The sequence below is a fragment of the Tursiops truncatus genome, chromosome 9 (genome assembly GCF_011762595.2).
Source record: "Tursiops truncatus isolate mTurTru1 chromosome 9, mTurTru1.mat.Y, whole genome shotgun sequence".
NCBI classification, from domain to species: Eukaryota; Metazoa; Chordata; class Mammalia; order Artiodactyla; family Delphinidae; genus Tursiops; species Tursiops truncatus.
The window spans coordinates 86,863,107-87,151,464 of NC_047042.1; the positions used below are offsets into that span (position 1 = coordinate 86,863,107).

The following is a 288,358-nucleotide window of genomic DNA, read 5'->3' on the forward strand; positions in this document are numbered from 1 at the left end:
AGGGAACTGGGAGCCAGGCCCCTCTTCCCCCAAACTGTACTTCAGCCCCTTGGGAGGGGGAGGGGCAAAGGTGAGTAAAAACATGAGATTTCTTACCCTTGCTAATGTGGTTTTTTCATGGTTGGGCGTTCACTTGGTTGCTGTAGATCATTGACTGATTTCCAGAGCTCCTATTAAGTTACTTTAGCTAGTCTCTAGTTTTTTGTTTTTCGGGTTTTTTTGCAGTACGTGGGCCTCGCACTGTTGTGGCCTCTCCCGTTGCGGAGCACAGGCTCCGGACGCACAGGCTCAGCGGCCATGACTCACGGGCCCAGCCGCTCTGCGGCATGTGGGATCTTCCCAGACCGGGGTACGAACCCGTGTCCCCAGCATCGGCAGGCGGACTCTCAACCACTGCACCACCAGGGATGCCCTCTAGTTTTTCTTTTAATGTTTCCCTGGGAGAACAGGGACCTGGAGCTTCCTAACCTGCCATCTTGCCAACATCTTTCTGTGGTGATTTTCTCAGAAATCACATCATACTACTAGCTCTCGGTCAGTTAAACCCACATTTTTTTTTTTCATACGAACTGCCAAACCAAGTTTATATCATCCAGTATATGTGCTGTTGATTTTTTTTTTTACATAAATGCAACTTTTATCTTCAGCTTTTTATCCTTTTGGTTTCAGCCCCACATTCCAACTTGATTAGATCATTTGGGGGCTTGATTCATCTTCCATATTTACTACTTTATAAATTTCTATTCAGCCAGCAAACATGCCACCTATGCCTTTGTCATTGTTGCTGTCAACATTGGGACCCAGGACTTGGCTAAGAGAAACATCCTGTGACAAGTCTTTGGACACTGACTTCCAGGGAGAGTCTACCTGCTTTGTGACGCTTACTCACATCTCTCTAGTGCATTCACACAAGAAACTGCGATGCGTGCCTTGCATTATATCAGTCGTATTTTCTAACTCAGAGGTCAGCAAGCTTTCTGTAAAGAACCAGACAGTAAATGCTTTTGGCTTTGTGGACAACATAGACTTTTTTGCAACCACTCAACCCTACCATTGCAGTGTGAGAACAGCCATAGGCAATATGTAAATGAATGGGCATGGGCTGGTTTCCATTCAACTTTATTTACTAAAATGGGCTGCAGACCAGATTTGTCCTATGTGCTATAGGTTGTTGACCCCTGCATAAGTAATAGGGAAATTAAGTTAATTTGAAATAATTTTTCTTTGCAAATCCCTTCCAACACTTATCACTCACTACAGTTCTTTCTGAATGCACAAACCATTTCTTTAATAAACTGGAATTTGCTGAGGTTTAAAGTCAGGCGTGCTGGTTTGTAGATCTTTATTTCCATTTTTTTAAATGGCAATATTATTTGCCTCCAGTACTTTTCTCATTGCAATGAATTCTCAAAGACCAGACACTCTAAAATTACTTCTGTCAGTTATTTCAGCACCCTGGGAGGTAGCTTACCTGGGTGTGGACAAGGGAACTGATGTAGAAGGGAGCCCTGTTCTTCTATTGTCTTCTTTCTTCTTCGGGGCCTTTATTTGCTTAAGATACTTTTGTTACCCTTTCCAGCTTAAAAAAATATCTCCATGATGAAAAAAAGTAGAAAATAAGGAGGAACCTTTTCTTTTTTCTTTTTTTTGGCTGCATCGCATGTGGGGATCTTAGTTCCCCAACCAGGGTTCGAACCCACGCCCCCTGCAGTTGGAAGCGTGGAGTCGTAACCACTGGACCACCAGGGAAGTCCCTTTTATCTTTTTTTGTCCTCTGTTAACAGGATCTCATCTTCTCAAGGAGTATGCCATTCTTGCTCTAAATATACCTTAAAAAGGTCCATTTTGCCTTTAACATTTTGGATTGCATTGATTTGTTTAATAAGCTGCGTCTTCCCGATCTTATAGGTCACTCCATTTTGCTCACTTCCTGTAGAATCCTCTGCCTCACTCTCTCAATCCCTCCTACACTGATTTCTCCCCACTGAGAATTCGGCTTCCTCTGTGGACACTATGCTTCCACCTTCAGTCTCATCTTCCAAACTCCTCTTGCTTCCATAGTCCCCAGAGGAACCTAGCTCTGTGGTTCATCCTTGGTGTCTTCCTCCTTGGTTAACAAGCCAGTCTTAAAGGGCACTAGATGAGTTTTCTCTAGGAAGGACTTCAGAGTGTGTGTTTGTGTCTGTGCTAAGTCTACTCACATATGATTGAAAAGGAATATTGTGCAGGGCATTATTACAGAGGGTATGAATGAGCAGGGTAGAAGAGTAGCATAGGAATTGCTTGCTGTAGCAACCTTCTGGTCATTGGGCAAGTCTACCCAGCCCAAGGTTTGTCCAACCACGCACATGATATATTCTCAACCTCATCCCTTATTTTTCTTATTTGGGTGTCATTTATTTCTTATAGTTTGTTATGAATGAATTCTGAAAGTTATTCTGGTTCTTACATCATGCAATGTTTATTTTCTTTGTTTAGTGTACCAAGGGGTTAACTATACATACCGTATCTTTTTTTTCTTAATGTTTTACAGCACTACATAAACAGGTATTTCCATGTGGAAAAGGGTCTCTCCAACACAGAAGACACACGATCTCAAGCATCAGTCGCCCAGGTTCCAACACCAAACCCACCCTCCCTCCGATCCCTCAGGGCCGCAAGTAGACCCGTACCTGACATTTGATCTTAACATGGAAAACTTGCTCTGATCATGTCCAGTCCCTTTGTCTCCCCTGGCCATGGATCCTGGCTATTCCTCACTCAACCAACTACCTACAAAAGAATGTTCTATATGCCTTAATTCTCTCAGTTTCTTTTGTGATTCTCTGAATAGTGTCTATCTTTTTTAAAATGTAAGTTATTCTTAGCTTTTATAAATGGAATTTCAGTTTTTCCCACAGCTATGAATGAATTTTCTAGCTGTTTCCTGCTCTGAAATATCAGATGGCAAAATCTCCCAAGATCTCTGCCTTGCTACATGCATAGTGATTGTGGGATAAAGACAATGAAGATTGTGCTCTTTAAATTTCAATGCGTCCATTTATAGCATTAGTGTATACTTTACAGGATTGAAATATTTTGTTCTTATCATTATGAAAAAATTATGGAGTTCCATTTAACTTCTGACCAACATGATACCTCAAATTCCTTTAGCAATATGAAGAAATAAATCAGGTATTTCTTTTATTTCACCCTTTTTTGACTCTGATTATGAAAGGTTTATAAGCAATTTTCATTGTCTTTGTGGTTTCACTTCCTGCCATCTGCAGAAGAAAAATTGAGCAGTTATAGGCGAGGCTGGTATTCGGCTGATTTGTGTGAACGAGACTATGCTGGTTGTTAAAACACTGAAATGCACCCGTTTGGATGGGTAAATGGTCTTTCCTCTGAATCCTCTGTGCATGGTGATTCATGGGAACAAGAACCTTCCCATAGTACGGCACTAATTGTTAAATATTTTAAATATCAAAATCCTCTAATGCTTTCCTTTTTAAAAAATATCAAAACTTCCTTTGATAATCCCCTTTCCCGTAACTCATATTTGGATGTAACACGATTTGCTGTTGGCTCCTATCTTCCACCTAGCCCTGTTCTCAACAGGAGCTGGTTAAAGTTCTTTTCTTGGGGTGGGTAGGAGAGGCTGGGAGGGGGAACGTGGAGGAGAGTACAAGGCTGAGCTGGAGAAGGGAGGCAATGCTCTCTGGAAAAGTAGGGGTGCAGAGAGTGGGTCGCTGTGCCCCAAGGATTCACCAGCATCATCTAATCTTTTTAAAAGTTATTATAAAATATTTTAGACACAAGGGAAGATATAAAAATAATAGTTTCAATTTCAAACAATATGGAAGAGATGCTTTTAAAAAACAATTTCTCCTACTAAGCACAGCTAAAAGCATAGAAATTATATATAAAACAAAGGTAAGATTGAGAGTTAGAAGGAAGAAGGCAGACCACCTGAGGACCCTGGGACCTGAGTAATGACATAATGGTAATTTCCCTGGGTCTCCTTTTGCCTTAGTTATCCTAAACTGGGTGCTGGAGAAGCTAAAACCCCAAAACACTAATGATACAGACAACAAAATTTCCAACAAAGAGCCTGCTCCTTCTAGCTAAAAGACTAGGAAAGGAGCAGACTAGCAACACAGAAACCTTTTAGACAAGGACTGCTTTACTCCAGCTAAATACTGTGAATAAAATTCTGGCCCCATCCTTTTTCTCACCCTTGTTAGCAAAGGCTTCCATACTTTTCTAGCTGTAACAATGTTCCCCTTCTCTTCCCTGATGTGATAGTATCACGGAAATTTTTGTCGAGAGCCAGGATGTTTACCACCACCCAGTGTTAATAAGAACCCCCTCTCAGAGTATCATTGAAGGCTACTTAGGGACCTAGACTGCCATTCCTCACCTGGTAGTAATGACGCACCTTTTCCCCTTCCCATCAGGTGGTGTCAGAGGTCTTGTGGAGGTCCAGCACCTTCACCACTGACCTGTCTCCTTGCAGTGTCAATGGAGACCATGTGAGGACCTAAACTTCCACACCCACTCAGCATTAATACAGCATCATTCCCACTTTTCCCATCCTAAGTGTCAAGAGAGGCCAAGTGGAGAACTTAGACTTCTACCTCCACCTGGCAGTAATGACTCAGTGCTCTCTCCCCAACTGGCATGGTGTCAGAGAAGGTCAACTAAACAGAAGGTTTAAATAAGATCCAGAGTCTCATACTATCCAAAATGTCTAAGATACAATAATAAAAAAATACTTATCAAGAATAAGGAAAACCTTAACTTAAATGAGAAAAGTCAATCAACATATGCCAACACAGAGGTGAAACAGATCTTGGAATTATCTGACAAGGATTTTAAAGCAGCTGTGATGAAGATGTTTCAACAAGCAATTATGCACATGACTGAAACAACTGAAAAAGAGACACAATCTTAGCAAAGAAATAGTCTTGAAAAGAAATAGAAGATATAAAGAAGAAACAAATGGAACTTTTAGAACTGAAATTGCAATAACTGAAATTTTAAAACTTAGTGGATGGACTCAACAGTAAAATGGAGAGGTCAGAAGAAAAAAATCAGTGAACTTGAAGACAGAGCAATTTTAGTTACCTAATCTGAACAACAGAGAGACAATAGACTGAAAAATAAAATGAGCTCCAAGGACATGTAGGACTATATGAAAAGATCTAATGCTTATGTCATCAGAGATCCAGAAGAACAAAAAAGAGTATGGGGCTAAAAAATTATTACTGAAAATTGCCCCAATTTTGCAAAAGCCAAAACCCTACAAATTCAAGAAGATGATGAATCCCAGACAGGAAAAACCCAAATAAATCTGCAACAAGACACATAATCAAACTTTGTCAAAAAGACAAAGAAAAATATCTCAAAGCAGCAAGAGAGAAACAATATCTTAATTATAAGGAAGAAACAAATCAAGTGATAGCATATTTCTCATCAGAAACTATAGTACTGCCAGAAACCACAGAAATGGAACAACATTTTCTAGTCCTAAGAGAAAAAAACCTGTCAATCTGGAATTCTCTATTCAGTAAAAATGTCCTTCAGGAATGAAGGAGGAAATCAAGACATTCTCAGGTGAAGGAAAACTAAGAGAATATATTGACAGCAGACCTAGCCTAAAAGAATGGCCCCCCCCCAAAAAAAATTCTTGAAACAGAATGAAAATGATAAAAGAAGGTAATTTGAAACATAAAGAAAAAAGAACAGTGGAAATAGTGAAAATATGGATAAATACAATAGAAGTTCCTCCTCATCTTGAGTTCTCTAAATTATGTTTGATGGTTGAGCAAAAATTATAACGTTGTCTGATGTGGTTCTCGATATATGTAAAAGGTATACATAATTTAAGGCAATTATAAACAGGAGTAAAGGGACTTAAAAGGAGGTAAGCTTTCTACATTTCACTCAAACGGTTAAAATGTCAACACCGGGAGACAGTGATAAGTCATATATGAATAATATAATACCTAGGATACCACTAAAAAAGCTACTTTGTGAGATACACTCGAGCACTATAGATAAATAAAAATGGAATTTTAAAAATGTTCAAGTGACACGTAGGAAGTCAGGAAATAGAAAACAGAGAACCAAAAAACTAAACAAAATACCAAAAGCAGCCTTAAGCTCTACCATACCAACAGTTACATTAGAGTAAATGGTCTAGATACACCAATTAAAAGGCAGAGGTTGGCAGAGGGGATTAAAAAAACATGACCAAGTTATATCATTGCTACAAGAAATTCACTTGAAACTTAACAACATAGGTTGAAAATAAAAGAATGGAAAAGTGTTTGCATATATCATGCAACCATTATCAGAAGAAAGGAAGAGTGGTAATATTTGTATCAGATAAAGTAGGCTTCAGAGAAAAAAAAATTACAAGATATAGAGATACATTATATAAGGATAAAAGGGTCAGTCCACCAAGAAAACATAACGTGATTAACTATGTATGCGCTAAAGAACAGAACTACAAAACGTGAAGCAAAAACTGACAGAACCGAAAGGAGAAACAGTTGTATATTTCAACATCTCTTTCTCAACAGTTGATAGAACAATTAGACAAAACCTCCAAGAGTATATAATAATTCAACAACATCATCAACCAGTAGGATTTAATTGACATTTATAGAACGTTCCAGTCCAGTGACAGCCCAATAAACATTCTTTTCAAGAGTGTTTCATGAATGTTCTCATGGAACATTAGCCAAGACAGACCATACCCTGGACCATGAAAGAAACCTAACAAATTTAAAAGAATTCGAATCATACAAAGTATGTTCTCTGACCACAATGGAATCAAACTAGAAATTAATAACAGATAATAGAAAAGTCTCCAAACATCTGGAAATGAAACAACACAGTCTTAAATAATCTTTGGGCCTAGGAGAATTAAAGAGAGATCTATGGTCTCAAGGGAATTTAAAAATACATGAAACTATATGGTAGTTCTATTTATTACTCAGCTATAAAAAGAAACAAAATTGAGTTATTTGTAGTGAGGTGGATGGACCTAGAGTCTGTCATACAGAGTGAAGTAAGTCAGAAAGAGAAAAACAAATACCGTATGCTAACACATATATATGGAATCTAAAAAACAAAAAAAAAGGTCATTAAGAACCTAGGGGCAGGATGGGAATAAAGATGCAGACCTATTAGAAAATGGATTTGAGGACACAGGGAGGGGGAAGGGTAAGCTGGGACAAAGTGAGAGTATCATGGACATATACACTACCAAATGTAAAATAGCTAGCTAGTGGGAAGCAGCTGCATAGGATAGGGAGATCAGCTCGTTGCTTTGTGACTACCTAGAGGGGTGGGGTAGGGAGGGTGGGAGGGAGGCTCAAGAGGGAGGGGATATGGGGATATATGTATGCATATAGCTGATTCACTTTGTTATAAAGCAGAAACTAACACACCATTGTAAAGCAATTATACTCCAATAAAGATGTTAAAAAAAAAAGAAACTGAAGAGGAGGATTCTTAAATCAATAAGCTCCTACCTCAAGAACCTGGGAAATAAAAATAAACCCAAAATAAGCAGAAAGAAACAACACAGAGCAAAAATCATTGAAAATGAAAACATAAAAGGAATAGAGAAAAAGCAGTAAAACAAAAAGCTAGTTCTTAGAAAAGATCAATAAAATTGACAACCTCTCTCTGGTTAAACTGACAGAAAAAAGAGAAGACACAAATTACCAATATTATAAGTGAAATGGGATGAAACTTCAGATTCTGCAGGCATCAAAAGGATAATAGGGAATACTACAAACAATTCTACACACACAAATTTGACAACTTAGATGGAATGGACCAATTCCTCAAAAACAAACTACCACAACTCACACAGTATGAGATAGATCATTTGAGTAACCCTATAAATATTGATGTATTATGGGAATTGAATAATTAAATTGAATTAAAGTATTCATAATTATGAAAAAGAAATCTCCAGGCCCAGATACTTTCACTGGAGAATTTTACCAAATGTTTACAAAAGAATTCATACCAATTCTACATAATCTCTTTTAGAAAATGAAAAAGGAAGGAACAGTTCCCAACTTATTTTCTGAGGCAAATATTACTCTGATACCAAAGTCAGACAGATGGTACAAAAAAAGAAAACTGCAAACCAGTATCACTCATGAATAGATGCAAAAAATCCTTTAAAAATTTCAGCAAATAAAATTCAGCACTACATAAAACGAATTATACACCATGACCAAGTAGAGTTTAACCCAGGGATGCTGATTCACTAATTGAAATCAACCAATGTAATCTACCATAATAACAGGCAAACAAGAAAAATTTACATGATCAGATCAATTAATGCAGAAAAACCATTTAACAAAGATTAACACCCATTCATGATAAAAATCTAGGAATAGAGGAGACTTTCTTCTCTTTGATAAAGACTTTGGTACATGTCTCTATCTCTAAACAATATACACTTTTGTTCACCATGACTTTAAACTTTATACTGTATATATTCATCAATTAACTTTATCTCAACTTTATGTTTATGGGTTTAATCCACGAACATTGTGTTGGTCTAGTTTTAAGGTTTCTCACTGCTGTGTACTATTCCACTGTAAGAATGTACCACAATGTATCCACTTTCCTCTTGATGAATGCTAAATTTGTTTTCAGTTTTTTTCCTACTATAAAAGGTGCAGCTGAAAAAATTCTTCTATAGGAGTGGAATTGCTGTGTTATAGGTATAAAATCTTTAACTTTACCAGATATTGGTTACTTTGCTATGCCCTCACAAATATGTAAGCGTTTTTATTTTTCTACATCTTCAGCAACAAGTGGAATTGACAATCTTTTTATTTCTAATCTAATAGGTGTTAATGTAAACTCATTGTGGTAGTTTGGATTTCTCCAAAGTTGAACTTTTTTTTTTTTTTTTTTTGCAGTAAGCAGGCCTCTCTCACTGTGTGGCCTCTCCTGTTGTGGAGCACAGGCTCCGGACGCGCAGGCTCAGCGGCCATGGCTCACGGGCCCAGCCGCTCCGTGGCATGTGGGATCTTCCCAGACCGGGGCACGAACCCATGTCCCCTGCATCGGCAGGCGGACTCTCAACCACTGCGCCACCAGGGAAGCCTGAAAGTTGAACATTTTTTATAAGATTAGTGGCCATTTATGGCTCATCTTCTGTGAGTTGCCTATTTATATGTTTTGTCTAGTTTTAAATTGGGTTATTATCTTTTTCTTACCAATTTGCAGGATTTATTTATATATTCTGGTTATTAATTCTTTAGTTATATGAATTGCACATCTTTTCAAAGGCTGTGTCTTTTCACCTTTTAAAAATGTTATATTTTAATGAGTAAAAGTTATTAATATGGCCAAATTTTTCAAACTTTTTCTTGATAGCTTGTGCTTTTTTATGTCTTATGTGTTCCTTCCCTATGCCATAGTCATAACTATAGTCTCTTAGATATTATTCTAAATGCTTTGTACAAAGAAGTTTTGCCTTCCCAATTTAGGTCTATACTCTACCTGCAATAGAGCTTTGTGTATGCTCTGAGGTAGGACTTAATTTTTTTCTAGTTGTTACACCTCTTTTTCTCTCTAATCTGTAAGACCTTGTCTCTCATATTATTTCTATAAATGTTTGGGTCTGTTTCTGGGTTCTCTGCTCTATGTTACTGTTTTATTTACTATACATTTATAATAAGACTTACAACCTGGTAGGACAAGTTATGCCCTTTGATTTTCTTCAAAATTATCATGACTGTTATTCACATTTTGCTTTCCAAGTAATTTTAGACATTATCAAACTTGCAAATGCCTTATTTAAAGTTAGTTAGAATTACATTTAGTTCATAAATTTGAGGAAGCTTGTTTTCTTTATGATATTGAATCTCCCCTTCTCTAAACATGCTCCCTTTTGTACGTTTTCTTTAATTCCTTTAATAAATTTGTATACTTTTCTCCATAAAGGATATATGTATCTTTAGTGAGGTTTATTCCTAGGTACCTTTTATTTTGGTTATTTTAAGTGGAATATTCTTTAAGATTATATTTTCTGTGACTGGTGTATGGAATGCAATTCATTTCTATAATTATCATGTGTATTATATATTCTGACAATATATTTGCAGATTATTTCAGGATTCCATGCAAATATCATAAAAAATGACAATTTTTCCCCCTTTCTTTACATTCCTATTATTATTCTGTTTTTAAAATTTCATTTCATTATTTTTTCTTTTAAAAACTTACCTGGAGAGAACTTCCAATACAATGTTGAGTAGAAACAATGATAGTGGACATCCTTGTCTCACTTTTGATTTTAAAAAGAATATTTCTAATGTTTCACTGTTAAGTGTGAAATTTGCTGTAGATTTTTGGCAGATAATCTTTGGAAAAAATTTTTCATTTAATTCCTGGCTTACCATGAGTTTTACAATGAAAGAGTATTGAAAGGAAGGTGTTTTCTTTGTAGGGTACAAAAATTTGAGGTATATATTAATTCAATCATATTATTGTATTATTTGAACTGTTATTTTCTTTTTTTTTTTTAAATTAATTTATTTTTGGCTGCACTGGGTCTTTGTTGCTGCACGTGGGCTTTCTTTAGTTGTGGTGAGTGGGGGCTACTCTTCGTTGAGGACTGCAGGCTCATTGTGGTGGCTTCTCTTGTTGCTGAGCATGGGCTCTAGGTGCGGGGGCTTTGGTAGTTGTCGCACGCAGGCTCAGTAGTTGTGGCGCGCGGGCTCTAGAGCACAGACTCAGTAGTTGTGGCACATGGGCTTAGTTTCTCTGCGGCCTGTGGGATCTTCCCGGACCAGGGCTCGAACCCATGTCCCCTGCGTTGGCAGGTGGATTTTTAACCATTGTGCCACCAGGGAAGTCCCCGAACTGTTATTTTCTTAGTTTGTTTTTTTTTTCTACTTACTCATACTGAAATGTTAAAAAAAACACCCTCTCACTATGATTGGGTTTCCCTCCCCTTCCCTCCCCTCCCCTCTCCTCCCCTTCCCTTCCTTTCCCTTCCCTTTCCTCCTTCCTTCTTTCCTTTCTTCTTTCTCCTTCCTCCCTTCCCAGATTACCTGCTGACTGTGGAAAAGTTAGTGGTACATAGAAAACATGCTTACCGGGCCTTCCCTGGTGGTGCAGTGGTTAAGAATCCACCTGCCAATGCAGGGGATATGGGTTCGAGCCCTGGTCTGGGAAGATCCCACATGCCTCGGAGCAACTAAGCCCGTGCACCACAATTACTGAGCCTGCCCTCTAGAGCCCATGAGCCACAACTACTGAGACCATGCACCACAACTGCTGAAGCCTGTGCACCCCAGAGCCTGTGCTCTGCAACAAGAGAAGCCACCGCAATGAGAAGCCCGTGCACCACAATGAAGACCCAACGCACAAAAAAAAAAAAAAAAAAAAAAAAGCATGCTTACAGAAGCATCAAAAGTAAACATCACACAAATTTTTAAAAAAGCAGTAGGGTAGTGATTTTATAATCAGACAAAATAAGAGGTCAAGATGAAAATCATTAAATGATACATAAAACACCCTTTTACATTAAAACAGGTGCATCCCATTACAAAGGTATAACAGTCATGAACGCTTAGGAATTGGGTCATATAACATCAAAGTATATAAAGCAAAAAAATGTTAGAAATGTAAATTGCTTTCTATCTAAAGTGCTCTCATCCATAAACCTAGGATTATAACAGGATTGCCTGTTAGGATTTTTTTTGATGATTAAGCTGGATGATGTGTGTATGTAGTGAGTACAAATACCTCAGGCCACAAACTCTTAATTTTAAGCTCAAATCCAAAGTGAAAGAAGTTTAATCTTATTCCCTATCAATTCAGGACAATCTCAATCAATTCTGTTGCCTCTCTCTTGCTTTTAACCTGGGATTTCATCCAACTTCTAAGGGTTTACGGAGTTTTAAGGCATCAGCGGGAGGCATCTGGTTCCTGCACTAATGAGAAATTCTTGGGTCTTGCCTACTCTCCAGGGACCATGCCTATAGCTGCTGACACATCCCTATTATTTTGACCACTCCAGGTATGTTGACTTTTTGTTTTTAATGTAACTTTGATTCTCTTTGTGAAAGCACATAAGAAACCAACTGCTCTGCTGTGCCAGTCTGGGTCAAGGGGTCTGTCTTAGGCCCTCTCTGCCTTGACACCCTTGCAGTCTTCTTTCTTTGCTGAGTTCCCAGAACATGGATATGTTGGGCAGTCAGTCATGGGATATGTTGGCAGTCAGCTGGCTGCCTGGTAGAGCTCCATATGGGAAGCCAAACAGTGGACCCCTGCTCTTCAGGTCCCACATTCAAGTAGGATTTCTATTGTATCCTAGACCTTGAAGTTGTCTGTGGAGTAATGGTTCTCAACTGGATTGGCAAATCACTCTTTCCGTAAGTTTAAAAAACACCAGTGTCCAGGCTCCATCCCAAGCCAATTAAATAAGGATCTGTGGGGATGGGGGCTAAGGCATTGTATTTTTTTAAAGTTCCCAGAGTGATTCAATTGGATAGCCAGGATCAAGAGCCACTGCTCCTGGAAGATAGAGTGGGGGCTTTTCTAGAATGATTTTATCGATTTTTTTTTTGTTGTTGTCTTCAGCAGATGACTGACCATCTCACCACACCCTTATTAGCATAAACTATATTATAATTTTTTAATGTTTATATTTTTTAATTTTTATTTTATTGAAGTATAGTTGACTTACAATGTTTTAGGTGTGCAGCAAAGTGATTCAGTTGTACATATGTATAAAAATATATGTATTCTTTTTCAGATTCTTTTCTATTATAGGTCATTATAAGATATTGAATATAGTTCCCTGTGCTATACAGTAAGTCCTCATCATTTCTTTTATATATAGTAGTATGTATCTGTTAATCCCAAATTCCAAATTTATCCCACCCCCCAACTTTCCCCTTTGGTAACCATAAATTTGTTTTCTATGTCTGAGTCTATTTCTGTTTTGTAAATAAGTTTATTTGTATCTTTTTTTTTAGATTCCACATATAAATTGTATCATATGATATTTGTCTTTGACTTACTTCACGTAGTGCAATAATCTCTATAGGTCCATCCACGTTGCTGCAAATGGCATTCTTTCTTTTTTTTATGGCTGAGTAGCATTCCATTGTATGTACGTACCACATCTTTATCCATTCATCTGTTGATGAACATTTAGATTGCTTCCATGTCTTGGCTATTGTAAACAGTGCTGCTTTGAACATTGGGGTACATGCATCTTTTTGAATTAGAGTTTTCTCCGGATATATGCCCAGGAGTGGGATTGCTGGATAACATGGTAACTCTATTTTAGTTTTTTAAGAAACTTCCATACTGTTCTGCATAGAGGCTGCACCAGTTTACACTCCCACATAATTGTTTATCATTACTAATTTGATAGTTGAAAAATGCTATTTTATTGATTAGGTTTAATGTTTCTCATATGCTTATTTTTTATTAGTATTTCCATCTTAGTGAACTGTTGGTTCATATCTTTATTACATTTTTATCCTGGGATGTCAGTGTTTTATATTTTTGTGAGAGCTTTGTCTATTAAATATTAACTATGGGGTCCCCATTTGTTTTAAATACCCATCCCAATTTGTCATTGGTCTGTATTTATTTTAAATAGAGAAGATTTATTTTAAATAGAGAAGATTTTAACTCTGTGTTTTCTTATAAAACGTTTGCTTATGTATGATCATGAAATCTATTCTCTAAAAGCAGTGCTTGTCCAATAGAGCTTTCGGTGATGATGGAAATATGTAAAAATATCTACATTGTCCAGTATGACTGAGGAGCTGAATTTTTAATTTTACATACTTTTAATTAATTTAGATGTGAATAACTACATGTTACTAGTGGCTACTACATTGAACAGTACAATTCTAAAGGGTTTATCTTCATAGTCTTGGGATTTTTTTTTTTGGCTGACAGTTATTTTGAGAGTTCTTTTATAAGTTCTAGTTTTGGTGGATTATAATGAAGAAATGAAAATATGGCTTTTGTAATTTATATTTTTTAAACTTATGCCTTGGCATGTGCTGAATTTTAAAAAATCATCAATGGGATTGAAAAGAAAGTCTATGGTATAAAATTTTGCTACATCTACTAATTCAATTTTTCTAATTACATTATTAAAACTATCTACATATATCCTCTTTTTTTTCGAGTTTGGACTTCTACTCATCTTTTTTTTTAAGTAATTTTTATTGGAGTATAGTTGCTTTACAATGTTGTGTTCGTTTCTGCTGTACAGCACAGTGAATCAGCTATATGTATACATATATACCCTCTTTTTTGGATTTCTTTCCCATTTAGGTCACCACAGAGCACTGAGTAGAGTTTCCTGTGCTATACAGTAGGTTCTCATTAGTTATCTATTTTATACATAGTAGTGTCAATCCCAGTCTCCCAATACACCCCACTCCTTCCTTCCCTCCTTGGTATCCATTCGTTTGTCCTCTACATCTGTGTCTGTATTTCTGCTTTGCAAATAAGTTCATCTGTACCATTTTTCTAGATTCCACATATAAGCGATATTATACAACATTTGCTTTTCTCTTTCTGACTTACTTCACTCTGTATGACAGTCTCTAGGTCTCTCCACATCTCTGCAAATGGCACAATTTCGTCCCTTTTTATGGCTGAGTAAATATATTCTCTTATTTTTATCAATTTGCTCTGTCATAAACGATCTTGGTGTTATAGTATCTCACTGTATTTATGTTTTCTGTCTCTTCTTACATATCAAATAGTTTTTTGCTATAAAAATGTTTTTCCTTTATTTTGTTTGCTTTTTTATAGTTTTTTAGTTTTCTTGCTATTTAGATTTTGATGTTATGTTAACCAGCTCATAAATGCTCAGGACTATTATTTCATAATTATGGATTTCACCTTGTTTCAATATAAAAGGGTCCTAAAAGAGTCCTTTTTGTTTCATCGAATCCTTTTTGCTTTGAACTTTCCTTTGGTAAGATCAGTGTCACCTCTGCTTATTTCTATTTGCCTGACACATTTTGTGCTATCCTCTTACTCTTATTCTTTCCATGTGATTTGATTTTGGTCTCACTGTTGTCAGAAACATGCAGTTGGATGTTCTTTTTTAACTCAGTCTGGGTTTCTGCCTTTTACTTCAGTTGTGGAGCAAAACTATTTTTATTTCTTTTTAATACCGATGAGCTTAGTCCTTTTTCTATCGTTTCATCTTAAATTTTGACAGTTTGAGACTCTTTTTTGACCATTTCACTTATTGGTTTATGTCTTTTGCTATATATTTTTTTGTTCTTTTCATTTTATAGTAATTTGGAAGGTATATTTTCCCTACCCTGATGTATATCTTGGAATTTAAAATGTTTGTAGTTCTCCCTGCCTTTTCCATTCCCACAGTTATAAATTTAATTAGGAATTGTAGACTCAGTTTATAGACCCTCACCCCTCTTTCTATTTTCCCCAAATAAATCTTTAAGAGATATTTCGGCTTTATACTCAATACTTAATGTTCTTTTATTTCTCTCTGGACTTTTCAGTAATGTCAGTATTTACTACCAATTCTTTTATATGATTACTTTCTTATTGTCAAATTCTTAATCTAAAAGCCTGAAGGGAGAGTGAGGGAAGGGAAGCATTTCAGAAAATAGTTCTACAGTAATGGAGTAATCTTATTTCTGTATTCTAGTAGGAAAAATAAGAGGTGAGAGCTGACGGAACTCTTTTTACATTTTTAAAATATTTATTCTGCTTTTCCCAGGATATATTTTCTTTCTACTCTCCCAGGATCCTGCACTCAATAAATATTCCAAGACTTTCTATATGAACTTAACTTTAGATTTCATTCCTAGTACCAGTTACTTTTGTTACTGTTATTTTGTTTGGATTTTATAAAGGCAGTGTGTTTCATTTTTTATTGAATGGGAAGTTAGGATAGGTAGCTGGTTATATGTTGCCATATTAACCTGGACATGTACGTTTCAATTTCCAGGAAGCACAAAATTTTCAAAAGTTCATAAAGATGAACATAGGTATGTATGTACGTATATATGGTCTACCACTGCATTCCAAAAAGGTTTGAGGACGTGTACAGTGGTGCATTCAATTCAATCAGATAACACATGAAAAAGTAAGGATATTGAGGCAAACAGAAAAAAGATGATGCTTTGATATGTCAAGTGCAAGCCCTAATTGTTGGAGGAGGGTCACAAAATTAAGCTTCCTAGTAGTCACAGTAAAGAAGGAAGCATGAGCAGTTCCACAGGTTCAAGATTCATGGTGACCTTAAGATAAAGACAAGTAGTTGCCCAGAAGCAGCACAGCCTTTCTTGGTAATGAGACTTGGGGGACATTTCTGTCCTAGTTTTCCCAAAGTGGGTGCTGTCTGAACATGTGGACCACATTCTCCATACCTTACAGGCCTTGAAGAGTCTTGAGTTTGACACAGCTATCTCTTATAATGTCCTGCAATGTAGACTGTGTAATATAAAATCACAATCCCTACCTACCTCATCCCACCCCCAAAAAAGCAATTTTTTGAGAGGCCCTGTCTAAATATGTGGAGAGGCGCTATGATATAATGGTTACTAGTTATGTGAGGCTGCTGTCAGAATTCCTGAGTTCAACCCCTGATTCAGCCATTAGCTTGGAGTCTGACCTTAGGCAACTCACTCAAGTCTCTGTCTCTTCCACTGCCGGGCTCAGTCATGGAGGGACTGATGGAGATGTCATTTCACAGACCTGGGGGTGGGGTAGCGGTGTAGGGGCTGTAATGAACCCCGCTGTAATGAGTGAGGTCTCCAGCCTCAAGTCTCCAACCCCCTGTGTTGGGTTTTGGTGGAAAATTAATAATCAAGTGGTAGAAAACTGAAGGAAAAATAAAGTGTTTCCTCTATTCTAACTGATAAATTAGAACTGACTAATTCAATATTCAGTATTTTAATATTTTAAAACTAAGGGCACATTTTTAAATTGATGGCATGGCATAGCCGAGTTGGCAGCATTGTTTTCCTTTCTTGGTGGAATATAAAACGATGGTGTAGAATTTGTAACATCTTAGATTCCATAAAATATGATAGTGATAACTATTGCAAGAGACCAGCTTTTCCTCAGGGGCAGCTAAGGTCTGTTTGTGGGAGTAGGATGGATTCCTCTAAACTTCTGGCAATCTAAGAGGGCCATGGCTGTCCAGTTAGGGCTCTGTCTGAGAAGGTGGTCAGCAGATATATGGTTCTCCCTTTTTTTTTTAATTTTGTTTTTTTGGTTGTGCCAGGTCTTAGTTGTGGTAGGTGGGCTCCTTAGTTGTGGCATGTGTGCTCCTTAGTTGTGGCCTGCGAACTCTTAGTTGTGGCATGCATGTGGGATCTAGTTTCCTGACCAGGGATCGAACCCGCGTCCCCTGCATTGGGAGGCGGATTCTTAACCATTGCGCCTCCAGGGAAGTCCCTGGTTCTCCCATTTTAAAAAGAAGCCCCACTAGGGCTAACCCTTGCATTAGCCATTTTCCCCAGGTGCCTTATAATGAGAGGAAAGAACTGCATGTACCAGGAAATTCCTTTTGTCAAAAGGGAGGATAGTCAAACTACAAAGAAGCATAAGGATACGTAATTAGAAAAAGGTACAGAGTAAGTGGACAGCCTGCAAGGGGCCCCTCTGGGGCCACCTCCCTATGGTTATGTATTATTTCACCAAGCCAGCCCAGACTGTTGAGCGATCATTGCCTGTAGACCATCCCTCTGACTTTTCCCTCTTGTGTGGTAGCATGTTGTTGGCAAGGCTGACCCCAAATCCACTGGGAAGGATATCAGAGACCACTGTGTTTAAGCATTCAGAAACTCACATCAGCACAGGAAGGGCCTACTGTGAATAGCTACACCATCCCAGTCTGGGAAGAAGCTACATCTTCCTTCAGGGGAAGTTCACACCCTCTTCCCCCCAGAACTGTTCATATAAAGTGCTTGTCAAATGATAAATGCTCAATAAATCTTAGCTGTTTTTATTTTTATAAGTACTTTTGGCAACACATGTTTGGAAGATATGAAGAATCTATTAGGGAAAACCAGAAATGCTGCTGTGTTTCATGGTGCCTAGGAATGCTGAGGTGGGGGAGGACCTAAAAATTCCCTTATGGGTTGAGTCATCATGCATCCCAGTTTGCGTGGGGCTGTCCCAGTTTATACCTGTTGTGCCAGCAAAATTCTTAACAGGGCTCCCTTTCGTTCTCAAAAGCATCCTAATGTAGATAATAATTGATATGCTCACGCTATGTGTAGGTCACATGGAGTCAGTCTTTCCATTTCTATTCATACAATGTGAGAAATAAAATAATTTAAATATAGAAAGATTAAAAATTGAATTAGTGAGATACATAAAAGCTTAAGAACAAGAATTTAAAAATCAAAAAATAAGAATAAATAAAAACTAAAATAAGAAAAAAAAATCCATAGTAAAAAGTCTCCATATGGACTTTTCTCCATGGACTTGTTAAATGAAAAACATTTGAGAAAGTGAAACAACTATTTTAAACTAAAAGCTCAAAATAAGTATTTTACAAGTGTTACATTAGGATGTGTAATAATACATTTTAAAAGACAAAATATAGAACACAGAGATTAAATAAACTGCAAAACAGGATAAGAATATAAACAAAACAATACAAATAGAGAAAAACTCACTAAAATAATACACATCTCTGTATATAATACACACATATAGGCTTATATTTATGGAATAGTTTTATATACACACAATAGTTATCTCCTTAATAAAACAAATAAGCCAAAAACCAAAAGAGAAATGGGGGGAAAAAATGAAACCTGGGCTGTGACTGAAAGCCACTGAACACCAGCACCACCTAGAATTCTGTACTCAGGTGCTTTCTCTCAGTACGGGACTCAAGCAGAGTCCCTGTGGGGGGCAGGAGGTGTGAGGGCACCCAGAGACTGACCTGACCCTCTTCTCCCAAACCATATCGAACCCCCTGCACAAAGACTTCTCATGGCAATGTTGGTGAGATGCTGCATTTTTGCCACTCAGATCTCCAAGTGCATAAGCATCATATATTATCATGTTCATACTTTTTGGAGAAGTGGTCACATGTGTAAAATCTCTTCCCTGAAGTACCTGATTAATGAAAACATCCCAATCCCAAACTGTATTGATAGCAAAAGGTGTTGTTTAGAAAGATGATGACATCAACACATAAATAACAGCTCCTCCATGTAATAACCAGCCGAGCACCAAGACAGAATCTGTGGTGTCACTGCCTCTAAAAAGCAGATGCAGCAAGTTGTGTTGAACGAGAACTACGAAAGATGAGAGCAACTTGATCCACTAGTTAGAAGGCCTCCGTGCAATCACGGTGACTCAGCTAAGGTCACGTACTTCCTGCTTGCATTTAAGAAGGAGAAAGGTCTGCAGTTTTACATTTTCTCCTATTTATTAACATGTGAAAAGCTCCAGGTTTTTTGTTAACCTGGGCAGTTGTTGGCATGAGAGATTAGTTCAGCAATTTGATGAGCTGAATTTCACAGCATGTTAAATTAGAATCCCAGATACTAAAGCCCCAAATCTAATTTTCACCCTAGTTTATAATGTTCTCTTGAAAATTCTATTATCTAATACATACCTCTAATTCTCTAACTCCTATAAGTTATAGTACCTTCCTACCAATTGTAAGATCAGAAGTATTCTCAACTGCCACTGTGGAATATTTAAATTCTTTATTTACTGGATCATTGAGCTTAGGTACAGAGATCTAATCTATTCTTCCTGAAATTACAGTACTTGTAAATTGTAGCAGAATTCCTGATCTAACGATGAATTCTGCCAAATGAAGATTTGTTTCTTGGGCCAATAATTTTACCTAAATAATAACTCTACTTGCTTGTTTGGGGGGCAGGTCCTTAAAAACCCAGTCAATATATGATTCAGAAAGCTAGACAAAAGAAGGAAAAACAGAAAGGCAAGGTAGCTTTAAGGTGAAGGATGCTGGTTGGTTCTGACGCACATATGAAGTTAAGCTACTGATGAGAACTTGCCTGTAACCCTATCTCGGACACTCTTCCCCCAGATAACCACACTGCTCGCTCCCTCGCCTTTCCAGGTCTTTGCTCACACATCACTGTCTTAGGTCTTTCTGATCAACCCATGTAAAATCTGTCTAAAGCCCCCATCCCCTCACCCCCTTTCCCTGCTTCATTTGTCTCCCCAGCACTCTCACCATCTAACATTCATTTTCATTATTTATCTTGTTTATTGTCTATTTCCCCTTATTAAATGTAAGCCCCAGGAGGCAGAGCTAACCAGTCCTCAATTTTCAGTTTCCCATTACCTTGTGTTTTCTTCATAGTACATATTGTTTGATGTTGCTATGAAAATACTATCATTCACTTTGTCATCTTCTGAGATTTGCTTTTCTCATTCAACAGTATGTCCTCGAGATTCATCTTTGTTGATGGGTAAAGCTATAGTTCATTCATTCATTACTTTTCCATTTTCTCATTCTCTTGTCAGTGACATTTTTGGTCTTTTCCATTTATTTATTTATTTTTATTTTGCAAAGCAGGCAGCACTATCATGAACAGTCTTGGATTTGTCAGCTGGTACACATGTATAAGAGCGTCTCATTGGGTAGAGCCAGGAGTGGAATTTCTGGGTCCCAGGACAGACATGTTTTCAGCTTTCAAAGATAACATCAAATTCTTTTCCAAGTCAGTTGTACCAATTTACACTCCACATCAGTATATAAAAAGTTCCTGTTGATATACTTCTTGTCCACATGCCATTCTCTGACTTGTCAATGTTGGCCTATCTGATGACTGTGACATGATACATCACTCTGGTTTTAGGATGTTATTTCCCTAATTATTAATGAGATTGAGCATCATTTCATGTTTAGAGGCCAATGGATGTTTTTTATTCTGTGAAATACTGTTGGTGTCTTTTTTTCCTGTTGTTCTGTTCTGCTGTTTGTCTTTTCCTTATTGACTTCAGGAGTTCTTTATAAATGCTGGATAGTCTTTATTTTATATATATATAAAGGATATACATATATAACAAATATGTTCTCCTAGTTCGTAGCTTAATATTTCTCCTTTCCTCTTTCCTCCCTCCCTCCCTTCCTTGTTACACTTTCCCCCAGAATATCTATGGGTTTGGAACAGGAAGGGGACCCATCCATGTCAGCTCAACCCATCACATTATATAGAAATTTCCAATAGACCCTTCCTTTTAAATTTTCCCATTACTAGCATTTTGGGCAATTCTTCCTAGATAACTTTTTGGAAAGATAGACAACTCCTTTGACATATGAGTTAGTCATTTTCATTTTTAAATTGTGAAAGTACAATAATTTTTTTCATTTCTCCGAGTATCCTTTGGAGTTGAACCAATTTCTAATATTCTTCCATAACCTAAACCAACTGACACATAATTTATGGGTAATTACATAATTTATGAGTAATCTGACAGCTGCTATAGCACTTAGCAAATTTTAATTTGTTGGAATTATTTGCATAAATGGTATTTTGAGAGCCAAAGTTTTCATTATGTTATTTTTTTTACCTTCTCCAAAGCTCTTAGTTCTGCATGAAATTTAACATTAAGTTTACAAAGATTCTTGTTCTCAGGTTAGGTCTAGACTCTCAGTTGATTATAAGTTCTGTAAGGGTAGGGATTCCGTTGATTTTGCTCACCAATATTCTCCTAGTGGTGGAGTACCATACCTTGCACATTAGCAGCTTGCTCAAAAAATACTTGCCTAATGAATTATGTGAATTACAGAGCCACTAAAACTTGGCCATATGTCTTTAAGAATCTATAATAGAAATGTTCACAGCCTATGGACCAATAAATCTACTTCGAGGTATGTATTCTAAGAAAGGAATCAGATGAAGGCAGACAGATTTATATACAAGGGTGTCCATCACTATTTATAATAAAGTAAGTTTGGAAACTGTTGTTAACTATTGTTAAATATTCAACAATAATGAATTTGTTCAAACAGTTATGGAGCATCTGCGTAACAGAATGACATGAAGTCATTAAAACTCCCATTTTCAAAGAATATAAGAACTGCATACAAAATGGTGTGAAGTAAATAAAACGGACATAAAACTGTACATTTAATTATCTGAATTTTGGTATATGGTATCCAGGCATAGAAAACACTAGAAAGAAATATACTAATATTTTTCAGTAGTTGTCTGTGGGTGATGGGGACCACCAATGAGTATAACTGCCACATTAGACTGTAAGTGCCTTGAAATTAGTTCCAAGGTTTTCCAGGTTGGTATTTTTACAGTTTGGCACAGCACTTGTGAATTGTTGACAGTCAACAATCAATTAGAATAGTACACTTTAGTAAGAATTCTTAATCCTTCATAGTCCATTATCAATAACTTGTTGATCATGTATTTTTTAATTAATTAATTTTTGGCTGCGTTGGGTCTTCGTTGCTGTGCGCGGGCTTTCTCTAGTTGTGGCGAGTGGGGGCTACTCTTGGTTGCAGTGCGTGGGCTTCTCGTTGCAGAGCACAGGCTCTAGGTGCGCGGGCTTCAGTAGTTGTGGCACGCAGGCTCAGTAGTTGTGGCTCGCGGGCTCTAGAGCGCAGGCTCAGTAGTTGTGGTGCAAGGGCTTAGTTGCTCCGCGGCATGTGGGATCTTCCTGGACCAGGGCTCCAACCCATGTCCCCTGCATTGGCAGGCGGATTCTTAACCACTGCGCCACCAGGGAAGCCCTGATTGTGTATTTTTAAGCTTCCTTTATTGTCATATATTCCTGTCTGCAAAACAAGCTGTTGGCATGCCCCGCCAGCCACATCCACCAAGGGCAGTCTGGGTTCTGGAAACGGCAGAGGTGCAGATTTGTCACCAGCACCTTCGAATGCCTGTGATCTGTTTCAGTGAAGCGTGTTTGTGGAATCTATGCTTTAGCTATGTGAAATGAACAGAGTGTGTCCATCTTTGATTTGAAATAGATGTATTTTCATTCACTCTTGGTGGGAGATTGTCAAGTACAAGGCACTAAGCATGCTGAGCTCAGATAATTCGTGTCTTCCGTAAATTATCTACAGTGGTTCTATTTTGGCTACTTATGGATGATTCAGAGATTTGGGACATGTTTTCATTAAGAAATATTCTGATTTCATTGACTTACCTGTTGACTGCCAAGATCTGATCCTGTATCAAAACTGTGTGACTCCAGCATTGGCTAGTGTTAGGCCTGATCTTCATGTCTTCCTGGGCTATTCAGTCCTAGGATCACAGTCCTCTTGGCATGAGGGCTGTTGAGGAGCCCTGGCAGAAATGATGAAGAGGGCTTTAGGAAAGTAAGAAGTGTGTTCCAGTTTCCACAGTAGAGCGGCTCCGGAAACAGTGTGATCGCTCTCAGATAAGCTCTTCTAAGATTGGCCGAAATTCCTGTAGCCACTCAGGAAGGAGAAATCCTCCTTCAGGATCTAGAATCAAGGAATTGGCGTGGATGCATCAGCAGATGCCAGGGGCCCCCCAGACCCCACTGGGCACCAGCTGTACCATCCCCAGTCTGGGGGAGGGGGAGTTAATGGCAGGGTGGTTAAGTCCTCTTGGAAGCTAGAAGAATTCCAGGCAGACAGACGGCTCTAAACTGAGCCCCCAGTCCTTCTTCCCAAGGCAGGAGGTACAGGATCTACAATTGCACACACTGTTTCTCTGAGCACTGATCTGCCTCTGCCTCTCCATTCTTTTCCTCCATTAAAAGCCTTTGCCTGGCTCTAATTCCCCCTCCAGAGCCTCTGTGCTCCTGCACCTGAGGTAAGTCGTGCATTTGGACCCACAGAAATGCTAAGAGTAACACAGCCAAGGGGACACCAAGACAGGGTTTCCAGGGCAGGTACTGGAGATGCAAGGTCACCAGGCTTCAGGGACCTCACCATTAAGAATGACCAGAAATTCAGAAACACACCCCCCCCCCCCATTCATTTTCTAAACATCACATGAGCCTCCTGGGTCTTTGTTCAACCCCAGGGAGATGTGGGAGCCATGGCAAAGACAGAACTTGGGACTCCCACCAGCGTGGCAGGATGGGGGCTGGGAATCAGTTCTTTAAGTCAATTTCTTTATATCAATTATATGTGACACTGCTTTCACAATCTCGCTTGTGATCTAAAATTCATACCCGTTACACTCACACCCCCTGGGATGGTGGGGACTGTGGTTTTTGAGCACCGATAACGAAGTTGGGCTTCCCAAAGACGTTAGGGAAAAAACCCAAATCATATCAACAAATACTTGATCCCCATAAGGCAGGAAGCCTTCTGTCGTCCAGCACATGACAGCAAAGTGCTAGTCTTAGCATCGGTGAAATACCTTCTGTCACCGTCAGCTGTCTTGGTTTTCTGACGCCCCTAAATGCCATTCATGGTTATATATTCCACCAAGGGTGCCCCTCTTTACGTAATTAACAACCTTCTGCAGTGGTTAATGGATAAGGAAAAAGCTCTCTAAGGAGTTGATCTTAATTCATCCCGTGCCTCCTGTAGGAAGACACGTGCTTCCGTGCCAAAAGTAGACATGACATGACAGGGAATTTACACAAGGCCTTTCTAGAGTAATTTACTGGCAAACTTGGGTGTATATTACTGTAAACTGCTGCCTACCATGTGATTACAAGATTAAGAAAGAAGGAGTGAATTGCTAATCTTGTCAGTCCAACTGTTTCCTTCCTTGATAACATTTGTGTTATTGCACTTTGGGTGATGAAAGATTGTAATTGGCTGTTGACATTGATTGAAGGAAGGAGATGTGGGTTGTTGTTTTTTTTTTAAGAGAATTAATTAGCTTGGTGAGGGAGGTAACAATTCAAATCTGCGGCACTCACAGCTGCAAAGCAGAAGTGAACTGTCAACGAGTGTTTTCATCTCATTCTTCCCCACCTGTTTTCTTCCTTTTGATGACATCTTTTCCTAGATTTAACACATTTAAAATGGGCCCACCAAAGAAAGAGAGGGGGTTGGGGGGACCGGGGAGCCTTCAAAAGAAAAAGAAAAAATGTCACTTTCAGGATTTTTTACACCAGAAACACTGTAAATAGTGTGTGTTTCATTTGCATGTGTTTAAGTAGCATTTGAGGAAGATGCAGAGACAGATTAAGCTAGGCCAACTCCATGTCACTCAAGCTGTTCTAAACCAGAACAAACACCTGAGCCCTGGCTGCTTGTGTGACAGCTAGAAAAAAAAGGCTCTGGTTTGCCTTTGGTTCAGTCTCAATGTGGGCTGATTACAAGAGCAATTAAAACCTGCTGTCCTGCAAGTATCTGCTTAAACTAGCAACCAATACACCTTTCCTTTCCACCCACAGAGAGAAAACATGGGTCCAAGAATTAGGAGGTAGATGTGAAGTGGTTTCACACCATTACCCCTAACCAAACACTTGTAAAATGTGTGTTTTGTGTTCTCACAACTTTAAGTGCTGTCGGTCTACAAGTTTTAGGCCCCAAGGGAGGAATGCTGTTGCCAAGGAATGCAACAGATTCAGTTGAGGAGGAAGTTGAGACTGCCACCTGGTCACTTTTGACTTGTTAATGTCACTGAAGCCATAGGCAAAGTAGGGGAATGTTATTGTTGCTGGTGGGGATTGAGCCTGATTGTGAAGGGGAAACAGAGGTCCTGCCACATCATGGAGATAAAAAATGTTTTCGACTCAAGGCATCCTCTGGGAAACTTTCTTAGTGTTTACATGCCCAGAGGTACAAGTTAATGGAAGACACCACCAGTGCAGGCAGCAACTGGCTCAGACCCTTCAGGAATGAAGGTTTGGGTCATTCCACAAGGTAAAGACCCTTGACCAAAGGGAACATAGCATGAGGAGTAGAATAAAAAGTTATAAATACCAATGATGGCCTCACAAACAGTAGCTAAAATGAGGACTAACAGTAAGCCTGCCTGTGTTGTTCCTTGCATTGTTAAGAATATGTTAGTGTATTAACATTAGCAAATTAGTTTTATTTTCAGCAACAAATCCCCAGCCTTCAACCTGTTTCATTTTACATAAGACATGTGGTGGTTAACTTTAAATTTTGGCTTTAGGTTACAGGATATCAAAGGGGAATTTCGACCAAACTAGAAATGGATCTGGGGACTTAAGGGGAAAGAATGAGCGCGTGTTCATTTGTGTGAGGGATGTCGCATCGTGTTGGGCAGAGGCATGCTGTTTTACTCGAATTGTTGGTCTGGAAGTTAAGTATTATTGTTTAATAGTCCAGCCATGGGACACACTGTGCTGGCCTGCCTGCTGGCAATTCAGCTGTTTCCCCATCTAATCCTAATCGCTCCCCTGTTTGGGAGTCTTGGAATCTACAGTCCACAGAATCTTTGCCAGCAGTGTTCTGGGACAGATCCCTCTAATGACATGTACCCGTGTGATGTGTAAGGCAGAAATGAAACAGGAGCCGTGTAGCTGTGACAGTAGGCAGACGTGGGCTTTTGCAGACGTGCCATTTTATGGAAGCTTCCACTTGCTTTCCTTGGTGACTTTCTTGAGTGGCTGAACCAGCCCCGACCTGCCTACTTCCTGTGAAAAATAAACCATTAGGTTAAGTTACTGTAGTTTGGGTTTCTATTACATGTAGTTAAGCCTAATTCTGATAAAATTTGTATAAAATGGATGACAGTTAAGTTTTTACTTTCTGACAAAATTACATGTGCAAACACATCTGCAGAGACAAATGTTTTCCAGAACTAAAATCTGAGCAATACTATAACATTTATTCTTGTTTGAAAAGGGGATATTAGGCAATCCAGTGGATAATGCATTAAACTCCATTTGTGCCAAAGATACTGAATCACTGAAAATGAAAACTCTTGTAATGATCTTATAAAACTCTTAAAATGGTTGAAGGTTTATTATCAAAGTGTAATTCAGGGATGGCATTTATCCAGGTAGATGAGATAACATAATTTAAATGCTTTCTGAGACAGAACTTGGAGAAACTAAAAGAATGATTAACACATACATTAAACATTCTGTAAATTACAGCTACTTAGGCAAATCATTGATAAAGGCTTTGTGATTTAATTACCTATGCTTCCATACTGCACATTTGATAATGTTGATTAACCCAAAAGTCATGTGCTTCAGATACCAGGAATAACAGGAACATTCTGAAGTGAGCATTTAAGAAGCAGAACTGTTTCAGAGTCCTGTTTCACTGGTATTTATTTTCTTCTTTATTTTTTAAGATTTCAAAAATCAACTCTGGGTATACAAAATAGCATTTTATGGCAAAAAAACCCAGAGGTTTTTTCTTTTTTAATTGAAGTATAGTTGATACAATATTGTGTTTCAGGTGTACAGGATAGTGATTATTTTTGCAGATTATATTCCATTATAGTTATTACAAGACAATGGGTATAATTCCCTGTGCTATACAGTAAATCCTTGTTGCTTGTTTTATATACATAACAATAGTTATTTGCATCTATTAATCCCATACCCATAATTTGTCCCTCCCCACTTCACTTTCCCCTTTGGTAACCACAAGTTTGTTTTCTCTACCTGTGAACCTGTTTCTGTTTTGTATATACATTCATTTGTATTATTTTTTATATTCCACATAAGTGATATCATGTAGTTTTTGTCTTTCTGTCTTATTGCAATAGGATAATATTCTCTAGGTCCATCCGTATTGCTGCAAATGGCAGCATTTCATTCTTTTTTATGGCTGAGTAATATTCCTCTGTGTGTGTGTGTGTGTGTGTGTGTGTGTGTTTGTGTATCACATCTTCTTAATCCAGTCATCTGTTGATGGACACTTGGGCTGCTTCCACTTCTTAGCTATTGTAAATAGGCTGCTATGAACATTTGGGTGCATGTATCTTTTCGAGTTATTGTTTTCATTTTTTTCAGATCTATACTCAGGAGTGGAATTGCTGGATCATACGCTGGTTCTATTCGCAGTTTTTTAAGGAACCTCCATACTGTTTTACATTCCCACCAACAGTTTACGAGGTACCCTTTTCTCCACATCATCTCCAACATTTGTAATCTGTATGCTTTTTGATGATAACCATTCTGACCAGTGTGAGGTGGTACCTCACTGTAGTTTTGACTTGCATTTTTCTAATAATTAGCAATGTTGAGCATCTTTTCATATGCCTACTTGCCATCTGTAGGGCTTCTTTGGAAAAATGTCTATTCATGCCTTCTGCTCATTTTTTGATTGGACTGTTTTGTTTTTTAATAGAGTTATATAAGCTGTTTGTATATTTTGGGCGCTAACCCCTTGTCGGTTGCATCATTTGAAAATATTTTATCCCATTTCATAGGTTGTCTTTTCATTTTGTCGATGGTTTCCTTGGCTGTGCAAAAACTTTTAAGTTTAATCAGGTACCAGTTGTTTATTTTTGCTTTTATTTTGCCTTTGGAGACTGATCCAAGAAAATACTGCTATGATTTATGTCAAAAGTGTTCTGCCTATGTTCTCTTCTAGGAGATTTATGGCTTCAGATCTTAGATTTAAGTCTTTAAACCATTTTTAGTTTATTTTTGTATATAGTGTGAGGTAATGTTCTAATCTCATTGTTTCACATGTGGCTGTCCAGCTTTCCCAGCACCACTTGATGAAGAAACTGTCTTTACTCCATTGTATAATCTTCTCTCCTTTGTTGCATATTGACCATAGGTGCATGGATTAATTTCTGGGCTGTTTTATCCCATTGATCTATTTGACTGTGTTTGTGCCAGTACCATGCTGTTTTGATTACTGTAGCATTGTCGTATAGTCTGAAATCTGGAAGGGTTATACCTCCAGCTTTGTTCTTTTTGTCTCAGGATTGCTTTGGCAATTTGTGGTCCCATAGAAATTTTAGGATTATTCTAGTTATGTGAAAAATGTTCTGGGTATTTTGATAGGGAGTTTTTAAATCTGTAGATTGCTTTGGATAGTATGGCCATTTTAATAATATTAATATTTCCAATCCAAGAGTACAGGATATCTTTCCATTTCTTTGAATCATCTTCAATTTCCTTCATCAATGTTTTATAGTTTTCAGAATATAGGTCTTTCACCTACTTGGTTAAGTTTATTCCTAGGTATTTTTTTAAGGCAATTTTAAACAGGATTGTTTTTTAAATTTCTCTAAATTAGTAAAAATGCACTAATTTCTGTATCTTTGAGTAAGCACCAACAATACCCACCCCCTCCCCATCTGGACCACACCCCAGGCCCCTGGGCCACCTTTACCTCAACAGGTTGGATCTTTTCCCAGGACCTGGCCACCCTAGATCCAGTGCCAGGCTGTGACATGGAATGAATGGGCTGGGGTGTTCACTTCCATTGGATTTGGGAGCATGGCAAGGTGGTAGCCGCTAGGGCAGACCTCTCTCTGCCCTGTCTGGTGGCAAGCCAGCACCCACACACTCCTGACAAGTGGACTCTAGGCTCCTTCAGCCTTTCCACCTGTCCGAGGGGTTCTCCAAGCAGCCAAGGGGGCTTGTCTCCTCTGCGCAGGACCCCAGGGTTGGAATGCCTAGTCTGTGGCTTGACCTGCTTACTCCCCAGGACATGTGTCCACCCCTGCAATCTCCCTTTTCCTCTTAGTCTCCTCCCAGGAGTACAGGTCCCCACCTCATGTTTCTTCCCTGTCCTTCCCAATTATGTGAGAATCTTTCATGCAATGCTGGTTGTATGGGAGACCTTCTGCCAGTTTCCAGTTAGTTTTCTGTGAGCATTTTTCCACATGTAGATGTATTTTTGATGTGTTTGTGGTGGGAGGTGAGCTCTACATCCTCCTACTCTGCCATTCTGATCCCCCTCTACTATCAATACTTTGTTCTTGCTTGTATCACAGAACAGGTCATAAACTCTTGGGAGGAAAAGTAGATAATAAGATGAATTCAAAGACGCAGGTTAACGTACAGGTGAGAAAACAGATTCAAGACTGATTGTTGACATTTGACATATAGAGATCAACACCAAACAGAGAGACATAAGGCAAAGGAAGCTCGGTCAGTTTCTTACTAAGATTCTAGAGGTAGCATAGTGTAGTAATGACAAGAGTGTAGGTTCTGGACTTGGTCTTCATGGGTTCAAATTCAGACTCCAATCCCACATATGAGTATGTGAGGCAACTTAGCTCCTCTGTGCCTAAGAAACTAGGGTAATTTTCTAACTTCAGTGATTTGTCATGAGGATTACATCAGTTAATGTAAGTGGAGCAAGGTACCTCACACATAGTAAATATACATTTGCTATTGCTCCTATTTCATGCAATTTAATTGTTGGAATGAAACCCATTATTGTAACAGTGTTAAAGATTCTGGGAAATTGATACAGATGTGTGGCCTTCATGAAAGGAGTGTGTTCATGCAGTAAACTTCACTTGAAGCTATTATAGGAAATAATAAACCTCCAATAATTATCATCATATGCTCCCTCAGCTTCAGAAAGCATCTGTGCACCATGTAGTCACATGCAATAATAAAGCCAGATGCTAAGTTCTTGAAGTGCTGATTAAAAAACAATCAAACATGAACATAACTTAATTTTGATGATGGGATGATTTTATTAAGTTAATTTGCAGATAAAGAACATCACTGAAAACCTTTGACTGTTAAATACTTGCATAGCCAGATGTGCTTTTTTTCTTTTAAAGAAAAGTTTTGATACACACTCCATTCATTCATCTGTGTTGATTTCTGATAGTTGAATGCTGAATGTAAGACGAGGACAAAGAAACTGAATCTTTTCTGACATCCACCTGTGTGCTTGAGCCCTTAATAATGAGGGATATCTAAGGCTGAGACACTGCTGCAGCATCTGCAGTTATGTCTTGCTGCTGGCACTGGAATCACAGGGTACCCTATAGGACAGTGGTCCCCAACCTTTTTGGCACCAGGGACCAGTTTCATGGAAGACAGTCTTTCCATGGACGGGGTGGTTCAGGTGGTGATGCAAGCAATGGTTCAGGCAGCAATGTGAGCGATGGGGAGCTGCCGATGAAGCTTTGCTTGCCTCCCCACCACTCAGCTCCTGCTGTGCGCCTGGTTCCTAATAGGGTTCCTAACCCTAACCCAACCTAATAGAGTTCCCCAGGGGTTGGGGACCCCTGCTCTAGAAGACTGCTCCACTGATGAGATCATACATTTTGCTGGGGAGTTAAACCATGATTTAGTCTCCCAAAGGGCTACTTTCTTTTAGGCTTGTGGTTCTTTTTTAGAATTACCACCCTCTATGCCTATATTTCAGAGTGAAGGGGCTTCAGAAGCAGCTGAGACCATTCCAAAGATGCAGTTACAGGCTTAGTATTGTTTAAGAACATTGAGTCCTGTCTATCTGATAAAGTTGTGCTGATTCTTTTTCTTTTTAATTGTGTGATTTCTTTTTAAAAAATTTTATATTGGAGTATAGCTGATTTACACTGCTGTGTTAGTTTCACATGTACAGCAAAGTGATTCCATTATACATATACCTGTTCATTTTCACGTTCTTTTCCCATTTAGGTTGTTACAGAATATTGAGTTCCCTGTCCTATACAGTAGGTCCTTGTTGATTATCTATTTTATATATAGTAGTGTGTATTTGTTAATCCCAAATTCTTAATTTATCCCTCCTCCCCCCTTTCCCCTTTGGTAACCATACATTTGTTTTCTGAGTCTGTTTCTGTTTTGTAAATAAGTTCATTTGTATTTTTTTTGATTCTGCATATAAGCAATATCACATGATATTTGTCTTTCTCTCTCTGACTTACTTCACTTGGTATAATAATCTCCAGGTCTATCCATGTTGCTGCAAATGGCATTATTTCATTCTTTTTTAATGGCTGAGTAGTATTCCACTGTATATGTGTACCACATCATCTTTATCCATTCATCTGTCAATGGACATTTAGGTTGCTTCCAATGCTTGGCTACTGTAAACAATGCTGCAGTGAACATTGGGGGCATGTATCCTTTTGAACCATGATTTTCTCTGGATATATCTCCAGGAGTGGGATTGCTGGATCATATGGTAGCTCTAGTTTTAGTTTTTTAAGGAACCTCCATACTGTTGTTCATAGTGGCTGTACCAATTTACATTCCCAGCAACAGTGTAAGAGGGTTCCCTTTTCTCCATACCTTCTCCAGCATTTATTGTTTCTAGACTTTTTGATGATGGCCATTCTGACTGGCGTGGGCTGATACCTCATTGTAGTTTTGATTTGCATTTTTCTAATAATTAGCGATTTTGAGCATCTTTTCATGTGCCTCTTGGCCATCTGTGTGTCTTCTTTGGAGAAATGTCTATTTAGGTCTTCTGCCCATTTTTTGATTGGGTTGTTGTTTTTGATATTGAGCTGCATGAGGTGCTTGTAAATATTGCAGATTAATCCCTTTTGGTCACATCATTTGCAAAATTTTCCTCCATTCTGTGTGTTGTTGTTTTGGTTTGTTTATGGTTTCCTTTGCTGTGCAAAAAGCTTTTGAGTTTAATTAGGTCCTATTTATTTTTATTTATATTAGGAGACAGACTGAAAAATACACTGCTGTGATTTCTGTCAAACAGTGTTCTGCCTGTGTTCCTCTAAGAGTTTTATAGTATCCAGTCTTAAATTTAGGTCTTTAATCCATTTTGAATTTATTTTTGTATATGGTGTTTGAGAATGTTCTAATTTCATTCTTTTACATGTAGCTTTCCAGTTTTCCCAGCACATTTTCTCCATTGTATATTCTTGCTTCCTTTGTCACAAATTAATTGCCTTGGGTAGAACAGTCATTTTGACAATATTGATTCTTCCAGTCCAAGAACATGGTATATCTTACCATCTGTTTGTGCCGTTTTCGATTTCTTTCATCAGCATCTTATAGTTTTTAGAGTACAGGTTTTTGTCTCCTTAGGTAGGTTTATTCCTAGGTATTTTGTTTTGATGTGCTAGTAAATGGGTTTGTTTCTTTAATTTCTCTTTCTGATCTTTCATTGTTAGTGTATAGAAATGGAACAGATTTCTGTGTATTAATTTTGTATCCTGCAACTTTACCAAATTCATTGATGAGCACTAGTAGTTTTCTGGTAGTATTTTTAGGATTTTCCAAGTATAGTATCATGTCATCTGCAAACAGTGACAGTTTTACTTCTTTTTCCAATTTGGATTCCTTTTATTTCTTTTTCGTCTCTGATTGCCATGGCTACGACTTCCAAAACTATGTTGAATAAAAGTGGTGACAGACAGTGGACATCCTTGTCTTGTTCCTGATCTTAGACGAAATGCTTTCAGCTTTTCACCATTGAGTATGATGTTAGCTGTAGGTTTGTCATATATAGCCTTTATTATGTTGAGGTATGTTCCCTCTATGCCCACTTTCTGGAGAGTGTTTATCATAAATGGGTGTTGAAATCTGTCAAAAGCTTTTTCTGCATCTACTGAGATGATCACATGGTTTTTTTCCTTCAATTTGTTGATGTGGTGTATCACAGACTGATTTGTGGATACTGAAAAATCCTTGCATCCCTGGGATAAATCCCACTTGATGATGGTGTATGATTCTTTTAATGTATTGTTGGATTCGGATTGCTAGTATTTTGTTGAGGATTTTTGTATCTATGTTCATTAGTGATTTGGGACTGTAATTTTTTTGTGTGGTATCTTTGTCTGGTCTTGGTATCAGGGTGATGGTGGCCTCAAAGAATGAGTTTGGGAGTATTCCTTCCTCTATAATTTTTTGTAATAGTTTCAGAAGGATAGGTGTTAACTTTTCTCTAAATGTTTGACAGAATTCACCTGTGAAGCAATCTGGCCCTGGACTTTTGTTAGGAGTTTTTTAGTCACAGTGTCAATTTCAGTACTTGTGACTAGTCTATTCATATTTTCTGTTTCTTCCTGGTTGTCTTAAGAGATTGTACCTTTCTAAAAATTTGTCCACTTCTTCTAGATTGCCCATTTTATTGGCATAGAGTTGCTTGTAGTAGTCTCTTATGATCCTTTGTACTTCTGTGATGTCCGTTGTAACTTCTCCTTTTTCATTTCTAATTTTATTTATTTAAGCCCTTTTTTCTTGATGAGCCTTGGCTAAACGTTTACCAATTTTGTTTATCTTTTCAAAGAACTAGGTTTTAGTTTCATTGACCTTTTCTATTGTTTTCTTTGTCTATGTCATTTATTTCTGTTCTGATCTTTATGATTTCTTTCCTTCTACTAACTTTGGGTTTTGTTTGTTCTTTTCTCTAGTTGCTTTAGGTGTAAGGTGAGGGTTTTTTAATGAGATTTTTTTGTTGTTGTTTCCAGAGGTAAGATTGTATTGCTATAAACTTCCCTCTTAGAACTGCTTTTTCTGCATCCCATAGGTTTTGGATCTTCGTGCTTTCATTTTCATTTGTATCTAGGTATTTTTTGATTTCTTCAGTGATCCACTGGTTGTTTAGTAGCATATTGTTTAGCCTCCATGTGTTTACGTTTTTTGGTTTTTCTTTTTTTCTTGCAGTTGATTTCTAATCTCATAGAGTTGTGGCTGGGAAAGATGCTTGATATGATTTCAATTTTCTTAAATTTGTTGAGGCTGGCTTTGTGGCCCAGCATGTGATCAATCCTGGAGAATGTTCCATGTGCACTTGACGAGAACATATATTCTACTGCTTTTCAATAGAATGCTTTATAAATATTGATTAAGTGCATCTGGTCATTTAAGGCCTGTGTTTCCTTATTTATTTTCTGTCTGGATAATCTGTTCATTGGTGTAAGTGGGGTGTTAAAGTCCACCACTATTATTGTGTTACTTTCAGTTTCCCCTTTTGTGGCTCCTATGTTGGGTGCATAAATATTTACAACTGTTGTATCTTCTTGGAGTGATCTCTTGATCGTTATGTAGTGTCCTTCTTTGTCTCTTGTAATAGTCTTTATTTTAAAGTCTATTTTGTCTGATATGAGAATTGCTGCTCTGGCTTTCTTTTGATTTCCATTTGCATGGAATATCTTTTTCCATCCCCTCACTTTCAGTCCGTATGTGTCCCTAGATCTGAAGTGGGTCTCTTGTAGACAGCATATATACAGATCTTGATTTTGTATCCATTCAGCCAGTCTATGTCTTTTGGTGGGAACAATTAATCCATTTATGTTTAAGGTAACTATCACTATGTATGTTCTTATTGCCATTTTGTTAATTGTTTTGGATTTTTTGTTTGTTTGTTTGTTTGTTTTGCGGTACACGGGCCTCTCACTGTTGTAGCCTCTCCCATTGCGGAGCACAGGCTCCGGACGCGCAGGCTCATCGGCCATGGCTCACGGGCCCAGCTGCTCCATGGCATGTGGGATCTTCCTGGACTGGGGCACAAAGCCATGTCCCCTGCATTGGCAGGTGGACTCTCAACCACTGCACCACCAGGGAAGCCCTGGATTTGTTTTTGTAGGTCTTTTTTCTCCCCTTCATATTTTGTTCTCTTGTGATTTGATAACTAACTTTCTTGTTGTGTCCAGATTCCTGTGTGTGTGTGTGTGTGTGTGTGTATCTATTGTAGATTTTCTGTTTGTGGTTACCATGAGGTTTTGATATAGCAGTCTATGTATATACAAGGCTGTTTTAACTTGCTGGTCTTTTAATTTCAAATGAATTTCCAATATCCTGCACTTATACTCTCCCTTTGCACAAATGCTGGTTTTGATATCATATTTGTGTGTAGATGATTTCCTACCTTTACTGTATGTTTGCCTTTACCAGTAAAGTTTTCCATTCGTAATTTTCTTTTTTCTGTTTGTGGCCTTTTCTTTTCTACTTAGAGAAGTTCCTTTAGCATTTGTTGCAAAGCTGGTCTGATGGTGCTGAATTCTCTTAGCTTTTGCTTGTCTGTAAAGTTTTGATTTCTCTGTCAAATCTGAATGAGAGCCTTGCCAGGTAGAGTATTCTTGGTTGTAGGTTCTTCCCTTTCATCACTTTAAATATATTGTGCCACTCCCTTCTGGCCTGCAGAGTTTCTGCTGAAAAATCAGCTGATAACCTTATGGGATTTCCTTTCTAATATGTTGCTTTTCCCTTGTTGCTGTTCATATTTTTTTCTTTGTCTTTAATTTTTGTCAATTTGATTACTAGGTGTCTTGGCATGTTCCTCCTTGCGTTTCTCTGTGCTTCCTGGATTTGGGTGAGCATTTCCTTTCCCATGTTAGGGAAGTTTGCAGCTATTATCTCTTCAAGTACTATCTCAGGTCCTTTCTCTCCCTCTTCCCTTTCTGGGACCCCCCCTACAATACAAGTGTTGGTGCATTTAATGTAGTCCCAGAGGTCTCTTACACTGTCCTCATTTCTTTTCATTCTTTACTCTCTCTCTTCCACAGCAGTGATTTCCACCATTCTGTCTTGCAGCTCACCTATCCATTCTTCTGCCTCAATTATTCTGCTACTGATTCCTTCTAGTGTATTTTTCATTTCAGATATATTGTTCATCTCTGTTCTTTAGATCTTCTAGCTCTTTGTTAAGCATTTCTTATATCTTCTCAGTGTGTGCCTCCATTCTTTTTCTGAGATTTGGATTATCTTTACTATCAATCATTACTCTGAATTCTTTTTTGGGTAGATTGCCTATCAGTCATCTCCACTTCACTTATTTGTTGTTCTGGGGTTTTATCTGTTCCTTTGGGAAATATTCCTCTGCCATCTCATTTTGTCTAACTTTCTATGATTGCAGTTTCCAGGCTGCAGGGTTGTACTTCTTTTTCCTTCTTCTGTTTGCCCCCTGGTGGATAAGGCTGGTCTAAGAGGCTTGTGCAGGCTTCCTGGTGGGTGGATCCCTGCCCTCTGGTGGGTGGAGCTGGGTCTTGTCCCTCTGGTGGGCAGGGCTGTGTCAAGGGGTGTTTAGTGAGCAGCTGTGGGCTCAGGATGACTTTAGGCAGCCTATCTGCTGATGGGTGGGGCTGTGTTACCACCCTGTTGGTTGTTTGGTGTTCCAGCATTGGAGCCTACAGGCTGTTGGCTGGGGCCAAGTATTGGTGACAAAATGGTGGTTTCTAGGAGGGCTCACGCCAGTGCACACTTCCCAAAACTACCGCCACCAGTGTCCTGGTCCCTGCAGTGAGCCATAGCCACCCCCTGCCTCCACAGGAGACCCTCGAATACCAGCAGTTAGGTTGAGCCCAGGATCTTGTGAGGTCACTGCTTTTTCCCCTGGGTCCTGGTGTGCATGAGACCCTGTGTGCACCATCCAGGAGTGGAGCTTCTGTTTACCCTAGTCCTGTGGAATTCGTGCGATCAAATCCCACTGGCCTTCAAAGCCAGATGCTCTGGTGGCTCCTTCTCCTGATACCAGACCCTCAGGCTGGGGAGCTCAACATGGGGCTCAGAACTTTCACTCCTGTGGCCGAACCTCTGCGATATATTTATTTTCCAGTTTGTGGGTAGCCCACCTGGCAGGTATGAGATTTGCTTTTATCGCTAATACATCCCTCCTACTATCTCGATGTGGCCTCTCCTTTGTCTTTGGATGTACGGTATAATTTTGGGTAGGTTCCAGTGTTTTTCTGTTGATAGTTGTTCAGCAGTTAGTTGTGGTTTTGGTGTTCTCATGAGAGGAGTTCTACTCTGCCATCTTGTCTCCCCCATCTGTGCTGGTTGTTAATGAGATGAATTTTAATTATGCTATATTTAGTGCAAAATCTATTTGTTTTATTCATTTAGTGTTCTGTACCTAGGGTCCACTAACTAACAAACATAATTAAATATAGACTGGGGAACAGGCTCAAGATGGCAGAGTAGAAAGACCCTGAGCTCACCTCTCATGGGTACACCAAAATTAAAACAATTTACAGAACTATCATCAATGAAAAAGACTGGAACCTGAAAAGATCTAGAACTAAAGAGATTAAGGGGGAACAACCAGATCCAAAATTAAAACAATTTACAGAACTATCAATGAAAAAGACTGGAACGTGAAAAGATCTAGAACTAAAGAGATTAAGGAGGAACAACCAGATGGGTAGGAGGGGTGGAGTTGCCGTATAGTTAAGATCTGCACCCCTGGGTAGGCAATCTACAAACGGGAGAATAATTACAATTGCAGAGGTGCTCCTGAAGGAGCAAGGCATGTGAGCCCCACAGAGGGCTCCACACCCTGGGGGGTCCTGCACTGGGAAGATGAGTCCCCAGAACGTTTGGCTTTGAAGGCCAGTGGTGCTTACTTTCAGGAGACCCAATGGGCTGTGGGAAATATAGACTCCATTTTTAAAGGGCACACAAAAATCTCACATGCTCCAGGACCTGGGGCAGACCTACCTGCTGATCTTGGAGAGGGAGGAGGCAACTGGAGACACCTGGGGACAAAGACACTGGTGGCAGCCACATGGGAGCTCTTACTACCATGTGGACACTGGTCCTGGCAAGCACCATTTTGGAATCCTCCCTCTAGTTTATTAGCCTCAGGATCCAGCCTCACCCCCACCCACCAACCTGTAGGCACCAGTACTGGGACAACTCAGGCCAAGCAACTAACTAACTGGAAAGGGACACAGCCCTGCCCACCAGAGGACCCAGTTCCACACACAAGTGCACAGGCCCTAGAGTTAGAACTGCCTGAGCTCTGGCCTCACCCACTAGCAAGCCTGCTCTAGCCTCAGGACCAGTCTCATCTACCAGCAGAAGGCAGACAAAAGCTCTGGGACCTGCTAGGCCCTGGCCCCACCTACCAGTAGGCCAACACAACCGAAAACTCTACAGCCAGACTCCGGGACCCAGGCTGCAACTAGCCCCAGGATCTGACTTCACCCACCAGTGGATGGGCATCAGTCCCAAGATCTCCTGGACCCTGAATCCACCCACCAGTGTGCCAGCATTAGCCCCGAGGCTCTCAGGGGTTTCCCAGCAAGCTGCATCATGATCTGGCCCTAACAGCCAGTGGCCAGCAGCCTCCACGAGGCAGGGCCTGGCAACCAACCAGAGCGGGGGCAAGCCATGCTTATCAGACTTCTCACAGTAGCCAGCCCACCACAACAGAAGGACCCACGCAGCCCTCATAGAGGCATCGCTAGAACACATAGCTCTGGTGACCAGAGAGGCATGCACTGCTTGGACTCATAGGAAGTCTCCTACAAAGGGCCACTTCTCCAAGGTCGGGAAATGTAACCAACCTGCCATACACTGAAATAAAAACAGCAAGTTGGGCAAAATGAGGTGACAGAGGAACATGTTCCAAACAAAGGAATAAGATAAAAATCCCAGAAGAACTAAGTGAGGTAGAGTACCTGAGAAAGAGTTCAAGGTAAGAATCATAAAGGTAATCAAAGAACTTGAGAGTACCGAGTGAAAAGTTATAAGTTTTGAACAAAGAGTTAGTTAGAAAATATACAGAACTAGATGAAGCATACAATAACCGAAATGAAAAAATACACTAGAAGGAATCAACAGAAGACTAAATGATACAGAGGAGTGGATCAGTGAGCTGGAAGGCAGAGTAGTGGAAATAACTGAAGCTGAGCACCAGAAAGAATAAAAAGAAATGAGGATAAGAGACCTCTGGGAAAACATCAGCATACTGACATTTGCATTATAGAGGTCTCAGAAGGAGGAGAGAGCAAGAATAGGCAGAGAACATATTTTAAGCAATAATAGCTGAAAATATTCCTGACTTAGGAAACAGACGTCCAAGGCCAGGAAGCACAGTGAGTCCCAAACAGGATCAACTCAAAGATGACCTCACCAAGACACACTGTAATTAAAATGGCAAAAATTAAAGATAAAGAGAGACTATTAAGAGTGGCAAGGGAAAATCAACAAGTTATGTACAAGGGAATTCCCATAAGGATATCAGCTGACTTTTCAGCAGAAACTCTGTAGGCCAGAAGAGAGTGGCACAATATATTTAAAGTGATGAAAGGGAAAAACCTACAGCCAGAAATACTCTACCTGGCAAGGCTCTCATTCAGATATGATGGAGAGATCAAAAGTTTTATGGATAAGCAAAAACTAAAAGAGTTCAGCCCCACCAAACCAGCTTTACAAGAAATGTTACAGGGACTTCTCTAAGCAAAAAAGAAAAGGCAGCATGAAAATCATGAAAGGGAAAAGCTCATTGGTAAAGGCAAATATACAGTAAAGGTAGGAAATCATCCACATACAAGGCTAGTAGGAAGGGTAAAAGACAAAAGTAGGAAAACATATCCACAGTAAGCAGTTAAAGGATACACAAGACAAACAGATGTAAAATATTATGCCCAAAGCAGTAATTATGAGGGGAGGAGAGTAAAAAGGCAGGGTTATTAAAATGCGTTTAAAATTAAGAAATCAACTTAATCATATTTATTTATGTGTATACGCATATATATGTGTATATACACATTATGCGTATACACAAATATATATATATATATCTACATTCATACAGCAAATGGTAACCACAAACCAAAAATCTGTAGTACGTGCACAAACAGAAAGGAATCCAAACATAACACTAAAGACAGTCATCATCACAAGGGAAGAGAACAAAAGAAGAAAGGAACAGAAAAGAATTACAAAAGTGCATACATATCAATAATTACCTTAAATGTAAATGGACTGAATGCTCCAATCACACAACATAGAGTCACTGAATGGACACAAAAAGAAGACCTGTATATATGCTGCCTAAAAGAGACTCACTTTAGATATAAAGACACATTAGACTGAAAATAAGGGGATGGAAAATGTTATTACATGCAAATGGAAATCAAAAGAAAACTGGGGTAGCAATACTTAATCTGAGACAAAACAGACTTTAAAACAAAGATGGTTAAAAGAGACAAAAAGGACGTTACACAATGATCAAGGTATCAATCCAAGAAGAATATATAACAATTGTAATTATATATGCACCCAACATTGGAACAACTAAATACATAAATCAAATATTAACAGACATAAAGGGAGAAATCTACAGTAACACAGTAATGGTAGTAACACACCCCTCTTACATCAATGGACAGGTCATCCAGACAGAAAATCAATGTGGAAATACTGGCCCTAAATGACACATTAGACCACATGGACTTAACAGCTATATATAGAACATTCCATCTAAAAGCAGCAGAATACACATTCTTTTCAAGTGCACATTGAACATTCTCCAGGAAAAATCACATGCTAGGCCACAAAGCCAGCCTCAGTAAATTTAAGAAAACTAAAATCATAATCAGGCATCTTTTCCAACCACAATGCTATACTAGAAATCAAATACAAGAAAAAACACTGCAAAAAACACAAATACATGGAGGCTAAACAATATGCTACTAAACAATCAATGCATCACTGAAGAAATCAAACAAGAAATTTAAAAATACCTGGAGACAAATGAAAATGAAAACACAAAGATCCAAAATCTATGAGACACATCAAAAGCAGTCCTAAGAGGGAAGTTTATATCAATACAAGCTTACCTCAGGAAACAAGAAAAATCTCAAATAAACAACCTAACTTTATACCTAAAGGAACTAGAAAAATAACAAAACACAAAGTTAGTAGAAGGAAAGAAATCATAAAGATCAGAGCAGAAATAAATAGAGACTGAAAAAACAATAGAAAAGAACAATGAAAGTATGAGCTGGTTCTTTGAAAAGATAAAGAAGATAAACAAAAGTAACAAACCTCTAACTATACTCATCAACTCAATAAAATCAGAAATGAAAAAAAGTTATAACCAAAACTACAAAATACAAAGGATTAGAGATTACTGTGAACTATATGCCAATAAAATGGACAAGCTATAAGAAACATACAAATACCTAGCAACATACAATCTCCCAAGATTAAACCACAAAGAACTAGAAATATGGACAGTATCAGTAATTAAACAAATGAATAATCAAAAAAAAAAGAAAAAAACTCCCCCAAAACGAAAGTCCAGGACCAGATGGCTTCATAGGTGAATTCTACCAAGCATTTAGAAAAGAGTTAACACCTATCCTTCTGAAACTATTCCAAAAAACTGCAGAGGAAGGAACTCTTCCAAACTCATTCTACTAGGCTAGCATCACCCTGATACCAAAACTAGGCAAAGATATCAGAAAAAAAAGAAAACAGGCGAATATCACTGATGAACACAGGTGCAAAAATCCTCAACAAAATACTAGCAAACCAAATCCAACAATACATGAAAAGAATCATACACCATGATCAAGTGGGATTTAACCCAGGGATGCAAGAATGGTTCAATATCAAAATCAATGTTATACCACATAAACAAAAATTGAAGAATAAAAGCCATATGAAGAATAAAAAGCATATGATCATCTCAACAGATGCCAAAAAAGCTTTTGACAAAATTCAGTATCCATTTATGATAAAAATTCTCCAGAAAGCAGGTATAGAGGGAACATACCTCAACAATAATAAAGGCCATATGTGATAAGCCCACAGCTAACATCATACTCTATGGTGAAAAGCTGAAATTATTCCTCTAAGGTCAGGAATGAGATAAGGATGCCCACTCTCACAACTTTTAGTCAACGTATTGGAAGTCCTAGCTATGGCAATCAGACAAGAAAAAGAAAGAAAAGGAATTCAAACTGGAAAGGAAAAAGGAAAACCATCACTGTTTGCAGATGACCTGATACTATACATAGGATATCCTAAAGAGAGCACCAGAAAACTACTAGAGCTCATCAATGATTTCAGTAAAGTTGCAGGATACGTAATTAATATACAGAAATCTGTTGCATTTCTATACACTAAAAACAAACCATTAGAAAGCAAAATTAACAAAACCAATTCATTTATAATCACATCAAAAAGAATAAAACACCTAGGAATAAACCCACCTAAGGAGGTAAAAGACTTGTACTCAGAAAACTATAAGACTCTGATGAAAGTGAAGACAACACAAACAGATGGAAAGATGTACCATGTTCATGTACTGAAAGAATTGATATTGTTAAAATAGCCATACTACCCAAGGCACTCTACAGATTCAATGCATTCCCTCTCAAAATACCTGTGGCATTTTTTTTTACAGCACTAGAACGAATAAATTTAAAATTTGTTCAGAAACACAAAAGACCCCCAAATAGCCAGAACAATCTTGAGAAAGAAGTATGGAAATGAAGGTATCATGCTCCCTGACTTCAGACTATACTACAAAGCTACAGTAATCAAAACAGTATAGTACTGGCACAAAAACAGACACATAGATCGATGGAACATAATAGCCCAGAAATAAACCCACACACTTCTGGACAATCTAGGACAAAGGAGGCAAGAATGCATAATGGAGAAAAGACAGTCTCTTCAATAAGGGTGGAGAAAAGACAGTCTTTTCAATAAGTGGTGCTGTGAAAACTTGACAGCTACGTGTAAAAGAATGAAATTAGAACATTCTCTAACACCATATATAAAAATAAATGAAAATGGATTAAAGACCTAAATGTAAGACTGGAAACCAAAAAGAAAACATAGGTAGAACACTCTTCAGCATCAATCGTAGCAATATTTTTTTGTATCTGTGTCCTAAGGCAAAAGAAACAAAAGCAAAAATTAAACTTAAAAGCTTTTGCACAGCAAAGGAAACCATCAACAAAACAAAAAGACAATCTACTGAATGGGAGAAGATATTTGCAAATGATAAGACTGATAAGGGGTTAATATCCAAAATATATAAACAGCTCATACAACTCAATATCAAAAAACAACCTAATCAAAAAGCAGGCAGAAGATCTGATGGACATTCTTCCAAAGAAAACATACAATGGCCAACAGGCACATGAAAAGATGGTCAACATCACTAATCATCAGATTAGTAATGCAAATCAAAACCCAATGAGAGGACTTCCCTGGTGGCGCAGTGGTTAAGAATCCACCTGCCAATGTAGGGGACATGGGTTCGAGCCCTGGTTCGGGAAGATCCCACATGCTGCGGAGCAACTAAGCCTGTGTGCCACAACTATTAAGCCTGCGCTCTAGAGCCTGTGAGCCACAACTGCTGAGTCCATGCGCCACAATTACTGAAGCCCACGCGCCTAGAGCCCATACTCCGCAACAAGAGAAGCCACCACAATGAGAAGCCTGCACACCGCAATGAAGAGTAGCCCCCGCTCGCTGCAACTAGAGAAAGCCTGCACGCAGCAATCAAGACCCAACGCAGCCAAAAATAAAATAAATCAATTAAAAAAAAACAACCCAATGAGATATTACTTCACATTTGTCAGAATGGCCATCATCAAAAAGACCATACAAAACAAAGGTTGGAGAGGATGTGGAGAAAAGGGAACCCTCGTGCACTGTTGGTGGGAATGTAAATTAGTGCAGCCACTGTGGAAAACAGCATGGAGGTTCCTCAAAAAAGCTCCAGAACTACCTTATGATCCAGCAATTTCACTCCTGGGTATATATCCAAAGAAAATGAAAACATTAATATACATGCACCCCAATGTTCATAGCAGCATTATCTACAGTAGCCAAGACGTGGAAGCAACCTAAGTGTCCATCAACTGATCAATGGATAAAGATGTGTATATACACAATGGGACAGTACTCAGCCAAACAAAAGAATGAAAGTTTGCCATTTGCAACAACATGGATGGACCTGGAGGGTATTACACTTAGTGAAATAAGACGGAGAAAGACAAATACTGTTTGTTATCTCTTATATATGGAATCTAAAAAAAAACTAGTGAATATAATAAAAAAGTAACAGACTCACAGATATATAGATATATAAACTAGCTGTTATCAGTGGAGAGAGGGAAGGGGGAGGGGCAAGATAGGGGTAGGGGATTAAGACATACAGACGTCTATGTATAAAATAAATAAGCTACAGGGATATATTCTATATACAGCACAGGGAATACAGCCAGTATTTTGTAATAACCATAAACGGAGTATAATCTATAAAACTTTTGAGTCACTATGTGGTACACCTGAAACTAATATATTTTTGTAAATTGAGTATACTGCAAAAAAAACCAGATTGGGTGTGGTAAACTGCTTTGAAAGTTGCTTTTGCATTAAGATTCATTTAGAAACTAACACACCATTGTAAAGCAACTGTACTCCAATAAAGATGTTTTAAAAAAAAAAAGATTCATTTAAAGGCAACAGATGGAAGATAAAGAGAGCTGGCCATTGCAACATTACAAAAATAACGTTTCTATTAAGGCAAAGAGGTTTTGAGAGATTTGCTACAGAAACTTACTGCCATGAACCTCTAAAATCTCCCAACGTAAGCCGATCCTCTTTAAATTTCTTAAATAGCAACTGACCTGTCGCCTGAGAAGTGGCTTGTGATTGATCCAGCTGTCAGGCATTAGAAGACACGTTGCTTACCACCGTTTGTAGTAAAATGTCCCACCACTATACAAGGCAAAAATTGTAGAGCTTTTGAAACTGCACACAAGCACTTGAAAGGTAATGGTGACTGGAAACACCTGCAAGAAATTTATCACTTTTATTAAAAAGCAATGATTGTACAATTCCAGATAAAAAACCAGGTGTCTGATGAGTTGTTTCTGAAGGTAGAAAATAGCTCTTTATAAGAAATCATAGTAAAAAGACTCATTCAATTTGTTTGGCAAAACATTTTATTCACAAAATGTCCCTTTCCTCCTTAACTCTCAGCTCAAATAACTCGTAAGGCTGGAAGCCGACATCTGATATTTACACAGCTCAAAATCTGAATACTCACTAATGTCTTAGCTGTTCTACATATTCTGCTGCTGTCTAGCCCCTCCTCCCCCCGATCTCTGTTCTTAAATCACAATATGAATGAAGAGCTCGGAGGCTGGATAAATCAAATCCCCATCATCCCTCCCCAGCCCCACAACACATAATCTGTTAAGAAATCCTACTTAAAAATCATCCCCTTTTTCTTTGGAGGATGATGCCATTCTCTGGAATGAAAGCAACTCACACAGAAATGATCTGTGATTGCAAGTGATACACAAAGACATTTTTATCACGTTGGGGAATAACTACTGCTTCTCTCGGTTCACGGGAGTCTTTACATCTTAAAAACTATAAATAATCCAATGTGCCAAAGAATTATTACAACTTTTCCCTTAAAAAATATGGGTCTTATTTCTTCTAAATGTAGACGAAGCTTTTCCCCTCACCTATCTCTGGTACCCGCACAGCTTGCCTTACTTGACTGAAATTGAGGACATTTTGCAGGATCTTAGTGATTTAAGTAGGTAAAGCTCAGAGGAATGTCTCAGTATGATACTGAGGAGACAAAAAGACAATGAGCTCTAGGCATCAGCTGATGCAAACCAACTATACCAGCTTTGGAGATGTAAGGGTCACCCCAGGCAGCCTACTCCAAAAACTTTTAAGCATCTTTAATGGTGCCCTGAGGGCAGCTCCTGGCACTGAGCGTCAAATAGATGGAAGGTGCTAAATTTGTAATGCTCTGCCCTCCTCCCACCAGGCAACCGGAGGACAAAAAGCCGAATACCCACAACTCCTGGTGTGCATCCTTCCTTCCCTCTCTGGCTTAGAATCTTAGGAATGTTTCGTCTTATTCGTTTTCTTGCTAATCAACTGATGAAGAGTGGGAATGGGTATCAGGAACCATTAGAAGGTTTCTCCGAAACTTGAGGGAATAAGAGATCTTGGTAAGGGTTTATTTATTCATGGGACAAAAGTCAGAGCCTGGTCCCTCCCTTCTCTGCAAGGTCCACTGTGAGGAAGCTGCTAGAAAGAGAGAGCACACTACAGAGTCTCCCACCCCAGCCTGGTACACACTGAACATATTCCAATGCTTATGACTAGTTATTTTACTGTCACTGTTTATACTCGTTTTCAAAGGTCACGCATTGTAATAAAAATGGATTTTATCTATATTGACAGTTCTTTCAACCCAAGACTGAACTGCCACAGGTAAATTCCATGGACATTTTTCAGAATAAAGCTATTGAGACCAAAATGCTCATAATTCTATTTACTCCTAGGCAAAGAGAAACAAACTACAACAAATTGTAGGATCTTGATTTCAGATCTCTACGTTGGGGTGCCTCTCAGTGTGCATCTGTGGAGATGCTCAGGTCTTTGTTACACAGTCTCATGTGCCAGCCGTCCACCAATGAGCATGTCCACCAGCCCAGAGCTAATTCACTGGTTTACAATTACTCCTGACCTAATGCTTTCCACCTCCTCTCACCACAGGCATTTGGCACTGAGAGTGAAGTCCGCTAGAGGCAGGGTAAAAATGAGCAAAATACAGATACTACTGCTTTCCAAATATAGACAGGAACGTGGTAAGGATTCTCAGCCCCACTTTGAGCTACAACAGAACATATAAATATTTTCACATTACATTATTACATTAAATCCCATTCATATTCATCTACACATACATTCACATACTCTGCCAGATATTCGCATCCTTATGGACACACCCCCCTAGTATCAATGCATAACAAGATACATGCTACACAGATACGTATACCCTGTAAAAATCCACAGAGAAACACCCAGAGGCCCCAAAGAATAGAGGCATAAACAGATACAAGATTAGTAGAAAACTACGTGAGTGACCAGAGGTTGCTGAAGAAACTGGAAGTGGGGATCAGAAGTGAAAAAAACATGCAGAAGGGAGAAAACGTGCTCAGGAAATGACTGCGAGATATTAGAATCCTCAAAATGATCAGGTGACCTTCCCAGAAGAATGGAAGGGGTTTGTAGGGGTGGCACAGATCAGCTCAGCTTTCGTGGTTTTTCTTCACTCGACACAATGACCTAATCAAAGTACGGTATTCATTTTGGATAACTGGGCATGAAGAAGGAAAAAACGATTTGGATTGTGTCTAAATACTTTAGAACTAGATAGAAACTTGTCAAATGCATTAATGGTTTTAGTTGGATGAAAAAGAAAAGATCAAAAATAAATTCCTAATAAAAAATGAAAAAGCATTTATAATATGACAATAGAACTGTGGTAACGGTTCTGTACACATTAAATAAAATAATTCAAGTGTCCCCCATATTCTCCTGGTACCTCACGACTCTGGTCAAGCTGTGAAGTGAGTACACAGGTGTACACACACACACACACACACACACTATTCTGGCTAGTCGTTTGCTATTTGATCTTTGTTCTAAGGGTAGAGTCTTGGATGCCTTAAACACCAATCTCTCTAGTAAACAAACTAAACCCTCTATCTCTGGGGCACAAAATTACATGGTCTTGACCCAGAGAAAGATGAAAGGCATTTAATAGACATTTCTCCTCCAATTAGGGATGAGTCTGACCCTCTATAAAATGGTTTATTTGCTCTTTTAACAGGGATTGAAATCAGTTCCAACTTGGATTGAAAAATAAGTTAACCAAGGGGAATAAATTGTTTAAAGAAGTATTAACTAGTGTCTGTTAGATGTATTTCCTAATAACCAAATACTAGAGAAAAAAACCAATTCCCAGGGCATTTCAGACATTCTGTTCTTACATGCGCTTATTTCACTGTATGAGTGCCTTAATCTGTCCATACGTATCCTCCTGTTAATAAGACCAGCAGAGGTGTTCAGACTGAGGAACACACACACTCTAAAGCCAGAATCTAAAACCTCGTGGACCCAGTTGAATGCTGTCTGTGTACATCAACACTGTTTCAGTAACTAAAAATTGTAATATTTCCCATCAACATAAAAAAAGTGATACTACATCATGTAAGGCTCTATCCTGTCAAGACTCCAGATATGCAGCAGTCAGATAGCCCCTGGGGACAGGTTCTTCTGTTAAACAACAAGAAAAGTAGCTTTTGTTGTTCTTGTTCTTAAGAGGATACTTAACACATGGTATTTATAGCACCATCAGTCTGAGGAACTCTAACAGTACCTTTTGAGTCCATGAGCAAGTTCACACCTAATTCCGCATCTTTTAGTATAGACCTTCACTGGCACTGAACAGCTGTCAACGTCCACAACCACAAATTGATCTGAAAACCCTGTGACTTAGGTGGAGAAACAGCATCCACATTTTATGTAACAAAAAACCCGAGCAGCCTAAGGGACTTCCCCAAAGCAACCTGGTGGTTCTAGGACACTTATTGCAGACCCATCAGAGAATAGCTCCAGATAGTAGAATAAACACACCACACCCTGGGTGAGCTCAAGAGACCCTGAGAGCCAAATCTCGATATAAGAACACAACCTGAACCCAGCGCAGAAGGAGAGGCCTCTGTCTGTGTGCAAAAAGATGGGCTGGTAAGTCTGACGGCCTCCAGAGCACGTACCTGCGTGAGACAATGAAGGTCCGAACTGAGTGAAGGACAAGGAAATAAAAGCACTGACTTTCATGCTCTCCTCTTCTCCCAAGTGATCACAACCCACACGAGAGCACACACACACCTACACGTGCCATCCTGACACCATTCTTTCTCAAAGTTACCCCATGGGAGGAAAACCAGACCTTTGAAATGATTAGCAAAAGGGGGGCATGTTTCTATTAATACATATGATAAAACACACACACTCCCATACCCATCAAGAACATTAAGATGACATCCTCCTCCCCCCAAAAATTTCCATTTTAGTTGTGATTTGGCCTGACTGATACACCACACCCACACCCATTGAATATACTGGTTCACTCATTAGCCTGGCTGGTCATAACTATCAGAGTTGCCAGGCGGAGCTCCCCCACGTGGACCCCACCCTCAGTGCCTGTCTGTGCTCTCTGGGTGCCCCTGCCCCCGGAGCCAGCTTCTCCTGGGCCATCCTGGCATCACCATCTTAGCTCGAGGCTAATGAACCAGAAAAGTGAGAGAAGACAAAGTCTCTCTTTCCCAATTCCTACACAACCTTTCTTTCTTATTAACACTGTGCTATACAGAGATGCTGCAGGTTTGTTCTAAGTACAGAAAGCAAAAGGTGTGAAAGCATATGACTTTTGCATAGAAACAAAGGAAAAATGTGGGAAAGGATTCCCACCAGTCCTGCCCCGGGGTCACCAGGGTGCACAGGGCCACCTGCTTCTTTCCCAACACACAGGAGAAAGCCCAGCCCCAGCATCCCGGTGCGGCGGTTCACCCGGCCACTCGGTTGTTCCTGGTTGGGGGGGGTGCCTGGAGCGTCTGCCTGAAAAGTGCTGCTGTGGGTGGCAGGTTAATGGAACAAGGGGAAAGGCCACAGGAGGATAAAGACTGTTACAGCAGAGAATCATCAGGACAGGGATAATCTTGTCCAAGACCGTGGATGTAAAACTAGTAGCTCTGGGGACTCAGATTTCAATAAGCAAGTACAGTGCTGAAATTCTGGTAGAAACAACAAATGGAAAGGCTGTTCAATGGTGGAGAACTGGTCTTTTTTCCTATTTCAGGGTTGGGGGCTTCTATTCAGGGTCCACAAATGTGGGTCTGTATAGGCATGAGAAATCTGAGAAGTGCGTCCCTCTGAGGATTCTCTGGTACATGGGGGGTGATTCAGCATTAACCAAGGTGAGATGGTGGCCAGCCCCTGGCTCACTAGCCTCGGGTCTCTCTACTCCAGGAAGGCCTCAGCTCTTCTTGGCCTCCTTCTGAGGCTGGCCTTTGGTGGCTCCCAGGGTGTTCCACACCTCTGTGTACATTAGGGTCCCAATGAAGACAAACAAGGTGCCCAGCCAATGCCACCGAGTGAAAGGGTTCTGGAAGTACAAGATGGAAAAGATGAGGCTCACAAACTTGCGCAGAGTCACGACGAGGGTGACGGTGAGGGAGGCGCATTCTGTGGTCAGGATGAAGACGCCCCGGATGCACACGTACCTGGAGGCGCAGGTTAAGGTGGTTTTCTGTAGACAACCCAGAGATCAGTGGGAGAACCTTCTGTTCTAGGACCCAAAAAACAGGGGGGTTGGCTCCAGCTGCCCTGAGGCTCTTCCTTGCTAGAACATCCTGTAGAATTCCTGGCCTGCCATTCCATTTGTGGACCCTAACTTGAAACTGCCTGAAAGCCTCCTATTATTCTTATCCTGGATTCTTGCCAGAGTTTACAGAGACGTCGCCTCCCCAGTAATGACAGAAGGTAACGCTCTCAGTAAAGGTGATCACACCTCCTCCCAAAAAGAACTCTGTAGGGCAAACGAATTAGGTGACTTCAGAGGAATGAGGTCCATCTCAATCTGTTTCATTGTTTCAAAGACTCAATGATTTGTATAATGGACTTACTGGTGGTTCCAAAGAGCCATTTTAAAAATCAGGTTTTACTTAATTTGAAATTGCTTGCAGGATTCTGTGGCAGCTTGTGAAACATCCTAGGACACTGGAAAACTCCATGTAGAAATCACAGCACATTTCTGTCACATACTAATCCTTAATTACCCATTGATTTCTACACCTCCACCCAGAGCTTTTCCTTCCTGGTGCCCTGGGACTTACTGACCCTCCACACCACCAGCATCTCTTCCCCCCTTCTTCCCGCAACAAAGGAGCTCACTGGATGGGCCTGTCTGTCTCCTGCTTACCGCAGAAGAGATCAAGGCAAAAACGAAACTCATGGCACTGCACCATTAGAAGAAAGGAATAAACATTCCTATGCCAAAATACCACAGCAAAGGCCACATGGCAGAGGGGTGCAAAGGATACTGGGTGATGACATTCATGAGGAGGTAGAACCACATGATGGGCACTATCACACCAACGACTGGAACCTGATATAATTCTGCAAAGATTAAGAGGAGAGAGAGTTGTATCACTTCCGACAGCTTATGTTTTCATCTTTTTGAACAAAGTAACACAGATGAACATGATAGAAATAGAAGCGTTATTTCTCTTGCAAATACATTTGGATCATACACTACTTACTTGCCTTGATTCGAGGCTACACCAGCCTCAAGAGTCATTACATTGGTTTCTTAAAACAAATTATAATTTATTTTACTTTAAAAAAAACTCTTTACCGTTCACCTGAATAGGACCCCACTTTACAGAGAAAGAGTGTGAAACACAGAGAGCTTCAGAATGATATGGTCTTAACTGACAGTTAACACAAGATGTAAGATAACCCATAACTAAATGCCATTTGGAAATATGTTCAATCCTTAAAGAATTCTAAATTATACAAGGCTGTACCATTCTATATCTATTAAGTTAGCAATTGAACATTTATAAATAATATCCTAATCTGGCAAGGTGGTAGTGGAAGTAGCAGCCATTCAGTGGGTGATAGTATAAATTGGTGTTTTTTTGTTTTGTTTTGTTTTGTTATAAATTTATTTATTTTTGGCTGTGTTGGGTCTTCATTGCTGTGCGCAGGCTTTTCTCTCTAGTTGCGGCAAGAGGGGGCTACTCTTCGTTGTGGTGTGCAGGCTTCTCATTGCGGTGGCTTCTCCTGTTGCGGAGCATGGGCTCTAGGCGCACAGGCTTCAGTAGTCATGGCTTGCAGGCTTTAGAGCGCAGGCTCAGTAGTTGTGGTGCACGGGCTTAGTTGTTCCACAGCATGTGGGATCTTCCCGGACCAGGGCTCGAACCCGTGTCCCCTGCATTGGCAGGTGGACTCTTAACCACTGCGCCACCATGGAAGCCCTGGTGTTGTTTTAAAAATCAATTTCACAATATGTATTAAGAAGCCATAAAAGTATTGCTTCTTATTCTTAGGAATTAATCCTAGTTAATTCAAAAGAAAAAAGTTTTATATATTTTGCAGTCATATTTATAATAAGGAAATACTTTGAATCAATCTAAATGTCCAATGATAGAGCAAGGACTATGTAAGCTAAGATAAACAAACTAGATGAGGCGTTATATACGTGACAAAAAAAAAAATCGTAAAGATTATATATAGTCATATAAAAAACTCAGAATGAAAGTGAAAAAGCAAGTATAAAGTTATATCTACACAAGTATTACGACTATGTAAGAATGTATGCGAACAGAGTCAGGAAGGAAACTGGTAAAATGAAATTAGCTCACGTGTAGGGTGATGAACTGTAACTTTCCTTCCTTTAAATACATTCTTATGTTAGTTTTATATCATGAGACTGGCACACTAAATATGTGGGAGGAAATAAAATATCCAAGATCAGAGAATAAGGACATAGTAATCCTCGAAGGGTCAGTTTTTTTTATATTGCTAAATTGTTTGTGGGGCTTGAATTATACAGCATAACTGAGGAAAGTGTAACAAAGTGATGTTGAGATCTGGTTAGTAAATGAACATTAATTTTCTTTTGCAAAAAATAAAAATTCATGTATATAAATAATTTATTAAAATTGTATGTCTGGACTAGCGGGAAATCCCCATAATTTGGTATTCTATTGTCTTTGAAACACTTAGCAAGTATTGAAATGAAAAGAAAGTTAACAAATATTATTACTGTTTAATCACTTCAGAGATTCACTGTATCAATTTGCTGAGGAAAGACAATCAGTATGACATAAAGTATTTAGACAGATGTACAGTTCCCTTAGAATATTCAAGGATAACACGTTCATCTGAGACACTTAAGCAAGAGAAAAAAATGTATACTTCACTTAGGAATGATTCTAAAGATTCAATTTTTTGAAAGCAGACGTTAAAAATTTTTTTATAAAAATACCCATCCCTGTGACTTTTAGAAGGAGCATTCTAGTAACTAAATCAATATCAATCCTAAGGAATTTGATAATGTGTTTATTTCCATAGCCCTTTGCTATGTGGGGACTCTTAGAGACCTTAAAAACCACTGCATCAAAATCAGCTATATCAGCTATATGTCAATTATACCTCAATAAAAAAAGTCAGGGGCTTCCCTGGTGGCGCAGTGGTTGAGAGTCCGCCTGCCTATGCAGGGGACATGGGTTCGTGCCCCGGTCCGGGAAGATCCCACGTGCCGCGGAGCAGCTGGGCCCGTAAGCCATGGCCGCTGAGCCTGCGCATCCGGAGCCTGTGCTCCGCAACGGGAGAGGCCACAACAGTGAGAGGCCTGCATACTGCAAAAAAAAAAAAAAAAAAGTCAGAAATGATTGAGTAATTGAGTAATTCAGAGCCTTAAAAAACTTTCTTACACATTGCCACCATCACACTTTTTGCAAGCAAACGGGACAGGCAATTCTGCAAACTCAAACAGAGAATAGTCACAACTTCACAACTTGTGACCAGATAGCAAACAAATGTTTACTCAGCACCTACTGTCATTCTACAAAATACACTTACCATTTTAGGTCTGAGCAACATGAAGACTTAATTTTAAAAGTGTGTATTTGTTCCTTGTGTATTCATTTGTCTGTATAACAAGCTATGTCTTTTAGTAGATAATAGGATTGTATCAGTAATTTATTTGAAGTTAACTGGCAATTATTAGCTAATTTATTAAATCCTGTAAAGAGTAATAGCTAGGGGCTTCCCTGGTGGCGCAGTGGTTGAGAGTCTGCCTGCCTATGCAGGGGACACGGGTTCGTGCCCCGGTCCGGGAAGATCCCACGTGCCGCGGAGCGGCTGGGCCCGTGAGCCATGGCCACTGAGCCTGCGCATCCGGAGCCTGTGCTCCGCAACGGGAGAGGCCACAACAGTGAGAGGCCCGCGTACCGCAAAAAAAAAAAAAAAAAAAAAGTAATAGCTAACTTACACTGTAGACATTTGAACTAATTTTGTTTACTCCTGCTGCCTATCTGTCCTGTAACTAGGAAAAAGCCCTGTCATCATTTTTGTTCCTCTTTGCTCAGAGGCAGCTCGGCCTGGATCTGTGAGCAGACTGCCTTTCCCAGCAGAGAACAGGAGTAAAGAAGCTGGACTGCTGCCCAACTTCTCACGGCTCCAGTCACTGCAGTATTATTACTATTTGTTTGCATTCTCAGAACATCATACATTGCACATTCAAATGCAAACACAAATTCCACAGCAAAACAGAAAATTTGAAGATACTGTCTTACTTCATTGATTGAGAAGTGCCTATAAAGGCTTTTGCTGCTGCAACCACTGACTAATGGCACTATATTCCAGGAAGGTGGAATGGGGACTGTTTCCAGGGTGACAGATGATTTGGATAAGACCATGAAAAAAGCAGTGGTCAAGTCGAGAGTAAAATGGAGACGCTGCCTCTGAAACTGATAGGTAATTCTACTAGATAACCCCAAACTCACCAGAATTATTGAATAGAACGGCATGGTCATAAATGTCAGAAGCCAAGAAGATGAAACCAGGAAGTGGAAGGGCATGCTAGGGGAAGAAACATTTCATGTAAATTTAAATGCAAAAACATTATAGAAGAATTAGAGTATCTTTACACTGATTGAAAGTTTTACAAGTTGTTTAACAAGCAATATCAAGAAAAGCAAGTCAGACATTTATTAAGTTAAAAGTATCCAGTGCTACTGACCACTTACATTGTAGGGCATGATATCAACCCCCAAATTACAGTTCTTGCCCTTTGAAGTCTGATGGTCATTACACACAAAACAAAAAAATAGAGCCAGCATCCTTTCCTCAACAAAAGGGAATGGAAAATTGAAACACACAGTCATTCTGCCCAAAGGATCTGCTACATTTTACTATTTTTACTATTTACTATAACGGATTTAAAAATTATATGGAACGTGCAGGCAGATTTTAGGGTGTTCAGGAAACTAGTGGGAAAAGAGAGTGGAGGACAATATGAAGTCAGGGATAACGAAATGAAGACAAGAATAAGAAGAGACTGAAGAGGAAGGGGAAACAATAGGTAAGCAAAGATAAGGTGCTTGACAACAACCCACCACTACTACCACCACGATAACAAGGAATCACAGGAAACATCTGCCAAGCAGTTAACTGTACACCAGGTACCATGCTAAAAGAAACACGGAAACCAAACAGAATGTTCCTTTATGTTTTAAATTCTCAGCCGCGTACTCTAGTTCTAAGTAAATGTCTCAAGTTGCTTGTCTGCAACTTCAGTACAAACGGTTGGCAGGGAAGGAATCCCTGAGATTACTGAATCTGGAGGCAATGATATCACCATGACCTTGAGGAGCCGGGCATTATTTCAACAGAAGAGACGGGGGAGAGAGAGGAAAGTTAGAGGAGGTGGCTCTAGATCAGCAGTTTCAAACAAGAAGCGAAAGCGTATATAATTAACTAATTAACCTCTCCATCAAAGGAATAAAGCCCATCGGAGGGACTTACTCCTCAAATCCCATCTCCCCCAACTCTCCCAAACGCCTGACGGCACATATTCTCCTCGGCACGGGGTTTCTGAAACTTCTGTTCCCTTTCTAGGTTTCCATAGTGGTTTTAACTTGATTTCATCTATAGGAACATTGGGTTCCTTGTCCCTTGGGGTTGTTCCTGGTTGGCAGACATGTTCTGTTCACACTGTCTGATAATGATCACCTCGTGTAGAGAACTGTGGCAGCCTATTAAAACTGCCAAAGTCCGTGGGCCCCAAAACAGTTTATTGGATAATAAATTGATCCTTCGACGACATCAGAAGGATGACATATCACATTTGAAATAACATATTACAATAACAATAACAACTCAATAATTTTCATCTTCCCTGGGTTCAAGAAACTGCTTACATTATAAAACAAAGCCTCCTTGGAGTGTTTCCCAAATTGTTTGTACAGAGTCTCTTGGAAAATACCCATCCTTGCTGACATCAGAAGAGCGAAAGTCAGTGCCCCAATACCTAAAAAGCAAACATCGAGTTACAAGATGCCTGCATTTGCTAACTTCCAGATCTTTTCTTAAAGAACATTAAGCTCTACAAACATTACACACTAAATGTGCAACATGTACAAAATTTAAAAAGAAATAAAAATCAACCACAATATTACCATCCAGTCCTAAACAGTTTGCTATCTCTCTCTGTGTATATACTTAGGTAGGTATTTTATGCTGAGACAGGATCATAATGAATATATAATTTTATATCTTGCTTTCTTCACGACCTTTTTCCTGGATTTTCCTTCAAGTCATTCATTAAAATTTTTTCAAAAGTATGGCTGCATATTATTCTATCATGTGGATGTACCATACTTAAATGTCTTATAATAGGAGAATGGTTAGATTACTTCCAATTATTTCATCATTAAAATCAATGTACATCCTAGTACATAAATCTTTAAACAAAATGTTGATTATTTCCTTAGGATACACTCTCATAAGGGGGATTACTGAGTCAAAGGTTGTAGACATTTTAAAAACTCAATACATACACATACTTTTTTTCCCAGAAAGGCTGTGTCAATTTACCATAAACAGTTTATATGGAAATGGTTGCCTTACTGCATCCTCAGCAGCAATGAGAATAATCATTTATTATCTTGCCAATATAAGAGACCAAAATTAAAAGGTACTGCATTTTGGTTTCAATTTGCATTTCTTTGATTACTAGACTAGCAAGGCTGAACATAAGTTTACTGAACATTAATTTTGTCCCCATGAATTGTGTGTTCATGTCTTTTGCAAGTTCTTATTGGATAAAGTATCTTTCTAATAGCTGATAAAGAGCTTTCTATGTTAAGAACAACAATCTAAAGAGATAAAGTTTCAAAGTCAAGAGGCGAGGAGAATAGTTCTTTCATTGCTACTTTTCTTCCATTTGGTCAGTCTCAATATCTTATTGCCATCACTAACTTTCCCCTCTCTATCATACACAGCAAGGGCAAAGCTCTATAGGAGTTGTTTAATTAATTCAACAAAGAGATATTTGTATTTTTAAAAACTCCCCAGGAGATTGCGATGATCCGTCAGATTTGGGAACATTGCCATGTGGAACAGCTTATGAGGAAAATAAATCTAAGATTTAGAAATGGGTCCCTTGGAAATTTAAAGAGTCAACTGCTGTAATGTGCCCTCCTTTTGTAGAAGCTTCTGCTCAGCAGACAGATCATAAAGAAATGGATGATACTCTATTGCTCCCAGAGAGTGTGATGGACAACTAGACACAGACTTTTCTTTCTACACCCGTGGCAACCAAGACAGCATCCATGCTGTAGAACACGGTACCATGAATACAGAGTTTTTTTTTTTCGTTTCTTGAACACTAAGGTTCAGAGATATATAATCCCAGATGCCTCTCTCTTCTATGGCATAATTTGTTTAGCCAAAGCTTCTTGCCAAGAAACATATCCCTTAGGAGAAGCCTCTGAAAACAGAACTGCAGAGGCAATTAGCTTTATTGTAATTACTGTACTTGCCTAGAAACCACCATGCAAATGCCTGGAATCCATCATTCTCACCCGAGCTGGACTGGGAAGTCTAGGAAATAAGAAAAAGTACGAGGTACGGAGACCAGAACTACATTCAAGGGGCCTCAATACAAGGGAAATATTTATGTTACCCGTTTCCCTCCACTCTTCTCTTTCAGAGATTTAAATCCTTGTATCACATGAGCATTTACATTTATTATATCATTAATAAGTACCTGGGCCCCCAAGGCAAGTAGTGAATAGAAATCATTTGTGAACAGATTCTTACCACCTGCTTTGCTGACATGAAAGTGCAGATAAATATCCCCACAGACACCAGGGCGATGGAGGTATATTTGAATACACTGTATCTGCGAAAATAAGAAAAAGCACCTCAGGAAAGCGCAGATACAAATTTCCACAGGACACTGACAGTCAGATGGTGCATGAGAGTACAAGTCACCAAAACACAATCAAGGGGATCACGTCCCAGCAGAGTCCACGTAAGTGTGCGTGAAAAGAATCAGGATGCCGACTAGTTTCTAAACAGCGCCCTTTCTGGTGGTGGTTAAGACAGTTTGTTTCCCGTAGTTTGTGCACCAATAGATTGTTTCATCAGAAAACAAAGACAGACCAGACATAACAGCCCATCCTGCTCTCGAGTCCGGATGAAAGCCTGCTAGATCTTAAGGGGTGCCTGTTGCTTTCCCTGGCTTCTGGGGCCCAGATCTGAGTGTGAAGAGACACAGCATGAGAGGAAGGGCGGAAGGAATATCAGGGACAAGCAGCAGGGGAGGGCACTGTCTTTACGTCTCTTAAATATTGTTTTGAAATGTTGGCATAGTTGGATAAAGCAAGTAATATGAAACTAATAGAACTATTAGCAGTAATAAGAGTGGCATTTCACATTAACTAAAATAGTATCAATTAACATCCCTCTCAGGCTCTTGGTGATAAAGCAAAAGGCCTCAGACAGGAATGAAAAGAAGTTAAAACCTTACATCTGAAGTTTTCTACTCAAATACTTTGTATAGTTCTGGTCACAGCGCCTCAGAAAATGGCCAGCGGAACTGGCTGCGGGGCAGAGCAAGGGGCCAAGTGCACCACGCTAGAGAAGAGGGGCGGGCGAGGACACAGGCGCTGCTGCGGGCAGACAGAAACATAAGGGAACTCTCCAGTCTGCAAAGATCAGATAGGGAGGTCTCAAATTCAGGCCTAAACAATAATGAAGGGCATGGTTAAGGTGAATATAGATTTGGTCTTCAAATCCTGGAAAAGGAAACACACTATAAACTTGACGGGTGCTACTCAAGATAAACAAAAGGAGAGAATTACTAAACCATGATATTAGACAGTTAGCTTAGGGAAATTCCTGTTCTCTGGGGGATACAGACTGGAGAGAGTCAAAAAAGACTTAGAGAGATTCCAGATGACAGACTAAAAACAAGCTCTTAAGGAAAACTGTAATGTTTAAGGCCCCCCAACATTTGGGGTATGTCAGGAGAATACATTCCTTTTATAATAAGTTCTTTTGTATCCCTGCTATGCACCAAAATCAAAGGTTGGAAAGACCATGGGTCTGTCCCAATGTGACCTTTACATTACCAAGAAGCACAGGGGTCCCTTCAAAGATAATGAACCTGACCATTACCTCCGTGTGCTTGAATAGAGAGAACCTAGAAAAGAAATCAACTACAATGGTGCTTATCTGGGGAATACATAAGCCTCAGGAGACAAAGAGCTCATGGTAAGGAGCCTTTTCATGACACAGCCCTTATTACTTAAAAACTCTAGCTTCCCACACTGAATTGACAGCTACTTTCCAAGCTGGTACAGAGGGTTTTAATACTTCGGGCTGGGTACTAAATACATTGAAAAGCAGGCACCAACTTGCACGATTTTGGTCTCAACAGTGAGGATGAACTTCCCCCTGAGAAGTGTTCCAGACTGCACGGGCTGTCTCTGCCCCACACCTCTCCTCCCTGGGAGTGAGGCTCCGAATGAAGGTGAGAGACAAATGCTTGGCAACAGCATCCCAGATACTTCTGCTATTTCCCAGCCGTACCCAGAGAGAGCCACTGGCAACAGTTACAAAGAAGGGTCCTGAAACTTTTCATCGCATCTTGTTTGGCCACTTGGGCCTTTGTTAGGAATTTTCTTTATAATACGTATGATTATTTCTTAGCTCATTATGTTGTACGCTTCCTAGGACAGCACTGTCCCACAGAACTCCAGGGAAGCTGGCGACGTCCCGCATCTGGGCTCTCCAAGGTGGTCACCACTAGCCACATGTAGCTGCTGAGCACTTAAAATGGGACTAGTGAGATGGAGAAACTATATATTTAATTTTATTTACTTTTTAATATTTAAAATTAAATGTAAATAGTCACATGTAGCCAGTGGTGACCACGTGGGACAGTGGAGTTCTAGATCAATTGGCTTCGTAGATTAGTATGGTACTGAAGATTCAACGATGACAAGAGTTTATTAATTCTACACAGAGAATGTGCTGCTCCAAAGCCACAGGTGGGGCCTCTTACCTGGTCCACTGCCTCAGGAATGAGCACCACTGTCACAGAGAGAACTAAGAAACAAGGCAGATGGCAAGCACAAACTTATCATCACTATGAGAAAAGGAATCCAGATGAGCTTATGGCTGGGGCTCAGCTTATCCTTCCTATACACAAAATATAAGAGTATTGTTTACCTTTTCTTCAAAATGATAATTCCTAGAATCATGTTGGCAATTAGAGAACCCTGTGAAAAGAGACAACAGAGTTTTAGTGCACTAGGGAAAGGAGATAACACAATTCAAGATAAGTATGAACAGGGGCAAGGTGGGGGAAACAGCTGGAAAGGAGGAGGTTAGGATGAATGATCAGTGAGGTACACCATGTTGCTAGGATGGCAGAAGTTACAAACCATAACGATCTACACGTAAAATAATACAACATTTTAAAGTTGACAATGAGAAGAAAAATGATCAATTCTCAATAAGGGGTCAAAGCTGAAGCTGGGCTAGCAGGAATGAAGTATGTTGTAGACTTATTTTTGTCAAATTTCCCATCTGATTTACAGGAGCCTTTAACACGCTTCTCCTCGCCCACAGTTTGACTGAATGAAGTTGTGCAGGGATCTGTCTCTTGTCTGGAAAGTTGTCAATCAATCAGCAAGTGTCTATTGGAAGTCTGTTCTGTGATCAGTGCTCGGAAGGTCATCTTGGTCATTATAATCAGCTCTGGAAAGTTGCTTTAGGGACAGCACATTCCATCTCACAAAAATCTCAGGCCACACAGAAAAGTTACCATCCCAATTTTTACCTATTTTGCATTCTTCTGCAATCCTAACTATATTCCCTCTTGAGTTTCTTTCCTGTTCTTCTGGGAACACTCTGTTCTTATTTATATACAAACTAGCTCTCCCACCATGCATGAGGCAAAGATGAAAACCTCTGCTGCTTTGGGAGAAACCCTACCTTCATCAAGAATTTCCTTTTATGTAATTATCTGAAGTCTCTATTTTCAAAAAACATCAGAAAAGAGAAGTATCTATATCATGTACTAGAAGTCAACGTAATTTCATGGAAGAAACAAAGAGTGATGAGAAATAAGTTAAATAACATTCATAGCAAGAACGAATATAAAACCAACCAGATGAAGAAAATTAAAGGTAAAATCTGTTATCCAGGGAAATTTTAACCTTCCTTTTATTAATCACCTGTAAGACCTCTGATAAATAAAAGTAAACCACCCACTTTCATATTTTTTTGCCCTATTTCTCAGATGAAAGCCAGCCTCTGCTTATTCATCCATGAGACCTATTCTTACACCCTAGACTTTACTCCTTATAGGCTCTTTCTACTTCTGTCATGTGTTTAATGGACCCACTTGGCTGCATTTTCCAGAGGAACATGTTCACATGAGCCGGCAGACTTACAGATCTAAATATCATGTGCAGGGGCATGGCGATGTTGAGATTCAGGGCGTAGTTGTTGACCACGCTGACGGTGAAGAACATGGTCACCATTATGGCGTAGTACCTGAGAGGCAGAGACGACAGCTCATCACACAGGATCCACGATTTCAAGAAAATCAAGTAGAGAAGGAAATACATATTTTTGGTTTAAAAAGTCTTGTGCTTATTTCCTCTGGATTAAAAGATCGTATCACTATTATCATGTGAAGTCAAGCACCAAGTACATAGGAAAATACTTCACAAAGCCAGAATAACGTGGAAAAAGTTTGAACTATAGAATGTGTTCCAAGAAACACTATTTTAATATTTTTCTAGTATGTACAGCAACTATAAATGAGGCTTCAAAAAGAGTTACCTGATAGACAGCAATAGGTTTTTTAAAGTGAATGGATAATTTTTATTATTGTATCAGTTCTTTGTATATAATTTTCATGTAGCTCTAAAGAACTTAAAAATTGTTAAACTCTCTCAAATATTTCCTCTGTACACTTGTTTATACTATTAATTTTCACTGTTTCTAAAGAAAAGATGTGCTAAGTCAAGGCTTACTTTCACCCTAGCAACTGTTAAAATTATCCCACCTTGAACCAGTGGCCTCCAAATTAATGAGGGCATCATTTGACTTGCATAGATTTGTATTTAAAATTAGGGCCCCTGTTTTTTGAGACTGTATAGGTCTTTAAATAATAATAAAAAGCAAAAACTAAAAGAAATCCAGGAACTCTAATCATTTAGAAAGATAAAGGGATGAACACAAATAACAAGTTATAAATAAATTAATTAATTACATAATTTTTAAGATGCCTTTCATACATATTAGCTTAAACCATTTAAAATGCCGTTTTTTGGTAGGTCAAAAGGGGTTGAACATCAGCAATTTCATATGATTCAACCTAATACATTCAACAAGGGAAAATAATAAGTACATGGCTAAAGAATGCAGGGCAAAGGTGAATAAGTGGTTCCACATTCTTCAGGAATTGTCGAAAGTCTTTGAGCACAGATCCCCATCCTTTTCACCTTTGCACATCTGGAGAAGATGACAGCAGTGCGTCTCAAGTTATCTTCCCTGACAAGAACCAATTTTGCGTTCCTGGTGAGGTAGGGGGCTATCTGCCCGTGCACACCAGGGCTAAAAGAACACAGTCTGGAAAGTCTGAAGAGCTTTACAATGAATGCAGAACACAGTAATACACACATGCAAAGTTACTGGTGAGAACTACTTCACAGCTTATAAATAATATACTGCTGGTGATTTCACAAGCTTTCTTGCCCAATTTTCCTAGTTCAGTCTTGAAAAGATGCCATCTGGAGATAGAGGTCATCAAGTTCTTTCAGGATAATTAATTCCAACTATTCCACATCACTGCCTACATAGTATTGCCTAGAAATCGCTCATGGGGATGAACGACAAGAGCAAGATTTTGATTACGGCTTCCCAGATAGAAAATAAAATAGGCGGCACGAACTGCACACATGGGAGCATGGTTGTTAGGGCAGGTTCACGGGGAGCCTCCAAGGGCAGGTTAGGGAGTTTGGGCTTCACTTTGAATCTAACGGTGACCTGAGTGCATGTGGAGTGGGTGTTGTGATACAATGGTAGGAAGTTGAAATGGAGGGATGAAGAGGTGATAGGCAGGAGGTCAGCCAACCAGGCTATTATTATAAAAGTCATGGCGAGAGTGAATACGTTCCTGAACTGTGCTAGTGGCAGCCAGAGAAGAAAGAAATAGTGGAAGGAGGAGGGAAAGGACCAGAGGAATCAAAAAATGCTGGGGTTCCTACTCTGATATAAATGCTGGTCTTGGGAGCAGAAAGTTTTATGCAGATACTAAAGCCAATGGGGGAAGGGAAAGTATTCAGAATATTTAGCATCACCTTGGGATATTTAAAAATACAATATTAGTAACAAAATTCAGCCAGATTTTCTACAGCGGGCTACTCAGGAAGGCTGCAAAATAACACCAATGAATCTTAGCCAGTCCTTGGATGCATTCACACCAGAACGTCCCTCTCAAAGGGATTAAGTGACACTATTCTACTAAATACAACTGGATGGATTACACTTTGTGTGTGTGTGGTTCTTTCTTTTAATTTAACAACAAGGACCTATTGTACAGCACAGGGAACTCTACTCAGTATTCTGTAATAACCTATACAGGAAAAGAATCTGAAAAAGAATGGATATATGTATAACTGAATCACTTTGCTGTACACCTGAAACTAATACATTGCAAATCAACTATACCCCAATATAAAACAAAAATAAAATTAAATTTAAAAAATACACTTTGAGGGCTTCCCTGGTGGCGCAGTGATTGAGAGTCCGCCTGCCGATGCAGGGGACACGGGTTCGTGCCCTGGTCCAGGAAGATCCCACATGCCGCGAAGCGGCTGGGCCCGTGAGCCATGGCCGCGGAGCATGCCCATCCGGAGCCTGTGCTCCGCAACGGGAGAGGCCACAACAGTGAGAGGCCCGCGTACCGCAAAAAAAAAAAAAAAAAAAAAATACACTTTGATTTCAAGTCTCTCACAGCAAGAATGCTGTTTTCAATACACTGTTCGTTATAAGATCTGCCCTGTTTTCTGTTTGGCCCCATGAGTACAGTTATGCAAATTTGGACTAATGGATGGAGGTCTGGAAGCAACAATTTTACCTTAGCTTGCAGTTCATTTTCTTTTGATTGAGGTGACAGTCACATAACATAAAATCCACCATTTTAAAGTGAACAATTCGGTGGTATTTAGTACACTTACAATGTTGTGTAACTACCACCTCTATCTCCAAAAGCCATTAGTCTTTTAAAAGTAACAATGATACCACTCTTAACATATTTGATAACTTTACCAACAAGAGGAAAATATGCATAACTGGTTAAAAATTGGTTGTCACACCAGGCCTTTGACCATATACCAGACAGACACAGACAGACACATGCACACATATATATAGTTGCCTCCATCAGAGTTATTTTAAGTGTCATGGCAGGAATTTTATTCTAAGAATAGGCTCCCTGCAGTGTCACAATGTATTAAATTCAGAAAATGAATTATTCTACTGATATATTTGGTACCAATCTTATAAAACGATGCCTCATATTCCTTTTGTATACATACCAGAAAAGCTCTTAACTTAGAAAAAAAAAAAAAAGGCTAAAAAGAGACTTCAATGCGCCATACCTTATTGGGATAGCTGGATGCTTCCTTCCCAAGTCAGCTTCAAAGAGGAAGCCTTCCACAGCGATAAATAAAAATTGTGCAAATGTCACGATGTTCCCGCATCCTGGATGCTTCCTGTGTAGTGAATAAAAAGAAAAAAAAAAAAAGACACAGAAAACTGAGATAAAGAGCACTAAGAATTGTTTTATTCATAGTTCAGAATAACAGGGAAGATGGATTTCTGTTACCCATTGTCCTTCTTTATCTCAGTTTTCATATCCCACGGATCACACACACTTAGCAACAGACCCACAGAGAAGAACGTCAGCTTTCTTCCTTTACTCTTGCACGGGTATAGCAGGCCATGAGTAAGAATGATAACGCTCGTTCCTAGAACTATGATACAATTTTCCCGGTAAACGGTAGGAAGTTGGTCACAGGTTCTCGTTGAGATCCTCACTTAACCAAGAGGGCTTTAGTCCAGATCCTCGTCAGCTTGGGCACAAGGCCCAAGGACAGAAACATGCTCAGATCTCCTGTAATGTTTACATATCCTCCCAACCAGGATATCTCCGAGACTGCTGTCAATCAAAGACTCCTACCCAGTGTTAATGACAGGGATGTTACCTTAGACAGAATCCTCATGGGGGCAACAATGGTGGGGGGCTGGGGGCGGAATCTTACTATTTTTCTAAGTATAAAGCAAGGGTTATATGTACAGCACATAAGTCCATATACAGTGTACCTGCAGAGAGATGATTAGGAAAAAATGTCTACAAAGGGTCTTTGGTGGGGGTGGGGGGAGGATCAATAATGAAGACAGGACTGAGGAGCACTGCTGCTGTCTTACTAGTCTCCACCACCCTTAACACAAATGTATCAGGGATTCAACAAACGTTCGTGGAATTCAGTGGAACCTCTTCAGTGATCTACTCAAGGGTTGGGGAATCTTCCACAGTGACCGTTACGAGCAAATCTACAAGGTAGAAAAGTTCCTCTGATATCAATCCCTCTTGAGGCACTCTGTGAAAGTTAGTTACTTCAAATGTTGTGGTTTTCTTGAGCTTGTCCTCCATGAGGCACTGCCCAATCATTGGAAGAAGGACAAAGTGAGCAGCTGTCTTTGTTCTCCTGAGGCCTCCAGAGTTCCCACATTACCAATAAACGCATATTACGAAATATAGTGCCCTGTTCTGCATTTTCATCTTAACCAAAGACATTTACCCAAACCTACTGATGAGAGGGATTTAACTGTATTATTATATATTAATATAATGCTATTTATTAAAAACAACTCCATTCTCTATTGGTGTTATTAATATTAAACAGCAGTGCCAAGGATCACATTCTTAAATACTCCCATCAGGCATAAAAATAAACAACGCCAAGCCTAAGCCATTCCTGTGCTCACCATCGGAAGCGAACTCCTGTTCCGCTTTAGGCTCTACTACCTATGAAGGTGTCCTTGAAAACTGCTGCTCTATATCCAATTCAGCGTTTTCTTCTAGCACGCCTTATGTTTGAGGGACAGGGCTAAACGTTGCAGGAATCCATAAATAACCATGTAAGACATTTCCCTCAGTCTAGGAGCTAATTAAAACCATTAGCCTAAGTATGACTGACAGAAGAAGGAACCTTAGCTCCAGATAGTTCCTAGCACAGTGCTTTTCAACCCTGGCCAGGCTGCTCTTTAATAACCATAAGCCTGAGAAGCCTCCCCCTCCCAGGTGGGGTGGGGCTCTGGATTTGAGGGCTGGGAGGGGTGTGTGTGTGAGTGTGTGTGTGTGTGTGTGTGTGTGTGTGTGTGTGAGAGAGAGAGAGAGAGAGAGAGAGAGAGAGAGAGAGAGAGAGAGAGAGAGTGCGAGAGAGAGAGATAGAGAGAGAGAGAGACATAGGGTTGAGAGCCAGTCCACAGTGCTTAAAAGCACACAATGACACGCAGGATATCCAGCTATGCTGCTAACCTTATGACAGTAGAAGTTTATTACCCTAAGTTTACTTTGCTTATCTTTAAAATGGGAACAGTATTAGGGCCTATCTCATTGGTTTATTGTAGAGTAAATAAGCCAGTCCCTGAAACACACTTAACAGGGGGGAAAAGGCAAAAACTAAAACACTAGGATACCTTCAATCTAAGTATAGGAACCCTTTTAAAGACATTTATGTTGAGCAATTTTTACCTGTAAAAAAGAAGTGATGTGTTTTTAACGTCATAGGATTCAATGAGAAAATATACATAAATCGCCAAGCACAAGACTTAGTCCAAAAAGAGCTCATTATACTTCTTGTTTTCCCTTCCATTTTCTCTTTCCTGAAAGCTTAGGACAATTCAATTAAAGAGTAATTATCAAGAACCTATTGTGTGTGCAGGTAGGTGCTGGCTGAGAGGGAGCTGCCAATTGAATGAGACCTGATCCCTGCCAAACACCGAACGTGAGACAGTAGGAACCCAGTGCCCTGTGGGGATGGTTAGAGGACCGTTCTATTCATCTTCACACCACCAATCTCTGGGCACCGAGTCTGGCTTTCACCCAAGCAACTGAATGAATGTGGATGCCTCACTTTAAGCAAACATGATCTAGAATATGAGGACGGTATGAAAGTTAAAAATAAACTATTTTGAAAAATGATTCACTTTTAAAGTGTATTCTTCATAGGAGGTTGTAAAAGGCATCATAACAGGATTGTATCAAGGTGGCAGAGGAGTAGGACATGGAGCTCACCTTCTCCCACAAATGCATCAAAAATACATCTACATGTGGAACAATTCTCACAGAATATCTGCTGAACGCTGGCAGAAGACCTCAGACTCCCAAAAGGGCAAGAAAATCTCCACATAACTGAGTAGGGCAAAAGAAAAAAGAACAAAAGAGAGAGAAAGGAATCCGGATGGGATCTGCACCCCTTTTGGGGAGCTGTGAAGGAGGAAAGGTTCCTGCACCCGGGGAAGTCCCCTCACTGGCAGCAAAATCAGCTGGGACAGAGAGGGAACTTCAGAGCCTCGGAGGAGAGTGCAGCACCCTGTTTGCAGAGAGAGACCTGCATAGAAGATCAGTGCTGCCAGCACTCCCCAGCTTGGGTCGCTTGTCCACTGGGGAGAGTCGGGGCTGGGTGCTGAGGCTCAGGCTTCGGAAGTCAGACCCCGGGGAGAGGACTGGTGTTGGCTGTGTGGAGACAGCCAGCACACGCGGAGGAAAGAGACAGCAAATATCCAAACCCAAAACCACCCTCACGCCAAAAAAAATTAAACCCACACAAGCTACGCAGGGACACTGCCACATATAAATAGCCCTCCAAGACTACAGTAGATAATTGTTTCTCCTAAACTCACACAGTAAGAGAAATACAAGCAAAATGAAGAAGCAGAGGAACTACTCCCAGTTAAAAGACCAAGAGAATTCCCCTGAAGGAACAAACAATGAAACAGACCTCATCAGTCTAATAGACGCCAAGTTCAAAAAACAGGTAATGAAAATACTGAAAGAATTAAGAAAGGCTATTGACAGGAATGCAAATTACTGTAAAAAGGAACTAGAAACTATAAGGAGGAGCCAAGAAAAATTTAAAAATTCGTTTGCCAAGACGAAAGCTGAGGTAAAGGCAATGAATAGAATGAATAATACAGAAGAAAGAATAAGTGATCTGGAAGATAGAATAATGGAAATTACCCAATCAAAACAGCAGACAGAAAGCCAAATGAAAAAAAGAAAAAATGAAAGCAATAAAAGAGACCTGTGGGATAATATAAAGCATGCCAATCTACATATAATAGGGATTCCAGAAGGAGAAGGAAGAGAAAAGGGGGTTAAAAATGTATTTGAAGAAATTATGGCTAAAAGCTTCCCAAACCTAAAGAAGGAAACAGATATCCAGATACAGGAAGCACAGAGGGTCCCAAACAAGATGAACCCAAACAGACCTTCACCAAGACATATAATAAAAATGGCCAAAGTTAAAAAGAGGATTCTAAAGACAGCAAGAGAAAAACAAAGAGTTAATTACAAGGGAACCCCCCATAAGGCTATCAGCTGATTTCTCTACAGAAAACACTGAGGGCCAGAAGGGAGTAGCAAAATATATTCAAAGTCTTGAAAGGGAAAGATCTGCAGCCCAGAATATTCTACCCAGCAAGATTATCATTTAGAATAGGAGGAGAAATAAAGAATTTCTCAGACAAGCAAAAACTAAAAGAATACAGCAATTCTAAAGCTATCTTAAAAGACATATTGAAAGGTCTGCTCTAAATAGAAAAGAAGCAAGAAGATACAAGAAGGAGGAAATCACAACTGGAAAGTAAATCACTTAGCCAGTAAACAGATCAAAAAGAAAAAACAAAACCTACTTGTGAAAGTGATGATAAACACAAGGAACAGCAAAAGGATAAACATGAAGATGTAAAAAAGACGTCAAAATCATAAAATGTGGGGAAGGAGGGTAAGAAAATGCAGATTCTTTTTTTTTTTAGGATATGCTTGAGCCTATACGACTACCCATCTAAAGCAAGCAGATACAGGAAAGGGGGTTAACATACTTGAATAACAGGGCAACCACAAATCAAAAACATACGATAGATTCACAAAAACCAGAAAGAACACAAGCATAAAAGGAAATCACCAAACCACAAACAGAAAAACAAAGAAGATACAAAGAATCAACTGGAAAACAAAATTTGAAATGGCAATAAATACATATGTATCAATAATTACCTTAAATGTCAATGAACTGAATGCTTCAATCAAAACACATAGAGTGGCAGACTGGATTAAATAAACAAGAGCCTACAATATGCTGCCCACAAGAGCCCCACCTTAGGGCAAAGGACACACATGGATTGAAAGTGAGGGGATGGAAAAAGATATTTCATACAAACGGAAATGACAAGAAAGCAGGAGTTGCAATACTCGTATCAGACAAAATAGACTTTAAAGCAAAGGCTATAAATAAAGATAAAGAGGAACGCTATATAATGATAAAAGGATCAATACAAGAAGAGGATTTTACACTTGTCAACATATATGTACCTAATATAGGAGCACCCAAATACATAAAACAAATACTAATAGACAAAGGGAGAAATTGATGAGAATACAATAATAGTAGGAGACTTTAACACCTTGCTCACATCAATGGAGAGAGATGCTAAATGATACAACAGAACAGTTATATTTAATTGATATTTGCAGGACATTACATCCAAAAAAAAACCCAGAACACACATTCTTTTCAAGCGCACATGCAACATTCTCTAGGAATGACCACATACTAGGGCACGAGACTCACCACAACAAATTTAAGAGTATAGAAATTATATCAAGCATCTTCTCTGACCACAGCAGTATGAAACTAGAAATCAACCACAGGAAAAGAACTGAGGAAGCATGAAAAAAAGATTACATGGGGACTAAACAACATGCTACTAAAAAACCAATGGGTCAACGAGGAAATCAAAAAGGAAATTAAAAATTACCTTGATACAAATGACAATGAAAACACAACCATACAAAATCTATGAGATGCAGCAAAAGCAGTTCTTAGAGGGAAGTTCATAGCAATACAGGCCTTCCTCAAAAAATAAGAAAAATTTCAAATAAACAATCTAACCTACCACCTAAAAGAATCAGAAAAAGAAGAATAAACAAAACCTAAAGTCAACAGAAGGAAGGAAATAAATAAGATAGAGATTTAGAAGACAATAGAAAAAAAATCAATAAAACCAAGAGCTAGTTCTTTGAAAGGGTAAAGAAAACTGACAAATCTCTGGCCAGGCTCACCAAGAAGAAAAGAGAGAGAACCCAAATAAACAAAATAAGAAATGAAAAAGGAGAAAGCACAAGTGATACCACAGAAATACAAAAAAACATAAGAGAATACTATAAAAAATTATATACCAACAAATTTGACAACCTAGAAGAAATGGACAACTTTCTAGAAACATACAGCCCACCACACTGAATCAAGAAGAAATACATTATTTGAACAGACCAATCACTAGAAGCGAAATAGAATCTGCAATTTAAAAATACGCCCACGGGGCTTCCCTGGTGGCACGGTGGTTTAGAGTCCGCCTGCCCATGGAGGGGACACAGGTTCGTGCCCCAGTCCGGGAAGATCCCACATGCCGTGGAGCAGCTGGGCCCGTGAGCCATGGCTGCTGAGCCTGCGCGTCCGGAGCCTGTGCTCTGCAATGGGAGTGGCTACAACAGTGAGAGGCCCGCGTACCACAAAATAAAAATAAATAAATTTTAAAAGTAAAATAAAATAAAAATACGCCCCACAGGGACTTCCCTGGTGGCCCAGTGGTTAAGACTTCACCTTCCAATGCAGAGGGTGTGGGTTCGATCCCTGCTCAGGGAGCTAAGATCCCACATGCCTCATGGCCAAGAAACCAAAACACGAAACAGAAAGAAATATTGTAATGAATTCAATAAGACTTTAAAAATGGTCCATATCAAAAAAAACTTAAAAACAAAAAAACTCCCTACAAACAAAAGTCCAGAACCAGATGACTTCACAGGCAAATTCTACCAAACATACAAAGAACTTATACTGATCGTTCTCAAACTCTTCCAAAGGATTGAAGAGGAGGGAACACTCCCACAGACATTTTATGAAGCCACCATCACCCTGATATCAAAACCAAAGATACCACCAAAAAAAGAAAATTACAGGCCAATGTCTTTGATGAATATAGATGCAAAAATTCTCAACAAAATATTAGCAAATTGATTCCAACAACACATAAAAAAGATCATACACCACAATCAAGTGGGATTCATCCCAAGTTCACAAGGATGGTTCAACATAGGCAAATCAATCAATGTAATATACCATATTAACAAAAGAAAAGTCAAAAACCAAATAATCATCTCAACAGATGCAGAAAAAGCATTTGACAAAATTCAACATCCATTCATGATAAAAACTCTTACCAAAGTGGGTATAGAAGGAACACATCTCAATATAATAAAAGCCATTTATGACAAACCCACAGCCAATATAATACTCAATGGTGAAAAGCTGAAAGCCTTCCTGCTAAAATCTGGAACAAGACAAGGATGCCCATTCTCACCACTTCTATTCAACACAGTATTGGAAGTCTTAACCACAGCAACCAGACAAGAAAAAGAAATAAAACGTATTCAGATTGGAAGGAAAGAGGTAAAATTATCACTATACGCAGATGACATGATACTATATATAGAAAACCTTAAGGACTCCACACAAAAACTACTAGATCTAATAAATGAATTCAACAAAGTAGCAGGATACAAGATTACCATTCAGAAATCAGTTGCATTTCTTTATGCTAACAATAAAATATCAGAAAGGGAATGTACAAAAGCAATAATACCTTTCAAAAATCACACACACAGACACAAGGAATAAAACTGACCAAGGAGATGAAAGACTTATACGCTGAGAACTATAAAACATTAATAAAGGGACTTCACTGGTGGCGCAGTGGTTGAGAATCTGCCTGCCAGTGGAGGGGACACGGGTTCGATCCCTGGTCCAGGAAGATCCCACATGCACCGGAGCAACTAAGCCCGTCCGCCACAACTACTGAGCCTATGCTCTACAGCCCTCAAGCCACAACTACTGAGCCCACGTGCCACAACTTCTGAAGCCATTGTGCCTAGAGCCCGTGCTCGGCTACAAGAGAAGCCACTGCAATGAGAAGCCTGCACACCACAAAAAAGAGTAGCCCCTGCTCGCTGGAACTAGAGAAAGCCTATGTGCAGCAATGAAGAACCAACAGAGCCAAAAAAAAAAAAAAAAGACTTAAACATAAGACATGACACCATAAAATTCTTAGAAGAGACCATAGGCAAATCATTCTCTGTAATATATCACACCAATGTTTTCGTAGGTTAGTCTCCCAAGGCAACAGAAGTAAAAACAAAATAAACAAATGGTACCTAATCAAACTTACAAGCTTTCGCATAGCAGAGGAAACCATAAAAGCAAAACAAAACAAAGAAAAGACAACCTACGGAATTGGAAAAAATATCTGCAAATTATGCAACTGACAAGGGCTTAATCTCCAAAGTATACAAACAGCTCATACAACTGAACAACAACAAAAAAACAACCCAATTGAAAAATGGGCAGAAGACCTTAATAGACAATTTTCCAAAGAAGACATACATATGGCCAGTAGGCACATGAAAAGATGCTCAGCATCACTAATTATTAGAGAAATGCAAATCAAAACTACAATGAGGTACCACCTCATACTGGTCAGAATGGCCATCATTAAAAAGTCTACCAATAACAACTGCTGGAGAGGGTGTAGAGAAAAGGGAACCCTCCTACACTGTTGCTGGGAATGTAAATTGGTGCAGCCACGATGGAAAACAGTATGGAATTTCCTCAGAAAACTAAAAATAGAATTACCATATGATCCAGCAATCCCACTCCTGGGCAAGTACCTAGACAAAATTATAATTCAAAAAGATACATGAGTAGGACCTGTGAAGAAGGGGAGAGGCAGCATGTGGAAAGGAGGGCCTCTGGAGTGTGGTGTTACACAGTTTGCAGAGCACACTAGACACAGCAAAAAATTAGAATATCTTCAGAGGAACTCAAGAGAGTGATCAACATTAATGTGTCAGAAGATCGGAGGAAGAACCCAGATGGCGAAGTAGAAAGACGTGCTCTCACTCCCTCTTGCGAGAACACCAGAATCACAACTAGCTGCTGGAAAATCATCGACAGGAAGACACTGGAACCCACCAAAAAAGATACCTCACATCCAAAGACAAAGGAGAAGCCACAATGAGACGGTAGGAGGGGCGCAATCACAGTAAAATCAAATCCCATAACTGGTGGGTGGGTGACTCACAGACTGGCGAACACTTATACCACAGAAGTCAACCCACTGGAGTGAAGGTTCTGAGCCCCATATCAGGCTTCCCAACCTGGGGATCTGGCAACAGGAGGAAGAATTCCTAGAGAATCAGACTTTGAAGCCTAGTGGGAATTCATTACAGGACTTCAACAGGATTGGGGGAAACAGAGACTCCACTCTTGGAGGGCACACACAAAGTAGTGTGCGCATCGGGACCCAGGGGAAGGAGCAGTGACCCCATAGAGACTGAACCAAATCTACCTGATAGTGTTGGAAGGTCTCCTGCAGAGGCAGGGGGTGGCTCTGTTTCACCGTGGGGACAAGGACACTGGCAGCAGAAGTTCTGGGAAGTACTCCTGGGCATGAGCCCTCCCGGAGTCTGTCATTAGCCCCACCAAAGAGCCCAGGTAGGCTTCAGTGTTGGGTTGCCTCAGGCCACACAACCAACAGGGAGGGAACCCAGCCCCACCCGTCAACAGTCAAGTGGATTAAAGTTTTACTGAGCTCTGCCCACCAGAGCAACAGTCAGCTCTACCCACCACCAGTCCCTCCCATCATGCTTCCTAGATAGCCTCATGCACCAGAGGGCAGACAGCAGAAGCAAGAAGAACTACAATCCTGCAGCCTGTGGAACAAAAACCACATTGACAGAAAGATAGAAAAGGTGAAAAAGCAGAGGACTATATACCAGATGAAGGAACAAGATAAAACCCCAGAAAAACAACTAAATGAAGTGGAGATAGGCAACCTTCCACAAAAAGAATTTAGAATAACAATAGTGAAGATGATCCAGGACCTCAGAAAAAGAATGGAGGCAAAGATCGAGAAGATGCAAGAAATGTTGAACAAAGACCTAGAAGAATTAAAGAATAAACAAACAGAGATAAACAATACAATAACTGAAAAAAAAACTACACTAGAAGGAATCAATAGCAGAATAACCGAGGCAGAAGAACGGATACGTTACCTGGAAGACAGAATGGTGCAATTCACTGCTGCAGAATAGACTAAAGAAAAAAGAATGAAAAGAAATGAAGACAGCCTAAGAGACCTCTGGGACAACATTAAACACAACAACATTAGCATTATAGGGGTCCCAGAAGGAGAAGAGAGAGAGAAAGGACCAAAAAATTGGTCGAAAATTTCCCTAACAGGGGAAAGGAAATAGCCACCCAAGTCCAGGAAGCGCAGTGAGTCCCATACAGGATAAACCCAAAGAGAAACACACCGAGACACATAGTAATCAAATTGGCAAAAATGAAAGACAAAGAAAAATTATTGAAAGCAGCAAGGGAAAAACAACAAATAACATACAAGGGAACTCCCATAAGGTTAACAGCTGATTTCTCAGCAGAAACTCTACAAGCCACAAGGGAGTGGCATGATATACTTAAAGTGATGAAAAGGAAGAACCTACAACCAAGATTACTCTACCTGGCAAGGATCTCATTCAGATTCGATGGAGAAATCAAAAGCTTTACAGACAAGCAAAAGCTAAGAGAATTCGGCACCACCAAACCAGCTCTACAACAAATGCTAAAGGAACTTCTCTAATTGGGAAACACAAGAGAAGAAAAGGACCTACAGAAACAAACCCAAAACAATTTAGAAAATGGTCAAAGGAACATACATATTGATAATTACCTTAAACGTGAACGGATTAAATGCTCCAACCAAAAGACACAGGCTTGCTGAATGGATGCAAAAACAAGTCCCATATATATGCTGCCTAAAAGAGACCCACTTCAGACCTAGGGACACATACAGACTGAAAGTGAGGGGATGGAAAAAGATATTCCATGCAAATGGCAATCTAAAGAAAGCTGGAGTAGCAATACTCATATCAGACAAAATAGACTTTAAAATAAAGAATGTTACAAGAGACAAGGAAGGACACTACATAATGAAGAAGAAGAAGAAGATATAACAATTATAAGAAGAAGATATAACAATTATAAATATATATGCACCCAACATAGGAGCACCTCAATACATAAGGAAACTGCTAACAGCTATAAAAGAGGAAATCGACAGTAATGCAATAATAGTATAATAGGGGGACTTTCACACCTCACTTACACCAATGGACAGATCACCCAAACTGAAAATAAATAAGGAAACAGAAAAGCTTTAAATGACAAAACAGACCAGATAGATTTGATATTTATAACACATTGCATCCAAAAACAGCAGATTACACTTTCTTCTCAAGTGCGCACGGAACATTTTCCAGGATAGATCACATCCTGGGTCACAAATAAAGCCTTGGTAAATTTAAGAAAATTGAAATCTTATCAAGCATCTTTTCTGACCACAATGCTATGAGAGTACAAATGAATTACACACGCACACACACACACACACACACACACACACACAAAACGTAAAAACACACAATCACATGGAGGCTAAACAATAAGTTATCAAATAACCAAGAGATCACTGAAGAAATCAAACAGGAAATCAAAAAATACCTAGACAAATGACAAAACACGATGATCCCCAATCCTATGGGATGCAGCAAAAGCAGTTCTAAGGGTGAAGTTTATACCTATACAAGCCTACCTGAAGAAACAAGAAAAATCTCAAGTAAACAATCTAACCTTACACCTAAAGGACCTAGAGAAATAAGAACAAACAACACCCAAAGCTAGCAGAAGGAAAGAAATCATAAAGATCCCAGCAGCAATAAATGAAATAGCAACAAATAAAACAATAGCAAAGATCAATAAAACTAAAAGCTGGTCCTTTAAGATAAAGAAAATTGATAAACCATTAGCCAGATTCATCAAGAAAAAGAGGGAGAGGACTCAAATCAATAAAATTAGAAATGAAAAAGGAGAAGTTACAACAGACACCACAGAAATACAAAGCATCCTAAGAGACTACTACAGGCAACTCTATGCCAATAAAATGGAAACCTGGAAGAAATGGACAAATTCTTAGAAAGGTAGAACCTCCCAAGACTGAACCAGGAAGACAGAGAAAATATGAACAGACCAATCACAAGTAAAGAAATTGAAACTGTGATTAAAAATCTTCCAACAAACAAAAGTCCAGGACCAGATGGCTTCACAGGTGAATTCTATCAAACATTTAGAGAAGAGCTAACATGCATCCTTCTCAAACTCTTCCAAAAAATTTCAGAGGAACGAACACTCCCAAACTCATTCTATGAGGCCACCACCACCCTGATACCAAAACCAGACAAAGATACTACAAAAAAAGAAAATTACAGACCAATATCACTGAGGAATATAGATGCAAAAATCCACAACAAATTACTAGCAAACGGAATCCAACAACACATTAAAAGGATCATACACCATGATCAAGTGGGATTTATCCCAGGGATGCAAGGATTCTTCAATATATGCAAATCAATGTGATACACCATTTTAACAAATTGAAGAATAAAAACCATATGATCATCTCAATACATGCAGAAAAAGCTTCTGACAAAATGCAACACCCATTTATAATAAAAACTCTCCAGAAAGTGGGCATAGAGGGAACCTACTTCAACATAATAAAGGCCATATAAAACAAACCCACAGCAAACATCATTCTCAATAGTGAAAAACTGAAAGCATTTCCTCTAAGATCAGGGACGATACAAGGATGTCCACTCTCACCACTATTATTCAACACAGTTTTGGAAGTCCTAGCCATGGCAATCAGAGAAGAAAAATAAATAAAAGGAATACAAATTGGAAAAGAAGTAGTAAAACTATCACTGTTTGCAGATGACATGATACTATACATAGAGAATCCTAAAAATGCCACCAGAAAACTACTAGAGCTAATTAATGAATTTGGTAACATTGCAGGATACAAAATTAATGCACAGAAATCTCTTCCATTCCTATAGACTAATGATGAAAAATCTGAAAGAGAAATTATGGAAACACTCCCATTTACCATTACAACAAAAAGAATAAAATACCTAGGAATAAACCTACCTAGGCAGACAAAAGACCTGTATGCAGAAAACTATAAGACACTGATGAAAGAAATTAAAGATGATACAAACAGATGGAGAGATATACCATGTTCTTGGATTGGAAGAATCAATATTGTGAAAATGACTCTACTCCACAAAGCAATCTACAGATTCAATGCAATCCCTATCAAATTACCAATGGCATTTTTTACGGAACTAGAACAAATCATCTTAAAATTTATACGGAGACACAAAAGACCCCGAATAGCCAAAGCAGTCTTGAGGGAAAGAAACGGAGCTGGCGGAATCAGACTCCATGACTTCAGACTATATACTACAAAGCTACAGTAATCAAGACAATATGGTACTGGCACAAAAACAGAAACATAGAGCAATGGAACAAGATAGAAAGCCCAGAGATAAACCCACGCACCTATGGTCAACTAATCTATGACAAAGGAGGCAAAGATATACAATGCAGAAAAGACAGTCTCTTCAATAAGTGGTGCTGGGAAAACTGGACAGCTACAAGTAAAAGAATGAAATTAGAACACTCCCTAACACCATACACAAAAATAAACTCAAAATGGATTAGAGACCTAAATGTAAGACCGGACACTATAAAACTCTTAGAGGAAAACATAGGAAGAACACTCTTTGACATAAATCACAGCAAGATCTTTGTTGATCCACCTCCTAGAGTAATGGAAATAAAAACAAAAATAAACAAATGGGACCTAATGAAACTTAAAAGCTTTTGCACAGCAAAACAAACCATAAACAAGACAAAAAGACAACCCTCAGAATGGGAGAAAATATTTGCACATGAATCAACGGAAAAAGGATTAATCTCCAAAATATATAAACAGCTCATGCAGCTCAATATTAAAAAAAACAAACAATCCAATCCAAAAATGGGCAGAAGACCTAAATAGACATTTCTCCAAGGAGCACATACAGATGGCCAAGAAGCACATGAAAAGCTGCTCAACATCACTAATTATTAGAGAAATGCAAATCAAAACTACAATGAGGTATCACCTCACACCAGTTAGAATGGACATCATCAGAAAATCTACAAACAACAAATGCTGGAGAGGGTGCAGAGGAAAGGGAACCCTCTTGCACTGCTGGTGGGAATGCAAATTGATACAGCCACTATGGAGAACAGTATGGAGGTTCCTTAAAAAACTAAAAATAGAACTACCATACGACCCAGCAATCTCACTACTGGGCATATACCCAGAGAAAACCATAGTTCAAAAACACACATGCACCCCAATGTTCATTGCAGCACTATTTACAATAGCCAGGTCATGGAAGCAACCTAAATGCCCATCGACAGACGAATGGATAAAGAAGTTGTGGTACATATATGCAATGGAATATAACTCAGCCATAAAAAGGAACGAAACTGAGTCATTTGTTGAGATGTGGATGGATCTAGAGACTGTCATACAGAGTGAAGTAAGTCAGAAAAGAGAAAGACAAATATTGTATATTAACGCATGTATGTGGAACCTAGAAAAATGGTACAGATGAACCGGTTTGCAGGGCAGAAGTTGAGACACAGATGTAGAGAACAAACGTATGGACACCAAGCGGGGAAAACCGTGGTGGGGTGGGGATGGTAGTGTGCTGAATTGGGCGATTGGGATTGACATGTATAAACTGATGTGTATAAAATTGATGACTGATAAGAACCTGCAGTACAAAAAACAAACAAGCAAACAAATAAACAACTAATACTAAACTTTCTTTGGGTTATTTGTATGGAAATATGTTAATATGTTTCAGACATTACATGAAATTTCTAAAAATCTTATATGATCTGGTATAATGTTATAAGTCATAATTCTAGTTATTACTTTAAAATGTATATCTCAGAAATAACTAAATTTCCTTGTCAATTACATTATTATGAACTTTCATCAAATCTTTAACCGTGGTCATTTTTAAGTCTTTTGTCATTTACAGACAGTTCTGGGTGTACTGATGGTTTTGCAAAAATGTTCCTATAAAAGGGTTTCATCTTCAAGGAATTCATGGAAAAGACTCTGACAAGTACAGGTTTCTGGTAACTGACTATACTGTTCAACTGAATGAATAAGCATTTTCAGAACTCTAATGGAAAACTGATGAATTCATAAAAGTGCTAACAAAAGATCAAGATAAAAAAAATTAATTACCTGGGACTGAGTGAACTGATGAGGATGATTATAATTTTTGTGACTTTCTGTTTGAATAAAAAAAAAATCCCACAAGGACTCAGAGGCAAAAAATATACAAATCAATTTTCACTGCAAAGTAAAGGAGCTGTTACAGTGGAGGATTCCTGGACTGAATGCCAATATTATGACATAGTGTGAGTGTGTTTCGTGTTTGGTAATTGCAATCAGTGTTGCTTTTGTTGTGGTCATCCACTTACAATGCTTGGTCTCAGTTTATTTATCTCTTGTAAAAATAAAATACAGTGTGTGTGTGTGTGTGTGTGTGTGTGTGTGTGTGTGTGTGAAAAAAAAAAAGATACATGCACCCCTATGTTCATAGCAGCACTATTCACAATAACCAAAACATGGAAATAACCTAAGTGTCCATCAATGGATGAATGGATAAAGAAGATGTGATATATACAATGGAATACTACTCAGCGATAACAAAGAATGAAATAATGCCATTTGCAGCAACATGGATGCAACTAGAGATTATCATACTAAGTGAAGTAAGTCAGACAGAGAAAGACAAATGCCATATGCTATCATCTACACATGGACTCTAAAATATGGCATAAATGAACCTATCTATGAAACAGAAACAGACTCACAGACATAGAGATCAGACTTGTGGTTGCCAAGGGGGGTAGGGAGGGATAAGGATGAACTGGGAGTTTGGGGTTGGTAGATGCAAGCTATTACATTTAGGATGGACAAACAACAAGGTCCTACTGTATAGCACAGGGAACTACATTCAATCTCTTGGGATAAACCATAATGGAAAAGAATACGAAAAAGAATGTCTATATGTGTACAACTGAGTCACTTTGCTGTACAGCAGAGATTGGCACAGCATTGTAAATCAACTATACTTCAATTTTTTAAAAAATGTTAAAAATAAATAATTGAAATCAGGATCTTAAAGTGATAGCTACGTCCCCATATTCATTGCAGCACTATTTGCAATACCTAGTAAAGATACAGAAACAACTGAAATGTCCATGGACAGAAGAATGTATACAGAAAATGCGGTATAAACATACAATAAATATTATTCAGCCTTAAAAAAGAGGGAAATGACACCATTTGCAACAACATGGAAGGCATTCTAAATGAAGTCAGCGAGTCACAAAAGGACAGGAGGACTGCATGATTCCTCTTATATGAAGCATCTAACATAGTCAAACTTACAGAAGCAGACAATAGAATGGGGATTGCCAGGGTCGGGGGGAAGGGAAAATGGGGACTTGTTCAATGGGTATAAGTTTTCAGTTATACAAGGTGAATAAGTTCAAAAGATCTCTGAAAATCGTAGTGCATATGGTTAACAATTCAGTAGTGCACACTTAAGAATTTGTTAAGAGGGTACATTTCATGTTCAGTGTTCTTACCATAAAAAAAAAGGGAGCACAAGGGAATTTTGGAGGTGATGGATATGTTTATTACCTTGATTATGATGATGGTTTCATAAGTGTATGCATATTCATCAACTTGTATACCTTAAATGTGTCCAATCTTTGTTTATGAATATACTTCAACAAAGGTATAAAAAAGTTAAAGCTATTGAAAACATTAAAAAAATTAAAATAAAAAATAAAAGGCATCATAATAATTTTTAATTTTATCTTTATTTATGGAGGTAGTTATTATTATGGCCATTTCATTGCTAAGACACTGAGGGCCAAATGGCACAGAATTAGGTAAGTCTCCCAGGGCCACCTGGCAAATAAATGGTGTTTGCAGACCTCCATATTATTATCATTGTTATTATTATTTTTTTTTTTTACAATTCAGTGGTTTTTAGTATTATATTTAAAGTTGTGCAGTTATTACCATCATTTAATTTTTAGGACACTTCCAAAAGAAATCCCATACCCATTAGGAATCACTCCCTATTTCCCCCTCCCCTTGACAATTCTAATCTACTTTGTCTCTATTTCCATAGGATTTTTATATCTCCCTAATGTACTCACATAATTCAATTTTTAAAAAAATCAACTTACAGAGCTTTTTAAGAACAGAATGCTGTATAGCTACCAATGGAACTATTTATCTTAACTTGAATAAGTCACTTTAAAACTTCAGGGTACAAACCTGGATCCTTTTCCCCTGAATTGCTTGTTTTCTTTTAATAATAATTTTTTTAAAATAAATGTATTTATTTATTTTTGGCTGTGTTGGGTCTTCTTTTCCGTGCAAGGGCTTTCTCTAGTTGCGGCAAGCAGGGGCCACTCTTCATCGCAGTGCGCGGGCCTCTCACTATCGTAGCCTCTCTTGTTGCGGAGCACAGGCTCCAGACACGCAGGCTCAGTAGCTGTGTTTTCTTGAACTTTATTCCTTAGGTATTATAATCACTAACTGCAAACAGTTTCTCTTTGAATTCTCTTTGGCAAGAATACAAATTATTACTTTTTTAAAAAAGAAGCAATTCTGAAGAGAAAGAATTAGGCAGATAGTTTATGGCTTCTGTATTTCTTATTCTAGATTTAGAAAACTTCCTTATTTGATTCAACATGAGGCACTTGATGAAAAAATAAAATGCGAAAAAGAAAATGTTTCAGATTGTTTTCCTGACATAAGACACCTCGCCTAGTTAGTGAGCTGATGTGTATCTTGTTTCCAAGGTAGAATGTAAACTCTCTCAGAAGGGAGATCAAGGCACTCATTCATTACTTCACATCTGCCCTGCACACTACATGGGCGCTTTATATTTTATTATAGGTCCCAATTATAAGTATGAAATCAGAAAAGAAAAACCTAAATTTGTTCTCCAACTTGGGGGAAAATGGTTACAAATGCTCACTTCTCCCTACAAGTCAGTTTAGCATTTCAATTCATACTTAGTGTTCCAAGGAAGCTATATAAGAAGCACAGTTCCTGCTCTATAAAAATTTATTAGCGTTCCACTGTGATGTCCCAAGATAAAGTCACAAATTATGAGAAAGCCAAATCTACAAAGAACCTTAAAAGACCATCTGGTCCAACCAGCTCTTATTTTCTTGATCTGAAATATGATAAGTTGGAGTTGCCCAAGCAAATCAGGACAAAGCTGCTATTCAGTTTGGGGTACCACTCATTAAACTAACAAATGTACCCCTTACCACATTATGAAAACCCATTGCTGTATGCAAACATTCAGATGTACAAGAAAGATAAGGAATGATGTTTTTTTGGGGTTTTTTTAAACAAATTATTCTAAGTATTCTAAATAGAAGATCCAGTAATGCAGAAAAACATCCTGTAAAGTTAGATTTACCCACAACTTTTCAGGAACAGCTCATAAAACTGGGTGTATGTATATTGAAACAAAGGTTGTGAGAAGGGGAACCTATTACGAGCTTCAGGCTTTGCACCTGCAGCTCATTTAATCCTTCAAAATCCTGGGAGGCTGGCAGAGCTATCACCGCCCTTTCACAGCTAAGAGAACAGACTCAGGGAGACCAAGTAACGTAGTTAAGGGCTCACAACTGGTTAAAAAATAAATTTAAAAAGGCCCTCAGTTACTAACATAACGTATTCTGATGTCATACAGCCTTTGGCAAGGTTTAATTCAATGGCATATTCGACACAAACATTACACTATTATTCTCTGACCTTCATTTCCATGGCTGGCCCGATTTTATCACATTTTTATATTTTTAAACCAATTTCCAAAGTGACCTTTCTTTGAAGTGTACCAGCTGACAGCTGGTACGGCTGTGAATGTACTGTAAATGACAGATACATTTTTTTTTTCATTTTCACTTCCCTCACTGCCTACTCCAGAGAATGACAAATGAAAGATTTTAATCAATACTTTTTGCACATTAAAATTTCAAGCTCTGTAATCGCAAAAATTAATGCCACAGAGTTTACCTTAAGCAAACTGGTTGCTTCAGAATGACTTAATCAATGTTATCATGAAAATAAAATACATTTCTAGCCGGCACCACAGGAGGAAATGGGTGACCAAAGCCTCAGGGCTGCTCAAGCTCAAAAATAACAGGAACGTTGAAAAAGGTATTGGACTAGGAGTTTAGATTCCTGGATTCCACTTCTGGTTCTGCCACTTACAAGTAGTAAGAGACAACCTAACTTCCTGGGAAATGTTTCACTTTCAGTAAAACAGAGAATATAATTCTTGACCTATCTTGTACACAAGATTGTTCTGATGGTCAATGGAAATAATGTGCAGATTTAAAAACATGGTGCTAAACAGCACCATAGATATTATTTTATAGGTGGAAAAAGGAAGCCCAGAGAGGCTAAATAACTCGAAAACGTCACACAACCAGGGGATGACAGAGCCAAAGACGGGAACCCCTGAGATTTTCAGTCCTGAGCTTTATAGAGTCCACCTGTTGTCTTTAACGGCTTCTACTCAATGAACTTTGCACATTATTACTCAACATCATTTGCGTGCCACCTCAATAAAACTACCCTGGTGTCCCTTTGGGAAAGTGTCATAACCATTCTTGATTTATAAAGCTACACCTCAAAATGCAAGCTTCCTGATTTAATATCTTAATGCTGGAAAGGCTATTCCCGGTCAATTGGACCGACCTGCAGCATAAGAATTCGTTCTACTACATCCGCGAGAGGCATATTGGGCAAAGTACTCACAACCATCTCTAAGGCCAATAAAAGAACTTCTTTGCAGCCCACTTTAAAACAACTGAAACTTTCTTTGCAGCGTGTACCAAATCAGATTGCTTTTTAAGTCCAAGCTTTGCTCACTCCATATATATGGCATTAGCAGGATCGAGAAAAGAGCTGGAGGAACCTTGGGTTCTGCCACGAGCTCCCTGGGAAAAAAAACTCTCCAGGCTTCAATCCCCCAGAGTGTGAAAAGAGGGTGACGACAGCAAACACCCCCAGTGTTCCCCTCGAGGGATGCTGAGAAACTATTGGGCGGGAGAGCGGACGGTGCGCAGGATGACTGAGCAGCCGACTCAGCGGGGTCCCAAGCAGCCCAGTGCAGACACTGGGCGCAGGCGGTCCCACCCCGGGCCCCGCCCGGCTAGGGGGGGGACTGCGCGTGGGGGTGCCCATCCCCCGGCTTCTTTAGTGCGACCGGCGGGGGTCACTCACCGGACCAGGAGCTCTAGGAAGATCACGTTACTGCAGCAGCCTGCGAAAACCAGGCCCACCGCGAAGGCCGGGCGCATGGCCGGGGCAGGGTAAGGAGAGCGAGCGCGCAGAGGAAGCGCCCGCCTAGACTGCTACCCCAGGAAACCCGGCTGCCGCCTCGCCGCGGCACTGAACATCACCACCGTCCCGGAGTGCTGCTCTCCCGGGGCCGTCGCTGTCTCCCTTTTCCCGGCGGCCGCCACCAACGCTGCCGGCGAGGAGCTGTAGTTAGCCGTTAGCCGGGGCCCCATTCATCCGAAGGGGTGTCCGAATCCGGGCCAGACTACACTTCCCAGAATGCTGCGCGACCGTACGTCCGGCTGCGTCGTAACTCGCTTCTGCCCGGCAGCTCCACCGGAGAGGAGAGATAGGCGAGGTGCCCGTCATGCCTCGCGCGGTAGCAAGCCGCGGGGCTTGCTGGGAAGTGAAGTTCCAACGTTGTTAATGTTGTTTCTTAAGAGGCCGCCAAGGGCTCTGAAAGGGATTCGTCCAGCACTTTCACGGTAAACTCACAGCTGACGGCACTAGAGGTACACACCTGTGATTGCTTGATCGTTGGAAGTATTCTAGTATCTGAAAATTCTCCTGAATTGGGAGAAAGGAGAAATTCTCTGAACTTCCTTCTCTACCTTTTGAAAAGAACATTGGACTCGGGAAGTTCTGGGATTGAATCTTGGCTTAGCCACTAATCAGCTTGGCTATCTCAGGCAACTGCTTTCTCATCATAGGTAAAGATGGGAACAGTTAATGCCCATCTTACCTGGCTGTTGTGAGGATTAAAAGCTATGATCACCTGGGGATCTTGTTAAAATGCAGGTTCTGATTCACTAGACCTGCTGTGGGGCCTGAGGTTCTGCACTTCCAACAAGTTACCAGGTGTCAGTGATGCTACAGATCTGTCAAACACACTTTGAAGAGCACAAGCCTATAAACCAGCTGACTCTGGAGCCCTTTCCATCCCACCCGTCTCACTGGCTCAGGGACTCTGGGCCAGCCAACCAGCCACCCAGGCTCCTCTTTCCCTGTAGCCTACAGTCAGGCTCAAACAAACTAACTTGTCCTTCTCCTTCACGTTAACACTGAATATCTTTAAAGAGTAATCTATATTCACGGTCTCTGCTTTTTACTCTCATCAAAGCCAGGTTATTGAAAGTAGCCTCATTTAGAGCCCTAATGACCTCTCAATTGTCCAAACCAAATATCACAGGCTCACCTTACTTGATCTCGCCACGGCTTTCGACAATGAAAGCTCAATCCTCTTGACATTCTCTTGTCCCTCTGCTCATAAGACACGAGCGGCCTGTTTCTCTTTCTACTTCTCTGACTTATCTTTTTCAGTTTTCTTTTTGGGCTTTTCCTCCTCTGCCCACTGAGTTCTCCTAACAGAGCTCCATCATTTGTCCCTCCTCTGTTTCCCTGAACACTTTCTATTGGTTATCTCATCTCCATAACTTCAACCATCACCATATGTAACTGAGATCTTACGTGTATGTACAGCCCCAATCTCCTGTGTGCCTTAAATCAAAGTTTCCAACTGCTTATTTGACATTTTCACCAATAAATCCTTGTAAACCCCTCAACAACAGCATATACACAGTTCATTATCTACCCTCCCAAATAGGGCCCTTATTTCTACTAAGGACATTATCCACTATCTGTTCTCTTTGGGCAAAAACCTAAAAGATACTCACAGTCTTCCTTGCCTTCCCATCACACATTTCTTTTATCTCTACATTCTGTCTCACAAGTATCTCTAGATTCCAGCCTCGCCTTTCAGTTTACATCGATGTCTACTTATCCTCCTAACACATCTTGGTGCCTTCAGCCTCTTCCCTCTTCAACTCATCCTCCATGCTGTCGCCATACTGTTTCCAAAAACAAACTCAAACTCTTTATGTCACACTGCTTTTCCAAGATGTCAGTTCCAATTACCAGTACTGTGTAACAAACCACCCCAAAATGTGGTGATTCAAAATGTAGTATAGGGCTTCCCTGGTGGCGCAGTGGTTGACAGTTCGCCTGCGGATGCAGGGGACGCAGGTTCGTGCCCCGGTCCGGGAAGATCCCACATGCTGCGGAGCAGCTAGGCCCGTGGGCCATGGCCGCTGAGCCTGCGCATCCGGAGCCTGTGCTCCGTAACGGGAGAGGCCACAACAGTGAGAGGTCCGCGCACCGCAAAAAAAAAAAAAAAAAAAAAAAAAAAAAAAATGTAGTATAGAACAAAAAGATGTTCTCTCTCACACACAGTTCTGTATGTTGACAACGTTCGACATATACCTAGTCCGTTCTCCGTTGGAGTTTCGGATGCCGTTGTGGTCAGATGCCAGCTAAGGCTGGAGCCTTCCGAAGGCGTGACTGGGCTGATGAATGGCTCTCTCCTCATGGCCTCTCTTAGGCTGTGTTTCCTCACAATATTGTGGACTCAGGTTAGCCAGACTTCTTACAAGATGACTAGCTCCCCCTAGAACAAACGTTCCAAGAGATCAAGTCAAAAGCTGTAGTGGCCTCAGTGTGTGACACTGACACAGTGTCACTTGCACCAAATTCTGTTGGTTCCATTGGCCAACCCAGATTCATTGTGGGAGGGGACTAGCAAAGGCATCATCTGTGTGGGGGGGAAGGGGCATCTTTGAAGACTAGCTATACAATGTTTCTTGGCTCCTTGTGTGAAATTCACACTCTGTAGAAGGCATGCAAACATGTCACCATCAAGCCTCAGTTTACGTTTGTAATTTCCTCTCCTGCCATTCTTTCCAGTGCTACCTGGACTCCTGCCACATTAAATGCTCTGTTCTCTGAGTTTATAGTGACTTTCAAAATTCGCATCTGTGCACACGCTGTTCTGCTTGCTCTGAAAACCCTTTTCTTTTTGGCCATCTCCTACTCATCCTTTTATGGCAATGGGGACACAGGAGTGAGTAGATACTTCTACACTGTGCAGGGGGAAGGTCCCTGCTCAGACATCACCTTTCTGTGTGTAGTTTTTCAAAGCACCATTCACAGTTCCCTCCTCTATATCTCTAGCACCCCATCCATACATAAACCAGTCCATGAATCATGTTGTATTGTAGTTATACATGTTCATGTTGGTCTCCCCCTTTAGACCGTGCCCCTTTGTGGACAGAAACCAAGAATAACTAACTCATCTCTAGATCCTTAGCATTATATACAGTGGCTGGTATATAATATGTACACACGCTTTTTGTTGAATGAATGAATGAGTGAGCTTGACTTCATTATTTGAGTCAAATAATTCACACCTCATAAATTCAATAAATATATAATATTTTTCATCTTGACTCATTTCTAAAATGTACACATCAAAAATGTACTGCTCAATAATTTGCATAAACAATGATATATAACCAATACCCTGGCCAAAAACAAAACATTACCAGCACCCCAAAAGATCCCTGTGGCCCCTTCAAATCACTAATCCCCTCCAGGAATAACCCCATTTTTTACTTTCTAGCAACAGAGATTAGTTTTGCCTGGTTTTAGACTTGACATAAATGGAATCATACAAAATATTTTCTTTTGTTTCTGCTTCTTTCACTCAACGATATGTTTGTCGGTTCATATGTGTTGTTGCACGCACTTGTAGTTCATTTATTCTCATTGCTGGATAACATTCCCTTGTATGAACGTACCACAGTTTATCTCTTCTCCTGGTGATGGACATTTGGGGCATTATGAAGAGTGCAACTATGAAATTTCTTGTACATAACTTTTGGTGAACATAAACACACATTTCTGTTGGATATTAGTGGATTAATCAAGGTCCTTAGTCAAGGAACAGAAATCATACAGTAACGAACAAGGAAAGTTTAATATAAAGAATTATTAACAGTAACAGAGGATTACTTAACGTAATGGGTTACGAAACTCCCAAGATAATAGGAATAGTAACTACAACCTAGGAATGAAGCAGACCACTCAAGGAAGGAACAAATTTGGAAGAGGGCCTTCTCTCTTGCAAATTGAGACTCAGGCTTTACCAAAGAGGGCATGGCTGTAGCCCACTAGCTAGTAGAGAAGTTCCGTAAGGTGCTGATAAAACTAGCCGTGAACCACCCTCTGGGGTCCGGCTGGGGCACTGGCCAAGTCATCGGGTGTTGTACTTTCCAGGAAACTGGCTGGGGCTCTGGAGAACATCCTGGTAACCTCCTGGAAGGATACCACTGAACTCACTGAGGCGATGTCCTATATGCTGCAGGAACAAGAAGAAAGGAAAAAGCACCAGAACCAGGAAGACAAGGCCCCTCCTCCCGCTGTGTTCCTGCAGTGCTGTCATGACGAAGGTCCACACTGTGCCACCTGGCAGAGGGGAAATGTCCAGAGGATCCAGCTCCAGCATCACAAGCAGGGCCGTGAGGGGTGGATTTGGAGCTGAGAGGCTGTAAATCGACAACTGAGACTCCCATGGGGTGGGGGTGGGAGTGGGGGTGTTAGGGTCATTTCAACTTCCATATTTTAATTGTTTCATCGTAAAACCAAAGTTACAAAGTGCAGGCAAGGCTTCATCTCCCAGGCTTTTTTCTGCCTTCCCCTCTGAGTTCAAACTTCTAGCATCTTTGAATGAATAGCAACATCTTAGACAGCAGCTGGGCTCAACGTGTTTAAACCTTCGCACAATCCGCTTCCCTTGCGTGGAAGGACCTATTGCTTTGGGAATGTTCATCATCTTTGCTCCTGTGTTGTCAGCAGGAAAAAGCTGTCAAGGTTGTCTTAAAAGCCATTTTTGCTTCTAGCTCCAGCCACTCAGACATATTTTGAATCATTTATTAAATCCACTTAACCAAGGTGTTGACAAAAAATTAAGTAAGATGACTGCTGTGGGATACTGCTTGACAAGTGTCCTCAAGTTGACAATCCTACAGAGATCTGTCACTTGATTTTAAAAAAAAACATTCTCATATATATTATGTGAGGATGATTTTCTCCTCTATCACATAAATCTTGAGATGCTTGGAGCTGTGCATGGGGAAGGCACACTATAAATATACATGAGGTATTATTTATAAAGTCAAATTTTTTTGTTACTTGTTTCATAGGTCAGATTCAAGCAATGCCCCAGTGTGTTGATAGATTTATGTGATCTAGCTTCTTCAAGGATGTTATTCAAAGACAGATAACCTTTTTCAGAGTACTGTAGTTAAGGCACATGGAGCTTTGGCCAGGAAGGAAACTTTCTTGACCAGAATGTTAGTGGTATGAGGCCAAGGACTTTGTCTTATTAGCCACGGTACCCTCTATATCTCTATGGCATTTGGCTCATAGCAGATGCTCACTGAGTTTGGATGGAAGGTAGAAAGGAAGAAAGAAAGGAATGGAGGGACAGAGGGATGGAGGGACGGAGGGATGGAGGGACAGAGTGAGGAAGAGAGAGAGGGAGGGAGCGAGGGAGAATGAAGGACCTTTAGGAAAACCAGCTCCTATGTAAGAAACTCATATGCAAAACAGGTGAGGGGTTGAAAATGGTACCTGCTATGGTAGAAACTACTAAGCAGGTTAAACACCTGAAGAAATAATCCTGAGTGCTCAGGGCTATGGGCGAGCTCCTGGTGGCAAGAACTATGTCTACTTGAACCATGTGCCTCCCAGTTTTCCCCTTCATTGTTGCTGAATTGATGTTTGTTAAATTGTATTATTGAATTGAGGTGGCAAATCTCACTATGAGGAAAAGATACTTTTAGGAAAAAAATGATGTCAGAGAATCAAGTATTTACATCAGGTATGACGTGTCTCTAAGTTACTTACTATGCTTCCACCTTCCCCAACCCTAGGATAACTGATAATATTTTAAGAGAATAAAACGAACCCATGGGGTCATTTCATTTTGATTTTCCTACCCTGGTTCCATCACCTTTTCCCCATCTCAGGCATTAAACTATGTTACTAACCCCCCTGCTGAAACACGCTTTGATCTGCTATTCCCCAGGGGTGAACGTAGCACATCACAGTGACTGTTTCAGTTTCTAAATGCTTCTGCACAGAGCCCATCTACCCCTCCATCAATTATGTGAGGTAGATGGGGATAATTATTCCTACGAGAAAATCTGAGGGTCAAAATGTTTAAATATATTTGCTAAGGCTCACAAATTTGAATGCATGTGGGACTAGGCAGGTGAGGTCAACATGAAACTGATTTTCAAAGTAAATGGTGGAACTGTGCAGAACGTATTGAGTTTTTTTGGGAATCGGAAGGTGTAATCCGTGTCTGGGTACATTCAAATTCAAATTTTTTTAATTTTAGTTTTAATTTTGGTAACATGTATATTACAAACAGTTTACCATCTTAACTGTTGTTAAGTGCACAGTTCCCTGGTATTAAATACATTTACATTGTTGTGCAACTGTCACCACCATCATCCTCAGAACTTTTTGCATCTTGCAAAACTGAAACTCTGTAGCCATTAAACAATCATTCAGCCTTACTTCCTCCCCCCCGCCAGCCCCTGGCAACCACCATTCTAGTCTCTGCTTCTATGAATTTGACTACTCTAGGTACTTCATGGAAATAGAATCACACAGTATTTATCTTTTTATGACAGGTGTATTTCACTTAGCATAATGTCCTCAAGGTTCATCCATGTTGTAGCAGGTGTCAAAATTTCCTTCTCTTTTAAGGGTGAATAATATTCCACTGTCTGTTTACACCACAATTTGTTTATCCATTCATTAATTGATGGACACTTGAGTTGCTTCCACCTTTTGGCTATTGTCAGTAATGCTGCTATGAACATGGGTGTACAAATTTTTCTTTGAGACCCTGCTTTCAGCTCTTTTGGGAGTATACTCAGAAGTGGAATTGCTGGGTCGGATGGTAATTCTAGCCTTAATTTTTTAAGAAACCATCATACTATTTTCCACAGCAGCCACACCATTTTCTATTTCTACCAACAGCACACAAAGATTCCCTGTATTCTGTCTCCTCGCCAACACTTATTTTCTGGTTTCTTTTCTTTTTTTTTTCTTTAAAAATAGTAGCCATCCTAGTGGGTGTGAGGTGGTATCTCATGGCGGTTTTGATTTGCAAGTCTCTAATGATTAGTGACACTGAGCATCTTTTTGTGTGCTCACGAGCCATTTGTATATCTGCTTTGGAGAAAGGTGCATTCAAGACCTTCGAATTCTCATTTTTAAAGCATGGAATTTTTTTTTTTTTTTTTTTTGCGGTACGCGGGCCTCTCACTGTTGTGGCCTCTCCCCGTTGCGGAGCACAGGCTCCGGACGCGCAGGCTCAGCGACCATGGCTCACGGGCCCAGCCGCTCCGCGGCATGCGGGATCCTCCCGGACCAGGGCACGAACCCGCGTCCCCTGCATCGGCAGGCGGACTCCCAACCACTGCGCCACCAGGGAAGCCCAAAAGCATGGAATTTTGAGCCAGGTCCTTTCTGCGGGCTGATGGCTTCTGACCCCGGATCACGCCCTAAGCAACAGAGCCAGGACGAGAAGGAGGCAGTCCTTGCCCAGCGCACATCTGGCACCTGCTCAATCTGCTCACCCAAACAGGTTCCCTTTGCGATGCATGACACTTCTTACTTTTTCTTCATTTAAAAAAAAATTTTTGTAGATTTATTTTTGAATTTGTAACACATGCATATAGTACAAAATTCAAAAGGCACAAAGGATACCAGTGTGCCTTTGAAAATTCAAAAGGCACAAAGGATACCAGTGTAAAACAATTTCCTTCCCTTTCCTGAACCTCCATCACCCAGCACCCCTACTTTGAGGCTACCATTGTCACTAATGTTTTGTGCATTCTTCCATTTACGACAAAATATGTAGGTTTTTTCTCACTCAGACACTATTTTTTTTTCTTTAATAATACATCTTGGAGAACGTTCCATTGTAGTATTGTGTTGTTCTTTTTAATGACTGCATAATATTCTATTTATGGATGTGCTGTCTTTTATTTCACCAGTTCCCTGTTGTTGGATCTTTAGGCTGTTTCCAATATTTTGCTCTAACAAACAGCACTTCACTGAATATCAATGGCATGTATTTTTGAGTAAACTGAAAAAGTGGACAATTGGTCATGACTTAGCTATGAAACATAGTCCAGTTAACTGACTGACTCATGTCATGTTTCAGATTCATGTTTTAGATTGGTAGGATTAATAGTACCAAGCTTTTTCAATGCAGCATTATTTACAATAGTCAAGATATGGAAATAACCTAAATTCCCATCAATGGATGAAAGAAGATGTTTTATATATATATATATATATATACACACACACACACACACACACAGTGGAACTACTCAGCCGTAAAAGAGAATGAGTTCTTGCCATTTTCAACAACATAGATGGACCTTGAGGGTATTACGCTAAGTGAAATAAGTCAGAGAAAGGCAAATACTACATGATTTCACTTACATGTGGAATCTAAAAAAACAAAGTGAAGAAACATACAAAACCAAACCAAACCCAGACTCATAGGTACAGAGAACAGATTGGTGGTTTCTAGAGGGGAGGGAAGTTGGGAGGGTGGTGCAAAATGGGTGAAGGGGATCAAAAATACAAGCTTCCAGCTATAAAATAAATGTCATGGGGATGTACAGTACAGCATGGGGAATATAGTCAGGAATATTGTAGTAACTTTGTATGATGACATGTGGCAACTAGACTTATTATGGTGATCATTTCTCAATGTACACAAATGAATCACTATGTCGCACAACTGAAACTAATATAACATTTTATGTCAATTGTACCTCAATAAAAACAAAACAAAACACCAGGATCCAACCCTCAATTTGCATATTCACCTCACCCACCTTACTATATTTAAAACAGTTATTTCATTCATTGTGGATTTTTCTGCATTGATTTTGATTTTTTGAAATATTGCATTAAAATATTATTTTTTACCACAAGAAAATATTGAAAAAAAAAATAGTGCCAAGCTTTCACAGGACTCCCATACCAAAGGATACTTCTTCCTAAACCCTTTCCCATAACCAGATAGTGAAGAAAACAAAAACAAAGTAGATATTTTATCTAATACTTATGTACAAGACAAAATATTATATAGTATGCTTCATACCTTGTCTTTAAAACTATGGCCTAAGAATAATTCCTCATAGGTATAATATCACTAGGAAATAAATGTTAGTGCCACAAGGGCAAGATTCCAGCTAAGCAAATGTCCAGATAATGCATCAAGTTTAGAACTGAAAATCGTACTGAAATAATTTTTAATGGGAATCTTCATGTTATTCCCTGCTTTATCACATTTAATACAGGGAACATTGACTGTCCTTATCTTGTGCACTGAACATTGTGGTTTTGAGCATCCGTTATTGCAGTGTGGTGATTCTTACTGAGTCACTGGATGAACCACGGCCTCTGAGCGCCCTGATACTAAATGGCCTCCGATTTTCTCCAGGAAACGAACTCTGCCCGTTGAAGGCTGATCGATGCTCCTCCGGCGCCCTCTAGTGTCCTATGCTCACCCTGGTCTATCACTTAACACTATTGAAATTGTTTCCTTGCCTATCTTCCCGTGCCACACCGCAAGCTCTGTGAGGGAAGTATGAGGTTCTTGCCACTTTTGTGCACCCAGCTCTCAACAGTAGTGCCTCGCCAACAATAGTCACCCATAAATATTTGTTGAGTGAATGAATTATTGAATAAATGAATGAAGGAGTGAGTGAATAGATTCCTGTATTCCTTTTTTGAGTTCTCCTCCCTGCTTTTTATGATTTTAATTTGATCTTCTTTTGCACTGTTGCTCTGTATACATTAAGCTACATTAAGCATGTTGGCCTTTGGCCACTGTCCCTTCCAACTCTCTCTAACCTAAGAAACCCGACTGACTGACCACGTGATTGGGTTTAAAAACAAGTTAGGAATAGAGAGTTCTGCATGATTCAAGTTTATAGCTTTAGCGCATAATCTTTCTAACAGGTGTTTTGGGAATTTAAAGACATATTTTGTTTTCCTTCTGGTTCTTGGGTTCCGAATAGAGGTGTCAGTCAGCTGATTGCTGGGTTAGAAAGCTATTGCTGTTTTGTAAGTCTACAAAAATTCAGTAGGCGGTGGGTTATGTGGTCAACACAATGCTAGGAATTATGGGATTATACATCACAAGGCTTGCCCATGGTAAGAGCTTCATATGGATCTGTTGATGGATAAAGGAAAAGTGCAGAGAATGGGTCTGCTGCCCTCAATAATAATAGCTAACATATGGAGCACTTACTGAATGCCGGGCACCTTTCCCAAATTATCTCATTTAATCTTCATAAAAATCCAGTGAGATAGGCATAGGCACTATTATGATCTCCACTTTCTAGGGGAAGCAACTGAGGCTTAGAGAGATTTCCAAGGTGATATAAAGTTGTGCATTTGGTTGACACCCAGATCTGTCTGATACTAGAGACCAGAGTCATAACTTCTCTGATCCAGTGACCCACGAGGTTTTTAGTTTCATCAGAGAGACAAGATAAACACACATGAAACCACCAAGGCGTCTCAGAACACTCCAGATATAACCCAGCCCCTGGGCCCTCTCCTCTGCTCATCTACCACTCTTCCCGGTGCATCTGCTCTCCAGCCACTCTGGGCTCCTTGCTTTTTTTGCAGGATGCTGAGCACATTCCTGCCCCAGGGCCTTTGCACTTGCTATTCCTTCTGCCTGGAACACTTCCCCCAGGTACATCCATGGCTTTCTTCCTCATTTCATTCAGTTTTTTGCTTCAATGGTACTTCCTCAGACATTCTGACATTCTATCTGGCCCTGCCCTACTCTATTTTCTTTATTTTACCATTACCTAACATGATGGTAATTACCTTTCATAGATTTATTTTTTATTTTCTGCGTCTTCCACTAGATAGCAGACTCCAGGAAGCCAGGGACTTTGTGTACACCTCCAGCAATGAGAACAGGGCCTGGTACATAGTAGCACTTAATATACCTGTCAAATGAATGAAGATCATTAAGATAATTATCCTTTAAGATAATTGGCAAGTATTAAACAGCAGTTCTGTGCCAGGTATTTTGCCAGATGTTTTATGTCATAGCATCTCACATATTACTTTGCCACATCCCTATTAGAGAGGTATATTATTTTCTTCTCACTTTATTTTTTTTTAACATCTTCATCAGAGTATAACTGCTTTACAATGTTATGTTATTTTCTGCTGTATAACAAAGTGAATCAGCTATATGTATATATATATCACCATATCCTCTCCCTCTTGTGTCACCCTCTCACCCTCCCTATCCCAACCCTCTAGGTGGTCACCAAGCACTGAGCTGACCTCTCTGTGCTATGCAGCTGTTTCCCACTAGCTATTTTACATTTGGTAGTGGATATATGTCCATGTCACTCTCTCACTTTGTCCCAGCTTCCCCTTCCCCCTTCCCATGTCCTCAAGTCCATTCTCTATGTCTGCGTCTTTATTCCTGTCCTGCCCCTAGGTTCATCAGAAACATTTTTTTTAATATTCCATATATATGTGTTAGCATACGATATTTGCTTTTCTCTTTCTAAGTTACTTCACTCTGTATGACAGACTCCATCCACCTCACTACAAAGAGTTCAATTTCATTTCTTTTTATGGCTGAGTAAAATTCCACTGTATATGTGCCACATCTTCTTTATCCATTCATCTGTCAATGGACACTTAGATTGCTTCCATATCCTGGCTATTGTAAATAGAGCTGCAGTGAACATTGTGGTACACGACTCTTTTTGAATTATGGTTTTCTCAGGGTATATGCCCAGTAGTGGGATTGCTGGGTCGTATGGTAGTTCTATTTTTAGTTTTTTAAGGAAACTCCGTGCTGTTCTCCATAGTGGCTGTATCAATTTACATTCCCACCAACAGTGCAAGAGGGTTCCCTTTCCTCCACACCCTCTCCAACATTTCTTGTTTGTAGATGTTTTGATGATGGCCATTCTGACTGGTATGAGGTGTTACCTCATTGTAGTTTTGATTTGCATTTCTCTAATGATTAGTGATGTTGAGCATCCTTTTATGTGTATGTTGGCAATATGTATATCCTCTTTGGGGAAATGTCTATTTAGATCTTCTGCCCATTTTTGGATTGGGCTGTATGTTTTTTTGATATTGAGCTGCATGAGCGGCTTTTATATTTTGGAAATTAATCCTTTGTCAGTTGCTTCGCTTGCAAAAATTTTCTCCCATTCTGAGGGTTGTCTTTTCGTCTTGTTTATGGTTTCGTTTGCTGTGCAAAAGCTTTTAAGTTTCATTAGATCCCATTTGTTTATTTTTGTTTTTACTTCCATTTCTCTAGGAGGTGGGTCAAAAAGTATCCTGCTGTGATTTATGTCATAGAGTGTTCTGCCTATATTTTCTTCTAGGAGATTTATAGTGTCCGGCCTTACATTTAGGTCTTTATTCTATTTTGAGTTTATTTTTGTGTATGGTGTTAGGGAGTGTTCTCATTTCATTCTTTTACATGTAGCTCTCCAGTTTTCCCAGCACCACTTATTGAAGAGACTGTCTTTTCTTTTTTGTATATTCTTGCCTTCGTTATCAAAGATAAGGTGACCATACATGTGTGGGTTTATCTCTGGGCTTTCTATCCTGTTCCACTGATCTACATTTCTGTTTTTGTGCCAGTACCATACTGTCTTGATTACTGTAGCTTTGTAGTGTAGTTGAAAGTCAGGGAGCCTGATTCCTCCAGCTCCGTTTTTCTTTCTCAAGATTGCTTTGGCTATTTGGGGTCTTTTGTGTTTCCATACAAATTGTGAAATTTTTTGTTCTAGTTCTGTGAAAAATGCCATTGGTTGTTTGATAGGGATTGCACTGAATCTGTAGATTGCTTTGTGGAGTAGAGTCATTTTCACAATGTTGATTCTTCCAATCCAAGAACATGGTATATCTCTCCATCTGTTTGTATCATCTTTAATTTCTTTCATCAGTGTCTTATAGTTTTCTGTATACAGGTCTTTTGTCTCCCTAGGTAGGTTTATTCCTAGGTATTTTATTCTTTTTGTTGCAATGGTAAATGGGAGTATTTCCATAATTTCTCCTTCAGATTTTTCACCATTAGTATATAGGAATGAAAGAGATTTCTGTGTATTAATTCTGAATCCTGTTACTTTACCAAATTCATTGATTAGCTCTGGTAGTTTTCTGGTAGCATCTTTAGGATTCTCTATGTATAGTATCGTGTCATCTGCAAACAGTGACAGTTTTACTTCTTCTTTTCCAACTTAGATTGCTTTTATTTCTTTTTCTTTTCTGATTGCTGCAGCTAAAATTTCCAAAACTATGTTGAATAATAGTGGTGAGAGTGGGCGGCCCTGTCTTGTTCCTGATCTTAGAGAAAATGGATTCTGTTTTTCACCATTGAGAACGATGTTTGCTGTGGGTTTGTCGTACATGGCCTTTATTATGTTGAGGTAGGTTCCCTCCATGCCTACTTTCTGGAGAGTTTTTATCGTAAATGGGTGTTGAAATTTGTTGAAAGCTTTTCTGCATCTATTGAGATGATCACATGGTTTTTATCTTTCAATATGCTAATATGGTGTATCACATTGATTGATTGTGTATATTGAAGAATACTTGCATTCCTGGGATTAACCCCACTTGATCATGGTGTATGATCCTTTTAATGTGCTGTTGGATTCTGTTTGCTAGTATTTTGCTGAGGAATTTTGCATCCATGTTCATCAGTGATATTGACCTGTAGTTTTCTTTCTTTGTGACATCTTTGTCTGGTTTTGGTATCAGGGTGATGTTGGCCTCGTTGAATGAGTTTGGGAGTGTTCCTACCTCTGCTATATTTTGGAAGAGTTTGAGAAGGATAGGTGTTAGCTCTTCTCTAAATGTTTGAAAGAATTCGCCTGTGAAGCCATCTGGTCCTGGGCTTTTGTTTGTGGGAAGATTTTTAATCACAGTCTCAATTTCAGTGCTTGTGATTGGTCTGTTTATATTTTCTATTTCTTCCTGGTTCAGTCTCGGAAGGTTGTGCTCTTCTAAGAATTTGTCCATTTCTTCCAGGTTGTCCATTTTATTGGCATATATAGTTGCTTGTAGTAATCTCTCATGATTCTTTGTATTTCTGCAGGGGCAGTTGTTATTTCTTTTTCATTTCTAATTCTGTTGATTTGAGTCTTTTCCCTTTTTTTCCTGATGAGTCTGGCTAATGGTTTATCAATTTTGTTTATCTTCTCAAAGAATCAGCTTTTAGTTTTATTGAATTTTGTTGTCATTTCCTTCATTTCTTTTTCATTTATATCTGATCTGAAATTTATGATTTCCTTCCTTTGCTAACTTTGGGGGTTTTTTGTTCTTCTTTCTCTAATTACTTTAGGTGTAAGGTTAGGTTGTTTATTTGAGATTTTTCTTGTTTCTTGAGGTAGGATTGTATTGCTATAAAATTCCCTCTTAGAACTGCTTTTGTTGCATCCCATAGGTTTTGGGTCATCGTATTTTCATTGTCATTTGTTTCTAGGTATTTTTTGATTTCCTCTTTGATTTCTTCAGTGATCTCTTGGTTATTTAGTAGCGTATTGTTTAGCTTCCATGTGTTTGTATTTTTTACAGTTTTTCCTGTAATTGATATCTAGTCTCAGAGCGTTGTGGTAGGAAATGATACTAGATACAATTTCAGTTTTCTTAAATTTACCAAGGCTTGATTTGTGACCCAAGATATGGTCTATCCTGGGGAATGTCCCATGAGCACTTGAGAAGAAAGTGTATTCTGTTGTTTTTGGATGGAATGTCCTAGAAATATCAATTAAGACCATCTTGTTTAACATATCATTTAAAGCTTGTGATTCCTTATTTATTTTCATTTTGGGTGATCTGTCCATTGGTGTAAGTGAGGTGTTAAAGTCCCCCACTATTATTGTGTTACTGTCGATTTCCTCTTTTATAGCTGTTAGCATTTGCCTTATGTATTGAGGTGCTCCTATGTTGGGTGCATAAATTTTTACAATTGTTGTATCTTCTTCTTGGAGTGATCTCTTCATCATTATGTAGTGTCCTTCTTTGTCTCTTGTAATAGTCTTTATTTTAAAGTCTATTTTGTGTGATATGAGAATTGCTACTCTGGCTTTCTTTTGATTTCCATTTGCATGGAATATCTTTTTCCATCCCCTCACTTTCAGTCTGTATGTGTCCCTAGGTCTGAAGTGGGTCTCTTGTAGACAGCATATGTATAGGTCTTGTTTTTGTGTCTATTCAGCCAGTCTACGTCCTTTGGTTGGAGCATTTAATCCATTTACATTTCAGGTAATTATTGATCTGTATGTCCCTATTACCATTTTCTTAAGTGTTTTGGGTTTGTTATTGTAGCTCTTTTCCTTCTCTTGTGACTCCTGCCTAGAGAAGTTCCTTTAGCATTTGTTGTAGAGCTGGTTTGGTGGTGCTGAATTCTCTTAGCTTTTGCTTGTCTGTAAAGGTTTTAATTTCTCTGTCGAATCTGAATGAGATCCTTGCTGGGTAGCATAATCTTGGTTTTAGTTTCTTCCCTTTCATCACTTTAAATATGTCCTGCCACTCCCTCTTGGCTTGCAGAGTTTCTGCTGAAAGATCAGCTGTTAACCTTATGGGAATTACCTTGTATATTATTTGTTGCTTTTCCCTTGCTGCTTTTAATATTTTTTTTTGTATTTAATGTTTGATAGTTTGCTTAATATGTTTCTTTGCATGTTTCTCCTTGGATTTATACTGTATGGGACTCTCTGCACTTCCTGGACTTGATTGACTATTTCCTTTCCCATGTTAGGGAAGTTCTCGACTATAATCTCTTCAAATATTTTCTCAGACCCTTTCTTTTTCTCTTCATCTTATGGAACCCCTATAATTCTAATGTTGGTGCGTTTGATGTTGTCCCAGAGGTCTCTGAGACTGTCCTCAGTTCTTTTCATTCTTTTTTCTTTATTCTGCTCTGCAGTAGTTATTTCCACTATTTTATCTTCCAGGTCACTTATCTGTTCTTCTGCCTCAGTTATTCTGCTATTGATTCCTTTTAGAGAATTTTTAATTTCATTTATTGTGTTGTTCATCATTGTTTGTTTGCTCTTTAGTTCTTCTAGGTCCTTGTTAAACATTTCTTTTAGTTTCTCCATTCTATTTCCAAGATTTTTGATCATCTTTACTATCATTACTCTGAATTCTTTTTCAGGTAGACTGCCTATTTCCCCTTCATTTGTTAGGTCTGGTGGGTTTTTACCTTGCTCCTTCATCTGCTGTGTGTCTCTCTGTCTTCTCATTTTGTTTAACTTACTGTGTTTGGGGTCTCCTTTTCACAGGCTGCAGGTTCGTAGTTCCCGTTATTTTTGGTGTCTGTCCCCAGTGGGTAAGGTTGGTTCAGTGAGTTTGTGTAGGCTTTCTGGTGAAGGGGACTAGTGCCTGTGTTCTGGTGGGTGGGGCTGGATCTTATCTTTCTGGTGGGCAGGGCCACATCTGGTGGTGTGTTTTGGGGTGTCTGTGTACTTAGTGTGATTTTAGGTAGCCTGTCTGCTAATGAGTGGGGTAGTTGTTTGGCATGGGACATCCAGCACTGGAGTTTGCTGGTCGTTGGGTGGAGCTGGGTCTTAGCATTGAGACAGAGATCTCTGGGAGAACTCTTTCCAACTGATATTACATGGGGCCAGGAGGTCTCTGGTTGTCCGATGTCCTGAACTTGGCTCTCCCAATTCAGAGGCTCAGGCCTGACACCAGGCCAGAGCACCAAGACCCTGTCAGCCACACGGCTTTCAAAAGAGAGTGGTGTGTATGGTGAGTCTGGCCTCCAGCCGCTGGGCCTGATGCTGACGTTCCCGTTCCTGCTCCCGCCTCAGAGCGTCTGCTGACCCCACGTGTTCTCACTTTATAGGTACAGACAAGGAAACCGAAATTTACAGAGGTTGAATAACCTGCACCAGGGCAGTTACTGGCTGAGCTGGCATGTGAACATGCTCTTTCCCACTATGGATCATGTCCTGAGAGTTCATTCTCCCCAGGCTTATTTTTCCAGCAGAGCTACAGTCTATATCTCCAAAACTTTTAGCAGAAAGTAGTTTTCTCTTCCATTTTGCACTGATTTCAACAAGTTCTAACAGTACAGAGAAGGTAACTGGAAGATGAGCTTTAAGCTTCAGCCTAACGTCAACGGCACAGCCTCACCAGGGTCAGCACATGGGACAGCTACTTGTCCAGGACCCATTTCCTCCAAGATGCTTTAGATTGCCCTACTTTTTATTTCAGCCATGACAGATGGCTTATCGAGAACAAATAACTCTGTGAGCAGTAACGAGGAGAGGAGAGTGGCCAGAGGACCTCCAAGGCAGAGGAGGTTTTTTGTTCCTACCCACCTCTTTAAGACAATGAAAGCTTGTTCCTACGCAGAATATTTTTCAAAGTTTTCGATGATGTGTCAACAGGTGTTTTTTCCAAGTGTGGTTTTTGCATACTGCTTTCCCCTCACTGCTCTGATTGCTGAAAGTTGCATCATGCCCTTGGAAAGTGGAGCATTGGTCCCTGATCTCCTGCTGGAGAATAATTATTCTCTGAATGTGGACCTGGAAAATTCCGTCTTTAACAAACCTGCCCCACTTGCTTTAGCTTGGTCTTAAGGGGAAGGGTGAGGGAAGGCAGGTCTTTCATGCAAAATCAAAACAACCCAGAATTAAGATCAACTCTGTTTACCCTGAGGCACCAATGTTGTAGTCTGGGTTTTTGTTAAAAATAAAAGTTTCGGCATTTCATTATTAACAAACCCTGTAACAATACAGATGCTCTTTTTGTCATTGTTAAAGAGTCAGCATTGGTTTCCTCCCCCAGACCCCCAACACCCCCAGTTTCATGCAACAGTGTGGAGGGTGGTACGGGGGGCAGGTGGATTTGAAAAGAGGACGTTCCAGTCTGCTCAGCTTCAGGCCTGTGGGGGCAACAGCTGAGAAAGGAGGCTGCAGCTCATCCCGAGATGCCACGTGTTGACAAGGCAGCTGGGGGATTCTAGGAAACTAGCGTCTATGTGAAACTACTTGGCTGCAGGCTGTCCTTACACAGACAGATCCTTGAGGTGGTTCTCATTATCCGTAGTTTTGCAATCCCCAAACAGTGAAATAGAAGCTCAGAGAGGTTGATAGTTAACCCAGGGTTACTTACCTAAGATTCACTTCTCTATTTAAAAGCCTTCATTGATCTCCTATATCTTTACAGAAAAAACAAAAACAAAACCGAACTTCCTTCCAGGGCCCTTCTCACCCTATCTTCCCAGCCTCATTTCATACTCTCCATCCCATGCATGGGGCCTGGGTTACAAGAAGCACCTGGGCCTCCCCCAGCAGGCGCTGACCACCTTTGTCCAGCCTTGCTGCGTTGCATCTGTTATTTCTGTCTCCAAAGCCCTCGCTTTAGAACCACCTGGCAAATGTCTGCTCATTTCTTCAATTCTGCTCAGGTGCGACCTCATCTTCCAGGCAGTTCTCCCGACCTCATCCTGAGTTGGGACTCTGGCTTAAAAGCCCCTGTGGCCCCCCGTGCTTTGTGTATCCTGCACAATGCTGTGCAAATCTGACCACTAGTCATTTCAAGACTAACTCTCCTCAGTGGCTTCCCATCACCCACAGAATAATGTCCAAAGCGTAGCATCAGATCTGTGGCCCTCTTGCTGTGAACGCTTCCCCTCACTTTTTCTTCTAGAACTGCATTGACCAATTTGGTAGCTACTAGCCCTGTGTGGTTATGTAAATTTAAAGAATTTAAAAATAAATAAAATGGAAAACTCACTTCTTAGTAACATTAGCCACATCCCAAGTACTCAGTAGAAATGTGTGGCGTGTGGTTACCATGTTGGAGAGATTTAGAGAACATTTCCATTGTCAGAACATTAGAACAGAACAGAAAGTTCTATTGGACAGCACTGTTCTAGAACCATCTACCCCCACTTCCTGTACCGTCTCTGTGTCTTTACTTTTGCTGGTCCCTCCCCAGTCCTTTTTAAACCCCCAAGTCTGCCCCTTCTAGTCCCAGCTGGGCAAACTGCAGAACCTCATGCCTGAGGAATGGCCTTCACTAATGCCACTGTCCTGTTTTTACCTTATCAGGTGGTAGAGCGTCCCTGCTGGATTAAAGGTGATTTGGGCTCTATTTGGAGGTTATCATTTCAAGGCCACCAAATTCCATTGGTTTGAGTGGAAAGACACAGCTACTGTAGAATGTTTTTCACCTTCTATTGACCTGGGACCCCATGATTCATCTGCAGCGACAGCTTCCATACCACAGTATCATCAGAAAGATCTCAGCATCCTTATTGGCATTCTATAGAAGCCTTAGTGACAATTCTGAGCTGATGGAAGGGTCTTATGCATCATGAATATGAATATCATTATTCAAATGCCTCTGGTAGATGTCAAAGATAAAAGGAAACGTTTTATTTTGTGTTCATTAAGCACTAGAAGGTATGTTTCCCCTGGATGAGACTCATTAAGCCTGTAATGGTTAATGGGAGTTAAATTCCAACATCACATCAAGGAGGAGAAATGATCCCTCAAGTATTTGGAAACTCCTTCCTCCAAATTGCAGATCAAAGCTAGGTTATGAACTTCTGTGCTGTCTTGCTAATGGATTAGACTAACTGCATTCTTTGAATTTTTTTTCCTTTCCAAACACTAACTTTCCCTAAGTAGAGATGATTACAGAAATTTGGTAAGCGTGAGGGATTGTGAGGTCTACCAGGGCCAGCCACTGCTACCGGGTTTCCCTCCAGGCGAGAGAAACTAAAATTGTATAAACGGCAGTTCTATATCAGGGGCTTTACTTATGCCCTCTCACATCTCATAGAATCCCAGTGAGATGTTTGCTTCTGTCTTATCCATGAGGAAACTGAGGCCTGGACGGTGACGTAACCTACTTCAAATCACACGGCTGATAGGAGGATGAGGCAACAAGCCCGGTGCTGTCTGGTTTAAAAACACATTCTAATCCACCGTTTTGGGCCAGCTCCCAAGTGTCTGTCAGATACCTACTCTGTGATAAATTTTACATACGGGGCTGTGGTAGGCACCCAAGAAGAGGAAAAACAGAGCTAAAAGGATTGCCAGAGAGGTGTGATTGATTCACACGAACTCATCCAGGCTATCTGCTGATGTGGTTTTCTCTCCTGCTGATGAAAAAATGAATGAATCCCAGATCATGGTGAGCGAGTAGCTAGGAAAGTGCCCTTGAGGTGCCTTGGGAGAGGAAGGGGGAGGTCAGGGGTGTGGACAGCGCTGAGTGGTGTCCTCAGCGTGCTTGTGGGATGGGACCTTCCTCCCTGCATCTCACCTCACTGTGGGGGAGGCTTCTGGTGACTTCTGGAAGGAGAGACCTCAGAAAGCTCAGCCCCATTCAGAGTTTAATAACATTTAAGACAAAATGTCTCTGCTGCTGAAGATGGAGGAGAAAATGGATCCCTGCTCTCCTTACACCATCTTCCCGCGACTGCTTCTGGGCTCTAAGTAGAACTCAGCCCAGCTTTGTCGTCTTCCCTCCCAGGACCCATTCAGTGGGTCTGGATAATATTTGTGCTTTTCTCCTTTGTGCTCTCTTTGGCTTATCCTGTCTGGAGTGAAATGTGAGGCCCAGGGAGAAAAAGAAATGGATTTGCAAAGCAATACTTGGAGTAACAGACGACCCTGCTGAGACCCCACCTGGAAGACTGTGCTCAGCTCTGAGCATCTAATTACCAGCCGGGTACCGACAAATGGGGTGAGTGTTGGGAGGAAAGATACAAGAGTGATGGAGGGCTTACAAAACTGGATTTATGAAGAAAGATTAAAAGAGCTGAATGGTGGAGACCCGTAAATGATGATCTGGGGGAACTCGGGGACCATCTACTCATATCTGACGGTCGCAAACAGTCAGCAGAGTAAGAATTATTTTGCTTAGACCTAAGAAATACAACAAAGGGTAATGAAAAGAAATATATAACAATAATAGACTGTAATTTTATACCTATTCCCATCCCAAGAAACCTCAACACATTTTATAGCTCAGTATAATATATACCCTACAGTGGGGTGTATTGAGGCTATAAAGCGGCTTGTAATTTACATAAAGCTTTTGCAAAATAATAATATTTAGTGAGAGGGTAATGGGCACTTTGTGTATGAAGTGCAGAGCCCTGGTTACGTTTTGCCTGCTGCTACTCACGGGCAGAGTGGAAGTGGACGAGAGGATTGCTTTGTATAAGTAAGACCACTTACCAAGTTTTCTGCTGCCATTTTCAGAGACACACACAATTCAACCCTGTTTTACAGAAAAAAGAAAACCTTCCTAGTCCGAGAAATACAGGTCTCAGAAAACCACAGAGGCTGCTACAGCTCAGCTCTGAACACACCCTCCGGTTGTCAGCTACCTGCCAGAGCGGCAGGGACCAGGGACCACAGCCAGACCTCTGGGTCTCTACCCTGCTCCCCTCCAGACCCTGGACCCTTAGGAATTGGGCAGGGTCCCTTGTCTCTCTCTCTGGACCTCAGCTTTCTCAGCCTTCACTGGAGGAGGCAAATCTCTGTCCCTTTTCTGAAGGTGATGCTGAGCAGTGCTGAGACTTGCCTTTTGCTGTTCCCTCTGCCTAGAATGCTCCTTCCTCCAATATCCACATGACTTACTTCCTCACTGCATTCAGCTTTCTGTTTAAATGCCAAATTGTAGACAGACTGCATCTGGCAACCCTTCTACAAGAGCAATACCCTCGCCACTTCGTTACCCTCCAGCCCCTTACCTTCATTTTTTAAAATTTATTTATTTTTTTTTTTTTGCAGTACGTGGGCCTCTCACTGCTGTGGCCTCTCCCGCTGCGGAGCACAGGCTCCGGACGCGCTGGCTCAGTGGCCATAGCTCACGGGCCCAGCCGCTCTGCGGCATGTGGGATCTTCCCGGACCGGGGCACGAACCCGTGTCCCCTGCATCAGCAGGCGGACTCTCAACCACTGCGCCACTAGGGAAGCCCTCCTTCATTATTTTTAAGGCATATTTATCAACATTTGAAATATATCATATATCATATCATATCATATATCACACATTTTATGTCTCTTTTGACTAGAACGTAAGTTCCTTCAGGAAAGGGGCTTACCTGTTCCATCCACTGTGGCATGACCAGCAGCAGTAATGTCATTGGATGCTACACTTAACCTTCCCCAAATGATTTGACCTTTCCAAATGACATCGGGATCTATAAGGAGAGAGGGGGAGAGAGGGTCTCAAAGAGAAGGAATAATTGCAAACTGAAGGAAGTCATAGGCTCCAGAAACTTTGTTCTTTTATCACTTCTCCTGCCCTTGTAAGTGGGACCAAGAGGTCTGCCCTTACTTGCTGAGCTGTTGTGCAGAGAAAAGCCTTCTGCAAAAACAAAGCTGAGCGTCACCTCCCTGACTCTCTGAGGCACTGCTCAGGAGACGGGGAGAAAAAGCCAAGGCCACATGGCCTTTCTGTCACATGGCCTCACAGCGTGTCCCTGGAGGTTTTGTGTCTATGTCTGCTCCACCCTTGATTAAATGAAGTGGTTTCAGAGGCTCCCCGCATGACGAGTAGCATACGGCGGCCTCACCTCCCAAGACAACAAGTCACTTGCTTGTTCTGCTTCTCAAATCTCCTATGCAGCTCTCGTGAGGCCCCCACCAAGGATGATGTCCGCCTCCTCCAGGTTCCCATATCGCTACCTGGCATACTGTTGACTCTGCATTAAGGACCATAAATGAAAAGGATGCTGACACCTGCCAATAAAGGAACCAGAGGGGAGAAACCTCTGAATCCTCTTGATGCTTCAGCAACTTACAGGTTCAGGACAATCACTGAAAACTTAGGTTGGGAAACACATTGCCAGCCATTAAGATTCTTAACCCGGTGGGAGGCAGGAAAAGCACAGCAGCAAAGCGCCTCTTCCACTCTCCTGGCTACTTGGAACAGCGAGACATACAGCCAGTCGAAGTACACATTGTGCAAACAGCCTGTGCCAGAGACTTCAGGTGCCTGTGATCGTCAGCAGAGGGGAGTTGGCCCGGATTTATAGATTTCCCTAGGATGAGATCGTTACTTTATACATAATCCAATCCTGCATGAAAAGTTTCTTTATGATCCCTTTACAACTTTCTGCAAGTTTATGCAAAGTAGAAGGCAAGGAGCTTATAGACATAAAACTTGGACTCCGGTAGGAGATGACCATGGGTTCCAAGATAGTTCTAAAATTTCAGGCTTTAAATCTGGTTCCTGCAATGTGAAGTTTCCTCGAGTTGTAATCTTGTGCCTCAGTGTTCCTATCTATAAATTGGAGAGAAGTTCACTAGTGTATCCCATAGGACTATTATAAGGGTAAGAATTTTAAGAGATTAAAAACATGCTGCAGACATAAACTACATGTGCAATGTATAAGGTTCCCTTATTCTGAGACACCAAAAAGATACATCAAGTAAACTCCCTTTGCTAATATTTACTGAGCATATGCTGTGGGTGGCCAGGAAGTGATAGGGGAGGGGGGTGGACCAGTCTCAGACACTAAACCTCCAGGGACATGCTGTGAGGCTGCGTGACAGAGAGGACATTTGGGCTTGGCTTTTTCTCCCCATCTCCTGAACACTGCCTTGGATATTCAGAGTTGATACTCCCCTTCATTTTTGCAGAAGGTTTTCTCTGTCCAACAGCTCGGCAAGCAAGGGCAGAGCCCTTGGTCCCACTTACGAGGGAGAGAAGAAATGATAAAAGAACAAAGTTTCTGGAGCCCATTAACTTCCCTTGATTTGCAAATTATTCCTTCTCTTTGAGGACCGCGCCCCCCCACCCCCGCCATCTTCTTACAGACCCAGATGTTATTTGAGAAGGTCAAATTAGAAATACAAGACCAAAAAAGCCAGGTGCCAGTTAAGAAGTACCTTTTCTGAAAGAAAGCATTAATGGAGCCACCTCAGATGCTCTGTGCAGACTTTCCACACTAGGTGGGTAATGATGAAGGGACCCCTCTTCTTTCTTTTTAATCAAAGATACCCATTTTCCTTTTCGGTTCTTCACCTGGCAGTGTGGAGAGTTCATTAACCGGGTGGCCAAAGGGAGCCCGTTGGGCAATGTGCTTTAGAAGGGAAGGAATTAGGTCTATTTGATGTTTGAGGCTACATTTTGTGGGAAAAAATTACACAGATAGATTTATTTTGGCTCCCGAAATGGTGAATGACAGAGTTGAAAGTTCAGTGTGATTTGGGCATTGCGGCTGCCTCGGTGAGCCTGTGCTGAGGTGAAACCTGGACCATAAAGTTCTCTAAAAGATAATGTCCTGCTCCATTTGCGGAGAAATTCTATCTGAGTCATATGTCATATGTCACAGTCAGATGTCATCCTGAACATGCACAGAGGTAAATAAATCCAGAGATGAAAGTGGCAGGATGTGGGCAGCATTCTGAGCATTGGGTGGAGGGATAAGTTTAATTGAGTTCAGTATGTGTAATTTTGTGTGTGTGCAAATGATTTTTTTGAGGCTCTCTCTATCAAGCTTTAATTTAGGAACGTAAAGTTGGTCTATAAGAGTTAATGGGCTCTAATTTTAACATAAAACACGGAAGAAGGGGAAACTGTGCGGAGTTATGGGAAAAGTAACCACATATTTGGAATCAGATGCTGGCTTCAAACCCTGACTCGGCTTCTTATTAGGTGTTGTGACCTTATGCAAGTTGTTTAAAAACCTGCAGCTTCTGTTTCTTCACCAGTAAAAGGGAATAATATCATCTATTATAAGCCCGAGAATTCAGTGATACTATATATGTAAAGCTCCCAGCACACGGGATGCACTCAATTAGCTTTAACCTCTTTCCACCCTCTGTCTACCTTAAGATGCATCAGATGAAACGCACAGCCAAGGTTAATGGAGAAGGCTCTGTTTCCTGCGTGAGAGAGCTGTTGCTGATTGTGCCTCCAGGTACCCGGTCTCACGGTGGCCAGATCAAACCCACAGCCTCAGGAGGCTTCGGGGCCCCCAGGGGGCTCTGGGCAGCTGCTCACTGCACACCAACTCCGTTTAGAATCCAGATCCCTTAATGCTTCATTCCTCTTTGGAGATGTGATATGACCTTGGGGAAGTCAGCCTCACCTGGGCGTGGGGAGCCTGGATGATCAGTGAAGCGACCAAACACACCTCTCTTCCATGCTTGCTGCATGGTCAGGCACGTGCACTTCCACCTTGGGTCCCAGAGAAGAGAGAGGTGTGCGGTGCTCAATGGCATTCTCAGAACTCCTGCAGGAAGCCTTGCTCTCGTGGTGCTGCTGGGGAGTAACCACAGGCTCTGCGGAGGACTGGAATACAAGCCACTCCTATCTCCCTGTGACCTGTGACACTTCTTTCCTCCTGAGTGAATGTACTGAGCAGTTACGCCCTCCCTGCCTTGGCAGGACAGGTGTCATTCTGTCTTGCGAAGCAGGGGAGAACTTTGCCTTCCACTTTCTCCTGCTTTCTCCTCCAACCTTTTGGATTCTCCTAGAGATTTTTCTGCTTACAATCAAGTCTTGTTCAACACAAACAGGAAAAATCACTTCCCTCAAGCTAATGGCCTCCACAGTCCTTAGAAATGCTGATACGTGTCTAGCATGGCTTAAAACCAACTCAGGACGCCCCTGTAGGAGATTTCCTAGTTGCAGGAAAGTGGGCTGGGGTGAGCTGGAAGTGATTTGGAAGTAAAGAGGAAAGCATGAGAGCCAGGGGAGCTGGGGTGCGTGAGGAGGATTTATGAGAAGTAGAGAGGTGGGGTCTTTGAATAAGAAGTGGGATTCAGGGGAGGGAGGGATGTAACCAGACTGGTTGGTGAGCCCGGCTCTCTCTTAATTATACTGGGTTGGCCAAAAAGTTCATTTGGGTTTTTCTATAACATTGTTCTGTAAGAAAAAAGAGCAATTCTCACACAGGAGGAACCAAGGTGGCAGAGTAGAAGGATGTGCTCTTACTCCGTCTTGCGAGAAGACCAGAATCACAACTAGCTGCTGGACAGTCATTGACAGGAAGGCACTGGAACCCACCAAAAAAGATACTCCACATCGAAAGACAAAGGAGAAGCCACAATGAGACGGTAGGAAGGGCGCAATCACAGTAAAATCAAATCCCTTAACTGGTGGGTGGGTGACTCACAGACTGGAGAATACTTATACCATAGAAGTCCACCTACTGGAGTGAAGGTTCTGAGCCACACGTCGGGCTTCCCAACCTGGGTGTCGGGCAACGGGAGGAGGAATTCCTAGAGAATCAGACTTTGAAGCCCTGTGGGAATTGATTGCAGGACTTCAACAGGACTGGGGGAAACAGAGACTCCACTCTTGGAGGGCAAACACAAAGTACTGTGCATATCAGGACCCAGGGGAAGGAGCAGTGACCCCAGGGAAAACTGAACCAGACCTACCTGCTAGGGTTGGAGGGTCTCCTGCAGACGTGGGGGGTGGCTCTGTTTCACTGAGGGGACAAGGACACTGGCAGCAGAAGTCTGGGAAGTAATCCTTGTGTGAGCCCTCCCAGAGTCTGTCATTAGCCCCACCAAAGAGCCCAGCTAGGCTCCAGTGTTGGGTTGCCTCAGGCCAAACAACCAACAGGGAGGGAACCCAGCCTCACCCATCAACATTCAAGTGGATTAAAGTTTTACTGAGCTCTGCCCACTAGAGAAACAGTCAGCTCTACCCACCACCAGTCCCTCCCATCAGGAAACATACACAAGCCTCTTAGATAGCCTCATCCAGCAGAGGGCAGACAGCAGAAGCAAGAAAAGCTACAATCCTGCAGCCTGTGGAACAAAAACCACATTCACAGAAAGACAGACAAGATGAAAAGGCAGAGGGCTATATACCAGATGAAGGAACAAGATAAAACCCCAGAAAAACAACTAAATGAAGTGGAGATAGGCAACCTTCCACAAAAAGAATTCAGAATAATGAGAGTGAAGATGATCCAGGACCTGGGATAAAGAATGGAGGCAAAGATCGAGGAGGTGCAAGAAATGTTGAACAAAGACCTAGAAGAATTAAAGAATAAACAAACAGATGAACAATACAATAACTGAAATGAAAACTACACTAGAAGGAATCAATAGCAGAATAACTAAGGCAGAAGAACGGATAAGTGACCTGGAAGACAGAATGGTGGAATTCACTGCTGTGGAACAGAATAAAGAAAAAAGAATGGGGCTTCCCTGCTGGTGCAGTGATTGCGAGTCCGCCTGCCGAAGCAGGGGTCATGGGTTCATGCCCTGGTCTGGGAAGATCCCACATGCCGCGGAGCGGCTGGGCCCGTGAGCCATGGCTGCTGAGCCTGCACGTCTGGAGCCTGTGCTCCACAACGGGAGAGGCCACAACAGTGAGAGGCCCGCGTACTGCAAAAAAAAAAAAAAAAAAAAGGAAAAAAGAATGAAAAGAAATGAAGACAGCCTAAGAGACCTCAGGGACAACAGTACATGCAAGAACATTAGCATTATAGTGGTCCCAGAAGGAGAAGAGAGGGAGAAAGGACCAGAGAAAATATTTGAAGAAATTATAGTTGAAAACTTCCCTAACATAGGGAAGGAAATAGCCACCCAAGTCCAGGAAGGGCAGTGAGTCCCATACAGGATAAACCCAAGGAGAAACACACCGAGACACATAGGAATCAAATTGGCAAAAATTAAAGACAAAGAAAAATTATCAAAGCAGCAAGGGAAAAATGACAAATAACATACAAGGGAACTCCCATAAAGTTAACAGCTGATTTCTCAGCAGAAACTCTACAAGCCACAAGGGAGTGGTGAAAGGGAAGAACCCACAACCAAGATTACACTACCTGGCAAGGATCTCATTCAGATTCGATGGAGAAATCAAAAGCTTTACAGACAAGCAAAAGCTAAGTGAATTCAGCACCACTGAACCAGCTCTACAAAAAATGCTAAAGGAACTTCTCTAAGTGGGAAAACAAGAGAAGAAAAGGACCTACAAAAACAAACCCAAAACAATTAAGAAAATGGTCATGGGAATATACATATCAATAATTACCTTAAACGTGAATGGATTAAATGCTCCAACCAAAAGACACAGGCTTGCGCAATGGATACAAAAACAAGACCCATTATATGTTGTCTACAAGACACCCACTTCAGACCTCCTGTAGACACAGACAGACTGAAAGTGAGGGGATGGAAAAAGATATTCCATGCAAGTGGAAATCAAAAGAAAGTTGGAGTAGCTATACTCATATCACATAAAATAGACTTTAAAATAAAGAATGTTACAAGAGACAAGGAAGGACACTACATAATGAAGAAGAAGAAAATATAACAATTATAAGAAGAAGATATAACAATTATAAATATATATGCACCCAACATAGGAGCACCTCAATGCATAAGGAAACTGGTAACAGCTATAAAAGAGGAAATCGACAGTAACACAATAATAATGGGGGACTTTAACACCTCACTTACACCAATGGACAGATCTCCAAAATGAAAATAAATAAGGAAACAGAAGCTTTAAATGACACAATAGACCAGATAGATTTAATTGATATTTATAGGACACTGCATCCAAAAACAGCAGGTTACACTTTCTTCTCAAGTGCACATGGAACATTCTCCAGGATAGATCACACCTTTGGTCACAAATCGAGCCTCAGTAAATTTAAGAAAATTGAAATCATATCAAGCATCTTTTCTGACCACAATGCTATGAGATTGGAAATGAATTTCAGGGAAAAAAACGTAAAAAACACAAACACATGGAGGCTAAACAATACGTTACTAAATAACCAAGAGATCACTGAAGAAATCAAAGAGGAAATCAAAAAATACCTAGAGACAAAAGACAATGAAAACAGGATGATCCAAAACCTATGGGATGCAGCAAAAGCAGTCCTAAGAGGGGAATTTATAACAATATAATCCTACTTAAAGAACCAAGAAAATTCACAAATAAACAACTTAACCTTACACCTAAAGGAACTAGAGAAAGAAGAACAAACAAAACCCAAAGTTAGTAGAAGGAAAGAAATCATAAAGATCAGAGCAGAAATAAATGAAATAGAAACAAAGAAAACAAGAGCAAAGATCAATAAAACTAAAAGCTGGTTCTTTGAGAAGATAACCAAAATTGATAAACCATTACCCAGACTCATCAAGAAAAAGAGGGAGAGGACTCAAATCAATAAAATTAGAAATGAAAAAGGAGAAGTTACAACAGACACCACAGAAATACAAAGCATCCTAAGAGACTACTACAAGCAACCCTATGTCAATAAAATGGATAACGTGGAAGAAATGGACAAATTCTTAGAAAGGTATAACCTTCCAAGACTAAGCCAGGAAGACAGAGAAAATATGAACAGACCAATCACAAGTAATGAAATTGAAACTGTGATTAAAAATCTTCCAAGAGGGCTTCCCTGGTGGTGCAGTGGTTTAGAGTCCGCCTGCCGATGCAGGGGACACAGGTTCGTGCCCTGGTCCGGGAGGATCCCACATGCTGCAGAGTGGCTAGGCCCGTGAGCCACGGACACTGAGCCTGCACGTCCGGAGCCTGTGCTCCACAATGGGAGAGGCCACAACAGTGAGAGGCCTGCGTACTGCAAAAAACAAACAAACAAAAAATCTTCCAAGTAACAAAAGTCCAGGACCAGATGGCTTCACAGGTGAATTCTATCAAACATTTAGAGAAGAGCTAACACCCATCTTTCTCAAACTCTTCCAAAAAATTTCAGAGGAAGGAACACTCCCAAACTCATTCTATGAGGCCACCACCACCCTGATACCAAAACCAGACAAAGATACTACAAAAAAGAAAATTACAGACCAATATCACTGATGAATATAGATGCAAAAATCCTCAACAAAATACCAGCAAACAGAATCCAACAACACATTAAGGATCATACACCATGATCAAGTCGGATTTATCCCAGGGATGCAAGGATTCTTCAACATATGCAAGTCACTCAATGTGATACACCATTTTAACAAATTGAAAAAAAACCCCAACAAACTGAAGAATAAAAACCATATGATCATCACAATAGATGCAGAAAAAGCTTTTGATATAATTCAACACCCATTTATGATAAAAACTCTCAAGAAAGTGGGCATAGAGGGAACCGGCCTCAACATAATAAAAGCCATATACGACAAACCTAGAGCAAACATCATTCTCAATGATGAAAAACTGAAAGCATTTCCTCTAAGATCAGGAACAAGACAAGGATATCCGCTCTCACCACTATTATTCAACATAGACTTGGAAGTCCTTGCCACAGCAATCAGAGAAGAAAAATAAATAAAAGGAATACAAATTGGAAAAGAAGTAAAACTGTCACTGGTTACAGATGACATGATGCTATACATAGAGAATCCTAAAAATGCCACCAGAAAACTACTAGAGCTAATCAATGAATTTGGTAAAGTTGCAGGATACAAAATTAATGCACAGAAATGTCTTGCATTCCTACACACTAATGATGAAAAATCTGAAAGAAAAATTAAGGAAACACTCCCATTTACCATTGCAACAAAAAGAATAAAATACCTAGGAATAAACCTACCTAGGGAGACAAAAGACCTGTATGCAGAAAACTATAAGACACTGATGAAAGAAATCAAAGATGACACAAACAGATGGAGAGATATACCATGTTCTTGGGTTGGAAGAATCAATATTGTGAAAATGACTCTACTACCCAAAGCAATCTACAGATTCAATGCAATCCCTATCAAATTACCAATGGCATTTTTTGTGGAACTAGAACAAATCATCTTAAAATTTGTATGGAGACACAAAAGACCCCGAATAGCCAAAGCAGTCTTGAGGGAAAGAAACTGAGCTGGAGGAATCAGGCTCCCTGACTTCAGACTATACTACAAAGCTACAGTAATCAAGACAATATGGTACTGGCACAAAAACAGAAACATAGAGCAATGGAACAAGATAGAAAGCCCAGAGATAAACCCACACACCTATAGTCAACTAATCTATGACAAAGGAGGCAAAGATATAAAATGGAGAAAAGACAGTCTCTTCAGTAAGTGGTGCTGGGAAAACTGGACAGCTACATGTAAAAGAATGAAATTAGAACACTCTCTAACACCATACACAAAAATAAACTCAAAATGGATTAGAGACCTAAATGTAAGACCGGACACTATAAAACTCTTAGAGGAAAACATAGGAAGAACACTCTTTGACATAAATCACAGCAAGATCTTTGTTGATCCACCTCCTAGAGTAATGGAAATAAAAACAAAAATAAACAAATGGGACCTAATGAAACTTAAAAGCTTTTGCACAGCAAAACAAACCATAAACAAGACGAAAAGACAACCCTCAGAATGGGAGAAAATATTTGCAAACGAATCAACAGACAAAGGATTAATCTCCAAAATATATAAACAGCTCATGCACCTCAATATTAAAAAAACAAACAACCCAATCCAAAAATGGGCAGAAGACCTAAATAGACATTCCTCCAAAGAAGACATACAGGTGGCCAAGAAGCACATGAAAAGCTGCTCAACATCACTAATTATTAGAGAAATGCAAATCAAAACTACAAAGAGGTATCACATCACACCAGTTAGAATGGGTATCATCAGAAAATCTACAGACAACAGATGTTGGAGAAGGTGTGGAGGAAAGGGAACCCTCTTGCACTGTTGGTGGTAATGTAAATTGATACAGCCACTATGGAGGTTCCTTAAAAAACTAAAAATAGAATTACCATCTGATGCAGCAGCAATCCCACTACTGGGCATATACCCAGAGAAAAGCATAATTCAAAAAGACACATGCACCCCAATGTTCATTGCAGCACTATTTACAATAGCCAGGTCATGGAAGCAACCTAACTGCCCATCGACAGATGAATGGATAAAGAAGTTGTGGTACATATATACAATGGAATATTACTCAGCCATAAAAAGTAACGAAATTGAGTCGTTTGTTGAGACGTGGATGGATCTAGAGAGTGTCATACAGAGTGAAGTAAGTCAGAAAGAGAAAAACAAATATCGTATATTAACGCATGTATGTGGAACTTAGAAAAATGGTACAGATGAACTGATTTGCAAGGCAGAAGTTGAGACACAGATGTAGAGAACAAGCGTATGGACACCAAGGGGGCGAAACTGCGGTGTGGGGGGTGGGGATGGTGGTGTGCTGAATTGGGCGATTGGGATTGACATGTATACACTGATGTGTATAAAATTGATGACTAATAAGAACCTATTGTATAAAAAATTTAAAAAAATAAAAGCAATTCTCTCTCTGCCTCTTTAAGACACTTATCAGGAAAGGCATATATTACCTTCCACAGGTTTTTGTGACGGAATTGGTATTTCTTTCGAATGCAGCCCTGCACTGAGACATGCCTTTAACAAAACAACCCAGCTAAATTCAGGGGCCAGGAGTAATCGTGACATGTTTAATGCGCCCTGGACACTGGTGACAGTAGTTGAACACTTCATGTTCATTTGCTCACCTAACCCTTACAGCAATCTTACATTTATCCCCATTTCACAGAGGAAGAAACCAAGGCTTAGCAGGGTTTAAATTTTTAAAAAAATTAAACAACAAGTCTTTATTTCTCACCGTTATGGAGGCTGGGACATCCAAGATGAAGGCGCCGGCAAATTCAGTAAAGTCACACAGATGTGAAGCGGTGAAGGAGGGTAGAAGCAGTAGAAACGCAGGAGTATCTGGCTCCAGAGTCCATGTGTTCTCCCTCTCCCCGCACTCTGTTCTCCCTGTTATAGAAGATGCTACGTCTTGGGAAGGCAGCTGTGCTCACCACTGCACCACCAACACTGGGCTATGTCTCTGGACATCGCACAAGTGAATCGCTGGAGTAGCACGGACCCAGTTAATCCACACAAGGCACCTGTGCTGAGCAAGACGGCGAGAGGCAATCCTCTTTGGCTTTTAAATTTAGAAGCCTTCACAGGAATATGCTTCTCGGTTCATAGTTGCCCTCTCAAGCAAAGCATTCCGTGGCTTAACTATCTCAGGAGACCTTCAATGCCCTTCAGCAGTGCCCACTCACTCAAAATTTGGAATGATGAATGGGCAAGGAAAATCAGCAAATCCAAGATATGGTCAAGCATGGGAATAGATGCTTAACTGTTGTTCAGGGACAGACGTAAAAGGGATATAAGTTTCTTAGATTTAATATGGACCCCAGAGTATGATTCAAGATATGTTTCTGACGGATTTACAAGGATGTCCACCTCACCCCATCAATAAAATCGGGGCAACAGAGAACACAGGTAGGGGGATGGGTGCAGTCCATCAGGGCATAACTTCTGAAATCAGAGGGCAGAGTTGGGGAGAAATGAGTAGTATAAACTCAGGACCGGAAGGAATTTTGAAAAGTTATCTAATCTGTCCCCTTAAATCATCTAAGGCAGGTTCATTTTATTTTGAAAGACCCCCAGGGAAAGACACTCAGAAACCTCTTTTTGGTAGAGCCATTGCAGTGTTAACAACTCTCGCTTGCAGAGATTTAATCCCCCCTAATTCATCACCTGCCACAGCAAAAACAAGCTGAGGGGGTCTATTTTTCTAAGGATTTACACCCCTACATACTTCCAAAATGTGTGTGAGGCAACCCGCTGATAGAGTTGGCTCAGAGTTTAAGGAAAAGAGAATGTAAAAAAGCTGACCGTTATGTGATGTGTTGCCCTAAAGAAAGACAAAGGATGGCCTCAGTGTGTGAACATCTGGGCTGGACTTTGTATCACTGGAATGGAGCAGAGAGAGTCCCAGGGCTATAGCTGGTGCAGAGTGAAAGAACCGTTTGTAAGTTGCTTTGAAATAGTCTAGGGAAAGAAGAAAGTGGCAGTAGGTAATTTCTGACACAGTAGAAGGTTTGAGGAAGTAATCCTCAAATTTTAGGGTCTTAGTTTATAACCTGTGTCACGGAGGGTCCTTAAGGAATCTGTGCATCTATGTGGGGAAGTTCAAGTGAATTCTGCCATCATTCCAAAGCTGGATGGATGAATGATCTATAAAAAGGCAGGTCCAGGTGGGAGAACCTGTGGTTCTAGTGGTGGCAGCAATTAGGGAAGACGTTGGCCGCGGGCAGGGATGCCGGCTAAGCCAGGACGGTGTCTGCTGCAAGGGCAGAATGAGGCTTGCTATCATGTGTAGCACAACAGGAAAGAGACTCATCAGTCTCTGTGAAGGTACTACGCTGACCTTTAAGGCATAGCTACAGAAGAGTGTTTCATGCTGACAGGCTGAAAGAAAATGCAAATGTTGAAAGAAACTGAACTGAGGGTAAGGAGCCTTAAATTGGTTGGAGGCAATCTAGGCTGTGTGAAAACACAGTGTGCATAATTTGGAAGCTAGAAATACTCCTTCTCTTCATTAAGAGAAAGACTGTTCAGTCATGGTGTTCCTATTATTGCTATGGTTACTACTGCGAACTCAACTCAATAATTAAACTGGGGTCCGAGGTGCTTTACGAAGACCAAACACCACCATGGATATCATGGTGTGAAGGTGAGGCAAATCTTGCACAATTCCTTCAGAGGCAGAAAACAAAAACTAGTAGAAAAGGAAAAGGAAAAATGAATAGAAAGGGGACTGAGGGCTTCTCCTTGTGGACCCTTGTGTGACCTGCACCTTAGTGAGAAGTCCGGGACTTGGATGGAAGGAGGAGCTGAGGGATGGATGGATGGATGGATGAATAAGTGGATGGAGGGATAGATGGATGGATGGATGGATGGATGGGTAAGTGGATGGAGGGATAGGTGGATGGGTGGGTGGTGGGTGGTGGATGGATGGATGCATGGATGGACAGGTAGGCAGATGGATGACTGGATGTTTACAGTTAAAATCTACCTAGGGCTTCCCTGGTGGCACAGTGGTTGAGAGTCCGCCTGCCTATGCAGGGGACACGGGTTCGTACCCCGGTCCGGAAGATCCCACATGTCGCGGAGCGGCTGGGCCCGTGAGCCACAACTACTGAGCCTGTGTGTCCGGAGCCTGTGCTCCGCAACAAGAGAGGCTGCGACAGTGAGAGGCCCGTGCACCACGATGAAGAGTGGCCCCCGCTCGCCACAACTAGAGAAAGCCCTCGCACAGAAATGAAGACCCAACACAGCCAAAAATAAATAAATTAAAAAAAAAATTTACCTAGAATATCTATAAAGCAGGAAGGGGCTGGGAGGAAAAGATGGATAGTGCCATCGTCAGCTATGTGTAATAGACAAATTCTGGGGCTCTGGCAGCACACCCCCCATGCAGAGGCCTTGAACTGGTGTTGGTTTAGGTGACTATATCAGCAGCTGTTGTGCTAGCTTTTACCTCCTGCCTTTTCCTTGCTCTGTGACAGCTCGCTTGTCCGGTTTTCTTCATTACTCTCTGGCCATTGCCTCTCAGACTTCCTAGCTGATTTTCCTCTACCTAAGCTCTAGATGTTAGAGTTGTTCACTCTCAGCCCTGGGCCATGTTCTCACTCACTTTGTATTTTCTCCTTGGGTGAACTCACCCACTGCTGTGATTTAAAAACCCTCTTTATCCTGATGGCTCTAACATTTATCCTTCTTGGCCAGAGCCCTCTCTGAGCACTAGATTCATATGTACAATGACCTACTCTTCGACTCTGACGTCTCAGAGGAAGCTGATGCTTCACGTGTCTGAAGCAGAGCAGTTTTCCCCTCCTGCCCCATCTTCTCCTGCTCCAGGGCTCTGGTCTCTGTACTGGCACCTGCCCCCACCCAGTTGCTCAGACCAGAAATCTGGGGAGCATTCTCAGTTCTACCCTTTATCTCATTACCCCTCTTCCCAATAAAATACATCCCAACACCTGTTATGTCTGTCTCCCAAATTTATCTTGAATCCTTTCCTTCTCTTCTCTTCATCTCTGTTGTCATAACTAAGAAGCCAGCACATTTCTCCTCTGGACCCTCAGTTGCTCCTAACTGACCTCCCTGTTTCCACTGTTCCTTCCCAGTAACAAGTTCATGCTGTCACCAGAATGATCTTTCAAACTAAACCTAAAAATGATGCATCTGCTTAAAATACTGTCATTGTGCCCCATTGCACTGCCAGCAAAATACTTCAACCTGGCTGTGAGATCTAGCTGAGTCCTGAGACTCAGCCCAATTCAGCCTCTGGCCACACTGGCATGTAAGGTTCTCAAATAAACTCAGCTCTGCCCTGCTGTGGGGTTTCGTTCGTGTGGTTCCTTGGCCTGGAATATTCTTTCCCTTCCCTTTGAATGACTAATTCCTACTTCTTGTTCAGAGTTCAGCTTAAATGTCACTCCCTCAGGATAGCAATCTGAACCACCAATTTATATAACACCCCAGTCTTGGTCTGTTGAGGCCTCTATAACAGAATGCCATAGACAGGGTGGCTTATTTAGACCAGAAATATATTTCTCACAGCTCTGGAGGCCAGGAAGTCCAAGATCAAGCTGGCAGATCCTGTGTCTGGTGAAGACCTTCTTCCTGGTTCATAGATGGCCACCTTCTCACCATGTCCTCACACAGCAGAAGAGGTGAGGGAGCTCTCTGGGGTCTCTTTTATAAGGGCACTAATCTCATTCATGAGGGCACCACCCTCGTGACCTAAGCACCTCCCAAAGGCTCCTCCTAATACCATCACACTGGGGGCTAGGTTTCAAGATACAAATTTGGGGGGTGGACCCAAACATTCAGTCTATAGCACACCCCCAAGCATTCTTCTCTACCATAGCAGTCTGTATGTCTGCATACTACTTCCTCTCACTTTGTAATTTATAAATTTATGTGCCTATTTTGGTAGTATCTTTTTCTCTCTACTAAATTATAACTCCATAAAGGCTGGTGGTACTTTTTTTGTTTGTTGTTCACAAGTTTCTATTTTCTAGGAATCTGGAACTGAGAATCAGAGAGGGTGTCAGTGTCTGCTGGTTGCCTGCACTGAAGACAAATCCTCCAGGAGCTGTGGGAATGAGTCTCTTGCCAGAGAAGAGAAAGCAAGAGGAGAGATTCCCACAAGAGCAGTGACATAGACCCAGTGGTGGAGAGACAGAGACAGAGACCCAGAGAGAGGCAGCTACACCCATGCTCGCTCTGGTTTTGTTTTGTTTTTCCTTATAAAGTCTCAGAATCCTCACACCAACCCCCTTTTAGCTTGGGCTAGGCTGAGTGCATTTCTATAACCTAAAACCAACAGGGGCTGGTTGGAGACAGAGACAGAACAATTGGAAAAAATTTCCTTAGCAATTTAAGCAAAAAATATAAATCTTGAACGACTCGCTGCAACTGACCCAGTGACAAATTTCAGGAACTGGGGCATGAGCTCTCCACATCCCCGTTGATTTGCCTGTTACCTGTCTCTGGCTTTGGAGGGTCCTTCTCTGACCTACAGTCTCTCCAACTGTCTTCATGCTGGAATGTAGCTGTGGCTGAGGAAGGCCAAGTCTCTGACCACCCAGACACCGGTCACCTGGAAGCAGAGTTAGATGTGAGCCCTGGAGTTCTCTCTCTTTGCAGCTGCAGCACTGTAGAAGCCATTCAGGGCAATGATGGATTTTGTGTTTCTACCTTTGAAGGACGAGGCCGGGCTAATGCAACATACCCTTCCCGAAAATGATGCATGTCTAGGTTTCTGTGCTTTAGGGTATGTGATTTCTGAAGGGTAAACATGGCCTTAAAGGGGAAAATTGTTCTGCTTAACTATGCAGAGAATTCCCAGCAGTTCCTTTAATTTGGTTTTCTCCAATAGGGCACATTTGCATTTACTGACTTGTGGCTTTTTAGAATAGCAAATGAATCTCTCTCTTCTCTGTGTTTCACTGCATGACTAGGCGGTCTCTAAGCTACAGTAACATTAGCCAGTCCCCCTGAGATTTGGAGGCCCGTCCATCTAGCTGGCTTGTTTCTTTTCCTCCACCATCCCTCTCCCACCTTTTTTCATTTTAGATCTTTCTGGTCATGTGAGGACTGAACCTCAGAAATGAGTGTGTATGTGTGTGTGTGTGCAACACACAGATGCAGTAGGATGGGGATAGGAGAGGAGAGGAGAAAAAGTGTATGGGGCTTCCCTGGTGGCACAGCGGTTGAGAGTCCGCCTGCCGATGCAGGAGACACGGGTTCGTGCCCCGGTCCGGGAAGTTCCCACATGCCGCGGAGCGGCTGGGCCCGTGAGCCATGGCCGCTGAGCCTGCGCGTCTGGAGCCTATGCTCCGCAACGGGAGAGACCACAACAGTGAGAGGCCCGTGTACCGCAAAAAAAAAAAAAAAGAAAGAAAGAAAAGAAAAACTGTATGAAGTCTTGCTTAGGATAAAAAAGATCGCTTTGGTCTACAGCTGAAGTTAGTAAAGGGAAGGGGTGGATGTTCTTATTGTTTTACAATTTAATGTTTTATTAGCCCTTCACGTGTGGTACTTAATATTTGGTGTTAGTGACACATGTTACCAGTGGCTTCCCCCCATCCAGCAGTGAGGAGGCGCAATTCTGAGCAAAGAGTCTGTCACTCCCGTGGTCACATGGCCCCTGAACTCCAGAGCCTGAGAGAGCAGGGGTTCCTGAGACCAGCGGGCTTCGGAACTCACATTCCACAACATCACAGCTGAGTGAACAGAGAGAGAATTCCCTATACTCTAGCAGAGAAGCCCAGTTATTGAGGTTGATCTAACACACCCTTTGTGGCTGGACGTTTTGTTTGCTCCAATATTTTGCAACTACAAATAAGGCAGATCAGGAATCACTCACTGCGAATGAATTATAAGTAGAGAAGAAAAGGATTGAAACTTCTCATGAGGATCTCTGAAAATTTGATAGAATTCCCTAAAAAAGCAAGAAAGGCTACAAAACAATCCCACGATGCACTGGAATTACTAACATGTAAGATAATAACTTTTAACCAAACTGAGTTTGCGCCCAGATTGTCCTTTTGATTCATTTAAGTAAGCTTCTTGGGGTCAGATGATCTAAATCCATGCCTAGTGGGAGAGAGCTAGTGTGGGAGTCAAATATCCTGGTTTTCAGACACTATTTTCCCACCCAGCCTGGGCAAACTGCAACATTTCTAAGCGTTCCTTCTCTGAAAATAACAACTACTTCACCTGGTTGTTTGAAGGATTCGATGTGATATGGTATGTGAAAATATTTTGTAAACTGTGAACCATGAAGAAATTATTATTTCTCCTCTAGGCTACTAGCCACAGTTTTCAGCAACGGTTGATCAAAATAGTGAAAATTCTTTTTCCACTTGCACAGCATCTTATAGGCACACAGTATTCAATATTTATGTGCTTAGTGCTACAGTTGCTCTGTTGGCTTCTCTGCATTCATCCTGAAGCCAGAACCCATCAACTTGTTCTAGGGTGTGTTAGGATTAGAACCTTCTAGGGCTATATATACTCTGGGAGTAACTTACATTTCTGGAACTGCCAAGTGGAATTCAAATGATTTCATTTCCTTCACCAATATGACTCTCCTCTGATCATCTTCAAAGTTCCTCTCGCGTGCTTAGATGGAAGGCGTAGCTCAGGAGCACTGCATACATATTTCCTATAGATCCAAACTCTAACATGACAAGAAATTCTCTGAGGGAGCCTGCCGCATGCGGCATTCTATAATGTGCTGACTTAAAACCCATCCAGGGTTTAATGCAACATTTATTACACACCTGTTTGGCATAAGGCACAGGGCTAGGTCCTGTGGAATGTAGAATACATGTAATTCCACTCATCCAGGGTAAGAAGCCACCCCAGATCTATGCACACAAAACGAACTGAAGATTATTTATAAAAGGAGTCTTGCATTTTTGCTGGTAACATGCTCTGTGTGGTTTGGTAGGTGACACAATGATGTCACTAAACATTCCAGGGCCATATTCTCACAAAAACACAAAAAGAGCACAGGGTCCAGAAAGGCTCCTCTGGTGGACGTTGCTTCCTTATTTGCCAGAAAGCAGTACGGCCCGAGCGTTTCTTTTCCTTGACTGTGAGAAGCTTAAGGCAAAATAAATCTGGCTGATGATAAAGTCTTAGATTCAGCCCACTCTCGGGACCAGACAAGTTGTCAGGAGGGCACCGCGGCCAACTTGCTGATGAAGTTACAGGGACAAGAAAGAAGAAGGGCAGAGCAACGATCTTGGCTGGTGGTTTTTGAGGGGGTGCCCGAGCAGTTGTTATCTTGATAACTTCTGTTTCATAAAAGGATGTCAGTTTTGTCAGTTTTTGTTGTCATTGACTGCATAACGTTTACCCTTGGAAGTGATGGTACCACATGTATCAGCTCTTTTCCAACTTATAATGGGAGGAAGTTAATGTAATCAGTGAAGGTGACATAAGCTTCTACAAACAACAGTGGATGTGGATTTGGTGGACAGACCAACGTCTCCCAATGCAGGCTTGACAAAGCCTGCCCCGTGATGACCTGCTGATGGATGCTTGCCCACCATCTTCCATGGGCTGTTTAGACTGTACACAGTCAACAAGTGCCAATCAAGTAAGCATCACACAGATGAGAACAGACACAATTGTTCAAAAATGGTAACTATGTCTCCCCATTTTCACCTTCAGAGTGATGCTTTTAGAGATTCATTAAAATATATTGCATTGATTGTTGAAATTTAAGAAAAATTACTTCTTTCACAGTTTCAAGGTTTCCCAGAGCTTAAAGGGTTTTGAATAACTTTGATTGCCAACGTGTTACAATGTAAAAATAGACCTGGAAATTTCTCTTGGCAGTAAGAAGAATTGCTGCTAATTCGATATAGACCCATACATTCTGGAGAGAGGAATATGTTTCCAAGGCATTCAGGTGCCAGGGATACTCCAAAGCCCGTCACGTTTGGGGTGGGGTCGGGGGGAGCGTGTCTCTGTAGCTTTCCTACGTTCATAAGAGGGTGTTGCTCCCACTCTTGGCCTTGGCCGGGAAGACTCCTCAGGCATGGGGCTGGATACTCAGCCGTAACGTAACACGCCTGCCCTCTAGTGGTTAGTAGGGAGCGTAAACGGACTCAGTAGCCCTCTGCGAACAGCGCACTGCAGGCTGCTGGTTCCTGGGCTTTCCGATGTCTAACACCAGGGAAGGTCCCCAATACACATTTTGGGGGTTAACATAGGGTTGTCATTTTTTTCAATCTGATTAAGTAAACCTGACAAAAAAATGTTAATCTTCCATCCACAATTAGCATCATTTCATGAAGAAAAGACATTTTAATGCCAAAAAATACAGGAAGGAAAAAAATCACGGAATACCAGACAATCTTATAAAATGAAAAATGTAGTTTTTTAGGAACTCCCCAGATTGATTTTTGTTTTTTTGATTTGCCCCTGATTGTAAAAAAAAAAAAAAAAAAAAAAAAAAAGCGGCGGGGTGGGGGGTTGTGTTATTTAGAATTAAAAGATTCGGCTCAAGGCTCAATTCCTGACCCACTTACCCATGGTCCATGGCTTGGGGAGAGGTACTTTCTGTCCCTCAGCCTCAGTTTTCTCAGTCACCAATCAGGGACGATAAGTCCCCTTTTCGGGACTGTTGTGAGGTTCCAGCGTGATTCCATATGTGAAAGGGCTTTGTGAACTGTCAGGAGGCAGGCAGAGGTCAGCTACACCCAGACTCCGGAGCCTGCGGGCACGCTGGTGATTTTCCCCTTCCCGTAGGATTGAAATGATGTAAGAGATGCTTTCACTCCAGCCGTGCGGACAGTATGGTTTCTCATCAGAGATTCTGCTTTGAGGGGCGAAGTATTCTCTCTCTGGCAACAGGGCTGTTGACTGCGGAAGGGCTGGGGAGTCACGAGGGGCTCTGGGGGTCTCTTTCGGTGACAGTATTGACGGCACAAGGTGGGAGTGAGTCGGGGTCTGTCTGTCCTGTTCGGTGTTTGTGTTCTTTGCCTTTCTAGTGCGTTGCCTTTGGTTTCCTGACCGGGTGAGGACTCTGTAAATGCCCTGCAACGTTCCTCTCCCTCAGAACCTCTATCCCAGAGAATTCCTACAAAAGCATCCTAAAGATGTTTCCCGAAGTTCCCAGACTCACCCAGGTCCTCCTCCTGTTTCTCATTCAGTTACTTCAAAAGGTTCATAAGAAATTGCTCCCTGCGCCATCATCTAATTCAAGCTAAATCCCATTCCGGCCACTTCCGAAGCCCGGTGGCTTGAGACTTCCCTAGCGCAGCAGCATGTTCCGGTATTGCTGTCCTGTATCATGGGGCCACTTTTAACGGAGGTACATCATGAGGTGTGGGGTGTCTCCGGTACAACTGGGGGGATTTTTCTGAGGATTGGAGGCCACTGTCAGAGGCTGACCCCCAGAGCCTCGTCTTCCGTTCACGGGGGTCCCACCTGCCTCTCACACTTGTCTGAGCGTCCCCGGCAACAGGCCCCGCGAGCCACGTTAAAAGGAGGTGAGACGCGCAGCACCTGCTGGAGGCAGGCCTGGACCCTCCCTGTGTCCTGCCAGTGCCCTGCTCCTGCCTCCTTGGCTGTGGACTCCTGGCCCCATACTCTGACCTCTTTTCCGCTTCTTGTCCTTTCAGTCCGGTGTGCCTACCTGTAAGCTCCCCCTCCCACCTCCTGGATCTCCATGTTCTGCTCAAAACTGGGTTCTGGCCTCTATTTGCTCCTCGGCTTGTGTTATCATCCAGATACTCAGCGACAAACATCAGGCCCCTGCCTTGCCGGAGCCCCCATCAAGCTAGCTGCCTCTCTGCCCCTCCTCTGGGGAGATGGGAGATCTGAACAAGTGATGCTTGTTTAGGATCATCTGGGCAGGAACGGTACCCAGAACCAAGAAAGAAGCCTCTGGGCCTGAGAGGATCGTAGGGACAGGAACGGGAAGAGGTCCCACGCGCTGTGTTCTTCGTGCCCAGGACACTAACTGGAATCTCTGCCACTTTCCCACACATCCCTGGCTCTTCCTTCCCCAGCTGCCCCTCCTCACAGGTCCTCCCACTGCCCTTCCTTCAGCTGATGTAATCACCTCCCATTGGAACACTGAGAGCCTTGACAAGCACTCTCTGATCTCTCCCCGTTGCTTGCTTCACCTGCCTTTCTCTCAACACCTCTTTGGTCCCAGACTTTCTCTCTCCCTCCTTCACCCCTCTCCGGAGACACTTCCTTAAGCAAGCGTGACTCACACAGCTCGTAAGAGCTGTGGGCACCCAAGGGAAGATGGTGATCCCGGTGTGTGTGTGGGGGGGTCTTTGCATCACCCTTTGGGCCTGGACCGCAGCTGTTTTAGGCTGCCTTGGAGGGCTAACCCTCACGCACAGCCTTGCTCATCTCTTCCTCATTATGGGGTTGCCTGGCAGCCCCCCTCCCCTACAGGTAAAGTTCAGTAATCACCCCACCCCCACGCTGAGAGCTCATGCCAGGCGAGCCCTCCAAATGCGTTCAACCCCCTCTGTGAGTCTCACTTAGCTCGGAAGGTCAGGAGGTTCAGAACGTGGAAACCGGCAATCTAGTCCCCAGGTGAGAGCCAAACAAGATGCGGCCTTGATGGGTGGGCAAACCATGCGGCATGTAAAATTAGAAGAAAAGGCGGCAGGCACATAGTGAGGAGGCTGTTCAGGAAGCTCTGCCCTGACAGCAAAGCTCAGTGCACACCCTGTGGGCTGGAAAGCATCCAGACTGGGGTTCAACACTCCAGGTCTGCCTCTAATGAGTGGTGTGATCTTGGGCCGGTTAGTCAGCCTCTCAGAATTTCAGTCTCCTCATCTGTAAAATGGGGATGGTAGGTAATACCTTGGGTCCTTGTAGAATAAAGGGAGATCATGCAGGGATCACTCCCTGCGCAGTGCCCGACACTTGGCAGGTTTCTGTTCCGTTGGGAACCGGAATTGCAAAACGTGACGTGCCACCGCCACCTGGTGGCAGATTTTGGAGTTGCAAATGAAAGGCTCCAGAAGAAAACGGTTTGTAAGAAGGCTTGCTTTGACTTGCTTAAATAATATGATGTATAAAGATGGCTAGAAACTGGGGAAGATTGTACAAAGAAGTGGGGATGGGAAGGCATCCTATTCAGGGAGAATTTCAGGTGGGGAGGTATAGCAAAGATATTTAAGAGATATGCTGTTCCTCATATTGCCATAAACCCTCCACAAATAGGCTATGGACAGGGATACTGCTTGACCCCAGGGTGTGGCCATATGACAATACCACTACATCTAGGCTTTACAAGGTCCATGGCTTTTCTGACTCTATACCCATTTCTATGGTGAAAGTGCTTTTCTCTCGAATGTAGTAATTCTAGCACTGCTGGGCAAGACCCCCCCCCCCCCAAGAGCACATCCTCAGGGTCTGTGGATTCTGCAGGGGCTGGTCTGAGCATATAGATATCTCCAGTCCTGACAGCTAAGGAACCATGTTCACCCAGCTCCTACTTTCACTGGCTCCTCTCAATGGGGCCCCAAAGGGATCAGCAGGAAAATCTTGGGTTGTACACAGTGGACATCACCCACAACTTCAAAAAGAGAACTGTGGACTCCCTCTTGCGAGAGCACTGGAATCACAACTAACTGCCAAACAATCTTCGAAAGGAAGACACTGGAACCCACCAAAAAAGATACCCCACATCCAAAGACAAAGGAGAAGCCACAATGAGACGGTAGGAGGGGCGCAATCACAATAAAATCAAATCACATAACTGCTGGGTGGGTGACTCACAATCTGGAGAACACTTATACCACAAAAGTCCACCCACTGGAGTGAAGGTTCTGAGCCCCACGTCAGGCTTCCCACCTGGGGGTCCGACAATGGGAGGGGGAACTCCCAGAGAATCAGACTTTGAAGGCTAGCGGGATTTCATTGCAGGACTTCAACAGGACAGGGGGAAACAGAGACTCCACTCTTGGAGGGCACACACAAAGTACTGTACACATCAGAACACAGGGGAAGGAGCAGTGACCCCACAGGAGACTGAACCAGACCAACCTGCTAGTGTCGGAGGGTCTCCTGCAGAGGCAGTGGGTGGCTGTGGCTCACTGTGGGGACAAGGACACTGGCAGCAGAAGTTCTGGGAAGCACTTCTTGGCATGAGCCCTCCCGGAGTCCATTAGCCCCACAAAAGAGCCTGTAGCCTCCAGTGCTGGGTCACCTCAGGCCAAACAACCAACAGGGAGGGAACTCAGCCCCACCCAACAGCAACCAGAGCTCTGCCCACCAGAGCAACACCCAGCTCTACCCACCACCAGTCCATCCCATCAGGAAGCTTGCAAAAGCCTCTTAGATAGCCTCATCAACCAGGGGGTAGACAACAGAAGCAAGAAGACGTACAATCCTGCAGCCTGTGGAATGAAAACCACATTCGCAGAAAGATAGATAAAATGAAAAGGCAGAGGACTATGTACCACATGAAGGAACAAGATAAAACCCCAGAAAAACAAGGAAATGAGGTGGAGATAGGCAACCTTCCAGAAAAATAATTCAGAATAATGATAATGAATATGACCCAGGACCCCGGAAAAAGAATGGAGGCAAAGATCGAGAAGATGCAAGAAATGTTGAACAAAGACTTAGAAGAATTAAAGAACAAACACACAAGATGAACAATACAATAACTGAAATGAAAAATACACTAGAAGGAATCAATAGCAGAATAACTGAGGCAGAAGAACAGATAAGTGACCTGGAAGACAGAATGGTAGAATTCACAGCCATAGAAAAAAATTAAGAAAAAAGAAAGAAAAGAAATGAAGATGGCTTAAGAGACCTCTGGGACAACATTAAACACAACAACATTCGCATTATAGGGGTCACAGAAGGAGAAGAGAGAAAGGACCTGAGAAAATATTGAAGAGATTATATTAGAAAAATTCCCTAATATAGGAAAGGAAATAGCCACCCAAGTCCAGGAAGCGCAGCGAGTCCCAAGGATAAGCCCAAGGAGAAACACGCCGAGACACATAGGAATCAAATTGGCAAAAATTAAAGACAAAGAAATATTATTGAAAGCAGCAAGGAAAAAATGACAAAAAACATGCAAGGGAACACCCATAAGGTTAACAGCTGATTTCTCAGCAGAAACTCTACAAGCCAGAAGGGAGTGGCATGATATACTTAAAGTGATGAAAGGGAAGAATCTACAACCAAGATTACTCTACCCAGCAAGTGTCTCATTCAGATTCGATGGAGAAATCAAAAGCTTTACAGATAAGCAAAAGCTAAGAGAATTCAGCACCACCAAACCAGCTCTACAACAAATGCTAAAGGAACTTCTCTAAGTGGGAAACACAAGGGAAGTAAAGGACCTACAAAAACAAACCAAAAACAATTAAGAAAATGGTCATAGGGACATACATATAGACAATCACCTTAAACGTGAATGGATTAAATGCTCCAACCAAAAGACACAGGCTTGCTGAATGGATGCAAAAACAAGACCCATATATATTCTGTCTACAAGAGACCAACTTCAGACCTAGGGACACATACAGACTGAAAGTGAGGAGATGGAAAAAGATACTCCATGCAAATGGAAATCAAAAGAAAGGTGGAGTAGCAATACTCATATCAGATAAAACAGACTTTAAAATAAAGGATGTTACATGTTAAACAAAGAGACAAGGAAGGACACTACATAATTATCAAGGGACCACTCCAAGAAGAAGATATAACAATTATAAAAATATATGCACCCAACATAGGAGCACCACAATAAATAAGGCAAATGCTAACAGCTATAAAACAGGAAATCGACAGTAACACAATAATAATGGGGGACTTTGACACCTCACACCAATGGACAGATCATCCAGACAGAATATTAATAAGGAAACACAAGTTTTAAATAACACAATAGACCAGACAGATTTAATTGATATTTATAGCACATTGGATCCAAAAACAGCAGATTACACTTTCTTCTCAAGTGCACACAGAACATTCTCCAGGATAGATCACACCGTGGGTGGCAAACCAAGCCTCAGGAAATTTAAGAAAATTGAAATCATATCAAGCATCTTTTCTGACCACAATGCTATGATATTAGATATGACTTACAGGGAAAAAAACTTAAAAAACACAAATACATGGAGGCTAAACAATATGTTACTAAATAACCAAGAGATCACTGAAGAAATCAAAGAGGAAATCAAAAAATATCTAGAGACAAATGACAATGAAAACATGACGATCCAAAACCTATGGGATGCAGCAAAAGCAGTTCTAAGAGGGGAATTTATAACAATACAATCCTACCTCAAAAAACAAGAAAATTCTCAAATAAACAACTTAACCTTACACCTAAAGGAACTAGAGAAAGAAGAACAAACAAAACCCAAAGTTAGTAGAAGGAAAGAAATCATAAAGATCTGAGCAGAAATAAATGAAATAAAAACAAAGAAAACAATAGCAAAGATCAATAAACCTAAAAGCTTGTTCTTTGAGAAGAGAAACAAAATTGGTAAACCTTTAGCCAGATTCTTCAAGAAAAAGAGGGAGAGGACTCAAATCAAGAAATTTAGAAATGAAAAAGGAGAGTTACCACAGACACCACAGAAATATAAGGCATCCTAAGAGACTACTACCAGCAACTCTATGCCAATCAAAGGGACAATGTGGAAGAAATGGACAAATTCTTAGAAAGGTAGACCCTTCCAAGACTGAACCAAGAAGAAATAGAAAATATGAACAGACCAATCACAAGTAATGAAATTGAAACTGTGATTAAAAATCTTCCAACAAACCAAAGTCCAGGACCAGATGGCTTCACAGGTGAATTCTATCAAACATTTAGAGAAGAGCTAACACCCATCCTTCTCAAACTCTTGCAAAAAATTTCAGAGGAAGGAACACTCCCAAACTCATTCTATGAGGTCACCATCACCCTGATACTAAACCCAGACAAAGATACTACAAAAAAGAAAATTACAGACCAATATCACTGATGAACATAGATGCAAAAATCCTCAACAAAATACTAGCAATCAGAAGCCAACAACACATTAAAAGGAATGTACACCATAATCAAGCGGCATTTATCCCAGGGATGCAAGGATTCTTCAATATATGCAAATTGATCAATGTGATACACCATAATAACAAACTGAAGAATAAAAACCATCTCAATAGATGCAGAAAAAGCTTTTGACAAAATTCAACACATATTTATGAAAAAAACACTCCAGAAAGTGGGCACAGAGGGAACCTACCTCAACATAATAAAGGCCATATATGACAAACCCACAGCAAACACCATTCTTAATGGTGAAAAACTGAAAGCATTTCCTCTAAGATCAGGAACAAGACAACGATGTCCACTCTCACCACTATTATTCAACATAGTTCTGGAAGTCCTAGCCACGGCATCAGAGAAGAAAAAGAAATAAAAGAATACAAATTGGAAAAGATGAAGTAAAACTGTCACTGTTTGCAGATGGCATGACACTATACATAGATAATCCTAAAGATGCCACCAGAAAACTACTTGAGCTAATCAATGAATTTGGTAAAGTTGTAGGATAGAAAATTAGCGCACAGAAATCTCTTGCATTCCTATACACTAACAATGAAAGATCAGAAAGAGAAATTAAGGAAACAATCCCATTCGCCATTGCAACAAAAAGAATAAAATACCTAGGAATAAACCTACCTAAGGAGGTAAAAGACCTGTACTCAGAAAACTATAAGACACTGATGAAAGAAATCAAAGATGACACAAACAGATGGAGAGATATACCATGTTCTTAGATTGGAATAATCAGTATTGTGAAAATGACTGTACTGCCCAAAGCAATCTACGGATTCGGTGCAATCCCTAACAAATTACCAATGGCATTTTTTACAGAACTAGAATAAAAAATCTTAAAATTTGTGCAGTGACAAAAAAGATCCCGAGTAGCCAACGTAACCTTGAGGGAAAAAAACAGAGCTGGAGGAATCCGACTCCCTGACTTCAGACTATACTACAAAGCTACAGTAATCAAGACAGTATGGTACTGGCACAAAAACAGAAATATAGATCAATGGAAAAGGATAGAAAGCCCAGAGATAAACTCACAAACCTATGGTCAAATAATCTATGACAAAGGAGGCAAGGATATACAGTGGACAAAAGACAATCTCTTCAATACGTGGCGCTGGGAAAACTGAACAGCTACATGTAAAAGAATGAAATTAGAACACTCCCTAACACCATACACAAAAATAAACTCAAAATGGATTCGAGACCTATATGTAAGACTGGACACTATAAAACTCTTAGAGAAAAACATAGGAAGAACACTCTTTGACATAAATCACAGCAAGATCTTTTTTGACCCACCTCCTAGAGTAACAGAAATAAAAACAAAATTAAACAAATGGGACCTAATGAAACTTCAAAGCTTTTGCACAGCAAAGGAAACTATAAACAAGATGAAAAGACAACCCTCAGAATGGGAGAAAGTATTTGCAAATGAATCAATGGACAAAGGATTAATCTTCAAAATATATAAACAGCACATGCAGCTCAATATAAAAAAAAAAAAACCCAATCCAAAACTGGGCAGAAGACCTAAATAGACCTTTCTCCAAAGAGGATGGCCCCACAAATACCCATGGAGATGGCCAAGAGGCAGATGAAAAGCTGCTCAACATCACTAATTATTAGAGAAATGCAAATCAAAACTACAATGAGGTATCACCTCACACCAGTTAGAATGGCCATCATCAGAAAATCTACAAAGAACAAATGCTGGAGAGAGTGTGGAGAAAAGGGAAACCTCTTGCACTGTTGGTGGGAATGTAAATTGATACAGCCACTATGGAGAACAGTATGGAGGTTCCTTAAAAAACTAAAAATAGAATTACCATATGATCCAGTTATCCTGGTACTGGCCATATACCCAGAGAAAAACATAATTCAAAAAGACATATGCACCCCAATGTTCATTGCAGCTCTATTTACAATAGCCAGGAGATGGAAACAACCTAAGTGTCCATCATCGGATGAATGGATAAAGAAGATGTGGCACATATATGCAATGGAATATTACTCAGCCATAAAAAGAAATGAAATTGAGTTATTTGTAGTCAGGTGGATGGACCTAGAGTCTGTCATACAAAGTGAAGTAAGTCAGAAAGAGAAAGACAAACACCGTATGCTAACACATATATATGGAATCTAAGAAAAAAAAATGTCATGAAGAACCTAGGGGTAAGACGGGAATAAAGACACAGCCCTACTAGGGAATGGACTTGAGGATACGGGGAGGGGGAACGGTAAGCTGTGACAAAGTGAGAGAGTGGCATGGACATATATACACTACCTAACATAAAACAGATAGCTAGTGGGAAGCAGCCGCATAGCACAGGGAGATCAGCTTAGTGCTTTGTGACCACCTGGATGGGTGGGATAGGGAGGGTGGGAGGGAGGGAGACACAAGAGGGAGGAGATATGGGAACATATGTATATGTATAACTGATTCACTTTGTTATAAAGCAGAAACTAACACACCATTGTAAAGCAATTATACTCCAATAAAGATGTAAAAAAAAAAAAAAAAAGAAAGAAAGGCTCAAGATGGCAGCCAGAGTGCGTGGGGTGGAGAGCGTGGTGGGGTGGTGGTAGAAGGCCCCGAGAGAGGGATTTTAATGAGCAGTTGGTCCACATACCTAAAAGCCTCTAGTATGCTGGCTGCACCTCACTGCACCCCTGCCGGCTCTAAGGGAAGGATGCTTGCCTTTCTTCTCCACACACCCCTTCGTGCTACAGATTGCCTTTCTTTGACATCATGTCCCTCCAAGGCTGATCTTGAAGACCCCCATCAAATTTCACCAATTGGAAGAAAAGTGCTCAATCTAAAATACCTGAAAAGAATACACCTTGCCCAGCCTCCTGGTTCCTAGATACCCAGCCATGACTCTCTTGATTTCCGAATGACAGCAGCACATGGAGGCTGCCTTCTCATTCTTTCTTAGAGCTAGGGTTCTAGATGCAATTTGTTTCCTGCCACAATTTTGGCAGATGCAAAACGTAAGCTGCTATATTCAAGTATTCCCCTTGACTAAGAACCTGTGATCGTTCCCTGTTGTGCCAGTGAGCTGAACTTGCATGAAGAGTGGAGAAGCAGACAGAGCTGTGAGGTAATTGTGTGGTGTCATCAGTGATACCAGCTTCCTGACCTGGGAATCACAGCTGGAGTAATTTGATCTTGAAACCAATAGTCTAAAGGTGGCCCCTTATTCTGCCTGCCCAATGATTTCAGGAGTGCCTGATTCCCTATATTCCGTCCCTTTCAACAGGAGTGGTTCTGTTTCCTGCCTGACTCTCGTATGCTCATTCACATACACATATGTATTTCTGGCTGCCTTCCCACACCACAGATTTCTATTGGGGAAGTATTTATTGGTCATCTGCTTAGGGGTAGAATGTGCCACCTGCTGTCAGAAGTTGACGTCCAAAGGAATCTTCTACTGATCTTAACAAAAGAGACTTTGTAGCTCAGGGACCAACACCCCAGGACAATACGAAGTCAATAAACAAATAGTTGATAAGTTGTGTGTAGTTGATCACCACCAAGGGCTCTCAGCAGTCAGAAGGGGTGGGATCAATGGACTTACTTCATTCATACGAGTTTGAACTAGACTTGAAGTACAGGTCAACCCTGAGTAGGTGAGGAGAAGGGGAGTATGAAAAGAGACAGGCAAGGAGTGACATCTGGAAGGGTCAAAATCCTGGACTTATGTCCTCACTTTGATACCTTCTCTTGTTGGGTTGATGATTTGATCTGTGAGAGCCTGCTACCTTATTGGAAAATCATGAATGTCCTACAGGTTGTTGAGAGGATCAAACGAGATTAAAAAGTAGATACAAATGAATTTATGTATGAAACAGAAACAGACTCACAGACTTAGAAAACAAACTATGGTTACCAAAGGGGAAAGGTGGGGGGGGATAAATTAGGAGATTGGGATTAACAAATACACACTACTATATATAAAATAGGTAATCAACCAGGACCTACTGTATAGCACAGGGAACTCTACTCAATACTCTGTAATAACTTATATGGCAAGTAGAATCTGAGAAAGAATAGATCTATGTATATGTATAACTAAATCACTTTGATGTGCACCTGAAACTAACACAACATTGTAAATCAACCATACTCCAGTATAAAATAAAAAATTTTTTAAATAAATTCTGGGGACTTCCCTAGTGTTGTAGTGATTAAGAATCTGCCTGCCAAAGCAGGGAACACAGGTTCAAGCCCTGGTCTGGGAAGATCCCACATGCCGCGGAGCAACTAAGACTGAAATCATGTTTTATATTTAACCAGTTCCCAACAATGCCAAGCACAGGGTTATGCAGGAGTCGAATTAGAAAAATCTAGAGTTGGAAAGGATCTCAGAAGTGACCTGGCCCAAACACTTCAATTTCGAGGCAAGGAAACAGACCCATAAAGAAATATACAACCAAGTTAATTATAAACTTAGATCAGAATGTAGGTCATTTGATGTCCAATTTTGTATTCTTCCATTGCACTATAAAGACTTCTGGTAGCTTGGAAGCTGACCAACCTCAAGGTCTTTGCACTGACACATCAGCTCAAGGGTGAAAAGAGCATGGGCAGATCATGGAGAAATGAGTCAGCACAAGTCCATCTCTTCTGAAGATTCTAGAAAGTGCTGGAATCTAGAAGCTCAACCAGATTCTAAGTGATGGGACAAGTTAGGAGGCTGATTCACAACTGTTGGATAAACATGGGAAGATATTTCCCTTTGGTATCTGGAAAGCGGGTGTGGCAGGTCTGAGTATGCTCCCTCCCTAAACCTGGTTCTTTTTGCTCTCCAGGTCATGATGGGATTATCATCTCCAGATTGTGGCTGGGCTTTTAAAAGTAGAAATCATTCATCCATTCCTGCACTGTTAATCTGTGAGAAGGGGAATTGAAGTCAGCATTTAGATCTACTATTTATATTTATTGTGTGATGAGGGGTGGATGCACTCTTCCCTCCTCTCCATGTTTTCCCACTAACCAGAGCCTTACATATTTGGCTTTGACTTTCTTGCCATTTCTGCTGAAGTGTATCATTTTCTAATCGGGAAAAATCCTTCAAGAACATGGTAACTCCTCAAGATCCACAACTGCCCAGCTCTTAAGTACAGTACTTTCTCTGATTCATTCAATCAGAGCAGCAAACCAATACTTTATAGATGATGTTCTATTTATTCAACAAATATTTATTTCCTGCTTACCATATGCCAGGCCTGTAAAAGGCACTGAGGATACAATAGGCAGTGTGACACAGTCCCTGTTCTCAAGGAGCTTAGTGTCTAGTGGGGAAGACAATTACACTACAAGGCAATGGATGATGGGGTGGACACAGCACAATGCAATGGGGGCCTTAGGAGGGGCAGGTGGCCCAGTCTTGGGAGGGGGCACACTGTGGTGTCCCAGACATTTCCTAGAATAAAGAATGTCAAACCATAAACTGGGGGGATTAGTAGGAGTTAAGGAGGTGGTGAAGAAAGTGGCCCAGGCAGGGGAAACTGCATATACAAAGTCCTGGAGCCCTCCATGTACGTTCAGGAAATGGTAAGTCAGGTAATGTTACTAGAGCGTGAAGTTCAAGGGTGGAAGAGCAAGAGATGAGACAGAAAGGATAAGACAAAGTGAGCTACATGCATGGCCTCAGAAACCTCACGCAAGGGACTGAACATTATCCTGATGGCAGTGGGGGCACCACTGAGGGCTGCTGGCAGGGATGAGATGCAATGTGATCAGGTCCCAGGTGAGAGATCACACAAAGGGAACAATCGTAATAGTGATGATGATAATTATTAGCATGGGTGGTAACTGTATTGAGTGGAAGGGAAATTTCCCTCATTGAGGAGGTGAACTGAGGAAATAATAATCAGTTTAGAGTTCAGGTTTATAATACTGGTGATTACCAGCAACTGTTCTAAGAATTTTCTGAAGGATATAAACTTAAAGGCAAACAGAGCTTCAGGCATAAAGATATTTATCAAAATATTGTTTATACAAATGAAAACTTGGAAATATTCAAAATTTGAATGTTCAAATAAGAAGAGGAAGACTAAACCACTTATATCATATCCTTAAAATGAAATATGAAGCAGCTATAGACATAGTGTCATCAGAGATTTTTTAAATGACATGGGAACATATGTAATAAAAAAAAAAGGCAAGATCTTACCTATGGTGGGAGTGTATGGGTGGGTGAATTACATGCAATTTTTATTTTCTCTTTTATGCTTTCAAATGTTTTGTAATTTTATGCAATTAATCTATATTTCTTCATCATTGAAAACATTATTTGAAATAAAAAATATTTTGATGCCAATGACCATCCATGCTCTCTTCTAGAATCACCCAGAGAGTTCCGAATCTCATTCATGGACTTTGAGGAGGGGTGGACATTCAGCAGATATGCCCCCATATGGTTATACACATAATTTACTGCTGGCCCGCTTCCAATTGGTTGGTGCCCTGGCATGTGGGTGGCTACATATTTTGTTTGTCACCCAGAGAAGAATTTGTGTCACCAGCAACTTTGTTTCCAAACAGGCATCTTCCTCAGAATGTGTATGTAATTTCAGTGGAAAAGTCACAGATCCTAATGCTGACCCCGATTCTTACTAGCTGGGTCACCTTAGTCTGATTGTTTTAATCTTCTGAGACTCACTTATAAAATGGGAATACAAAATACTTACCCCAGCACCTATGCAGCATGTTGTGAGACTAAATGAATGTGGGTAAAGCCTCTGGCTGTAACAAGAGCTCTTTGGCCTCATCTTTGTCCATACAAAGTATACCTGAGGTGCCATGTTGCTCGTCAGCCAGTGTTGTAGTCACAGGATCTCCAAGAACACCTTGGCCTAACATTGAATTTGCAAAATTATCTGTTATGCATGCATACCCTTTTAGACTGCCAAAAAGGTGGTGAGTTTTCTCCAGGAATTGCTGGTTTCACTACCATTTTCCATGATTCTCCTGGGTTGGACCATGGTTGACATGGGACATTTTTTAGCTCACTTCACTCAACTGCAGAAACTTTCCACCAACACTCACTACCAGCAGGCTGGCAGCACAGAGGGGTTGTTTCTGATTGGGCATGTGCAACACCTAAAATATCCATGAAAATGGTACTTCCCCAGGATTTTGTATCAAAGGAGAACCAAAGTTCTCTCGGTTCTCTTTCTGCCAGAGCAAACTTTTCTGGCAGGGTTTTGACACTGCAGGAGGGTACATGTGTATAAAGTATTGTGATGACTAAGTCCATTAAAACTGAGAAGCCCACCCAATCAAAAAATGGGCAGAAGACCTAAACAGACATTTCTCTAAAGAAGACACACAGATTGCCAGCAAACACATGAAAAGACGCTCAATATCGCTAATTATTAGAGAAATGCAAATCAAAACTACAATGAGGTATCACCTCATACCAGTCAGAATGGCCATCATGAAAAAGTCTAGAAACAATAAATGCTGGAGAGGGTGTGGAGAAAAGGGGACCCTCCTACACTGTTGGCGGGAATGTAAATTTGTGCAGCCACTATGGAGAACGGTACGGAGGTTCCTTAAAAAAACTAAAAATAGAACTACGATATGATCCAGCAATCCCACTCCTGGGCATATATCAGGAGAAAAACATGGTTCTAAAGGATACACGCACCCCAATGTTCATAGCAGCGCTATTTACAATAGCCAAGACAAGGAAGCAACCTAAATGTCCATCAGCAGATGAATGAATGGATAAAGAAGCTTTGGTACATATATACAATGGAGTACTAAGCTATAAAAAAGAATGAAATAATGCCATTTGCAGCCACATGGATGGACCTGGAGATTATTATACCAAGTGAAGTAAGTCAGAGAGAGAAAGACAAATATCATATATTGCTTATATGCAGAATCTTATAAAAAATGATACAAATGAACTTATTTACAAAACAGAAACAGACTCACAGACTTAGAGAATGAACCAAGGGGGAAGGATGGGGGGAGGGATAGATCGGGAGTTTGGGATTGACATGTACACACTGCTACATTTAAAGTAGGTAACCAACAAGGACCTACTGTATAGCACAGGGAACTCTGCTCAGTGTTCTGTAATAACCTAAATGGGAAAAGAATTTGAAAAAGAATAGATACATGTATATGTATAATTAAATCACTTTGCTGTACACCTGAAACTAACACAACATTGTTAATCAGCTATACTCCAATATAAAATAAAAATGAAAGAAAACCCAAGAAGCCTAATACCCACTAATGATGCAGCTCAAATTTCCCAAGATCCTGAATTACAAACAAGACCAGTTGTTCAGTTAGACAGGCTCTTTTTCTGTATGCAACGGCAGGTTGCCTGTACAACCAATGTAATTCATTTGTAGAAAAGAAAGAGACAGCAAACATTTAAAAATGCCATGTATGTTGCATTTCTTTTCCCATTGGAATGGGAACTTTAATGCTACCGTATCACCTCGAGTAGGACACAGGCTCAAGTTAGTTTCTGTAGTGGATCCAAGATGGCTGCCCAAGGTTGCCTTCCAGCTATGTGCCAAAGCAAATTAATAGAGGAGAGCATTGAAGAAGGTTGTCCTGGGTGAGCAGAGCTGCTGTTGATCAATCAGTGTTGCTGAAATCTAAGGAAATGAGTTGCCTTATTTTTTCCAGTTCTGGAATCATGGAAAACCAAGTGGCATTGCATGAGTCACAGCCATGCACATGGGGTTTCATGCTGGCTTTTAGGATGTCAATGACTCCTTTCTCTGCAGCATTTAATGTTGACCAGGCACTGCCGAGAGTCACCCAAGGTCCTGAGTATATAGAGAGGGAGGTATCCTGCAACTGACAGCCCCAGCCTGGAGATGTGAGGGGGATGATTTCTGACCACTGGATATGTCCATCATGGAGCTGAACAGAGGACAGACATCTGGAGCCTCCTTCCCTTCAAGCCAAGTCCCAGCTGGGATACTGGATTCCTAGCCTGTAGCAGGCTATAATCTGGACACTGGGAAGGGACTTGTAGAAAGAGGAGGCATTTGAGATGGGTGGGTGCCATGGGAGCAGAAGAATTGGTTAAGGGAGAAGGCAGAAATCTAAACTCAGTGTAGAAGACTCAGCACACGGTACAATCGCTGAGATCCAATTCTACCGACACCTCTCTTGAGGAAGGCAGAGAATTTCATAATATATTTCAGAAAAGTGTCAACATTTTCATCAATAACAAGAAAAAATTATTTTTCTAATTTTAGATGACTGGCAATTATCAGATGCTGAGAGAAGTGCAAGGCAAGATGCCTGCCTGGGGAAGCTAGGCTTTTGTGGGTAGAAAAGGAATTAAAATGCAAGATGGCTTCTGCTAAGTGCCAAATAAATGATTTAGGCAGTAACTGCCTTGCAATCGAAGGAAAGGAAAATAATCAGGGCCCCCTGAACCACCCCCTTCCAATACCATATGACTAACTTCCTAGCGACGAAAGAAATATTTGTTGAAAGCATGATAGAACTGTCAAAAATCCAAGAAATCAATTACATAAATTGTGAAGCATAAGTCATAATTCTATTTGTTCTCCAAGAGTGTAAAATTTACCATTTTCCACTAAGATGGAAAATAAGAACCCACTACTGCTTCTGCCAAGAGAATCATGCACACCTCTTGCACAGTCCAACTTGCTTTAATCAGGCTCTGTCTGTGCAGCTGTTTTTGCTACTAGCATTTGTCCTTTGAGGTATATAGAGGGACCATCGGTCATCAGGTTAACTCAAGGGTGGATTTCTTTTTTCTATCTTCTGATAGGATCACTGGCACAGACTTATATCTAATGAAGCAATGAACAGAGAGATGGTCATGAGGAAAAGTAGATGACATGAAGTCATCAAAAAGTTTACAATGTTGGCAAATCATTTTGTTTGTCAGAAATGTCAAGGACTGGCCTCCTGGTCTTGAAGGACTTAGGCAGGGAGAAAGTGTGGAACACCCTTCCAGGGAGGGCAAGACTGTGATGAAAGATGTAGAGATAGGACCGAGTGGGCATCGGAGAACAGCTAGGGAAAGGGTGTGACTGAAGCAGATGTTTCTCTGTGGGTACTTATGAGAAATTGATGTAGGGTGGTGGGTAGCATTATGGGAAACAAATGAGTAGTTACTGTTTTGAGAAGACATGCTGTCTTGGTTTGAGTTCCCTCAAAAGCAAACCTTGAGTAGGGAATTGGGTACAAGTAGTTTATTTGGGAAGTGATCCCAGGAAACATGGCGAGCAAGTGGGAAAGTGAGATGGCGGGAGGGAAAGCCAGCAAAGTGTGTGAATGAGAGGGTTGTCACTGTGGGCGGGTGTCCCACTGGGGTCCTCCCAGAAACTTGAGGAACACTCAAGTGTTTTTTTCTTCTTGGAATTGATCATGAGTCACAAAATGAACAATTTCAATTTTTAAACATACCATCACTTTCCTTCATACTTAACTGAAAAATGGGTAAACAGAATTTCATCCAAACTTTGCAAATGCCCTTTACGTTTAGCTTGAGATGAAGCATGAGAATGGTCCCTGAAGTCTAACTCCAGGTGGACCTAGTGGTTAAGCTTCTAGAAATAATGCTGAGAATGAACATGCATTTATCAAACATAATTAAAGCATTCCAATGGAGTCTGACAATGAACAGTGACACAGTCATGAATAAGATTTCAGGACGGTCCCACACTGAGGCATGAGAAAGCTGAGGTTTTGATCTATTCAGTTCCATCTTCTTGGCTTGAAGTTAGTGCCTGGCCTTTTAACTCCCTGCACTCTGGCCTCCCCACAAGTAAGCTGAGTGTGCTCCCCGCATGAGGTCAGAGAAAGCCTTCAAGAGTAGCAGCACTATTCACAATAGCCAAGACATGGAAACAGCCTAAATGTCCATCAACAGATGAATAGATGAAGAAGATGTGTATACATACACACACACGATGGAATACTACTCAGCCATAAAAAAGAATGAAATAATGCCATTTGCAGCAATGTGGATGGACCTAGAGATTATCATACTAAGTGAAGTAAGTCAGACAGAGAAAGACAAATATTGTGTGCTACCACTTACATGTGGCATCTAAACTAGGACACAAATGAACTTATCTACAAAACAGAAACAGATTCACAGACACAGAGAACAGACTTGTGGTTGCCAAGCGGGAGCAGGGGTCGGGGAGGGATGGGTTGGGAGTTTGGAGTTAACAGTTTATCTATTCTATTATGTATAGAATGGATAAACAACAAGGTCCTACTGTATAGCACAGGGAACTATTTTCAATATCCTGTGATAATCTATAATGGAAAAGAATATGAAAAGGAATGTACATATATGTATAACTGAATCACTTTGCTGTACAGAAGAAATGAACACTGTAAAACAACTATACTTCAATTTAAAACAAAACATAAAAAAGAGTAACAGGTGCTTGAGGGAGTCAGCCATCACTCCGTATGGAAACTTTCCACTGAGTTGTAGGTGACTTCAGGTGAGCAGAGGAGATATGGGTGGGCCACCATCAGCTTCCACCATGTATTCTTCTTGCCTTCAAGGAAAACTCTAAGAACGGGGAGTTGGTCCAGTATTCCCAGCTGCCCCTTTGCCCCTCTTCCTGTGCTTCCTGTGTTTCCCTTCCAAACCCACCCCCTAGAGTCCTTACTCCCTGTCTCTTTTCCAGGTAGTTGGGTGGGGATGGGGGCTCAAAGGCAGCTTTTGCCTTTTAGCAGGTGACCAAAGAAGGAATTTTCAATTATGAAATGTCAGCTGATTGAGAAATATTTTGGGGGAGAGACAGAGATCTACCCAGAGCCTTGAAATAAGTTACCTTCTCGGCTTCTGCCAGATGTCAGCTCACTCCCAGCCCTGGGGACTCTGATACATATCATCACCTTATTTTCTGCAAGACTGAAAACCAGGAGATATTCTTCAGTCGACATTTGGAATTGCCACAACTGTAAAGGGACGGCGACTTTACAGTGACGGCACTGTGCCTGCGAGTCGAGAATAAGAATTCAATAAGTTTTCAAAATATTCATCCAAAGAATTCTTTTCAACAGGAGATCTTTCTTTCTCTTACAAGAGGAGCTGAGGAGCCAGAACTATCACAGAAACTATCAGCCAAGGATGGAGCGAGTCATCCTACACCTGAAATGATGACATTCTCTATTCCTGCCACACACAGGCATCTCCATGGTGACTAATTGTCACATCCCAGAGCAGACAAGAACACAGACACATAGAGAAATAGCACGAGTGGATGCACGGTGATTCAGTTTCCATGCAAATGGTCTAAATCAGAACAATAAAACAAAGAAAATTTCTTAACATGAATTATCTAGGAATTGATTTCTTTTTCCCTCTGGTAGCATTTCTTTTTACACAGATTATTTTTTAAGTTGACTTTTTTGGGGGGTATGCAGGGAGTGACAAGCTGTTAGGGACCAGAATAATAAAAATCATAAATCTGGAGGGAGTTCAAGCGGTCACCTTGCTCAGCTTCTGGTTTCCAGGCGGAAATGATCACTAACAATGGCGTTCTGAAAGAGCCTGCAGGAAGGATGATTGGAGAGTATTTTTCAATATCCCAGCTTGCACGTTTTAACCCTCCAATAGGAAAGTCCCTTCTTATATCAATTGTGTGTCTCTGCACTGAATTTTAAGTCTATGTTTTATATTCTGTTCTCACTGGCACATGGAGAACAGCTGGTCACGGCGAATGCTACACTCTGCACTTATGATAATATATTTACCCCTAGTACTCTGGGTTTCTGCTGTTTCTAAACCAATAGAGTTGGTCCTTCGCAGAATTACCAAGGAGAAGGGAGTAGGGAATAGCTGGCTGGTGTGTGTGTGGCAGACTGCAATTTGTCCCCCTACATTTGCAACAGTTATTTAAAATAAAACTGCTTTCCCTAAATTTCTGCAAGCTGGCGTGTGGGTGAGGTGACCCAGCTATGGCCATCCAGACCCAACGCCTTGTTGGGGGGCAACAAGAAGGGAGAAAGTGCATGGAACAGAGCGGCCCCTCCCACCAGGACAGCCCCCACCGCCCCCCAGGACCTAGCGCTCAGAGAGGAACAAACTCCCTCACGCGGAAGTCTGCCGCCCATTAGTTTTCTTCTTGGCGCAGTCTCCGCTGTACCCTAACCCAGTGGTCCAGCCACTGGAACTTGAGCAAGCCAAATAGGAAAAGGTCATGTAAAAAGCCTTCCCCAAGACAGTAGTTCTCAGCTTTTCCTGCCCCGCAGCCGCCCATAACACACACGACAAACGGCGTTCACATATTCGACTCTCTCAAAGGAAGACTCAGATTTTGAAGAAATTCCTCAAAATGTGATGGTTAAATAAAGCTCCGTGAGGATCCCAGATGCCCACAATCCTAACAGTCCATCAGCCGGCTGCTCACCCTGGATTGAGGCTGGGGCAAGCTGGGCTCACACACACTTCCAGGTCCTCAGGCTGAAACACAATCCATCTCTCCCTCTCTAGAAGTCACAGGGATGGAAAGACAGCGGGGTTACCACAGGCTCACCTGAAGGCCACATGCAGATATTAAAAACCGTAGATCATTCACAAGTTTCCTTCTGTCAAGACACAAACACGGTCCAGCCCTTTCGCTCGGCAGGTCCCACTGGTGTGGGGACACGAGCAGGAAAAGGAGAGGGGTTAAGGGGCAGGGGCAGGCAGCGGAACACGGCAGCCCACGGAGCACAGCTCCCGCTGATTCCTCATTTTTGTTCCATAGTAAGATTTGCACCACTTTTGGCCCCGTTGCTCTTTATCTCATCTGATTCTCACTGCTAGGTGTGTCTCTTAGGGAAAGACAAGTAACAAGGATGTGATGTGCACCCTTGATGGCTCTAGCCCCTTCTTCCTCCCTGGTGAGCCGGGCCAGGCCAGAAGGGACTGTTCATGACTCCATTAGTACCCTGATCTTTTGGCTTAGTTTGCATTCAGCTGCAGGGTGTCCCTGCCCCCTTTCCCTAAGGCATACACCCTGGTCTTAGCCATCTGACCCCTTCTTCCTAGGGACCAGAGCAGATCTGGCCCAGGTCAGCCACTTGCTGCCTCCCCTCCATGGGACACTGGCCTAGGCCTCTGAGGCTCCCAAAGGCAGGGCCCTTTCAAGTAGGGACAGCCCCTGATCTTACTGCACTGGGACATGAGGAGAGAATACAAGACCACTTTGAAAAAGAAGAGCCAAAAAAATCCAAGGTGAGAACAGTTCTAAGACAGCAAGACAATCCCCAAAAGAGGGCACTCCACTTAGAAGCAAAGACTTTTAATATATCTGGACAAAACTATAATTCAAAAAGATACATGCACCCCTATGTTCACAGCAGCCCTATTCACAATAGCCAAGACATGGAAACAGCCTAAATGTCCATCGATAGCTGAATGGATAAAGAAGATGTGTTATATATATACAATGGAATACTACTCAGCCATTAAAAACAATGAAATAATGCCATTTGCAGCAACATGGATGAACCTAGAGATTATCATACTAAGTGAAGTAAGTCAGAAAGAGAAAGACAAATACTGTGTGATATCACTTACATGTGGAATCTAAAATACAACACAAATAAACTTATCTATGAAACAAAAACAGACTTGCAGATATAGAGAACAGACTTGTTGTGGTCAAGGGGGAGTGATGGATTGGGAGTTTGGGATTAGCAGATGCAAACTAGTATATACAAGATGCATAAACAACAAAGTCCTACTGTATAGCATGGGGAACTATGTTCAATATCCTGTGATAAACCATAATGGAAAATAATATGAAAAACAATGTATATATGTGTATAACTGAATCACTTTGCTGTGATTCAGAAACTAGCACAACACTGTAAATCAACTATTCTTCAATAAAATAAATTTTTAAAAGAAGAAGAATTTTAACATTTTTGCCCTCCTCCTCCTAAGAATTCCTCCCTCCAACTCAGGGTCCAGGAATGAGTTTTGACTTGCTCAACCATTCTCCCCAAAGGGTAGAGTGGAGTCAGTGTTGCAAAAAGAAAACACTGAACTCCTGCAGAAGTTAAATGGGACAGGAACACTACTAACAGCCCTATGAGGCAGCAGGGGATTTTTTTCAGTTGTTTGTTTGTTTATTTTAGCTGTGTTGCGTCTTCGTTGCTGCAAGCGAGCTTTCTCTAGTTGCGGTGAGCCGGGGCTACTCTTTGTTGCAGCGTGCGGGCTTCTCATTGTGGTGTCTTCTCTTGTTGCGGAGCACGGGCTCTAGATGTGTGGGCTTCAGTAGTTGTAGCACAAGGGCTCAGTAGTTGTGGCTCATGGGCTCTAGAGCGCAGGCTCAGTAGTTGTGGCACATGGGCTTAGTTGCTCCGCAGCACGTGGGATCTTTCCGGACCAAGGCTCAAACCCATGTCCCCTGCATTGGCAGGTGGATTCTTCATCACCAGGGAAGTTCCAGCAGGGAATATTTATTATCTCCATTCCTCATCCAAGGAAACTGAGGATCAGAGAAGTGAAGTGATTTGCGCAATATCACAAAACAATGTAGAGGCAAACCAAGAATAGTTCAACTTATTGGTCATGCTTTTCCCTGTCCCAGGATGGTCCAAAGCTTCTACAGCTCCCTCTCCAACACTCCCACTCCAAGAAACTCACCAGTTTATTAATGCATCACAGTATGCATTGTGATGTGTGTTGAAACACGAGCCCACCTGCCTTGGTTGAAATTGTCCTGAAATCAGAACCTGGACAAGGACTCTGGTGTGGGTGGTCTATAGGGAGGGGATCCCAGGAAGCAAGAAGATGAAGAAGGAGAAAAGCTGATTACACATGTAACAACTGGGGCTCAGTCCTGCTGGGGGTCCTCCAGAGAACCATGTGAAATGCACTTCAGATTTCCCTCCAAAGGATGGCAGCTGGGGTATTGATCTGCCAACTCCTGCCCCCATTGGTTGAGGAGCTCTCACAAGAGCTTTGCCCCTGCACTTCCAGGTTGAGTGAGATCCTGTGGCTTCAGAAGATGCCCCAAGGCAAAAAATTAAGAGCCGTGGCAGTGCTGGAAGTGGAATGGTGGAGACAGTGTGCACTAGAACTCTCCTCCAAGGCGGCAGCTGAAATCAGAGGTGGGCTGAGTGGATGGCACCTGGACATCAAAGGGTCTGCTTCACCACCGTTAAGATGGTTGGGGGTCAAGGAAAAAAATGACATGAAGAGCAGGCAGGACAGTCAGTGAGTAGTTGGATGAGAAGACGCATGGTGGGGGTGGCAAATATGTGTGTGTGGGGTGTGAACTAGTGGTGGGAGGAGTGTTTGGCTTTTACCTAGATTCTCTTTCAAGAAAGAGTCCAGGGTCTGGAATGAGAAGACTGGGGCTTAAGTCACAGAGCTGCTGGGATCCAGCTGTTCCACTTGGACAAGCTCTTGACCTTTCTGTAAATAGGAATAGTAATTCTGCCTGCCTCAAATATTCCACAGTGATGTTCTGAAGGTCAAACTGAGCTAATATATACAGAGAGCTTTGAAGGCTGTGATGGACCACACAAATGAGCTGCAGTTGTTGTTACAGAAAGTGGTATAAGTGCTGCTTGGGCTGTAAATCTCATCTCCTCACCTTCCATGCAATCAACACACAACTTTCCCATTTCTAATAGATAGTGCGATTTTAGTCTACAATGTGCCAATTCTCTTTACCCATGGTCTTGCTTACTTTGGTTATTTATCCTCACTTACCCTTGGTGAAATTGCTTCAAATATTGCTTGTATCACACTTGTAGACACTGGAGTAGAAAATGGTAGAATTCATATAAAGACCAAGTTGGTAATGTCTATCAAAATGATAAGGACATTTACCCTTTGGGCCAGCAAAACCATTTCTAAGAATTTATTCTCCTGATTATCTTCACAAACCTGAAATACTTAAGTTCAACATTATTTGTTTCAGTACTTTTTGTAATAGCAAAAGATTGGAAACAGCATAAATGTTTACAGTAGGGTATGGGTTAAATAAACCATGGTACCTCCACAGAGTGGGATCCCATGCAGCTGTTACAATAATAATAATAATAATAATAATAATAATAATAATAATAATAAATTCAGAAACCCTGTATGTTTTAATATGGAAGAACCCTAGGATATATTGTTAGGTGATAAAAGCAAGGTTCAGAGCACTTTATAAAGTATGCTACTATTTGTATATGGAAGGGAAAAACCCAAATATACAAGAAAATAATAAAACTGATAACCAGAGAAGGCCAGAAGCTGAGGAGCGAGGTGGGCAAGGACAGGGGTGAGAATGAGCTTGTTCAATGTATGACTTTTTATTCATTTTGATATTTGACCCAATGTATCATCTACCTAAAAATAATTAAAAATGGAAACAAACAAACAAAACCAAGACTAGTTCTCTCCTGGGTTTCTTTTGTCAAATAAAAACTGGAAAAGGTAGCTAGGAAATAGAAGCTGACTTGGTTTACCAGATGACTGATGACAGAACTGAAATTCTAATAATAAAGGGAGTGGGGCAAACTCACCATCACCTAATAAACTAGCGCCCTGCTATTATTAGGATCTCTGATAGGAATGACCAAAAAGTGCTCCAGCCAAACCCACTGATTGTGGAAAGAGGGTAGAGAGCTCACTTAAGGTTTATCATCATTATTATCATAGCATTATTATGATTACTTATCAGGAGTTTTGTAGACTTTACCTCATTTGGCCCTCCCAAAAGCACTGGGAGGTATTTACCATCATCATCATCATCATTTCCACTTTACAGAAGTGAAAACTCATCTTGGAGAGGCTAAATAATTTCCCCAAAGCCACAAAGTGCTGCTGGGATTCAAAACAGGCTTGTTTACATTACGAGAGAGAAAAAAATTATCAGATGCAAATCCAATTTACCTACTCAGCTATTTGTTTTCTAAAAAGTGTTTAGCGAGCATCTATTAAGTGGCAGACACTGTAGTAGATCCTTGTGACATATCCAGCAGATTAACCTTCTTTAAACATAGACTAGATGCTTTTTAGAGATTGTTCTGGGAGTTTTCTGTCTACTTCCTGTTCTGTAGAGGCTGTGGCTAGGCTAGCTGCTTGCAGTGGGAGAACGGATCAAGATGGGCCTCTTTTTCCATTAGCTTTTCACTTTATTGATGGTTAGTTAAACCCCCAAGAATCAGGAGGAGAGATAGTAGAGCCCACAATACTGGCTCAAGATGCAGATATCCCAATATGCAGCTCAGTGAGTGTCCTATTCTCTGGTTCGTCAGCCCTTGGGGAGGAGGAGCTAGTAAGGGCAGCAAAAGAGGTCAGAGGTGAAAATGTGAGGAGGGGGCAGAGCAGAGGGACCCCGCTTACCACCTCCAACTGGCTCATTCACACACTCATATCTGAGCAACGTTTCTGTTGGACTCTAAGAGAAGTATAAATAGTGAAATCTCCCCAAACTCAGAGAGAACTACTTTATATTTTTATTAACCATCTTAAAGCAGGATTGCCAGGGAAACTAAAGATTTTGGTAAAATATGATGCCAATTAACTGTCAAGTAGAAGTGACATTTTGAAGGCTGCGCCTCAAGAATTTGGTTAAAGAAATTCTCCTGCTTACGTGAAGCCCATAGGACTGAAAGGTGACTTTTTCTGAACAGCTTCTTTGCTCCAAATACTGAGAAATCTGGGGGAAATCTACCACACTGCATTACGTCCCTTCGCAAAGCAACTGACAGCATTTCATAGTTTGTCAGTAAGAGAACGTGAAGCAGAGCCTGTCTAATCTAGGACATTTCCCACGTGGTACAGCTTTTAAAAGTCTGAGATATCTGACTTCCTTGGGTATGTTACTCCCAGTACCCCTCCCACTCAAGCTAGATTCAGTTCCAACTTGTCTTTACTGCTTGCCTGATTCTATTTTCCATACAGGTACTGAGGTCAGGGAATTAGGAGTCACAGGGAAGACAATAGTCAAGGTGGACAACTGTTCAAGTGAGGAGACCTAATAATAATGAAAGGCAGCACTTTGAACGTCCATCAAGACCAGAGTCATATGGGAGTCGTTCATATTTCCAAGTCATGTTCATTTTATTAAAGACCTTTTAGTTCTCTTCAGACCCTAATTAGCAGGATGGGGCAATGCCCTTCAGAACTTTACAACTTTTGGACAGCTGCATATATTAATGAAGTTAGAACACACCCTCACACCCTACATAAAAATAAACTCAAAATGGCTTAAAGACTTAAACATAAGACATGACACCATAAAACTCCTAGAAGAGAACATAGGCAAAACGTTCTCTGACATAAATCATAACAAAGTTTTCTTAGGTCAGTCTCCCAAGGCAACAGAAATAAAAGCAAAAATAAACAAATGGGGCCTAATGAAACTTATAAGCTTTTGCACAACAAAGGAAACCATAAACAAAATGAAAAGACAACCTACAGACTGGGAGAAAATATTTGCAATGATGTGACTGACAAGGGCTTAATTTCCAAAATACACAAACAGCTCATACAACCTAATAACAGAAAATCAAACAACCTAATCCAAATAATGGGCAGAAGACCTAAATAGACATTTCTCCAAAGAACACATAGATGACGAACAGGCACATGAAAAGATGCTCAACATCTCTAATTATTAGAGAAATGCAAATCAAAACTACAATGAGGTACCATCTCACACTCATCAGAATGACCATCATTAAAACGCCTACGATAACAAATGCTGGAGAGGGGGTAGAGAAAAGGGAACACCCCTACACTGTTGGTGGGAATGTAAATTGGTGCAGTCACTGTGGAAAACAGCATGGAGGTTCCTCAAAGAACTAAAATTAGAGTTGTCATATGATCCAGCAATCCCACTCCTGGGCAAATACCTAGACAAAACTATAATTCAAAAAGATACATGCACCCCTATGTCCACAGCAGCACTATTCACAATAGCCAAGACATGGAAACAACCTAAATGTCCATCGACAGAGGAATGGATAAAGCTGTGGTACATATATACAATACAATATGCAATACTACTCAGCCATAAAAAAGAATGGAATAATGCCATTTGCAGCAACATGGATGGACCCAGAGATTATCATACTAAGTGAAATAAGTCAGAAAGAGAAAGACAAATACCATATGATATCACTTATATGTGGAATCTAAAGTATGACGCAAATGAACTTATCTACAAAACAAACAGATTCACAGACATAGAGAACAGACCTATGATTGGCAAGGATGAGGGGGGTCAGGGAGGGATGGATTAGGAGTTTGGGATTAGCAAATGCAAACTATTATATATAGGATGGATAAACAACAAGGTTCTACTGTGTAGCACAGGGAACAATATTAAACATCCTGTGATAAACCATAATGGAATAGAATATGAAAAAGAATGTATATATACATCTGAATCATTTTGCTGTATAGCAGAAATTAATACAACATTATAAATCAACTACACTTCAATAAAACAAATCTTTACAAAATAAAAAAATTTCAAAAAGAACTTTACAACTAAAAGAGCATGTGGGGCTTCCCTGGTGGTGCAGTGGTTGAGAGTCCGCCTGCTGATGCAGGGGACACGGGTTCGTGCCCCGGTCCGGGAAGATCCCACATGCCGCGGAGCAGCTGGGCCCGTGAGCCATGGCCGCTGAGCCTGTGCGTCCGGAGCCTGTGCTCCACAACGGGAGAGGCCACAACAGTGAGAGGCCTGCGTACCGCAAAAAAAAAAAAAAAGGGCATGTGTAGGGTGCATCACACATTAGGACGCGTGACAGAAACTCTGGTGCTCACCCATACCTAGTTCTCCTCTCTTTGGGGGCATGTGGGTGGGTTTCACGTTCTTGCTCTCCTGGCGGTTGGGCAGACCATGTGCTTAGTGCTGGTCAATGGGCTGTAACTGAGGTGTCATTCACCAGGGCTGAAAGTTTATTTGCTGGGGTGAGAAACTTCAGCCCTCTTTTCTCCTACCATGATGATCTTGGAAGCCTATGTGGGGAGAGTCATAAGAGTATCTGGTACCCCTGAGCCACCACATGGAGGACAGCTGCCCAGAGAGTTTTCTAGATTCAAAGTAGACTTTGTGTGAGTGAGAAGGAAATGTTTATTGTTAAGCCCCCGAGATATTCATGTTGTTATTGCAGCTTCACCTAGCTTATCCTAACTGGCACAGTGTGGGCTTTTAGCTTGCTATAGCTAGAGTCAACGCTCACAATGAACTGAAATCACACAGAATATTAGAAGTTAAAATCTCAGCCACCATCCCACAGGGTTCACAAAGAATAATCAAAATATAAGTTGCCATCGTTAATAATTACTCCCACAAGGTAAGCAGGAAGGCACTAATTTCCATCTGAGTTAGTGGCATCTCTGTTGGTGGGAATGGAAGGAAGGTACCGATTTTAGTGAATCTGAGGAATAAAGAATCTAAGTTTGTTGTGCCATAATTAAAATTGTATGTTTTGTTTAGCAATAGACTCATGAAATGACTTAAAAACAAGTCTTGGACTTCCCTGGTGGTGCAGTGGTTAAGAATCCGCCTGCCAGTGCAGGGGACATGGGTTCCAGCCCTGGTCTGGGAAGATCCCACATGCCGCGGAGCAACTAAGCCCATGCATCACAACTACTGAGCTTGCGCTCTAGAGCCCCCAAGCCACAACTACTGAGCCCACGTGCCTATAGCCCATGCTGTGCAACAAGAGAAGACACCGCAATGAGAAGCCTGAGTACCACAATGAAGAGTAGCCCCCGCTCGCCACAACTAGAGAAAGCCCGCACGCAGCAACGAAGACCCTATGCAGCCAAAAATAAATAAATTTATTATTTTTTAAAGTCTTAAATTGTGTTGTAACTTTTGAATCATTACTTCCCCCTCTTTTTCCCCCCTACCTTTTCCTTGTATAGTGCATTACAAAAGTTTTCTAACCTCGGCTCAAGAAGATAGAACTGTGGATCAGTCAGGATGTTTTTGGCTGCAAGTAGCAAAAACCCCCCAACCCCAACTAGCTGAAATAGTCAGGATGTGAATTATCTCACATTACTGAGGTCCTGGGGGCTTTGTGGGGCTCCGGGCTAGCCCATCCAGCAGCTCAATCATGTTATCAAGGACTCAGATTATTTTCCAAAGCTGATAGCAAGGTAGTTCAGCAGATCCAGACACCACATCCATACAGGATGACGTCCAGAAGAGATCATCTCAGCTTGTGTTTCTCATTTAAGAGAGGAAACATTTCCCAGAAGCTACTTCTTATTGGTCAGAAGTGGTTACATGCCCAATCCTGAAGCTATCACTGGTGAGAAGGATAAAACTGTCATGGTTGGTTGAGAACAATTAGGCCAGGTTTAAGAAGGTGAGCATTTAGGTGGATTATCTCTATTTCCATTTTGCAGTCACAGAAACAGACGTTCTGGGTCATTTTTTCTTTTGATTCTTCTGAGTTGATCCCTTGTGTCTTAATTCTTCTATCACTACCAAGGTCAAGATTTTGCAATAACTTCCCATCTGTCTGCTCTGGCTCATCTTGTTTTCCTCCAGTCCACTGTACACATCTCCTGCTGGATGAAGGTTCTTAAAACCTGCTTCTCATCTTGTCACATCTTTATCTAATTACATCAAATGTCTCTCTCTTGCCATTGGTTTTAGACGCAGACTTCTCTGGGTGCTTCTACCTGTCTGGGTGGTTTAATCACATGGACCCCATCCACCACTAATAGGCAACCCACATGGCTTCCCTCACTGAACACATCGTTCCCTGCTTCCGTACTTCTGTGTTGTATCTGCCATCTTGAACATCCTATTTCACTGTCTCTGTCTGTCTGAACCCATCGCTTTCTTTAACCATCTCAGACTCACCTTCTTCATGAAGGTTTTCTTGGTTAACTCCAGCCCACGCTGGCGTCTCCTCCCTGAATTCTTATTTCAGGTACAGCCAACACCATAACTGATTCTTAGTATGTGTTGAGCTGCTCTCCCCAAATAAATGAAGCATGTCCTGAGAGCAGGGACTATTGTTCAGCCTCGTTTCTGTCCCACACCATCTTTGCACATTTGTCACACCTGATGGATCCTTCAATCAGCAAGCAATGACTGAGACCCTCCCCTCATGGCTACACTGTGACATTAGCACAGATGGAATCCAACAACCTGATCCTATTGGAAAAATTAACATCATATGCACGTTTTGCTACTCATCTGGGACAGAGAGAGGTCCCCTCCGAGTAAGTTAAGCTTAGAAACAGGACTGGGAGTCGAGTTTTGTATCTGGATGTTTCTAGCCCACTTTTGATAACTCAAACCTGTATACCTGTTGAGAAGGCCATGCTTTTGGAATTGCATTCCAGAAAAAACCCAGAAGGTTGACAAGCATTTGGTGTAGCCTCTTCAGCAACAGAGTTCCAGTCATGCATATGTACGTTTGTACGTACCATCTTTTGTTTATAAAAAAAGACTTGAACCTCCATTCTTTTTGTTTTTTAATGGGGAAATGTTCGTAGACACGTTCATATCCACTTGCTCTTTCCCCTTGCGAACAGTAATACGCATTTGGTGGTCTGGACAAGGCCTGCAAACAAGCACCATTGAACAGAGAGAAGGAAAGTGTCCCTTAGAGGAATCGGATTGCTCCCCTACTCTGTGCTATGTGCACCAGACCCTGTAAAGCCCTCTGGGCACTGGGCTGCTTGTGTTGTATGTAACTGTGTGTGACGGGAATTAACACCTAATTCTATGTCCCAGCTTTATTGCTGAGGTCCTTAATGAGTCAGTATAATTAAGCACCGTTTGCCTGGTTAGTTAGTTCAGGTGTCTAAATCTGTCACAATAAACTAGGTGATGTTAAACATGTTTGGATTAGAACCAGCTGGAGCCAATGCCAATGCAGACAGCTATATTAATCACATGGGAGGTTATCTTATTTGAGATTTTCTATGCACCTCTGAGTTAGCGTTTCATCCATCAAGGGCTTGCTGAAGACATCTGTAAACTTTGATTTATTGCACTGTTCCTGGTACAGAATTAAATAGCATTATACTCAAATATATTGGCTTAATTGACAGGTAGAGATTTAATCCTGTTAATTACCTAGCCAGCTTGAAAGCTTCCATTAACCCCTTGCTGAATCGGCGAGATTTAGAAGAGGTATCTCAGCACCTATTTTGGGCTCAGGTAAATAAATGCATCATTGTCCTTCCTCTTCAAAGAGTTTACTCTCTCCAGCCTCAGTTTGTGAGCGAACAGGCACACCCATGAGACAAGTGTGGCACATCGGGGTAGCCCCCTGTCTGACTCCAAAGAGAGCAGTCCTTTAGGTGAATTGTATCAGGAGGTTTGTAGTCACGATCTCTCCTGGCTTTGCATTTTTATGTGAGCATCTATTACGATAACGTGTGAAAGTCGTTCATTTATTTATTCAACACACTTTTATTGAGTACTTACTATGTTTAGGGACTTGGCTTGGCTGGAAGGAACAAAAATATATGTAAAGACAGTTGAGACCCTCAAGAAACTTACATCGTTTATAAATCATAAGGTGCTCTACAAACCTATAGGACACTCATTAATGATGATAATCGGTGCTGTTATAATGCATACTAATAAGTTATCCATACCAGAAAACATAAGTGTAGCTAAACTTTATCTTTCTAGAACCAGTACTTCTAACAAAGGACAATAGGTGGAAATTTCGAACACTGTGGGAAAAAGACCACAGAAGACATTCGAAGGAGGCAGATTTTTCTGGAACTTTTTAACCCATCCATCACAAAGCAGCTATGCTCTCTTCCTGCACACATGGCAGGACCCCACCAATGGAGCCACCTGCTAAGCTTCTCTACTCCTCAGGTCAACTGATGTCCTCTCTGTTCCTGGTCACTGTGCTAGGTGTGGAGGGCACAGAGAGAGCAGACTTCTCTACCTTCTTGGAGCTCACAGTCTAGTGGAGACAAGAGAGTAGTAAGAGGACTGTGACGGAGGGTTCCACGGGGGGCTCTCGGAGCCCAGAGTGGACATGCTTAGCCTGGGAGGATTCAAGGAAGGCTTCTTGGAGGAGGAACTCTCTGAATTGGGTTTTAACAAATGCTTAAGAGTTATCCCGTTAAAGAGAGAAGGGTGTGTAAGGAGAGCAAGTTAGAGAGTGGCAGTTTGCACAACATGAGTGACCTGGCCAAAGGCACAGAAGAGTGAAACCAGAGTCCTCCCAGGAAGCCGCAAGTACTTACTGTTTGTAAATTAAATTCAATGAGTAGCCTCAGTTGGGACTGGGCAAGGGCTATGTCACGAGGGTCTTGTAGGCCAGGCTAGGAACACGGTACTCAGGAGCCAGCAGAACATTCCAAGCAGGAAAGTAAAAGAGTTGGGGTTTCTAAAATTGGTCTATCCAGCGATCAACCTGGTAGGACAGTGGAAGATTTATTCATGTTTCTCAACTTGAATAACTTTTAAATGAGTGATCAACCTAGTGGGAGAGTGGAGGATTTATTCATGTTTCTCAACTTGAATAACTTTTAAGGGAAAAATTTTTTTCTTGTACACTGCAAGAGCTCTTAGTGGACCAAGGTCCATGAAATTCATGATGCTTTTTTAAAATTCATTTTTATATAATTTCACACTTACAAACAAATTGTGAGACATACGAAGAACTCCCATATAACCTTTACCCAGATTCACCAATTATTAACATATTGTTGACATTTTGCCCCATTTGCTCATCTATCAATCTATCTACCAACCTACTACAGACACACACACACACACACACACACACACACACACACACACACACACATTCATTGAGCCATTTGAAAGGTGTTTGCAGCCTTTACTCACATTCATAATTACTCCAACGTCTATTTCCTAGAGATAAGAAATTTCTCTTTTTATAACAAATATTTATCAAAAATCAGGAAATCTGACATGGATACAATACTATTATCTAATCCAATCTTGCTAATTATCCTAATAATGACTCATAATTTTAAGAACTGTGATGTAAAAAAAGAAACCTAATTTTATGCAAATATCTTTCATTGGCAAATTATTACTGAAACAGAAATTAATCTTTATAATAATAAATGCTTTTGGATTATCCTAAAAGTAAAAGGACAGAATTTTAAGACCCTTCTAGAACTCATGGATTTCTGGATCCATGTTTGAGGAAAATTGTTGGAAGCCAAGGTGGAGACAGGAAGAGCTCTATTCATCATGAAAGCATAGACTGTCTTTTACTGTTCACACTAGTCAGAGCATAAGAAGGTTGAGCAGTGGGAGAGCAGAGGTCCCATCCCTGTTCAGCAAAGTTAAGTACAAAAAGCCTGAAGGACCTAGGAACCAGGGAAGGGATACTGCCCGTTGACACTCAAGCCAAATACAGAGCAGGAAAGGGGCGGAGAGTAAGGCCAACAATACTCCCATGCCCTGTCTCTTAGCAGGCACCAAGTCTGGGATAAACAGAGAGAAAGAGAAAACATGGGGAAAAAGAAGGATGTGATTTCCATGGCTCAGTGGGAGGGCAGTTCTCTGCAATCAGAGGAAAATTTTAGTGGGTAATGTGATATTGTTAGTGGTATGTAAGAAGATATAGGCTCTAACAAAACAGAATAAAGTAATGGGAGAAGCTGAGATGAAAAGGCAACAGGGTGGGGCTTCCCTGGTGGCGCAGTGGTTGAGCGTCCGCCTGCCAATGCAGGGGACGCAGGTTCGTGCCCCCGTCCGGGAGGATCCCACATGCCGCGGAGCGGCTGGGCCCGTGAGCCATGGCCGCTGAGCCTGCGCGTCCGGAGCCTGTGCTCCGCAACAGGAGAGGCCACAACAGTGAGAGTCCCGAGTACCGCAAAAAAAAAAAAAAAAAAAAGGCAACAGGGTGAAATAATAAACGGAGACAGTGGAGATAGGCTTGCAGGGAAACGAAAGGCGAAATTATTTATTTATTTGTTTATTTATTTATTCATTCATTCATTCATTTTTAAAGAATTTTTTTAAAATTCACTTCGGAGGCAATAAAGGACAGAATTGAAACTGTGGAAAATAGGCTCAGTGATGGGGCAGATCTTTACTAAATTTAAAAGCCTTAGTTGTTCCAGGCACATTCAGGAGACAGAGAGAAGCATGATCACTGAGACTTTAATAAACCTCTTAGTCTTTGATGAGGGAGGCAATATAAATAAGGACAAAAGGAATGTCCAATGATAGATCTACTTCAAAGCTTGTAAGTTTCAACAGCATTCTATCAAGCACCTATGCTGCATTACCAATGCTGAACTTAAATACGAGACTGTAATGACAAACTCAATAAATTTAGATGAGTGGAAATTATGTGGATTGAAAACATAATGCAGAACCTTTGGCATCACATTCTGGCTTACTAACCGAACCTTCGTTCCTTAATCTGTAAGACATGAGGATTAATAATACCTACCTTCTGTGCATATTGTGAGGAGAAAATGAGTTTTACCGAGCTTATTATAGTGGTTGGCACATAATAAGCACTCAATACATAGTAGCTATTGGTAATTTTACTATTGTTATTATTTTTTGGTCACATCCTCTTTTTTTTTTTTTTTTTTTTTTGCGGTACACGGGCCTCTCACTGTTGTGGCCTCTCCCGTTGCGGAGCACAGGCTCCGGATACGCAGGCTCAGCGGCCATGGCTCACAGGTCCAGCCGCTCTGCAGCATGTGGGATCTTCCCGGACCAGGGCACGAACCCGTGTTCCCTGCATCGGCAGGCAGACTCCCAACCACTGTGCCACCAGGGAAGCCCTGGTCACATCCTCTTTTACCCCAAATAATAGTTTAAAGAGAAAAATCATAAAATAGATCAGTTATGAAGATACAAAGTCTAATGGAAGGCAGCCAAAGCATTACCAATAGGTTAACTGAGACTCAAACAATTTTTTTTATTTTGTAAAAGAAAAAAAAAGAATAATAAGAATGCAAAGAAATGATACAAAGAAATGGAAAGATACCTTGTCCTCTTGGATTGGAAGAATAAATATTGTTAAAAATGCCCATACTACCTAAAGCAATCTACAGATTTAGTACAATCTCTATCAAAATGCCCATGGCATTTTTTCAGAGAACTAGAACAAATAATCCTAAAATTCACGCAGAACTACAAAAAAGACCCTGAATTGCCAAAGCAGTCTTGAGAAGAAAGAACATAGCTGGAGGTATCACCCTCCCAGACTTCAGACTACACTACAAAGCTATAGTAATTAAAACAGCATGGTACTGGCACAAAAACACACACATAGATCAATGGAACAGAAGAGAGAGCCCAGAAACAAACCCATCACTTATGGTCAATTAATCTACCACAAAGGAGGTAATAATATACAGTAGAGAAAAACAGTCTCTTCAGTAAGTTACTGGACAGCTATATGTAAAGCAATGAGATTAGAACATTTCCTCACACTATATACAAAAACAAACTCAAAATGGATTAAAGACCTAAATATATGACATGATACCATAAAATTCCTAGAAGAGAACATAGATAGAACACTCTTTGACATAAATCATAGCAATATTTTCTTGGATCTGTTTCCCAAGACAAAAAAAGCAAAAATAAACAAATTGAATCTGATTAAACTTAAAAGCTTTTGCACAGCAAAGGAAACCATCGACAAAATGAAAAGACAACCTACAGATGGGAGAAAATATTTGCAAATGACACGACTGGCAAAGGGTTAATATCCAACATATATGAATAGTTCATACAACTCAATGTCAAAAAAACAACCCAATCAAAAAATGGGCAGAAGACCTGAATAGACATTTTTTCCAAAGAAGACATACAGATGGCTAACAGGCACATGAAAAAATGTTCAATGTTGCTAATTATTAGAGAAATGCAAATCAAATCCACAATGAGGTATCACCACACACTTGTCAGAATAGCTATCATCAAAAAAGTCTACAAATTACAAATGATGGTGAAGATGGAGAGAAAAGAGAACCCTTGTACACTGTTGGTGGGAATGTAAATTGGTGCAGCCACTATGGAAAACAATATGGAGGTGCCTCAAAAAACTGAAACTAGAACAACCATATGATCCAGCAATTCTACTCCTGGGTATATATCTGGAAAAACCAAAAACACTAATTTGAAAAAATACATGCACCCCAATGTTCATAGCAGCACTATTTACAATAGCCAAGATATGGAAACGACCCAAGTGTCCATCAACAGACAAATGGATAAAGAGGATGTGGGGAAAAAAATATGTATGTATACATACACACACACACACACAATAGAATATTACTTGGGCATAAAAAGAATGAAATTCTGCCACTTGCAGCAACATGGATGGACCTAGAGAATATTATGCTTAGTGAAATACGTCAGAGAAAGACAAATACTGTATCACTCATATGTAGAATCTAAAAAGTAAAACAAACTAATGTATAAAGCAAAACAGAAACAGACTCACAGATATAGAAAACAAACTAGTGGTTACCGGTGGAAGAGGAAAAGGGGGAGAAGCAAGATGGGATTAAAAGGTACAAACTACTATGTATAAAATAGATAAGCAACAAGGATATAGTGTACAGCACAGGGAATGATAGCCATTATCTTGTAATTACTTTTAATGAAGTATAATCTGTAAAAATACTGAATCGTTCTGCTATACACCTAAAACTAATATGATATTTATAAATTAACTATACTTCAATTTAAAAAAATAAATAAGATTAAAACAAATGTTAGGAAAACACAAGGAATAAAATGGCAGAGATAAAAGCAGAAATCAGTTTTTTAAAAAATAGCATAAAATTAGTGTAGTTTTGGAGGTGAAACAGCAAAATATATTCACTACTTATAAATTTAAGTTTTAAAAAGATGGAGACATATGCATACTCCTATATAACAGGGCTGAATACTGTAAAAATGTTACTTTTTCCCAGATTAGTTTATCAATTTATTAAAAACCCAATCAATATGCTGATGGGACTATTTTTGGGAAATTGGCAATGTAATTACAAGGTTCATCTGAACAGGTGAGAGTAGCTAAGAACGTTTTGAAAACATTCTAATAATACTAAATTCATCAGAACAGTCTAGATTCAGAAGAAAAGCTATTTTGAGAGCAGAGTGACATCAGTATAAAAAGGACCTTATTCAACCTGATACCTTATTAAAGTACTAATTGTCATTAATCTGGAATTCACACCTACTCAGCCCAGCTCTAGATATTTTTGCCTCTTTAATGCCCAGACCTCCAAATCAAACAACAGAAAGAGAGGCTGAAAATAAATTGCTCAATGTCCCTCAACGAGCCCAGAAAAACAGTGAAACCCTAAACCATAAATATCTCTGGATCTTATTCAAGTGGAATCATATGTGTTTACTGAATTTTGTTATTTATTTTAAAAAATCTATTTTAATCGCAAAAGGGATTTGGCATGCACAAGCCGTTTCAAATCCTTTTGGTTATTTTCAGTCCATAGGTTTTTCTCATCTTCAGGCTTGGAAGATTGGGAAGGTCGTGTTCAAATTTTAACTTTATTGTTCAAGTACAAACACTACCATTTGTAAACAATTTCTAAAGTGACCGCTAGAATGCTTCTCAAGTAGGTTTTGTTTTATACTTAAGGTCTAAAAATAAAGCAGGTTGCTTTCATCCACCATCTGAAGGAAAGGATAGGAGTTTTGATGATCGGGGGTGTGGCTTGGTGAAACTGCTGAGTGGGATTGACTAGGCTCAGGAAGCCTGGGGCTAGCAGAATAAAGGTGAGACAGAATGTACAAGTTCCCTCCAACCTTCCTAAAATTACAGGTGTTATGCGGAAAGATGGGGAGTCTCAAAGTCTGGGGGAGTAGTACAACAACCAAATGTTAGTATCAGTGCTGATTTCAAATACTCCGGACCGTAACCAGGCCATGGGTTAAGAAAATGTGTCCTAGAGTCAAAAAGACCATGAAATTAGCCCCAGCTCCTCCACTTGCTAGCAGTCTAATGTTAAACAAGTCCCTTAAACACAGACTCCCAAGTTCCTGGTCTCTATATCAGGTATTACACAGATCTAGACAAATGGTAGCCAATATTACTTGGTATAAAAGACTTTGGTCATGGTAAGTCTAAGTTTCTCAGCACAGGGTGGTAGAAAATGAGTTGAAAATACATAAGTGTGATAGGCAAAAGGAATTCCAACAGGTGAAGTATGGGGTATAATGTTTTCACTGTATGCATGTGATGGGGCAGGAAGAGAGAATTTAAAAATTATATGACGTACACTATGGGGGAAAACTATACATATTAATGCTGGTTTAAAAATACTAATAAACCCACAGAAGAGAAAATCCATAGGAGTTTGGTGTAAAGAAGAAAAGGCAGGTAGAGTGGATGGTCCAGAGAAGCGCTGGCAAGTCAGCTTTGGGAGAAAGAAAGGATGCTGACGCTAAAACATCCAGCCTTTGAGAAGCCAGTTAGGACATCATTCCTGTGTGCTAGGGAGGACACAGAGTCGTGGGGATGAAGGAGAAGATGGCATGAGGTCAGGGGGTCCTGCTGCACCTGGGTGACCTCTGTCTGGTGGCTCCCATGCACGTGGGAAGGCGCGAACAACCTTGAGCAATGGGAGAGAGTCAGGCATAGACCAAAGGGTCTCCGTGAACTCAAGTACAAGATTTATAACCATGAGCACAAACATGCTTACGCTCTTTATGCTTATTCCCATGCAGATCATTAGATGAAATAAATTGGTATTGACACCAAGTAAAGCTTACAATAGCACTGAACTTTCAACTCTCTTCCAGTAGATTCCTTATCTTTGCCAATTTGTGGCTCATCTATTTACAACTTAAAGAGATTAGAAGGATATTGATGACAACAGAATGAGTGTTGAGTAAGTGGAAGAAAGGGCTCTACCTCACGCTTTGTAAAAATGATTATATGATTGAGCAGGCTATAAAGCCACTGGCTCGATCTGAGGTTTATAGAAACAGGACTTTTAACCATACAGAAGTAGCTTTTAGCATCCATTATGCAAAGGTACCAAGACCTTAGCTCACATGAATCAACAGAGTTGACTGGGAGGTGTGGGAAAGATGGAGGAATAAGGAATTTGTTATGAAAATTCATGAGTATCTTTAATCAGAGATGGAACTAACTCTGCCCTTTCCTGGATCAGCAAAAAAGAAGCTTTGTCTCCATATCTGTGTCCCTCAGAGAGGAAGAAGAAAGAGAGACAGGATAGCATTAGAGAAGGCAAGAGAGGGCCAAGATAGCCAAGCTCTCTTTCCTCCACACTTTGAAGTTATTCTTATTTTATTTATTTTTTTTGGTGCTGGCCTCTCGCTGCCGTGGCCTCTCCCGTTGCGCAACACAGGCTCCAGACGCGCAGGCTCAGCGGCCACGGCTCATGGGCCCAGCTGCTCCGCGGCATGTGGGATCTTCCCGGACCGGGGCACGAACCCGTGTCCCCTGAATCGGCAGGCGGACTCTCCACCACTGCGCCACCAGGGAAGCCCTGAAGTTATTCTTAAATAAACTTGAGTAAGACAAGCCACACTACGTGCCATGGAAGACACACTGACAAAGTACATGTTTTATTTGACTGATTATTTCCCATTCGTGATAGAAATCTAGCAGAGAGACCCCAATGGGTCCCCTTGTTGAGAACCTAGGGCAGTTAATCTTTTTAAAGCTCAAATTCCTCCCAGGATATTCCAGGCATCCTGGAGTGAGGGTGTCTCATGTGAATTCTATGCATTAGTTATCTTGGTTACACAGCACAGTTTTACTTTTCCTATTCATTGGATGATGCCAGATCGCGTCAACTCCAAAAGGAACATCTAGGCATGAATTCTCCACCTGGGTCCCCACTGAGGCTGCCACTAGCTGATGTCTGATTTGAAGGCCTACCTATCTGAGCAAAGGAGTTTTCACGTGGCACTTCTGAAGTCCCTGGTGCTATCTTCCACCATTGCAGAGCTGCTGGGACCAGTATGGCGGTGTCTTGTGTTCTCAGAGCCCTGTGGCGATAATGATGAAAAACTCTGGGAGGCTTGACTTGCTCTTTTATTGCAGAGCTCAGCCATGAGCACCTGGGGTCCGAGCCAGGAGGGGATGGTTTGTGTGACAGATGACTTACTCCACTCAGCTGCAGTTCCCCGGCACAATGAGATGAAAAAAATGCTATCCTCTTAGTAGCTGATACAAGAATTTATCTTAGGAAGAGACTTGCCTTTTTGAGAAAAATGCCGTGATAAGCTCACATGTGTAGTCAATTCCTTTGAAGCATAGCTGTTCTCTGGTGCCAAGGTTTCAGAGAAAGAGCCAGAGTTACTCTGCTTAAGAAAGCAAACCTTATTTATCTATGTGTTTATTTTGTCTTGGAGATGGGAAAGAGGAGAGTAAAAAGGAGGAAGAATAGATAAGATGGTGGGAGATCATGGGTTACACACTGGGATTCTTCTTCACTAATATTATTAAAAACCGTAAAATGCTTGGTTTGCTTGGCTTTCTTACGGAAATCAGTGAATGGGGCCGACCTTGTGTATATGCTGAGTCTGGGCAAAACAGAGGCCACAGAAACAGATAAAGGAAGGGGAGACAGGCCAGTTGCCATCTGCATAGCTAGAGCAGGTCCATTGTCTGAAATCAAACCTGTGCCGACTACCTGGTCCTTGATTATACAAACTGAGCCCAAGGGGATGTGCCCCATCAGGGCCCAGGACGAGCTCAACAGGTTTGTAGGTCAGGGTAGGTGCAGCTTAGGAACTACAGAACGATCCAGGCACTACTGAAAATGGAAGCAAAACAGACCTCCTCTGAGCAACAAGCACCTCCTCTGACCTTCTTTGTAGTTCTGTCTCCTTCCCTCTTCCAGGAGGGGCCTCTATAGGCTCAGAGGAGTCTTGGCACCTGGACAGCTGCCGGTAACTAAATCTCTCCCGTTTCCAGTAAGACCTCTACCTCTGCCCCAGTTTTCCCTTCTATTCCATTTCCTGCCACTCCATGCATTCCACACGCATTCAGTGAGCACCTACTCTGTGCCTAATGCTTCAGCAGGCTCTGGGCATACAGAGGTAAACAACACACAGTCTATGGGAAACAAATGCTCGATTTCTCTGCACCATTGGTGGGCCGAGCTCCAGGGGACTGACCCCTTATTCCGCCTTGCCTTTTGAGCACACTGTTGAAAACACAATGCTTTCGTCTAAAGAGGTTTTAATCATTTCCTCATCTTCAAGCTCAGTCTATCACAGAGATGAGTTTTGATTCTAGCATTTCTCACACAATTTCATTATTTTCTTATATGCAGGTGCCTCCTGTGTTGGTTTTCTATTGCTGCTGAAACAGATTACCACTAACGTAATTGCTGAAAGCAACACAAATTTATTCTCTTACCAGTCTGGAGGTCGGTGTGGCTGTGTTACTTCTGGAGGTTTTGGAGAGAATCCTTCTTTTTCACCTTTTCCAGCATCTAGAGGCTGCCATATTCCTTGGCTCATGGCCCGGCAACACTCCGACCTCTGCTTCCATCATCACATGACCTTTATGACTCTGACCCGCCTGCCTCCCTTATATATGGACGCTTTTGGTTAATTAGACCCACCTGGCTAATTCAGGCTACTCTCCTTATCTCATGAGCCTCAATTTAATCACACCTGCAAAATCCCTTCTATCACTTAAGGCAACATATTCACAGGTTCTGGGGATTAAGATGTAGGCATCGTTAGGGGGCTATTATTTGCCCCACCACATTCCCCCAGTATAAAAAAGACTAAAAAAATTTTTTTAAATAAAATTAAAAAATAAAAGAGACTGCCTTTGTCACCCTGCCTCTTCTGGAGCTGTGCTCCATCTCACAATGTCAGGTCCACAGTGGTCTAGGGGTGGAAGACCAGTCTCCACAAGATGTTGGGGGGTCATCTTGGACATGAGGTGCAACTGAGGATGAAAAATGATAAAATCCGCTTCTCTTAAAATTAATTAATTAATTTAACAAACACTTACAAAGAGCCTACCTTATATAGATGCTGTTCTGAGGCCTGGGGGAAATAGCAATGAGTGAAACAGAGGAGTCTTTGATACCATAGGGCTGATGAACTAGGAAAAAAAATACAGAGGCTTTTTCAATGTCATATATCATTAGGGAATTGCAAATTAAAACAACAACAAGATATCATACACATCTATTAGAATGCTAAAATCCAAAACACTGACAATACCAAATGCTGGTGAGCATGTGTAGCAATAGGAATTCTCACTCGTTGCTGGTGGGAGGGCAAAATGATACTGCCACTTTGGAAGACAGTTTGGTAGTTTTTTACAAAGTTAACCATATGCTTACTGTATGATCCAACAATCATACTCCTTGGTATTTTCCCAAATGAGTTGAAAATTATATCCACATAAAACCCTGCACACAAATGTTTATAGCACCTCTATTCATAATTGCCCCAAACTGGAAGCAACCACAATGTCCTTCAATAGGTGAATGGATAAACAAACTGTGATCCATTCATACAATATTATTCAGTGATTTAAAAAAGATACATGAGCTATTAAGCCACCAAAATGACATGGGGGAATCTTAAATGCATATTGCTGAGTAAAAGAAGCCAATCTGAAAGACTACATATTGTATGATTCCAACTGTATGACATTCTGGAAAAGACAAAACTACAGAGACAGAACAGAGATCAGTGGTTACCAGGGATTTGGGGGAGGGAGGAGAGATGAATGCATGGAGCACAAGGATTTTTAGGGCAGTGGAACTATTTGTATGATACCACATGGTGGATAGATAACATGTAACGGTGGATACATGACCTTATGCATTTGTCAAAACCCATAGAATTGTACAACACAAAGATAAACCCTAATGTAAACTATGAACTTTATGTACCTTCTGCTCAATTTTTCTGTAAACCTTAAACTGTTCTAAACATAAAGTCTGGTCATTTGAAAAGGCATAGTATGTTGGATGATGTTGTGTGCTATGAAGAAAAATAAAGCAACACACAGGTATAGAAGTAATGGTATGGTGTGGTGTGGTGTGGTGTGTGTGTGTGTGTGTGTGTGCAAACTATTTTATATTTTAGATGGTTAGGGATGACCTCACTGATGCTTGAGAAGTCTTAAAAAAGTGATGGTGCAAGTCATACAAACTTCTGGTGTAAAAAAAAAAACCCTTACAGATCAAGGGAAGCAAGTGCAAAGGCCTTGTGGCCGGCATGTGCTTGGTGTGTTTGTGTCAGTGTGGCTGGAGTGGATGAGCTGGAAGAGACAGCAGGGGTGGGGTGGGGGAGGACCATGTCATGGAGCACCTTGCAGGCCACTATGGAGAACTGGGATTTTACCCCGAGGGAGATGGGAGCCCCTGGGGGATGATGAGCAGAGGAGAGACACGGTCTGATTTATTTTTGAGAAATTTCCTCTCGGAGGAGCTTCAAGATGGTGAAAGAGTAAGAAGTGGAGATCACCTTCCTCCCCACAAATACATCAGAAATACATCTACACGTGGAACTGCTCCTACAGAACACCTCCTGAACACTGGCAGAAGACCTCAGACCTCCCAAAAGGCAAGAAACTCCCCACATACCTAGGTAGGGCAAAAGAAAAAAGAAAAAACAGAGACAAAAGGATAGGGACGGGACCTGCACCAGTGGGAGGGAGCCGTGAAGGAGGAAAGAGTTCCACACACTAGGAAGCCCCTTTGCGGGCGGAGACTGCTGGGGGCGGAGGGGGGAAGCTTCGGAGCCGCGGAGGAGAGCACAGCAACAGGGGTGCGGCGGAGGGAAAAGCGGAGAGATTCCCGCACAGAAGATTTGTGCTGACCGGCACTCACCAGCCCAAGAGGCTTGTCTGCTCACCCTCCGGGGCGGGTGGGACCGGGAGCTGAGGCTCGGGCTTCGTTCGGAGCGTAGGGAGAGGACTGGGGTTGGCGGCGTGAACACAGCCTGAAGAGGCTAGTGCGCCACAGCTAGCCGGGAGGGAGTCCGGGAAAAGTCCGGAGCTGCCGAAGAGGCAAGAGACTTTTTCTTCCCTCTTTGATTCCTGGTGCGTGAGGAGAGGGGATTCAGAGCGCCACCTAAAGGAGCCCCAGAAACGGGCGCGAGCCGCGGCTAACAACGTGGACCCCAGAGACGGGCAGGAGACGCTAAGGCTGCTGCTGCCGCCACCAAGAAGCCTGTGTGCGAGCACAGGTCACTCTCCACACCCCCCTTCCGGGAGCCTCTGCGGCCGGCCACTGCCAGGGTCCCGGGATCCAGGGACAACTTCCCCAGGAAAACGCACGGCGCGCCTCAGGCTGGTGCAACGTCACGCCGGCCTCTGCCGCCGCAGGCTCGCCCCGCACTCCGTGCCCCTCCCTCCCCCCGTCTGAGTGAGCCAAAGCCCCCGAATCAGCGGCTCCTTTAACCCCGTCCTGTCTGAACGAAGAACAGACGCCCTCAGGCGACCTACACGCAGAGGCGGGGCCAAATCCAAAGCTGAACCGAGGGAGCTGTGCGAACACAGAAGAGAAAGGGAAATCTCTCCCAGCAGCCTCAGGAGCAGCGGATTAAATCTCCACACTCAACTTGATGTACCTGCATCTGTGGAATACCTGAATAGACAACGAATCATCCCAAATTGAGGAGGTGGACTTTGGGAGCAACGATATATTTTTTTTCCCCTTTTTCTCTTTTTGTGAGTGTGTATGTGTATGCTTCTGTGTGAGATTTTGTCTGTATAGATTTGCTTTTACCCATTTGTCCTAGGGTTTTTTGGTTTGGTTGCTCTCTTCTTTCTTTCTTTTTTATATTTTTTTATTACTTAAAATTTTTTTATATTTAATAATTATTTTTTACTTTTTATTTTAATAACTTTATTTCATTTTATTTTATTTTTTCTTTCTCTCTTTCTTTTTTTCTCCCTTTTATTCTGAGCCATGTGGATGACAGGGTCTTGGTGCTCTGGCCGGACATCAGGCCTGTGCCTCTGAGGTGAGAGAACCAAGCTCAGGACATTGGTCCACCAGAGACCTCCCAGATCCACGTAATATCAAACGGCGAAAGCTCTCCCAGAGATATCCATCTCAACACGAAGCCCAGCTCCATTCAATTACCAGCAAGCTACAGTGCTAGACACCCTATGCCAAAACAACTAGCAAGAAAGGAACACGCCCCACCCATTAGCAGAGAGGCTGCCTAAAATCATAATGAGGTCACAGACACCCAAAAACACACCACCGAACGCGGACCTGCCCACCAAAAAGACAAGATCCAGCCTCATCCACAGGAACAAAGGCACCAGTCCCCTCCATTAGGAAGCCTACACAACCCACTGAACCAACCTTAGCCACTCGGGGCAGACACCAAAAACAACAGGAACTACGAACCTGCAGCCTGAGAAAAGGAGACCCCCAAACAAAGTAAGTTAAGCAAAATGAGAAGAAAGAGAAACACACAGCAGATGAAGGAACGAGGTAAAAACCCACCAGACCAAACAAATGAAGAGGAAATAGGCAGTCTACCTGAAAAATAAGTGAGAATAATGATAGTAAAGATGATCCAAAATCTTGGAAATAGAATGGAGAAAATAAAAGAAACGTTTAACAACGGCCTAGAAGAACTAAAGAGCAAACAAACAATGATGAAAACACAATAAATGAAATTTAAAATTCTCTAGAAGGAATCAATAGCAGAATAAGTGAGGCAGAAGAATGGATAAGTGACCTGGAAGATAAAATAGTGGAAATAACTACTGTAGAGCAGAATAAAGAAAAAAGAATGAAAAGGATTGAGGACAGTCTCACAGACCTCTGGGACAACATTAAATGCACCAACATTCGAATTATAGGGGTCCCAGAAGAAGAAGAGAAAAAGAAAGGGTCTGAGAAAATACTTGAAGAGATTATAGTTGAAAACTTCCCTAATATGGGAAAGGAAATACTTAATCAAGTCCAGGAAGTGCAGGGAGTCTGATACAGGATATATCCAAAGAGAAACATGCCAAGACACATATTAATCAAGCTATCAAAAATTAAATACAAAAAAATATATTAAAAGCAGCAAGGGAAAAGCAACAAATAACATACAAGGGAATCCCCATAAGGTTAACAGCTAACCTTTCAGCAGAAACTCTGCAAGGCAGAAGTGGGTGGCAGGACATATTTAAAGTGATGAAAGGGAAAAACCTACAATCAAGATTACTCAACCCAGCAAGGATCTCACTCAGATTCAATGGAGAAATTAAAACCTTTACAGACAAGCAAAAGCAAAGAGAATTCAGCACCACAACAAATGCTAAAGGAACTTCTGTAGGCAGGAAACACAAGAGAAGGAAAAGAGCTACAATAACAAACCCAAAACAATTAAGAAAATGGTAATAGGAACATACATATCAATAATTACCTTAAATGTAAATGGATTAAATGCTCCAATCAAAAGACATAGACTGGCTGAATGGATACACAAACAAGACACGTATACATGCTATCTACAAGAGACCCACTTCAGACCTAGGGACACATACGGACTGAAAGTGAGAGGATGGAAAAAGATACTCCATGCAAATGGAACTCAAAAGAAAGCTGGAATAGCAATTCTCATATCAGAAAAAATAGACTTTACCACAAAGACTATTACAAGAGACAAAGAAGGACACTACATAATGATGAAGGGATCAATCCAACAAGAAGATATAATAATTGTAAATATTTATGCACCCAACATAGGAGCACATCAATATATAAGGCAAATGCTAACAGCCATAAAAGGGGAAATCGACAGTAACACAATCATAGTAGGGGACTTTAACACCCCAATTTCACCAATGGACAGAGCATCCAAAATGCAAGTAAATAAGGAAACACAAGCTTTAAATGATACATTAAACAAGACGGACTTAATTGATATTTATAGGACATTGCATCCAAAAATAACAGAATACACTTTCTTCTCAAGTGCTCATGGAGCATTCTCCAGGATAGATCATATCTTTGGTCACAAATCAAGCCTTGGTAAATTTAAGAAAATTGAAATCATATCAGGTAGCTTTTCGGACCACAATGCTATGAGACTAGATATCAATTATAGGAAAAAATCTGTAAAAAATACAAACACATGGAGGCTAAACAATACACTACTTAATAACCAAGAGATCACTGAAGAAATCAAAGAGGAAATCAAAAAATACCTAGGGGGCTTCCCTGGTGGTGCAGTGGTTGAGAATCTGCCTGCTAATGCAGGGGACACAGGTTCAAGCCCTGGTCTGGGAAGATCCCACATGCCGTGGAGCAACTAGGCCCGTGAGCCACAACTACTGAACCTGCACGTCTAGAGCCTGTGCTCCACAGCAAGAGAGGCCATGATAGTGAGAGGCCCATGCACTGCGATGAGAGTGGCCCCCGCTTGCCACAACTAGACAAAGCCCTCACACAGAAATGAAGACCCAACACAGACAAAAATAAATAAATTTTTAAAATACCTAGAAACAAATGACAATGAAAACATGACAACCCAAATCCTATGGGGTGCAGCAAAAGCAGTTCTAAGAGGGAAGTTTATAGCAATACAATCCTACCTTAAGAAACAAAAAACATCTCAAATAAACAACCTAACCTCACACCTAACGCAATTAGAGAAACAAGAACAAAAAAACCCTAAGTTAGCAGAAGGAAAGAAATCATAAAGATCAGATCAGAAATAAATGAAAAAGAAATGAAGGAAACAATAGCAAAGATCAATAAAACTAAAAGCTGGTTCTTTGAGAACATAAACAAAATTGATAAACCATTAGCCAGACTCATCAAGAAAAAAAGGGAGAAAACTCAAATCAATAGAATTAGAAATGAAAAAGGAGAAGTAACAACTGACACGGCAGAAATACAAAGGATCATGAGAGATTACTACAAGCAACTATATGCCAATAAAATGGACAACCTGGAAGAAATGGACAAATTCTTAGGAAAGCACAACCTTCTGAGACTGAAGCTGGAAGAAACAGAAAATATAAATAGACCAAACACAAGCCCTGAAATTGAGACTGTGATTAAAAATCTTCCAACAAACAAAAGCCCAGGACCAGATGGCTTCACAGGTGAATTCTATCAAACATTTAGAGAAGAACTAACACCAACCCTTCTCAAACTCTTCCAAAATATAGCAGAGGGAGGAACACTCCCAAACTGATTCTATGAGGCCACAATCACCCTGATACCAAAACCAGACAAAGATGTCACCAAGAAAAGAAAACTACAGGCCAGTATCATTGATGAACATAGATGCAAAAATCCTCAACAAAATACTAGCAAACAGAATCCAACAGCACATTAAAAGGATCATACACAATGATCAAGTGGGGTTTATCCCAGGAATGCAAGGATTCTTCAATATATACAAATCAATCAATGTGATACACCATATTAACAGATTGAAGAATAAAAACCATATGATCATCTCAATAGATGCAGAAAAAGCTTTTGACAAAATTCAACACCCATTTATGATAAAAAACCCTGCAGAAAGTAGGCATAGAGGGAACTTACCTCAACATAATAAAGCCCATATATGACACACCCACAGCCAACATTGTTCTCAATGGTGAAAAACTGAAACCATTTCCACTAAGATCAGGAACGAGAAAAGGTTGCCCACTCTCACCACTATTATTCAACATTGTTTTGGAAGTTTTAGCCACAGCAATCAGAGAAGAAAAAGAAATAAAAGGAATCCAAATCAGAAGGAAGTAAAGCTGTCACTCTTTGCAGATGACATGATACTATACATAGAGAATCCTAAAGATGCTACCAGAACTCTACTAGAGCTAATCAATGAATTTGGTAAAGTAGCAGGATACAAAATTAATGCACAGAAATCTCTTGCATTCCTATACACTAATGATGAAAAACCTGGAAGTGAAATTAAGGAAACACTCCCACTTACCATTGCAACAAAAAGAATAAAATACCTAGGAATAAACCTACCTAAGGAGACAAAAGACCTGTATGCAGAAAACTATAAGACACTGATGAAAGAAATTAAAGATGATACCAACAGATGGAGAGATATCCCATATTCTTGGATTGGAAGAATCAATATTGTGAAAATGACTATACTACCCAAAGCAATCTACAGATTCAATGCAATCCCTATCAAACTACCAATGGCATTTTTCAGAGAACTAGAACAAAAAATTTCACAATTTGTATGGAAACACAAAAGACCCCAAAAAGCCAAAACAATCTTGAGAACAAAAAACGGAGCTGGAGGAATCAGGCTCCCTGACTTCAGACTATACTATGAAGCTGCAGTAATCAAGACAGTATGGTACTGGCACAAAAACAGAACTATAGATCAATGGAACAGGATAGAAAGCCCAGAGATAAACCCATGCACATATGGTCACCTTATTTTTGATAAAGGAGGCAAGAATATACAATGGAGAAAAGACAGCCTCTTCAATAAGTGTTGCTGGGAAAACTGGACAGCTACATGTAAAAGAATGAAATTAGAACACTCCCTAACACCATACACAAAATTAAACTCAAAATGGATTTAAGATCTAAATGTAAGGCCAGACACTATAAAACTCTTAGAGGAAAACATAGGCAGAACACTCTATGACATAAATCACAGCAAGATCCTTTTTGACCCACCTCCTAGAGAAATGGAAATAAAAACAAAAATAAACAAATGCGACCTAATGAAACTTAAAAGCCTTTGCACAGCAAAGGAAACCATAAACAAGATGAAAAGACAACCCTCAGAATAGGAGAAAATATTTGCAAACGAAGCAACTAACAAAGGATTAATCTCCAAAATTTACACGCAGCTCAATATCAAAAAAACAAACAACCCAATCCAAAAATGGGCAGAAGACTTAAATAGACATTTCTCCAAAGAAGATATACAGATTGCTAACAAACACACGAAAGAATGCTCAACATCATTAATCATTAGAGAAATGCAAATCAAAACTACAATGAGGTATCACCTCACACCAGTCAGAATGGCCATCATCAAAAAAATCTACAAACAACAAATGCTGGAGAGGGTGTGGAGAAAAGGGAACCCTCTTGCACTGTTGGTGGGAATGTAAATTGATACAGCCACTATGGAGAACAGTATGGAGGGTCCTTAAAAAACTGAAAATAGAACTACCATATGACCCAGCAATCCCACTACTGGGCATATACCCTGAGAAAAACCATAATTCAGAAAGAGTCATGTACGACAATGTTCGTTGCAGCTCTATTTACAATAGCCAGGACATGGAAGCAACCTAGGTGTCCATCGACAGATGAATGGATAAAAAAGATGTGGCATATATATACAATGGAATATTACTCAGCCATAAAAAGAAACGAAATTGAGTTAATAGTAGTGAGGTGGATGGATCTAGAGTCTGTCATACAGAGTAAAGTAAGTCAGAAAGAGAAAAACAAATACCGTATGCTAACACATATGTATGGAATCTAAAAAAAAAAAAGGTCATGAAGAACCTAGGGGCAGGACAGGAATAAAGACGCAGACCTCCTAGAGAATGGACTTGAGGACGTGGGGAGGGGGAAGGATAAGCTGGGACGAAGTGAGAGAGTGGCATGGACATATATACACTGCCAAACGTAAAATAGATAGCTGGTGAGAAGCAGCCGCATGGCACAGGAGATCAGCTCGTGCTTTGTGACCACCTAGAGGGTGGAATAGAGAGGGTGGGAGGGAGACGCAAGAGGGAGGAGATACGGGGATATATGTATGTGTGTAATTGATTCACTTTGTTATAAAGCAGAAACTAACACACCATTGTAAAGCAATTATACTCCAATAAAGATGTTAAAAAAAAAAAAAGAAGAAGAAGAAATTTCCTCTCACTGTTGTGAGTGCAGACTGTAGTGGGGACAAGAATGGAACCGGGAGACCTGACGCAAGTCCTGCAGACTTGGTGGGAAGAAGTGTCATAGCTAAACACAGAAACAGGATCGTGTCCGCGTTTGAACTTCTGATCCATTTAAATAACAGAAGACACTGGGGCCCAGTGCAGCTGGGAGCACGCAAACTCAAGGGGAGAATTTAATTCTCAGGAGAGATTTAGTTTAGAAACCTAGGAGATGGGAGTATTGGGGTGAAGCCGCTCTGCCTGTTTCTCAGTTTCCAGGCTGGGGTTTCCCCCTTGGTAAGTCTCATACTGTCTACATTCAGAATGGGCCTTAACTATTCATCTGAAAAGAATATGCAAATTCTGTGCCCCTGTAATGGTATCTTTTGTGTAATTGAAGACCCCAAATATTTTAAGTTCTGCCCATAGTTTCTTTGTATTCATTAACTAAACTTAATCTTCATAATTATCCCCTTATGAGGCCCTATTGACAAATGAGGAACTGCAGACCCTGAAAGGTTAAATACTATTGCAAAGTCATCTAGTAATTAATAGCACCCAGATCTACCTGATCCTGAAGCCCAGACCCCTCCTAAGACACGCAAAGACAGAGTAGTAGAAAGAACTGAACATCCCAACAGATACACTCATCACACAGCCTTGGAGTTTAATTCCAGAGAGAAAATGTGGAAGACAAACATTTCCATGCAAAACCTCTTTCTTTCCTTTGGCTGTTTGATACCCTCTTTCAAAGTGGGTTTGAGAGAAACGGTGGAGTGAGTGAAGGAGGCAGGTTTGGAGAAGAAGAGTTTAGAGAGCAGGATAGTGAAGTGTGTGCAGAAGGGGAAAGTCTGGGTGTATTTCTTTACTTCTCACCTACTGTTTCTAAGTGCCTCCCAAGGCGTGGAGGCTAATGGCTTATAAGGACAAAGAAGAGCTACTTGCCTCTTAAAAGCTGTGAAGCTTGTGGGGACCTTCTGGTTTCTGCCACCTCTTCTAGGTGGGGAGTGAGGCCAGGTGAGGGTGTCAGGCTGGGTGGGGGGTTGGGTCCCTGCTGTGGTCCCCAGCAGGCCTGGTTCCCAGAGACTCTCAGCCTTGTCCCACACTACTTCTCCCCACTATTGAGTAGAAGAGCCTTCCCTGGCCACACGGGCTGGGCGGATTTCCTCGGGAAAGCTCCCCCATTTCCAGGTGCCATGGTCTAATGGAGGTTTGGGTGGAGAAAGATGTCAAAGAGAGTCCTGCTGACTGATGACCCCGAGGTTGGTAATGTTCACGTCCAGGGGCCATTCACCAGCTGAGTAACAAAGTCCAAAAGCAGAAACGCTGGCTGAATCCAAATTGCATGTTTGTGACAGAGAGGGCGGTTGGCAGGGAGATGGTGTGGACTTTATTGCTGCTCCCCAAAACCTGAAGGCCATTTTAACTAGCTTCCAAACAGCTTTTGTACTTTTTGGTCTTTGAGTTTGTTCTTATGGCTACACACACCCACCCACCCATAATCCCATTTTAATGAAATCAGGGGAACATCAAAATCACTACGTTGTATCAATGTCTCCTTAAAATGGATATCTCTTGCTTTGTAGTTTATTAATATTTTTAATTATTTAAAGCAAAATTTCCACACACTGTTGTGCTGGTGAACAGAGGTCAAGTTTTTGTGTTTTTTTATTTATTAATTTTTTTATAAAAAAGAAAGCTTGTTTTCCAGTTTTCAAAGTAAGCTGTCAAGGAAGGAAAGGCTGTGACTAGCTTCGAATGTAATATCAGATTCCTGGTATAATCGGATGTGTTTTTCAAAACATACTGCTAATATTTGGAGTGAAGTTATAAATATTTATGGGAGTGAGGGGTGGCAGGAGCCAGGCTAGGGGACTAGTGGGGAAATGGAAGGATATCCAATTAGCTCTGCGTGGAAATTAACCATGTAGTTCTGTAGAAATGGCCGAACTATTGAGTCACCACATCTAAAAGAAAAATGACAGTAGCAACCTAACTAACCGAAGCGTTTTTGTATTTGTACGTGTATGTGAGGGACGGTGAACTGGGGAGGCGATCATGAGGCATTGATGGGGAACTCTGGCCTTGACTGAGCTGTTTCAGAGGCTGTGGGCTAGCTGGTCCCAGAGGGAGTAAGGCTCAGAGGATGGGGAAAGAGGATGCAGCTGGCGTGGAAGGAAGGAGATGAAGTGATGCTGTGGGAAAGGGGAGGAGTTGGTTTCCCCCCCCGCTAAGATGCAGTAAAGGGTCAAGGGCAGACTTGACGTATCTGAGTGCCAGCTCCCAGTAAAGAACACCTTGGAGAGGGAGGGGGTGGGGGAGGCATGAGCTGAGTTTCCCAGAGAGCTGGAGAGCTTGGAACATGGCAGTCTGGGGACTCCGGAAAAATGATGCTGATGAGCACTTGAAGTGTTCCTAATGGAATTCTTAGTGAATTTGTTTAATCCACATACCTAGCATGTGATTGTCTGTTAAACTGCTTTCTCTACCATATGTATCACTCGGGGTCCCTATAGGAAACAGATGGCATACTCAAATGGGTAATTGAGAAGAGTTTAATAAAGGGACTATTTGCAAAATTGTGGGCACAGTGTGAGGAAACCACAAGGGATAGTACCTGGGGCTGGGGACAATGTGGGGAGAGCATTGTCATCCCATCACCTGGAGGGGAGGGGAGGAAGCAGTACTGAACCTCGACAGTGGAGAAGACCACTTTGGAAGAGCAGCTTGGAACGACCTATGAGGAGAAAGCCAAGGGAATAAATACACCAATCTCTCTCTCCCTCCAATTGCCTGCTGTTGACTCCCATTGGCAAATCCCAATTTGAAGTCAGACATGACAGTGTGGCTGGCAAGCCCAAAATCCATAGTCGAGTGGCAGGCTGCAAGTTTGAGTAAGAGTTAACATTGCAGCCTATAGTCCAAAGGCTGAAAAACCAGGGAGAATTTCTATGCTACAATCTGGAGGGAGAATTTCTTCTTTTGGGGGAAACTTCAGTCTTCTCTGAAGACCTTCAACTGGTTGGGTGAGACCCACCCATATTATGGAGGGTGGTCTGCTTTACTTAAAATCAGCTGATTGTAAATGTTAATCCCACCTTAAAAATACTTTACAGCAACATTCAGACAGGTATTTGGCCAAATAACTGGTCACCATAGTCTCTCCAAGTTGACGTATAAAATTAGCCATCACAGTTCTCATGGTGGGGCAGGGTGGAAGCAGAGTTACACTGAGGTTCAATTAAGACCTTACAGTTTAAAAATTATTCTCACGTGTGTTGAATTATCTGCCCCTCAAAACTATGCGGTGAGACAGGTATTATCATCCATCATTTACAGATGGTGCAACTGAGGCTCAGAGACGTTATTGCCCAAGGACACAGCTGGAAAGTTCTAGAGGCAAGGCTCAAACTCCAGTCTCCTGGCTCCAATGCTAGACAGTTTCTAAGTGAGGAGTACAATATTTTAAAGTCCCACTATGAAATCACACAATATCAGGAGTTTACTTCAAAATAATAAAATGGGGGAGCAAGTGAGAGTACGGATGAAATGTGACTGGCCACGTGTTGGTAACTGTTGGGCTGGGTGAGGGGTACCTGGAGGGTCATTGTATTTTCCTCTACACCTTTGGATATGTTTGAGAATTTCCACAATCAAACGTTAAATATTATCTCACAACTTTGTCAGCAGTTTGCTATCTTACAAAGTACATCTATCCACTCAAGCCCCATCATTCATAGCTGTAGGAACCCCAGCCCTTTGAACCTAGCCCTGCTTTTTCCTACTTTGTTTTCGAAGGGCATTCTTTGCCACGGAGTAAGGGAGGTACGGCAGGTGCCTTTGCTGGCAGATTACATGGAGTATCTTCTGATGACACGACACTTTACCCATGAGCTGACATGCAGGTTATGCCACAGTGTGGTGGTCACAAGCACAGACTCTGCAGCCAGACTGTTTGGGTTTGACCCCTGCCTCTGCCCCTTACCAGCTGTGTTCCCTCAACAAGCCACTTAACCTCTCTGTGACTCAGCTTCCCCACCCAAGAAGTAGGAGTACCTTCCTCCTCAGTTTAATTACAAGGACTGAAGGAGTTAATATTGCTCAAAGACTTAGGCTAGTCTCTGAACACAGTAAGTGCTATGTAAGCGTGTATTGAATAAAACCTACAAAACTCTCTTTCTATGAGAAAGAACTGCTTTTGTCTGCATCTGGTTTTCTGGTTTCTTTGTCTTCCAATGCTGGAAGAGAAAGCAATAAGTAAATCGTTCATTCATCCAATAATTATTGAATGCCTGTTTCATACCTGTTATTATGATGATCATAAAGATGAGGTGTTTGACAACAAGGAACACAATTTAGTTGGGAGAGGCAGACCATTAACTAAATCAATAGTTAACATTTACTAAGACATAGACATTTAGAGAATTGTATGAAGGTTATGCATCATCTCCACAAAATACTCATACACATAAATTATTGGGTATAATTTAACCCTACATACCAGGTTAAGAATCCCTAAAATAAACAATTATAAATAGTATGATAAGTAGAAATATGTGCCCTGCTTACCTTGCTAGATTAATTTCTCTCCTCTACTCCCCAGTTCTACCATATTGTCTTCTTTCAGTTCTTGAATGAAATGGTTTCTGAAGTCTTGATTGTACACCTTAACTAGAAAATAACAAATAAATAAGCAAAACCTTCTAGGTTCCTATATCTACTATATCTATATCTATATATAGAGAGAGCACTATGTATATACTCCAAGGTATGTATATTTATTTATAAATTGTACACATGCATTATCACTGTTAACTAAGATATCGAGATGAGAATTATAAATAGGGCAAGGTTTGCCCTTAACGACAGAGGACGCAAATCCATATTTCAAGAAGGCTTGGTGATAGTTTTGTATTCTTTTGGCAGTTTTCTTGTCAGGTCTGATTAAATCATTGTTTTTATCTCAAAATGTGGTTGACAAAGAGCTTGTATGAGGCAATGTCAGTTCAGAAGAAAATTCTTATTCGTTTGTACTTACATTATTAGCATTACCTTCAATCTGTTCCTTCTTTGCAGGAACCTCTGTAAGCCATGTTTCATTTTGTGAGGGTGGGTTTATCACCTTCGCCTAATATAATGCCTGTTACACAGTAGCTGCTCAAGAAATGTTTTTTGAGTTGGAGGAAGGAGCACGTAGGAAACACAATAAACCCAGACGGGGGTTGGGAGAAGTTTTCTCAGAGGAGACAGCACCTGAGTTGGTATATAAAGGACAAGCAGGATTTCACTACAGGAAGAAGCTGGAAGCAGCAAGGCGAGGAAGAGCAGAAGGTCACAGGAGGACAGTAGGAGTTATCGTGGTGGGTGAAGGACCTGCAGGGGCCCCCACCTGGCAGCGGCTCCAGCTCTGCACACACAGGACAGAAGGTGAGGCTGGAGGGGAAACTGGGAAATCAGGAGCGGACATGGAGAGCCCTGTGCACTGGCCTTTGAAGGATTTGGCCAGTGGGAAGGTGTCGGAATACAGGTGCAGCAGTGGGGGCCCCGGCTAAGGTGGGTGCAGTGAGGATGAAGAGAAGTGGGCACCGCCAGGTGGGTGGGGAACGATGCCACTAACCAAAAGCGGGCACAGGAAGATCAGCTTGTGTGACGGGCTGGGGATGAGGGCTGCAGGGCTGGCCATGCTGAATTTGAGGCACTTGGGACGTAGCCCCAGGCGTAAACCATAGTGGTTAAGATTGCTGGTCTGGAGTCACAGTGTCTTCTCTGATTCAGGGGGCAGGAACCCCAGTCAGAGGGCTGATGGGATGCAAAAATGGGAAGACTCTGCCCCTGTCTTCAGGTGGGTTCCAGTCTGTTGGGGGACGAGATATACACGTACAATTACACATTAGGTGGAAAGCGTTAAGAGAGGAACCAGATGGGAATTCATAAGGGAGCTATCGAAAATCACTTCTGGAGGGGCCAGAGAAGGTAGGAATCTGCTTGGAAATGCCCCATGGGGTAAAAGTCGTCCACATTTTGTGGCAGGAGCAGAGGGAAAATGTGGGTGTCTCGTTGACATTAACCTCAAAAAGCTAGTCCTTTAAAACCGAGATTCCACGGTGACTTTTAAAAATAGCCCTTAGTGTGGAGCCTTTTTGAAAGTCTAAATAAATTACATTCGTTGGTTTCCCCTTGTCCACACATTAATCTTCTCAAAGGCTGCAGTGCATTAATCAGGCCTGCTCTCTCCTTCTGGAATCGCCTTTCCCTGCTACGTTCTGCGGATCTGAGGGACCCATTGATTCCACGCCCTGCTCGTGCCAGCGGTGGGAAGGAGCGTGCTCCGCCCATGGGTCTCAGAAGGCCCTGCGGAGTCTCCCCCGTGCTTGGGGTTCCACTGGAATTTTCTGGCCCCCAGACATCAGGGCTCTCTGTGTGACAGGCCACACATTGGCTGAGAGCTGCACAGTTTCACCGCCCCTCCCCCAACCCCTATAAAAGTTTTGGGTTAATCCCATCCCTTCCCAGGGATATATTTACATGTAGTTGAATGACTAAGTAATTTGACACTATTTGGCTAGATACCTCCAAACTGCCTGCTTCTATAAATATCCTAGAAGTGGCCCAGCCAAAGCTTCCGAGTCGTGTGGTTCTATGCCTTTCTTCCTCTGCCCAGCCATTGCCATCACCATGACCTAGTGTGCCCTTGACTTGCAGGACAGTCAAGTTGATTTTGGTGCAGTCAGGCAGCCTCCTCTTAGAAGCTTTGGAGCTCCCAGCAGGGTGTCTTCTGAATTATTTTTGTCCCTGTTGATTCTACTTTGCCCCAAATCTGCCACACTTCATGCGTTTCCCAGATTTAGTTGACTGGGCTTTCTCCACGTCTACAAAATGCAGTATGCCCACACTCCAGCCTCCCCTAATGAGTATGGCCATCTAGCCTGTCTGGGGTCCTCTGACCTGGCTGGTCTGTAAGGGTGCAATTTCAGACAAATGGGGACCAGGACAGGGTCTAGGACCGGTGTTGAGCTCTATGACTGAACGAGGGGCAGCCTACAAGGACTATTCTGGGAGAGTCGTTGAGTTGCAAAGAAGCTCTGAAGCTTTGGGTGGAGGTGGGGGCCTGTTTGCACAGCTTGTCCATAGCTCCTGAGCTGACCATGAGTCAGGGAAGCTGTTGTTTATCTTAAAGGGCCGTCTAGAGCAGTGCAGGTCCACATACTCCTAGATCATCCCCAAACTGCAAAGCTGAAACCCATAAGGTTGTCTTCCTTCTTTAGTTAAGAGCCTTGTCCACAGTATTTGAGGAGACGGCCTCATCCCAGGACTGAATTAGGAGCAGCTGGGGTGTCCCTGCCCATCTCAGAGAGGACAACCTGGCCATGGCTCTAGAAGTCCCAACTGTGCGGGGTTGCCTCCCCTTCACGCCCATCCCCTCTTTGCTGTCTGAAACTTGGCTGCATGTGTCTGACAGTGATGGCCAGGCATCCTCTACCCATTAGCTAGACGGTTATTAAAACAATCTGAAAAATATTGGGTTGGCCAAAAAGTTCATTTGGGTTTTTCTGTAGCATCTTACGGATAAACCTGAACGAAATTTTTGGTCAACCCAGTAGCATCCCTAGACCTCCAAGGCAGCCCTGGCCCTTGGCATTAGAGAGAAATTTTTTGAAATATTTGACTTTAAGTCATTCTTATTCAGCATGACAAGGGGAGAGCTCTGAATCTGAAGAGTTGTTTGAATAATTTCCTGAGTTTATTGTCAGGCAAGATAGGTTGCAGTGGTTGAACTAGATGACATTTAAAGTCCCTTTCAGCTGTGAAAGCCACGTTTCTCACAGGTGGTCAGACAAGTCAGGGACACTTGTGAGGTGGTTGAAAGACCACCGACCTTGACCTGGGAACAGTTAGGATTCCAACAAACCCAGACTCCAAGTCTGGAACAAGTAGGCACCAGGGGGGGACTTTTGCCAGGTAAGTCAACAATTCCCTTCAAGAATTTGGGTTCCAAAATGGGACCTCAGTCCTCGGAGGATGGAAGATAAGGTGTTATCCTATTCTTGGATGTGCTGAAGTCCTTGAAACCAAGGCCAGGATTCAGTTGGAGCTGAGGCTCATGGCAAAGGCGTGGCCAGATGAAACAAAGCAGGCGGAATTATTGGAAATGAGGGACCAGGATCAGATAGAGACTAATAGCCAAGGTGATTTGATGCTAGCTACTGGCTATATGCTCTTAAATTTTTCCTCCTTGGGTACAGAATGAAAAAGGTTGAACCTCAAATCTGGTTTGGTGGCCTCAGTTGAAAAACACAAGTGAGTTTCATTTCGTTATTAATGTTAATTTTGTAGAATGAACTTTGAAAGTACGGAGAGAGTGTGAATCTCTGGGAACATCTGCACAGACAGCAAAGCCAGCAGATTGGTATTCAGGGCTGGCTTTTATATCTGTGCCTGGAATCATCCTCTGAGAACATGTAGGTGTGGCTTTTCACACAGACAGCGCAGTGAAGAAGGTGCTTGGCTGGCCGTGCCCGAGAGAGTTATCAGAAATTAATGCAATGCCGGAGATGTGCCGTCAACGAGAGAGGAAAGAAGGACCTCGGGTCACAGTTAAACAATTCAGCAACTAAAGATAGTCTCACCGCGGGGTGTTTCTGTGTCCTGCAAAGGGCTTTGCAGAACACCTCGGAAGGTTTGAACCTAGGGCGCACCGCCCGAGAAACTTCTCTACTATTCATTCCTTTCCTGCTCCCAATTCTTACCGCCTCAGTCCTAAACTTGCCAGCATCTCCCGTCCCATCCCACTCTTGCTGCATCTCCACTTTCTATGGGGAGCTTCGGGGAGGGTTGAAGAAGAGTTTGGATCCCCGGTTGGTTTCCGCCGGATCAGCCACTGGTGAGCAGCATTTCTGATCACAGTCTTGTTCTCATCACAAAAATATCAGTTTTGGGGCTTCCCTGGTGGCGCAGTGGTTGAGAGTCTGCCTGCTAATGCAGGGGACACGGGTTTGAGCCCTGGTCTGGGAAGATCCCACACACCGCGGAGCAACTAGGCCCGTGAGCCACAACTACTGAGCCTGCGTGTCTGAAGCCTGTGCTCCGCAACGAGAGGCCGCGACAGTGAGAGGCCCGCGCACCGCGATGAAGAGTGGCCCCCGCTTGCCACAACTAGAGAAAGCCCTTGCACAGAAACGAAGACGCAACACAGCCAAAAATAAAAATAAATAAATTAAAAGAAGGCTCAACATTAAAATATATATATATATATATATATCAGTTTTGGTATTCCTGCTCAAGCACCCTCTTCCTTGTCTTGCCTATTTGGTTAGAGCACCATTTCTCACAATGTGCTTTGCGGGAAGTGTGTGTGTGTGTGTGTGCGTGTGCGTGTGCGTGCGCGTGTGTGTGTGTACAGGTTCATATAGTCACCCTCTATTCTTAGCATGCAATGGATGGGGAGGAAGAGAGAGGATTGACATAACAGCCAGATTATTCTTTTCCCTTCTGCTTTACACACCGATGTGTGAGGCTTGAGGCTGAAATGCTGTACCATAGAGAACGCGTGGGATGCGGAGTGGAACCACCCTGGAGGAGCTGCAGGCCTCATCCACACCTGGACCTGACTTAAAGGACGAGGTTCTGAACTGTATGTTGATGCTGCAGTGGGATGAGACATCTGCAGCTTCGGGGGGAGAGTGAGTATATTTTGCATCTGGATGGCTGTGTCTCGTGGGGCCACAGCTGGTGATGGCACTGGGCAGCCCCCAAGAGGGCCCTTCGTGATCCCTGCCTCCGGGAATTTACAGCCTTGTGTAGTTCCCTCCCACATTATACCACCTATGGGCTGTTGGACCCTGAGGATATATAAAAATGACCCCTTCCCCTATAATTTCTGACCCACAGAAACTGTGAGATAATAAATGTTTGTTTAAAGCTTCCAGTTTGGGGGTAAATGTTTTAGTGCAGCAGTAGATGATGAAGACACTAGTACATGGGTCTCCTCTCGCTCATCAGCCTCCCATCCCTGTTCCAGGCAGGAAGACACAGAAGGGACCAAAAAAGCAAGTGAGGAGATGCCCTTATGGGGGAAGGTAGAGGGTTGACAAATGCCCGCTCCTCTCTGCTGGGCAAGAACTACGGATGTGGTTCTCCCTGGCTGCAGAGGAGGCTGGAAATGTGGGGAGCTCGTTTTGCTTTGTTTTTAAGCTGAGAAAATGACAGCCTGGAATCAAAATGACGGTAGAATTAGTAAAGAAGAGAGGGAAGGGGTATCGGAAAGGCAACCATACTATATTAAAAGATATTAATTTCTGAGCATGCTACACATTCCATTAGTGCTTCCCAGCCTTTTTAGCAACATAGGACCTAGAAAGTAAGGCTTGTTTGGCGATGTAGGGTAAATAGAGAATGCGGCTCATGGACAAGGCAACTCGCTGGGGGACACGGGTTGACGTGAGACCCACCTAGCTTCTCCAAGGGCTGAGAGGACCAATCCCTGCAGACCAGTAACCCACTCACCATAAAACTGTTTGAGCCGTTCCATAGGTAGAGTTGCTTGGAGATCAGCACACAGGAGATTTATTAGGGAGTGTTTTCAAGAAGGACACCTGTGAGGGGTGAGGGCTACAGGACTGGGAAAAGGGAGAAGCTGGGTAACAATAAAATTGCCCCAGAGCCCTCAGTGGCTCCTACCAGGAGCTCTGGAGAGGCATGGCCCTTCAGAGTTGTCCCACTTTGAGACAAGGGAGCCAGCCCTTTATCCTGCCCCTCCCCACGAGACACCGGGTATGGGAGGGAATGTGGCCTTGGAACAGGGACTCTCAGGCTGAGGGCTGTGCCCAGATCAGGACCTAATGAAGAGCGATCAGCTGCCACGACTCCCAGCAGCTGGGGAAGCGGGTCCCTCGGTCCCAAAGAGGGCAGAGGGTCTGGGCAGAGCTCTCCAAATTCACTTCTGGGGACTTTGTGTTCTACGATCCCAGGGAACAGCCACGGTCTCCTGCAGAACGAGCCTTGGTGGCCTGGTAAGGGCAGAAAACAGGAACGCGTGAAATTAAGGTCTTACCCGGAATGGCATCTGTGGTGTTCTCAGCCCACGATGAGTCCTAGAGGCCTGCAGGAGAATCCCACTGATTTCAGCAGTGTTAGAGGACTGACAAATGTGCTTCACGTGCTGCTTATTTGAATTCAGCCAGACTCTTCTGCAGCATTAATTGTCATGGACGTGATGTAACAAGAGGCAGCTGAGAGCCTGAAATGAGCTCCCAATTTGTCTTTGGAAAATTTTCTCCATTATGAGAACAGAAAGATTAAAGGGATAATAATACCTTACACCCATATCATGCTTTCCTACTAGCAAAGAGCTTTCAAATGCATATTATCTTATTTGAGCCTCATGATAGCCCTGTGAGGTAGTTAGAATAGGAATTCATCTTAGAGGTGAAAATATTGTAACTTTGGAAACCTATGCCTCCACTTATATTCCAAGAATGGGTTGCATTTCTTGATTTTTTTGGTTTTTTTACCATGATCCTTTCTATTCTCTCAAAACCCAAGAAGGCTAAAGTATGAAGGCAAGTGAGAAAAAGAATTTCCCTTCCCTATGCATATCTGGTTTATAGCATCTTTCTCCCACCTCTAAAGTTACAATACGAGAGTTAGGAAGCAGAAATTAAACTAATGTACCAACAAAGAAACAAAAAATATGGCGCTGCCAACCTCCATGATTGCATCATTTATTTATCGTGCCCCTACTGAATGCCATGGGACTCGTAAAAAGGGTGAATAAAAATCACAGTTCTTGTGGAGCTAACAATCCAATAAGGGATAGAAAATAGGCAGAGAACTAACAAACATTAGGGAGAAGAAGTGGAGCCCCATTGAACAGGAGTTTAGAGCAGGCACAGATGCCGGGATGCTTTAACAGAAAAGGCAGCTGATCCCTAAGGATGAGCTGTGTTTCCTCCACAGATGATGATTGCATGTGGGCTAGCAATAATCCCGGGCTTACTGAGTGCCAGGCTTGGGGCTAAAATGAGGGCAGTAGCATTCAACGTGTTGCTGATGAATTCAGGTCAATATTTAGCCAACTGCACACTTATTATCACCAGCCAGCCAACTAAACAGCCCCTGCTTGCTTGCTCTTCCATTGGTTTTTTTTTTTTAACCATATTTTGTCTTCTCAACATTTCCTGTAACGTGGGATAGGGCGACTGCCAAAACGTTAAAGAAACATTTGCGGCAGCTTACCTTGAAAAACGGACTCCGTGGGCTGGGACATCACAGGGTCTTGGTGGGGAGATTCAGAAGCCACTTTGAGCAGCAGATGTTCTCATATCTACAACAAGTCAGACGTCCTTTTTGCACACAGGTGATACATAAGCTAGTGCCCGAGGGAAACAGCAGGCCTTTGAATGGGGTGTTTTTTTCAGAGTTGTCCATTTGCCTTGCTTTTTTGTTTCACCTTTATTCTTCTCCTGGAGTGAATATTCCTAATAGGATTAATAAATGAGAAAAGTAAATAATGTGACTCCTGAAATATAGATTTTCCAGGAATGCAATTTATTACTGGCTTTGTAGAAGTGAAGCCATGTGAGGCCATCTGTTCAATGGCCTCTTCACACACTGCCAGGGGGAGAGGATTTCACAAATTAAGAGCCAGAGCTCCCAGGAGTTACTGACCTTAGGGGAAGCTGCGGGGAGAGAAGGGCACTGACCCTGGGAGAAGAAATAACCTCCAACCATAACCTGGTGTCACATGGACACAAGTCTTGAATTGGTACAAGTGAGGGCCTGACGCTAAACTCTAAATAGTAATTTGAAAGCTTGGGCGTAGGGGGGTGGATTTGAAAAGAGTATGAAAGGAAATGAAGGGGGGGAAGAGGATGAAAATTTGGAGTAAATGTGGCAGATCCTTAAGCAGCAATTTAGGCTGATGGGGTATGTTTGCAGCCTTGACCATTTGGGGGAGTTATTTGCAAGGTTGAATGAACCCATGTGCATTCTGGAAACGAGACTTCCTACTGGGTAGACACTGTCTTTGCATCATCTTGGTGGGCCCTCAGGGCTGGGCTGGACAGCGGGTCAGGAGAGTTCAAGCCTTTAGCTGTGCCCCTCACCAGCTCCATGACAATTAGGATCTCTGTGCCCCTGTTTCCTCATTAATCAACCGAGAAGACTAGGTTATCTGGTCTCTATCTTGCTCAGTCTTTTATGAATGATTCCATTTCAGAATCAGAAGCTTTATAAAAGACTCCTTTGCTAGATTCATTCAATGTCACCTTTTTTTTTTTTTTTTTTTTTTTTTTTTTTTTTTGCGGTACGCGGGCCTCTCACTGCTGTGGCCTCTTCTGCTGTAGAGCACAGGCTCCGGACCCGCAGGCTCAGCGGCCATGGCTCACGGGCCCAGCCGCTCCGCGGCATGTGGGATCCTCCCGGACCGGGGCACGAACCCGCGTCCCCTGCATCGGCAGGCAGACTCTCAACCACTGTGCCACCAGGGAAGCCCCAATGTCACCTTTGACATCACCTGAAGGAGAAGGACATGGAGTCTGTCGTGACTTTGCCGTCATCAGGAACCATCCTCTGAAAAGGGGGACCTGGAGACCAAAATAGGAAACCTGAAGAGTGAAGGGGTCGCATCAGGACCCACCCCTGCCCCCAGGGAGGGAGTAGAGTGTGACTCCACCTTCTTAGCTGGAGAAGGAAAAATCCTAAGAGTCTAAGAGGGGCAGTCCACCTCCACATGGCTTCTTTCTGGTCCGTCCTGCCCTCTCCCGCCTTTCCATGTGAGGCTGTACCTCCTCATTGTCAGTGATGGACATTGAAAACAAAGCTGTCTAGGATGGACGCACGTTTCTCGGAGCTGGTCTTGACCTGAACCAAAGCAGGAGCTGGGGAAGCAGCTCCCTTGCCAGGGTGGTGGGCGGGAAGAACAGGAAGCTGAGAGCTGGGTGGGGGTGGGAAGGCTTCAGAGACAGGTGAGATCCCGCCGCAGGCTGGCATCCAGGGACCAGGCTTCCCAGGTGGCGCTGAGAGGTGGACTTTGGAAGGAGGTTCTGAGGAGAGGAATGAGGCCATGAACACAGGTCTCCCACTGCAGCCGGAGAGCCAAAGAGTGACTGGGGCTGTTTCCCTCCAAAAAGGCTTCAATTTCTCCAGAACCCATCGTGTTTCATGGGAGAATGACCTTCTGCTCCTCACTCATTCGTTCAACAGGCAGCTGTCGAGTCTGCAGAATACTAGGCGCTGCGGATCTTCGTGGATCCCATGGTGGGAAAAAGATTATATATCAAATCCCTGCCTTCAGGGAGCTTATGCTCTAGCAGAAGACACAGGCACTCAAGACATAATTGAAAAGTTATAAAGTAATAGCTAGTGGGGCTTCCCTGGTGGCTCAGTGGTTAAGAATCCGCCTGCCAGTGCAGGGGACACAGGTTCGTGCCCTGGTCCGGGAAGATCCCACATGACGCGGAGCAACTAAGCCCGTACGCCACAACTACTGAGCCTGTGCTCTAAAGCCTGTGAGCCACAACGACTGAGCCCACGTGCCACAATCACTGAAGGCTGCGTGCCTCCGCAACAAGAGAAGCCACCGCAATGAGAAGCCCTCACACTGCAATGAAGAGTAGCCCCCGCTCGCTGCAACTAGAGAAAGCCCACGCGCAGCAACAAAGACCCAATTCAGACAAAAATAAATAAATTAATTTAAAAAAATAATAGCTGGTGATGAAAAGTGTTAGGAAGCAAATTAGAGCAGAGTGAAGTGGGAGAAAAGGAGGGGCCGGCTGGTTTCCATCAAATGGTGAGAAGAGGCTTCTTCCTCTGAGGCAATATCTGAGCTGAGACCTAAATACAGCAAGGGGGCAAGCCCTAGGGATTTCTAGGGTAAAAATCTGTCCCCAGGCTGTGGGAACAAATCCGCAAGGGCCCGAGGTAGGCGTGTACCTCCTGTGTTCAAAGAACAGCAGAAAGACCGTGTGGCCGCAATAGAGTGAGAGAGAGGGAGAGTTCTAGGGATGCCATTCTGGAGGCCAGCAGACGCCAGCTCGGGGCCCAAGCGGGGAGTCCAGGCCGTCCTGTGGGAGCGGAGCCGCGGGCCATGGCTGCAGGGCCGCTGGGTGCCAACATTTGAGTGCACGACTTGCGGAGAACCGTGACAATGTGGTCGCAGAGCTTTGATATCTTGAGTAACGTTTACAGGTTAATTCCCACCATGGTGACCTCCAGTGCCCAGAAGGCTGCCAGGCGCAGAGCAGCCCTTGTCCAGGGGAGCACGTGAGGGACGGAGTGTGTCAGTGGTGCCCAGCACACGTGGGCTGGGTCCACAGTGATACCGCATCTGGATTTGGCCGTTGACCGATACATGGAAGCAAAGGCCCAGCTCATGAGTGGCCACAGAGAGGCCAAAGAGTGCAACCCTTCCAAGCTGCAGTTAAATGACATTGACATACATAGTTTAGTATGAAGCGAATTGATCAAATAGTTACTCAGCTGCACATCACCCAAACTGGTCGCTGGTTAGCTGAGTTTCCCCCTTTTTGCCTTGTTTAGGCAGATTTGGAGTCCTGAGAGTAGGGCTGCCAGGAGGCAGAGGAAAGGGATGTGAATAAGGTAAGCTGATCTCGGGAAAGGGCGTGATACGGTCTTAGATGCTGCCCATAGCGGGGTCAGGTGGCCAGCTGGATGTGTGGAAGGCTTATGGAAGACACTGAGGCAAAAGAGCCCAGCAGGCATTTAAAATAAAATATGCTGCCCACCTAAACAGGACCACATGGGTGCTTTCTCCAGCCTCTGCGGGATTGGCCTGAGTTCAACAGTCTCTACATGTTACTTCTCATGGTTTTGCTCAGACAAGACTCCATCCTACCAGATCGGATGCGCTTTTAATTGTCCCCCTAATGACACTATGTACTTCCCAAATATAGCCCTTTTAAAGTTCTATCTGTACCTGGAACCCCCTCCTGCCTGTACCCACATTAGAGATAAGGGATGGATACAGAGAGCTTGGACATCATCTATTTTGTTTATCCCATGTGGCTCCAGCTGGACGCCCCTCCAGTGCCTTTTGGGGCAGAGGTCTGCAGGTGTGAGAGGAACAGGTGGTGTCCTTAGGAAACTGAAGGCAACGTGGGCCTCTGGGCTTCCTCCTCGCTCACTCAAAAGTCCTCTATTTTGCTTCATTGCTTTTAGCTGCTGATGGGACTATGTTTGCCCATTCATTAGAAAGTCCCACATTTCCCTTCCTCTCATTTATTTTTTAATCTGCTCCGCCCTTGACAGTAGAAGTGAATCACTGTGTCCACTGCTTGGCAGCTGGGGGCTCAATATTTTCCTGCCCAAAGGCAGGCAGAGGCCCAAGTCCTCATCGGTTTGTCCAAAGTGGCATTGCTTGCAAACATGCCTTGTTATCAGTGTTTGATCAGTGAACGAACAGAGATGATGCTGTGTGTGGAAAGAGTGTGGGGTTTGGAGCGACCTCTCTGATTCTCATCTTCCTCAGGCCTGCCGTTTTCCCTCCGGAGAGACATAAAATACAGCGTTATGGTGAGGATTAAATGAGATGATGAAAATTGCTTGGCACACAGGAGATCATCGATTTGGTCTCTTCCTTACATGGATACGTAAGCTCTGTGTTAGGGCCTAGAGGGAAGGCAGAAGAATGATTCCCCACGACGCTGACGTGTGTGTCCGCTCCTCCCGACTTGGTTGTCACTAATCTTGGTCTTTGTTGATGCTTTGGGACCATCTTCTTTAACTCTATCCAAAATGTATCCCCAAAACCTGTGGTGAGGGTGAGAGTTTCAAAACGCAATCCTCATTCTAGGCTCCTCATTGTGTCACTGTCTATCTGAATCGAAGATTATAACAGAGGACGAAAAACACATCAGAACAACAACAAATATTCCCTCTAAGCCATCAGCAAAATTAAGCAGGAATTTTCAGGACGCCCATCAAAAAAACTGACCGGAGTGGAAAGTGGAACAATGGCGCCACCAAGTGGTGAAACTGCAAACGACCGCTTTGACTGCTGGTTTTTCATTAACTTCATTATCTTCGGAGAGCTACCGGGCTGTACCTGATCCAAGGCCCGGCTCATCAGAGCGTGGTTGATGGAGCCGGCTCACGGGGACTGGCCACGCTAACACAGAGGAACGTCAAACAACTGTGCTAGTGAGGGTGACAAAGACAGTGGGAATGGAGTAGCAGAAATGAACCCTCTATAGACGGAAAAGCAATAAACACCCTACTGTTTACAGCTTGTCAGTGACACAAGGAAATATTTTGCTGTTCTTATACCACATGCCTCAGAATCACCTGGAAAACCTGGTAAAGGTGCAGATTCCTGTCCCAGACCCACTGAGTCAGACCCTCTGGGGATGGAGTCTGGGAGTCTGCGTGTTTAACAAGTACCCTGGGCGAGTCGGGGGAAAGTTAAAATTAAGGATCAGAGCCATGAATAAGGAGTCCTGAAGCCTCACTGAGCTCATTCTATAAAAAGAGAAAATGAAGGCAATGAGCAGGAGAAGAATGATCACTTTTTAAAACAGACAGAAACTTGAAGGGAAAGGGAATCCTGAATACAGGCAGACCTTGGAGAACTGCGGGTTCGGTTCCAGACCACGGCCATAAAGCAGATATCACAATAAAGTGAGTCACAGGAATTTTTTTGGTTTCCCAGCGCATATAAAAGTCAAGTTTACACTATACTGCAGTCTATTAAGTGTGCAATAGCATTATGTCTGCAAAAACAATGCACCTACCTTAATTTAAAAATAGTTTATGGAAAAAATGGTAACTGTCAGCTGACAACACAGGGTTGCCACAAACCTCCGATTTGTAAAAAGTGCAATACCTGTGAATCGCAATAAAATGAGGTATGCCTGAGCAGATTACTACACACACACACACACACACACACACACACACACACACACACACACAGTCCTGTATGTGCAACTGGCTGAATATGTGGATGGGGATTTTTGTTTGCTGGTCTGAGGAATTTTTAGTGGATGGTAAACGTAAAAACAAAACAAAACCTTCATTTGTAGCATTTGCCTGTTTCCATGGTGTAAATATCCCCACCGTGGCCTATTTCCAGCCACAATGTGACATCACTGAACACAGAGGAAATGCACAATCTTATAGTATTTCACCACACAGATTTAGTCATCAATCACGCCAAGAGCATAGGTAATAGTAAAATGTAATAAAATGATTAGGAAACGATGAGTTTTGAGTATTACCTTTGTTCCAAATATAATTTATCTAATTATAAGTCTGTATCGTTTAATTTTTAAAATGAGTGTGTTTTTGCAAAATTCCTGAAAATCAGCTCTCATGAGCTGGTATGAGCCAGTTTCCAACACACCATCACTCTACGCCAAGGAGCTTCTGCCACTAACTTAAGGCCAGAGATGGAGGCCAGGAGAGGGGGCTGCTGACAGGAGCTGATGAGAGTAGCTCTCAGGAAAGGACTTTCTGAGGCAGATGTCGGGCAGGTAGCCAAGCCTTACTGAGGGGTTTTCTTCTCGGGGTTAACCCTCCACTGATTGTGGAGTGGCCACCTCTCTCGGCCCTCCCTGGTCCCCTTCCTAGAGCTGGGAGGATGTGGGCTCCCTGAATGTAGATTTCCAGCCATTCCTGGCCCATAGGAGGGGTTCAACGACTATTTACTGTTGAGTGAATTACACTGGCCCAGAGTCAGAAGAGCTGGGGCTTGGGTCTGCTATTACCAGGTTGTGCAATTTTATGGTTTCTGGGCCTCAGTTTCCCCATCTGTAGGAGGAGGGCCTTGAGTCTCATGACTCTGAATGCTCTGCCAGGATCCCAGGACTCTCTTTTCACGGCAATTGGCTCCAAGACCCCGAATCTGGGGCCCTATCCTGGTCAGCTCACACCCAGGGCTTGATTTCGTCACGGAGTCAGGGGTCTCCAACCCCTCATGGGTTGATCCCGGTACCACTGATGTAAGAGGCTCCGATACATGGAAAACTTTAGCTAAGAACTCACCTGTCCCATTAATGGCAGGACTCCAGCTCCACAGACAGGTTCCCCAGAAATTCTAGAGAGGGGTGTGTCTGTGTCACCAGGCTGGAGCAACCTTTAGGATGTCAGCTGCCAGGGCCACCTTGGTGCATGTCAGGGAAACTTCCAGCCCCAGCTCCTTTCCTCTCTCTCCCCGGGAGGAGGTCAATGGGATAAAAACCCACCTGGAATCCTGAATATACTAAAAGCCACTCCGTTGTACATTTTAAAATGGTGAATTATATCTCAATTTTTAAAAGCCTTTGAATACTTATTGAAGAAGGAGGCGAAGAAAAGGGGGGGGGAAGGAAGAGGAGAAGAGAAGACATCAGAGTGGCTCTTGTGGGTAAAGAGAAAGTGAAAGAATGTTCCAGGATTCCCTGGACCAAACCCTGTCAGAGGGTTTTCCTTTTGGAATAGAAATTCAAACTGGGTGCTTTTATCTTATTACCTGATTTAATATGTTGGATAATTAGGGTTCAGATGAAACCCAAGTGCTGGGTCTTAGAAGGAGAGCAAGTCGGAGTGTGGGACTTCCCCCGTCTAGGGGAGGTGATGTGGTAGAGGGGAAGCAAGGTGTCGTCAGGCTGACCTCAGGTCTGGCACCCGCCAGGAGTTCCTTCCTGCCCATCCCAGCTTCTGGTTCTTTACAGCTTTCAGACAAGTGGCAGCTGGAGGCTCTGTGTGCCCCTATCAACCCAGAACCCCTTGTGGAAAAACCCCTTTTCCTTTTTGTTTAGCTGAGACTGAGCTGGAATTTTCCAAAAGGAACTTTTCCTCAGCAACTTAGGGAACCAAAAAAGCACAAAGGTTTTAGGAAAAAAAAAAAAAAAAAACCATTCCACTAGAGTGTAGATTTCCACTGTGGTTGGAGCACAGACTGAAGGTGGGGGAAGAATTGGTGGGACCCGCCTCCCAGGCCTCTGGTGTCTTCGCTTCTCTGTGGCCCCCCAAGCCCCGGCCGGAGTGGGGAAGCGGCCCAGCCCTGCACCTTCCATGAAGCCACGTCCAGGCTGGGCACCGGCAGAGGAGTCCTGGGCAGCCTCCCAGGGCGCTACTGTCCAAGTCATCCCAGAATTACCGAGGGTTAGATCCTGTAGAAACCGTATCCACCACCCGGCTACCTCAGCCTCCCAGTCGGAGCAGTAACCTGTCCCTATGACCCAGGTGTCAGGCTGGAAGGCCCGTGCGTGACCACAGAACCGGCCACCTGGCGTCAGACACCTGGGAGGCCAGGCCAGTCCAGGCCCTTCTGTGGCTTCAGAGAGGACTCACTGAGCCCAGGGGAGAGGCCGTCATCCCCACTGAGCAGAAGCTCCTTGGGAGGTGGCATGGGGGTGGGGTGGGAGGAGAGGAGAGTCGCCATGTACAGAAACTCTGCTCTCCAGGGAGCGGAGGGTGTTTTGCTGTCAGTGGGGCTGGAGCGTCTGGTTGGGGACCACAGAGCCCAAGGGCAGGTCACCCCCACGGGTCGGAAACACAGGGAGGGGGCTCACCCCAGGCCCCAGTCTTCCTCGGCCTGGGATCACCGAGCAGCTTACAGTTACCTTACGACCGACACCCCTGAGCCCGGCCCCTCAGTCTGGGGAGCCCGATCTTCCTGCAGATGGCCTCACCCTGAGTATCTCCGAGTTTTGCTAAAAGTGCTCACAAATGTTTGCGATTCAGTCCTGGGGGCTCCTTGCTGCCCGCACTTCTCAAGCCCCTGGCAGCCCGAGGCCCCCAGAGGTCCTGAACCCACCGTGGCCTGTGCCTGTGACCTTGGAACGGCCCTTGGCAGATCTGCCTACAGGCCCGTGAGGCGAGAGGCTCTGCTGGTGGCCTCTTTGTCCTCGTCCCTCAGGGGATTCCTCAGCGGGGGGGGGCCAGGCCACAGGTGCTGCACCTCTGAGGGTAGGGCTCTGTGTCCCTCTCTTTTACACACACACACATACGCACACATATACACACATATACACACGTACACATACACACACACACATACAAACACATACACACACATATACAAACACATACATGCACACATAAACACATGTACACACATACACACACACACGCATACACACACACAGCCATTTCTCTCAAGGCCAGTGTGCAGGGTGGCGTGGCTGAGGCTCCAGCCGGCCCTGGGCCTGTGGGCACCTGGGTTTTGCAGGGTCTGGCCTGGGTCACAGGCCACTCTCTTCCTCTCTCAGAATGTGCCCAGCGGTCTCTTCCAAGGGCTTTTCAGTTTGGCTTTGTCTGGGGTCACTCGAATTTTAGGACATGCTTTTTCATTCTTGAGACACAATGGAGGTTAGAATTTGCTTCCCTTTTTTTCCCCGGGGAATTCTTTTCAGTCAGTCTGTGAATTCAGATCCATGTGTGGGACAGGAGCTCACAGGACTCCACACTCAGCAGGGTGCAAATCCCAGCCTGAATGCTGCAGGAGGCTGCTGAATTCTGCCCCAACCAGCAGAAGCAGCCCTCCAGGCTCAGCTCCCCAGAATGTTCTCAGAGCCAGGGGTGGGGCAGGGGAGACTGGGCGTGTGAGGTCTGTTCTCTCTGCAACAGCATCTGGCCCTGTTCCGGTGCCCTGGTACTTTAAGGAAATAGCCCACTAGCCATGTTGCTATATATTTTTTGATTATTAACCCTTTAATATTGGTCTTAGGCTTGTGAAGCAGGGACATTAGTGGTCAGAAGGGGTCTGTAGCAGCACCTGACCCCCCAAAGGACCATGAAGCCACAGTAGTGTCTGTCCATGGAATCCTGTCCAGGCACTTTCTAACTGTAGGCCTGAGGCAGGCTTGGTGGAGCCAGGCCAGCAGAGGAGGAAGTGGAAGGAAAAGACAGAAGCCCAAAGAAATGGTCCCTGACAAGCCACTCTAGAAACTGAGGGTTCCAGGGGAGACCTGTCCTCTGGAGGGCATGGCTTTCCGTGGCCACGAGCAGCTGGGGTTAGCAATTCAGTCCTGCCGGTCCCATAGGACACAGCGGGGTCTGCCTGTGGGACAGATCAGAATGGCCTGGCAGAAATGTACTTCCTCTGGGTCAAATGTCCCCATCAGATAGGCTCTGACTCTCAAACAGAGCAATCTAGCTCCCCTCAGAGGTACTCCAAAGCTTGCCTCAGAGCCTGGCTGGCATGATACCTGAGTGCAAAGCCTCATCTGAGTCTTGATATTATCCCATCCCTGCTAGGCCATCTTCTGGGGTCATCTTGGCTTTAGACCTGCTGGTACCCAGGATCTTGTTATCTTTTTACATACAGTCGCCAAGTGAGTGATACAGACACGAGCATCCTGGACCCAGAGGAAGGGAATCCTGTGGCTGGGCTGTGAGGAAGCATGGCCAGTGAAGGTGGATAGGACTTGGAAGGGTGGGTGTGGGGTGGCGGCTATTCCAGGCAGAGGGATCATGAGTCAGTCACCAAGACGGGGCATGTCCGCCCAGTGAGGCACATCTCTGCCATGGACATGTGCTGGAAATCTTGCCCTGGAGGGACGACGTGCCTGACAACTTAGCCTTATCACAGAAGGGCACGAGGTGGGCAGGGAAGGCCTGGGGCCCATGCAATGGACTGTGTGTGCAGGAGTCATCATTCCCGCTGACGACCATTCAGACTGAGGCATGCAAAGCATTTTCATAGCACCTGCACATGCCAGGCAGCACCCTGGGCTGTTCGGACATGTTATCTTGCCTAATCCTCATAACAGTTCTAAGGTATTATTATAGCCTTCATTTTATAGATGGCGAAACTGGGGTACAGAGCGACAAAGTAACTTGCCCGAGGATCTACCAGCAAACCCAGGGGGTTTGTAGAGGGAAAATGATGAGTTTGGCTTTAGAGGTGTTTGCAGATGTCCAATAGGCAGTGAGATCGTAAAAGCTAGAGGTCGGAGAAGCCGCTGGGGTCGGGATGGATCTAGTGATTCGAGAACATAACTCCTGGGGCTTCCCTGGTGGCGCAGTGGTTGAGAGTCTGCCTGCCGGTGCAGGGGACATGGGTTCGTGCCCCGGTCCGGGAAGATCCCACATGCCGCGGAGCGGCTGGGCCCGTGAGCCATGGCCGCTGAGCCTGCGCGTCCGGAGCCTGTGCTCCGCAACGGGAGAGGCCACAACAGTGAGAGGCCCGCGTACCGCAAAAAAAAGAATATAACTCCTGGAATGATTTGAAATTGTATATGATTTTCTCTTTTGTCTTCATGAGTCTATGACTTTTACACACAGTCTGCCAAAGGCAGCCATATGTCTGGTTAGAGAGAGAATTTTTTATAGGATTGCCTAGTGAAAGGCGAAGTTGACAGTCAACTTTCGACTTTCAATATAGGATTATGTGGCAGGACAGGAGTCTTCAAGCCAGGATAGTATCTTGAGGGAGGATTCACCAAATTCCTTTCCTTCCCTCTTTCCCCATTGGTTCATCAACAGTGAGTCTCCTGCCCTGTTTTTAAGGCTCACGTGGACATCTGGGGAAGGGTAAATATGACATAGGGAGGTATAGAAAAAGCACGCCCCCCTGCCCTCTTCTGGATCAGGAGATTTAAGGGAGAAGCAGGATGGAGCGGGGGCTAAGGAGTCCCCGGCCAGTGACAGTTAAGACGGGGCCCTGGACTTCCCCGGTGGCGCAATGGTTAAGAATTCGCCTGCCAATGCAGGGGACATGGGTTCCAGCCCTGGTCCGGGAAGATCCCACATGCCGCGGAGCAACTAAGCCCGTGCGTCACAACTACTGAGCCTGCGCTCTAGAGCCCGCGAGCCACAACTACTGAAGCCCGTGCACCTAGAGCCCGTGCTCCGCAACAAGAGAAGCCACCACAATGAGAAGTCCACACACCTCAACGAAGAGTAGCCCCCGCTCGCCACAACTAGAGAAAGCCCGCGCACAGCAACGAAGACCCAACGCAGCCAAAAATAAAATAAATAAAATAAATAAATAAATAAGATGGGGCCCTGTCATCCCAAGACCTCCCCAGGCCCTGAATGAGCAGAACTCAAGCGAGACAGCAGCTATTCAAGATCTGAGGCCATGAAAGCACACGAGGCCAGAATAAAGCATCGTCTTGGAGAGCAAGGGACCCCACTGGAGAGCTGGACCAGCACACCCCAGGCCAGGGGCCTCTTCTCCCAGCAGAGACAGGCCAGGCTAGCTGAACAACTGAGCATTTTAGACCAAGAAAGACTGAAGACACCTAAAGGGCTTTTATAGTTATCCTAGCTGATTACACTTCATCAGTTACAGGCCTCATTGAAAACTGAATTTTTAATACTGCACATCCAAGACGTGGTATGAGTTAAGTACCCAGATCCATGGAGGAGTGACTAGGTGGTAGAAGAAGCTCTGGAATAGTTGGATGTAGCCAAGGAATGTGAGTGGAATGAGAACAGTGAGCTGAAGAAGCAGAAAATTTGGTCAAAGATGTGAGGGAGAAATTAGAGAGAGTGGGGCTGGGGAAGTCTGGAAGTTTGTGTTATAGGGAGAAAATGGTGAACAAGGCAACTTAATGTTGCAAAGGGAAGGGAGGATGAAATGGAGAAAGGGTCATTTGATTTGACAATTAGGAGATCAAGATGACATTTAAGAGGCCAGGTGAGGTAGTGATGGGAAAGAAACCCGTCAGGTAAATCACTGGTGTTAAGGAGTGAGTGAGTGATGAAATGGAAACAGCCAGAGTAAGTGTTTCCTTTGAAAGTTTGTTAATGGGGTAGGCAAGTAAGAATACATCAGATGACAATATGAGAGGATAGCATGAATGGGAGTAAAAGGACCTGGCTGTGACTGTAGGTAGAGAGAAAGGATCCAGTCGATGAGAAAAGATTAAAAATGCTAGAAAAAAAAAAAAAAGAGAGAGAGAGAGAGAGAGGATGCTGGAGTGTGATGGCTGAGCAGGACATCGTGTGGAGAAGATGAGAAAGGGGATCAGGAGAACAAGGTGGAAAGACTGACCCGGTGAAGGAAGCAGGGACCTCTATCTCCAGGAAGGAAGACAAGTGAGGACACGGGTGTTCTCAGGTGGAGACAAGGGTTTATTAATACATGAGACATGTCCCCCTTTCCATTTTCCTTTACTAACTAAAAAGTGAGGTCACCGGTAGATGAGGCTACCCAACTGGGGAGACATCCAGTGATGAAGGATTGGGAGGGCGAGATGCAAGGGGGATGCACCTGCCCCCTGGAGGCTTGGGCCTCGACTTCAGATCCACTTCTCATAAGAGGAGGGGCATTGCTGATGCAATGGGTTAAGCTGTGACAACTGCAAGTGAGAACAGTGGATGTTAGAAATGGAGGAGTCAAAGGGGCAGGGGTTTTCCTGGGAACGATTTCTGAAGCTTTGTCAGCTTCATTCCTTGTTCATATAATTTTATTAATAATTTTTACTTATTACTCAAAGAACACTGCCAAAACAATAATAGGATTTCTTTTCTTTTCTTTCTTTATTTTTTTGCGGTACGCGGGCCTCTCACTGTTGCGGCCTCTCCTGTTGTGGAGCACAGGCTCCGGACGCGCAGGCCCAGTGGGCATGGCTCACGGGCCCAGCTGCTCCGCAGCATGTGGGATCTTCCCGGACCGGGGCATGAACCTGTGTCCCCTGCATTGGCAGGCGGACCCTCAACCACTGCGTCACCAGGGAAGCCCGGATGTCTTTTATTTTAAATATCTGTTTATTTATTTGGTTGTACCTGGTCTCAGTTGTGGCAGGCAGGCAGGCTCCTTAGTTGTGGCATGCACGTGGGATCTAGTTCCCTGACCAGGAATCGAACCTGGGACCCCTGCATTGGGAGCTCAGAGTCTTAACCACCGCACCACCAGGGAAGTCCCAACAGGATTTCTTTTAAATCAAGATTTCATTTTTCCATGTTTCTTCCCAGTCTTAATCCTAATCCTTTTATGACTTTTATGTGGTTCTAACCAGGTCATAGATTTCAGCAGATTGTATTTCCTGAAAAACAGGAGCATTTCGAGACCTGCAGGCTTGTTTAGAAACTGGTCACTCTCCCGTGACAAGGTAGAGTCTCTCTTCCTTCCCCTTTGAAACTGGATGGGATTTTGTGACTGTCTCCATGAATGGAGATGGAGGTGACACTGCATAATTTCCAAAACTAGGTCATGTAAGGTGAGTTGACTTCTGCCGGGCTCCCTCTCCGGGGACTCTCAGCGTTGGAACCCAGCTACCACATTCTGAGAAAGCTCCAGCCACGTGTAGGTATCCCGGCTGAGAGATCCAGCTGAGGCTTTAGCTGACAGCCAGTGTCAAATGCCAGTCGTGTCCTCTAATGAGCCTCAGATAAGCCATCCAGTTGTGTCCTGTCTGGATTTCCGATCCATAATAAATGGTTGTTTCATGCCACTAAGCTTTAGGGTAATTTTTTATGCAGCCATAGTAACTGGAACGCGCAGAGAGTTTTGTTTGATAACTTTTGCATGTGTTAGCATGAGCATTTACTCGGGTTGCTTCATAGTCACAGTTATCTTATTGGCTGCAAGATGTTTTAAATTGATGTAGTATAGCTTATGTAAATATGGTGTTATTCTTGGCTATTTAGACGGCTTCTCATGTTTTACTACTTAAGTAATGATATAAAAAGTTGTGCATAGAGATTTTTCTTTGTCTTTGAGCTGCTTCACTGGGACAAATTCCCAGAAGTGAAACTACTTTTGGGTACGAACATTTTTATGACTCCACAAATGTACCACCAAATTGCTTCTCAAAATTGCATCGATAGATTCTACCATCCATTGTGTTTGGCAGTTTTGGTAGATAAAACCACCTCAAATTTGTTTTGAATTGAAGTGGGGTATAAATAAATAACTGCATTAAAGAAAAACCTTTACTATAATGATTAATTTAATTGGTGCAATTGTATTTTATCATTGCTTATAATTTGTATGTCTTGGGTGAGTACTGAGGCTGAGATTTTTCTCTATTTAAAAATGGTTTTTCTCTATTTTAAAAATTGCAAAAAATTGTTTTACACATAAAAATATCTGCGTATATTCTTTATCCAATAATGTATTTATAAGAGCTCTTGATATCACTGTTTTTTCAGCTGCAAGTCACAATTCATTAGTAGATTATGAAATTGATTAAGTGGCTCATGACCAGTATTAATGAAAAAATTATAATAGAATAAAAATATAAGAGGGCTTCCCTAGTGGCACAGTGGTTGAGGGTCCACCTGCCGATGCAGGGGACACGGGTTCGTGCCCCGGTCCGGGAAGATCCCACATGCTGCGGAGCAGCTAGGCCCGTGAGCCATGGCCGCTGAGCCTGCGCGTCCGGAGCCTGTGCTCCGCAACGGGAGAGGCCACAACAGTGAGAGGCCCGTGTACCGCCAAAAAAAAAAAAAAAAAGAAAGAAAAAAGAAAATTATATAAAAACAAAAATACCATCCCACACATAGTGAGTTTTTTGTGTGTGAAATTTTTTTTTTCAATGTATGTAGTGGGTCATGATGTAAAATGTTATTTTTCTTCATGGAGGATGCAACCAAAATGTTTTTAAAAAGTGGTCTTATAAAACCATACTTATTAACCCTTTTTCACATTGATGTGAACATTTCCAAAGCTATGTCTTCCCTTTTTATTTTGAATTTTCTTCCTTTTTTACCATTTTAATTTTTCACACGGTCAGGCCCAGCAATCTTTTGTAATTTCTTATTTCAGTTGAAAACAGAAATTCATCTTGTTTCCACGAAGGTGATAAATGATCTATCCCGTTTTTTGTCAACTCAATTCATACTGACGAATTCTCCAGACACCCTCAAACTTATAAAAATTCATGTCAGCTCAGCAAAATGCAAATAAAGAGCTCAGGCACGAACGCTATTGCGGAGTGGGCAAATCGAGAAGATGGGATAAACCTGAGAGCACGTACCCCCCCCCCCGGTCTCACTTCCAGCTGTCAGAGTTTACGTTGCATCAGCCAAATGAGTTCTGGTGCAAATGCTGTGTAAGCACATGTTCCCACAGTCACCCAAAGATAGCTACAGAACGGGGAAAAAATAGTTGAAGAGGAAGTAAAGCTGAAGAACACATGGAAACACTCAGAGTAATAAAGAGAGATGCGTCTGGGGACAGAATGGTTAGAATAAAATGATAATGATAGTAATAATTGCTGCTGTGTATTACATATTGACCAGGCTCATTGACTCCTCACCAAAACCGGCGAGGTTTACCATTATTTCCATTCCACAGATGAGCAAAGTGCGGCCAGAAGGCCACGCGACTTACCCAAGGCTGCTCAGCTTGGTAATACGTGCCCGGAATTTCAACTTCAAGCCCATGCTCTTGATCACTGCCTCTCCAACAGGACCTAGCGGTTGCAATCAAAGGAAAATGGTGAACGCCTGGGAAGAGTTACTTACAATTTAGGAGTCTTAAAGGAATTGCTCTGTGGGAACCTTCCAGATTCCCCTTTCTGCTCTGGGGAATGTCTTTCAAATAACTGGATCTTGTGATTTAGAATAAAAGCAGCTTCTACCCTGTACAGTGCTGGAGACAAACAAGACTAATCTCTTGTATTCCATCTGCTATTTTCCTGGATTTCATTCAGATTGTGAAATTTCCTGATGTTACAAGGTCTCAAAGAGGCAGTGGAGGCCATGGCTTGGAGCACAGACACGGCAGCCAGCGTGTGAGGATTTGTGACTCTGCTCTGCTTCCTTCTAGCTGTGTGATGCCGGCCAAGTTTTCCTCTTTTATAAGATGAGGATAATAATAGTACCTACCAATTAGGACACACAGTGCTTGGTCTACAGTAAGGGATACATTAGTATGTTATATTATTATTACATACTACAATTACTTATTTTGAAGTCAGTATACTTTATATTCGTTATATTTTTTTCTGATTGGAATTTAAGAGATAATCTAGTTTTATCAGCAGCAATATTTATAGTTAGGGTGAGTTTTTATGTTGATGTTTGTAAGTTACATTGAATCACCTGGCATTTTCTTATCTAATTCCTCAGTTTCCAGAATGCATGCTATTCGGGTGGGGTGACCAAATGTCTCAGTTTACACTTGTCCCAGTATAATTATTAATAGTGTCCCCTTTCAACTCAGAAGGGTCCTGGTTTGGAAGATAAATCACATGGTCATCCTATTTGTAGAACTGCAACTGCTTGTCACTGCTATATTATGTGATCTGGGTCAGGAGACCCAAAGCCTAGCATAGAATCAAGGGCAGCGATCCTAACCATTTATCATGCCAGGACCCCTGGGCAGGCTGCAGAAGACTTTGGACACCCCTCTAAGTAGAATTTTTTAGTACATGACATTAAATGCACAGTATAACAAAGAAATTCCATAATTTTGAAAGAATGCTAATCAAAATATTGAAAAAACCAAATCTGTGATATAGTAATACACATGCTTTTTAATTAATAATTAAATAACAGGTCTAATGACAGATTTAGTAACTATTGTAATTTCAAAGGAGTGATGTGCTTAAATGATATTTTGAGATATCTGTGACAATGGTGACATGATACAGAAATGCCTGTGATTTCTTTTAGCAACAAAATCATAGGTACCATTTCTGTTTGTTTTCTATATTCACAGTAGAACATAATTTTTTTCCCCGTCCAAGTTCCGGGACCTCTCGAATTCTATCCAGAGCTCCCTGGATTTGGGTGGATGTTTGGGAGGGAAACACATTGTACGAAGACCAGGAAGGAAAGAAGAGACTGGAATGGTCGTGGGCTTGGTGATGGAGGAGAAAACTATGTGGGAGGTTGCCAGGGTGTGGATGGATGCAGTAAGGAGGCACATGGGTCTGTGGCTTGGCTGTGTTGACTGAATATGGGAGAGGTGAGCCCATCCACGATATAGCCTGCTGGGAATGTGAATTTGCAGAGTGGTTCAGTCTGTGGACTTTGAAGTCTGACACAACGGGATTTGGATCCAAGCCCTGCCATTTCCCAGCACGGATCTTGCACAAGCCATTTAATTGCTCTGTGACTCAGATTCTCCGTTTAGTGGGAATATTAATACCTATCTCACAAAATCACTTTGAAGATTAAATCAGACAATGTATGTAAAAAGCTTTGTACAGTGCCTGATATGCTTTTACAAGTTCCCCACTGACGGTTTTGGCCAGAGTACTGTGGTGATGGTTACTATGAAGGTCTAACTGCCAATAGTAAACAAGGGCTCCTGCAGTCACTAAAATGTCTTCACTCATGTGTAGCCAGCAGGGGGCAGCAAATATCACATGGCAGTATAAGCTTAGGAGGAAAAGAAAATGCAGGGGTGAGCGTGGATGGACCGCCCCCTCTGCTCACAGGCAATGAACTAGATGAACTAGGTTCCTTCTGCCGCCCACCCCACTTCCGTTTGACCCACAGTGCCTAGAAGTGTGTCCAGTCTCTGTTCTTGGGTCAAGCCCACCCAAACCAAAGAAGCACTGTCAAGGAATGTTCTGGTGAGGCTGCAGGCCAGGGATTGGGCTGAGACCGGCGGTTTATGTGTGCCCCATAATATCCAAGCAGCATTTTAATCGTATAAATGGGGGCGTGGGTACTGGGTCCGGGGAAGAATTCTGGATACAGTGGGAGCTTGTCAGTTTACTCTCACAAACTCCCTTCTTAAACTCTTCTTGCTATCTAAACTTTTACCTGTCCTCCAAGTATTCCCAGGAGCCAACAGGACGTACACAAGGGGTGCCCAATTTAGGAACATCAACCTTGGACATCCTGTTCTGTCCTTCCTTATCCTACTGCGATGAAGTTATTGCCTTATGTTACCCTGTACAGAAAATCATCTGGAAAACTTTTGAAATAGAACTCCCGTGCACACATGGAAAGCAATCATCCTTATTACAGTGACAGAAAGTCAGCAAGTTGTAGATGCCAAGATCTTATCTCCTTATCCCTTTGCAGCCTTTCTCCAGGACATCAAAGAAATGAGATGCAGTTAAATAGGATGATGGTAGGAACATGGTGCGTGAAATAGGCAAGCAGAAGTATCATTCGAAAATGCTTCCCCAGACATAGAAAACAAACTTATGGTTACCAAAGGGAAAAGGAAGGGGGAATAAATTAGGAATTTGGGATTAACGGATACACACTACTCTATATAAAATAGACAAACAAAAAGGACCTACCGTATAGTGCAGGGAACTATATTCAATCTCTTGTAATAACCTCTAATGGAAAAGAATCTGAAAAAGAATATATATAAATGAATCACTTTGCTGTATACCTGAAACATTGTAAATCAACTGTAGCTCAATAAAAATAAAAACTTTTTAAAAATGCTTCCCTTCTCCAAGCAACTAGCCCAGGAATCCTTTGTAGATCTGTGCCTTGAGGATGGCGTGATCTCCCTCTCTGTGCCCCTTAGCACATGCTACAGAGCTGAACATGTGACTAGGTCTCCAAGAATTTTTATTGAAAGGTACTGAAATTTGGGAAATGAGCAGAGAGAGCCCCAATAGATATAATCTGGTTCTCCATGGAATGATTTTAATCTTTCTGATCCTTTTTCCTAAGGATCAGAACACTTTTCTGCAGATGAAATCTTATTATTTCAACAAACAAAGCAGAAGAAAAGGAATTTGCTCCAGTTGAGGCGGGAGGGAGAGAGGAGACCTAGGCACCCCTTCCCGACCTCAGCCCTGGTGCACAAATCCAGGCTTCCTTCAAACACAGTTTGAACCCCTTGGCTTCCCACAGGCTGACAAGCCAGTCTGGTCTCTAGTCCAGATTATGCCACCGATGGAGGGTTTGGAGTTTCCAAAATGATGTGTCCAGACTAAGAGGATGGACACCAGTGTAGGTGACCTATAGAAGAAGAACACTGGATAAACAACCAAAGATATAAGTTCTAATCCCAGCTCTCCTACTAATTGGCTGGCTCGTGTTGACTGAGTCACTTGGTCCCTTCTGTACAATGAAGGCTGTGACCACGTGACCTCTGAGAGCCCTACCAGAGCTGACATTCTTGTCCAAAACAGCTGACTCATGGTGACTGGGAGGGAAGGCCACATAATTCTCCTTAGCGCCCAGGTCCAGGACCGGAGCCTCTGCTGCAGACCCACGTGAAACCGTGCAGCAGGAGTGAGTTTATAGCCCCTCTGCTTTTCCTCCCCCTTCTCCCGTGCTGGGCCTCCCCATGCCCTCCCCGCCATGCTGAGCCAGGGGGACCTGTCCCCTGTGGTCAGTGCCCCCTTCTCTGGTCCCTGGTGACCCTGTGCTCCAGTTCCACAAAAATATGTCTGGCTTCTATTAGCCTGGGGCCTCAGGCTAACTCTCCCTTCCAGGGTCCCAGCTTTAATACATATACCCCTAGAATTCTCTTCCAAAATCTGCTGTTTCTTGTCCGACCACCTCTCACTTTCCTGGCCTGCAACTCTTGCATAGTTTGCTTATCACTGGTGAATGGCTATGTTATCTACCCAGCATAGAAAATTAAAGACGGTAGGAGAGAACATTGATTTTTAAAAGATAATTCTGTTTGAAGAATCTGACTTCTTTTGCTCAATAACTGCAGTTCGGCATGCTAGATTTTCTGTGTGTACAGTTAAGATAGCAACAGAAATCGTCATAAAAATTAGTTTCAGTGCGATTTAGTGGATAGGTCACAGAAAGAGAAGGTGGAACTGAAACAGAGCAGGACCCTATGGTCCTTGCCCCCCATGTCCTCAGCCTGACTTTTGTCCGTGAAAAAACTTTAGCCAAAGAATAAGTTTAATCAGAGAAGTGAGAAAATGCAGAAACAAAGGAAAACAGTCAAAGGAGACCAAATAATAATAGTTTAATCATTAAGCTTAGTCAAGGACCTTTAGTTCCTCCTTAAGGGCTATAGATAATATTCTGAGCCATCTCCTGTGAGCTGTTTTGCAGATACTGAAGGAGGAGGAAGACTATATGATGACCGACTGAAGCCATGACATAAGCTGCCGCAGTTCCGAGAACTGGCCTCAAAGAAATGGGAACAAAACCAGGAACTAAAGATTAACTGTACTTAAAACAACCAAGGTGACACTGATCAGACCACCATATTACTGCTTTCAAGATGACTGTCTGACTGTGCTGTTCTGCTCCCTCCCTCCACCTACAACCTTGAAACTCCCCTTTAAAAGTCCCTGTCCCCTGAGCAGCCATCGGGAGTTGGTTCTCGAACAGGAGTCCACCCTCTCCCCCGGTTGCCGGCCTCTGACATAAAGCAAACTCTCCTTTCATACCAACACTCGTCTCTCGAGAACTGGCTTTCGAGCAGCAAGCAGCTGGACCTGGGTTCGGTAACAGAACCATTGACTAGATATTTGGCACATCAATGAACTTTGCTGGATTAAATTCATCATCTGTAAAATGAGAATCGTGATGCGTGAGCCTCGCAGGATTGCTGTAAGCATCACATGAGATCATTTGTTGATTCAGGAAATTTTTATTTGAAATATATCATATACCCAAAAAAGTATATAAAATTGATGTATACCATTTAAAGGAGCAAAATAAAACAAACACATATGTCCTAGGACCCACGTTAAGAAATAAGTGGTACCTTGGAAGCCCTTTGTATGTCCCTCCCTGATAGCAAAATTCACCCCAAATCCCACCCTTTTTCTTGGTCATAATTTTAGGCTGCATTTTCCCCTGAGACTGTCTTTTCACCCCCAGCTTTATTGAGATCATCAACGTATAACTTGGGTTTAAGTTTAAGGTGTACAATGTGATGATTTTTTGTTTCTTTGTTTGTTTGTTTCATGTATTTTTTTAACATCTTATTGGCGTATAACTCTTTACAATGTTGTGTTAGTTTCTGCTGTATAACACACTGAATCAGCTATATCTGGGTCATATGGTAGTTCTATTTTTAGCTTTTTAAGGAACTTCCATACTGTTCTCCATAGTGGCTGTTTTCAGTTTACATTCCCACGAACAGTGCAAGAGGATTCCCTTTTCTCCATCTGTATATCTTCTTTGGAGAAATGTCTATTTAGGTCTTCTGCCCATTTTTGGATTGGGTTGTTTGTTTTTTTGATATTGAACTGCATGAGCTACTTGTATATTTTGGAGATTAATCCTTTGTCTGTTGCTTCATTTGCAAATATTTTCTCCCATTCTGAGGGTTGCCTTTTCGTCTTGTTTATGGTTTCCTTTGCTGTGCAAAAGCTTTTAAGTTTCATTAGGTCCCATTTGTTTATTTTTGTTTTTATTTCCATTACTCTATGAGGTGGGTCAAAAAGGATCTTGCTGTGATTTTTGTCGTAGATTGTTCTGCCTATGTTTTCCTCTAAGAGTTTGATAGTGTCTGGCCTTACATTTAGATCTTTAATCCATTTTGAGTTTATTTTTGTAAACAGTGTTAGGGAGTATTCTAATTTCTTTCTTTTACATGTAGCTGTCCAGTTTTTCCAGCACCACTTATTGAAGAGGCTCTCTTTTCTCTATTGTATATTCTTGCCTCCTTTATCAAAGAAAAGGTGACCATATGTGCATGGGTTTATCTCTGGGCTTTCTATCCTGTTCCATTGATCTATATTTCTATTTTTATGCCAGTACCATACTGTCTTGATTACTGTAGCTTTGTAGTACAGTCTGAAGTCAGGGAGCCTGATTCCTCCTGCTCTGTTTTTCTTTCTCAAGATTGCTTTGGCTATTTGGGGTCTTTTGTGTTTCCATACAGACTGTGAAATTTTTTGTTCTAATTCTGTGAAAAATGCCACTGGTAATTTGATAGGGATTGCACAATGTGGTGATTTGATGCACATATACGTTGGGAAATATCTACCACAATAAGGTTAGTTAACACATCCTTCACTTTGTGTAATTACCATTTTGTTGTTGTTATGATGAGAACATTAAAGCTCTATTCTCACAGCAACTTTCAAGTATACAATACAGTATTGTTAACTACAGTCACTGTGCTGTACGTTATATCCCCAGAACTATTGGAAGTTTGTACCCTTTGACCAACATCTTCCCATTTCCCTCACCCCCAGCCCCTGGCAACCACCACTCTACTTTCTGTGTCTACAAGTTCAATGTTTTTAGATTCCACATATAAGTAGATAATCTTCCTCTGTCTGACTTATTTCACTTAGCCTAATGCCCTCAAGGTCCATCCATGTTCTTGCAAATGGCAGGGCTTCCTTCTCTCTCATAGCTGAATAGTATTCCATATATATATATATATATATATATATATATATACACACACATATATATATATATATATACACACACACATTTTTTTTTCTTTTCTTTATCCATTCATCCACTCAATCATTGATGGATCCTTAGGTTGTTTCCACGTCTTGGCTATGATGAATAATGCTGCAATGGACATGGGAGTGCTGATATCTCTTCAAGATAGTGATTTCATCTCTTTTAGGATGTATAGCTGAAACTAATAAAACATTGTAAATCAACTACATTTCAATAAAATTTTAAAAATTGCTCTGTGAGCTTTGGCTGGTCCCTTCACTTCTCTGATCCTCAGAGTTTTCTTCGTTGTAAAACCAAAGTGTTGCTTGGCTAGGCATGCCAATCTGAACGTATATTCTTTTGAAATACCATTTGCACATTTGTAGTTACTTCTGAAATGCTTTCTAAACAATATGCAGTTCTAGGTTTGCAGTTTGTGGTAGCCAGCCTCCACGGTTTCCCAGTGAATGGGGTTGATCTTTGGTGGAAATGATGGTGTCTGACTTCTGAGGTTAGACAATGAAGACATTGTGGCTTCCACTTTGTGCGCTCTTGGATCACTCACTCAGGGAGAGTCAGCCACCAGGTCATGAACATTCCAGCAGCTTTATGGAAGGTACTCGTGGGGAGGAGCTGAGGCCTCCTGCCAATACCCAGTACTGACTTGCCAGTGACTGAGTGCGTTATCTTGGAATCAGATCCTCCAGCCTTAGCCGAGTCTTAGCATGATGAGTCCCAACCATCATATTTACTGAGAGACTCCCCCACCCAGAACTACCCAGGAAAGCTGCTCCGGAATTCCTGGACTCCAGTAAGTGTGTGAAATAAGTGTTATAATTGTTAACACACACACACACACACACACACACAAACAAAAGAAAAACAAAGGGTTGGATCCCAAGGCTTTGAAATTGTGTTCCAGGGCCCTCCCGGCTGGGGGCTGTGTATGGGGGTAATAACTGATTTGGTTCCCAGCCTCCTCCCCGACTTAAACCACAGCAGCTCTGCCGTCATCTAGTGTATATATTGAGCATACACAGCGGAGTTATTTTAAAGAAAAGAGTGCACTGCCAAAAATATGTTTGAAAACACTGGATTAGGACACACTGGCTTAGATGACCTCTAACAGCCTATGATTCCATCTATCAGTATGAAAAAAAAAAAACCTTCTTACAAACACATGGGCAGCATTTTCTTCAGGGCTCACTCGTCTTGCCGGAAAGCACAATCCCTGAGGTTGGAAACAAAAGTTCACACTGTGCTGCTCACAGATAAATGAATCAGGAGTTGCCCTTCCTGTGCATGAGGCTGGACAGGGTCCAGGCAGCGGAGAAAGAGCTGGTCCTGCAGAGGAAAGAGCCCCACACTGGACACAGCTCCACCCCCTGGGGCACCATCTAGAAACTGGGGGGGGACAGTGGGTTTGCTTCTGTTGCCCACATTTTGTTATAATAATAATGACGATACTAACAACATCAACAATGATGACTAGCATGTATCGAGGGCTGTGTGCAAAGCCTGGGAGATGGGTTTCACACTCATGGCCTCGTTTAATCCTTATGACCCCTAGGAGGGAAACATTTGTAGATTGGGGAAACAGAGGTAGGTTAAATGATCTGCCAGACTCACAGATTAGGAAGAGCAGAGCTGCAATGAAGGTTCAGTCTGTCTATATTTATACAATTTTTTGCTACCATCTCACGTATTTTAGGCCACTAGTCAGAAATGAGCAGCCCCTCTTTGGGTCTGAAGTACACTGATTTCACACTAGGAGGTTTTCATAGTTAGTCATTATAAGCTCTTCATTCATCAACTTACTCGTACATGCGACTGCCATTACCAAGCGCCCACGGTGTGCCCAGGCACGGTTCTAGGCACTGTGGACACAAGAGCGAGGAAGAGAGACACTGGTGTTCCCTCAGGCTTAGCTGGGAGTTGGGCTGGAGGAAGACCTGAGAAGCCAAACTCTGGGGAAGGAAGGAAGGGAAGCTTCCCTTCAGGTTCCTGAGCCCAATGTCTTCCTTGCAGTACAGCCAGAACATGCCTTCAAGGGTCAGAAAGACTAAGTGTGACCTGGAGCTGGACCCCAAGAACCTGAGCCTCCAAAGACAGTCCCCCTAGGAAGCCTTTCCAGGCTGAGCCCAACACAGCCGGTGCTCTTCCTGCTGGTGGTCCCCCCAGGGCTCTGCTGGCAGCTCCACCATAAGCGAGGGGGCCCTCGGTTAGCGAGCACCACAGACACTGCACTGAGACAGCTTGTTTGGGAATTGTGTCAACACAGAGGACACAGTTTCACGTTGAGAAACGTGAAATCAGACCTTGTGCTGTCTGCCATCAACCTGCGTCATTATTGTTCAGAGCAGATTTTCAAGTGCGAGTCTTAATCGCCCGTGAGAGTCAATCAAATTTTATTCCATCTTTCAGTTGGTCTCATTATCTTAACAATTCCACTCTTTGGCTGGAACTTTGTTTTGCTCAAATTCCAACTGTTCCACGAGTATATTTCGTGGCCCCAGCAGAGCTCCTCAAAGCAGGAACCTACATCCTTGTTCTGTAACTCCCACCGACTTGGCCCCTGCAGGGTCAGTACATTTGTGACCAGGAGTTTACCTGAGTCCTGAGGCTGGGATGCAACCTGCCCAGGATGGTGGTGGGGGGATGGGGGTGGGGTTAGTTCCCCAAAGGGAAGGGGGAAAGGGGCTCTCCACTGGGAATGCAGCATCTCTACCTATGGAGACCCTCTGGCGTCTATCTGCTCCAGGCTTATGCTGCAAATACTCCTCTATCTTGTCTTCAAAATGCAGCCCCAGTCCTTTGTGACAGCTCTGATCCCTCTCCTCTTCCTTCACCCCAGGCAAGGGACAGTTCTTAGATATAATCGGAGGTCTTCTAGAAAGCAGGGAGGAGGGCTAGCAAAGGGCCCTTTATCTTGTTTGTGCTCCTGGCTGACTTCTCAATGGTCTTGTTTTGAGAGAATTTTTAAGCAGGGCTCTAGAAAGCAGGCATCTGATTTAAAATCTCTTACTAGTGATTACCCTAAAGTTTTTCCAAAGTGCACTTAAGCCAACTCTTGACTACCTGGAGAGATCATTTGGGAACTAGATCGCAGAGGACTTGCCACAGCTGTTAATGATAGTCTGCTCTTGGTGATTTAGAGGGTCACTGAAGAGGTTTGCAGTTTGACTTGGGATAAGGTGGGACCTGCCTATCCAGCAGTGGGGACTGGACCACAGTGACCAGTAGGTTCCAGGAAGCGAGGGGCCCAGGCAGTGAGCAGCGGTGAGTGCCTGGTGCTCTGTGCCCCCCACCTGGCTCTACTCCAGCTGATCAGGGGCTGGGCTGCTCTCCTGCATCCCTGGGTGAGACCCAGCAACCAATGTTGCCCAACTAAACGCTATCCATCCGACACATGGATAACCTGCAAAGCAGTTGTCACCTAACCACAGGGGCCATAATCATCCAACAAACAAAGCCAGGAGCAAAGCAACCTATCTTTGTAAAACTTGAAGTCAACACTTGTCCATCCGACCCCCTTTCCTGGCCTTTGTTAATTTAATTCTGGATAAGGAAACAGTATTAATTTTTTTAAAAGCAACAGCATTTGTAAAAGTAATACAAGGCCTTTACTTTTGTAACCCTATTTAAAGTATTCATCCATCTCTGTCACTTGAAGATACAGCGAGAAGGTGGCCGTCTACCAGCCAGAAAGAGGGCCCTCAGCAGAACCCGACCATGCTGGCACCCTGATCTTGGACTACAGGCCTCCAGAGCCTTGAGAAATACATTTCTGTTGTTTAAACCACCCAGTCTCTAGTATTGGGTTGGCCAATTGGTTTTTCCGTAAAACCCAAACGAACTTTTTGGCCAACCCAATAGTTTGTTATAGTGGCCCAAGCTAATACCAATTATTGATGCTTTTCTTCCCTCTGGTCCAGACAACGAGCTTCATGAAAGCAGTTTCTTGTGAGTGGTGCTGCTTAGTAACCATAGGACTTTGGCCTGCACAGGTAGGAGGCACAACCAAGTAATTTGTGAAATAACAAATGGACTTGTGTTCTGGCTCGGCCGTAGGGCTGAGGCTCTCAGCCTTGGCTACACATTAGAGTCACCCAGGGATCCTGCAAACTCTTGATGTCCTGGGTACACCTGGACAAATGAGATCAGTTTCCAGGGATGAGGGCCAGACACACTAGCATTCAAAACCTCCCAGGTGTCTCTGATGCGCAGCCAGGATGAGACCCAGACCCCTAAAGCTAAATGGGTGAAGTACCGAGGTGATGGGTCCCCACCTAAAAGTAAAGACACCAAGTCCTCCCTCCTGTTGCAGAGCTGAGTGGCCTGCTGTATGGGTATCGACAGGAGGAAGGTTGAGGGGCAGGGAAGGCGGTACATCGTCTCAACAAACCAAAACAAAATAAACAGCATCAAACTCATAAGAGCACATTTTATTTGAGGCAAAGAAAAGTCTAGCTAAAAGGATTACAGTTCCAAGCAATCAAAATGCAATTGTTAGAGGCACTATTTTGATTTTGTAAATTCAATTTAGAAAAGGGTACTGGGTTGTGCTTTCCCCAGATGGACAAGAAGAAGGGCAAAGAAAACTGAAGAGACTTCTAATCTACTGATTCTGCTCTTCGGACCCAACACCAAGCTGGCTGAGCCCTCGTTGGTTCATCTGTAAGTCGCTGACCCACCGCTGAGGGACACAGGCCAAACTATACTACACACAATAAAAGTGAGGCGGGGAAAAGCAGGTCACCTGGGGAAGGGCAGGCACCCACAGCTTCAAAACTCCTCGTGAAAGGGATAATCCTTGTGGGCGGCACAGCTATCAGGAAAAAAAAAAACACATTACCTTTTGACGAAGAGACTTTGACCACAACAAACTTCAAAAAGTCAGAAATGGTGTCTCATTTAGGTAGAAAGAGAGGCCTCAGAGGGCACGAGCCTCTTCTGAGACTGCAGATCCTGGGTCTGCCCTTGGGGTCGTGGCCCACCTTCCAGTCCTCTGCCAGGGGGCTCTCATCCATCAGCACCTGTGTGATGGACACCACCCTCCCTGTGTGCCCAGCACTGTGCCTAGGGTGTGCAGGGCGGCAAGACACGATTCCTGCCGCCTGGTAACTCAGTCTAGTTGCAGGACCAGAGAGCACCTATTGCCTTAAACAGTAAGAGGGTGATAATAACATAAGAGATGTTAACAAGTCTGCACACGTGACACAGCAAGTGCTCCGAACACGTGGAACAAGAAGCCACTGTCACCTCCAAAACCTCCTGGTACCAGTGGGAGCTGAAGTGAGGCCAGGAGAGTAGCTGAGGATTTGCTACAGGAAACACAGGGTGAGGGGACAGGCTGGACGTTGAGCTGGGGGTGGACTGACGCAGGCGTACGTGTTGGCCAAGGTTCACAGTCCCTTCTGCAGGGCCGATGGCCTGTGTTGGGAATGTAATGGCAATAGCGTTGGGAAGTCTGGCTGGGCAGAGTGTGAAAGGCCCAGGGTGAACCCTGCTTGGGGCATACAACTCCTACTCAAATATTTAGGCAATTCAAAAGTTCCACATGGATTTTTTTGTTTTGTTTTGGCATCCTATCAAACCTGAGAAATATAACACTGCCATTAGCCACAGGGGCTCCGTATAGCGATAGATGCCAAACTGTGGCAATGTGGATGCACGTATGTATGTGTACATATGGTTAGAAAACGCTTCCTAGGTGACCCGGGGATGTTGCAGCCAGCCGCTCCCTCCCCGCTCCAACCCTGACCCATTAAACATCAGTGGCCACAGGATAATCTGACAGCTGTTTCTAGAATAGCACTAGAGAGTAGAAGGAGTCTATACGTAAAGGGGCCGAACAGAAAACCCCTGTGGTTTGTCTGCCCTTCAATACGCTGCGTCAGCAGCGGGAAGGGAAAAGGAAACTGAATGAACAATCAGTGATTCTCAAAGCAGAACAGATGTAACTTGGCGACTGATTCACTTCTCTCTTCTCTCTCCCTTGCCCGCCAGATCAAAAACGATTTTCATGTCTAAAGGGTAAGCACCATTAACACAAACAGGATCATCAGAAAGGGGCAGTGGTAAACTCTGCCTCTGGCCTATTCCGAATCTGAGGCCACGGCGTGGCAGCAACACACTCACAGGCGCGTGCTTGAACGAAGCTCAGGAGAGAGTTATCGGCCAAGATGCAAACCTGGCGAACACCTGCCAGGGCGGTGGGAAGCCACCAGCGGTGCAAACCCAGAACTGGAGAGAGAGCAGAGGCTGGAAGGAGAGAGCTAGCACCCGAGCCAGCCTTAGGGAATGCTCAGATTTTGCTTAGAAGAGTAACTACTTGAGAAGAAGAGAAGAAACAGAGAAGTCGGATGATAAAAATCACGAGAGAGGAGGTTCTTAGTCTCCACTGTGAAGTGGGGAGATTCTTCTTGAAAGCAGAAAATGAGTTTTAAACTTTACGGAGTTAATGCAGTGGTGCAAAAACGAAAAGAGAGAAAACAACCTTCCTTGTCATCTCCCTCAGATTCCACACTACAAGTCAGAGGGAATACAAGGAACCAGCATATATATAGCTGGAGGGGCCGAGTGATTCTCTCGGTCACATGGTTTAATCGCTGTCGGAGCTGAGCCCCAAGCACCATGGTCTTCCAACTAGAACCCTTTCATTAGTCATTAGAGGTGAAGAGTCACAGGCAAATTTTTCCAAGAAGGCGGGGCACGCGCCACCTGGGATCATCTGGTTTCAGATGTGCCACTAGAATTTGAAAATTAAAAGTCAATATATGTGGTCACTGCAGGTTAGGCCAACAGTGCATGGGAGCGGGAGAAGACATCTAGGGCAGAGCTCCCTGCATTTCCCGGGGGGGCTGAGTGCGGCTCGGCTGACACGCTATAAATGTTTCCTGCTGTACACGGAGGAGAAGGCAAGTTAACAGGCAAGGTAACATGCACAAGTCAGAGCCGCTGCAATAGCAGGACTTGGACAGTAAGGCCTCCAGGAGCTATTCTTTCATCTGCAGCACCTGATACCCTCCTGGGGCTCTCCTGGGACTCACCTCACCAAGGCACAGACCCTCCAGTTCCTGTTGTAGCTCAGTAAGGTGGTCATATCCGCACTGCTGAGTTCAAAGTCAAAGACCTAAAAAGAAAAAAAAAGAAAAAAAAAAACAACCTTCCAATAAGCTCTGTAAACAGCTATCAAACACAGAAGCATACAAGCAGCTCCAGGAAGGATCACTGGTGAGATGTTGCCTGGAGTGCGGAGGGGCAGGAAGGTAGACTAAACTCAGAGAAAGTTTCTCACATGACTATTCAGAGAACGCACATGTTTTGTCGGGGTACTATGTGAACAATGAAAACAGACCTTCCCTTCCAGAACCTCTGAACAAAATGATACCTTGTCTTCCATTTATTTCTTCCATTCATTTCAAAACCTCTGCCGACCGCTTCCACTGTGATAAGCACCAGGGGGAATACAGTGATGGGTAAGAAGTGTCTTTGCCTCAGTTTACAATGAAGCAAAGGACGAGGTAATTCAACAGCTATGCTACAGGGAATAATTAGCTGCGCACTGCAGGAAAGAGGCTCCACAAAGCACGCAGGGAATCCAGAGGAATCAGGAAGGAATTCCAGCTGGGAAGCCGAAGGATGTGGTCAAAGGAGATGCCATTTGAGACGGGCCTAAGAAGCCAGATAAGGTCTTGACAGACAGAGAAGACGAGAAAGGCGTATCAGGTGGAGAACTTTGCCTGCCCAGGACCAGAGGAGGGCCCTCAGCTTGGATGATCGCGGAATGTGCAGAAAGCAAGCCTGCTGCATACTCTGTGATCACAACCGTGCAAAAATGTGCAGACTACACAGTAAGATGCAAAATAATTACGTTAGTACTAGAGATTAGCCATTTTATAATGTTTCTTTTCTAACACCCTGAAAAAATAAAATATGAAACAAAAAATGCACCTCTAGCAGGATATGTGTTTCTCGTGGTCACTGTTTTACCACTTTATTTATCTCCTCCACCCTCCCCAGGCCCCAGGGACCAGCAGCACGTGTTACAGCCACAGCCTGGCCAGTGGAACAGGCAAAAATCAGCTGCTTGCTATGGAAACAAGAGCTGCTGGGAACCAGGGCTCAGGTGAAGACAGAGGGGGTCCGGGCAGAGCTGCTCTGCTCAGTGACAGCAGAGGCTCACAGGCGCAGGGACCCTCCTGGAGAGCTCTTCTCCCAGCCCAGCCCCCAACACTGGTATGAGAGGTAGGCAGGCAGGAGGTGCCAGGAGGTCTGCTCTGCTCTGGCAGGTGCTCGGAGAGAACACCTCACTGGTGCCCTGGAAGGTCTCTGCAGGCCTTGGACGTATCAGCACAGCAGTGTTTGCTGAGTGCTGATGAAGGTACCAGGCATTGCGTGAAGCCCTTCGGTGCATCTTTTTTAATCCTCACGACAACTCTTGAAATAGGTACTATTTTACAGATGGGGAAACTGAGGCACAGTAACTAACGGAGCCCTGAGGCAAACCCAGGCAGCATCACTCAAGAGCAACATTTCTCGGCAAATGATGAGTTCCCCGAGGAGCCTCAGCACAGGTGTGTGCATGCAGAGCGGGGCCCGAGGCCCAGGGCCTGACGGGCGTAGCACCGCCTCCCAGAGGAACCACTGTCCCTAGTCCGCGGTGGGCTCCCTGCCACTCCAAGAGGAGACGGGGCGGGGTGGGCACACACACGACAATCCAGAGGCCCTGTGAAGAGCTGGCCCCTCCTCCACCGAGAAGACCCTGGGCCGACCAGCCAGGACCTTACCTGGAAGTTCTCAGCAATGCGTTCAGGCGTCACAGACTTGGGGATCACGATCAAGTTCCTCTGCATGGGAAACCGGATCAGAACCTGTGAACAGAGGTGCCGAGTGCGTCCGTATACCGGGAGCTCTGCACTTTCATCTCACCTAACCTTACACACCCATCACCTGGAGAAAGAAACCCCAGAACTGCACAGCGAGGAAACCGAGGCTCAGAGGTGATGGGGTCATGCCCAGCAAGGGGGAGGGGAGACACTCAGGCTCTGACCCCCGAGCCCCGCTCTCAGCCTCCTTGCCACGTGCTTCCGCATCTCCCGGGTACATGACTCCCCGTCTGGGAACGCGCTCTACCACTTGGGAGCACTCAGCTGATCACGAGTGTCCTTCTATGAGTATAGAGACGGGTGTTCCCAAACAGTGCTGAGGCTGACCCTCGTGCCAGCCCTCGGAGGTAGAAGGGCAGGTCCGATTATCCCCAGACCACACGCAGTCTCCTAAGTCCCTTTCCACCACACACTCCAGGACCCGAGCCACACGCCCAGGGAGCGCTCGACAGGGCTCGGTCACTCTCCCCCCACCCCAGCTAATGGGAACCACCACCACGAATGCAGGAAGCTCTGGGAACAGTCATGAGCGCCTGGAAATGGCTGTACCTGGGCTGTGGTTTTATTGTGTTTGTCTGCAATCGCTTTGATCCTGGGATCCTCCAGTAGGGAAGGGTCCTCGGGCTTGGCCCTGGAGACAGAAACACGGTCTGCGTGAGCAACCATCATCGCCACCACTCCAGGCAGCCGTCAACCCTAACCCTAACCCTCATCGACCTTGGAGGGCAGCCTGCCTGTCTTCTGATTCAGAGCTCAGTTACAAACTCCCAACCCGCTGGAAAAAGAGTAGGCATCTTGCTACTGGAAACACCAACCAGGAACCCCAACAGGAGGCTCCTGGGGAGGTCTGCCCATCGGCCCCAGAAGCACTTTCCTTGATGCTGGATTTTTCTCTGCAGCCATTTCTAATCGTCACTAGCTGACAAGAGAACACAATCCCGTGGAAACTCACCAGGGCCTGTCGGGAGAGCCAAGGGGACTGTAGGCAGTCACTACAATGCCTTTGGACTGGCAGTACTGGATTAACTTCTCCTGAGTGAGGTACGGGTGGCACTCGACCTGCAGATACAAACAGGAGGGCTGATGGTGCCACTGTGGGCAGGGGCCATGGGACACACAGGAAGTCCCCCCCATGCTAAGCCCTTCCCTCCCCAGACATAAAGTTATATGTAACCAATGTCCCAACTCCTAGATAAGCTGTTAACAACTGTCTCTGTTTCCCAGCAACTGTCCTTGACATTAACGAGAATAATCTTGTTACTGTCGCCATGGGCCCTGAGGGTTTTTCTGGCTTTGGCCATTTATCAACTGTGACAGGTCTGAGGATCTCAATGTCTGCACACAGCTCATCTCAGGACCCTGAGTCTTCACAAGGCAGGCTCAAACCCGTTCCCCCCTGCAAGTTTCACTCCCAGATGTGTCACTATCTTTCTGAGCCATAAATCAGGACTCTGCCGGCGTCCAGGGACCTGCCTCCTGGCTGCGCCCCAGGTGACACGGACAGAAAGTAACTGCTAGGATCACACAGTAACAAACAGGCACAGTGGCTTCCCTGCCGGACGTTACCTGGTTCACCGCCGGCTTATATTTTAAGCCAGGTTTGTTTAAGATCTTCTCCACCTGGAGATGGTTGAAGTTGGAGACTCCAATAGCTTTCACCAGCCCTTCGTCCACCAGCTCTTCCATGGCCTAGAGACCAAAGAGGGTCTGCCTGCTGCTGACATGTGCCCAAAAGGACAAGGGTCAGAAGCACCTCTCGCACCAGACACCTTACCAGGTCCTGCCCTATTCGGTGATAGCAAATGAGATCTTTGGGAAGACAAGAGGCACCAAGACAAAAGCCACGTTGGCTTTAATGAGACAGGAAGAGCAAAAAAACAGAGAGTGACAATTACAGCGAAAGAAATGGCAGAGCTGGGTATTCACACCTGGCCCCTCGCAAGGAGACTGCGGAGCTGGCAAGGAAGGGGAGGCCAAGCCAGGGGCTGCCTTACCGTCCAGGTGTCCACAAAATCGCTGTCACTGGGAACCACGTTGCCGTCCCCATCCAATGGGAAAAAGTCCTTCCCAGGCTGTGGTAACAATCAAAGACAATCAGTGACAGCCCTGCGTAGATCTGCTGGGGGAGCTGCATCTCTGAAAGCAAAGTTCTGATACAATTATTCTAAGCTACAATAGCTGGCTACGGTTTTAGAGGATAATCAAGAGCAAATCTGTGTCAGTGTGAAGAAGAAACGGCAGACGACTCCTGGGCTGGTGCTGACCATCGGGTGGAGATGAACAATTCTCGGTCAGTGAGATGAACCCCGCCGTGGATGGCAGTGTGTGCATGGGCAGGGAGGGCTCAGGGCCAGGATTCACAGGGCCCATGTCCTGGCTGGATCCAAACCTACAAAACCACCACCTCACCGAGCCTTGCCAGCTTACTGTGAAAAACAAAGGTTGAAAGTAAGGCCTTTCATAAGAGTTACAGGGTAAAAACCTGCATGCCTTCAAGCTGGTTGACAAAGCAGAAAACTGAGCCCCGTGGCTAGAAGGGAGGCAAAGGACATAATAGCTCTAGAGCTTTCTGTGAAGAGGCAGACTGCCAAGGTTTACCCAGCTCCCGCAGGATGGGGTGTGTGTGGAATGTAGAAACACGCACAAACATGTACAGGGTATGAATGGGTGTGTGTGTAGGTGCCTGAGGCAGGGGGGAGGGGCGGTCACTGATGACATCTTATGGCCATGGGCAGGAGTGTCACCTGAGCCATGTTCACTGTCACAAAGTTTCAAGTTATACAATCACCAAATGACAAAGAGCAGCATTCTTCAAACTCTGAAACGTGCATGCAAGTCACCTGAGGTTCAGATTCAAAGGGCCTGGGTGGGGCCTGAGACTGAGTTCTAACAAGCTCCCAGGTGATGCCATTGCTGCTGGTCCAGGGACCATACCTTGAGCAGAGCAGCAAGGACACACACAGACTGTGTACCTGCTCACGACCTGCTAACAGGAGAGGGTGATGCCACAGGCTACACCTGAGCCCCGGGTACCTACCTTGAAGCCAGTGGGCCAGTGAATAAGGTAGAGGTCCAGGTAGTCCAGCTTCAGGTCGCTGAGCGTCTTCTGGCAGGCGCCTTTCACCAGGTCCTTCTCATGGAACGTGCACCACAGCTGAAGCCAGCGAGAGAACAAGTCTTACCCTGCGTGCCGGAGGCGCTTTCCCGGCCGGGAGCCAGACAGCTCGGGGACAGAGAACTTGCTTTCCTCTCCCCACAACCCACCCGCTTCACTGTGATGCTGTAAACAGTGGGGAGGGAGATTCCATTTCACACGTGGATCCTAACTCTTCCAAAGGAAGGGAGGGTGATCAGATCAAGGAAACCTTTCACAAGGACCAGACTGAAGGCGCCAAGCAGAATGGACAGGTCAGCAAGCCAGCCCCAGGCTCCAAACATGAGCTCTCTGGCCTATTCTCCCACAGGCTGGTCTTCGTGGGGCCAGCCTCACCCTCCCACCCAGTGTCCTTTGGGCACCACCAGCCTCTGGGTGAAAGACAGTGGCCAGCGGCGGAGATCAGTCTGCAGGTGGAAACCAAGTACTGTCCTCAAAGGTAACTCCCTGGAACGGGGGTGCCAACCCACAGCTTTGGCCGCATCAGCAAGGGTCTCCAACCAATGGGTCCGGGCGGAATGACCATCCAACAGACAGGCGGCCACAGACGGGCGAGCCCTAGAGCCCCCATGGCCTTGAGTCAACACACCTCCCCTGGAAGAACTGCCTGCCAGGTGATAATCGCAGCTGTATTAGGAGGCCCCAGAGCGTGGTCGTGGCCCCTAAGCTAATGCTGCCCCTGGATGAATGCGGACAAGAACCCTCCCTCAGGCTCCCCTGCAGAGCGGGGTACCTTGCTGACGATGAAGAGGTCCTCACGCTTCACCACCTTCTCCTGGAGCTTCTCCTGGATGGCCAACCCCACCTCGTTCTCGTTCTGGTACACGTGGGCACAGTCAATGTGACGGTATCCAAGGTCAATCGCTACCTTCACAGCCTCCGTCACTTTGCCCGGAGGGGACTGAAAGAAACAGGAAATGGAAGGCATAGGGATAAAACCAAAAATGAAACAAAACACAGTGTGCACACAACTCAGAAGGGCAGCAGGAACCCACGGCTCCTCAGGGGCTCCTGCTTCTTTTAAGGCTAGCAAAGGCAGGCCACGGTAAGTGTCTGAACATCCCGAGGTGAGATGCAATGTTGCTTCATTTTAGGAAAATCTGACCACCACTTACTAGGAGCACAGATCACCTTAATTAGATGGGCCAAAGCCTCTCCCTTCCTTGTTTCTTCAGAACCCATTGACGGTATAAAAAATCCCCCACTCTCTGGATCTATTAGGTTCCCAAGACAATAAGGGATACCATTTCCTTCAAACAGCTCAAAATATTTCAAAAGCGCTGTAAATATTCACTCCAATTCCCGTTTGGTTCCCGAGTTCCGTGAGTGAATGCCTATGGTTTATTTTCTCCTTCCACTCGTGGATTCTGGTATTGGCCATCACTTGTTTTTAAGCAGTTTTGAGTGTATCAAAGTCAGGAACATTACTGGTGCAGGTTCAAAGGCCTGTGCTCCAATCTCACTGTGTAAGAATCTGCTTTAAGAGGTGGAGGTGGGAGGTGGGCCCTCAGAGGTATTAGCGGACAGAAATGAGTCGACAGGAGGGGGAAATGGGAGCTGTGGAAGACCACCATATGGCTTGTGGTCAGAGCGGCAAAAAGACTGAATGCCACGCCTGCCCTGACCATCTGCGCGTCTGAGTGAGCGGGACAGGCGTGGGGAGCGCCCCCAGCACCCAGTCTGGCCGCACAGACATCTCCGCGATGCTCCTCTCAGACCAGAAAGGTGGAAAGCAAACGCGTGTGCATCAGACTGTTGCATGCACACAGCGCATTCCTCTGGAGAGCTGGGGTAGAAAAGAATGACCAGGAAAACTCCCCAGGGCCATGAGCAGCTGCAGACATCTGCTGTTTTGACATCGGCTGTTGTGAACAGGCCAGGGCAGAGGAGCGGGGGACCCTCGCCCAGCTCTCTGGCCACCACGGAGGGAGTAGGGGGTGTGGATAGGCGATGCTGACCTCAGGTATGAGATCAGAAAACATCTTCAGACAATCTGGCAACCTCCTAGTTCCCTGGAGGACCCAAGAAGCTACACCTGCAGCCTTCCCCCCACCCTTCTCGGTTAAAGGAACAGAGCAGGGAAACCTTGGCATAACCAGAACGGAGTAAGTACCACGGCCTCCTTGTGGCGTCCTGGGCACAGCTGCTGATGAGAGCAGAGCAGAGCACACCCCTCCCCAGGAAAGAGAGCAGGTAAGGAGACCCAGCCGGGGAACTGGCTGCCGGCGCGCGTCAACTCTCTTCAGGCTTGATGACGCCCTGACTGGATTTCTCTGTGGGCCTGTACTGTGCCAGTCCAGCACCTCACTGCCCCCAACCATGGGCAGAGGGGCAGGAACCTTTCCCAGGCCCAGCCCAGCCATACGCTGCATCTGCCACAGCGACTGGCGCAGGGCCAGAGACATGACCCCAGCCAGGCCCATGAGAATCAATCTTTGGACTTCAGCTGATGCTACCAAGACAAGATTTTCTTCTGCTGGGGTCCCGGTGCTGGAAGCATGTGAGCCAGGAGCTGCTAGAGGAAAGTGGGGTTGAGGGACAGATGAGGGTTGGTGAGAGATGGCTCCTGGGCACATCTTTTATAGCCTTGAATCTGGTACACCTGACATCATTTTGTAAGTCAATGAATACCCACCTGGACACATTTTTTTTCCTGCTGAAGATTAAATTGGTTATTCAGTGCCTTGGAACCGGAAGACTGCAGAGTGGGATAATCAAGGCTGTTGAACAACTGACAAAAAAACTTAAAAACACGTTCTTGTGATGTTTTTATAGAGAAGCCAAGGACAGAAATGACCTTCAAAAGGTCACGAAGAAGCTACAGCTCCCTGACCCTTGCCTGGACAGAGGGCTGATAAGCGAGAGAAGCACGTGCTGGGAAGTTAAGCCCAAACTGCTTTCAAAGGGGAAAGCAAAGCAGAAGCGAGGACTGTCACGCATTTTACAAATTAAATTTGTACGAGCTGTGGCAATGCATAAAAAGACTCTTGCGAACGGGTGCTACACGCCGGCCTCCCCTTTTCAGAGACGGCTTTGCAGCAGTGGGGACTAAGGCTGCCTGCGGCCGCCGGCTCTGTGTACAGCCGGAAACCAATGGCTCTCACCTGGGCTGGGCAGGCCAGGCCCGCCTCTGGGACAGGCATGCCGGTTGGGAGAAGGCTTGTGCCAGGGCAGATATGTAACAAAATGGAACCTGCCCCGTGCGGTGTTTAGCCCACAATGGCTCAAACTGAAAATAACAACAGCTGCCATTTGTGATGGGTCAATTTTCACTAGTTTTAAACGTATTATTGAATTTAACCTTCACCACGACCCTGGTAGATACTGTTATCTCTGTGGATAAGGGAACTAAGGTGCAGAGAGGTTACGAAACTAGCCATGATGGTGCAGTAAGATGTCAGGATTCAAACCCTGGCACGAGGACCTGAGAGCCAGCCTCTGCTGAGAGGTCTGTGTACTCTGGGGTGGACCCCAAGAGGCTGTGAGGCACTGGTCAGGGAGAGGACAAGTCTCCTGGGCTTGGAAAATCATCCTCTGAGATGAAAATATACCAGAATCCACAAACTATGTTCAATACTATCTCAATCAAGAGCCCTTCCCACAGAGACTAAACTAACTTACCTCATCACTTTAAGATACGGTAAAAAATGACTCAGTAAACTTGGGAATGCTAACATACAATTATACCATCTCCCCATCCCATGTCCACATTGAAAACTGCCCATGGAAGGCAGGGGTCCAGACTGAGACTTTGAAAAGAAAACAACTCGTAAAGATCTGTTTCCATACGTCTAATAGGAAATCTGCAGAAAAGCAGTAGAGGAAACACCCAAGTTATAAATAACCAGATTATACAAATCCTTTAAATTTATTTTAAAATAATAATACAAATCCTACAGACAAAATCATGTTTGAAATTCATTTCTGCCACTAATCTGCCCTGTGACTTGGCCACAGGACCTATTCCCATTCCCCTCAGACCTTACAGCTCCAAAGCTCTAGCTTGGGTAGCAACTTGATGATGTTCTGACGGCAGCAAGTGACAGTGGTGACAAGTCTCTGCCCCTGAGGCCCCCATCAGCTTCACAAACTGAGCCTATTTTCTTTTCAAGTAACACTCCCAGGAAAACCACTGTCAGTCTCTCTCTCTCTCTCTCTCTCACCCTTTAAAAACCTCATCATCTTCCACTTTGCTTGTAGCCCATGAACGTTACTTTAAGATAATATCCCTCCCTCTATTCCCTCTGCAAGTCAAAAACAAAAAACAACAACAAAAACACCACGGATCCAAAGAAGAAAGGTTATAAAACAATGTCATTGGTAAAAACACAAGTATCTCGGAGATTGAATCCTCTGCAGTTTTAACATGGGGATTTCTGGGAGGAAAGGACTGTGTCCTTTCAGACATTTTTTTTTTTTTTGAAATTTTCTCTAGTTAGCAGGTATCGCTTTTGTAATGAAGGAGGTGGGTAGGGAACAAAGGAAACTTCACTTTGGGGAAGAAAAACCATCCTGGGTAAGAAGTATGAGAACAGTGTGCCAATGGTAACCCTGGAGCAAGAAACAGGTAACCATAACTTTTTTATTTTTTTATTTGTTTTTTTAATTTTTGGCTGCATTGGGTCTTTGTTGCAGTGCACGGGCTTCTCATTGTGGTGGCTTCTCTTGTTGCAGAGCACAGGCTCTAGGCACGTGGGCTCAGTAGTTGTGGCTCGCAGGCTCTAGAGAGCAGGCTCAGTAGTTGTGGCGCACAGGCTTAGTTGCTCCACGGCATGTAGGATCTTCCCGGACCAGGGCTCGAATCCGTGTCTCCTGCATTGGCAGGCGGATTCTTAAGCACTGAGCCACCAGGGAAGTCCCCAACCATAACTTTTGATGTGAACTTAGATTAATAAAGAAATAGGGCATCAACCTCTAAGGCCTTATAAACTAACATTCCGGAAAAGCTGTCACTGAAAAACACTGTTTAATCTCTTCTGATTAAACCAGCTTTTCTTCAGAGAAATTCAACCTGCATTTAAGAGAAACTAAGCTTATTTCTTATTATTGGTTTTGTTTAAATACTAGTGATGTCACAATATAATTTTGTTTTTCATTGTGAATATAAAGCATTTTAACTAGATGCATGTTAAACAGACATCTGTGACCTAATTTCTCAAAATGTATTCCAGGTTCCAATTAATTTACTTAGAATCTTCTGGAAGAGGAGTTGGCAAACTTTTTCTGAAAGTGGCCAGACAGAAAATATTTTAGGGCTTGTGGGCCAAATGGTCTGTCATAACCGCTCAACTCTGCTGCTGGAGCAGCACAAAAGCAGTCATAAAAGACATGTAAAGGAATGAGATGTGTTCTAATAAAACTTTATTTACAAAAACAGGCTGTGGGCTGCGGTTTACCAACCCCTGAGCTGCTGGAAGAGCATACAAAGAAATGGGGATTAGGCAACAGTCCCAGCCTTGATTTGTCCCAACTCCTATTCACAAATAACATTCTGGCTTCCAATTCAGCCCCTCCGTAAATAAAAAGGTATTCTGATATTGAACGCAGATATTCTGGGGACGAAAAGGGTTTCAGCCCCTGCTCTAACTTAATCAGTTGACAATACAGTCCCGATCAACTTGGGGTAAACCTGAGCGAGCTGGGCCTGCTCGCCTCTCGCCTGCCCCGTGCTTACACACAACGCTCCCACTCTGCACAGCTGGGAGACCTGGATCTGGCAGCTTTGTATCAACAAGGCTTAAAATCTGCCACACTCGTGGACTCCAACAACATAAGCATCTGGCAGAACCCTGAGAATGGCAACAATGTGCAATTTTTCACGGCAACAGAGACGCTTTTCATTGTTTGGTGCAGAGAAGCCAACCTCACTTGGCTTATCGTGTTCAACTATGTCCAAATTTATTTTACAGTTTAATAATGTAAACCACAATTTCCAATGATAAAGAGGATTCTGCTGAAGAATCTCTTTCATTGCCTTATCACAGGACAACAGTCAATTCTGGCTATGGTTTTTACACCAAAGCTCATAACTCGGTTTGGCAACAAACACAGACCAACTTACGAAACCAAGATTAACTTCCTCCCGCTCAACATGAATCAATCTGTCCTGAATTCCGAGACATCACTGTCTCCACCTGGTTGAGATGGGGATGGACCAGGAATGGCCCTGGGCAGGCAGGTCTTATTTAAGTATCTTTGCCCTTGAAGAGCTCCAGGTGTAGGCCTGCAGGGAGATGAGGCTTGTGAACTACTGGTTTAGCTCCAGTGCCAGTACCTCTGCCCTCTCCCCTCTTCCCCAGGCCGGGATCTCAGGCCATCATGAGCTTGCCTTGAGTTCTTTCTCAGCATTTTCTCCTATTCTTAAAGGAAGTGATATCATCCTCAAAGAGGCAAAAACTGGTTTATCGGCGGCAAAAAAAAATCTTAGCTTATAAAACGGTTTGTGGCCCGCCAAAGAGCCAATGGACACAGACAGATGTACAGTCTATCTGTGATGTTGAACTTTACGGCGGGGGGGGGGGGGGGCGGTGGCGAGAAATTAGGGAAAAATGTCTCAAAGGCTCCTGGGTGCGGGCAGATACAGAGATAATGGAAAAGAGATGGAGAAACTCTACCTCCATTCCTAGGTTTTGAGTATGTGGGTGAGTTACAACGGCCATTTACCATCAACTTTTCAGCTAGGGCCAAACATTTATCAGCAACAGGACACTGGTCAGCATCAGAAGTAATCTCTGTTTTAGTCGCTTCCTGGCAATACAATGCTCATGGCTTATTTACCGTCCATTGGGGACGTCAAGCTTGCCAAGGGAAACTGCCTCTAAGCCACATGGGCTCTGAGGCAGAGATGCTCTCCCATCGGCCTGAAACCTTCACCTCCAAAGAGAGAACGGAGAGTGTGAGGACCTTCAAAGGAACAGTGATTGGAGACTCCCAGAGCCCCGCCAGGAGTCTGAAGGATACAACACAGCCACCGTCACATGGAAGATCCACAGGAACGAGGTGCTGCACCCACTCCCAGAGCCTCCCCCAGTTCTCACAAAGATAAGCAAACGGTATTTAGGTAACCCCATCTTTGTCCAGCATCTGTGAAGGAATATATACACACACACACAGGGGAAAGGTATTAAAACACTATTCATATACCTTTTTTACTTGAAAAAAAAAAAAGGAAATCTACTCCAAGCCCATACTTATACCATTTCACTGTCACCTCCCCTACCACGCCTCGACACAATTCTGTACAACATCTCCTCGCCGCCCCCAAATCTAGTTTATCTTACTTCTTCGTATTAATTCAACACATATCTTTAGGGCACCTACCATTTACCAGGCACCTTGAGCAGTGCTGTAAATAGCTGTGACCAAGGTAGACGCTACCCTTGCCCTCAATGAACTTAGTCTGCTGGAATGAATGACCTACATGTACAGTTACAGAGCTATTTTAACTAAATATACAGCTTTGGGGTTGGTGGGGGGAGTGTTAAGTGCTCAAGCAAATGATTTAAAACCCGCTTTTATCAACTTTTACTCTGTATTTACCCCAGCCTCGTGATTTTGAAATGATGAACCTAAGGTCAGGACCATAATTTCTGAAACCGCGAGCTTAGAATAAAAATATTGGAATGCATCCCACCCAGTAAGGTTTAAGTATTGTTTTGTGGAACTTTTGTTCCAGTTACATGTGATGGTGGTTCACCATCGTAAAAACTGTAATGTGCCATTGCCAACAAAGTGTCTGTTCACATCCATTCCAAGAGAATAACCTGTGACAGATGTAATTTAACTTGGTACAATGGTCATAATTCAATTACACCCTTAGAGCCACCATTGGGCTTTTGGAAGGAAACACAAGTCACATATACTCTGATCACTTTGGCCAAGAAACACTTTCTGTGTGAGACAACTCTACGACCCTGTATTCACCCTTATATTTACAAATTTTCAACTGCAGGTTTTCGGGTTGAGGTAAGCACCATCCGCTACTCTATTTCAAACCATTCCACGGCGCCCTCAATCCATGCAGTGTTTTCTTTTCCTTGTCTGTGTGTAAATAACCAATGCCCAATCCTATATTCAAAGTTCCAAGGAAAACCCTGGTCACAGCTGTGCAATGTAATATACAATACCCGAAGCTAACGTATAAGCGGCTTAAAATTATTGGGTTTCCCTCGGCGCCCATAATACCACCCCTCTGCGCTAATTTTCAGATACTCAGATTACCCATTTTACTCCTAACCGTTTCCTGGGGACTCTGTGCACAGATTTCAGTGGTACCGAGGTCTCCGAAGAGTTTTACTACTGAGGGCAGCTCGCAGTTTTGCACGGGCGGGAACCTCCCGGCCCAGATTCTCCGCCCAGCACACTACACCCCGAGAGGCACGCCCGGCTCCGGGGGGCTCAGTGGCTCGCGTCTGGGGACGTGTAAATAGACGGGTCCTGGGCAAACTCGTGCCGCCTAACTGAATCACCTGCAGTCTCCGAGCTTACCTTGGGACGCTTATTCCTGAGGGAGCAAAACCGGATACGATTAAGGACAAACTATTTCGAAGAAAGACAAAGGAGCGGGCGTAAGAGGTGCCGTTAAGCGAGGGACGCCGGAGCCCAAGGCTCTTTCCCCTCCATCTCTCAGGCCCCGCCCCCGACCTCCATCCTCGGGGCCACAGCGTCGGGGACACGGGAAGCCCCCTTCGTTCGGCGCCCCGTTAGTGACTTTCCAGCTGGGGTAGGATTCAAAGTGCGGCCCGCGGGTCCCAAGCACCAGGGGTTACAGGGTCGGCCGCCCATGAGGCGTTCTCAAGCCCCCCACGCAAGGGCCCTGGGCCGAAACCGCTGGCCAGCGCCCTGCCCGCCTCGGCGTCCAGGTTCCCGCGCTGCAGGCCCGACCCCGCCGGGGGCCCGGCCAGCCCGAACGTGGCTCCTCCCAGGCGGGGCGTCCGCGGCGGGGTCGCTCAGGGTCACTGTAGGTCTCTTCCCGCCCCAGGCCGCGCCGAGCCTGAAGCGAGCCCCGGACTGCGCTCCTCAGGGCACCTACCTTCCAGGTGCCCAGCCCCAAGATGGGCATCTTTGCGCCGGTGTAGAGCACGAGGTGGTTGGCCATGACTGCTGAGCTCCGCTGACTCCGACCAGAGGACCATAAAGCGCAGGTTGTAGCGCGGTCCTTTATATAGCCGGTGAGGCCCGCAGAAGCGGCGGGTACGATAGGCGCCCGGCTACGCAAAGGCAGCTTCTGATTGGCCCGCCCGCCAATCAGGACGCAGCGCCTCTGTTAGCCCGGGGTGGGGTGGCTCTGCCGGGAAGCTCCTCCTGCTAGGTCCTAGCGGGACCGGATTCTTTTCTAGCCGTTGGTTCGCCCACGCCCCGCGCGGCGCAGCTGGCTCAGCCAACTGCTGTGGAGCGTGGAAACGCGAATGTTTTAGCAAAAGTAACAGACTTCTCATAAATAAGTAGCCTGGGAAGGGTTTTTTTTTCATTTTTTAGAAGAGCGCATATGGGTACATTTGTCTATTGTTCAAGACCAGTATCGTGCTCTTTGGGAATGTGACCAAAGCCGGGTCTTTAACGTGTAGGAACACACAGACTGCTGCTGCAGTTTAGCACACTTTGCTCTTCGGTGCACGCCAGAGAAGTGGCTTGCAATCTTGCTACAAAACATCACCTGGAGATTAGGGTTTGTCCAGCCTGTATGTAGCCTCCTAGGGCTAATTTCACACTCCACCCTAGATGTGAGCTGTGTCTGTACACACTGAGTGTGGTTCAGCAAGCCTTCCTCCAAAAGCCAGCATCTCTCGAGGTTAGAAATCCCTGATGAGCTTAATCCAGAACACAGAGAGGACATTCAGTCTTTGGTAAGTATGACTCCATCAAAGCAGCACATTTCATACATGGTAACTTAGCGAAGCTCTCTAGATGAATAAGGCAGAAACCCACAAAAGATAAGTTAACTTTAATATTGTGGCTCCAAAATATTCCGAATTAGGAGGTGCTAGATAATAAATTAATCGGCCTTAATTGGCAGGTAGGAAAACACATTAGTTTCCAAGATAACCATAGGAAAGTTGCTGGAAGACCTTTGTAGACAATTTTGGATTCTTTCCAACAACCCTTCTCCATGATGCTGCACCCTACCTCAAATTTGATCTTTCTGCTCCATCTCCCTTTAATATTTCCCCTAATTATGCAAGATTGGGAATTACCTCTGCCCGGTGAATGACTCAGGAACCAGACCTCTCTAAACTCCATTCTGGTGATTTTCCGTTTAGTGACTTCTAAAAAGCGCCCCCCTAGGAAAAATTTATACAAAACAGACTAGCCCAGAGAGTTTTTCCTTTTGACTATTATAAAAACTGTTGTTAGTAGGCAAATTCTGATACTATTTGTCCCCCCAGTAAGAGAATTTTAATTTGAGCCTACCGCTGGGAATTTGGTTTGTGGTAGAACAGCAGTAGCCTACCATGCTGCATTCATAAGATCTTTGTCGGCATAGAGGTTGCCGTCCAAAGTCACCCTGAGTGACCAGGTTGCTATACACAGAGGGGTTATCTGTTAGGGACGTATATTCATTATGAATGGCTTTGTTGTTCTTTCTTTGATGATTGAGTTTACAAGTTGACTGCATGAAAGCATAACTGGCTAAAAATGGAGTATTCTGACTGGGCTATCAAATGTAAAAAGTCAGACCTGTGGCTCTTCTGTAGCAACAATAGTACTGTATTTGGAACATACTGTTTTGATAGGCCCTGTTGCCTCTGTAATCTTTGTAAAATGACATTGTACACATATCAAAGTTATTCTTTAGAAATCCATCAATGGAATTCTTCTGAGAAACATTCTAGTAATTCCTATTAAGAGCAATATGAATCTTAATGTACTCGAAACCAATAATCCCATCATGAGAACCAGTAATCTCATCCTGAGGAAATAATTTGAAACGAAAACACACATACATGCGCGTGCGCGCACACACACACACACACACACATATCATACTATAGGTATAGGGCTGGGACTGGGGTGAGGCAAGTGAGGTACTTAGGTGAAAAATTGCAGGCCTGAACGTGGACACCTCCTTAAGCTTTCTACCCTTGGCACTTCACTTGCCTCACCCTAGTCTAGCCACACACACACACACACACACACACACACACACACACACACCTGTATGGATGAAAAACAGTTCTATACACATAATGTAAAACTGTAAATGTCCAATAATAGCAAGAGATGAAGTGTAGCCATTAAAAATGAAGACAATTTAGATATAGAGAAAAGTGTATATGAAATAACACTAAGGTGAAAGTAGAAAACAAAATCATAAATAGGACATGATTACAAACATGAAAAAAACAACGTGTAACATAGGGATAAAGTTAGGAATAAGCCAAATGTAAGGGAGGATACACTTTGTCAGATTATTTCATTAATAAACATTTTTTGCAATTAAAAGACAATTTCCTATTAAGTACAGGATAAAACTTAAACTTTTTTTTTTTTTTTTTTTTGCGGTACGCGGGCCTCTCACTGTTGTGGCCTCTCTCGTTGCGGAGCACAGGCTCCGGACGCGCAGGCCCAGCGGCCATGTCTCACGGGCCCAGCCACTCCACGGCATGTGGGATTTTCCCGGACTGGGGCACGAACCCGTGTCCCCTGCATTGGCAGGCGGACTTGCAACCACTGCGCCACCAGGGAAGCCCTAAAACATAAACTCTTTAGCTTGGCATTCAAAGTCCTGTGAAATCTAGTATAATTCTGTAAATATATGAGAAACTACCAAATTGTACACTTTAATAGGGTGCATATGATGGCGTGTGAATTATATCTGCATAAAGCTGTTATCAACAGACATACAAAGGTTACATGCTACCTGTCCACACAGGCTGCTGGAGGTGAAAGGAGCTAGTAGGCTCTATTCGCAGTCCCTCAAGGACCCAGGCTAGAGGTTCCACCACATTGTTTCACTGCTGCCCCAACCCAAGTCTTCAGGGTTTGCCTCAGGAGAGCCAAAGAGCACCAGGAAGTCACAAATGAGTAATGAATTGCTCAGGCCTGCAAGTGGCACACATCACTTCCATCTACAATCTACTGGCCAGACCTACTTGCGAGGTTCTGCCTATCTTCAGTGAGATGGGCAAGTGTCATCTTCCTGTGTGCCAGAAAGCAGAGGAGAAGAGAATACAGTAGAATAAAGTAAGCAGCAAAGTCTCTTCCACAAGGACAAATTGAGCCTGTATTATGTTTCAGATACTGCTTTAGACACTTTACATACATTACATGAAGGTGCTGTTGCTGATAGTAATAATATAATAGCTAATTTCTATTGAGTTTACTATGTGCCTGGCACTATTCTACAAGCATCGTGTGCATTAAATCATTTAATCTTCATAACCACTCTTTGCAGTGAGTACTATTATTCATCCATTTTACACATGAGGAAACTGAGGCACAGAGAAGGGAAAGAAATTGCTAAGGTCTCATAGCAAGTAAGTGGCATGGTCAAGATTTAAACCCAAGAACTTTGACTATATGGCACCTGAACTCTTATCCACTACACCGGTGGCTTTCAAGTTATTTTACCACGACTCACAGTAGGAAATATGTTTTTTTCAACTGAAAAAAAAATGCACAACCTAAAAGTTGAGAATTATGTTTTATTCAGCAGACTTGCTGAGGGAGACAGCCTCTCAGAGAGCTCTGAGGACTGCTCCAAAGAGGTGAGGGAGGAGCCAGGATATGTAGGAGTTTTTGCAACAAAGACCTGGTAGTTGGAACATCAAAAGATTATGGTTAATTAAAGAAAACCGGATATCTCAAGTTAAGGAATTTAGCAATTTTCTATGTATGGGAAGATGCAAGAGTCTGGGCTCATTGAAGTTATTCCTTTGATATGCACCTTAGCTATCTAGGGACAGTATCCTGTTTTTTTTCCATCCTGAATCCCCTCAGGGTGCACCGTTGGGGGTGGCTGCCAGCGGCTGACGGCTTGATGGCCACAAATTCTTTTTTTACCGATATGGCAGGTGACATTCTTCGTTCACATATGTGACACAGTGCACATATGTATATGTATCACAGACACCAAAGACCCACAAAACAATTTTCATCCTTATTATCTGTGGCATACTCTGATATTGCATATTCTGTTTTGTTTTATTTTTCTAGTATTGATTGCAACCATGATTCACTCCTGATTCCATGATAAATGATTTCGTGGTCCACTACTGAGTCATGGTCTCCAGTTTGGAACTCTGCCCTCCATCCATACCGTGGCCTCACCACTACTCCTCATTTCAGGTAGCAGCAAAACTGTGATAACCACACACCAGGCACCTGACAACAGCAGCCCCAGGAGAAATCCACAGGGTGAGCATTCCTGTCATGCCAACAAAGGCGTCTTTCTCCCCGCCTCTGCCCACTCCATCCTTTGGTACCCTTGGCTGAGCAATCATCAGTTTGGAATGAGAACGCCTGAGATTGGTCCTCTGGAAGTGGGAAGCAGGGAGAGACGAGAAAGAGCGTGGAGGTCACAGGAAAAGGACAGAGGCTTCAGCTCCTGTCATGGAGTGGGCTGGACATAAGAAGCTCAGGGAACTGGTCTGTCGGGGAGCTGTGTCAATATTTATTTTTGTTTGCAAGATGAGGTTTAGATGGCAAACATCGTTGGGAGAACTGTCAATATTAACCTTCCTCATAGACTCATAGATACAGCAGAAGAGCAAAAAAAAAGAGAGAGAGAAGCAAACATTGTGTCACCTTTAGCACAACTGTTCAATAAATTCCTGTGAATAATAATATCCATGGGTGCCTTCCATGTATCAGGCACTTCAAATTCACTGTCTGATTTGACCCTTACAACCTCCTGGTCAAGACAACTGACTATTCCTTTCCCATTTGGGGCATTGAAGAAACTGAGGTTTGGTAATATTAATTGGCCCAATACCAACAAGTTAGTTAAGTGGCCTTCTTTTAAAATTTTGATATTTTGTTCATCATGGATTTTTTTGGCATTAATTTCAATTTTTAAAATATTGCATTAAAATATAACCTATCTCGATTCCTGAGATTTTTGGCGCCCTCCTCCCCTTAAATTCCGCATAGAGGCAAAGGCCTCCCTCACCTCACATTGCCTAAGAGCATCAAAATAAAAAGGAACCAACCCCCAGGGGTGGAGTTATTCGCAAAGAGCATTCATTATCCACACCACGAGCACTGGTGCCGGCCACACTCTTACAGCGCATGCGCATGCGTGCGAGCACGTGTGCGCATCTGTGGGCTTCAGCACAATTTCCCGCCCCTGCAGCAGTGATTCCACCCTTTTTCTCCCAGTCAAAAAAGCCTAAGAGAAAGCAGATGACTGAGGGAGGCATTGTATTAAATGCCTAAGGCATTAATGAATTCTTTATCCCGAGGTGGGGTGGCCCTGTGGCTGAGAACCTCTGCGGCCTGCGGCTCCTGCTTTCCGAGGGAGGGGACTTAGTACACTAGTGGCAAGAGGAGAGACTTACCCATCCGTCACTGCGAGGGGAATGGGCCGCGTAGCGAGCGTTGCCAAATCTGGCTCCCTGTGCACCAATGCCGAATAGCAATACGGAGACAGAGAATTGGAAGATAAGTAATAGAGAGGCGCTTTATTTTCTTTGCCAGGCCAAGGGAAGACACAGTACGCTAATGCCTCAAGAACTGTGCCTCCCTCCTTGGGGAATCGGAGAAGATTTTATGCGTGGGGCTCGCAGTCTGCAGTCTGGGGGTATGTGATAAGGATCAAAGTAGTGAAGGTCTTGCGTTTCTTTTCTTCTGCAAATTCATGGCCAAAGCTGGCATCAGGTGGCTCAGCAACCGGGTCTGGTGTCCCTGAAGTTACTGGCCCGTGACCTTCTTTCTGAAATGAAGAGTGCTGCAAGGGAGTGTAGGGGGAGAAGAAATGTCAGGTGCAAATGGTAATTTGTATGGAGTCAGAGAGTAGTCAGCTTCGTGAAGGACAAGTCTAGCTACAAGTGTTTGTTAGTAGTAACAGCTAAAGAATAACCAAGATTGCTTAACTCTTTCAGGCCTGTTTATGTTGTTTCCCCAGACTGTTCACTGTTTCCTTATTTTCCTTGTTGATCAGAAAAGTCTCATTTCTATTTTTGCTGCAACAGTAGTGCAGATAAATAAGTCTCCTGCGCTCCAATTTAGGAATAGGTGACTGGTGAGATTGAGGGGTCTCCTCATTTGTCTGGGGTCCTGGTTTTGGAGGGGTGGAGTGGGGTGGGTGCAGGTCAGTGAACCTACAGAATTGCTAACCCAGGTTCTGGTATTTGTAGGCAGCTTGGACTTGAGCATGGACTTGGATGACATGATTGATAACTTCCTGGCTGCCAGCCCCCGTTTCATCCTCAGTGGCCAGCACCATACCCGTCCTGAGAAAATCTACTATAAGAAAAGATCTCTGTGCGTAGGTAAAGCACATGTAGTATTAGCAAGTTTGGTACCTTTATGGAAGAAGTGTATTCAGTCAACAAACTCATTCACTTATCCAATAAATATTTACTGAATGTTTAATGCCAACAGTTACTGTTTTAGGTCCTGGGATTACAGAGATAAACAGGACAGTCTCTGATCACATGCAGCTTCCTTTCTAGCCAGGGAGAGATAAATAGTAAACATACCTAAAAACAAGCTAATGTAATATCTGGCCAGATAATGTTAAGCCACATGATGAAGACAAAGGAGGTGATCAGGATAGAGATGAGGGCAGGGTTGGCAGCATCGGAAGGAGGATGGAGAGGGAGGTGATGCATGTGCATACCTAGAGAGACATATTCCAGCAGGTGAGAAGAGGCCTCCGTGGACCTTGAGGGTGGTTGAGTTGTTTTGTGTGTACATGGGGTGGGGGGAGGGGCGTGGTGGAGAAGCAAGGAAGGATGGTGACTCTTCTTGCTTGCTTGTCCTCTGGCACAAGACGCCCCAAATGCCTAAGCAACAATCCGAGCTTATCATTTAATGGCACTCTTGCTGTTTCCCAAGAAAAGCATCTTCATTATGATAGTTTCAAGATGCAATAATTTGTGCTTTCCTTTCCTTGGATGGAATGTCCCAGAATGCCCCAACCACTGGACCCCTAAAAACTTTACTGGTGTGGCACGCATCCTGAGTCTTGATGGGGTTTACTCCCTGACCTCTGGAGTACATGTTTCTTTCCAGGGTCTCCAGTGTGCTAGCCATTTCTTGCTCAGACAGTCCCATTAGCATGCTGTCATTGGTATAATGGATCAAGGTGGGATGTCCAGAGGTCCAGATACCTTTGAACTACAACAGAAAGAAAGACAGTTAACTGAGCCCTGGGGAAAATCTGTAAATGCATACTGTTGTCTGTTCTGTCTGAATACAAAATGTCTTTGATCCTCCTATTGGTGGGAACAGAAAAAATCCATTTGCCAGCTAAACATAAATGGGAAGAACAATTATTGCAATAGACCATGGAATCTAAGCTGGATAAAGAGGGAATCAAGGACGAGGCGATGCTGACTGTCTAGGGAAGGTGGAGGTGATGGACAGTGAAGTGAGATAAGATGAGTGGATCAGGGGTCTTAATGGCGCCAAGGAATTGATGAAGTGTGAGTGTTAGAAGCAGGGGAAAGAGGTATTGGTCAGGATGCGATGCTGAAATTTGAGATTTAATGGTAGGAGATGTATTGGTAGTAACAGTAAAGAGAGGAAAAGTTCATAACAATTGAAGGGGGTCAACTAAATGAGATACCAGAGGCACCAAGAATTATACGGATGTTGGAAGTCTTGGAGAATGGTTACAGAAGGGGTGGTGAAAAGTGGAAGAGTGACCCTGGGGTCAGTAGAAGGGACAGTGGGGCTTACAGTTTGATGCCATGTACTTCAAAGTATCTGAGATGTTGAGAGAGGAAATAAACGAAAAGCTGCGATATCCCAGGAGGATATTCACCTCACTTTTAGGCTCAGTGGAATGAAGACTGGCAAGGAAAAACAGCCCCCCTCTTAAGAGAGCTGCAGGGGAAGCATCGTCCTCCAGGGGGCGCTGGTTTTCACTTACAGCAAGTTCATGAACCCAACATTCAGAGAAGAGCTGGAGGATAAAGTACAAGGGCTTCTGGCAATGAGGTTTGTTGGCAGTGGTCTGTGGATAGTGTTTAATAACCAGGGCTCTGGGGAGCGGGGAGCGGGGGAGGTCTGATTTGCAGTGGTTGCCAGTTTCTGTGGAGTAAATCCTCCCCACACCCCTCAGTCCAACCTATTTCAAACTGCCCAACCTCGAGGGCCAAGATCAGGGTGGGTCAAGAGAGGCACTCACTCACAATTTGGTGCAGAGACAAAAAGCTCAGTAATCACGATGAATAAGATTTTAAGACGATAGTTTTTAAGGAAATAAATTTATTAAACAAACGACTGTGATGATTTCATATAGGGATAACAACGTTGAAAGAATAACGGGGTGGGGAGTGCCTCGGGGCGGGGGAGGGACTCCTTGGGTGTGAGGAGGCCCCACATTGCATTATAAATTTCGAATACTCTGCGAAAATCCTGAAAGAAGCCTTGTCTGCTGCTGCAGGCATCATCAGTTTGCTCAGAATCAGGGCTTTGAGTCACCAGTAGAATCACAAGACTTTGTCGAGAAATGGGAGCACGCTCCCGAGAAACTCACGGACTTTTGTTAAGAGCAAAGGAAAGCCCATTGTCAAAACAATTCGCCAAGCTTGAACATTTATGAGAGTGAATGAGTCATAAATCACTGTACATTTTTTAATATTATTTCTGAGAAAGAAATACCTTTTCAATGCAATAAAAACCCACTACATGCACCATTAGGAGTGTATGTTTTTATGTGCATTCTTCCAGGGAGGACTTCCAAGCTTTCTTTTAGATTCTCAGGTGGGTTTCTGACCCCCCAAAAGTTAAGATTATCAGAGGGCAGCCTCCATAAAATGTAAATGACAAATATATACACTATAAGCCCATCGACTGCAGCATGTCTACACACACATACAACTTGTTTCATATATGTATATAGGAAACTTCTTGGGGGAAAATGTTTTCTGAAACTATGTGATTCGTTCTGCTTATGAATGCAGAAAAATCCCCAGCAAGTTTTATAGGAAGTAAAATTATAGTAGAGAAAAGGCTCTAATTCCATGCTAACCAAGCAAAGGGAATTGAGTTTTCTAAGAGAACATTTCTCGGTAAACCTAACAACTAAGTAAAGGGTTATGTGTATACCATCTCTTCTTTGCCCCTTCTTCCCTTCTGCTGCCTGGATTGTAGATGTAATGCTGGAGCTCAAGCAGCCAGATTGAATCACGAGACAGCATGGATAAAGCCGCAGGACAGAAGGAGCCTAGATTCTTTTAATGGTGCCGCTGCCTTATCAGACCTGGAGTGCCTTCCTTCAATCTTCTTTTACATGATAGAAAAATATAAACTTCTGTCTTATTTATGCTACTGCTTGCCACAAACTCTGCACAGATGTTCCCAATTATGCATTGTAATCACCCCAAGAGGTAAGTATTGTTATGCCAGTTTTATAGATGAGGAAGCCAAGACCTACAGAGGTTGAGTAGGTGGCAGGTTGAGTCAGGCAGTCTGGCTCCAGAACCAGTGTTGTTACTCCATGCCAGGCATTATTCCAAGGCTGTTAATTAAGTAATCCCTAAAGGAAACTTACAAGACAGTTACTATTATTCCCCCAATTTGTGAAAGAAGAAATTGAGGCATGGGAAGGTTAAAAGGTACCACAGATCATAGCGAGTAAGATGGAGCCAGGGTCTAAGGCAGGTATCTGACTCTGGGATTCATTGCTAACACTCTGCAATACAGCCTTTCTCAGAGGGCTGCTTTTGTCCAGTGAACAGGCATCAGTCATCTGGGTAAACCTGATTTAGGACCATGTGCCCAGAGTTGGCCTTGATTTAACTCTGGCATTGAAGAGGGATCAGCTTTGTAGCATTGCCAATGCCCAAACTATATATAGATATTAATTTTTAAAAGGCAGAAACAAAAGCAAATATTTGCAAAAAATTCTCTTCAGTAGTCATTTAAAAAATCTCAAAGAGGGCTTCCCTGGTGGCGCAGTGGTTAAGAATCCGCCTGCCAGTGCAGGGGACACGGGTTCCAGCCCTGCTCCAGGAAGATCCCACATGCTGCGGAACAGCTAAGCCTGTGCACCACAACTACTGAGCCTGCGCTCTAGAGCCCACGAGCCACAACTACTGAGTCTGAGTGCCACAACTACTGAAGCCCACGCGCCTAGAACCCGTGCTCCGCGACAAGAGAAGCAACCCAATGAGAAGCCTGCGCACCTCAACAAAGAGTAGCCCCTGCTCGCCGCAATTAGAGAAAAGCCTGCGCGCAGTAACAGAGACCCAACGCAGCCAAATAAATAAATTTATAAAAAAAATAAAAAATCTCAAAGAGAGCTACCCTTGTAGCAAAGCTTAGAAAGATATTTACCCAAATCATAATCTGATTTAATGCCCCCATATACGAAAGTTGTATTTGTCTATTTTAAGAGTATCAGAACTTGTTTGAGAAGCGAACACTTATCTGATGTTCAGAAAAATAGCATATTGTATGTTCCTAGCCTGGAAATCCCTGGGCAAACAAAAGTCAAAGTAATTGTCAACATGTATTAGTCACAGTCTATTGGAGTTTGAGGGTGACTGCTCTTCATTTCCTGAGCTGGGAATAAATTGAGCCATAGACACAAGGATACAGAAATCAAATATCAGCTTTGTTTCTGACAAGCCTGAGTTGGAGAATAGGGTTTGAACTTTGCAGCCAGCATCCATCATGTGCCCCATGCACCCGGATTCAATGCGTCCACCAGGGCCATGCAAAGCTGGACCACTGGGTCTCCCTTTCAGAGGTTAGTCATTTACCTGGTGGAAAATGCATGCAACCCAAAGACAGGCTTGCTTTCTCTGACACACACACACACACACACACACACACACACACAGAGAGAGAGAGAGAGAGGGAGAGAGAGAGAGAGAGAGAGAGAGAGAGAGAGAGAGAGAGGGAGAGAGAGAGAGAGAGAGCGAGAGAGAGAGAGGATCTGGAAAATGCTGTCCCAAGTATGCACAATTCAAATTCAGGAAAAGTCCTAGATTCACCGAATAAGTCACTGTCACTCCACCACCCTTAGGGAAGAGTAAGTGAAGGGGCAGGTGAAAGGGAATGAATGTTGTCCTCTAAAGAGCTGCCGGAGAGCAGACTGTCCTACTTTATGGGGGCAACGTGGAATCTAGAGACATACAACCAAGAGGTCCTGCTAAGATGACTCGAGTGAAAGGCAATGCGCCAAGAGTTTTATATGACGAGGTGACAGGTAGTCTGACTCCAGAGGCCCCATACAGAAGCCCCACACTGCACGGGCATCTCCGGTGTGTGAAGAGCAGTCACCAAGGGCCATCTTGGATCAGGGGACCCATCTCATCAAAGGAGTGTCACATGCGAGTCACTGTTCAATCTCAAGCCTGCATCATTCTCTCCATCCTTAGAGTGGGTTCTAAAATGAAGGAGGGAGCGTGTGAAATCGCCTCCTCTGTGCAGCCTACTTACATTCAGGTTTTATTAGTTCAGCCTGTAGGTAGGCATTGGTGCTACCTTACAAGTGAGGTCTTTAACCCTCAGAGGGGTTAAGTGACCTGCCCCAGACTATACAGAGCTAAAAAGAGGATGAGGCCAGGACTGAATATTTTACAAATGCCCTTCTCTTTGCCTCTTATCTCACTGCCAAGGAGAAAATGATCTTCCAAGAGCTTGAACCAGGTTGAGTATAACATTAACTGATTTGTACCTTAAGATCTCTCAGAAAGAGTGGTTATAAGATCTATAAATAAACAAGGATCATGGCGAGGGAGCTCTGAATATGTGATGAGTTTAGAATTTTTTCCTTTTTCTGGCTCATCTAAGTGTTCAAAGCTGAAATCTCTTTCTCCTTCCTGTGAAATCTCATAACTATGTGATAGTCTTGAGTACCAGATAGCAGAGATAATACATATCTGTCAGCCATACATCTCAACAATTGTTTCTTGTGGTAGAATCTTGGGGGCCTTGTGTTTCACAGTTACAGGTTCTTGATGGGCCAAGAAGGGTTCAGGGTGAGAAGCTCTGCGGAGCTGGAAGAGGTGATAGTGACGGGTGACAGTGGAAGATGCATGCAGACACCACTTGCCAGAACTTGGGTGTGAGCAGTTCTCTGATTTTTCTTTATTTAAAAATATACACTTCGAGTAACATTAAAGTAACTAATCGTTTATTAATTTAATAAAGAGTTATACTTTTTTTTTTTTTTTGCTTTACGCGGGCCTCTCACTGTTGTGGCCTCTCCCGTTGCGGAGCACAGGCTCCGGACACGCAGGCTCAGCGGCCATGGCTCACAGGCCCAGCTGCTCTGCGGCATGTGGGATCTTCCCGGACCGGGGCACGAACCCATGTCCCCTGTATCGGCAGGCGGACTCTCAACCACTGCGCCACCAGGGAAGCCCAAGAGTTATACTTTTATAGGAAGAAGGAAGCACATGCATTGCCAGGATTTTTGCTAGAGATGGTTCATACATTATTCTCTTTAATCCTCGCAAGAACCAGCAAAAGTAGGCTGTAATCTCTCTCTTTCTCTCTCTTTTTGAGCTTTAGTACATGAAGATCCTTACACTCAAAAAGATTAACTAACCTAAGTACACAAGTCCAAAACCCAAACTCCTTTCAGCATACAAGAATACATTCCAACAACTAATATTCTTTAAACACTATTGAGTTACAATGAGTTCTGCATACAGTGAGTATGCAGTTCACATGCATTGTCCTCTTAAGTGTTTCCCAGACCCCTCTTGAGCTACTTTTTGCTGTGCTCACTTTGCAGGTGAAAAAGCTGAAGCTCAAAAACCTTACTTCTTATAGCCAATAAATAGCAGAGTTGGAATTCAAATGCAGAATTCAAATGACACACCATGTCAAACTCTGCCCAGGACACTGCCACTGAAATCTGAGACACATTCCTCTTCACCCACAGGAAGCGTTTCTATTTGCATAGTGGCCTCACAGACAAAACAAAGCTTGCTGCCTAAAGACAGACTAGGGGGTTTGTGTGCTCAGACTTTGAAAACCTAAATCTAAAAGTGATGGCTGGGCTTCCCTGGTGGCGCAGTGGTTGAGAGTCCGCCTGCCTATGCAGGGGACACAGGATCGTGCCCCGGTCCGGGAAGATCCCACATGCCGCAGAGCGGCTGGGCCCATGAGCCATGGCTGCTGAGCCTGTACGTCCGGAGCCTGTGCTCCGCAAGGGAAGAGGCCACAACAGTGAGAGGCCTGCATACTGCAAAAAAAAAAAAAAAAAAAAAAAGTGATGGCTAACACCATTATCTTTAAAACAAACAAACCCTTAGGTACAATTATGGATGGCAGCTCCAGAGAGCATTGTTAAAGGAAACCTTTGGCATCCATCCCTGTATAAGTCAGTGTTCTGCTAAGAACAGAACCAATAGGATGTATATATTTCTCTCCATAGATAGATAGACAGATAGATATACATTCTTTGTCTCTCTCGCTGTATATATATACACACACTCTCTCTATATATACATAAATATATAATAAATATATTACTGTATATTATATATTATCTCCTTTAATCCTCACAAGAACCTGCAAAATTAGGCTACAATGTCTCTCTCTCTTTTTGATCTTTATCAGGATCCTTTAGTAAGATCAATAGAGAGAATTTATATATAGAGAGATCTCCTTTAACCCTCACAAGGATATCAATATGTCTATATATCTACAGGTATCTATCTAGATAGATGGGGGGTAGATTTATTATAAGGATAAATGTGATTATGGAGGCTGCATGGAAGTCCCAAGATCTGCAGTCAGCAAGATGGAGACTCAGGAGAGCTGGGGGTGTAGGTTCCAGTCAGAGTACAAGGCTGGTGCCAGCAGTCAGGTAGGCAGAATTCCCTCTTACTCCACCTTTTTTCCTATTCAGGTGTTTAACTGATTGGATGAGGCTCACCCTTATTGTGGAGGGCAATCTGCTTTCCTCAGTCTACCTATTCAAATGGAATCTCATCCAGAGACACCCTCACAGACACACCCAAACTAATGTTGATCACATGTCTGGGCACCCTGTGGCCTAGTCCAGTGAACACATAAAATTAACCATCACATTACCTAACAAATGACATTGGCATTAAGAAAGATAATGGAGATCTTCCACCACATACACCTCATTGCTCTCTTATGAGAGGCAGGGTAACTGGGCAAACGTTATATTCGTAAAGTTTAGATGTTTGCACCAAGCCCATACCTTCTCTTTCTCTCCCACTCTTACTATTTGCTCTCTTCACACATCTCCTATATTAAGCTGCTCCGTAGTTCCACTTGGCAACACTTGTCTGTCAACTGAAATAAAAATGCACAACATAAAAATCGTGAGTTAGGTTTTATTTGGGGTCCTTACTGAGGAGTGTAGCCCAGAGACAGCCTCGCAGACAGCCCTGAGGAACAGCTTGGAAGAGATAAGGGAGGAGCCAAGATAAATAGAATTTTTTTTTTTTTGGCTGGAAAAAACATGTAGCCAAACATCAAAAATACTACTGCTAATCACAAAGAACAGACATCTCAAGTTAATGATTTTAGTGCTTTTTTATGTATGGAAAGACGTAAGAATCTGAAATTTTTCCTTAGATATGCATCTTAACTATCATTTGAAATTTGAAAGTTTTGAAATTTTTGAAATTTGAAAATTTTCCTTAGATATGTATCTTAACTATCTAAGGGCCAGTATATCCAAAGCACAAAATGCTTCCTGTTTTTCTCCAACCTGAATTCCTCTCAGGGCAACTACAGTGGCTAAAGGCTTGAACCTTGTAGAACTGGAATTGCGGGGAACATTTTTTTTCCTTTACATGTCCATCTGAAAATAAGTTTCACTGACAACAAAAGTTATCAAAGTATGGAAGTGCAAGGGGCTGGGACACAGAAGGCTTGAGTTTGGATTACAGCTTTGCATCATACTAACTAACGTAAGATTGAACTATATAAATGTATAAATATTCAGCTTTTTAAAATATAGGAAATGTCAAGTTCATGTGGTTTAATATAATAATGATAGAGTAAGGGGGTGATACTTATTATCTCATGTAGCTCTCACAAAGCTATTGTGAAATAGGTTTCTCATCACCTGCATTTTACTGATGAAGAGAAAGCTTCAGAGGGTTTGACCAAGGCCACAAAGCTATTGTGTGACTGAACTGAGATTCTAACCAGGTCTCCCTGTTTCCAGAGCCAACACTCTTCTAGGCTTCACTTCCCATTTATACTGTGAGTCACATAAGCATTCTAGGTCTCAGGCATCATCTCTTCTATTTATCCTATGCAAGAAGAAACTCGGGGTTTTCTTTTTTCCACCAGTATTAACAAAGGAGTAAAACCATAAAAATTGACAGAATTCATAAGTAATGGAATAAAGATTTTAAAAAAGTCAGGCAGACAACTAAAAGAATAAAAATAAAGAGTAAAGTCTAGCTACATGCAATAAGCATAGGGTATTACTCGTGAAAGTAATAACGATTAATAAAAATGTGTGATGCCATCTGTACTCAAGAGTCATTAAGTTACAGTATTTCTCAGTGAAAAGAAGTGTCTCTTTATCAATGACTACAGGCTATGAATTGTGATAAACAACACAGAGAAATAACGGATTCCTTTCTAGATTGTTATTAGCTCTGCGTTTTACTCAGATTGCATACTTTCTCGTCTATGTAGGAGATGGGGCTAAGGACAAAGCTTCCCCCTCTCACTGTCTTGAAGAAGGAATTTTGCAAAGCAATGGGTGTAACATAGACCCTCAGCCTCAATGGAGGACAGTATCCTTCCCGGAATGCAAGGCTTAGGTGATCCCAATGAAGGCCTGCCTCTGCCTAGGCCAGTCTATGGGTCCCTCCACTTGGGCTTGGCACTAACACTTCCCAATCCCATGTCTGCCACAGCCGAGACAAAACACCATAAATAATATATGTACTCCTCCCTTTGTACCCCTAGACCCTCTTCCAGGACTGCCCAACGCGGCAGCTGCACTAAGAAGATGATATTTGATACACATATCGGCAAGGGGGTCTAGGGGTGTGGCTGTCACAAGTACTAGAGATAGGACCCAGTAAGGCAGGCAAGGGTTCCCCAAGATGGTGGGCGAAATGAGAGACATGGAAAAACATTTTTTTTCACAGTAAGAAACACCATGATCAGCCTGTGAAGGCCGCTTCTGCCTGACGTGCCTCCCTAACCCCAGGCAGCTCTCTGGAGGGAAAGGGCAGAGAGCCATTCATGGGTCTCAAACCACATAAAATGGAATCGCTCTCCATCCTGGATCAATTCCTAACATCCAGGATCAATTGTCTATAGGTGGGAGATAGTCATTCTTTAGGTGAAGACACAGAGTAATCATTAATAATATCTATCTGTAAATAAGATTCTATTTGTCTCCTACCTGGAAACCAGAAGCAAGTGGAACACAGCTTTGACAGGGAGTCGTCATGGAACTTAGAGTCGAAATTCTTGGATGTTCTGATTCTTTTTCCATTTCCCTCATGCATCTGCTCACTCTGTAATGCAATAAGGAAACCACCACAGGGGTTAAAAATACAGCAGAACAATAGAAGTGTGCAAAGTGGCAGGCTTACGTCAAGCTAAATTTAACCAAACCAAGTCAAGTTAATGCAGTTCAACCAATGTGTTGAACGGTGCACCAACCACCTGCTTAGAGCAAATGTACAGAACTAATGGTGAGATGGCGGGGCAAGGGCAGTAGGGATGCACAGGAGGGAGGATGGGAAAGTTTTCACAGAGGGGGTCCTATTTGCACTAGGTAAGTTGGGCAGCATGATACAGAGAGTTTGGGAAGGGCATTCTAAGAAGTGGTTACCTTGACATGAATGAAGATGCTGAGTCCAGGAAATGGCAAGTATCTTGGCATCAGTGGTCAGGAAGGCATTGGGGAAAGAGAAGGGACAGAGAATGTGGCCAGAAAGGCAGACTGGTCCAGACTGCATAGGTCTTGAGTGCCAAGCAAAGGAGCTTTAACTTCATCTTGTGGATGTGCACTATTATGGGAATTGTCTCAGAAAATCAGAGTGTGTCCATTGCTAAGCAGTGATTAAAGTGCTATCAGCAATGCTGCCTTGAGGAAACAACCATGGAATTTTCACCAAGTAAGTGGATGGTTCTGTTTACTCAGCACTGATTGGTGTGAGTGGACATACCATTGGTTATTATAGGTGTCATTCTTTTGTTTGAATGTTAGGGTTATTTCTTTGTTCACGTCTCTCAATGTTTTCTTAGTATCTAACAATTTCTAAGATTCTTGCCTAACTTAGCTATGCCAAGGGAATTCAGAAGAAAGTATATTTTTGTTCTTTATTGGCTGGAATTGTAAACTGTACTCAGGGAAATCTGGGCATGGTGGTGACAAAGACATTAAATATTAGAATTTAAGGAGGAAGGAGAAACTTGGGGGACTGAATCAGGCTGCTTGGTCAGTTTCTCCTCCCTACCTAGAGTTTTCATTCATTCATTCACTAAATACATATTTATAAATATATTTCTTATAATAATGTATATTATTTATACATATAATACATATTTAAAATACAAAATTTATTTAAAATATTTATATACTAGGCATCCTCTTCTCCACAAAAATTTTGTGGTCCTCTGTTTTCTTTAAATGAGAATCACACTGAGAACTGAAACCATCTATGACACACAGCTTACTGTCTATGTCTACATTAACATGAATTTACTTTATTCATCAGCCTACTCTTCCAGGAGATTCTTGCCCAGGAAAATTAAAATTGAAGATAACATTATTGTTCATGTCAGGACAATAAAAGACCCATCAACTCTTAATTAATACACAACATTAAATGACAGTTTATACCCTGAAAATCTTTAAATCCTATCCTCAAAACCTTTACCTTTCTGGATCCACCAATTCTAGTCTATTACATTCTGATTCTTCCCCAGTTCGAATCAAGCTCCACCTCTGCCCCCTCCTCCTTCAAAAGACCAGACTTCAAAAGTCTCAATAAGGGACTTCCCTGGTGGTCCAGTGGTTAAGAATCAGTCTTGCAATGCAGGGGATGCCAGTTCGAACTAAGATCCCACATGCCATGGGGCAACTAAGCCTGCGCACCACAACTAGAGAGCCCATGTGCCACAACTACAGAGCCCACGTGCTCTGGAGCCATCACGACAACTAGAGCCAAAATGAAAGATCCCACATGCCGCAACTAAGACCTGACGCAGCCAAAAGATAAACAAATAAATATATATTTTTAAAAGTCTCAATAAATATTCCAACTTTGCCTGTCCCCCCTGAGATACTAATGAGACTCCATAGAGGCAGCATTCTCCCTTACCTCGGTCAGGTCAGCATCCTCTTATCAGCAGGTTGTTTTGGTCTTATTTTGGGAACCTAGCATTCCAAAGAAGCCTTTCTCTTAAATTAGTAGAAATATGAATGTTTGAGCTGGAAAAGTGTATGTGGGAAAAGGTTTTAAGCGATTGAATTGATTGATGTGCAGCCTTGCCTAGAAATCAGATCGCAAGAGTAGGAAAAATCAGATGACTAGGTAAAAAAAAGAATTTGAGAGATGCATGGAAATTGTTAGCAACAAATGAGAAGAAGCAAAAGGAGTGTAGGAAGTTAGATCCTTTTGGAAAATGATTAGACAACTTCATCTTTTACTAAACAAATATTGTGATTATTATCTAATTATTAAGAATAAGCTGTGGACTAGGCCATAAACTTGGATTGTTTTGAGAATAATCTAAATATTATAGCAGTACTAAAAAGTAGAGAAATGGAATTTGTTTTGTTATTGGGCTTTTGTAATATGGTACCACAAAAGCAAATATTTAGACTGGTCAGTTTAATACTTTCAGTGGAAATAAGCTTTTATTGTTTGTAAATTAGCACATTTTCATCTCAATCTGCCAGAGGTTTAACACATATTGTGTAAGTACATGTTTTTACAAATTTATAAAAATATAAATTTTGTCATGCATAAACAAGTGCATTCTCGTAAATATGATCTGAAAATTTTTAGTGTTGTGGAAACATGTAAGTTTAAATTTAGCTTAAAAATTTTAGTACAAGACGGAGTGTTCTTCAGTTGTAATTTAACTTTGTATTTATCCCAACACGTTCACAGAATAATTGTAATAAAGTTTATGTGGAACTGAGGAAACAGGGAAAATTACTTGTAAATTGAAAATCCACTTTGCTTTTAGATTTGTGAATCAAGAAATTACTTTTTGGACAACTTCAAATTTAAATTTCCTCATAAATGTGTCAACTTTGACATGACCCAGTTGTAACATTTTTTCAAGATAGTTTCTTTACAGGTGAATCATTTGAATTTATAACAGCCAATGATATGATGCTGTCAAGAGGATTGAACTTCTGGTTGAAGGTTGATACATCTCGATTGTGGCAAAATCAATCATCAATCAATAAACAATCCTTTTATATTTTGATGAATTCACATGTGGATGCTTTCTTCCAAAGTATTGATAGAATCCTCTCAGTCCTGCACTGAAAGAGGAGAGCCTGGCTTATTCATGTAGTATTATTTGTTTGATAAAGTGGGTTGATGTTATTAGACAATAAAAGGGTTAAAATGTGGCTGGTATGTGCAAGATGTTTTTAGGGGGTTCCTGAAGCCAAAACTATTTCATGGTACTTCTAAGACAGCATTTTCCTTTTTGACTGTCATTCTCTTACAAGCATACAGTGGAGTTTTCAGAGGTTACATGGCATGCAATGTTGCAACAGAGTTAAATGCAGAAGATATGGGAATTCGGCTGTCTTCTCTTAAACCACACATTAAAGAGTTTGTAAAAATGCAAAATAACGCCAGTCTTCTCACTCAATTTTTGTATTTGAAAATAGTCATTTTTGCCTAAAAATATGTTATTTGTATAATATGTCATGGTTTTATTATTGCTATTTTTAATGAACTAATACATCAAGATTTCTTAATTTTCTCAGTTTTAATTTCTAACATAGCAAATATTAGTTAATATAGCACACATTAAACTAAAGCCCTTCAGGGTCCTCAATAATTTTTAAGCATATAAAGGGGTTCTGAAACCAAAAAGTTTGAGAACTACAGCCACAAAGTTCTATTACTGTTCCCCATTCAATGAGGAATCATTTCCAGCATCCCACACTGTTGGCCACCCAACCCAAGAAAAGATGACGAGTTCAGAGGTTTGGGAGGTAGCTTGCCAGTTTGTTGGACAATCATAACGTCATAATGTCTCTATTTTGTGCCCCATTGAACTCCTGGAAACATCTTCTTTTTGGCCTTAGTGCTTGCAGTCATAAAAGTTTCATATTGTATGATAGTTCTTCAATTTCTGAAGACAGTATCATCTCTTGTGCAGTTTATTCTCCAAGCATATTATTCCTATTTCTTTAGTGTATTCTCTGTCTGACATGATTTCTAACCTTCTCATCAGCACACTTCAGTTTTTCATGGTCTCAGCACACATAGGAAGAAAAGAGAATTTCTCTGGAAAGGGATCTTACCAGAGCCAAGTGTAATGAGGCAATAGCTTTCTTGACTGGTCATTCTATTTTTTTATACTATTATTTTTCTTACTGAATTGCTGGTAGCCAATCGTTATCTCTTTTTATTATGAATTTCTCCAAGAATTAGGTCCCTCCATCTCTCCTATTCTGTGTTTGTGCAATAGAGTCTTTAAACCCTAACCCTGATTCAAATATCATTGTGTTGGGTTTGGTCCCAAATTTTAGCATAGCACATTTTTTATCTTCTCTTAGATGAAAAATGGCAAAACTTTATTCCATTATTAATCTTCTTCCATTCTTGGAATAAGAAATTGGAATAAGAAATTTTAAAGCAAGTAAACCAGCAAAAAACTGATGTTGTATTAGAAATAGAAAAGTTAAATAATACTGATAATTATGACCTACCTATTCAGTGTCTGTGGAAAGGGTAAAAACTGGAGTGGGGAGCGGTTTCACATCTTTTTAGGATTACCCGAAATAATCTTATCTTTTAGGCAAATTGCCTGAAATGACTGTACCAGGAAAAAGTGCATTACTGGCTTTTATCTCCAAAGGGAATGCTAAACAAATCATCTTACTTCACCCTCCTTCCTAGATCTAATTTTAAGCACTGAATGTACTGTGTATTTATAGTTATCTTGACCCCCAGATGAATTTGTCTAACAGGAATTATTAAATTAACCTTTGAATCTCATTGGCTTTGTTGTGGGGCAAGTGAAAGTTATTTGGCATTCACCTGTCAAAGGCAAAGTGTACAAACCCTTCAGAGTGTCTCGCAAGGGCCAGGTAGGAGAGCATAACCCTGTCTGTTCCGTTCAGGTGACTTTAATAACTCAACTTAATAACTCAAGCTTTTAAGTTGAAAATCCAAAATCAATATCTATAGTATCAACTTAAAGAAAAATGCACAACATGAGAGTTGTGAATTTAAGTTTTATTCAGGGACTTACTGAGGACTATAGCCCAGGAGACAGCTTCTAGTAGCTCTGAGGGAACTGCTCCAATGAGGTAAGGGAGAAGTCAGTTTATATATGAATTTTTTTTCACTAGGAAATACATGCAGTCAAGTATATATCTTGGTAAAAGATCACAAAGAACAGATATCTCAAGTTAAGGATTTTAGTGCTTTTCTATGTATAGGAAGATGCAAGAATCTGGGGTCATTGAGATTCTTCCTGAGATACATCCAACTAAGGGCCTGTTTATCCAAAGCACAGAGGCCCTCATCCAGTGTTTCTTCCTCTCAGGGTGCACTGTCTGGCAATTGCAGTGGGTTACAATTTAACCCTTGTAGAACTGGTGGGTTAAAGCTGGCATGTTTTAACTGGTGGGTTAAAACAACACTCTTTGGTGTTTTTTTTTTTTGGTTCACAATAGTAACATTCAATACAACTTTTAACAAAGCTAGCTAGTGCGCTATACTCTTCACATTTGGATAAATTGCTCTGAAGAATAATCTCAAATTAAAACTAACATTGGTAAATTTCAGTGAACATGAAACCTTTTTTAACAGTTGCATTGAGGGCCTTCCCTGGTGGTCCAGTGGTTAAGAATTCGCCTTCCAATTCAGGGGACACGGGTTCAATCTCTGATGGGGGAACTAAGATCCCACATGCCCCAGGGCAACTAAGCCTGTGTGCCGAAACTAGAGAGAAGCCTGTGGCTGCAACGAAGATCCCACCTGCTACAACTAAGACCCAATGCAGCCCCCAAAAAAAAGTTGCATTGAGACTGTGTAGGTTAAAAATGTATACTTTAAATCCTAAAGCTACCACTAAAAAACAAAGCAAAGAGTTTTCACTAATAATCTCACGAAAGAGATAGACTGAAATCATAAAAGATACTCAGTTCATCTAAAAGATACAGAAAAAGAAAAAAGAGAACAAAGAACAGCTGAGACAAATAGACAATAAATAGCAATGTAACAGATTTAAACCTAACTACCTCAATAATCACATTCAATGAAAATGGTCTAAACACCCCTATTAAAAGGCAAAGATCATCAGATTGGATAAAAAGCACAATACAACTATATACTGTTTATAAGAAGCATTTTAATTATAAGGAAGCAATTAGGTGAAAAGAAAAAGGGTGAGAATTATATTCCATGCTAACACTAATCAAAAGAAAGCTTGAGGGACTATATTAACATCAAACAAACTTACCTTCAGAGCAGATGATATTTCATGGATAAAGAAGGTTATTTCATAATGATAAAGAGGTCGATTAATCAGGAAGGTATAACAACACTGAACTTTTATGTACCCAATAATAGACCTTTAAAATATATGCAGCAAAAACTGATAGAACTGAAAAGAAAACAAATCTGCAACTATAAGAGATTTCAATATTCCTTTTGTAATAATTGATAGAACAAGTAGTCAGAAAATCAGTAAGGATATATAAAACTTGAACAACACAATCAACTTGATCAAATAAAAATTTATAGAATACCCCACCCAACAACAGGATAATATATATTCTTTTAAAATGCATATGGAATATTTACCAAGATAAACAGTAATCTTGTCCATAAAACAGGTCTCAATAAATTTAGAAGTATTCAAGTCATACAAAGTATGTTCTATGACCAAACCAGAATTAAGCAGGCTCATGAAAAGATGCTTAACATTGCTGATCATCAGGGAAATGCAAACAAAAACCACAATGAGATATCACCTCACACCTGTCAGAATGGCTATCATCCAAAAGGATGCAAATAATAAATGTTGGTGAGGATGTGGAGAAAAGGGAGCTCTCCTACATTGTTGGTGGGAATGTAGCTACTGTGGAAAAAAGTATGGAGGTTTCTCAAAAAAACTAAAAATAGTAACTACCATATGCCCCAGCAATTCTACTCCTGAGCATATATCCAAAAGAAACAAAAACACCAATTCGAAAAAATACATGTACCCCAATGTTCATAGCAGCAGTATTTACAATTGCCAAGGTATGGAAGCAACATAAATGTCCTTCAACAGATGAATGGATAAAGAAGATATGGCATATATATATACAATGGAATATTACTCAGCCATATAAAGGAATGAAAGTTTGTCATTTGCAGCAACATGGATGAACCTGGAGGGTATTATGCTAAGTGAAATAAGTCAGACAGAGAAAGACAAATATCATATGGTATCACTTATATGTGGAATCTTAAAAATACAACAAACTAGTGAATAAAACAAAAAAGAAGCACACTCACAGATATAGAGAACAAACTAGCTGTTACCAGGGGAGGGGGAGGGACAACACAGGTGTGGGGGAAAAAGGGTTATTATTGGATTTTATGGAATCATGTATGTGAAACTTTTGAAAATTGTGAAGCACTATAGAATTTAAAGAATCTTTCATTCAATTAAAAAAAATTAAAAAATTTAAAAAAACCCTCACAACATAACCAGTCCTGCAAACCTATAGTAGATGCCATAATATTGTATTATTTGTCAGTTAAAATATACTTATATTCCATCTGATACAGACACAAAGGTGATGTATTATTTAACTGGCAAAATAAATCCTATGAGAGGGCAGAAAGGAAGGAAGCAAGGAAGGAAGGAAGGAAAGAAGGAAAGAGGGGGGGAGAAAGAAAGAAAGAAAGAAAGAAAGAAAGAAAGAAAGAAAGGACGGAAGAAAGAAAGAAAGAAAGAAAGAGAAAGAAAGGAAGAAAGAAAGGAAGGACGGAAGAAAGAAAGAAAGAAAGAAAGAGAAAGAAAAAGAAAGGAAGGAAGAAAAAGAAAAAAGGAAGGAAGGAAGGAAAGAAAGGAGGGAGGGAGGGAGGAAGGAAGAAAAAACAGAAATATCTCTGGAGAAACCTCAAATAAATATTTGGAAACTAAATAATGCATTTCTAAATAACTCATGGGTTAAAGAAGAAATCAAAGGTAAATCAGAAGGTATTTAGAACTGAATGAAAATGAAAACATACCATGCTAAAATTTATAGGATCCTGTTAAAGCAGTACTTAGGAAGGAAATTTAAAAGGCTAATACCTATATTAAACAGAATAAAGGTCTCAAACAAATAACTTAATTTCTACCATGTAAAACTAGGGGAAAAAACAAACCCTGAAACTTGAGGTGAGAAGAAAGGAAATAATAAAGGTCAGAGCAGAAATAAATTAAATGGATTACAGAAAAATAATAGAGAAAATCAAATGAATCCAAAACATGTTTTTTTTTTAACATAGATCAATAAGATTGCTTAATCTCTAACCAGATTAATCAGGTTTAAAAAGAGAGAGAGAGAGAGAGAAGACACAGATTACCAATATCAGGAAGGAGAGATGTGATACCACCACACAGTCTACAGATATTAAAAGGTAATAGTGTATTATGAACAATATTTTGATAATAAATACGATGATTTAGATAAAATGAACAAATTCTGAAAATGGAATAAACTCTCAAATCTCACAAAAGAAGATATAGTTACCTGAATAGCCCCATATTTATTAAGGAAATTGAATCTACCTCTCTCTGCCAAAAAACCCTCCAGGTCCATTGATGAATTTCACCAAACATTTAAAGAAAAAATAATATCCACTTTACACAAATTCATTCAGAAAACTGAAGAAGAGAATACTTCCCAACTCATTTTATGAATTATGCTTTTCTCTGGGTATCTGCCCAGTGTGGGATTGCTGGGTCATATGGTAATTCTGCTTTTAATTTTTTAAGGAACCTCCATACTGTTCTCCATAGTGGCTGTATCAATTTACATTCCCGTCAACAGTGCAAGAGGGCTCCCTTTTCTCCACACCCTTTCCAGCATTTGTTGTTTGTAGATTTTCTGATGATGGCCATTCTAACTGGTGTGAGGTGATACCTCATTGTAGTTTTGATTTGCATTTCTCTAATAATTAGTGATGTTGAGTAGCTTTTCATGTGCTTCTTGGCCATCTGGTTGTCTTCTTTGGAGAAATTTCTATTTAGGTCTTCTGCCCATTTTTGGATTGGGTTGTTTGTTTCTTTAATATTGAGTTGCATGAGCGGTTTATATATTTTGGAGATTAATCCTTTGTCCGTTGATTCATTTGCAAATATTTTCTCCCATTCTGAGGGTTGTATTTTCGTCTTGTTTATGGTTTCATTTGCTGTGCAAAAGCTTTGAAGTTTCATTGGTCCCATTTGTTTATTTTTGTTTTTATTTCCATTACTCTAGGAGGTGGATCAAAAAATCTCTTGCTGTGATTTATGTCAAAGAGTGTTCTTCCTATGTTTTCCTCTAAGAGTTTTATAGTGTCCGGTCTTACATTTAGGTCTCTAATCCATTTTGAGTTTATTTTTGTGCATGGTGTTAGGGAGTGTTCTAATTTCATTCATTACATGTAGCTGTCCAGTTTTCCCAGCACCACTTATTGAAGAGACTGTCTTTTCTCCATTGTATACCTTTGCCTCCTTTGTCATAGATTAGTTGACCATAGGTGTGTGAGTTTACCTCTGGATTTTCTATGCTGTTCCATTGCTCTGTTTCTGTTTTTGTGCCAGTACCATATTGTCTTGATTACTGTAGCTTTGTAGTAGAGTCTGAAGTCAGGGAGTCTGATTCCTCCAGCTCCATTTTTTTCCCTCAAGACTGCTTTGGCTATTAGGGGTCTTTTGTGTCTCCATACAAATTTTAAGATTTTTTTGTTCTAGTTCCATAAAAAATGCCACTGGTACTTTGATAGGGATTGCACTGAATCTGTAGATTGCTTTGGGTAGTATAGTCATTTTCACAATATTGATTCTTCCAATCCAAGAACATTTATTTACATGACACTGCAAGATATGAAATTCCACATAGAAATAAGAAACCCATTGAGAGGAGAAGCTTCATACAGTATGTACAGTTTGGAACTGTTCAAGTAGAGTTTCGTTGTAAAAAGTGCTACAATGACAAACCGCATTTAAAAAGAATTCTTAGTAGAGAAACAGTGAGACAAACTTATACCAAACATAGTACACAACAAACAACTTTGTGTGTGTGTGTGTGTGTGTGTGTGTGTGTGTGTGTGTGGTACGCAGGCCTCTCACTGTTGTGGCCTCTCCCATTGCGGAGCACAGGCTCCGGGCGCGCAGGCTCAGCGGCCATGGCTCACGGGCCTAGCCGCTCCGCGGCACGTGGGATCTTCCCGGACCGGGGCACGAACCCACGTCCCCTGCATCGGCAGGCGGACTCTCAACCACTGTGCCACCAGGGAAGCCCCGTAACAAAGAACTTTATGCCTCAGATGTGCAATCTAAAAGTTGAAGGTCCCAGCAGTGCCGTCCTGAACTTGGAATGTAATACTCTCTTAGCAATAGCCCATGAAATACAACTTTCCTGTTCCCCGGACAAAATAAGCAAACCCTACTCTCCTCTTCCTTCAACTCAAAACGGAAAGGCATTTACTCTTAGAATTGTTAAAATTTGCCTAATAACCTTAGGGTTTGTTTAAGCTCTTGATTTGCCTTGGTAAACCATCATACATATTATATGCCTGGCTGGGCTTTTGGAAGCATGCTCCCTGAATAATACAATATCTATTTCTTTCTCCTTTTATTTTCACACCCAATTATTCTCTAAGAGTCATAGATTTGTTGTTCAGGTGTGCTTTTTCCTTCTTTAGTGCAGTGTTATCTTTTTATTAAGTGTGCTTTCTTACAAGAACGCACATCCTTCATTTATCAAATTCCGATTTATTTGTATTAAACTACCTAGTCCTCATTCCTATGTTTACTCCATGCAATATTATTTTGGGGGCATCTGAGGTCCTAAGTAGGGTGGCTAATTCATCTTGGTTTACCTGGGACTTTTCCGATTTTAAAACTGAAAGTCCTGGGACTTCCCTGGTGGTGCAGTGGTTAAGACCCTGCCTGCCAATGCAGGGGACACAGGTCCGATCTCTGGTCCGGGAAGATCCCACATGCCGTGGAGTAACTAAGCCCGTGTGCCACAATTACTGAGCCTGCGCTCTAGAGCCTTCGAGCAGCAACTACTGAGCCCACATGCCACAACTACTGAAGCCCACGTGCCTAGAGCCTATGCTCCGCAACAAGAGAAGCCACCACAATGAGAAGCCCATGCACCGCAACGAAGAGTAGCCCCAGCTCACTGCAACTAGAGAAAGCCTGCGCACAGCAACAAAAATCCAATGCAGCCAAAAATAAATAAATAAATAAAATTAAAAAAAACAAAAAAACCTGAAAGTCCTGTGATCAGGAACTCTCCATGGTCCCAGGCAAACAGAGATAGTTTGGACACTTTAGTAAGAATTATTCCTGACAAGTGACCTTATCATATTTATTTAAGAAGTTTAAGTTCACCTCTCCTTTGCTGCCTCTTGTCATGTTTTTTTCATTGGATCCAATTTTACCGAGTTTCCTTCCTTTCCAAACTCTAAGCATCATAATCTATTAGAGTTGCAAGGAAACAGATATTGTCCGGTCAAACTCATTGATCTACAGATGATCAAACTAAGCCTAGAGAGAAGTGAGCAGCTAAATTTACACCTCTGACATCCTGTGGCAGTTATGCCTTACAACCATAGTATCTATAATAGTCATAGTGGTTAATACTTCTATGTCCTCAAGCCTTCCTGCTTGGTGGGGACAACTTGTCCTTTAAGATTAAACAAAAGCTTTCTCAGATTCAGATCCCATCTAATGACAAGTACCCTGGCGTCTCTCCCAACGTCCCCAGGATTCCTGGTGTTCTCTGTTTTGCTGGGACCTCTAGGTCAGTCCCTGGCTCTGCTGATTTTCTGATGCTGGACATGTGCTCACCTTCTGTGTGGGGTGTTCTTTTCCACACAGTGTTGCTGTGGCTCCACTGCTTGGGACTTCAGCAGTTGTGGGCCTACTTTCCCTTCCAGTGTCCTTCCTTCCAAAGTCGTCATCATTGTGTTGACCAGGTCACTCTATGGCCATGCTCACCGAGGGTCCTCTTCCTGCCATCGCTAAAATCCTTATTGGGCTTTCCCTTTGTCTTTTTTTTTTGGCCATGCCGCGTGGCATGCCGGATTGGCATGTGGGATCTTAGTTCCCCAACCAGGGATCGAACCTGTGCCCCCTATATTGGGAGCGCAGAGTCTTAACTGCTGGACTGCCAGGGAAGTCCCCCTTTTAGTTTCTTAAAATGATTTTTCTTTAGCTCATCCCTCAGTGTCAGACAAGCACATCTCTTCTAAAACTTGGAGTCAGTTTTGTTGGTCCAGATGGAGGACAACTCGAGAGTACATTTCTCCCACCCCAGTCATTCTTTGAATACATAATCAAGTCAGCGTCCCTAAGCCTTGACACCTCAACTTGCTTCTACCCCAGGAAAGTTCCCTGCCCACCCCATACACTGCCCCTCAAAAGTGAGGTCTGGTCTTTCCTTCTCTTTTTACACCTGATTATTGGTTCCAAAATGTCCCCTTATGGCTTTATCCAGCAAATGGATCATAACCCCATGCAGAGGCGCTTGAGGCCCCCTCAGCATTTACCTGGGTCCCCACAGGTGCAGACCATGCTTTCTCAGGATCCCACTGCATTTAATGATCTCTAATAATAATATCTATAATAATTCCCAAGACCCAGCTTAGTTGCACCGATAACAATTTTCACGGTGTTACTATAAGAATAAAGCGATTTCTACCCCAAGCCCTAATCTAGTTTTGCTCATCTAATTTATGTGATTATATGCTGAAGAGAGATGCTAGAATTACAGAAACACCCTGCACTGATTAGTTGCTTACTCTTCTGAGGGAGCAGGGGTGAGCTGCTTCTTTATCCTACAGTAGACACAGGACTGTTTTCATTTCTCGACTCTTTTCTGTTAACCTATATCTGTTTTGGGATAATAAGAAACTATGTTCAGGCCTCTCAGATTGGGCCTACGCTGACCCGAGGAGCAGACTCGGTGGGCTGCAGAGGGCTGCTGGGGAGGACACTTCCTCTTCCCTGTGCCCTTATCACTCAGAGCCGGCTTCGGCTCAAGCTTTGAACCTTTATTCTACACCTCAAACAATCCCCCATGAATAAAACACATCAATCTCTTTGGGGACAGTGTCTCCCTAGGCCAACTTGTCTTTCCCTGGGAGCTGGCCATCAGGCACTTCTAGGGGTGTCCTGAAGTTCCCATCAGAAAGGCCTGCTCAGCATCTTGCATTCTGGCCATGAGAGCGTCAGCCTCTAGCCTGGCTGCAGGTCAATGCCCCTCCCAAGAGGGGTCTCACACCCAGCCAACACTGGGTAACACCGGTAACAAGGCAGAGTCATCCAGGAAAGGTCTGGTCCTAAGTCAGCTCCTAGCCACAGGTCACTCTGTCTCTCTCTGAAGAACTGATAGCTGGTCTGGGTGCATCTACTCGGAGGTAGGCGCTGGCAAGGGAAGCAGAGCCGCTCTTATACATGATGTGCTGTGCCTGCCTATGAACATGACTTTGAACGTGGTGTACTAGGTCTGACCCAGGAGACGAATGTGATAAAAGTCAGAGTGAGTAGGAGAGCCATGGAGATGTAGAACAGAAATTCAGACCCAGCCTGGGTCCACAAAGGTGCACAGATTTTACTAAAAAGCACAGGTCGTACCTACCTCAAGCGCTTCTGCGGTTGAAGAATGATCCGTTATGTGCCTTGCCAGCATCTCCCCGGTTTCCTTCTGTAAAGCCTTTAAAGATCATCTGGAAAGGTGTCCCCGGTCGCTTTCCCACTGTGCCCACCATGGATACTGTATCTCTTCAGTTCTTAACTCGTTCATTTACCCATCAGGTAACGCTGACTGTCTTCATTGGAGCGAGCGCTGAGCTGAGAGAATGCAAATGCGCGTGGCTCCTGATCTCAGGAAGCTTCGGGCCAGTGGAAGAGGCTACAGCTCATACGCTTAGCAAGGTGCAGGTGGTCTGAGCAAAATGCTGAGAAAGCACAGAGGATTTAGTGATTGACCCCCGGCTGCTGCCCGGAGGGGTCAGGAAGGGCCTCCCAGGGGAGGAGACGTGGTGTCTACACCTAGCGGACAAGAGACCCTTGCCAGGTAGGGAAGGTGAAGACAGGTGTCACTGGGGATCTCACCAATGGTATAGGACTGTCACCACCGCGGCCCAGGCAGTCTCTGACCTCAAAGCCGACAGGTGGCTTCATCACCCTGGGGCCGCCCAGTGATGCCTCCTCCTCCCCTGCTCGTAGGCATTTTTCACCCTACACAGGCCGTTTTCTTTTTCTTTTTAAATATTTTAAAAATTTTATTTTATTCATTTATCTAATTTTTGGCTGAATTGGGTCTTCCCTGCTGCATGCAGGTTTTCTCTAGTTGCTGAGAGCGGGGGTTACTTTTTATTGCAGTGCGTGGGCTCTAGGCACGCGGGCTCAGTATTTGTGGGGCATGGGCTTCAGTAGTTGTGGCTTGCGGGCTCAGTAGTTGTGGCACACTGGCTTCAGTAGTTGTGGCACACGGGCTCAGTAGTTGTGGCACACGGGCTCTAGAGCACAGGCTCTGTAGTTGTGGCACAGGGGCTTAGTGGCTCTGCAGCATGTGGTATCTTCCTGGACCAGGGCTGGAACCCATGTCCCCTGCACTGGCAGGCAGATTCTCAACCACTGTGCCACCAGGGATGTCCCCACAGGCCGTTATCTATCCTCACCCAGGAAGCAGAAGACTCTGGGCCCATTCATTCCCCAAGGACTGCACTTACTCTATGTGAGGCCCTGTCCCAGGCCCTCTGCAGGGGGAGCAAAGAACACGAGGCCCTGGGCCTGCACTGAAGAGCTGCAGTCATGTTAGGGGCTGTGCAAGGCCATGCAAAGGCGTCAGCGTGAGTCACAGAAGCAAAGGCCATGGGTTTGTCATGGGGGTGCAGGGCCTTCCACACATTATGGAACACAGTACTGAATATCACAAACACTAAAACTAGCTTTCTCAACTTTTCTCTGATTGTTTACAAGTAATGTGTTTACGCTGACAAATCTTGTTAGACTCAGAGGTTCAATGGCCAGGGTTGCTATGTTGATGCAATGCACATCATCCATCTCTGATGTCATATCAATAATTGAGTGTTCACGACGCCAGTTTTTTCAATAGACATTATTTACCCAAGAACTCACCATCACCACCGTGACTATAGTTTTGTTGCCACTATATATTCCATTCTATTTTTCATTTGAAATATTGGTTGAATGCCTACCCTAGGTCCAGCCCTTTTCCAGGTGGGAAAATTCAAAAGCAGGGGCCATAGGAAGAGGCAAATACCCTTGAGATGAGTGACGTACTCAGTGCCCTCTCCCCATATACTCTCCCCTGGAATCCAGCCTTCTCTGCAGATGGAATAACAGACCTGCCTCACCCCTCAGACCTTCTCTACCAACTCACCCTCAAGATTTCAACTCAGCTCCAGGCTTTTTTTTTTTAAATTTTTGGCTGTGCTGCTTGGCAGGTGGGATCTTAGTTCCCCGACCAGGGATCAAACCTCCTCTCCTCCCCAACAGCCCCTGCAGTGGAAACCCAGAGTCCCAATCACTGGACCACCAGGGAAGTCCCATCAGCTCCAGGCTTTTAAATGCAAATAGCCAGAAAGACGTAGCTCAAGGATCCATGGATCATTTATGGCTCAAGGTGGATACATTTCCAGTGGGTGTGATTATGAAGAAGAGAGCAGAGCACCCATGGGGTCTGGGCTTGAGAGACCTGGAGCATTCAGGTGAGTTGTAGGGAGGAGGGATTGGGGAAAACGACACACGAAGGCATGCCCTGTTGACAAGATGAGTTCATGTTATAATTGCTTCTTAGTGTAGAGGAAACAGGGAAGAAAGTGCCCAGCATGAGGGAACAGGGACACAGAAGGGAGGGAAGGGAGGAGGGAAGGGAGGAAGAGAGGGAGGGAGGGAGGGAGGGAGGAAGAAAGCAAGTGCTCCTATTTCACAGATACCTCCAAGTCTGGGCCTGGAGCAGGCCTGTTATCAGTTCCTCCCCTTCTCCTGCGTGTACTTCCTGAAGGAAGGGAATTCGGGAATTCATACGGTGACTTTCTTCCTGTCTTGTATTCTTTTTCTACCCCCCTGCCCCATCCCCCACCCCCACCCCATCTCCCCGCAAAAGGGAGAGGGAAGGAAGGCAAAGACTAAAGGCAGGGCTGAGAGGAATGAGGGGGAAGATGCCTGGGGAGGTGTCAGCAGCCTCCTGCCTCTGTTGTCTGAGCACAGAGTGTCTCGCACCTGTGGGAGCATCCTTCATCCCACACTGCCTTTGGAGAGGCCGAGCTCTTCCCAGGCCAGTGCCCTGCATTCACACAGTATCAGCAGCAGCTCCCACAGTGACAGCCGTTCTTCCCAAAGGGTCTCTCCCACAGTCCCGGGGCCAGGCATCCATCTCCAAGGACCCATTTGACAGTCCTGGGGAAACACTCTCTCACCAAAGTAACTATGAGGCTACAACTTAAAACCCCTTATTCTGCAGAAAGACAAATCTCCCCTGAAGAAGCTCCTGACAAGTACTCACCCCACAAAAGGAATTTGCTTCCATTTGCTTTCTCCTCCACAGCAAGCTAAAGACAACTTCTTTGGACAGGGAGAGGAACTCTCCAGACAGAGCTCCTTCCTCAAAGATGCACTGAGCAACTGTGGGGGGAAAGCACAAGGTGTGGGACGTGCTCCCTGTGGTGACATAAGGAAGAAAAAGGGCTGGCTTGTTTCTTTCCACTATTTTAAGGAATAAAGTTCCAAGTGGTAATACACAAAGCAATCATTTTGGACTCCTAAGCCATTGATTTCTGTATTTATGCAAACCAGCTCTGGACTGTGGGCTGTGGACAGGCTTTCAACGTCTTTGGGGATCTGGCCCCAGTGTTCCCCTGCTCAGCAGTTACCTAAAGACAAACGTAGCTGGATGGGTGGAAACACTCTGAGGTCCTGAAGAGGGAATCTCACAGCTGTTCACCCCAGGCCACACCACTGGCCCTCTTCCAGCCTGAAAGCAGCAGGAAAGCCTGTGTGGTGCTGTAGGGTGCGCGGGTGAGGGTGCGGAGGGAGGCTGGGGTCTGGGTGGCTTTCTGGGTGGGGGGGTGTATGCAGAGAAGGGGTGTTTATCCTAGTGCTTTTCAAACTTCCATGTGAACGCAAATCACCTGGGAATCTTGTGAAAATGCAGATCCTGACTCAGTGGATCCGGGGTGGGGCCTGAAATTCTGCATTTCTGACAAACTCCTAGTCCAGGCTGATGCTGCCAGGCCCCCAACCATACTTCGAGAAGCAAAAGAGGGACAAAACAGGAGGTGGTGAGGATTCAAAGACAAGATTTTCCCGGTTCCAAAAATGGCCTTGGTCTAGCTCTGGGCCTGGGCCTGAGTTCCCAACTGTGTTCTAAATGGCTTTTAAGTGATACACCCAAGTAGGCTTCGTTAAAGTTAGCTTGTCTCTCCCCAGAAACGATACCTGAGGGCCAGTTTTGTGTTAGATTTGTCTGGAAAGCCAGGTGTGTAGGTATGTGCTGGCCTCTGCTGGTCAAAGTCTGGCATGCACATTCAGCTGGGTGGGGCAATTTGGGGTCCACGTCCAAAGTCACTAGATTCAGTCCTTCAAACGCGTAGGTTCACTCTGTATCAAGCCCTTAGATAGCCACATTTTCAAGCTTTAACACAGGTTACTATTGCAGAGTTGGTTCTCCAGACTACATGTTAGATTTGTTAGGAACCCTTCATAGCCTTTAGTACTGGATGGTGGGTATGTCAGAATGACTTTGAAGTTTTTTTCCCCAAGAGACAAGAATACCATTCCAAGCTGTTCTGGCAGGCAGCCCCTTCTCTCTGCTGAGAATCACCACAGCACTGTTATTTTTCACATGAAGAAACTGAGGGCTCACAGAGGCTAAGTGATAGGGCACGCTGACAGTGGAAAAGCTGGCCCTAGAACCTGTCATGGCATCTGCCCACTCACATTTGAGTCCAGGTCATGGCTCTGTGTGAGGAGCTGGACAATCCCCTTCAAGACTAGCATGGAGCTCCCCTTCAGAGCTACACCGACCCCTCCTGCCCAATAAATCTGTTTGGTCAGAAGGAGGGAAGAACGGGCAGCGGGCAGCCTCTCTTAATTTTTTTTTTTTTGCAGTACGCGGGCCTCTCACTGTTGTGGCCTCTCCCGCTGCGGAGCACAGGCTCCGGACGCGCAGGCTCAGCGGCCATGGCCCACAGGCCCAGCCGCTCCGCGGCATGTGGGATCTTCCTGGACCGGGGCACGAACCCATGTCCCCTGCATCGGCAGGCAGACTCTCAACCACTGCGCCACCAGGGAAGCCCTCTTCTAATTATTTTTAATGCAACAGCTCAGCTGTGGCTGTCTCCGGGCTTCCCTTGTCAAGGACAATGCTAGTAATGACCACTGAGAAACCCTAGAACTGGGAATTTAAGCCCCAGGACTTGCCTTTAAAGACTACCATGAAAGACAGGGGTGGAAGGGATCATGAGAAACCCCTCTTCTTGTAAATAAAAACAAGATCCTTCAATTTCCATCTTACGATGAAGGGCAACTTCAGCTGTGATCTTAAGCTTTGTGCACGTAACCCAGTTAATAGAGATTCACCAGCAGGCCACAAGGGACCTGTTGACCGATTGTGGGGAAAAGGGCCAAAAAGAAAAGCACAAGACAGTACGGCTTCCCGCAGCCAAAGAGAAAAGAGGCAAAAGAAAATTGACTGGTGGGAAAAACAAATCCAAGAGGCCAATTCGGCTCTCTGTCTTTTACTGCTTACCCTCCTTCAAAACTGTTTTATGCCTTCTCCTTTCTCCTAAAATCACCAACACTTTTCCTTTCAAATTTAGCGGATGATCTCCATGCATGTTTAGAGACACTGATACATGGAGAAAATAGACAAGGACCACCTCCTTCACCCTACTGTCATGTCCACCACCTCCCCCCTCTGCTGTCCTACACCCAAGAGAAGCTTCCTTCCCGTTGCAAAAGGAGACATGACTGTGATCCTAATGAGGACTTTCTAAGGGAGGAGAAAACAAGAATAGTTTAAGGGAATCAGTTCCCGGATTCTCATGGAGCCCCAGCATTGCCTAAGCGGGTCATGGAGACATTCTTGCTATGTAACCAGCCCCCGTGCCATACTCCTCTGGGGGCCTCACCAATACCAGGGGCAAATCATGCATATCATCACAGAGCCGCATTTCTTATTTCGTAAGACTGTTCAGGCTAATTCCAGGCCTGGTGGAATTAACCCTAACAGCACAGTCCACCCCCAATCTGCTGTCAAAGGCCTTTTTATGATAAAACAAACACTCTTAGTTTGACAGTACTTATTTGCCTTGTAACATTGCCTAATCAGATAGACATCAAACAGTACATACAGATTCCAAACATTTTCAATAGCCGGTGAGGGGTTCTTTTTAGATTTAAACAAATAGGTGAAGCATTCAGGGATTCTAGCATAAACTATCTCACATTTTTGTAGTTAACTGTACAAATTTTTACCTCCCTGATCTTTAGCTATTTGCACTGTATGCTATACGTCTGTTGAATGGTTAAGAACTGTAATCAATCATTAATTAAATCTAAATCTTCAGACCAATTCTCCTCCATAGAGATAATGTCCTTCAGGGGCTTTAATTCAATTTCCCAGTAAATGTGATTATCATCATCAGTATTATCATAAGTATCATTAGCTTCAATGACATTAATTTTATCTATGCTTCCTGAATTATAGGAAGTAGTACTCTGGATATAAGGTTACAATTTGAATCAGATATAAGCACATTATAATTATTCTTTTCCCTCTCAACAAAATCTCTCTTTGCATATGGTATATGAATTACTTTCCTAATGCTGCTGTACTACAAACTTAATGGCTTACAGCAATGCAAATTTGTTATCTTACCCTTCTATGGGTCAGAAGTCCGACATTGTTCTCACTGGGCTGAGAGCGAGGTGTTGGCAGGGCTGCTTTCTAGTCTGGCGGCTCTAGGGGAGATTCTGTTTCCTTGCCTTTTCTAGCTTCTAGAGGCTGCCTGCACCCTTGGCTCGTGGCCTCCTTCCTCCATTTTCAAAAGCCAGCAATGTTGGGCTGAGCCCTTCTCATGCTGCCATCTCTCGGATTCTCTTCTCATCTCTCTTCCTAAGCTCTTCTACTTATAAGGACCCATGTGATGACATTGGGCCCACCTGAATAACCGAGGGTAGTCTCCCCATCTCAAAGTCAGCATATTAGCAAACTTAATTTCATCTGCAACCTTAATTCCCATGTGCCGTGTAACCTAACATATTCACAGGTTCCAGGGATTAGGGCGTGAATACCTTTGGGGGTTTCATTATTTCGCCTACCATTCCTTATGTATTATTTCTCGACAGAGTACGAACTTGAGGCCATGTCTTTGTTATTCCAGGATTCAAAATGTCTGAGTAAAAAAATAGAAAGTCTTGAGTACACAGCCAAATTCCCTTCCTCTGGGTATATGGCTTAAATAAATACTCCTGCCCAATAAGAAAGGTCCACAACAGGATCTATGGGAAACATTCTTGTCCTGTGTAGAATGTGTCCAGTGGAAAGAGTAATAAAACAACTACCTATAAAAAGGGCACCAGGTCCAGACAATGTTAAGGATGAGTTTTAGAAACTTTCAAGGAACAGATCATTGTCATGTCATATAAGTTGTTCCAAAATATAGGGAAGAAAAAAAGAGAGATTGAAAGAAGCCAGCCAATTGTTTTATCAGACTAGAAAACCCAATAACAAATAACTATTATTCAGTGCACAGCATGTTCCCTCCGGTGCACGCAAGGCCCCTCAATTTGTCATCTGTTCTCACTTCCATTTTTTTCCCTTTGCCCTTCAACCCTACTGCCAGCACCGTGTCGCCTTCCCAGACCTTGTCAGGGGCCAGCACTCTAGTATATTTGCAACCTTGTAAAATGGGTTTTGATGCCTGTGTTTTTAAATTCCATAAACAACATGCTGTTAAAAAAAGTGTAGGGCAAGAAAAGAAAACTATTGGCTAATCTCATATGAATTTAGACACAAAATTCTAACTACTTTTCCAGTACACACCTTGTTATATTACATGTACTATTATGATCACATGTCCAAGATATTGTTCAGCAAAAAAGTTGTCAAGAAAGTGCATGATATTATCCAAAAATAAATAAAGAAGTAAATAAAATGTGTCCAATTACCATGAGTTGCACGATGGGGGAAAGAATTGTTAGCAGTCAGTCATGGTGCTGACTCTCGGAAAGAGGGTCTCAATGGGCTGCATTCCCCAATTAAACATTTTCATGGACTGGGGAGCCTGTAAGTCCCCCACAAGCATTCACTTCGGCTTCTGCTCTGAGCACCCCTGGCCATGGTGCCTGGGATACCTCAGACTCCATTCGCATGAAGACATCTAATAACCCAGCTTGTGTGGACCTGCCAGCTTGTTTTCATTGCTGGGTTTGGGCATGTTGTCTTAATATCTGCCCTAATTACAGGGCCCATTTTATCAGTGCTGTGTTATCATCCCAGGTGACTTGCTATGTTTGTCCTCCTCCCTGGAATAGGATGCCTTCCAGGTGCCCTATCTATGTTATGAGGTCTTTTTCTGCAATACGTCTTTCCTCATGAAAAATGAATTCTGCCTGGCCCATTTCTCCTAGCCCACCTCCTAATTCTCTTAAGGTCTCTTATTTTGAGTGGGCTGAATGCTGTTTGATCCTCCAGACATGTTGTTGCTGGTGAGTACTAACTGTTTTAATACAGTTAGGAAATAAAGTGAAGACCCCGAAAGATTGAGTTCCTCAGGCTAAGATCAAATGGGTAGCAATGACCTCTAAGTGACCTCATGTTTGTAAAAGGCCTTGGGTTTACATGGCCAGATGGGGTTCAAATGCTAAATTAGACTCACAGGATCCAAAATGGCAATGCACAAATCTACAGGTTATTGTAGGAAAAGGACACAGTATAGAACAGCATCAAAGTAAGAATATCCATCACAGCCAAAGCCTGCCTCACAGCAGAGGGTCTGCAGAGACTCCTGAGCTCCCATTTTTCTCCCACTATCAGGGCTGTGCCAGGACATACTTTGTCTCCTGAATCAAGAACCACCAACTTATGTACAGAATCCCTTGGAATGAGGGTGTCCAAATGGGATCTCAGACAATGCTTCTTATACCTTACTGGCTTAATCAGCATTTTCTCGCTGACATAACTGGCAGTAAAGGAAAATTTACACTGAGGTGTAAAACCGTCGATTTCATTGTTGTCAGCAAACAATGCTGACATACTGGTATGAACTGTCTTGAAAGTCCTCAGACCCAAGGTTACAAAGCAACACTATTAAATCATTATTTTCATGCCCAGTGACACACAGCCACATGCCACGTAGCCACATTTATCATTTTATGTCATTCAGGCCTACGGAGTTAACTCTCACAGCACACATGGATACAGAAACTGCTTTTTAAATAATCTCCATTTGTCTTTTTTAGAGATGAATTTCCAGTGAAATTTTACAGATTTTAATGATTTATAAAAATTTTAAATTATATTTATGTTTCTTTAAAAAAATCATTTTTGTGCTAATAGTAATGCTAATGATAACTCAATTCAGAAGAAAAATCTCCTAATCTTTCAAATTTCATGGTCACAGGAAATAAAATACATTAAAATTTTAAATCTCTATTTTTGTTGGAGAGAAACATGATCTAGTGAACAAGAAAAATGCTTCGAGCATAAAAAGGTGCTACATTAGGATAAAATTCCGTGAGGGTGGAAGCCTGGAATTATGAGTTAAAGGAGCAAGAGGCAAGATGAAAAGTTTCCAAATGTTAAAGAAAATCTTACATTTAGGAGTGAAGTTTTTGTTTTAAAATGTCGATATTGATAATCAACTGGGATTATGTCCTTTGCAACTCTTTCAAAAATTATATATTTTGCAACATTTCTTTGGACAAAAACATTAGATTTCAACATAAAGAGTGTGAGAAGGTTCATATTTTTTTCCAAATCCTCTTTGGAAAAGTGTGAAACATTGGAAGGTGTTGCCCTAAAGAAATTTACTGAGGTGTATTAGAAGAACTGTCAAAATTTTTCACAGTAGCATTTTCAAAATAGCCAAAAAAAAAATTTTTTTTAAGTGTAACAAACCAAATGGCCATTAAGAGGATTGACCCTTGGCATGAGCAAAATATGCCAAAGGGCAGGTGTACCCAGGCGCTCCAGAACTGGTCTAGTGCAGTGGTTGGCACACTACAGCCCATGGCCCAAATTTAGCCTGTCACCTGCTTTTTTGTTTTTTAAGATTTATTTATTACTTTATTTATTTTTGGCTGCATCAGGTCTTAGTTGCGGCACACAGGATCTTCGCTGCGGCACGTGGGCTTCTCTCAAGTTGTGGCACGGGGTCCGGGACGCGTGGGCTCTGTGGTTGGCGGCACGCGGGCTCTAGGGGAGGCGCGCGAGCTCAGTAGCAGCAGCGCGCAGGCTTAGCTGCCCCGCGGCCTGTGGGATCTTAGCTCCCTAAGCAGGGATGGAACCCGCGTCCCCTGCATTGGAAGGCGGATTCTTTACCACTGGACCACCAGGGAAGCCCCTGTCACCTGTTTTGTAACTAACATTTTCTTGCAACATGCCAATTCATTTACGTACGGTTCATAGCTGCTCTCATGCTACACAGCAGAGTTGAATATGTGGACACCACATGGGCCAAGCTAATTTGCTCATTGGATAAGTTTTGGCTTTTTACAGAAAAAGTTTTCTGCCCCCTGGTTTAGTTCATCAGGCTGGGGGTGTGGAGGTGAGGCGGCAGACACAAGCATCCTTTATTTTATTCTTTTTAAAAAATTCTTAAAAAAATTGAAGTCCAGTTGATTTACAATGTCATGTTAGTTTCAGGTGTACAGCACAGTGATTCAGTTCTCTGTATATATGTTATTCTATATATATATATATATTCTTTTTCATATTTTTATACATACGTTATACGTTATTATAAAATATTGAACATAGTTCCCTGTGCTGTACCATAGGTCTTTGTGGGTTATCTAGTCTTTATAGCTTATTCATACTTTATGTTTATTTTTTTGTAGGTACGAAATGTGGTATGTATTTTTTATTTATTATAAAATATCAAAGAATACTTTCTATTTCCATACAACACAAAATTCTAAGGAGGTCGTAAGAGCACCCTGGACTATTAGAGCATAATTTTTGAGGAGTAAGTTTTCTTTAGTATTGTTTCTCATTGTGTGCTCTGCAGTTCACTCGCGTCAAGGATGATCTACTAACAAAAGTGCGTAGAAATGGGAGGATGGTGTTCCAGGATCAAAAAAGTTTAGAAAAACCACATCTATACCTCCACTTCAAGATTCACAATGCACGTGATTAGTGTATTAAAGGCTCTGACAAGTCCTGTGCAAAAGTGACCTGTTTATACTTGTTTAACCCTGAATTTTCCAAAAAATTTTGAATACATCATTTTTTTTTTTTCACACAACATCTATTCCCTGGGACACACTTTTGGCAACTCTAATAATCTAATGGCAGTGGGAGGAAGAGAGGTCCAGAGAGAAGCAAAGGGCAATGACAGTGGTTTTGGGTGATTCTATATGGTTCTGTTTCTGTGGAACAGAAAGGTATGGATTGAGATAGGAAACACTTTAAAGAAAGAATCAATAATACTAGAACTATATTTGAACATGAGGAAGGAGGCAGGGAGATAGAACGTGACCATTCTACACATTTGCGTATCGGAATGAATGGGGACAACTGAAGGGGAGAAGATTGTGGTGGCAGAGGCTGGACCAGTCCATCTGTGGCGCAGACTAAGTGCCTGCTGCCAGATCTGAGGAGGCTGCTGCCTGTGTTCCTGCCGGTCAGGGAAAGGCAGAGAGGGAGCTGAACAAAGACTCTAGCAGATCAGCATGAATTTATTGCTGGATAAACCCACCTTCGCTCTCTTCTCCCAGGAGAGAGGGCAAAGCTCACCGGCTCTGCTGATGAGGTCTTCAAGAAACCTATCAGCAAGCATACTCTGCTTTGGTTCATAAAGTTTTCAGTTATTTCTTGTTATTACAGAATGGGACAGCCAACAGATTTCCCTTCAGTGTGCTCGTGTACTGTGGCCTGAGCCAAGGTCAGGGTTGGTGTTTGTGGAAAATGTTGTAAGAGGGCTTTGCATCCGCTGCTGTTTGTGCTTTGTTTCTGAGCAGAATGTTGGAAAGGAGGGAAGATTCTTTGATTATTGGACTTCAGCCTTATATGTCAAGTGGGCCAGAAACTCTGAGCAAAGTGGAGGAATGAGGTAAGGACGAAACTGTGAGAGAAAAAAAACGAACACAAAAAAGTGCACTTGTCTGTCTTTGATCCTGGCGAGTGAGAAGAGCTGGAGAGCTGGCGAGCTCGTGGGGATGGCCCTTGGAAATGTCCTTATCAGCTGCTCTTCCTCGGGTCCAGGCCCCACTCCTGCCCTCAGGACCATCACCATCAAAACCCCACGGCTCATCCCTGTCCCGTGGAGCCGTCTAATCTTCCCTAAATACAGCCTTTTCCCTTATTTTCTTCTGACCTTAAGATTGTCCCTGAACCATTTATAAAGAATACCTGTTTTTGAGGTTCTGAACAAAATAACAGCTTAAAGCCATGCTTTCTCTTAGAGTGCACTAAGTCACGTAGGCTAAACTTCAAGGCTCACCAGCCTGAGCCTGGGCCTGCTCAGGCACCTGGGGGCCCTCGGCCTCCTGCCCTGGCCTCCCTGGCCTGTCCAGGCTACCTGCCTTGTTCTGTGAGAACACTGTCCTGACGCCACAGCTCTGCTCTTGGTGGCCCCCAGCCCTTGAGGGGTCAAAGCCATGCTGTGGCCTGTGGCGAGGGATGGGCCCGAGCCCTTCATCCCCCTCCACTACCTGTGTGGGGAACCACGACCTCCGGGACGGCTGGGTCTGCAGCCTGGCATTGAGTGGCTGGCCCATGGTGGACACTTAGTGGCTTAATAAATGTTGGGCAAAAAGTGAATTGATGAGAGTGGCAGCACCATCACCTGTGTGCCTGTTCCATCTTTCGCTAGGTGAGCAGGAAAGGACAGGAAGTGAGAGACTGAGGGAGGAGGGCCAGGGGCAGTGGGGAGTACGAAGGAACATGCACGCTTGCTGTTGGCCTTGTAGATTGCTTATAGTTTTGATCAAGCGACCTTTCTTCTGAAGTCGAAACAGTGGAGCCAGATTTCAATGGCAGTTTATCATGAAATTAGATCATCTGAAGGCTGGCAGGAAGAGATGGGGGCAGGAACAGAAGAAATGCCTGAACCACGAGACCAGTGATGGTTATAGAAAGCTCTAACACTCAGACATCTGTACTTCTGCACTATTTACAAGGCGATAATTATTTGTAAAGGGGGCAAGAGGACTGACATCTTGGAAGGGGTGGCCTTTGTGTCAAGTGCTCTACTTAATTTATTTAAGAGGAGACGTCCCTTAATTGAACTCAGATACTCAGCAAAGGAAATGTTTGATCATTACCAAAAGTGTTGGGGGAGGGGGAGCAGCCTGATAGTAACATCCTGTTTCTCTGTCTGCTCCATTTCTCCCACCTGGGTCTTCTCCAGCCATCATACTACAACTATCGAGGCACCCTCTGACCTCTGACCATCTTGCCCCAGCTCCTGTGTTAACACTATCAGGGTGGCAGGGTTTTTATGGAATATACTAAAAGCCATGGGCCACCAGCACCGGGGCATGGAGTTATCTTGCTTCTTCCGGGCTGGCGTTGTTCCCTAATTCTTCAGGCTGCAGCCAGTCTGAGAGAAGGTTTGGCTTCTCCCTACTTAATCCTTCAGTGTCCTCTGAGAGCTGTGGGAGCCTTGTGCTGGAACCCTGTCACTCTTCCTGGCCCCTCCACTCCCAGCCACCAGATCATACTGTTTTTCTCTCTTTTAACCTATTAAAACATGATCTAAGAATGGGACTCCTTTTGATCGTAAGGTAGATTTTTGAAAAAGTGTTGTTAGATTCTATATTTTAACACCGTTAAAATTCTATATTTTTACACCAATACCCATATGTGTATTGGCTTGTAGTTTTTTCTTTTCCTTCCAGTTTTACTGAGATATAACTGACATACAATGCAAAGTTCAAGGTGTGCAACATGATAGCTGGACATACGTATATCTTATGGAATGATTACTGCAATAAGTTTAGTTAACATCCATCACCTTGCATATACTAAAAAAAATTTGTTCCTTGTGATGAGACCTTTTAGGATCTACTCTCTTAGCAACTTTCAAATATACCATATAGCAATGTTAGCTATAGTTATGGTGCTGTACATTACATCCCCAGGATTTATTTATCTGATAACTGGAAGTCTGTACCTTTTGACCCCCTTTACCAGTTCCCCCGACACCCACCCTCTGCCTCTAGCAACCAAAAATCTGATCTCTTTTTCTATGAGTTTTGTGTTTTGGGTTTTTTTAGAGTGCACATATAAGTGAGATCATACAGTATTTGTCTTTCTCTGTCTGACTTACTTCACTGAGCGTCATACCCTCAAGGTCCATCCATGTTGCCACAGAGCCTGTAGTTTTCTTTTGGTGAACTATCTTTGTGAAGTTTTGGTAACAGTGTCATGATGAATTCATAAGAGAAACTGTGAAGCTTTTCTTCTTTCTCTGGTAAAATCAAAACAGAGGAATTATTTGTTTGTTAAAGGTTAGAAGGGAATTGACCTCTAAACCCATTTGGACCTGTAATTTTTTAGGAGGTGGGAGGGAAAGAGATACTGCTCTTTGACAAATTTCTCATCTTCTCCATAGTTAGTTATAGGTTTAGATTTTCTACTTTTTTTAGTACGCTTTAGCAACTTATACATAAAAATATTTCACACTTTAAAATTTATGTGTATGGAATTATGTAAAATAATTTCAAAAAATTTTTAAATTTCCCCTGTATCTGTGGTGATTTTTATTTTTGGGGAGAAGTATTTGTGACTTCCTTGTTGTTTTCCTCATTAATCTAGTGGGAGGTGTTGCTCTTCCGCTATTGTAACTCATCCTTATTTATCTCTTAAGAACATGTTGCATAGATTTAGCTTTCTAACCCAGTTTGATAGGCTTTCATCATGTACTGAATTAATCATATTAATTCAATAAATATTTATCATGCATAATCCTTAAAAGATACCAGAGGATTATTGTACAGATGAATTGTTTTACAAGCATTAGCACAATTCCAGAAGAATTGTAAGTGCTCAACAAGGGTTATTCTATGTAATAATAAACTGCGAATAAGACAGTGTCCCTGCCCATATAAAGATGACAGTTTTCTTTGACTCTTAATAGGTAACTTAAACGTATTCATATTATTGTAATGTCTTTTCAAATTTCTATTGTCTAACCTTATTTTATTTTTGTCATGCTTTGCTGACTTTTTCCCTATTAAAAAAGTTTCCTTTAATCCTGATGGTTTCTTTCTATTGGTTTGGATGTTCTACAATCCATTCATTCATTTAGTTTTTTATTTGCTCTTTCTTGGATATTCCTTCCTTCACCTTTTATACCAAATTTATCTTCTGGGAACTTTCCACTATCAGCCATGCTGGGTGGTGGCAGCTGCATACAGAGAAGAAATGGGAGCACCAGCTTCAGAGGGTAAATAGTTCCCTCTGATCATGGAAAAAAATGATAAATAACAGATACAGAGTAAAGCAGCAGGAAGACAGAGTTGTTGGCTATTTTTTAAAAATTGCACTGACTCAAAACTTTGAAGCAATATAGCAGGCTGTGTAGCCCACTCCCTTGAAGACCAAGACACTCACCAGCCACAATCGTTCATTCATTCATTCATACACGAAGTATGTACTGAATACCTGCTATGTACCAGGTACTCTCCCAGGCAGTGATGGTGGTGAACAAGACAGATAAGATTTCTTCCACGTGGAGTTTACATTCTTGTGATGGGAGAAAGAAACAAGTAAACACACTAATTCAGATTGTAATGAGATGATGTGAGAAATAAACCTGATGGTAGAGACTAGCTGGGGGGGAGCGGGTAATCATGCCACTTTACGTGGGTTGGTCAAGGAAGGAAGCATCAGTTCAGGAGACAATTTTGCCGAGATAGGCAGAGAGCAGTCAGCTCTGCTAAGAGCCAGACAAGAAGATTTCAGGCAGAGGGAAAAGCAACTGCCTGTGCCCTGTGTTGACTAAACAAAAAACACACAATGTAAAAGTTATGAGTTAAATTTTATTCACGGAGCTTACTGAGGACTATAGCCTGGGAGAGGACCACTCAGAGAGCTCCGAGGAACTGCTCCAAAGAGGTAAGAGAGGAGCCAGGATGTCTCTGAACTCTTTTCTGCTTGGAAAAAAAATGTAGTCCAGCATCAAAAGATGACTGCTAATCATAGAGAACAGACATCTCAAGTTAATGATTTTAGTGCTTTTCTATGTATGGGGAAATGTAAGACTCTGGGGTCATTGGACATTTTTCCTTAGATATGTATCTTAACTATCTAGGGGCCGGTATATTCAAAGCACAGAATGCTTCCCGTTTTTCTCCATCCCTGAATTCCCCTGAAGGCGACTGAAGGGGCTAATGGTTTGATCTTTGTAGTACTGGAATGGCAGGCAACATTTTTTTCTTTACCCCTAGGACAGGAAAGAACTTGGAATCTTTAAGGAACAGCGAGGAAGCCTGCAAGTGGGACACATGATAAGCCAAGGGAGAGAGTCACAAGATGTGGGAGGAAAGGCAGTAAAGGGACAAAGTGCAGAGGCCTTGAAGGCTCTATTGGAAGTCTGTATTTCACTGTGAGTGCAGTGGGAACTCCTTGATGCATTTTTAAGCAGGGGGTAACATGATCCATTTTCATTGTTAAAAAGGTATAGTGAAGAGAATGGTTTGTAACAGTCGGTCTCAAGCTTTAGCATGAATCAGAACCACCTAGGGAAAACACAGATTGCTGGGCCCCACCTCCAGTGTTTCTGAATCAGTAGGTTTGGGGCGAGGCCTGAGAATTTGCATTTCTAACAAGTTCTAGGTACTACAGACTGAATTGTGTCCCTCACAAATTTGTATGTTGAAGCCCTAACCCCCAGTGTGGTGGCATTAGGACATGGGGCCTTTGGGAGGTAATTAGGTTTCAGTGAGGTCATGAAGGTGGGGTCCACATGAGGGGATTAGTGCCCTTATAAGAAGAGACATCTCTTTCACTTTCTGTGCCATGTAAGGACACAGTGAGAAGGCAGCTGTCTATAAGTCAGGAAGCAAGCCCTTATCAGAGCCCAACCATGCTGGTACCTTGATCTTGGGCTTCTAGGCTCTTGAATTGTGAGAAATAAACTTCTGTTGTTTAAGCCACCCAGTCTGTGGTACTTTGTTATGGCAGCCTGACTAAGATACTAGGTGATGCTGATACTGGGCTGGGCCCACTCTGCTGAGAACTACTTCTCTGAGAGAGCCAAGAATAGGTCCATGGAGACCAGTTAGGAGCTATTTCAGGGATCCAGGTGAACATGGACATGGTGGTACAGTTTCAATGGAAAGGAGGTTGAGAGGGAATCAGTCAGTTGATCTATAAAAAGCATTTACAGTCATAAAAACAAGAAAAGTCGATGTAGTTCCTGACTAAAATTTACTCTAAAGTTTGCAAAGAAATTCTACAACCTTGTTTCAACATTATTCTATTCTTCTTTTAAAAAAGTCCCAAATAAAAAGGTTGAGATAAATCGGTAAAACTGAGAACTGAACGTTTTCTCTGACTTACATAATGTGTGGGCATCTTTTTAAAATTCTTATGTCAGCATAGGATGTCCCTCCCTTTCTGTCCCTTTTTAAAGCACCTAATTAGGCATCCATCCACGAATAAAAATGCCTTGTGGGAGTTGTGGGATCCGGCACTATACACCAAGGGACCCAAAAGGAGTCTGCCCATCTGTGCATCTGGTAATACACAGACCTCAGTAAGGGCCATGGGACCAGGGGAGCCAGCAATCCTGCCCCAAACGCTCTTGGCTGTGGCCAGGGAAGACCTGGAGAGTGCTGAGTTGGGAAAATACCCAAAGATGAGAGAGAATTTGTTGAAGTCCAGCCTTCCCAAGAGGAGATTCCAGCATGCTGTTAGAAAAAAATATATATGAGTTTGTACACAGTGGCGAGGGTAAGAGGGAATTGGCCAGTGCTGCTTTTCCCCCCAGGACAACATAGTGAGGGGCTGAGCTATCCCTTGGGGACCTCTCCCACAGGGAAAGAGGAGTAGTGAGTGAGTGCCCAGCTACCCCCAGCTGTGAGGAACACAGCTGGAGAAGCCCATTTCTCTCCAGAAGTGCCCAGTGCACAGAGGCAGGACCTCCATGGTGGGTGGGAGGGAGGAGATCAGGAAAGGGGCAGATGAAAACATCAAAGGGCATTTAAGGGATGCAATTGCTGCTGACTGAGCTCAGGACTCCAGCAGGAAGCTCGCCCACAAGCCACTGGGAGCACCTCCCCTGAGGATCTCTCCACCAGCCACAGGCACCCCCAAGGCCCCAAGACTAAACACACACCTCCCCTCACTCTGTTGCTGGCTTGGCTCTGAGTGTGGTGGCAAGAGAGTCTGGTAAAAGCAGTGCCATCAGAAAAACAGACCAGGATCTGTGGGCAAGGGAGAAGCCACAAACTTGGGCTATAGCGCCACCTTCTGGAAAACAAGAGAGGTTTCAGCAGCCAGCCAGGTGAGTTTTCAGAACCAGAGAAGACAGAAAAGCTTAAGAATCCTGCCACAAAAGAAAGCAAGATGTGTGGAGCAGGTAGATCCATATCAAGGCAGACAGAAAACCCCAGATGTAATAGCACCAATGAAAACTACACCCCATCTGAAGGCAACTAGTAAAGCTTTGAGGAGAAGTCTGCTACTTCAAGTGCAAAAGCAGCAATGAAAAGCAATAAGGAACACGATGAATCAAGGAAATATTGCACCAAAAAATAACAATAATCCTCCAATAACCGAGCTCAAAGGCACAAAATCTTGTGATCTAGCTGTTAAAGAATTAAAAATAGCTGTTCTGACCAAGTAAATGAGCTACAAGAAACAGAAAGACAATTCAGTGATGTCAGGAAAAAAATATATGAACAAAGTGAGAAATTTAACTAAGAGATATATATCATAAAAAAAGAACCAAACAGAAATTCTGGAGCTGAAGAGTTCAATGAGTGAAATGAAAAATGCAATAGAGTAGATCAAAAGGAAGACAGAGTAAGTTACCTAGAGAACAGGAACTTTGAAATAACCCAGAGAGGAACAAAGGGTGAATGAAAAAGAGTGAAGAAATCCTACATGATCTACGGGACTCAATGAAACAAACAAATATCAGAATAATCAGGTTTCCAGAAGGAGAAGAGAGGGAGAAGGAAGCAGAAAGTTTATTTCAAGAAATAATTGCTGAAGAACTTCCCCACCCTGAGGAGAAACATGAACATCCAAGTTCAGGAAGCTAATAAATCACCCCTTATCTCAATGCAAAATGACCTTCTCTAAGACATATTATAATTAACCTATCAAAACTCAAAGATAAAGAGACCATGGCTATCATCAAGAAGACAGGACACAAGGTGAGCATGTGGAGGAAAGGGAACCCTTGTACACTGTTGGTGGGAATGTAAATAGGTTCAGACCAATAGAAAAGGAAATGGAGGTGCCTCAAAAATTAAAACTAGAACTATCATATAATCCAGCAATCTCACTTCTAGGTATAGATCCAAAGAAAATGGAAACAGGCTCTCAAAAATATATCTGTACTCCCATGTTGATTGCAGCATTAATCACAATAGCCAACTTATGGAAACAACCTAAGTGTGTGTCAACAGATGAGCGGATAAAGATGTGGTACATACATGAAATGGAACACCATTCAGCTTTAAAAGGAAGGAAATCCTGCCATTTGCAACAAGGGTGGATCTTGAGGGCATTATGCTAAGTGAAATAAGACAGAGAAAGACAAATACTGCATGGTATCACTTATATATGGGGTCTACGAGAAAAGCCAAACTCATAGAAACAGAATAGAATGGTGGTTGCCAGAGACTGGGGCAGGGTGTGGGGGAATTAGGAAGAAGTTATTAAAAGGGTACAAATTTTCAGTTATAAGATGAATAAGGTCTGAATTTCTTAACATCATCAAATATCCATCATTGTTCAAATATCACTTATTGTCTCATCTTTCAAAATGCTTAGTTTGAACTTAAATCCAAACAAGATCCTTTTACTGCAATAGCTTAATATATCTCTCATGTCTCTTTTAATCTAAGATGTCTGCTCCCAACTTCTCTCTTTTTTTCCATGGATTTTATTTATTGAAAACTGTCTTGTTTTTCCTATACACCTCCCCATATTCTGGATTTTGATTATTGCATCCTTGTGAAAGACTTTAGCTCATTCCTTTGTATGCTTTGTTCTGATATATATTTTCCTATACTTTTATTTAGAACCTTTGTATATACAGTCTTATGTTCCAGGGTTGGCACTTTTAAACATGATATATCTGAGTTTTTTATACCAGTCATGATTATTTTAATAATGCTATTTTGGTTTTATTTTCATCATCTTATTTTTTGTTTTCTATTAGTTCCATTTTTTCTCTTTGGTCTTTCTTGCTCTCTTTTGAATTGATAGTAATTTTTTTTAAATTCCTCCAATTAAAAATATCTGTAGGTTTACGTGATATGTAACAGCTCTTTGCCCCAGAATTGTCTATCCCAGAAACCTGTGCATTTCCAATTTAGCATTTATCACAAGCATTTTTAGCTTACTTAAAAATAACAATAAACATTCATTGAGTGAAAAAAAAGATGAATAGGGTCTGATGATCTAATGTATAACGTGGTGACTATAGTTGATAACACTGTTGTATAATTGAAATTTGCTAAGAGAATAGAACTTAAATGTTCTTTCTCTCTCTCTCTCTCTCTCACACACACACACACAAAGTATAAATATGTGAAATGATGGATATGTTAACTAACTCAATGAGCAGACTCCTTTCACAATGTATACATATACCAAACTGTCATGTTGTACAGTTTAAATATCTTACAATTGTGCTTGCCAATTATACCTCAATAAATCTGAAAAAATAATAAATAAAAATGTCTATTGAGAAAAAAGATAAGAGCAACTGAAACTTAAGTTTCATCATAAATCTACCTCTGTGAACATGACTTCGTGGCTCTGCACCATCTGGTTTCTTTATACTTCTCTGGCTTCATCCTTAGCTCTGCTCTTGGAGCGTCCACACACTGGCTTCCTCCGATGAATTTCAGTGTCTCTCATCGCAGGACCTTGGCTTATACTATTCCTCTGCCCAGAAACTTCTGTGTCTCACCATTCTTGGAACTGTTCCTTTCCTCCTTGTTTCTAACAGACACGTGAGTTGCTGCTTCCTCTCCCTCTTGGATACACTGATGTGGGAATATTACAGAGGGTGAAAAATGGTCACTGCCCCTCACTCATTCATCTATAAAATAATTTTCTCTTAACTTGTATTTATTTTACACAAAGTAAAACTTATTATAAATACATATTCCTCAGACCAGATAAAAGAGAACTTCAGTTTCTTAAAAGTATAAAACCATGAAGCTGGAAAGTACCTAATCAAAGCTCTTACTAAACCTCCTGGCGTTGATCAAAACTAGCCACAAATTCTCTGTAACAACTCTCAACAAGCAGTGGAGTTTGTGTTCCCACATCTTGAATCTGTGTTGGCCCCGTGACCTGCTTTGACTGATAGAACGTGGCGGAATTAACACGGCAGATGTTCTAAGAATAGGTCCTAAAATGCTGCTGTCTCGTGAACAAGTGCAAGTTAGCCTCCTGGAGGATGACGGATGTGTGGAGGGGGGTCTCGGCCATCATCGCTGGCAGCCCGCAGCCAAATGAAGCTGAACACGTGAGTGAGCCCAGTTGACACCACGTGGAGCAGAGACGGGATTGCTGACGGATTTCAGCCCAAGTTGCCAACCCACAAAATCATGAGCAAATAAATGGCTGTTGTTATAACGAGCTCATATTTGACGAAGAAACAGCTGATACACCTTCCTAACCCCAGCTGTCCAATAAAGATCTCCCTTCTCACTGGCTCACAGTTTAAGTGGTTCTAGAAGAAATATTAGGAGGGATCACACACCTTTCTGTATTCTGTGAGTCACAAAGAATTTACTAATTCAATAATACTTGCGTTGCCATGTCATCATTATGTGCTGGGACGGTAAGATGCCCCTACGTGGATTCACGAGATTTTACTAAAACCCAGTGGCCACAGTGGGTTTATGAGACATGCATATGTTACCTGATATTGAAGTAGATAATTTAACAAACATTAATGGAGTCTGAAGATTTTCCGTTCATAGGTGCAAATATCATGCCAATTGACTCCAATGAGCTATGTCATAATCCACAGTCTAGAGGTTAATGTTCACTTCAAGAGTCAATCAAAGCCAACTCACAAACAAGTGAGAACACAAAGACAGAAGACCCCCCTACCTACAGGCTGAAATCTATGCTGTGCCGTGCCATGAGTCTCTGTCATGTCCTCTGTATTGCTGCCTACCCAACTAGTCACAGCTGACTTAGATCACGATTTGGCCATCTCGCAACTAAGCCTGGAATTGCAACCTTCGGCACTGATGCACTGCTATTCCCCTCTCCTCTTCTAGACCCCATTTCACAGTGGAAACAATCACAAGGCAAGAAGAGTCCCTTTCTCCCCTCCTTCCTTCCTTCCTCCCTCCCTCCCTTTCTCTCTCTCTCCTCTAGCTGAGATCCTTTTACACAAAAGAAGTCCACCTTTCCAACTTCCAGTTGTACTGACTTTGTTGCCTTACCATGAACAAATAGAAATTTCTATTGCACTTCTATGTGATCTAGGGCTCTGAAACTTAATTCAGGTCTGTTAGCAAAAACCTGACTGAACAGAAATGGGCCCTTTAGATGGGCCCATCATTCCATTTAGTTGCTGCATTTTCATCAGTTTCAAAAGATCTTGGGTCGAGAAATACTACTGGGTCTGATCTGACTTCTTTGCAATATGATATGAACAGAAATGGGCCCTTTAGATCTTGTTTCTCCCCCGTTTTCATCAGTGAAATAGCATCCCCCAGACAGCAATAAAGAGGCCATATAGTTAGAAGCCCCATGGACTTGTCAGCAGGATGGAGTCGAAAAGGAATGCTGGGGCTGAAGGGAAAGCCTTCTCATTGTGGGAGCAAGCACACACTTTTCAGAGAAAATCACAGCGGGTGTTTTGATACCTTGGACAGGTGCGCTGGGTGTGTAAGAAGTAAATGCAAGGTTTCAGGAAAAAAAAAAATCATAAGAATAAAACCGAGCATACTATTTCCATATGACCCAACAATTTTGCTCCTTGGTATTTGCCCAAATGAGCTGAAAACTTATGTCCACACAAAAACCTGCACATGAATGTTTACAGCAGCTTTATTCAGAATTGCCAAAACTTGGAAGCAACCAAGATGTCCTTCAATAGGTGAATGGGTAAGCAAATTGTGATATACCCATACGATGGATACTGGCAAAGAAAGAAATGAGCTATCAAGCCATGAAAAGAGATGGAGGAAACTTAAATGAGTATTTCTAAGTGAAAGTAGCCAACCTGAAAAGGCTGCACACTGTATGATTCCTACCATATGACATTATGGAAGAGGTAAAACTATGGAGATAGCAAAGAGATCAGTGATTGTCAGGGGTTGGAGGGGAAAGGGGTAGGGATGAATGGGCAGAGCACAGAGGAATTTTAGGGCAGTGAAAATACTTTGTATGGTATTTTAATGATGGACACGTGTCATTAATATATTTGTCAAAACCCATAGAACGTACAACGTAAAGAGTGAACCTTAATATAAACTATGGACTTTAGTTAATAATAATGTATGGATAATTTCTGTAAACCTAAAACTTCCCCCCAAAATGAACCCTATTAATGAAAAAAAAAATGTCATAAGAAAAGGATGAGGCTGTCCCATCTTGAAACGGGCTATGTGCAGGGCCCACATATCCATGAGGCCCAGCAGGCACAGGGTCTAGGGCCCATGATATTTTTTAGGGACCCACAAAGATGTTTTAATTTCTTTAAAACTCAGGAGGAAAACATGAACATAATAATACATATATTGGGCTGGGTTTTTCTGTAACATCTTCCCTTAAGATGTTACAGAAAAACCCGAACGAACTTTTCGGCCAGCCCAATATAACCATAAATCCAGGCTTTATACCACCTCAGTCATAAAATATACTTTAAAATATATGATGGGAGAAGGGGCTCATAAACGCACAAGTGTCCAGGGCCCACAAATGTTACACTAAGGTCCTTGCTGTGTGGGCGTGAAACATAATACCCAGTGAATTTGGGTGTGGGCCTGCTCTATGGCTGGGGCTCAGCTGGAAATGAGCTAAGACCTTCACACAGAGCTGGGATGTTAAGAAAAGAAGGGGCCTGGGGTTGTTCTTGAAGAAGCCTGGGCAAACAGCCTACTGGAAAAAAGGTAAAAAGCAAATTAGAAACTGCATGAGTGGGAGTAGAATGGGGCTGGTTGGGAAGCTACAGTATTTTCTGTGTAGGATAGGAGGAACTAAGGCATTAAGTACCAATTACAAAGGAACCTCCAGGTGGGAGCTGGATTTCTGGAAGCAGAGACCAGCTGAGACAGAAGAGTCCTGTTCTCAGGGTGTGGGGATGCCAGAGGGAAAAACTCCTCTCTGGCTGGGTAGAGACTAAACAGGCCTGGAAAGCACTTCTGGTGGTTGTTTGTGTCACACACACACACACACACACACACACACACACACACACACACACACACACACACACACACACACACACACACACACACACACACACACACACACACACACACACACACACACACACACACACACACACACACACACACACACACACACACACACACACACACACACACACACACACACAGAATCATTCCTGGCACAAAACCTGCGTGTGTTCTTTGTCCATCACAGATAAGATTGCTACGGCCTTGACTTAGACCCATCTCATGCCTCTCATTTTATGTGAGTAAATGAAGCCTATTTTATCAGCCCCAGAGATAAGCAATCCAACCAAAGAGTGCTTTCATGAGCGACAAAAGTTTATAAACGTTTTTATCTCCATTCTTTTGTTTGTTTGTTTGTTTTGCGGTACTCGGGCCTCTCACTGTTGTGGCCTCTCCCGTTGCGGAGCACAGGCTCTGGACGCACAGGCTCAGCAGCCATGGCTCACAGGCCCAGCCGCTCCGCGGCATGTGGGATCTTCCCGGACCAGGGCACGAACCCGTGTCCCCTGCATCGGCAGGTGGACTCTCAACCACTGCGCCACCAGGGAAGCCCTATCTCCATTCTTGTAGCAAACTTTCAAAATTAACAATGCCTGAGAGGAGTAGGTCTTACCCATAAATCCTCACTGAAGGCAATTAAAACCATCATTCCATTTAGTTGCTGCATTTTCATCAGTTTCAAAAGATCTTGGGTCGAGAAATACTACTGGGTCTGATCTGACTTCTTTGCAATATGATATAATACAGTGGTTCTCCAGCTTAGATGTGTGTAAGAATCACCTGGGGGGTTGTTAAAAAGGTAGATTCCCAAGGACCACATCCCCCCTCCCCATTTTGGTTCAGTGGATGCAGGAATCTTCATTTTTAACAAGAATTTGAGTTGGTTTAGGTGCCAGTGACTGGTAGATCGTATTGTAAGAAATACAGTAAGTCCCCAACATACTAAGAAGTTCCATTCAGAGAGCGCGTTTGTAAGTCCAATTTGTTCGTAAGTCTAAC

At 42.5% G+C, this 288,358-nt stretch overlaps 4 protein-coding genes and 1 long non-coding RNA gene across 13 annotated transcripts in view; 3 read left to right on the forward strand and 2 right to left on the reverse strand.

The window, feature by feature from the left end:
- LOC101338287 (leucine-rich repeat and guanylate kinase domain-containing protein) overlaps window positions 1–5,653 on the forward strand; it is a 126,573-nt gene extending 120,920 nt beyond the window's left edge. The window contains 1 exon segment of the mRNA XM_033863285.2: window positions 2,534–5,653. Within this exon segment, the coding sequence (XP_033719176.1) occupies window positions 2,534–2,664 (131 nt within the window). The 3' untranslated portion in view covers window positions 2,665–5,653.
- Window positions 5,654–18,707: 13,054 nt separating this feature from the next.
- SLC35B4 (solute carrier family 35 member B4) lies at window positions 18,708–205,299 on the reverse strand. Of its 8 annotated transcripts, none has more exons than XM_033863298.2 (17): window positions 165,881–167,362; window positions 122,462–122,577; window positions 117,730–117,884; window positions 107,249–107,347; window positions 96,010–96,134; window positions 87,487–87,670; window positions 85,171–85,794; window positions 65,115–65,228; window positions 61,896–61,998; window positions 60,667–60,716; window positions 58,249–58,330; window positions 57,969–58,029; window positions 56,346–56,455; window positions 54,930–55,005; window positions 51,456–51,531; window positions 50,552–50,636; window positions 45,462–49,127 (listed from the first exon to the last, which is right to left on the reverse strand). In XM_033863298.2, exons 7-17 carry the CDS (start codon window positions 85,245–85,247, stop codon window positions 48,939–48,941), a joined length of 1,023 nt encoding a protein of 340 aa, XP_033719189.1. In that variant the 5' UTR covers window positions 85,248–85,794; window positions 87,487–87,670; window positions 96,010–96,134; window positions 107,249–107,347; window positions 117,730–117,884; window positions 122,462–122,577; window positions 165,881–167,362; the 3' UTR covers window positions 45,462–48,938. The 8 variants fall into 8 exon arrangements, 7 of the variants coding, with proteins under 7 accessions (XP_073666053.1, XP_033719189.1, XP_033719195.1 ...); XM_033863304.2 differs by lacking the exon at window positions 165,881–167,362 and adding an exon at window positions 124,514–128,382; XR_012334080.1 differs by lacking the exons at window positions 45,462–49,127; window positions 85,171–85,794; window positions 87,487–87,670; ... (3 more) ...; window positions 122,462–122,577; window positions 165,881–167,362 and adding exons at window positions 18,708–26,559; window positions 45,162–45,326; window positions 167,369–167,541; ... (2 more) ...; window positions 189,062–189,303; window positions 205,056–205,299.
- An 11,103-nt stretch (window positions 205,300–216,402) lies between these two features.
- AKR1B1 (aldo-keto reductase family 1 member B) lies at window positions 216,403–233,212 on the reverse strand. 2 transcript variants are annotated; one of them, XM_073809950.1, is made up of 11 exons: window positions 232,667–232,822; window positions 232,511–232,561; window positions 224,757–224,924; window positions 223,907–224,023; window positions 222,864–222,941; window positions 222,436–222,558; window positions 221,822–221,928; window positions 221,419–221,500; window positions 220,771–220,854; window positions 219,031–219,113; window positions 216,403–216,806 (listed from the first exon to the last, which is right to left on the reverse strand). In XM_073809950.1, exons 1-11 carry the CDS (start codon window positions 232,805–232,807, stop codon window positions 216,764–216,766), a joined length of 1,077 nt encoding a protein of 358 aa, XP_073666051.1. In that variant the 5' UTR covers window positions 232,808–232,822; the 3' UTR covers window positions 216,403–216,763. The 2 variants fall into 2 exon arrangements, with proteins under 2 accessions (XP_073666051.1, XP_033719201.1); XM_033863310.2 differs by lacking the exons at window positions 232,511–232,561; window positions 232,667–232,822 and adding an exon at window positions 233,055–233,212.
- Window positions 233,213–233,747: 535 nt separating this feature from the next.
- On the forward strand, window positions 233,748–239,853 carry LOC141279575 (uncharacterized). The gene is made up of 3 exons (XR_012334081.1): window positions 233,748–233,868; window positions 237,179–237,379; window positions 239,320–239,853. It is a non-coding gene; the product is annotated as an uncharacterized lncRNA (long non-coding RNA).
- A 42,226-nt stretch (window positions 239,854–282,079) lies between these two features.
- Window positions 282,080–288,358, forward strand: part of LOC101334254 (aldo-keto reductase family 1 member B10) — a 19,021-nt gene continuing 12,742 nt past the window's right edge. The window contains 1 exon segment of the mRNA XM_033862697.1: window positions 282,080–282,109. Within this exon segment, the coding sequence (XP_033718588.1) occupies window positions 282,080–282,109 (30 nt within the window).

Bases quoted from the DNA above. Each gene is read 5' to 3' on its own strand.
- AKR1B1 (XM_073809950.1), bottom strand. From the start codon at position 232,807: ATGGGCGGCCGACCCTGTAACCCCTGGTGCTTGGGACCCGCGGGCCGC. The intron at 232,562-232,666 runs GTCGGGGGCGGG...TCTTCGAAATAG, and splicing joins CTGTGGCCCCGAGGATGGAG to TTTGTCCTTAATCGTATCCG. The intron at 221,501-221,821 runs GTGAGTTTCCAC...TTCTGTCTCCAG, and splicing joins GGCTCTCCCGACAGGCCCTG to GGCCAAGCCCGAGGACCCTT.
- SLC35B4 (XM_033863298.2), bottom strand. From the start codon at position 85,247: ATGCGCCCGGCCTTCGCGGTGGGCCTGGTTTTCGCAGGCTGCTGCAGT. The intron at 61,999-65,114 runs GTATGGCGCATT...TCTGCCTCTCAG, and splicing joins CATCCAGCTATCCCAATAAG to GTACTACGCCATAATGGTGA. The intron at 55,006-56,345 runs GTAAGCAGTTTC...TTCTTCCCCTAG, and splicing joins AGGAGGCTTTGTTTTATAAT to CATGCCCTTCCACTTCCTGG.